Raw genomic sequence first — 264,771 nt, forward strand, 5'->3', positions numbered from 1 at the left:
CCAGGTACCCCTAGACATGTAAACTCTTTGAAGCCTGGGACTGTATCTTAATCACTGTATCCCCAGTGCCTAGCATTGCATGATGAAAGATCATGTACCTAGTAAATGTCAAGGTGGAATTTAAAACGTCAGTTGCCACAGATTCATCCACACTTGTCTCTCATGGGGTTAGCCGACCACCGTAGCACTGTGCTTTGTCAACTTGTAGTTTGCTCTCTCTCTACTCGGCTCCCTCTTGGTGGCTGCATGTGGGTAAAGGCTGAGGATAACACTTTGTGGAAATGATCTATCTAGTCGGCAGTGTAGCTGCACCCTCACCCACACGGCTGTACTTAACGGTACTCCTAGCACGGAGTGCACGTGGTTGAGTCTTTGATATGAAAGTCAGAAAAATATGAAAAGGAAATGGGTTCAGTGACCAATAATATCCCATCTAAGGAGAAGAGGGCGTCCAAGGGGATCGCGAATCTGCAGAACTCTTCTCTTAGAACACTGTCAGCACAGCTCAAAAGCCTTTCCTCACCTCCCAGCCTCTCTTTTGAGACTAGGCCCGGCTGGGTTAGATGGTTTCCTGTAAGCTTTTTAACAACAACGCCATTTGAAGAAAGAGGAAGAGAAAGTAGGAGAAAGGGGCGAGGGGCCAGGGCTGAGGGAGGCTGGCTTCTGTTCAATTCAAGATGGGTCTTTAAATTCAGAGAAGGCAGCGCATCTCCATCTCTTTCGTTTCTGCTTCTGCTGTCCCCTCTGAGTCCGCTGATCTAGCACTGAGACATAGCCCAAGAAGGGGAGAGAGTTTCTCTTCTAAGTGTCTGGAAAAGAAAAACTTTGAGGAAACAGCCAAAAGAGGGAGGGAGAGGAGACTGGATATAGTGTGAGGGAGAGGAGGAGGGAGGCCGAGGCTGCACTCGCCGTAGAATGGGTGGCCGGCGGGCGGGCGCGCCGGCGAGCCGCAGCAACCCGGGCCGAGCCCCTGGCAAACTCACTGGCTCAAACACCGGCGCCCGAGGCAGCCGCGCAGCTGAGCCTCGGGCGCAGCCGGGCCTGGGTGGCGCGAGGCCCGGCCCGGGAGGCCAGCGTCTGTGCCCCGGAGGCGGACCGGGGGCGGGGCAGTCCCCGGGGCAGGGCTCTCCCGCGGGCGGCCCTTTGCCTCCCCGCCTCCGCGAGCCGCCGCAGCAGAGGATGCCCTACGGCGCCGCCCGCCCGGCCCCGGAGAGGCGGCTGAGGAGCCGGCCGCCCATTGGTCGCGGCGGCGCGGCGTCTCCGCCCCCTCCGCGTCCCCGCCCCCCCCTCCGCCGCCGCCGCCGCCACCGCCGCCGCCGCCGCCGCTGCCGCTGCCGCTTCCCGGCTCCGCCTCCTCCCCCTCCGGGAGCCGCCTCCGTCGCCGCCACCGCTGCTGCTGCCGCCGGCCCGGGCCCAGCCAGCGCCCGCCCGCCGGAGTCGAGTCGCAGTCGGAGCCGCTTTCCGCGGCCCCCGCCATGAGCGGAAGCGCCGCCGCCGCGGTCGCCGCCGCCGCCTCAGCAGCTGCGGCCGCCGCGCACTTCCAGCCTCAGTCGTCGTCTCCCAGGCCGGGCGCCGCCGAGCTAGGGCCCCTGCGCCGCCCGCGCCCCCCGCCGCCGCCGCCCCGGCCCGAGCCAGCCGCTGCCGGCCGCCTCAGCCCTCCGGGCCACGGGCCTCTCCGGGCGGGTTCCCAGGGTGGCGGCGCCTGCGGCCGAGCTCCGGGAGCAGGTACGGGGTCCCGGAGCGGGCCGGGCGGGGAGGGGCGTGGGTTGGTTTCGGGGGTGGGGGGCCCAAAGGCGTGTGGTCCAGCCTTCCGGCCCCGCGGAGGGGGTGGAGCGTTGTCTGGGGTCAGCTTTGTCCGGCCCCGGATACCCTGTGAGCTCTGCGTCCCCGCCGCGCCGAGCGGCTCACAAAGCGTTTTCCTACCCGGTGGGTTGCCCCCTCCCCTAGGGTGGGCAGGGCAGGACCTCTCTAGGTCTCCGCTTGGCCGGAGGAGCAAACCAAGGCTTACTGGGGGAAGTGACTTGCCCAAGGTCACGTAGCCGGTGAGAGCCGTAGCCTGGCTGGGACCCAGGGCCACCCTGGGCCGGCGCGGGCCCCGAGTCGGGGGCGGGGGGCTGGAAGGAGGAAGAACTCCTAGCCCCCGGGACCCGAGAGGCATTGATCCGGAGGAGGGGGCTCTAGGCCCTGGTCCTAGGCACGCCCACCCAATGCTTTTTAGGTAGGCTTCGGGGATAAGATCTCTTGCGCGGTGGAGAGAAGGAGCAGGGGCCCCTTTGAAGGCTTGGGGGGTACTCTGGGGAGCCGATTTGGGGACCCTCAGAGGGGAGAGATTCGGATGGGGGGTGTGCCTCCTGGGGGAGGGCTTTCTTGAGTGAATGGGGCAGAGCTTCGGAAACTTCTCATCATGGGGACTGTTTGGTTTCTGCCAGGCCACATTGCCCACCACTGCCCGGACTAAACCAATCCAGCTGAGATTAATAGGGAGGCCTTCCCGCTTTTGTGGAGACATCTATAAGGTGTGTGTTTTCATGAAATGGCCCGAGTTTCGTTCGTGCCCCAAACAGAAGTGCGTATAAGGCCCTAGTAAAAGCATTTCTGCTACAGAAGGCCGAATGAGTCTTTTTCCAGGTGGTCTGGATCTGTCACACATGGAGGACCCCTGGAGAACAGCTATCCGAGGCGTGAAGGGGAAGGAAGCAGGGAGGACTGGGACAAGCCACCCTCCAGCCTGGCATGTTGGGGCCATGTGCTGCAGGGACTCCCATTTTTCTTTGGGGTGGGTGGTTTTTACTGTAGTGGCTATATCTTGGAAAGGGAAGGAGAGGACTTGGAGTTCTAGAAGAGACAGGGAGGGCAATGGAGAGTGTCCTGTGGAGCTCAGAAAGCTGTAGAATGGGGAAAAAGAACAGGGTATTTAGTCATTGTGGGGGAAGGGAGATAAAAGGGTTGCTGAGGGGAGGGGGGGCAGTGTCTAGTCTAGAGAAAACTTGGGATGTTTCAAAGAGGGAGCCAAGGGTTTGAAAGGAGTCTGTTAGAGGTGGATGGTATCTTACAAGGTTGAGTAATAGGTACTGGTCTGCAATCACTTCATTTTCTTCCAGTAAAGACATTTGTAGTACTTTTATATAAATGTTTTGGCTTTTGCACTCCCCACCCGCATTCTGTTTCCTGGTCTAAGGCTGCCGGCCCATAGTATTGTCTTGGAAGTAAGGCTTGACAAAAGAGGGAAGGGGGAGACTAATTAGCAAATGCATTAATTAGGGCCCTTTGTCCGAAATGATTCCTTGTTTAAGTCAGCCGATTTCTTGCTGCCCTCCTGCACTTCGGCTTTCCAGCTGTGGTGGGTGTTTGGGGGATGGGGACGTGCTCTGGAAGAACTGCCCTGATTTAGACAAGATAAATTTTTCTTAAAAAATTGAGGCATATATTTGACAAATATGTATAAAAGCATGAAAATTTACTGGTCAAAGATTTTAATTAGTGAGATGCAAATTGAAACAATAAGGAGGTGCTGTTTCACACCCATCAGAGTGGCAAAAATTAAATGCTGTGGTAATCAAGTGTTAGTGAGGTTGTGGGGAAATCAACTTTTATTTACTGCTAGTGGGAATGTAAATGGATACAACTACCTTGGACAGTAGTGTAGCGATGTCTTGTTGGAGGGCTAACATACCTATTTACCCAAAATGTCTATTTCTGTGTCTAAGAAGTAATACGGTCGTCCAAGAAAATAAGTAAGAAAAAGTATAAGCATGCTCATTGCAGCTCAAATGTCCACCAACAAGGGGAATGCATAAATGGTTAGTCCCACACAATTGAGTCTTACAGCACTGTGAAAAATAAACCACAGCCTCATGCTTTAAAATGAATGAATCTCACAAACATAATATGGGGTGGGGGAACAAGTTACAGATTTCTTACAAAATGTTTGCACTTGTATAAAATCTGAAAACATGCAAAATAATATGGTTTGGGGGCTATGTACCTATGTCGTGAAAGTATAAAAACATGCATGGTAACAACTAACCAAATTCAGAGTAGAAATTATCTCTGGGAAGAAAAGATGAAGAATGGGATTGGACAGGGGTACACCAAGGGCTTTAATTATATCTAATATTCTATTACCAAGAAACCTGAATCAGATAATTGCAAATTAGGATTTGCTTATTTTGGGTGTTGGGTCAGAGATATTCAATATATTATTTTAAATATTTTTCAGATGTTTGAAATATTTCTCACATGCAGAACATTTTCTTATTTATCGAGTGAAGGATTTTTGTCCCATAAAAATGAAACTGCTGCCACAGACTCCAGTCCAGCACAGCCTGTTAGACTTGCAGGCTGGTGATCCTTTTCTCACCCCTTTCTGACCTGCAAAGCCTGGTATTGCGATGGGTGACTTTTATTTTGGAACTGCTGATAGGCATGGAGGATTTCCCAGTGTTTCTAAACTTTCTGGTGGACCTAGGTCAGCAATTTGAGCTTTGTCAAAATATAAGTGCTCCAGGACATTCTAACTTATCTGTTGCAGGGAGGGACCCAGACATCTGATTCTGACAAAGTTCCCCAGTAGATTCTGATGACCACTAAAATTTGAGAACCACTGCCTTAGGCTCCTGACTCTGGGCTGTACTCCATTTTAGCTTTGCCCTAGGCTGCCTTCTCTTGCCTGTCCTGCCTAACTGGGACTAATTTGGACCCATGTGATACTTAGCTCTTTTATAGGGCATAAAAGAGTGATGGGGTTGGAAGCTGTTGAATGTGAAGGCATTCATAATCTGGTCATCTTTTCCTCTTATTTTCATGCAGGTAGCTAAGGGGCCCATTATCCACCAGGGCTATTTATCAGGTTTTACAAACTTTAACCACTTGTGTCGCTCACTATATGGGGTTTTATAGTTAAGATAGGAGCAAAAAACCCCCAAACAAACAAAAAACAAAAACAAAGGGGGGGGGGGGCGTGCACTAACAGAGAAGGAAAACCAGCAGATTTGGAGAAAGGAAATCCCCAATAGTAAATGTATGTGATCCAACCTTTCTCTACAAATGGTAGAGATTCTTTTAGTGCCTTAGCTTATGACATGCATTTGAATTTCAGCTATTTGAACCTATAGTCAAAGATTAGGGTCTTCAGTAACAACTGATTATCACCTCAAGATGGAAGTTTCCTTTCTTCCAAATTTGCTAGTTTTACTTCTCTGCCAGACCCTTTTTGCTCTAGTCCTAATATGTTTAGGAATTAATTTATATTAACAAATATGAGGATTTCTGGTAATGAAATGTGTGAAATGCTTGTTTGTCTTTGGTAAGGTTCTTCTTTCTGGAAACCTACTTTGAAAGGGCAGTGTGTCCCCAGGTTTTGGGGACCCCATATTTTTGCAGGGGTGCTGTGTGAGGTTGTATAGATTGTGCTCAACCCGAAGTCGCCTGTTTTGGGTGACAAGTGGGAGTGCAAATTCATTTGTGCTCCACTTCTCAAAATGAGCAATTCGCGTGGACGTGTGTCCTCTCAGAAGAGGGGGCACCCTTTTCAGATTCTCACCAAGGTGCTTCGTGAAGTAGCTGCCTTGCAGCGTTGTTGGTCTGTGTATAACTGTGGTCCACATCTATAGTTGTGGACCCTGTGAAGAGGCCATGTCAGTTTTGGGCCTTGAGTTCCAAGCGTTTTCCCCACGTGAACTTTTCAAGGGAAGGGACCCGCCCCTGGCTTTTCATCACCATGCTCAGTTGTACCAGTCTTTCAGCTTAAAATTGTAAAAATTTGTTAAGGAGCTAGAGAAATATGCCCCTTTTTGAAAATACCATTATTTATGAAAAGACGGAATGAGAGAAATATTAAAAAGACAACAGCATCTGGTACTTGAAGAAGAGAAAGTAGCTATGCACCCCACCCCATTTGCTCTTGCATTCTTGCAGCGCTCACTTTGAGGGGGAAATACGATGGTATTTTTCTCTTCCTATTCCCCCCTACGCTAGTATTCCTGAATTTCTTCAGACCTGAGGCTTTTTAGCCAATTTTGAAAATATTTACCCATTTGTATTTTCCATTAAGTGGTTGTTTACGCTTCCTGCTGTTTTATTTTTTCTTGGAGAGAGGGGAGGGGGTAGTGCTCAACCAAGGACAAGACTGGACTTCCTACTGCTTTTGCAAATAATGGCAGTGTGTTTTTCAGAACAGTTGTCATGGAAGAGTGCTGTTCTGTGGGCTCAAGGGAGAGGTACATTTGAAGTGGTTTCTCTTGTCTTTATTATTATTTTTAAACATGATTGAGGGTGATGGTTACAGAGTTCCATTGTGCTTTTGCTGCTGTTTTGGAGGAGGTTTTTTTGAAGAAAATATACTTAAAGCTAAAAATGTTTAACAAAAATAGTCTTAGGCTCACACGAGAAAAACAAACAGTTCTCACCTTTAGGCCTTACCCAAAGCAGTTTGAATTTTTTCCAGTTCTGTTTAAATGGATATTGGTACAATTTTAGGGACTGCTTAGAACACTTAACTGGAGTGACGTAGGGCAGGTGGAGGAGGAGAATGATCGGATTATACTGGGGTTTATCAGTAGTTCCTCCAGTCATGATATGGAAAGCTATCACTGTATTGTCTGCTTTTTTGTGTTAAAGTATGTGTAGGAATAAGGGCGAGATTGTGAGTTTTGATATGTATAATAATTTGACCCTGTTGAAAGAAAAAGCAGAGGGAAGAAGTGGTAAGAGGAAGAAATACATGCTTGGAAGACAGTAGCAAGCAATTAAATAGCAGTACATTTCATAGTACTTTTGGGATGTTCCTTGAGTTGAAAGGTACCTGTCTGTATCCGTTCTGCTTCAGCACCTTTGATTTCAGTGTCTGAAGATAGTGCTTACTGATCTTTGGTTGAAATCTGTTTTACCGTCATGGAACTGGAAAGTGAGTAGTTTTGAAGACTAGACTGTGGTAGTAGGGTAGGCTGAAAGTAAAAACAAGTATATCCATTTTGTAACTGCTTTGTAAATAGGAGTTGGGAGTCTCATAATTAACTAAAAGTATTTTTCATTTGGCTTTTAGGCTATCTTATTTAAAAATTGTTTTAATGAATTTGTCTTCCTATCTGTGTCTCAATACATATTTGAGTACCTACTGGGTGTCATACCACTACCAATACTTTGGGGTATAGATAATCTTGGGGTGATAGCCTTCATTGTCAGAGACTTCATTACCCGAGGTACCGAGAACAGCACAAAGGCTGTGGGCTTCAGCTAGTTCTTTCTTTCTTTTGTCACGCTTCCTTCTGCTCCCTGGTCTTCTGGGTTTGGTGGTGATCTGCCCATCTGTCAGGTCAGTCCTGCCCCTCCTCCCCATGTGGGGGGCACAGAGGCTTTACAGAACCATTCGGCCGGGCACCTTCAAGTAAAACCCCTCCAACAATATTGAGCCAGACCCGAGGGCCATCATAGTGGCTCCAGTTCCTCTTCCTTCTCTGTTGCCTGTGTTGACACCAACCACCCACCCTTTGCTGTGGAGCCTGGAAGTCGCCCCCCTCACCCCCAGTCATACAAAGAGGCTTTGTGCTCTGAGGATGTTCTAAAGGCGGGATCACTGTAATTATAATTCCCCAAGCACAACCAAGTAATGGGGGCAGGCAGGGTAAAGATGGTATCCAAGTTCTTGTTGGTAGGGAGAAGTCAGCCGGGATTAAAAATCATCTGGAGTCAGTACCAAAATGGATAATGGAGCGTTGTTGGTAATGCTGATGGGAATGTATTTAAGTGAATGCATTTCAGATTTTTACATTCTAATACTTGCGAGATACTTGAAGCTTTAAAAAGCATAAGACAGCCGGAACTTTTTTTTAGGTCGTTTTTTTTTTTTTAAGTCTAAAATTGTAACTGAAAACTACTTTAGAAGAAGGTATGTAGAAATCCCAGTCTACTTTGCTTTATGTTTCTGTTGCCAGAATGATTGATTGCCCAAGAAAGCCAAATACATAACTTATTACTAGGGGTGCTCCAAATACATAACTTATTACTTTTTTTGCCTGTTTCTAAAAGTAAGCTCTGACTGACATTTTGGGGAAGGTAATTTCCCCCTACCACCATGAGAAAAAAAAAAATCAGTGTGGGGATATGTGCTTAATAAACTTTTATATCAACCATCTATGTCATGTGCTTCCAAGCTGTGTTGGCAATCTTTTAATGAAAACTTTCTTCTTAGTATGTTAACTATTCATATATTACTCTGACTAGTGTGTCAAACAAACTTTTTTGTGTTTTTAAAACGAAGTGCACCAGGGGCGCCTGGGTGGCTCAGTCAGTTGAGTGTCCGACTTTGGCTCAGGTCATGGTCTCACGGTCTGTGAGTTCGAGCCCCGCATCGGGCTCTGTGCTGACAGCTCGGAGCCTGGAGCCTGCTTCAGATTCTGTGTCTCCATCTCGCCGCCCCTCCCCTGCTCATGCTCTGTGTCTGTCTCTCAATAATAAATAAACGTTAAAAAAAAAATTTAAAAAGGCACATGGCTTCTTTAAAACTAAGTGCACCAAACAATTGCAGAGGTCAGTAGACTTTAGGATAGTGGATTCCAGTTGTCCTTTATGCAAGGTGAAGGGAAAAGACCCTTTTTTTGTTAAGCTTAGCACTGACTTCTGTGGTGAGTGAAGCAGTGAGGGTGATCACGTGTACTATATATGGAAACCTTTAGCTACTGTCAGCTGGCCCTTCCTCTAAAAGCATGGCCCCTGACAAAAGTGTGCAATGTGATGATTTGACATATGAATACATTTTGAAATGATAATCACAATCAGGTTTATTAATACATCCATCACCTCACATAGTTATCTGTGTGTGTGAGAGAGAATGTTTCAGATCTATTCTGTTAGCAAATTTCAAGTATACAATACAGTATTATTAACTGTAGTCACCATGATATACATAGATTTTCAGAACTTATCTTAAATTGAAGGCTTGTGCCCTTTGACCAACATCTCCCCATTTTCCCTAATTTCCAGACTCGGGTAACCATATTCTACTCTGTTTCTATGAGTTTGACTTTTTAAATTAAAAACAATTTTATTTATTTATTTATTTATTTATTTATTTATTTATTTATTATTTTAGAGCCCACATGTGAGGTTGTACAGTATTTGTCTTTCTCTGTTTGGCTTGTTTCACTTAACATTATGTCCTCCACATTCATCCATTTGTTGGATGTTGCAAATGGCAGGATTTCCTTCTTTCTAATGGCTGAATAATATTCCATTGTATACATATATACCACATCTTCCTTCATCTAGTCATCAGACACATAGGTCCCTATCTTAGCTGTTTTGAATAATGCTGCAAGGAACATGGGAATGCAGATATCTTGAAGAAATCTACCTTAAATTTATCTTCCTATAAGACTACCGGGTAGTCTGTTACAAAGATATTGCCCATATAATCCTTAGAAAGGACTACCAATTTGACAGCTAAAGGTTATGAGATTTAAAAATACACAAGGCTCCATTTTATCTGCTTTTAATGAGAAGTAAGGTTGCTTCCCCCCACCCCCCACCCCGCCAACCCCGCCAATGTTTTAGGCAAATATATTGCTTAGCAGTGACTTTATTTTAGCTTAATTGTAAACTGTTATTTGTCTACTTCGTGTCATTTATAACATACATTTCCTTTGGAGATTAACCTCTGACTCTTACTTTACTGCTCTCTGGTGGCCACTAAATGATAAAAACATTTATTGAATGCCTACTTTGTACCAGGCACAATGAGGATTTCGGGTAAAATTCAGATATGCAACAGTTCACTGATAGATTCTGACAGTATGGTAGCAGAACAAATGCATTTTTGGGTCTGCAAATTCTTAATAAGAGGGCAGAGAACATCAGAATTTCATTAATAGTGGTGATATATAACCATGAGAATTAATGTTGCTAAAGCACAGACCTAACCAGATAAAAAATTTGAGTGGTTATCTACTAAGTAAAAGAAATATTTTTTCAGGACACCTGGGTGGCTCAGTCGGTTAAGCATCCAACTCTTGATTTTGGCTCATGTCATGATCCCACACAGTTTTTGAGATTGAACCCTACATCAGGCTCTGTGATGATAGTGTGGAGACTACTTGGAATTCTTTCTCTCTCTCTCTCTCTCTCTCTCTCTCTCTCTCTCTCTCGATCAAAATAAATAGACATTAAAAAAAATTTTAGGGGCTCCTGGGTGGCTTAGTCGGTTGAGCGTCCAACTTCGGCTTAGGTCATGATCTCGCAGTTGTGAGTTTGAGCCCCGCGTTGGGCTCTGTGCTGACAGCTCAGAGCCTGGAGTCCGCTTTGGATTCTGTGTCTCCCCCTCTCTCTGCCCCTTCCCCGCTCATGTTCTGTCTCTTTCTGTCTCTCAAAAATGAATAAACGTTAAAAAATAAAAAAAAAAATTATTTTGGTCTGGTATTCAAGACCAGCATAATTAGGTCTTCATTATTTCAATCTCTACTATTCTTCTTCATGAATATTATTCTCCAAGGAAATAGGATACCCTGTTGTCTATATGTCGATCACTTTTTCATCTTTTTTTCTTTGATTTTTTAGCTTTAAGGGCTTTTAGTTTTTCCAAAGCCCACTTTTTAAATGTCTAAATGGTAATTGTCACTTATTGTGTGCAAAGTTCTGTTCCAAGTGCTTTACGTGGATTAATTCATTTAATTTGCACTATAGACCTCTAAGGTTGATGCTATTATTATCCTTAATGTGCAGATGAAGAAACTGGAACAGAGAGAGGTTAAATAACTTGCTAGAGAGGATGCAGCTATTAAGAGTGTTATCTGGGATATGAACTGAAGCTGTCTAGTTCCAGAGTCTATATTTTTAGCCATCATGCTTTACTACATCTCTCTCTTTCTCTCTCTCTCTCTCTCTCTCTTTTTTCTAGCAGACTTAGGAGTTAGTTTTGGTAACAAAAGGTTGAATGTAAGCAAAGGTGATCACTGCTTTAGCCACTGAAAGGAATTTGCAGTCTTTAGTTTTACCTTTGCTCCTGAGAAATCTCTTTTCTTAAAACTCTGAATTACTGCATTAAGATTATTTAATTGATTTTTAAAAGTCATTCATTACTTTTTTACATAAAGAGTAGGAGTACCTGCACTGGGGTGGGTGGATTTACATTAGAACAGGCATATTTAAATTACTTCTTAGAAAATCTCTCATATTCTGTAATCCTGAACACTAGGGTCTTAACTGAGGGCTTGTTTGGGCACTTACGCAGATAAAAAAATTTATCGGAAAAATTTGACCCTACTCAGAGGAACTTCTGAATTTCATCTTTTTTGTGGATATGGGTACCCTTCCCCCAAATATCATCCATCCAAGAATGGATGTTAGACTTCATTTTAGCCTTTTCTTTTTGGCCTACTTAATTTCCATAATAAATTGGTTTGTCACAAGCTAAAGCATAAACATATCTCTTAATCCAGTAGCATAGAATATGAACATTTCAGGTGTTAGTTGGAGAGCCTGGTGTGGGGTTGATGCTGTCTGAGACAGTGGATTATTTGAGGAAAATAATATAGCATTGTGGTTACCAAGTGAGCTACTTCAAAAGTGCTAAGTTGGAATCTGAGATTGAGTAAATTTTCTCATAAACAGTTATGGATGGTGTTTCTAATATTTCATCTATATTGTAGGCTTAATAGGCATTGGTGAGCCATCCTTTTAGAAAATGTGCTGTGAGAAAATGAGATTCTAAGGTCAAAACCAGGTACAGTACTTACAGACTTTTGGAACGTGGCCTGTTTTTGAGTGGAGCACTGCCAACAATCTTTTTCTCCTACTTTGCTTATGGATACCTAGAAAGGAAAAATGAATTGTTTGCTTTTCAGCTTCCTAAGTGATATGGAATTAGTTCATCGGAGGAAGATGTTCTTTCTGTTCAGCCAGGGCAAAGACTGATTAATTCAGATAATTGAGGCATTTCCACCTATTTGCTTTTTGGAGTTTAAGAATCTTACCTTCAGAACAACTCTAGAGTTATGTTTGGGGGCTCTAATGGAAATCATTGTTGACTGCCTTTGCTGTATGTCAAGAATGAGTCATGAACTCTTGTGATCTAATTATCCAATGTTTCTATTTAAAAATTCTACATATATTGTTGAAAACAAATTATTACTATTCTATGATATTTTTGAACTTTGAATAAAAGCTACCATTGTGTGCTAAAAAAAACAAAAAACAAAACCAAAAAACCAACAAAGGCAACAAGTAAAAGATCTGCCTTCTTAAAATGAATTTGTGTGCAACTCATGACGTTATTAAATTGGATGTTAAGGTCAAAACAAGAGTCAGAATTTGATTCTAGAATGTTTAGATAATACTGTATATACTTTGAGTCTAATTTTTGGTAGAACAAAATCTTCAAAAAAAAAATGAACTCTGTCTCAATTGACGTAAGTGATTTTAATTTAACATAAATAGTTGGAAATAGTAGAAATATAGTTTTGCCATAGCAAAATCTTTCTTTAGAACATTGGAGATGTACATGTTTCCTTTTGAAGTATAGTTGTTTGATAGAATATTATTTATTTTTCCTGGTGCTGTGTAATTAAAACTGCCTAAATTTATTTTAAGGTTTGATTCAAACTTTGTTTCTGTGGAAGAAAAATTACCAAATTGCAAAGGGGCTTTAGAAATACTGATTCCAAGATTGCTTTTAAGAAGGAAGAGGCAAAAAAAAAAAAGGGAGAGGCAAGTCAAATTGGGTATGAGCTCCACAGAATTGTCTGTGCTACTTCCTGGGTCAGAAAAGCTTAAAAAGGGGGGCTGTGTTGTAGGAGGGCGGGGCATTAACCTGGTAGGAACTAGAAGTGAAACTGGAAGTGCCTTTTTTAAAAAAGAAAAAAAAAAAAAGCAGATTGTTGTATTACTGAGTCAGGCTGGATTGAGCAGTGAGTGTTTCTCAAGCACAAATGTGTATGTAGTGCCCTCGCAGATTTCCTGATTAAGTCAACATGTTTGCAGTTGACTCAGGACTGACCTTAGACCCAATGGCGGAAGATGAGAGAAGGGCCAAAGGAGAGGCCGAGGCAGGGGTCTTAGGGTGCAGTTTTTGAAAGAAAATTTCTGAGCCTTTGAGAGACAGCAGGAAGTTAAAGGTGGAATTCTGGGAACATATCCACCCCCTCCTCTCCAGCCCAAGCTGTCTGGAGGTGGAGCCTGAGCCGTGGCAGTGGAGGATAAGTAGACTAATGGATGTTGGTAAAGGTATCCTTGTTAGAACAGAAAAGGTATATCACTGTGGTTTGTCTTAAAATGATAGATTCTCATTACAATCTTAGCCATACAAAGGTTAGCAAGTCTTACATAATTTTATTTTGCCTAGGGTTAAAAGTGAAATTCACTTATTTTAAAAGAAAAATGAGAATTTAGGATATAACATTGACACTTAAAAGAGCATTAAATTCCCAGTGTGGTTAGATGGTAGTTATATGCTATCTGTCATGCATAAAAGATGACAGTGCTAACATGCTCTGCCTAACTAGGGCATGCAGTGCTAATGTTTTTCCCACAGGAGTGATAGGTTCAAATTCAGAGATTAAAAACCTGTGCTCTTTCTGCTGGTCTCCCTTCTTCGATCCCCAGAAACCATTCACAGATGCTCTGTGTGTGGATGGGTGTGAGTAATATGGATGAGGATTGGGTTTATGGCTCTGAGGTAGGCCAACACCTCTCGCACTTTATTTATGCATCACCTGGGAATCTTATGAAAATGAAGATTTCTAGCAAGGTTACTGATGATAGTGAAGTGGTTCGAGTAGCCAAGGAGTGGAGTAGTGGCTCTCAAACTGTATAATAGTCATCTGCAGGGCTGGTTAAAAGGAAGAGTACTAGGTGACACCACCTTCCAAGCTTTTGAATCACTTTACCAGGGGGTAGGGCCTAATATTTTGCACACACACACAAAATTTCTAGGTGATGGTATTGTGGGGTGTGTGTGTGTGTGTGTGTGTGTGTGTGTATTTTGAGATCCACTGAGGTAGAATATAAATACTATAGAGGAGAATCAAACCATCTGTCTTGGCTTCTTGAGCATTATTTTGTAACTGAAAATGGTGAAGAAAAGGTTGCTGAAAGTCATAATTAATACTGTTCATGGTTAAATAGGTGATGGGAATTAAGGAGTGCACTTGTGATGACCACCAGGTGTTCTATGGAAGTGTTGAATCATTGTATTGTACACCTGAAACTAATATTATGCTGCAAGTTAACTGGAATCTAAATGAAAACTTAAAAAAATTACTGTTTAGGTTAGGCAAATAACACCTCATTAAACAATTCTGTGTGTTTTATTGTATGGTGAGTATATGTCTGTGTCTAGAAAACATCAACAACAGACTCACACCATACTGGTGGTAATAAAGATTATTCTTTCTGGAGAAGGATCCAGGATTATGGAGGGTGGGATTTTAGCTTTCTTTTGTAAGGTTTTAATGTTTACTGAAGAGATTGTACTTCTATTTATGTAATTAATGTTATAAAAAGGCATACGAGGGGCGCCTGGGTGGCGCAGTCGGTTAAGCGTCCGACTTCAGCCAGGTCACGATCTCGCGGTCCGTGAGTTCGAGCCCCGCGTCAGGCTCTGGGCTGATGGCTCGGAGCCTGGAGCCTGTTTCCGATTCTGTGTCTCCCTCTCTCTCTGCCCCTCCCCCGTTCATGCTCTGTCTCTCTCTGTCCCAAAAATAAATAAAAAACGTTGAAAAAAAAAAAAAAAAAAAAAAAAAAGGCATATGAAAACTGGGCTACATTGCCTCCCGTTTACTTCTCTAGATCTGTCCTCCACCCTGTTCCACCTGGCTCTCTGCCCTAAGGAAAGAGCTCCCAGATCATCTGGCTTCTTACTGTAACGGTTTAGCCTTAAGAAATTGAAGGGAAGGAGGATGAAGTCAGAATATTTATTCTCCTCTCACGGTAGCCTGCATTTTATTACCTGGGTTCTGGGAAACTCTGTCTCTTGTCTTTTTTGGGGACCAGAGCAATAATTGTTCAGTTATTGCTAGTTCTGGTTCCTGTTCTATCCCCTGTGATTTCTGTAGGCCTCAACTAATTTAGTAATTATTCCTTTTACAGATAGACCCCTTTCAGATTATTCTGAGTTTGTCATCCCTTTACTGTTGGGACCCTGACTGATGGACCCTCTAGTCCTGTTTTTCTCTCTACTATAATCCCATCTCAGAGGTAGTGACAGTACTATTTTGGTATGTGTAACTTCCAGACATTTCTATACATAACATGGCCCTAAAATAAATGTACATATTTAACACAAAAGGAATCCTATTGTACTTCCAATTGTATAAGTTTTTCTTACATCATACTACATTGTGACCATTTTTTTACATCAGTATAATCTACCTCTTTTTAAAAAATTTTATAAGCTTATTTATTTTGAGAGAGGAGCACATGTGTGGGGAGGGGCAGAGAGAGAGAGAGAGAGAGAATCCCAAGCAGGCTCTGCATGGCCAGTGTGGAGCCCAATGGGGGGCTTGAACTCATGAACCCATGAGACCACGACCCACGCTGAGATCAAGAGTCAGACGCCCAACCAACTGAGCTACCCAGGCACCCCAAATCTGCCTCATTCTTAATAGCTACAGCTAAATATACTATTCCATTGTATTTGATATGGACATACCACAACTTAACCAGTTCCTTATATATTTAACATGATAATTTTGTAAAAAAAATTTTAATGTTTTTATTTATTTTTGAGAGAGAGAGAGAGAGAGAGAGAGACCGAGCATGAACGGGGGAAGGGCAGAGAGAGAGGGAGACATAGAATCCCAATAGGCTCCAGGCTCCAAGCTGACAGCACAAAGCCAGACGCGAGGCTTGAACTCCTAAACCATGAGATCATGACCTGAACTGAAGTTGGGTGCTCAACCTAGTGAGCCACCCAAAGCTCCTCCAATTTAACATGATAATTTTAATCATATACTGAATTTTCATTAATAATTAGATCTGTTTCTGCATTCTGTTCTATTGTTCTGTCTCTATTCTGGCACCAATATTACACATTTTGCTTATTGTAGTTTTATACAGATAAATTCTTGGCAGGGCAAATCCTGATAGTTATTTTTATTTTGGAGAAGACTTTGGGCTTTCATCATGTACTTTTTTCCCTTCCAGATATATCTTTTAAAAGTATTTGTTAGGATTCCTACAATAGTCATTGATACATTGATTGGGAAAGGCATTAGTGAAGTTTTATAGTTTAATTCACATTTGTCAATGTATTTTACACAGTAGGGCATTTTCATCATGCTTTTTGAGTTTTGCTGATGTTAGGAAAAGCTGTGGATTTTTGTATATTTATTTAAAAACCTGCCTATTTCTGGGGCACCTGGGTGGCTCAGTTGGTTAAGTGTACAGCTTCAGCTCAGGTCATGATCTCATGGTTCATGAGTTCGAGCCCTGCATCTGGCTCTGCACTGACAGCTCAGAGCCAGATTCTGTGTCTCCCTTTCTCTCTCTGCCCCTCCCCTGCTCATGTTCTCTCTCTCTCAAAAATAAGCAAACATTAAAAAAAATTTTTTTAAACCTGCCTATTTCCCGAGGTTTTTTAGTTATTTTAATAGTTTTTTCATAGATTTTTCTTGGATATTCCAGTTGGATGACTTTACTGATAAATATTGCTAATTTAGACTCCTTTTCAGTATTCCCCCCCTTTATTCTTATTTTATTGGCTAGACTATAACATCCAGAAAAATGTCATATATGTGACTTAATGAGGCTGCCTCAGGTATGCTTCACTATTCATTGTGGAGCTGACTGTGGGACTGAAACCTGACAAGTTAAAGGAGTATTTTTATTTGTTAAGTGTTTTTTTTTCTCAGAAAGGATAAATTTGTCAGATGCTGTTCAACTCAGTTATCTACCCTTGGAGATTGTTTCTTTCAACCTGTGCTGAGTTAATCAATTTTCAGTATGGAATTATTACTAAATTTCTGGAACAAATCTCATAGTACTAGATTGATTTGTTAGTATTTAGGATTTTGGTATATATGCACAAGGGGAATGGCGTGTAATTTTCCTTCCTTGTGCCATTCTTGACATGAAGATTTTGATAGTATGGCAAAATAGTGTTTGGGTTGAAAGAGCAGTAATCGTTTCTATTTTGTCTTTTAGTTTATTCCATTCAGTTTTCTTATTTTTTGTGTGTTGGGAGTGAGGTGGGGGGGCAAGTAGTCAATTTTGGTAAGTTAGATATTATTTTTAGAAAATTAAATTCCTTTTCCAGCTTTAAAAAAAATACGAGTGAGTTCATATATGTTCTCTTACCTTTCAAAATTTCCTCTGTATGGGGCACCTGTGTGGCTTAGTCAGTTGAGTGTCCAACTTCGGCTCAATGGCTGGTGAGTTCCAGCCCCGCATGGAGCTTGCTGCTGTCAGTGCAGAGCCTGCTTTGGATCTTCTGTCCCCCTCTCTGTCTTTGCCCCTTCCCCACTTGCACTCTCTCTCGCAAAAATAAATAAATCTTAAAATAAAATTTCCTCTGTAAATATGATTTTATCAGCTTTCTTAATCTTAATTTGTATTTTGTTCTTTTTGATTAGATTAAAATCTGTCCCTGCCTATTTATCCATCTGTAAAATAGGTATAATGAAAATGAGCTAATGTATGTATCTTACTACATAGTAAGCAATCAAATGATGGTCGCTACTAAAAGAAATGATTGCCTTTTATTATTTTTGTACTTTTATTGTTTCTGTATTTTTGTATTCTGATTCAGGAATTTCGGTTCTCATCTTTATTAAAATCTTTCTGTATGCCTTACAAGTTTTTAAAAAATTTATACATTTAGGGGGCGCCTGGGTGGCTCAGTCGGTTAAGTGGCCAACTTCGGCTCAGGTCATGATCTCGCGGTCTGTGGGTTCAAGCCCCGCGTCAGGCTCTGTGCTGACAGCTCAGAGCCTGGAGCCTGTTTCAGATTCTGTGTCTCCCTCTTTCTCTGACCCTCCCCTGTTCATGCTCTCTCTCTCTCTGTCTCAAAAATAAATAAATGTTTAAAAAAAAAAAAAGAAAAAAAATTTATACATTTATTGTCTTCTGATTACAAAAATGCACATGGCAAAAAATTCAAACATTATAGAAATAGGTATCAGAGAAAATAAGTCTCTTCAAATTCTTGAGAGATCAAGGTTGGTGTCTATATACATATGTGTTTTTGTTTATATTATACACTTACATGTAAGTGTATCTGTATAAAGTTATAAAAAATGGGACCATACATACTGTTTTGCAACTTGCTTTTTCCTACTTTATATCTTGGATCTCTTTCCAAGTTAGAATTTATAGATCTGGTTTTTGTTTAAAAAAAATTTTTTTTTTTAACTTTTTTTAATTTTTGAGACAGAGAGAGAGAGAGCATGAACAGGGGAGGGTCAGAGGAAGAGGGAGACACAGAATCTGAAACAGGCTCCAGGCCCTGAGCTGTCAGCACAGAGCCTGAGCGGGGCTCGAACCTACGGACCATGAGATCATGACCTGAGCCGAAGTCAGACGCCTGACCAACTGAGCCACCCAGGCGCCCCTGGTTTTTGTTTTTTAAAACCTTTATTTGACAGGGATGCCTGCGCAGCTCAGTCAGTTAGGTGTCTGATTTGATCAGCTCAGGTCATGATCTCACAGTTCCTGGAATCGAGCCCCATGTTGGGCTCTGTGCTGACAGCTCAGAGCCCGAAGCCTGCTTCAGATTCTGTGTCTCCCTCTCTCTCTGCCCCTCTACTGTGTGTTTGCTCACGCTATTTCAAAATAAATAACTAAAAAAATAAAAAATAAGTAAAACCTTTATTTGACGAACAATATAGGTCTGGCAACATTGACATCTTCTGAGTTTGCACCTCAGTGAATCCTCACAGTGTGAACACACTTGTGACCAATAGTCAGGTCAAGAAGTAAAATATGACAAGTACTCCAGAAGCTTCCCTGTTTGTTCCCTATCTTGTTATTTTTTAAGATTTAACAGCTTCATTAAGATATAACTCACATGGGGCGCCTGGGTGGCGCAGTCGGTTAAGCGTCCGACTTCAGCCAGGTCACGATCTCGCGGTCCGTGAGTTCGAGCCCCGCGTCAGGCTCTGGGCCGATGGCTCGGAGCCTGGAGCCTGTTTCCGATTCTGTGTCTCCCTCTCTCTCTGCCCCTCCCCCGTTCATGCTCTGTCTCTCTCTGTCCCAAAAAAATAAATAAAAAACGTTGAAAAAAAAAAAAATTAAAAGATATAACTCACATATCATACAATTTGCCCATATGAAGTGTAAAATTCATTGCATTTGGTATTTTGGTATATTCACAATTGTGCAACCATTACCACTATCTAATTCTAGAATCTTTTCATCACCCCAGAAAGAAACCCTGTACCCATTGGCAGTCACTCTCCATTTCTTCCTATCTCATTGGTAGGCAACAACTGAACTATTTTCTATCTCTATAGATTTTTTCCATACTAGACCTTTTATATCAGTGGAATCATGCATTGTATGGTCTTTTATGACCGGCTTCTTTCTCTTATCATAATGTTTTCAGGTTCATCCATATTGTAACATATGTCAGCATTTCATTCCTTTTAATGGCCAAATAATCGTTGTATGGATATACTATGTTTTATTTATCCATTCCTCAATCAATGGACATTTGGGTTGAACCACTTTTGAACTATTATGAATAAAGCTGCTATGAGCATTTGTGTGCTAGATTTTGTGTGGACATAATATTTACGTTTCTCTTAGATTCATGGGCACATCCCTAAGAGTGGAAATCCTGGGTTTTTAAAGGTTTTAAAATTTTCCCTAATTGTCAGAGGCAAAGCTAAATAGTATCATTTGTGTCTTTATAACTTTTATTTATTCTTTAAAGGTTATTTTGAGAGAGAGGGAGAGAGAGTAGCAGGGGATGGGCAGAGAGAGGAGAGAGACAATCCCAAGCAGGCTTTGCGCTGTCAGCACAGAGCCTGAGCTCACAATCGTGAGACCATGACCTGAGCCGAAGTCAAGAGTCAGAAGCTTAACCCACTGGGCTACCCAGGAGCCCCTGTGTCTTTATAATTTCAAGCATTTCAGTACATTTGTGCTTCTCAACTCGGCTTTTTTTTTTTTTTTTGTAGATATAATCTGGCATTTATGTTATTTTTATATATTACATATTTTCTTTTGAGAATGATTTTTTAAAATGTTTTCATGCAATTATATAGTGAGATTTACAACAGTTATTTAGATTTATCTGTATTTTAAGTTGTTTGCTGTTGCCTTCCATTCTTAGCTATGCAGTAAATGTAAATCTGTTCATTTGTTGGGCGAGGACTACAGTTTCCAGGATCCATGCTTACACACTCTTTATTTATTTATTTATTTATTTATTTATTTATTTATTTATTTATTTAAGAGTGTGTACAAGTGGGGGCTAGAAGAAAAGGGGGAGAGAGAGAATCCTAAGCAACCTTCACACTTTGTGGAATCCAACATGGGGCTCGATCCCATGACCCTGGGATCATGGCCTGAGCTGAAATAAGAGTGCAACACTCAACCGACTGAGCCACCCAGACGCCCCCCTCCCCGCCCCCAGCCATACTTTTTATAGTACGCGAGTAGATCTGTGTGGACATTTCAAAGGTATGATTAAGGTTTGATTTTCATTGACCTAATCCAGAGCTTTGTTTGCTCTCAACTCATCAGGAGTTTCAAGGTCATATTTTTCAGTTAGTTACCCTTCCAGGAAGAACCGCCTGAGGTTGGGAGTTTGTAGGAGAAATGATGTAGTCTTTCTTGGTGATCAGAGAGGGGAATAAGGAAACTAGATGGACAGACTGGAGTGCATAGTTCTATTATTTGGAAGAATCACCTAATCCTGGAGCATTGTGCCTACTGCCTTTTTCAAATCTAATGTGTACATATCTTCATATTTGTGTGATTTATCAGTACCACTGGTTTTCCTATGAGCCTTTGCGCTATTACAGATAATTTTTGTAGTGTCTTTGCTTTACCCAAAAGGTAAACAGGTCATATTGAAATCTGAATGAAAATACTTTTTTTTCTTGTTACATTTGTTTATTTTTGAAGGAGAGAGAGAAAGACAGAGCATAAGCAAGGGAGGGACAGAGAGAGAGGGAGATACAGAATCTGAAGCAGGCTCCAGGCTCTGAGCTGTCAGCACAGAGCCCGATGCGAGGCTTTAACCCACGAACCATGAGATCATGACCTGAGCCGAAGTCAGACACTTAACCAACTGAGCAATCCACGTGCCCCTGAATGGAAATATTTCTTAAGGAGTCTGTAGGAGATGAACCACAGTGTGATATTAATATGAATTTTCCAAGGCCTAGGGGCTAGTATTCAATTGCATGGGCCCAGAAACTGGGCTTTTCCTGCATGTCTACAGGTGATCAGGCTCACACTGTGTATATAACAGAAGACTTTTATCCAGGGCGTCTGGGTAGCCCAGTTGGTTGAGCGTCTGACTTCGGCTTGGATCATGATCTCACGGTTTGTGGGTTCGAGCCCCACATTGGGCTCTGTGCTGACAGTGCAGAGCCTGTTTGGGATTCTTTGTCTGCACCTCTCCCACTCACACTCTCAAAATAAATAAAAAAAATTTTTTATCCAAACTGAAAATACCAGTTTATTTATAATGTGAAATGATCTTTCAAATGATTTAAATTCAACAACTAAATATGTGTCTACTTTGTACTAGGCCTACTCACTGTGTATGCAGTAGTGAAGAAAAACAGGTAAAACCTCTGCTCTTATGAAAATTATATTCAGATGATGTGAGACAGACCATAACTAATAAATACATAATATGTTGTAAAGATGGTGAGTGCTAAGAAGATAAATAGAGTAGGGTAAAGAAAGATGAGCAAATTGTGAAAGAGAGGGTATTATTTAAATTCGTTGGCCAAAGTAGACCTCTGTGGTATGGTGATCCTTGAGCTGAGACCCAAAGGAAGTGAGAAGTCAAACAATGCCAGTGCAAAAGCCCTGAAGCAGAAGTGTGCTTACTGTCTTCAAGGAGCAGGAGGGAATTCTGAGTGGCTAGACTGGAGGAGCAGAGTGGCAGGAAGTAGGGTGGTAACCTCCTAGACCATTAAAAAGACTTTCTGACTTTTGTTCTGAGATGAGATTACTGAGCAGGGAAGTGATGTTAGGACATGACTTCCCTTTTAGCACCATCACTCTGGCTGCAGTGCTTAAGGATGGGCTCTGGGGAAGGGGAGGGGTTGGAGTTGGAAAAGCCATTAGGAGGCAGTTTTGGTAGAACAGGAGATGAAGTGATTTACCAGCTTCTTGGTTGTGGCCAGGAAGTGTGGGCTAAGTCAGAAACAGGCTGCCTGGTGTACAGTCCGTCACCTGTCAGTCCTTGTCAACTTGATCCTTTCTTCTTCTTTCTGAAATTGACTGCCCTTGCCAAGATCATCGATGATGATGAGTTACAAACCAATGGACACTCAGGCCACATCTCACTCGTACATCTTCCTGGAATCCATAGAAGTCACTCTTTCTTGAATCCCTGTGTCTTGGCTTCTGTAAGCTCACAGTGCTAATTTCGTCTCACATGTGTGTGTACTTTTTTTGTTAGTTCCCTCCCCCCAGTCACTACAGGCTTGAGTTGTTCACAGCTTGGCCTTGTACCCTTGTTTTTTTCCTCTGTTCTCTTTCTTGATAGTTTGTTCCCAAGGATTTAAATATCATTTATATGCTGAGAATTCCCAAATTTACATTTTATAGGGAGCTCATATTTTACCTGTCAAAAACTAAAATTATTACCCAGCCCAAACTGGGGGACCTGCCTTTCCACCTTCGAGGGATTTTTTTCCCATCAATCATGGTACCATCATTTGCTTAAACTGGGAACCAAGGAGTGATTTTTGGCATTTTTGTTTTTCCTGTCATGCCCCTTTACCCCATCCTTCACCAAGTCCTTTTCAGCTTCTCTCCAAAATGTATCTTGTATCCTTTCATTTCTTTCCATTGAAACCATCTTGTCTCTCCCTTGGAACTGTCGCTTACAGAGTTTTAGTTGGTCTTCACGCTTCTCTGGCTTCCCTCCCATTTTCTCTGTGCGGCAATCGGAGAGTTTTTGTTTTTCTTTTTTTAATTTTTTTTCAACGTTTATTTATTTTTGAGAGACCGAGCGTGAGCGGGGGAGGGGCAGAGAGAGGGAGGCACAGAATCTGAAGCCAGCTCCAGGCACCGAGCTGTGGGACTCGCAAACCACAATATTACGACCTGAGTCAAAGTTGGATGCTTAACCAACTGAGCCACCCAGGTGCCCTGCTTTTATTTTTTTTTTTAATTTTTATTATTTTTTTAAGTTTTATTTATGTAAGTAAGCTCTACACCCAATGTGGGGCTCAAACTCACAACCCCCAGATCGAGAGTCACATGAGTCACATGCTCCTCCGACTGAGCTGGCCAGGCGCCCCCAGAGAGTTTTTAAAACAAGGGGTCATGTAGCTACTTAAAATCATTCATTGGCTTGCTGCTGCACTTGAACTTACCCAATATTTCCTTAGCTCTCAGCTTTCCTGTGAGGTTTTTCTTGACTACCCTGTCTGAAAGGAGGTTCTGACCCTCTGCTCTCTCATTGGACCCTGTTTTTTTTCCCCCCTTTGAAGCACTTGACACAGTCTATAATTACTCATTAATGGAGTTACATATGTGGCCCAGACACTTCTCCCTCTAGGTCTGGCAAAGATAGATGAATTGTACTTTAGCAGAAGAGTTTGGTCTTAATTGTAACTGATACCAAAGAAAGTGAATTCAGAAGAGGCTGCAAATAATTTTTTACTTTGTCTTGGGTCAATTCCCAGAAGCCCATTCTCGTTTGATGTTCCTTCTTCTTTGCTTTTCTTTACCCCTTCCCTTTCTATTCTCATAACCTTCCTTTTGCCCAAGTCAGGGAAGGTCTTTGACAGCTTGTGTTGAAGCCTGAGGTGACTTGTTCATGGCTGTATCCAGTAAGGTGGTTTGGGGTCTCATGTTCTTCACACCCGAACATTTATACGACAGACCAGACCTCTCTTATGTGGCCATCTCTCCTAATCAACTTTGATATGTCAACCTAATGTACCTCCTGTTGACCAGGAGTTTGGCATTGGGAAAAATAGAGGGAATGAAGGGAACTGGGGTTCCTTTGTCCTGCTTGCTCCCACTTTATATTGTCTTCCCTACTAGACTGCCACTGGCATGAGGAGACAAATCTGTCTCTGATGTTCACTATCACGATGTACTCAGTGTTTATATGGTGCTTGGCACTTAGTGGCTGCTCTGTACACATCCACAGAATGGAAGTGGAACAAAAGCAGGGAGCTCATCTTGTGAGAATTTCATCTAAGTGACAGGAGGGGAGAGTTGAAAAATCTCTTCCTCTCAGCAGTTGATGCCTCTAGGATCCAGAATATTTGTGTGTTCCCTCCTGCTCCCCTCAACTGTCTCTCCTCTGGGTAGAGCTAGACATGACCAGAGTTTGGTTTCAGAACCTGTTTTTTTGGTTGCTGTTTGCCACCTTCAGGGGGCCCTTTGTTTCTCTGTATGTGTAGGTGTCACTGATTTAAGTTGGTTGCTTCTCCTAGTCCATGAAGTGTTCGTGGGCCTAGTAAAGGCTCATTTCCTACTACTGTGTTTTGATTTGCTTCACTTTCCTAATCAACCCTGTTCTTGGGGGGTTGGGCAGTTGTAGTTTTTTTTGTTGTTGTTGTCACTTATACTAGAGAAGTAAACCATCAGTTTTGCAAACTGAGAATCTCTTTTTATAATACTCTCCACTACCTTCTTTGCTAGACAGCCATATGGAGTTCTGAAGAAGGTGTGTGGAGAATTAACTCTTTGTGCTTATATGAAACAATTATGCTGGAAGAATTGGAATTTCTAGTATAGTTATTGATCATTACTGTTTTTAGTCCTTAACATTGCCTTCTAGGCAGTTGCTCATCATCGTAAGGAACCACAAGAAAAAAGTTTTAAAATTACATTTGTGGTCTCTAATTGGAAGCACTTATTTTGGCCCTGAGTAAAGTTTTCAGATATTAAGAGATACGGTTTTGGTGAAAGGACTTAAGTTTTTTTCCTTTCCTTTTATTTTATCTTTAACATTTTTATTTATATTTGAGAGACAGGTAGAGCACGAGCGGGGGAGGGGCAGAGAGAGGGAGACAGAATCTGAATCAGGCTCCAGGCTCTGAGCTATCAGCACAGAGCCCGGTGCAAAAACCCCAAGTTTTTGCCTTTTAAGTTAAAAACAATTTTTTTAATCTTTTTTTGCATGGAGTTAAAATATTTCCCCCTAAAATGTTAGGTAGCAATAGCCTAAAAATACGTAGGTATAAAACAGCATTTGTGCGGATGTTACCAAGTACTATGTAGAGTCTTGTGTTCAAAGACTTCCTGACTAATCCTTCCTTCATTTTCTTTTGGAAGAACACTGCAATCAGGTAAAACTCATTCTTAGCTTTGTATGTGGTAGTAAAAGATAAATATGAAGATAAATTTTTTAAAACCACAAACCTCTGAAGTGAACAATTAATAGTATTTAGTGGTGGTGGGAAGAAAGAAAAATTTCTGTGTAAGCAGCATACAGTATTTAGAGTTAATATTTTATGTGGTCTGTATGTGATGGAGTGGAGTATGAAGTAAGTTCTGTCTCTCTCTCCTGCATCCAGGGTGTCAAATTTAAACGAATTCTTGGGGCTCCTGGGTGGCTCAGTTAAACGTCCAACTTTAGCTCAGGTCATGAGCTCACGGCTCATGAGTTCGAGCCCCATGTGGGGCTGTGTGCTGATAGCTCATAACCTGGAGCCTGTGACTCCCTCTCTCTCTGCCCCTCCCCGACTTGCGTTCTGTGTCTCTCTCAAAAATAAACAAACATTTAAAAAAAAAAAAAATGAATTCTTCAGTCTTAGAAAACACTAGGGGGATTTGTAGTCAAAGGTTATAAAACCATGATAATGGATTTATTCTCAAAATATCAAATACTCAACAAAATGAGGGCAGTATTCCATTTCTGATTTTGACAGAGATGTTTTCTTTTTGGACAAATAAAAGGAGTTAATACTTTAACATAGACTAAGAGTAATTTCATGGCTACCAGACAGAATGGCTAGTATCAAAAAGACAAGAAGAAGGGGCTCCTGGGTGGGGTGGCACAGTCAGTTAAGCATCTGACTTGGCTCAGGTCATGATCTCATGGTTCATGGGTTCGAGCCCTGTGTTGGGCTCTGTGCCGGCAGCTCAGAGCATGGAGCCTGCATTGGATTCTGTGTCTCCCTCTCTCTCTGCCCCACCCTTGCTCACACTCTGTCTCTCTCAAGAATCAGTAAACGTTAAAAAAAAAAAAAAGACAAGAAATAACAAGCGTTGGTAAGAATGTGGGGTAAGGGAACCCACATGCACTGTTGGAAGGAATGTAAATTGATGCATACTGAAGACAGTACAAAGGTTCCTCCAAAAATTAAAAATAGAATTACCATGTGGTCCTCTAATTCCACTATTGGGTATTACCCAAAGAATAGGAAAATACTAATTTGAAAGATATATGCACCCTTAATGTTTATTGCAGCATTATTTACAATAGCCAAGATGTGGAAGGAACCCAAATGTCCATCCATAGCTGAATGGATTAAGAAGAGGTGGTAAATACACAATGGAATATACTCAGCTGTGGAAAAAAAAAATCTTGCCATTGTGACAACATGGAAAGACCTAGGGGCTATTATGCTAAGTGAAATAAGCTAGACAGAGGAAGACAGATACCATATGATTTCACTTACATGTGGAATCTAAAAACCAAAGCAGCACCTCCTCCCCCTCCCCTTTTTAAACATTTATTTATTTTTGAGAGAGACAGAGACAGTACAAGCTGGAGAGGAACAGAGAGGGGGAGACACAGAATCTGAAGCAGGCTCCAGGCTCAGAGCTGTCAGCACAGAGCCGGAGGCAGGGCTTGAACTCACAAACTGTGAGATCATAACCTGAGCCGAAGTTGGACGTTTAACCGACTGAGCCACCCAGGCGCCCCTAAACAGACTCTTAAATATGGAGAACAAACTAAATTGGTGGTTGCTAGAGGGGAGGGTTGTGGGGGGATGAGCAGAATAGGTGAAGGAGGTTAAGAGGTACAAACCTCCGGTTACAAAATAAGTAAGTTGAAAAGTAGAGCATAGGGAATATAGTCAATAATACTGTGATGAAGTTGTATGGTGACAGATGGTAACCGTACTTACTGTGGTGAGTGTTAACTAATGTACAGAATTGTCAAATCACTATACTGTACACCTGAAACTAAACATTGTATGTCAACTATACTTCCAATAATAATTTTAAGAAAGTCCCCCAAACTTAAAAAAGTTATTTTCAGGGAGGGTTAGATCATGTATGCTAGAAGGCCCTTTACCTAAGGGACTCCCCTCTCACATCTCACATTTTCACCCCTTCCCCTATCTTTTCATTGTGTGGCCATGGAAGGTGATCTTACTTTCTTATATAATAACTTTTTTTTTTTTTTTAAGAGAGAGAGCGAGCGCGCGCATGAGCATGGGAGAGGGGCAGAAGGAGAGAGACAGAGAATCCCAGCAGGCTCCATGTTCAGTGTGGAGTCTAACGTGGGACTCGATCCTGCAACCCTGGGACCATGACCTGAGACGAAGTCAAGGGTCAGGCATTCAACTGACTAAACCACCCAGGCGCCCCTCTTTTTTTTTTTAAAGACTTTATTTTTGAGTAATCTCTACACCTAACATGGGGCTCAAATCTACAGCCCTGAGATCAAGAGTCACATGCTGCACCGACTGAGCCAGCCAGGAGCCCCTAATGTCTTTTGAGGCTCTGTGGCTAAGAGACCAAATGTGGTAATATGCCACCTGGAAGATCTAGTGGACTTACTATATATGCTAGACTCGTCTTCTAGTCTTGCCACCAGGAAGTTACCTCCTGGTCTCTCAGGAGTTACCACTATATTGAGTTTCTGCATTCCAGAAAGGTTGGTACCTATGAAGAGAGCAGACCTGTGTGTGACCTTTGGTGTTGAGCAGTCTGCAGCCAGCAGAGAGCTGTCTTGCCTCCACAGCCTGAAGACTTTGTTTTACTGAAAGCAGTGATTCTGAACGGATAAAGCTATAGATCTTCTCTCCTAACACATGCATGTGTGCACATCTATGAAGAATTTTATGTACAGTTTTAGGGAATTCATGAACCTCCTTAACTCCACTGATAACTTTTTAAGGCCCCATGGACTCCATTTTTTTTTTTTTTTTAACTTTTTTAATGTTTATTTTTTGTTGAGAGAGAAAGATAGAATGTGGATGGAGGAGGGGCGAGAGAGAAGGAGACACAGAATCTGAAGCAGGCTCCCGACTCCGAGCTGTCAGCACAGAGCTGGATGCAGGGCTCGAACCCACAAACTGCGAGATCATGACTTGAGTTGAAATCGGTCGCTGAACCACCCCGACTGAGCCACCCTGGTGCCCCTTGTGGACTCCATTTTTTTTTTTTTTTTTCAACATTTTTTATTTATTTTTGGGACAGAGAGAGACAGAGCATGAACGGGGGAGGGGCAGAGAGAGAGGGAGACACAGAATCGGAAACAGGCTCCAGGCTCTGAGCCATCAGCCCAGAGCCTGACGCGGGGCTCGAACTCATGGACCGCGAGATCGTGACCTGGCTGAAGTCGGACGCTTAACCGACTGCGCCACCCAGGCGCCCCATGTGGACTCCATTTTGAGAATCCGTGCCTTGGGGGAGCCTGGCTGGCTCAGTTAGAAGAGCATGTGTCTCTTGATCTTGGGGGTCATGAGTTTGAGCCCCATGTCGGGTGTAGTGATTACGTAAAAAATTAAAAATTAGGAACAAAAAAACTAATATATAATTGATACTTCTATTAGACATAACATTTATTCAGATTTAAAATGATACCTGAAGAGGGGCCTGTGGGTAGCTCAGTCGGCTAAGCATCTGACTCTTGATTTTGGCTCAGGTCATGATCTCACAGTTCATGAGATTGAGCCCCCGTCGGATTCTCTCTCCTCTCTCTCTGCCCTCCCTCCCCCCACCTCCTGTGCGCATGCTTGCTCCCTCTTTCTCTCTCTCTCTCTCAAAATCAATAAACATTAAAAATGGGGCGCCTGGGTGGCTCAGTCGGTTAAGCGTCTGACTTTGGCTCAGGTCATGATCTCACGGTCTGTGAGTTCGAGCCCCGTGTCGGGCTCTGTGCTGACAGCTCGGAGCCTGGAGCCTGCTTCCGATTCTGTGTCTCCCTCTCTCTCTGCCCCTCCCCTGTTCATGCTCTGTCTCTCTCTGTCTCAAAAATAAATAAACATTAAAAAAAATTAAAAAAAAAATAAACATTAAAAATACCTGATAAATACAGTATTTTGCAATATTGATCTATGAAGTTGAGGTATATTTTGTTTTCTAGGTTTTTAAAATGTATGAAATCTGTGTATTTGTAATAATCGTAGGCACACAGTATTTGTTATAGAAATATGGTTTTGATAGAATATTTGTTATAGAAAATCACACACATACACATGTTCAGAGATTAGTACAATCAACCCCTGTGTACCTTTCAGACAGGTTCAACAGTTACTGGATTATGACAATTTCCCCTATGTCTGTCTATCTTGAATTATTTTGAAACAAGTTCCAATCTTGGGCAGCCATTACAGTCTCTAGCCACCTGATGGCAGTATACCATAATTTGAAAATAAGTCTTTGGGGACTATAATTCTAAAGCGTAAAGGACAGGGGATGGGGAGTTAGTGGTTTATGGTTACAAGGTTTCTGTTGGGGTAACGAAAAAGTTTTGGAAAAAGATTAGTGGCTATGGTTGCACAACATTGTGAATATAATTAATGCCATCGAATTACACACTTAAAAATGGTTAGGATGGTAAGTTTTATGTTGCATATTGTGTCACAGTAAAAAAAAAAAAAAGGCGGGGGGACAACTTCATGACAGTATTTGATAGCACGAGGAGATTTAGTAGTTTGGTTCTTGTGAAAAGAACTAATACATTTTTATTTTACTGTTGCCTTTTTGAGGAGAAAGACCTAGACCAGCCTTTAAATCAGTGAGCTTCCAAAATTACTTTGGGCAGCAAAACCGTGATAAATAAAACATTAATTGGAGCTCCTCAGATAGAGGTCTGGAAAGCTTCCATCTAGTTGAGCAACCCTCCTACTCCCACATTGTAGGGCCCCTAAGTGTTTTAAACCATGGGAGATCCCTGAGCAGTTCCTCATAAACCAAAAAGCCAGTATTCATCAGAGTTATGAGTATTTGTAGAGGAGACCTAGGTATCAGTGGGTGTTCTAACTGGTTTATTGTTAGGTCTGTTTCAACCTGAGAAACAGGTTGAGCTTTTTTTGTAGGGGGGAAATGTAGGTACTTCCGGAGAACATTGTAAATTGTAAGAAAGCATGCTTAGTGTTCTAGATGTTCTGAGTTTCAGAGTTGGAAGTGGTCTTGCATTATTTAGTTCATCCTGTTCTTTTTAAAGATGTGAAAACTGAGTTTGAGAGAGACTGGCTTGAACAATGCTGCACAGCTAGTCAGCAGTAGGGCTTTGTGTTGTACCACCACTACTTTATAGCAAAAGTATATCAGAAAGAAAATAGCTCTCTTCATATGTCTGAAGATAGGACTAGTATACATTTCGATTTTTCCCTTTTCTCATGTTCTTTTTCCTGATAATTGTGAGGTTCAGTTATCAAAAACAACCTATGGTAACCAGGAAATTAAGTCAACTAGAATATGCAGTTCTTCTGGGAAGTCTGCTTAGGAAGGTTTTGCTATATTTGATCATTTCAGTTTGCATTTGTACTTGCATAATACTTTGATATAGTTTATCACAATGAACACAAGTCTAGTAGCTGCAGGGAGATGGTTTGGGGTAGTAGATCACTGGCCACAACACTAAGACCTTCTGCCCTGTTCTGTCATTAATTTTTTGTAAGCCTGGGGCAAGTCACTTCCCCTCAGACGGTGTTAGTTTTATCCTTAGTGTAAACTGGTAGAGGTAGATTTGATGAGCTTTAAAGGCTCTTTCCAGCCATTCAGAGCTGTTGAGCTGTATGTAGGTTTCAGTATTGCAGTGAAGAATCATCCTCTTCCATGCTTTTAGTTAGAATTCACAGGGTATTTGGTTGCCCATGACAGTAGTTATGCACATAAGTGAAAACAAACCCAATTGCAGAGTTCATGAGTGAATTTTTATTTAGATCTCTTAATGCAGTTAATAAATTTTTGGAGTGTTGAAATCTCAAGCTTCCTCTGGGCCTGGTCCGGAGGTCATTGGGTTTGAAAAGAAAATAGAAAGCAAATGATAGTTGGCAAGACCATTTATTTCCTTTTTGTGTTTACGTTTCTGTTACTTATTCAATAGTTATTTTGAATACTAAGTATGCTAAGAGGGCTCAAGAATTCAGAGTGTTGAAAACTTGTGTTTTCTTTGTTTCTTTCGGGACTTATTCCTCTCCTTGGTTATCTATATTATCTATCTTTAGCAGCATCACATTACCAAATGCCTACCCATCTAGAGCTCGAGGTAGGTAGCTATTTACTGCTAATTTGAATCCTTTAGAGATAGCAGAATTTTAGTTAGAAATGGGTCTCCTGAATTCATAAAGAGTATCACGTCTTTCCGTTCAGAAGTATTTATTTAATACCTACTATGTGCCCAGCGATATGCTGGGCTCACTATATCAAAACATGTAACGTATGGCTTCTGCTGTCAAGCAGCTCATGTCTAGAAGGAGAAGCAAAGCATTGTGATGTTTTGTGATGTGTTATGTAAAGGTCTGTGGCAGCACAGAGGAGTTTGTAAATCATGCTATTCAGTCACAATGATGAGACTCTGGAGTCAGAATTTCTAGCCACCCTCAATCACAGGAGCTTAACCTATATAACTTGACGTGTATTTAAACTTAGTGAGCAGGTTTTAGATTATGTTTTTATTTTAATACAAGGAAAAATAGTTGCTTTCACACCATTTCCTTATTCTAAAAATTTTCTTAAGAAACATGGGGGAGAAAAAAACATTTCATGTAAACTTATACTGAGTTCATATTGTCATCAGTTCTTAGAGATTGTCAGGAAAGTCCTCACTGTGTATATGAGCTCTGTGTATTAACTCCTTGCCCTCAAACTCTAAGAACAGAAAATTACCTTCCATGTGGTTAAAAATCAATGTAACATTGCCAGGGTCTGTACTTGAAGGGCCAGAAGTCCAGCCTGGAGGCTTTTAACATAGTTAGGACTTTGGCAGGGCTAACTCACAAAGAAACCCCCTAACATGAGGAGAAGGTCCAGTTGTGCATGTGGACCTCACAGAGCAGTATGAGAGTTTTTAGCACATCACAGAGCTCGGTAGGATTTTCTGTGCAAGAGCCAAAACTTTGGCGGAAGGGGCAGAAGGAAGAGGAGGACTAGATTAGAGCAGAGTGAGTGTGGGAGAACCAGACAATTCAATTCCTAAATATTGCAGTAAGTAGGACTGGCTCTCATGTTCCATCTCAGGGTGAAGTGTTCAAGCCTGGATGAGAGTTGAAAGGGAGAAGAATTTCAATACATCTTTTCCTGGGCTGTCATTTCAGGTGACATGTTGAAGCTGTGAGTTGCTTTTGTAAAGGAAAGTATTCACTGCTGGTGTTTTGCTGTTTTGTGACACTCTTTGAGATCAGCTGACACTCTGAAGTACTAAATTGAAAACCTGGATTAAGGAGTTGTAGCCTGGCTTTCAGAGAGACATGTGCCTCCTTGCTTAAGGAGAATCTTTCACTAGCTGGTTCCCTCCCTCACCCTCCCCAGATCTTCCTGGTTTATGGTTTGGCTCTCTTGTCTTAGCACGGGCTGTCTGCTTACACTGCGTCTTATACCAACTCCTTATTCTCAAGCATCTTTGTACAGTGTTGTAGGTTCCATTGCGTAGATATATATGGCAACTGGTTATCCAATCTCAAGTTGTGTATAAAGTCTGACAAAGGAAAAGAATGGAGCAAATGATAATTGAGTCTATTTAATTATGCAGTCAACAAATAACCATTATTTTTTTATTAAAAAATTTTTTTTAATGTTTATTTATTTTCGAGAGAGAGACAGTGTGAGTGGGTAAGGGGCAGAAAGAGGGAGACACAGAATCCAAAGCAGGATCCAGGCTCTGAGCTGTCAGCATAGAGCCTGATCTGGGGCTCAAACTCACAAACCGTGAGATCATGACCTGAGCCGAAGTCAGATGCTTAACCGACTGAGCCACCCAGGTGCCCCAACAAATAACCATTATTAAAAAGGAAAAAAAATTACATGAAATCATATTCTCTCAAAATTTGGGACACATGGCCATGCAATCTACTTCCTGTGTTTATTTTTCTGTTTCCCTGACCATGTTCAGTTTCTCTCCATGTTCAGATTTTCTCAGAAAGCATTTCATGATTAACTTCATTCCACCTGGATTTTTTTCTGTTCTTTACTTCTAATACTTGATGTTTCTTATTGATAAGTTGTCTTTAAGTGTTCCTAAATCCCATTATTTGTGTATACTCTGCCTGTTATTCTAGGGTGGAAGCATCATGTCATATTGTGCTTGATCTCCCATGGTAACAGAAAGAGTGAGGTGGTCCACTCTTGTGGATGCTGAACCCTAGTGTTCACTGTGGGGCACTGTGTGCCCTGGGTCAGGTAGTGTAGCCTAGGAGATTTGAGCCTTTATGGGCTATGCAGAATTTGTTGGGGGTGAAGGTGGGGTGGGGATAATGGATTAACGAAAGTGTATCATAAATGATTTCCAGAGATGGCTTTAAAGAGGAAGGAGAATGGCTCTTAAAGCTGTAGTATGAAATTACGCTAAATTTTCACATTAATAAAAGAGTACCAACAGCATTTTGGGTGAGAGTATTTCTTTATTCTAATTTTATTCTTTAATTTATTTTTCTTCTGAAGAGCTAACCTGTGGTTGTAGTATTTGTAAAGCCAGGGTCTGTTTGATTTTAACCAGGGATATATAGATAATTTTGATAGTTTAGCAAGATTTTCTGGACTGTAGGCCCCTTGAGTTCTCAAAAATGACAGTTAACTAAAGTATTTTGCTACAAAGTAGCTGCCTGCTTACTGTCCCTTTAGGCCTTTTATTCCATCAGTGGATTTCTAGTGAATCAGATTCTTTGGACACTTTTCAGTCTTGATTTCTAGTTGAACTTCCTGTTTATCACTGTTCTTGAAATCCTTCTCCATTGGCTGCAGTGAACTGTTCTGCACTGAGCATTCGCTGTCCCTTTTTAGTATTCCTTTTCAGGTGCTTTGGTTGCTTTGCTGTTTTCATGTATCAAATCAGCAATGGCACATTGGCAATCTGTGTGTCAGATCTGGTTTGTGGACATGTTTTATTTGATCCTCAAAGTGCTTTGAAAATTTGTATAGTAGTTGCCATTAATATATTGTTCAAAATCTGAATGTATGGCTTTTTTGAGAGGGAAAGGAGCTGGCTGCACTGGGTGGCCGTTTCCCTGTGGCAGTGATCTTCAGAGCTGCTAGTCTGGGGGAGGTGCATCCTCGCTCTGGTTGACTTGGCGCTACCCAGAACACTTCACTCATTTATTAATCACCTATTTGAGTTTGCAACCTTTGTCTTCCCTGTTATATTCACCAGGTTCTTACCTGGGGTCTCTTTTTTTCTCTCCACATGCTCTCCCTGAGTGCCTCTGCCCCCATCAGTCACAAAAACCAGATGGATGAGTCTGTTTGCCATCTTAAGTCATTTTTTTTTTTCAGTTCAGTGGTTATCTCGCCTTTAATGTTTGAATTCATTTCTTCTTTGCATTTTAATTCTTTTTGTTGCTTTCTGGTCTATAAGGTTTGAGAGTTTGAAATAATTTTCCAGGAATGTATGTTAATTAAGACTTTTTATCTGCTTCTAGTGACTCCTAATTTTCATTTGAGTCTTCTGTGCCCCACCGAGTGTTGTATTGTGCATATAAAAAATACAAAGATTGAATTGCTTTGTGTTTATTTTTTTATGTAAATATATGGCGGCAGTTTCCTCACTCTTGAATCTTTCACGCTTTCGCTTTAACACCTTTATGTAGAAACCTGTCTTTGATGTTTATACCCGACTGCCTTTTATATCCATAGCCTCTTTGTTTGTGTTCATCTACTAAAACTTGGCACAGACATTTCTGGCATCCTGCTCATCTCAGTTCATGAGAGATTTGATCATCTGGTTCATAGTGTTTCTGTCCTCACTTACCACTCAGTCTTACCACCGCTATACCTGTGGACAGTCCATTTAACGTGCCACCCTCTAGGAGTTTAAAATCTACTTGGAGATAACAAACAACAGTAAAAACAGTTAAAGACTTAAAAAAATAACATTTTAAGGCATCTATAGAGGAAGTGCCATACATAGGCCTATGTTTGATAAATTCTTAATCACATTATACAAGCAATTATTTAAAGTGTGGGACCCTTGGACCTTCTTTTAGCCTAGATTCATGTTTCTGTGTGGAGGCAACATTACTTCGTGTAATTTCCTTGGCTTCTCTTTGTCCCAGGGGAGGAGTGACTGATCTTAGGAGAATTTGGGTAAGGAATTAGCTAGGCCTAGCTCTCAGTCCCTTTCCTCTTTCCCTTACCTGAGGAGGCAGCCACCTATAGCCTGTTTTCTAGAAATAGGCTCTAAGCTGCATGTTTTCTTTAGAAACAGACCTCTGTGTGTGGAAACCTGTGGTTTTCCAACTGTGACTGTGATTGGGTGAATGAAATGGCTCATTTCTGGGGTGCAGTTTTAGGAAGGACACTGTTGCTATGCCTTTAAGTTACATTTAAAAAATGTGGGCTGGGGGCACCTGGGTGACACAGTCGGTTGAGCATCTGACTTCCACTTAGGTCATGATCTCGTGGTTCGTGGGTTCGAGCCCCACATCGGGCTCTGTGCTGACAGCTCAGAGCCTGGAGCCTGCTCTAGATTCGGTGTCTCCCTCTCTCTCTGCCCCTCCCCTCTGCTCATGCTCTGTCTCTCTCTCTCAAAAGTAAACATAATTTTTTTTTAAATATGGGCTAATCTATAACAAAGCCAACAGTTTCATCTTCATCCATTTGCCTTTTTAATTTTATTTCTCAATTATTCCAAAAGTGGGTAGAAGGGATTTTCATTTAATGATCCCCTAAACTCCAGTAGTAATATTGCTAAAATGTTCATAAGGGAGATGATCTTTTCTAGTTTTTTTGAGGTTTGAGTTTTTGACTTGAGAAAATGCAGGCAGATAAAGGTGAGTCTTGTCTTTTCTTTCTTTCTCTCTCTTTTCTTTCTTTCTTTCTTTCTTTCTTTCTTTCTTTCTTTCTTTCTTTCTTTCTTTCTTTCTTATTTACATCCAAGGTATAGTGCAATAATGATTTCAAGAGTAGATTCCAGTGATTCATCCCCTGTGTATAACACCCAGTGCTCATTCCAACAAGTGTCTTCCTTAATGCCCCTTACCCATTTAGCCCACCCTCTGACCCACAGCCCCTCCAGTAACCCTCAGTTTGTTTTTTGTATATAAAAGTCTCTTATGCTTTGTCCCACTCCCTGTTTTTATATTATTTTTGTTTCTCTTATGTTCATCTGTTTTGTATCTTAAGTTCCTCATATGAGTGAAGTCATATGATATTTGTTTTTCTCTAATTTTGCTTAGCATAATATCCTCTAGTTCCATCCATGTAGTTGTAAATGGCAAGATTTCATTTTTTTTTGATTGCCAAGTAATACTCCATTGTATATATATGCCACATATTTTTTATTCATTCATCCATCGATGGACATTTGGACTCTTTTCATACCTTGTTGTTAACGCTGCTATAAACATTGGGGTGCATGTGCCCCCTTGAAACAGCTCACCTGTATCCCTTGGATATATACCTAGTAGTGCAATTGCTGGGTTGTAGGGTAGTTCTATTTTTAATTTTTTGAGGAGCCTCCATACTGTTTTCCAGAGTGGCTGCACCAGCTTGCATTCCCACTAACAATGCAAAAGAGATCCTCTTTCTCCGCATCCTTGCCAACATCTGTTGTTGCCTGAGTTGTTAATGTTAGCCATTCTGACAGCTGTGAGGTGGTATCTCATGGTGGTTTTGATTTGTATTTCCCTGATGATGAGTGATGTTGAACATTTTTTCATGTGTCTATTAGCCATCAGAATGTCTTCAAAGGTGAGTTCTAAGAAATAGAAGTTGATAGCTGGCTTGAGCAAAGCCTTTGGTATGATGTTGGTAGTGGTGAGACTGGGAAGATTGGCCAGAGCAATTGTATAGAACTTTGAATGCCTGATTGACAAATTTGGCTTTTTTAATCTTTTTTTTTTTTTAACGTTTATTCATTTTTGATAGAGAGAAACAGAACATGAGCGGGGAATGGGCAGAGAGAGCGAGACACAGAATCTGAAGCAGGCTCCAGGCTCTGAGCTGTCAGTACAGAGCCCAATGCAGGGCTCGAACTCACGAACTGCGAGATCATGACCTGATCTGAAGTTGGACGCTCAACCGACTGAGCCACCCAGGCACCCCTGGCTTTTTTTTTTTTTTTTTTAACGTTTTATTTATTTTTGAGACAGAGAGAGACAGAGCATGAACGGGGGAGGGGCAGAGAGAGAGGGAGACACAGAATGGGAAGCAGGCTCCAGGCTCTGAGCCATCAGCCCAGAGCCCGACGCGGGGCTTGAACTCACGGACCGCGAGATCGTGACCTGAGCTGAAGTTGGCCACTTAACCGACTGAGCCACCCAGGCGCCCCACCCCTGGCTTTTTTTAATCTTAAAAGTAGCAGAAAACAAATTGACATCTCCTGTGTAGGGAAATGATAAGGCTAAAGGAATGTATTAAAAAGGAGTTTTATGAATTGAGTTTTAATATAATATGTAAAAGAGTATGTTCTCATTACTATCTAAGAACAGGCTACTACCGGTAACAGCTAATAGGCTACAATCTAATGTTCTCTGTAAATCAGTTTGGAAATACAAATGATTTGATATACTAGGAAATGATTTTTCTTAAAAGTGGTCATTCCTTAAGTAGCTGTGATTTTTTTTTTTTTTTTTAATAGAAGGCTGCTTTGCAGGCTAATTTAGATGGACTTGAAGTCATCCTTGAGCATTAATTTCCCAGAGCAAGCCTTTCTGAAGGAGGTGTACAAGTTTTTTATTGAAGAATGTGTTTATGAATGTATGTTAGACTTTTGTGCTGTCTGGTAAAATAAAATAAGAGAAGCAGCTTTGGAATCCATCCTTGTGATGTAATTCAATATTAAGAAAGATTTGGCAGAGCAATTTAGTAACTCTGAACAGGTAAAAAGCCTGAAAAATGAAATTATATAAATTATATCTTTGCTTATCAGCTGACATTCATGGAGAGATTGGCTGTGTTACAGGCAGATGTCCCAACAGGTGCCCCCCAGCATGGGCAAAGACCATTTTGTAACATCAGCACTCCAGTATAGCATAGAGAAGACTGATTTTTTTCCATTTAGTTTTTCCTTTTTCATCATTTCTTCTACCATCTTTGTCTCTGTCCATACCAACATGCCATTCCCTGACCCCCTAGTTACCATCATGGTTAAAGGAGCCACATCCAGCTTTGCCTTGATATGTTAGATTGGCTGGCAGGTGGAACCCAAAATAAGTCAGCTTGTGGGATTTACAACTGTCAGACCGTGAGCTACTTCAGGAAAAATAAAGTTGTAGATAAAAAAGATTGAATCAGCGCCCGAGGTTATATAAGTGCTTGTATGAGTAATTGTCACTTTAATTACACAAATAATACTTTTTTCTCTTTGTTATTAGTTTTTAATTGTACAAGTAGTGCTTGTAATTGTAGAGGATGCAAACAATAAAAAATATATAACGTACCCCCAGTCCCATTATCCTTTTGTATATATTTTCACATAAACTACACCTTATTATATTTATTTATTGGTCTGCAGCTTGCTTTTTTTCACTTAATAGATCTTGGTGGCCTTTCCATGTTAGTAACTTTTAGGAGAGCTGTATATTAAGTAGATCATAGGAAGAAATAATAATAATTTATTTAACCACTTTCCTATGGATGGATACTGATAAGATTTTCCTAGTTATAGACTGTGCCAGACAAGTTTTGGAAGTCTGGAGGAAGGGGTTCGGTGCTGTTAACTTTTTCTATTGATCTGTTATAAGCATAGCCACTTATTAACCCTTTTTGTGCCGGGGCGCCTTACTAAGTTCTTTATATATATCGTATAAACTTTGCATCAGCCTGTGTCATAGATGTTACATGCTTTTCCAGGTGAGGAAAAAAATCAAAGTTCACTTGCTCAAAGTCTCACAGCTTAAGAATGGCAGAACAAGGATTAAAATCCAAGCTGGTCTCACTACAAAATCTTGTTTCTTTTTCACTTCTCATTTTTAGATCTAAATATGTTATTAGCAAGTACAATGGGTTTTTTTGGCAGTGATGTTAGAATTGGCTTGAATATAATTTTAATGTTTTATGTATAAAAATTGGCTTCTGTGTATTTGTAGTTCTGTAGACAACCTCCCCCCCCCCGCCCCCGCCCCTGTTGGTCTTCATGCATAGTTCTCTCTGCACACAGATGTGAACTGGGAAGTGGCCTCAGTGGCTCATTTTACCTCCTGTTTCTTCTAGTTTTTGTTGCAGAATCTAACAGTAGTTCTTTGCTTTTAATGTCTGTGTTGTGAAATTTAACCTGCGTGTTGCTTTGCCCTCTCCCAGGCCAATGGCCCTCTAAGGTAGTGAGAGCAGGAGAGAGGGCATCTCTGCCCAAGCAAAGGAAGATGCCAGTCCTCTTACCTAGCAGGCTAGGTTTGAGGGAGGTTTTTGTTTTCTTCCAGTGAGGAATGGCCTTGACACTTCCCCCATCCCGTACCTCTTTGGTTTTTGTGGAAGTAATTGTTTTGGAGAATGAGTGAGCTTTCCAACCTTTAGGACTTTTGCTCAGCTCCGTGAAAGCTCTACTCTGGACTGAAGCTCTTCCTGTTTGTGTGTATTGGAGTGAGGGATGGAGGGAGGAATCTGGAACACTTTGTTTTAGAGTAGTGAATTCTGACTATTTGAGAATCCTGGACTACTGTGAGGATCTGTTAAAAACCACTCACCTGGATTGTTTTTGTATTTACAGTCTGAAGTAAACCATCTTGACAAGGTATTTTAGGGTTCTCTGATGATAATTTAGGACGTGTTTCCCTTCTGAGATTGAAAGCTGCCTGAAGATGGAGCCAGGTTTCTGCTGCCTTTTTCCTTCCAGTGCCAAATTCAGGCTATCAACGAGTAGCATTGATTGGCTTATCACTCATCAGATGATGAGTGAACACCGTTTTTTAGAGTGCTGCCCTTAGAATGCTGTGAGCTCGGTGAAAAGGATTAGTTCCCCAGATGGGGGATAAACATTTCACAACCCAAGGGTGTGTGGATAATGTTAAAGATACCAGTAACAGTATAACTGGCTAGGCTTGGGGAGATTTTCCTGTGTGTTGGTTTTATTTACTGGGATTTATATTTGGACTCACTTGCATCACCACAGATAACCAAGAGTTGATATAAGAAGATATTTTAATTGCAAGATTTGTTGAAGGAAAAAAGCATATAGTGTACATGTGACTCAACTGATGATGAGTGAGAAGTAGCATCTTTGATAGTTAAGATTGACACATGAATTCTCTCACTATACCTGCCCTGCTCTGCTCAAATGCCAGGAGAGGGAATGCAGGGCTGGCTGCCTGCCACTGTAGCCTGTGTGACCTTGTCAAGTGGTCACTGGTATCCTATTTATTTCCTCGGTGTTTATCTGCATAGGGGCAGCAAAGAGGGACCTTTTGCTTCTCTGCTGGCAGAAAACTGCTTTTTCTCAGAACCAGCAAGTCCGGATACACACTTCATAGATTAATGGCTCAGGTTGCCATGGCAAGGCTAGAAGATGGATGATTATCCATTTTGTATTATTTATTTTTATTTTCCTTTTTTAAAAAATTGACATCAAAATTAGCATGTAGTGCAACAATGATTTCAGGAGTAATTTCCTTAAGTCCCTTACCCATTTAGCCCATCCCACCTCCCACGGCCCCTCCAGCAACCTTCTCTTTGTTCTCTGTATTTAAGAGTCTCTTATGTTTTGTCTCTCTCCCTGTTTTTATATTATTTTTGCTAGCCTTCCCTTATGTTCATCTGTTTTGTATCTTAAATTCCTCATATGAGTGAAGTCATATGATATTTGTCTTTCTCTGACTAATTTCACTTAGCATAATACCCTCTAGTTCTATCCATGTAGTTGCAAATGGCAAGATTTCGTTCTTTTTGATTGCCGAGTAATAAATCATTGTGTGTGTACACACACACACACACACACACACACACACACACACCACATCTTTATCCATTCATCTGTTGATAGACATTTGGGCTCTTTCCATACTTTGGCTATTGTTGACAGTGCTGCTATAAACATTGGGGTGCGTGTGCCCCTTTGAAACTGCTCACCTGTATCCCTTGGATATATAGCTCATAGTATAATTGCTGGGTTGTAGGGTATTTCTATTTTTAATTTTTTTATTTTTTTTTTTTAAATTTTTTTTTTCAACGTTTTTTATTTATTTTTGGGACAGAGAGAGACAGAGCATGAACGGGGGAGGGGCAGAGAGAGAGGGAGACACAGAATCGGAAACAGGCTCCAGGCTCCGAGCCATCAGCCCAGAGCCCGACGCGGGGCTCGAACTCACGGACCACGAGATCGTGACCTGGCTGAAGTCGGACGCTTAACCGACTGCGCCACCCAGGCGCCCCTCTATTTTTAATTTTTTGAGGAACCTCCATACTGTTTTCCAGAGTGGCTGCCCAAGTTTGCATTCCCACTAACAGTGCAAAAGAGATCCTCTTTCTCCACATCCTTACCAACATCCGTTGTTGCCTGAGTTGTTAATGTTAGCCATTTTGACAGGTGTGAGGTGGTATCTCATTGTGGTTTTGATTTATACTTCCCTGATGATGAGTAATGTTGAGGATTTTTCATGTGTCAGTTGGCCATCTGGATGTCTTCTTTGGAGAGTGTTTATTCATGCCTTTTGCCCATTTCTTCACTGGATTATTCATTTTTTTGGGTGTTGAGTTTGATAAGTTCTTTATAGATTTTGGATACTAACCCTTTATCTGATATGTCACTTGGCAAATATCTTCTCCCATTCCGACAGTTGCCTTTTAGTTTTGCTGATTGTTTCCTTCGCTGTGCAGAAGCTTTTTATCTTGATGAAGTCCCAATAGTTCATTTTTGCTTTTGTTTTCCCTGCCTCCGGAGACATGTTGAATAAGAAGTTGCTGTGGCCAAGGTCAAAGAGGTTTTTGCCTGCTTTCTCCTCTAGGATTTTGATAGTTTCCTGTCTTATGTTTAAGTCTTTCATCTATTTTGAGTTTATTTTTGTGTATGGTGTAAGAAAGTGGTCCAGGTTCATTTTTATGCATGTCACTGTCTAGTTTTTCCAGCACCATTTGTTGAAGAAACAGTCTTTATTCCATTGGATATTCTTTCCTGCTTTGTCAAAGATTAGTTGGTCATATGTTTGTGGGTCCGTTTCTGGGTTCTCTTGATTCTGGGTTCCACTGATTTGAGTGAGTGTTTTTGTGCCAGTACCATAGTGTCTTGATGATTACAGCTTTGTAATACAGCTTGAAGATTGGGATTGTGGTGACTCCAGCTTCAGTTTTCTTTTTCAAGATTGCTTTGGCTATTTGGGGTCTTTTCTGGTTCCATACAAATTTTAGGATTGTTTGTTCTAGCTCTGTGAAGAATGCTGGTGTTATTTTCCTAGGTATGGCTTATTTTCCTATTTCTTATGTTCCTATTCTTCAATTAAAAATTTTTTTTAAGTTTGTTTATTTTTGAAGAGACAGATACAGTGTGAGTGGGGGAGGGGCAGAGAGCAAGAGAGAGAGAGAGAGAGAGAGAGAGAGAATGACAGCATGAATCCCAAGCAGGCTCCCCACTGCCAGTACAGAGCCCATTGTGCGGCTCGAATCCATGAAGCCGTAAGATCTTGAGCTGAGTCTAAATCAAGAGTCGAATGCTGAATCAACTGAACCACCCAGGTGCCCCTGTGTGCCTGTTCTTTAATGCTAATCTTATTATGACTGTTTCCTGCTGTTGATTATGCTTCTATAAGTTAAAATATTTCCCGCATATAATAGAAGTAAAAAATGGATGTAAATGAATCTAATATGATAATTTAGAATATGCTATATGTCTGTCATTGCTATTTTCTTCAATGTATATTAAGACAGAGGGAGAGGGTGTGCGCGCATGCACATGAGGGGGTGTGGGGGGGAAGAAGCAGAGAGAGAGGGAGAGAATCCCAAGCAGGCTTCATACTGCCATCACAGAGCCTGACTCGGAGGCTTGATCTTCTGATCATGAGATCACTCACTACCTGAGCTGAAATCAGGAGTCAGATGCTTAATCAACTGAGCCACCCAGATACCCCATCATTACCATTGTAGTAATAGGGGACATCTTTCAGAAAAGGAACTGAGTGGGATCTAAATTCCAAACTGAATTTAGGTCTCTTTTCATTTGGATTATCAGTTAATATCAACCTTCCCATTGAGGTGATTTGGCTTCCCCAGGTACTTTATGATGCCCTTTTTTTAAAAAATTTTTTTTATTTTTTTAATGTTTTTATTTATTTTTGAGACAGAGAGAGACAGAGCGTGAGTGGGGGAGGGGCAGAGAGAGAGGGAGACGCAGAATCTAAAGCAGGCTCCAGGCTTTGAGCTGTCGGCACAGAGCCCCATGTGGGACTCAAAACTCACGAACTGCTAGATCATGACCTGAGCTGAAGTCGGATGCCTAACCTGCTGAGCTACCCAGGCGCCCCTAAAATAAACATTTAAATGAATTGTTTTGCCATTTTGAAACTGGTGACGTTGGTATTTAGGAAATAAAAACCTACAAGTTTTGGTAAATAAGAAAACACAGAATTGCAAAGCACTAGATTATATTTGCTATTTATTAAACCACTCAAGAAGGCCACAGCATCAACAGTGGTCTCTGAACATTTAAGAATCAGAACTGAACATTAACTATTGCTTATTTTTCAAATTCAGTTTCTCCCTCTAAATGATGGTCTGTTACCCGAATAGCAACTATGTAGATTTCACAGAATAATATAAATTATTAGCGTAATTTCATTCCACCTACTTTCTACTTTGGTTTTGGAAGGTAAATAATCCTTAGGTACAAGTCATGTCTCTGAAAAATTATGACTGTGGTGTTTGCCTCACATTTTCAACTTGCTAACCTCAAGTGTATTTAAGAATCTGCTTTATTTTAGGGGTGCCTGGGTGGCTCAGTCGATTAACAGCCTGACTTTTGGTTTTTGGCTCAGGTCATAATCTCACGGTTTGTGCACTGGCAGTGTGGAGCCTGCTTGGGATTCTCTGTCTCTCCCTGCCCCTCCCTCCCTCACTGTGTCTCTCTCTCTCAAAAAATAAATAAACTTAAAAAAAAAAAAAAATCTTCATTTTACAACCAGTGTAATTTAGAGTAGGGCTGATCTCTTCTCTAAAATTTATTTATTTATTTATTTATTTATTTATTTATTTATAGTTTATTTATTAATTTAGAGAAAGAGTGTGAGCAGGGAAGGGGCAGAGAGAGGGAGAGAAGAGAGAGAACCCCAAGCAGGTTCTGAACTGTCAGCCCAAAGCCCAATGTGGGGATTGATCTCACGAACTGAGAGATCATGACGTGAGCCAAAATCAGGAGTTGGATGGTTAACTGACTGAGCACCCAGGTGCCCCTAAAATTTATTCTTTAGAACAGGCACTGTGTTCACATGGGTCAAAAATTCAAAAAACAGAGAAAAGCATACAGTGAATAGACTTTCTTTGACACCTGTTTTCCAACCTCCTAGTTCTTCCTAGACTTAGAGACAGTTGGTGTCATCACTTTCTATACATCTGTACTGCCCCATCTTTTTTACACAGCAGTGGCCTACTATGATGTTCCGCACATTTTTTTCTCTTTAACAGTATATAGTGGAGCTCATTCTTTATCAGTACATAAAGAACTTTCTCCCTTCGCTTCCTTACAGTTTTAGAGTGTTCCTTTATTAATGGGCATTTAGATTTTTAAAATCTTGGCTTTTACTATTTCTACTGACCAAATACTTACTGAGCACCTGCTGTGTGCTTGGCACTCTTCTTTGCACTCAGGATGGCAATGTAAAAAGGGATTTACATTTACATTCCCTCATTTACATGAGGGAATTTCCTGCCCCCATGTAGCCAGTTCTAATCTTGGGAGACATGTAATAAACTATGACGCATAATTTGTATATATATATATATCAATTTGCCTGAGTGTCAGTATATTTGTAAAATGAACTCTTGGAATATCTGGTTTAAAGGATATGTGTTTTGGGGTGCCTGGGTGGTTCAGTCAGTTAAACATCCGATTTCAGCTGAGGTCATGATCTCACTAGTCATGGGTTTGAGCCCCGCGTCAGGCTCTGTGCTGACAACTCAGAGCCTGGAGCCTGCTTCAGATTCTGTGTCGCCTGCTCTCTCTGCACCTCCGTAGCTCGCACTCGGTCTCTCTCTCTCAAAAATAAATAAACATTAAAAAAAATAATAAAGCATACATGCTTTTTCCATTGGAGGTAGTTAACTGCCAAATTGCTCTTTTTAGAAGATGTACTGGTTTACATCTGTCCTACAAGCAGTGTTTGAATGCCTGTTTTTTCATGTCTTTTCCAGCACAGTGTGTTATCAAACTTTTTGATCTTTATCAATCTGATGAGTAAGAAAGATGTGTCAGTACAATGCTCATTTGCATGTTTCTTTTGAGAAAAGCTTACTATTTGTATATTCTCATTTTTAGAGGTTCTTTGTAAGTTCCTGCTCTTTATGCCTTATTTACTGTTCTTTATAAGTTACTGCATACTTTATTTATGACCCTGGAAAAGTGGGGAGTTTTTCTCATCAAGCCCTTTCATATTGTTGAATATAATGTTATATGTGAATATGAACGTTGTGCCTGTGCTAAAAATCATAGCAGTAATTTAACTTTTCATTTAGGAAAGGTGTTAGAGGGTTAAAGGTTTCGACTTTAGGCTGAAGATTTGAATTTATAAGAACTGAAGTATAAAAGAAGTATGTTATGTTACTATATTTGCCCATCATAAATAGTAGTTAGGTGATCATCCATGCTCAGCATATGCGTACGTGGCATTTTCTACTCAGTGTCTGAAATACGATTTGTTGAAGTTCACCTTTATCCCTGGTAAAATGGAAGGTAATGAATAGATAAGAAAGTCAAGAGTTGGATTAATTAATTCATTAATTAATTTTAATATTTTTATTTTTTACTTTTAAGTATTCTCTACACCCAATGTGAGACTCAAACTTGCAACCCCAAGGTCAAGAGTAGCATGTTCCTGGGGCGCCTGGGTGGCGCAGTCGGTTAAGTGTCCGACTTCAGCCAGGTCACGGTCTCGCGGTCCGTGAGTTCGAGCCCCGCGTCAGGCTCTGGGCTGATGGCTCGGAGCCTGGAGCCTGTTTCCGATTCTGTGTCTCCCTCTCTCTCTGCCCCTCCCCCGTTCATGCTCTGTCTCTCTCTGTCCCAAAAATAAATTAAAAAAAAAAAAAAAAAAGAGTAGCATGTTCCACCAACTGAGCCAGCCAGGCTCCCCAATACTTGGATTAATCTAAAGCTCAGTGAGAATGCCTAGAAACACCAGTGAGATTACTTATTTTATAGTGTGAGAAATGGATTGCATTCAGGCCATATTTTTGTTCGGATTCACAATTTCTGCATTCTCTCTATGTCCCCTTACAAAGAATAAAGAGATGCTCTGGAAATTGAATTTTACTCCCTCCTATCTAAAGTCCTCATATTTCCATTTAAATAAAGAAAAGTAAAAAGTGGAGCCATTCCCTTTACCACTTACCCTCTTGTTAAAACTTAAGAAAACTGATCAAATCAGTCTCCTTCTCTTTGCTCCTGCCACAGTCCCCAACACTATTGCCTTGTTTTTATTTTCTTCTGTCTCCTCTTCCTTTGTCTCCTTTCTTAACTACTATTCCTCACCGCTTCCTATACATTTCACTATTCAAAACCTTTTACCTCTCGGCTATTTGCTTTTCTCTGGCTACAACTTCTCAAGAGATCTTACCCCTTTCTGAAATTTCACCAGTCATTTTGATATAGATACAAAATGTTCTATAATTCTGTTGGAGGACTGGATGAGAGGGGAAGTAGAATAGGAGGGATGGAAGCATTTAATCTTCTAATAATTGCATGGCAGAAATCTGATAAATTCATAAAATTGATAGCTAGGAAATAGTCATAAACATTATTTAGAAAAGTTGAGATCAGTGCTAGTGGAAATGCCTAGAAGATTTGAGGATGCTTGCCTCTGGGAAGGAATGATGGGAACTAGAGTAATGGAGTTCTTTTTTCATCATAAACCATTTCATTCTGTTTTACTTTTTAAACTTATGTCTATGTGTTATCATTACATTCTGGTATTTCACAGAGTTATTGACTGAGAAATGCATCTTCATAGAATAGGTTAAAATATAAGATAAATGAAAGGGCAAAGATTTTGTCTTATTTATTTTCATGTCCCTGGTGCCTGGGATAGACCTGACACATAATGGGGGTTTGATAAATATTAAGTGAATGCAGCCATTGCACTGATGAAATTTCTGGAGTAGGAATGAGATTAGAACCTTCAGGATAGAAGGCAAGTACTCTCTACTGAGCTGTAAGTGCCAAAGAGCAAGGAGCTTGCTTGCTTTTTGCATTGTCTTGCACACAGGTGTCTGGTACAGCGTGGGTACTTAGAAATGCTCAGGGCTCTCTTTAGAATGGACCATTCAAGCATTACAGCCCTAAGTATAAGAAGAAAGTGTACTCCCCCTAACTGTGTCTTGTAGGTCCTATTCAGTTGTAGTATACTCCTTGCATCCCAAGGTTGATTCCTTTTTGTTAGGTATAAAATCAGAGTTCCTCAACTGCACAAAGTCTTTATGTATTCAGTAAAACTTTTTAGTAGGGCCTGCTGTGAACAAGACTGGCATTAGGCTCTACAGAGGTAATAAAGATGAATAAGGGTAAATCTCCAATTCCACGGAAAATGTAGTCCAGCAGGGGAGATTGAATTTATCTGTATTTAACTGTTATATACAAGACATGTTATGAGGTGTAAGCAGCTTGTGTGGGAGAAAGGAGGAAGACGTAATTAAATCTCACTGAGGCTGGGAGGGTAGAGGAACTGATGGAAGTATAGACCAGAGAAGAGAGAGGAAAGCTTTTTTTGCCTTTTTTTCCCCCCCTCCTCCTTTTTTCTCCCCTTTTCTTTTTCATTCTTGTAGTTCCTTTCAGCTTTCCTTTGTCTCTGCGTTTATTTAGTGGCTGTCATGAGCTAGAAAATGTACTTCATGCTAGAATATGAAAAGATAAGCTTATGGTCTGGTTGGAGAGACAGACATGTAACCAAAAAATTACAGTATGATGAGTGTGATGAGAGTTCTAGAAAAAAGTTAAGGAGTTAGGCAGTGTCTCACAGGCAAATCAGCAGTCTTGTTTGAACAGAAGTGTTAATTATAATACCATTTATTGAATTGCTATGTGCCAGGCACTGTGCTGTGAGCATTTTCATACATTTAATCTTAGTAATAACCCTCAGAAGAGCACATGGGTAACTCACTCGGTTAAGCATCTGACTTTGGCTCAGGTCATGATCTCACGGTTGGTGATTTTGAGCCCTGCTCTGGGCTCCACACTCTCTCTCCTTCTCTCTCTGCCCTTTGCTCACTTGCGTGAGCGCTCCCTCTCCCCCCCCCCCCCCCAGCAAATAAATAAATAAATAAATAAATAAATAAATAAATAAATAAAAAATAACCCTCAGAACAACTCTGAAGTAGATGTAAGTAGACATTATTATTCCCATTTTATAGAGGAGAAAAGACGTATGATTTGTTCAATGACTTGCTTAAGATGACATATTCAGTAAATGACTGAACTGTATCTAGGTCTGGCTTCAAGGTTCATTCTACTCCGAAAACAACCAGAGGAATCCTTATATACTGCTGGTAGAATTGTAAAGTGATCTGGCCACTTTGGAATACACTTTGGCAGTTCCTTAATACGTTCAATAGACGTACCATCTGATCCAGCAGTTCTATTCCAGAGAAATGAAAAACAAGCATCCACACAAAAACTTACCATGAATGTCTTAATAGCATTATTCCTAAAATTACTGAAGTGGAAACAACTCATATGTCCATCAGTTGATAAATGGATAAACTAAATGTGGTTATCCATACACAGGAATATTATTTAGTCATAAAGAATGAATGGATGCATTCTATAACATGGATGAACCTTGCAAACATTGTGCTAGGTGAAAGTCAGTTACTAAGATCACGTATTTTTATGATTCCATTTATAAGAAATGTCCAGACTGGACATATACAGGAATTAGATGAGTGGTTGTCAGGTGTGTGTAGAAGGGGAAAATGAGCTAATGGTCTTGGGTTGCTTTTTAGAGTGAGAAAATTGTTCTAAAATTGATTGTGATAATAGTTGCACAGCTTTGTAAATATACTAAAAATATTAATTTTATACTTTAAATGGATGAATTCTATGGCATATGAATTGTATCTCCATAAAGTTGTTTAAAACAACCCAAGATTGAAATTTACTTTTCTGCTGTACTTAGCTAGAAGCAGCAATAAGATCTTAATTGTCACAGTAAATAGGCAGCTGATCCTCACAGAGTAAGATTTTCCCTTGCACATTATTTACCTAACATCAATAATGTCTTAAAGTATATTATCTGATAGAGCCAGTAGTCTGGCTTATAAACCTTAAGATTTCTAAAAACAGTGTAGTCTGTTTTATTGTTAAGTTCATTTGGAGAAAGCGTAGAACATTGAGAATTGATGAATAAAGTTGGGTTTAACCAGTTGGATAATACTTCAATCTTTGGAGCAGAAATATAGACCTTGTTTGTTGGTTGTTAAGACTCTGAACCCTCTAGGTGCGTTTCTCTGCAACCGCGCCATAGACCCTGGTATCCTGGTAGCAGTTGTGAAGGCTATTGCAAGTGATGTGATTAAAACCCAGAGAGATCATATTCTAGAATTTACCAGCCTCTCGGCCAAGTATTGGATACGGCTCAGTATGTTTTCGTGTCCTGCTATAAAATCAGACACTTAAAAAAAAAAAAATCCTGTTAGAGTGAAAAGGAAAAGAGCCCTGAAAGAACAGTAAATGGGAGCAGAACCAAAAAATTAGACTTAAGTGCTGAATGTCTCTTTCAGACAGTAATTGTAGTGACAGTTATATAAGAAGTACAAGCAGGAGGGGTGCCTGGCTGGCTCAGTCAGCAGAGCATGCAAGTCTTGATCTTGAGCTCGTGAGTTTGAGTTCCACGTTGGTGTAGAGATTACTATAAATAGATAAGTGAGTAAATAAATAAATAAAACTTAAAACAGTACAAGCAGGATTCTTGGGACTGGGTTTTAATTTTTTTTTTTTTCAACGTTTTTTATTTATTTTTGGGACAGAGAGACAGAGCATGAACGGGGGAGGGGCAGAGAGAGAGGGAGACACAGAATCGGAAACAGGCTCCAGGCTCCGAGCCATCAGCCCAGAGCCTAACGCGGGGCTCGAACTCACGGACCGCGAGATTGTGACCTGGCTGAAGTCGGACGCTTAACCGACTGCGCCACCCAGGCGCCCCGGGACTGGGTTTTTTTAAAAGTCTACCTGTTGCATTTAGTGTAGAATGGACAAAAATGTAACTGTATAGTTTCCTTTTTTTTATTTTGTTTTTAATGTTTATTGAGAGAGACAGCATGAGCAGGGCAGGAGCAGAGAGAGAGGGAGACACAGAATCTGAAGCAGGCTCCAGGCTCTGAGCTGTCAGCACAGAGCCCGACACGGGCCTCGAGCCCATGAATCGCAAGATCACGACCTGAGCCAAAGTCTGATGCTTAACCTGACTGAGCCACCCAGGCACCCCTAGTTTCTTTTTTTATTTTGCTGATTGAGATCAGATGCTTTTTAGCATCTATTTCAATTCCTTGAATTGCGGTGGCTGGTAGGCTAATTAAGTTTTCAGAAGACTGATTTGGAAGGGTTGTTCATGCCTTTAGAAAACAGGACTAGATTTCAGAACAATCCATTAAATACATGTAGAATATCTACTATGTGCAGGGTCCTATTCCAGCGTCCTAAAGGATCTAAAAGCCATGTAAGACCGCTTAGAGGTTGGTCTCGACTGCTTTCTCCAAGGTACATTTCTCAGAAGCCGTTATAGATTTGGATTGGAACTTTATAACAGAAGGAATGGAGTCAAAGTATTTGTCCCTACACTTAAGCTAACAGCTGTATCTTAGCAGAGCAGGCCATCTTAACAGCTGTCACCAAGATCATTCTCTGGACAGGGTCTCAGGAGAAAGAAGAAAATGGATAGTTCCTTTCAAGAATGCTGTTCATGGTCATGAGGGTGCTATTGGAGTCCTCTGTTTATGTCTCTTGAGGCTGTTGTCCCATCTGGTCCAATATTCCTAGGGATACTGGGAGCCAGCCTTGGAGCTAGGCCCTTTTTTTTTTCATAAGAATCATGGAAAATCAAAATATAGATGAGCAAAAATAAGAAAAATATTTCCTCCCATCACTCAGGGATTACCATTGTTAGTATCATAATATATTATTCTGAATTTTTATTATGCATATCTGTGTACATGTATATGTAACCAGCATGAAATCGTGCTATTTGTATTCTTTAAAAAAATTTTTTTCATATTTTTCTTTACCCTGCTTTTTAATTTTAATTTAATTTTATTATTTTTTTTGAAGTAGGCTCCATGCCCAACATGGGGTTTGAACTCACAACCCTGAGATCAAGAGTCATGTGCTCAGCTGACTGAGCCACCCAGGCACACCAATACCCTGCTTTTTAAGTTATTTCGTTTTGGTAAATTTTCATCTCATCTAATTTTACAATATTCACATTTCTCCAGTTCTTTCCCAAATATTTTTTTCATCTGGTTTATTGAAACTTGTATACAACCTGGCATGCATATCTGGTTATTTTCCTTAAGCCTTTAAAATTTTTTTAAATTATTTTTTTAATTAAAAAAAATTTTTTTAGGGGCACCTGAGTGGCTGAGTCAGTTAAGCCTCCGACTCTTGGTTTCAACTCAAGTCACAATCTCACAATTCGTGAGTTTGAGTTCCACATTGGGCTCTGTGCTGACAGTGCGGAGCCTGCTTGGGATTCTCTCTCTTTCCCTCTCTCTCTGCCCCTCCCCTGCTTGTGCTGTCTCTCTCAAAATAAATAAACTTAAACACTTTTTTTTTTTAAATTAAGTAGGCGCTATGCCCAACACGGGGCTTGAACTCACCACCCCAAGATCAAGAGTCTCCTGCTCTACTGACTGAGCCAGCCAGGCACCCCCAGGTCTTTTTTTTAATCTAGCATAGTTCCTATCTTAAAATTTTCTTTTTAAAATAGTAATAACACTGACTTAATAAAAACCTGAGCCATCTGTTCTGCAGAACGACTTTGGGTAAGCTGATTGCTTTTTTGCGATGTCATTTGTTCATCTGTCTTCTGTATTTCCTGTAAGCTGGAAATCATATTCAGTAGTGTGGTGGATGTAAGGGAAGTATTTTTTTGCTCAAATGCCAAACAGACATCATGTCTGAATCTCATATTGTATCACCTCAGAATTTATTATCTGGTTGGCCACTGGATTAAGATGATAGGAGTTGATCTCCTTACTGTGTAGTTCTCTCTGCAACTAACCGTAACCTGTGTAGTGTTACTTGGGCACTTATAAATTTCCATCCGCTTTTCACCTAATGATTTTAACCTAATTGATGATCCTTGCCTGAATCAACAGTTTTGTGGGGTTTCAAAACAATGTTTCCTAATTCTGAAAAAATAGCTTCAACATGTATTAGCTGGCATTCTTCTGTAATATAGAACTCGATAGAACTAAGGCTGTTTGATTACTCTAGAAGGTAGGGTAAATGCATGTTTTTTTGGTTTTAATTACCAGTTTTTGAAGTAAGCTGTTTTAATAGACACTTCCGGAAGTGATAAGAGAAGTCTTTTCTCCCTTTTTTTGAGTACTATTAGAGACTCACAGGTTTTCATTGATGTGAATGTGTTTTGGCCAGCTATAGTCTTTTTTTGTTGTTCTGAATGCTCAAATTGGTAAAATTTTGGCCAGTATTTGCTGCTGCTTTTTGTCTCCTAGAATAGGTCACAGAAAGCATGTGGTGCTTATGTGGATGCTATTGCTCTTCCCGTTTTCCAGTTTTGTCATTCAAATCTTCATTTTTATTTTATTTATTTTTTGGTTCCATTTTGAAAGTGTATTTTACTTATTTATTAAAAGAGAAATATCTTGGGGCACCTGGATGGTTCAGTCAGTTAAGTGTCCGACTCTTGATTTTGGCTCAGGTTGTGATCTAAGGATTGGTGAGATTGAGCCCCATGGCAGGCTCTGCACTGTGAGCATGGAGCCTGCTTGAGAGTCTTTTCTTTCTCCCTCTCCCTCTGCCCCTCTCCTGCTTGTACACATGCACACTTCTCTCTCAAAATAATTAAGTAAACATAAAAAAAAATATTTTTATTTTAAACTATTAGGGTTTGACCACAGGTCAGTTCCTTGTTGTTAAATGAATACATTAGTAAATTCAGGAGTGTAGTTTTTTTTTAATTTTTTTTTTTTTGCATTTATTTATTTTTTTTTTTTTTTTTTTTTTTTTTTTTTTTTTTTTTTTTAAATTTTTTTTCAACGTTTTTTATTTATTTTTGGGACAGAGAGAGACAGAGCATGAACGGGGGAGGGGCAGAGAGAGAGGGAGACACAGAATCAGAAACAGGCTCCAGGCTCCGAGCCATCAGCCCAGAGCCTGACGCGGGGCTCGAACTCACGGACCGCGAGATCGTGACCTGGCTGAAGTCGGACGCTTAACCGACTGCGCCACCCAGGCGCCCCATGCATTTATTTATTTTTGAGAGACACAGAGAGACAGAGTGTGAGCAGGGGAGGGGCAGAGAGAGAGGGAGACACAGAATCTGAAGCAGGCTCCAGGCTCTGAGCTGTCAGCACAGAGCCCGATGTGGGTCTCGAACCCACAAACTGTGAGATCATGACCTGAGCCAAAGTCGGATGCTTAACCGACTGAGCCACTCAGGCACCCCAAGAGTGTAGTTTTAAAAAATACTCCTTTCAACCTAAAGTGCTAGATCTGGAAAATACTTTTGAATAAAAATCTAAACAGGTACACATTTTACTAATATTTTTATTGAAGTGTAGTTGACATACAATGTTAAGTTAGGTTCAGGCGTGCAACATAGTGATTCAAGAAGTCTGTGAGCTATGCTGTGCTCATAAGTCGAGCTACCATCTGGTACCATACAATGCTATTGCAATACTACCCACTACATTCTTCGTGCTCTATCTTTCATCCCTGTGACATCAAAATCTTCATTTTAAAACCCTCAAATCTTTGTTTCTGAGGTGATAGGCAAATAGCTATTGAGTCCAGGAGGTGCTTAAGAGGGGCCCACTTCATATTCTAGATTAAATAATGCAACCCCCTGTCTCAGATGTGCACAATGAAGAATAATCCTCACAACGCTCAGAATGCCATGTTTTTATCACACACCGTCAAGAGTTAACCACCTTTAAAAGATATGTGCACACTTTACCCAGGTCTTTAGTTTGGTATTGTGGTTTAATGCCTCTTGTTTTTTTATACCCAGATTTCAAGGAATATACATATGTCTCAACAATGTTTTTCTGCAGATGTTTATATAAGAAGATTGTATGTTTGTATTTTATAAACACAGTACTTTTATTTTTTCAAAGCAATGTGCAGAAGAGTCTCAGTTACATTCCAACTATCCTTGTTAGAACATGTCATTTGGAAAATCATCCTGCGTGTCAACAGGGGAATATGAGTTCTGAATGGGCCTGGGACTAAGAGGCATACATAGAACAGTGTTCTGTTTTAAGTATATCACATACTAGCATGACAATTTGCTATGTGTATTTACTGTGTTTTAATTTCCTTTTAGGAAAGGAGAAGTGGCAGGAGATAAGATCAGAAAGGTCTAGGATAGCCAGGTCATGTGAAAGACCTTGTAGACTAAGGTGTAAGGACTTTGGATTTTATTATGAGTGAGAGAAGGAACCTATGTTTTCAGAGGAGGAGTGACGTGATCTGTCTGAATGATTTAAAGGGTCCTCCATGCTACAATATGGAAAATAGACTAGGGGGGAAGATAAGGAAAGTTCACAGGGAAAGAGTAGAACTAAGGAGATGGGTTAAGAAGCTACTGCATTAGTCCAGGCTTTGACATGGGTAGCGGCAATGGAGAACATATGAAGTCATTGTATTTCAGGCATATTTTGAAAGTAGAACCAACAGGATTTGCTAATTGATCAAATGTGGGATGTGAGTGAAAGAGAGGAGTTGAGGATGATGCCAAGGGTTTTGGCCGGTGGTGGTGAACAGCTGGTGAATAGTTTTGTCATTTACTGAAACTGGAAGAGGGGTGGTTTTGGAGGGGAAGATCACGAGCTCGGTTTTGGGTACGTAATGTGTGAGATGCTAGTTGGACATCTAAGTGATACCGAGTAGGTAGCAGTATATAGAAATGTGAATTTTCTTGTGGTGGGAGGTGAGGACGTCAGGGTTTGGAGATACCGATTTTGGAGTTATCAGCCATGGGACTAGTCAGGATCACTAAAGGAGTAAATATAGACAGAAAAGAGAAGTCGGAGGATTGATCTTTGGAACATTTCAGCCTTTAGAAATTGGGGAGATGAAGAGACTCTACCAAATGGGACTGAGAAGTTGCAGTCAGTAATGTGGGAAGTTTCCCTGAGGCCAAGTGAAGAAAAGGGTTTCAAGAAGGAGAGTGGCATCAAGTGGGTCAGATGCTGCAAATAGATCACGAAAGATGATGACGCAGAATTGACGGTTGGATTTTGCAGCGTAGTGGTCTCTGGGAACATGGCAAATAGTGTCTCTGCTTTACATCACCACCTTGCTCCTGTTGACTAGAATCCTAGCTGATACTCTTGGCAGTTGCTCTGAAACTTCACTTCCCACCACTGTTTGACCCTTGGCCTCTTTACCTCCCTTAGTTCTAAACTTTGGGCTCCACACTCTCACTTTAATCCTCATTTCTGTTCTCTTTCCTCAGTTTTGCACATTTTTCTCAGTTTTCCCAGGATGATGCAGGTCTCTTCCCTTACAAGGCTTCTGATGTGATTTGTTCCTCCGGGCCCAGCATCCTTTGCTAGCTAATGTAGGATTTGTAACCATTTTTGGTGTGTCTCCTGGATTCTTGGTAATCAGGTGAAGTTCAGTAGGCCTCTTTCCAGGAGAACATTTTTAATTGCATAAAGTAAAATACATGAGGTTACAAAGGAAATCAATTAGACTGGGATGTAGTTATAAAAAGAGTAAAAACTAATTTGTAATAGAAATACATTTACATCTTATAAATGCATTAAATAATATATTTTAGCAATGTGCCTAATAGCTATCATAAATTCAAACTAGTGATAAGTGTAAATGACATTTCAGTATACCTGTAACAACTATTGTATGAAAATATTTATGGTTTTTAATAGTGACAGTGTCACATGCTGTCCATACTAATGTCGTTTGTTGCTATATTCACAAGAGAATGAATTTTTACATTTTATTTTCAAGTTAATGATACTAAAGATAAAATTTTGTTTCCATGGAAGTCTTGGGTCCCAAGTTAAGAACGCCAAGTGAGAAGTGTAATGCTGGTGTGAGCAAACCATGGAATGGGCCACCAGGTGGGAGGACCAGCCTTGTCTGCATGGAAGCATACTGTCACTTTGGCCCCCTGGCCCCTTCTCTGCCTGTGAGTGCCAGGGCATGCTCTTTCTTACTTATTTTAATTTTTTTTAATGTTTATTTATTTTTAAGAGAGAGAGAGACAGAGGGCAAGTAGGGGAGGTGCAGAGAGAGAGTAAAGAGACCCAGAATCTGAAGCAGGCTCAGCCCTGAGTTGTCAGCACAGAGCCCCATGTAGGGCTCTAACCATGAGCTGAGATCATGACCTGAGCTGAAGGCAGACCCTTAACCAAGGGAGCCACCCAGGCGCCCCCAGGGCACGTTGAGCAGGAATGATAACTTCATAAAATGTATTTGAAGAAAGAACACTCATGGTGAACACCATCTAATGTGCATTTATTTAGCTTGTTCTCTACTAGATTCTTTCACATTTCAAAAATTGGCCCTCTTGTTTCTAATGTTGCTGCTGTGTACTTCTTTTCTGATTAGCTTATCCAAAGCTACCTTAAGACATGTATTTTATTCTTCAGGATTCAGCTTTAGTCTGTCAACATCCTTTGTCTTATGGGACAGGGATAGAGAGGGAAGCTGGTGGTTTTGTGTATTCTTTCACCTCTAGGGTGCTTCTGCAATTGTTTTCTGTCCAAAGGCCCTTCCCTTAATGGCAAAAGAGTGAGCTCTGATACTCAGGGCAAAAGGTCACAGAGAAACCCAGCCCATTTTAACATTGGGTTGTATGTTTTCTTACTGTTGAGTTTTGAGTTCTTAGAATATTTTTGGATACCAGTCCTTTATCAGATACGCGTTTTGCAAATATTTTCAGCCGTTTGTGGCTTTGGTTTTTTATTCTCAAAATGTCTTTCACAGAGCAGAAATTTTTAATTTAAAAGAAGTCTATCTTAGCAAATTTTTCTTTCACGGATTAAGCTTTTGGTGTTGTATCTAAAAACTCATTGTCAAACCCAAGGTCTCTTAGATTTTCTCCTTTGTTATCTTTTGTAAGTTTTGTAGTTTTATGTTTTACATTTAGGTCCATGATCCATTTTGAGTAATTTTTGTGAAAAGGTGTAAAGTCAGTGTCTAGGTGGTTTTTGTTTTTTGTTTTTTGTTTCTGTTTTATTTGTGGATGTCTGTTCATTTGTGGGACTTTTCTTTTGTTTCTTTGTTTTTAAAGTGTTTCATTTTGAGAGAGCTGTCGAGAGAGTGGGAGGAGGGGCAGAGAGAGAGAGAGAGAGAGAAGGAGAGAAAGAATCCCCTGCAGGCTCTGCACTCATAGTGCAGATGGGGGGCTTGAACTCATGAACCATGAGATCATGACCTGAGCCAGTCAAGTGTTGGACGCTTAACTGACTGAGCTACCCAGACGCCCCTGTTCATTTGTTTTTAATACTTTCTTTCAGAAGAGATTTTTAAGTTGCTAAATAATGTATCTCAGTCTTTATCTCTCCAGCTTTCATGGAGTCCCAAGTTTTTGGTGATGGTCCCAAGTGGTGGTCTCTCCCACAGTCATTAAATGATATGATGTGAACTGTTTCCAGCACAATTGCATCTTTCTTAAACTGTGTTCAATAGAAACACAGATGACATGATATGTTAAAATTTTTTTAATGTTTATTTTTGAGAGAGAGACAGAGAGAGAGGATGAGTGGGGGAGGGGCAGAGAGAGAGGGGGACACAGAATCCAAAGCAGGCTCCAGGCTCTGAGCTGTCAGCACAGAGCCTGACGCAGGCTCGAACTCATGAACCATGAGCATGAACCATGAGATCATGACCTGAGCTGAAGTCAACGTTTAACCAACTGGCCACCCAGGTGCCCCTGACATAATATGTTAAATACAAGGGTTTTGTGGAAGAGTAAAATAATGTCTGTCTTGGTACCTCTTTGAAAGTATCTAATGTATACTTATAACTGTCAATTCTTAGGGTTTTCTTTCACTAGTCTAACTTTAATATTACATGGTTATATTTAATATTACTAGGTTAATAGTGGCTGGAAGTATAATTTTACTAACTCCTCTTTAAAACACATCTACCATATTTTTGACACAATAGCTGATGTCATGATTTAATTTGTCATTCTACTTTCTCAGGAGATTTTAATATTTGGGACATTATTGTATAATTCTTTCTTCCAAATCATGGATTTGGAATATGTTAAATGATGTTAACTGATAATAATACCAGAGGGCACGTTGTGGTTTATATTACTCTATCCATAAGTGTACTTTTTGGCAACTGTGTCTCTCCCCCGCATCCTCCCCCAAATTATCATCCAGTGTCAAAAACTTGTTAAGTATATTCATAAGTGTATTTCTGAAAAATAGATATAATATCAAATGCTTTTCAGCATCTTTTGATGTGATCAAACTTTTATTTTTTAATTTTTAATATTTATATATATTTTTAATTTTTTAAGTTTTATTTATTTATTTTGAGAGAGAGAGAGCGAGAGAGAGAGAGAGAGAGAGAGAGAGAGACAGCTGAGTGGGGGAGGGGTAGAGAGCAAGGGAGAGAGAGAATCCCAAGCAGGCTCTGCACTGTCAGCACAGAGCCCAACACAGGGCTCGAACCCACGAAACCATGAGATCATGACCTGAGCTGAAACTGAGAGTCAGATACTTACCAGCTGAGCCACCTAGGCACCCCATATTTTATTTATCTTTTAAAGTAAGCTCTATGCCCAACGTGAGGCTCAAACTCATGAACCTGAGATCAAGAGTTGCATGCTTTACCAATTTGGTCAGCCAGGCATCTCAGAGCAAACTTTTTGACATTGTTTCTTGACAAATTTTATCTTAATACTTTCTTGATAAATTTTCTTTTTTTTGAATTCATGTAAGGAATCAGGCTTCTCTTAGGTAAACATGAGTAGATTATGATGACATATTATATTACATGTGTTGTCACTGTACTATACATACTGTGTATGCTGCAGTTTTATTTAGTGTTTTTAGTCCTGTGTTTGAGTGAGATTAATTTGTTTTTTTAAAGTTTATTTATTTTGAGAGACAGAGATAGTGCACATGAATATGTGAGAGCACCAGTGGGGGAGAGGCGGAGAGAGAATACCCCCGCCCCCAGCCCCCATGCTCAGTGCTGTGAGGGTGGAGCCCGCTTGGGTTCATTAACTGAAACATGAGATCATGATCTGGGCCAAAGTCAAGAGTCAGGCACTTAACTACTTGAGCCACCCAGGCACCCTTCTGGTAAGTTTTTTTTATTCTTTGTAGTTTTTAAAAAATTTTCTCTGCTATTGCCAATGTAATTATTTTTTCTTTCTTTTCTTTCTTTCTTTCTTTCTTTCTTTCTTTCTTTCTTTCTTTCTTTCTTTCTTTCTTTCCTTCCTTCCTTCCTTCCTTCCTTCCTTCCTTCCTTCCTTCCAAGTATAATTGACATACAGTGTTAGTTTCAGATGTACAGTATATTTCAACAATTCTATACATTTCTCAGTGCTCATCACAGTAAGTGTACTCTTAGTCCCCTTTATGTGTTTCACCCCCACCCACCTCCCCTCTGGCAACCACCTGTTCTCTGTATTTAGGACTCTAGGGTTTTTGTTGGTCTCTTTTTCTTTTTTTTTTAATTTTTTTTTTTTTTTCAACGTTTTTTATTTATTTTTGGGACAGAGAGACACAGAGCATGAACGGGGGAGGGGCAGAGAGAGAGGGAGACACAGAATTGGAAACAGGCTCCAGGCTCCTAGCTGTCAGCACAGAGCCCGACGCGGGGCTCGAACTCACAGAGGCAAGATCGTGACCTGGCCGAAGTCGGCCGCCCAACCGACTGCGCCACCCAGGCGCCCCTGGTCTCTTTTTCATTGTTTTGTTTTGTTTCTTAAATTCTACACGAGTGAAATCATATGGTATTTGTCTCTGACTGATTTCACATCGCATTATATGCTCAAGGCTCATCCGTGTCATTGCAAAATGGCAAAATTGCATTCTTTTTTATGGCTCAGGAATATTTGAACACACACACACCCCACATCTTTATCCATTTGTCTGTTGATAGACACTTGGGTTTCTGCCATATCTTAGCTACTATAAATAACACTGCAATAAACATAGGGGTACATATATGTTTTTGAATTAGTGTTTTCTCTGGGTAAATACCCATTAGTGGAATTACTAGGTCATATGGTAATTCTATTTTTAGTTTTTTTGAGAAGCCCCCACACTCTCTTCTACAGTGGCTGCACCAATTTGCATTCCTACCAGCAGTGCGTGAGGGTTCCTTTTTTTCCCACATCCTCACCAACACTTGTTATTTCTTGAGTTTTTTCTCTTAGCCATTCTGACAGTATTTTCTCTTTATCAATGCATAAGAGTAACATAGGATAAAAATCTACCTTTAAACAAGTCTAAAAGACTTATTTCAATATGTATGAAATTAAAAAGTTTAATATTAAGAAAATGTGTCAAAGTAGGCAGCATTCTTTCTCAGTTGCATGTGGAATAATTGGACATCTGAATTGATGGTGTGGTGAATTTTACAAAATACAATGTAATGTCTGCAGTGGTGGCAGATGTCTTAGGTTCAACTAAGCATTTATGTATTCAGAATGATAAAAAGACCATAGGTCTCACTTGGCAACACTTTATTCAGAAGGATATAGGATGATAACTATAACTTGTCTATAAGATAGTGGGAGTCCTGGGGCACCTGACTGGCTCAATTGGTAGAGCATGTGACTCTTAATCGTGAGTTCAAACCCCACATTGGGTGTAGAGATTACTTAAAATCTTAGGGGCGCCTGTTAGCTCAGTCGATTGAGCGTCTGACTTCAGCTAAGGTCATGATCTTGTGGGGATTGAGCCCCTCATCGGGCTCTGTGCTGACAGCTCAGAACCTGGAGCCTGCTTCGGATTCTATGTCTTCCTCTCTCTGCCCCTCCCCACTCGCGCTGTCTGTGTCTCTCTCAAAAATAAATAAACATTAAAAAAAATAATAAAATCTTTGAAAAAAAAAGATAATGGGAGTCCTTGTGGAAGTTCATGTAACACTTCATACTTTCCAAAGTGTTCTTTTCACAACTCAGGTTCAGAGATGATAACCACTTTGGGTGCCACAGAGAAATCCATAGGCATAGTTTAAAGGATCCTCTGCAAGGGACATGCCTAATTACGTGTCACTAGACTCAGAGAAGCTCAAAAACATGGCTTGCTACTGAGTGTTCGTTGTACTTCTAGATGCAGATGCAATTTACTAGTTTGGCAACTTTATATCATAAGCAGTGTTGCCAAGCGACATACAGGTAGCATGTTGTTTTAATCAGTTTAAGAGGGATTAACCCAAGGTCAAATTCTCATACATAAGAAGAAGGGGTTTTGCTCATCTTTGGTAGGCAGTCATGCCTGCTGACTTTTTGTTTATGCCTTTTGTTTTAGCTATCTTTCAGAAAGTTTCTCTTATCCCAAGATTATTTTTTAAGTCTACATTTCCTTTAAAACTGATTTCATTGTTTTTACATTTATATAGATCTTTGAGCCACCATTTTCTGTATGGTGTGATGTAGGAACCAAACTTTTTCAAATGGCTCATCAGTTGTTGAATGATTTATTGAATAATCATTTGTTTTCCTATTGGTTAAAAATGTCACTATTATAGAGCAGTCATTAGGAGATAGTTCTTCAAATTAACAAAGAGGTGTAGTAAAAAAGTATACTTTCAAAGTAACAACTGATTTATAATCTTATATGATTGTGTATTCAACATTAAAAAAATAAATATAAATGCTTTAATTTTGTAAATTTTAAACTTAAAATTTTAACATTTAAAATTTTTATTTTAAAAATAAAAATAAGTGTTTAAAAAAATTTTTTTTTTTAACGTTTATTTATTTTTGAGACAGAGAGAGACAGAGCATGAATGGGGGAGGGTCAGAGAGAGAGGGAGACACAGAATCTGAAACAGGCTCCAGGCTCTGAGCCATCAGCACAGAGCCTGACGCGGGGCTCGAACTCACAGACCGCGAGATCATGACCTGAGCCGGAGTCGGACGCTTAACCGACTGAGCCACCCAGGCGCCCCAAGTGTTTTTTATTTTGAGAGAAAGAGAGCGTGCATGAGTGCGCTCACACACAAAGTGGGGGGAGGCACAGAGAGATTGGGAGAGAGAGAATCCCAAGCAGGCTCTGCACTGCTAGCACAGAACTCAACTCAAGAGCTCAATCCCACAAACCATGAGATCACGACCCGAGCCAAAACCAAGAGTTAGATGCTCAGCCACCTGAGCCACCCAGTTGCCCCTTAAACATTTTTTAAGATTTTATTTTTTTAAAGTTTATTTATTGCGAGAGAGGGGCATGTGCAAATGGGGCAGGGCAGAAAGAGGAGAGAGAGAATCCCAAGCAGGCTTGCACTGTCAGCACAGAGCCTGATGCAGGGCTCAAACTCATGAACCATGAGATCATGACCTGAGTTGAAATCAAGAGACAGATGCTTAACCAACTGAGTCACCCAGGTGCCCCTTAGGTTTTATTAAGTAATCTCTACACCCAGCTTGAGGCTCAAATTCACAATCCTGAAATCAAGAGTTGGATGCTTAACTGACTGAGCCAACCAGGTGCCCCTAAACATTTTATTTTTAAGTAATCTCTCTATACCCAACATGGAGCTCAAACCTACAGCCCCAAGATCAAGAGTTGCGTGCTCCACCAGCTGAGTGCCAGCCAGGTGCCCCATAATTGTGTATTAGATGGTATTGTCTATATGCTAAGAGTTTATAGCGTCAGCTTTTTTCTCAAAGGAAGTATATATAGTCTGAAGAGGGTATGTCTATATTTTTAAATAGGTTTGCCTTATTGAAGGCTGTTGTGCTTACTTGGGTGGCCATGCTTTGAAAGCTAACTGCTCAGTATAGTAGAAAGTGGTGAATAAGGGGTTTGAACAAGATTCTAGTTTCAGATACACCACTTCACTGACTGCTACTTTGTGCAAGACAGCCTCTCTGTGTTTTGTTTAAGCTGCATGAATAATACAATCTCTATCCTGCCTACTTCTGAGTATTGTTTAGGATTAGATGGGATGATAGAAAAGCACTTTTAATTGGAAAAACAGCTTAAATGTAAGGACTTACTGCATCTTAACTTTTCCTCCCTTTCTCTTGTAGGTAGTGTTGGTGCTTCTTTTCAGTGCCAGTCCATCCATCACGACCACATTTGTCATGATGACAGTGACAAGGTGAGGTCTGTGTTGATGTCTATCATGGTGAAAATGCATGCTGCCCTTATATTGTTGGATTTACTTGCATAACTGTGGACATGGGGCCAGGAGGGTGTGCCTGGGGAGGCACGATTTTGAGATACAGAAGGCCTTGCTGCTGTATGTGTCAGATTATTAGACCACTCCAGAACACTTGAGGATAATTTTCAGGAAGTGGGCTGGTCTCTTAATAAAACCTCCATTTTTTTTTTTTTTTTTTTTTAAATGCTCATCCTTGTCCCTGTCACTTTGCTTCCTCGTTTCTTGCACAGACTGGGTGGATTATCTTAATATATGAACAGGTGCTCCCAAAGCTGCTAATTGTCTCAGCAATTTGTGTCTGTTTCTAGTTTGAATTATCTTAGCCACTTTGATTTGTTTTTTTTTTTTTTAGTTGATTGTGTTGCATTACCATTTCTTCTCGTACTTACTTTTTTTTTTTTTTTTTCTGTTTCCAAAGCCCAATCAAAATGTTGAGGATTAAGAATGGAACCTGTCTGATTCATGCAAAAGAAACCTGCTTAGGGCCTGAGGGTTTTTTTGTTTGTTTCATTTTTTGTTTGGTTTTTAAATCAGGTCCAAACTGTTGGCGGTTTTGTTTCATTTTGATGTTTTGCTTCTTCTCTCAAGCAGCCTGGTCTTGGGGACTTTCCAGTACTCATCAGCACAGTTGATGGCCCAGCCCTTGCAAGTAGATACTAATGTGGGCTTGGTGCTTGGAACATCTGGCTGCTGATGTTGGATGGACTTAAATTTAGTCTTTTCCATCATCAGTTTCCAGTGGCTTCCCTCCCATTTCCTGTGTCTTACATGGAGCAATGTATCACTCCCTTGGTAGTTTTCCCAGGCAAACCAATCCAAGTGATCCTTTTCTCTGCTGTTTTAATCAAGATCCTCCTCCCTCATCCTGTTGGAGCTAGATCAAGAAGTTTGGTTGGTCATTGGGATTTTCCAAATGGTTTTCTTTGTTCTGTGTGTTGATCTCCCTGTCTTTGTGAGCTTTGCCGAGACAGATTTCAGCCTGTTTACAGAGAGAGTGGTATGCTTTTAGCATTCCAGAGTCTCTTTTATTATTATAGTAATCCAGAGGCATGGATTTAACTTCTAACTTTTTAATAGCAAGCCACTGAAAGATACTGCTAGACTATATACAGTTAGCTCTGTAAAATTCAGTATACCAGAGATTTTAGAAATGAGCATTTGGGAAAAAAAAAAAAGTGATGATAGAGGGAAAGGCAGAATCACTTTAGGCCAGTAATATTGCTTACAACTGTGCTTTGTAATTGTGAAGATGTTTTGGGGTTAAGTTTTTCTTCCCTCTGCTAAGTATAATATGCTTTTCTCCATTTGTTCATTCGTAGTGGTGATGCCAAACTGTGCTCTGTTCTGTCTCCAGATAGAGTCTGGAGATGAGATTTCTCTCTACCTCCACAAAATGCTTGCCATCTACTTGGAAATATTTTTGCTCCTAATTTCTGCATCTTTCTATGACCGATTTTGTGCTTTTAGGAGATGGCACTTTTTTCTTAAAATACACGGGGAGAAGGGAAGAGAACTTTAAGGGATTTTGTCATTTGACCAACAGATCAAAGAATTGTGAGAAACTGCTCTCCCCTTTGTCCTGCCTGCTGTGTGTTGTATACTTATGATCGTTTCCCAGAGGGAAATGGAGAGAATGGATTAGAGCCTCTTGACTGTGTATTTATAATTTATTCAATTGATTCAGTCAGATTTATTGACTGGCAGCTATGTGTCTAGGCACTTACGAAATATATCAGGATACAAAACAAAGATTGCTGTTTTTTCATGAGTGTACAGTCTTGCTGGGGGGAGGCAGCCAATAAAAATAAACACCATACATAAATAATACGTTACAATAAGTGCAGTGAATTAAAGAAAATGTAGAGCAGAATAAGTGGGATGAGAACCACCAAGAGTTGGATAGTAGTTTTGAATAGGATCATCAGGCATTATTCTAGGGAGGAAGGCTGTGGATAGCATGTCCAAAAATTAAGATCTTTATGTTTGCAACAGCTTCTGACTTCTTTAACAAATGGATATTGGTTTTGTAAAAGCAGAAACAAATTGAGCCTGCTACCTGACACATAGCACATAGCAAGCACTTGGATGTGTTTGCATACACATACATACTCACACAAGTACACAACACTCAAAGTATTCCCTCACTTTGAGAATTGAAGGGATTATAGGACTCAGATAATTCAACTCTCTTTTTATTTTTTTTTTCACATTTATTTATTTTTAAGAGAGACAGAGTGTGAGCAGGGGAGGGGCAGAGAGAGGAGGAGACACAGAATCCGAAGTAGGCTCTAGGCTCTGAGCAAGCTGTCAGCACAGAGCCCGACACGGGGCTCGAACCCACGAACCATGAGATCATGACCTGAGCCGAAGTCGGACGCTCAACAGACTGAGCCACCCAGGCACCCCTCCAACCCTCTTTTTAAAATAAACTTGGAAGGGGTGCCTTGGCTCAGGTCATGATCTCATGGTTCGTGGGTTCCAGCCCTGTGTCGGGCTCTGTGCTGACAGCTCGGAGCCTGGAGCCTGCTTCGGATTCTGTGTCTCCTCTCTCTGCTCCTCCCCTGCTCATGCTCTGTCTCTGTCTCTCTCTCTCTCTCTCAAAAATAGACATTTGAAAAAAAAAACAAAACACCAAACTTGGAAGCTGTGACCCCACTGGGAGAAATGACTTGTTCAGGAGTCACCCTACAGTGCTGGAGCTAGACCAGATCTTCTGTCCCTTATACAAGTCATGCAAAATAATTGCTTAGCTATTCTGATTGTGAAAACATTGTCCCAACACATGTTGATGCCTCGCTTATTGTCCTCACTTAACTTTCAGGCATGGTCCATTTCTCAGATTTGGGAACAAAACATGATTTTTCTTAAAAGTTGCCTCAATTTTAACTCATCTGTATGTGACTGGGGATGGAACCAGGGGGTGAGATGAATTAATTTGTAGCCTCAATGGTACACTTTCCTAGAGTGGCCTGGAACAGTTCCCAGAATGCTGGTCACTTGAGAGAAGGAAATGGGAGAATTCTTTCTAAACTGGCATGTATGTGAATGGCTACTCAGGGCAGAAGTCTTTTCTGGACAAAACTTCCATTTGTCACAGAAGAAGGTACCAATCTGGTTTGTGTAATGCCATGCAGACCACTACTTTCAGGGAAGGTAGGAAATGTGTGACTGTTTTTTCTTTCAGGACTGTATACTTTATTGTAACCTTGATATTTTAATTTTTTTAGGCTTTTAAAAAATTACACTTTGATTCTAAAAAGATATGTAGCACTAATTTTAACCCTTCTACCCAGAAGTAATAATTGGAATTTAGTATTAACAAGATTAACTAGTTATATTTGTATAATTGCAAATAGTGGTTATTAGTATATCCAGAGTTGTACGACTATCTCCGCCATCTAATTTTGGAAAATCTTCACATTCCTCACTGAAAAACCCACAACCATTAGCAGTCACTCTTCATTATCCCTTGCCCCAGCTCCTGACAATCACTAATCATTGTCTGTATGGATTTGTCTGTTCTGTACATTTTGTATAGACAGAATCATAGAATATGTGGCTTTTGTGTGTGGCTTCTCTCACTTAGCATGATTATCTCAAGGTTTGTCTATTTTGAAGCATGAATTCCGTTCCTTTTTATGGGTGAATAATATTCCATGGTGTGCATCTAATGCTTTTTGTTTACCCATTCACCAGTTGATGGGTATGTTTCCATATTTTGGTTATTATGAATAACACTGCTAGGAACATTTTTATGTAAGTATGTTTTTGTTTAGTTGGTCACATGATATATTTTTAACATTTTGAGAAATTACTAAACTGTTTTGCAAAGTGGCTGCACCATTTTACATTCTAGCAAATGCATGAGGGACCCAGTTTCTTCACATCCATATGTTTACGTCCCACACTTCGGTCGTCTTTTAAATTATAGCAGCTGTAGTGGGACATCTCAGTTGTTTTAATTTGCATTTCTCCCATACTTCCTAAGTATGCTGAGCATTTTTTTTATATGCTTATAAGCCATTCCTAAATCTTCTATGGTCTGTTAAAAAAAAGTCAGTTAAAACTCTTAAATATGGAGAACAAACAGAGGGTTACTGGAGGGATTGTGGGAGGGGGTATGGGCTAAATGGGTAAGGGGTATTAAGGAATCTACTCTTGAAATCATGGTTGCACTATATGCTAACGAATTTGGATGTAAATTTAAAAAAATAAAATTAAAAAAAAAAGTCAGTTAAATATCCCTTTAATTGTTCTGGCTCCCATGCTTTAAAAAAAAAAATCAAATCTCAGGCTCCTGGGTGGCTCATTCGGTTAAGCAATGAACTCTTTTTTTTTTTTTTTTTTTTTTAATTTTAAAAAAATGTTTATTTTTGAGAGAGAGCATGAGCAGAGGAGGGCAGAGAGAGAGGTAGACACAGAATCCGAAGCAGCTCCAGGCTCTGAGCTGTCAGCACAGAGCCCAGTTTGGGGCTCGAACTCATGGCCCATGAGATCATGACCTGAACCAAAGCTGGATGCTTAACCGACTGAGCCACCCAGGCACCCCAAACATCTGACTCTTGATTTATGCTCAGGTCATGATCTCATGGTTCATGAGACTGAGTCCTGCGTTGGGCTCTGTGCAGACAGTGTGGAGCCTGCTTGGGATTTTCTTCCCCTCTCTCTCTGCCCTCACCTACCTATCTATCTCTCTCTCTCTCTCTCTCTCTCAAAAAAAAAAAAATCTCACCATGCACCCAGTTACATAGTTACATGTGCTCATTATGGAAAATTGGGGAAGTACACAGCAACAGACTGTCATAAAAAAAAACTCCATCACTTTGCATTATCTGCATGGTTAAAATAAAACTAAATTGCTCTGGTTATCTATGGCTGTGTATGTAATTAATTACCCTAAAATTCATTTGGTGCAGAGCACTTGTATCTTTCTTGGTTCTGAGGTTTCCTGTGTTCAGCTAGGTGGTTCTTGCTTGGGAGTTTTCTCATGCAGTTATAGTCAAATGGTGGCTGAGGCTGGAGTCATCTTGAAGTCCTCACTCACATGTCTAATGGTTAATCCTGGTTATCAGCTGCGACTTCAACTGAGCCCCTTGGCTTGAGTGCCTAAAATGTAGTGTGGGTTTCCTCATAGCATTGTACCTTGATTTCCCCCCCAAGAGGGGAAGATGCGTATGGCCTTTTATGACCTAACTTTAGAAGTCACAAAGCATCACTTCCCAGCATAGTCACGGGCCTGCCCAAATTCAAGAGGAGGGAGCCTCAATCTCACCACTAGGGAGTAATGTCAACGTAAGAAGAAGAGAATGAAGGATGGGAGAACTTACTATGTATGGTCATCTTTTCTGCACTGTATATACATGAAACATCAGTTAAAATGGCTGCATAATGTTCTACCATAAGGATACATGGTAATTTATTTAATCTGTCTTTAATTTTGGAGCCTTAGGTCATTTTTAAAAACTATTATGCATTTATTCATACAGCAAATATTTATTAAGTGCCTACTATGTCCCAGGCACTGTTGAGTCACCAGTGTAGAGTGGTGAAAAGGCTACCAAGGAAGGTCCTTGTTCTTCTGGTGCTTATTTTTTGTGAAAGGGGCAGAAAATTAACTGTACATGTAAACCAACAAATAATCAGATGCTCATAAGCACTCTACAAGTAATTGGGCAGTTGGCTACTCTAGATTAGGTGGTACGGAAGGCCTTTAAGATGGTGACGCTTAAGCTAAGATCTGAATGAGAGGAAGGAATAAATTGTGAAAATCTGGGCCATGAGGAGAACATCATAGGGAGAGGGAAGGGTTAGTGCAAAGGCCCTGAGGCTAGAAAGATCATACAAATAGAAGAAAGACTGATGTGTACAAGCCAGGTGGATGAGGATAGAAGTGGTAAGAGATGAGGTTGAAGGGGTAGGCACAGGGCAGATCGTGAACTTGGTAATAAGCCAGGGAAAGTTTAGATTTCATTCTTTCTGTTGTGGGAAGACTTTGCAAGGTTTTATGGAAAGGAATGCTATGATCTGGTTTATATTTTTAAACATCTCTTTTGCTGCTGTGATGAAATATTTTTCTAACTGTGGTAAAATACACCTAGGCATATAATTTACCTTCTTAATCATTACAAATATATATTTTTTAACATTTGAGAGAGAGGGAGAGAGAACACAAGCAGGAGAGGGGCAAAGAGAGAGGAAGACACAGAATTGGAAGCAGGCTCCAGGCTTTGAGCTGTCAGCAGAGAGCCCGATGTGGGGCTCGAATTCACATGCCTTTGAGCTGTGAGATCATGACCTGAGCCAAAGTCAGCCGCCTAGCTGGCTGAGCCACCCAGGTGCCCCCTTCTTAATCATTTTTAAGTGTACAGTACGGTAGTGTTGAGTGTGAATATACTTTTTACATTATTGTACAACCAATCTCCAGGGCTCTTTTATCTTGCAAAACTGTATCCATTAAACAGTAACTCCTCATCTCTCCCCAGAGCCCCTGGCAGCTTCCATTCTACTTTCTGTCTCTATGATTGAGTGTTCTATGTACCTCATATAAATGGAATCATAATATATTTGTCTTTTTGTGCCTGGCTTATTTCACTTAATATAACATTGTTAAGGTATGTTCATGTTGTAGCATAAATGTTGGAATTTCCATTTTTTTAAAGGCTGAATAACATTCTGTTGTATGTATATATAACACATTTTGTCTTTTCATTCATCCATGGATGGGACACTTGGGTTGTTTCCACGTTTTGGCTATTGTGAATAATGCTGTTAGGAACATGGGTGTACAAATATCTCTTAGCGACTCTGCTTTCGGTTCTTTTGGGTATACACCCAGAAGTGAAATTGCCGGATCTTTTATACTTTTAGAGTTTTGAGGAACTGCTATACTGTTTTCCAAAGTGGCTGCACCATTTTACACTCCAAATCCTTGCCAACTCTTGTTATTTTCTGTTATTGTTCTTAATGGTAGCCATCCTGTTGCATATGAGGTAGTATCTCATTGTGGTTTTGATTTTCATTGCCCTACTCATTAGTGATGTTGAACATCTTTTCATGTGCTTGTTGGTCATTTGTTTATCTACTTTGGAGAAATGTCTATTCAAGACCTTTGCCCATTTTTTAAAAAATTTTTTTTAACGTTTATTTATTTTTGAGACAGAGAGAGACAGAGCATGAACAGGGGAGGGTCAGAGAGAGAGGGAGACACAGAATCTGAAACAGGCTCCAGGCTCTGAGCTGTCAGCACAGAGCCTGACGCGGGGCTTGAACTCACAAACCATGGGATCATGACCTGAGCTGAAGTCGGAAGCTTACCCAACTGAGCCACCCAGGGGCCCCACCTTTGCCCATTTTTTAATCAGGTTTGGTTTTTGTTTGGTTGTAGGAGTTCTTTATGTAGTGTCAGTATTAACCCCTTATCAGACAGATGATTTGCAAATATTTTATCCCATTCTGGAGGCTGCCTTTTTACTCTGTTGGTTGTGTCCTTTGCACAGAAATTCTTACTTTGAAGGAATTCCAATTAATATTTCTCTCATCTGCCTTTTGGTGTCATATCCAAGAAATTGCTGCAATCCAATCTCATGAAGGTTTTCCCCTGTGTTTTTTCCTAAAATTTCTATAGTTTTAGTTCTTAAGTTCAGATCTTTGACTCATTTGAGTTAATTTTTGTATATAGGGTAAGGTAAGGGTCTCTCTTCATTGTTTTGTATATGGATATCGAGTTCCCAGCACTGTTGTTGAAGAGTGTTCTTTTCCCATTGAATTGTCTTGGAACTCTTTGACCCTTTTGGGGTCACTTGAACCATATATGTAAGGGTTTATTCTTGGGCTCTCTATCCTGTTCAGTTGGTCTATGTATCTGTCCTTATACCAGTACTACAGTGTTTTGATTATTGTAGCTGTGTAATAAGTTTTGAATGATGTATTTCTTTTTTTAGATTAAAAAAAAAAATTTTTTTTTAACGTTTATTTATTTTTGAGACAGAGAGAGACAGAGCATTAACGGGAGGGGCAGAGAGAGAGGGAGACACAGAATCCGAAACCGGCTCCAGGCTCTGAGCTGTCAGCCCAGAGCCCGAGGCGGGGCTCGAACTCACGGACCGTGAGATCATGACCTGAGCCGAAGTCGGATGCTTAACCGACCAAGCCACCCAGGTGCCTCCAAATGATGTATTTCTTTAGCATAGATTATTAGAATAGAATTGAATCAAAGGATATGAACTTTTTTCAGCCTTTGTCTCTTTTTGTATATTTTTTGCACATTCATATGCATCAGTTTATGCTTCCGTATGAGAATGCCTGTCTCACTTCCTTTTCACATTGAATAGCATTCATAATACCAGTTACTTTCTGAATGATTGATGAGAAATGGTTTCTAATTGTTTCAATGAATATTTCTGTGATTACTACCAAGGTTGTATAGATTTCATATGTTCATTTGTTACTTAGTCACTGCTTTTTTAAGATTTGTCTTTTGCATTATTTTCTCTTTTGGGATATTCCCCTTTTCCCGTCCCTTTGCATAGGAACATTAATCATCTGTTATACTTGAAAAAAGTTTCCCAGCTTTTAATTTTTTAGAAAATTGTTTTTAATGTTTAAAGAGAATGTGGGGGAGGGCCAGAGAGAGAGAATTTCAAGCAGGCTCCACAATGTCAGTGCAGAGCCCCATGTGAGGCTCAAACTCACAAACCGTGAGATCATGACCTGAGCCGAAATCAAGAGTCGGATGCTTAACCAACAGTGCCACCCAGCCCCCCCCCCCCAACCCCCCCCCCCAGCTTTTAATTTTTAATGAATTTTTTGCCATTCAGAAATTTAAAATTATTTTGGGAGCAAATCTGTCAGTGTAGTCCTTTCTGAAATGTGTTTCATTGCTCTTATTTTTAGGAAATCTGTTTCCATTCAGATAGTTCCCTACATTTTCTTTCTCAGCTCAGGGCTTGATCTCAGAGTTGTGAGTTCGGCTCTGTGCTGGACGTGAAGCCTACTTGGAAAAAAACCACATTGTAATGATAGATATTTTGAGATTATTGTTTTGTGGCATTCTGTTTTGTTTTGTTTTTTAATTTATTTTGGGGAGGGCAGAGATGTAGAGGGAGAGAGAGAATCTTAATGCAGGCTTTGATCCCATGACCCTGGGATCATGACTTGAACCAAAATCAAGAGTCAGAGGCTTAACCAACTGAACCACCAAGGTGCCCTGTTATGTGGCATTCTTGTTTTGGCCTTTGGAAGGTCATTGCCCTCTAAATTTAATTTGTTTTTATTTATAAGACACTTTTGTAACAGTAACACGTAAGGAGAGAGGAGATCAATAAATTTACTGTGGGAGCTTAAATTTGATACTTGTATAGAGTTGTCCTGCCTTAAAGGTTTTTATTTAAGGTGATCATGTCTGTTTTGTGTGAATCTGGTCAGGTTACACACTTTTTTATTTAAAGTTTGGGAAAGGCCTGTTGAATGTGATTTGGGCAGGAGGGTGCAGGGTTTGTAGCAAAGTGCCATCTATCACAACATCTGTGCAAAACCACCCAGGTTAGTCAGTGTCTAAAATGCATATCATCAGTGGAAGTGACCACGAGGACATTGGCATTTTCAGTGAGCTGGCCACATCTCCTGAATGCGGGGTGTTAGAAGTCTATAGCCATGGGCATGATCCAGAGCAGGGTATCAACTATGCAGTCACATGAGACCCACCAGGAATTCCCTACAGGAAATTCTGTTTTCCATCAAATATGGTGGAAATTACAAGATATTCCTGTGTTCTGATCTGTGTAGAAAACATTCTCATGTTTCTTGCATCTCAATCATTCTCATGTCCCTTTTCAGCAACTACTTTTTCATTGTCTTCCTCAAAGTGAAGGAGCTAGTTGTCTGTGCTTTTCTGTTTCTTAACAAGTGCTTATACTATAATTCGTTTATTTTCTTGAAGCACTTATATAAGTGTAGCCCATGCTCACTGGCTTTTTGGGTCATATTTTATGTTAGTGTCTAATTTTTTTTTTATGTTTACTTTTGAGAGAGAGAGAGAGAGAGAGAGACAGACAGCATGAGTGGGGGAGGGGCAGAGAGAGAGGGAGACACAGAATCTGAAGCAGGCTCCAGGCTCTGAGCTGTCAGCACAGAACCCGACACAGGGCTCAAGCCCATAAACTATGAGATCATGACCTGAGCCAAAGTCGGACGTCTAACAAATTGAGCCACCCAGGCTCCCTTAAGGAGATATTTTCAAATGCAGCCCAAACTATATATATGTATGAGAGAATTCATTTTATCTTTATAACATCAAAACAATGAAAAAAACCTAAGTGTAGTACTTAATGTTACAAATAAGAGATGGTTCATCCCTGGGGTGCCTGGGTGGCTCAGTCAGTTAAGTGTCCAACTCTTGATTGTGGCTCATGTCATGATCTCACCATTAGTGAGTTCAGTTCCGAGTCAGGATCCACACTGACAGCACAGAGTCTGCTTGGGATCCTCTTTCTCCCTCTTTCTCTGCCCCTGCCCTGCTTGTGCTTATTCCCCCTCTCCCTACCTCCCCCTCTCTTTCTCTCAAACTTTAAAAAAGAGGAAAAAAAAGAAGAGATGGTTTATCCTTAACAGTAAAATTAACAGGCTTTGTTGAACAACCTAGATCTGTATGTGGTTAACTCTTTTCATTGCCTGTCCAATGGATATTTTAAAAGTATTGTATTGGCGTATGATTTGCCCTGAGATTGAGCCACTGGAGTGGTTTAGAATGAGAGTCATAGCAATTAGAATTGCTCCCAAGATGCTCCCTGTTTACCAGATCAGAATGAGCAAGGTACCTTTAAGATCTCTGCTTCAAAGGGTGTGCGTTAAGGCACGTCATGCCTCAGAGTCCGCTCTTTCTCATTTGTCCTGCTCCAGAGATTAAATATGCCATGATGTGCAGTGTGTGCTTTATTTGCACCCTTGCCTCTCCATTTCTGATTTGATGTGGGTCTCTATTTTTTCCACTTTCTGACTAGCTTGGGTTTCTTTATTCAACCCACTCGGGTTTCTTTATTCAACCATCTTGAACTCCTTTCTGGCTGATGGCCTTTCACCTGGTTCTGCTTTAGCACTTCTCATCTTCACTGCCTTAAGAACTGTCATGGTTTAGTCCCTGGCATCTCACACCTGTACCGTGGGAAGAGCAGTCTGCCTACTCTTCCATCCTAAAGCTGGCTACATTATGGGAGGCTTTCAGTAGAATTGGGTTTGGGTGTGCATTTGCTGCCCCTTTCTGGTCTTTAGCAACTATAGCTGGCAGCTGCTGATAAATAACCTTTCCACTCTGATAGGTGGTAACACTTGTGGGTGAAAATGCTTATTCTGATGTTTTGCATTAGATCACATCTTGTCATGGTTATAGATAATGTATAGCCTGAATAGTGCTAGGCCAATACACCTTTCCACTACGTAGCTTCATCTTATTAGGTCCTTTCAGCTGGTTTTGGTGGAGGGAGGGAAACGTTTAGGGAGGAGGGTGAGCAGAGCTAACTTGAGGAAAGTTTGAAATTCTTTTTGGTCTCCTTGTTCTTCTTTTATTATCCATTCTGCTTTTTGTGTCTCATTTCTTCTTGGGAATTTGCCTATTGAGAAACACACTGGAATTACCACTGCTATGAAATATCACATATCATTAATTTGGAACCTACTGAGTGCTTGCCATATGCTAGAACCCTTGCCAGAGTCAGTGAGACTTAGTCCTTGGCTTCAAGGAGTTCTCTGTCGAATGCCCAGAAGACTCAAGTGAATACATATTTGCATAGCCAAATGATTAATGCTATGTTAGAGCACAGAATAGAGGCCACTAATTCAGCAGTAGTGGTTGGGATTGGGGTGAGGTTACAATCAGGAGACTTGGCAGTGGATGTGATGACAGCACAACCCTATTCCTGACAGTGTTAACAGTGGGAAACTGCCTCTTCATTATAAAGGTCATGGACTCCCAACAGGAAGGCCATTCTCTACCCAACACCTTCTTTGGCACGTCCCAAAAGTGTATACCATTTTTTTTCCCTCTGATGTTTTTTCTTTACGTGAGTGGTTCTTCAGCATCTGGACAAGTGATTTTTATTTTTTTATTTTATTTTTTTTTTCAACGTTTTTTATTTATTTTTTTTGGGACAGAGAGAGACAGAGCATGAACGGGGGAGGGTCAGAGAGAGAGGGAGACACAGAATCGGAAACAGGCTCCAGGCTCCAAGCCATCAGCCCGGAGCCTGACGCGGGGCTCGAACTCACGGACCGCGAGATCGTGACCTGGCTGAAGTCGGACGCTTAACCGACTGCGCCACCCAGGCGCTCCGGACAAGTGATTTTTAATCTGCAGCTCTTGAATCATGCGTTTGAACACCTTAAAATAAGAGATGCCTCTCCTTTTTTGTGTGTTCTTTACTAGCCAACATTCTCCAAATATGGACATCAGTGACAACAAACAAAAGAGAAATGGGACCTGCTCTTGAGGAGTTTACAGTTTCATGGGGGAAAGAGACATTTAGTAAATACTGGAAGGTATTGTGAAAAAAGTGTCAAAGAAAGACCATAGCCTCAGAGTCAGCTCTCCTATAAAGGTCCTTCAGATAATCATCTTGTTTAGATAAGTCTGTGATGTCTTAGAAATGCAAAATTTAGAACCAAATGAAATTTTATATTTACTGTTTGGCAGACTGTTTGTCACTTTTGTATAATTTATTTATGGTTATTGTTTATGCTGTGTGCTAGAAAGTGTATTTTCAGCAGTAGAACCCTTCATATTCACAAGATTAGAAGTTAGTTTTCTAGAAGCAGTTTGTGAGTTTCAGTATGAGATCTTCCTTACATGTATCCTAAGATTATATTGTTCCTCCTTTGTAAAAAGTAAGGAAAAGGGAGCCTGGTTGACTTGGTTGGTTAAGTGTCGGACGACTCTTGATTTCAGTTCAGGCCATGATCTCAACAGGTTGTGAGATCGAGCCTAGAGTAGGGCTCTGCGCTAACAGCACAGAGACTGCTTGGGATTCTCTCTGTCTCTTTCTCTTTCTCTCCCTCTCTCCCTCTCTCCCTCTCTCCCTCTCTCCCTCTCTCCCTCTCCCCCTCTCCCTCTCTCCCTCTCTCCCTCCCTCCCTCCCTCTGCCTCTCTGTGTCTCTCTCTCTCAAAATTAATAAACTTAAAAAAAAAAAATAAGGAAAAGACAGGCACCTGGCTGGCTCAGTTGGTGGAGCATGTGACTCTTGATCTCAGGGTTGTGAGTTTGAGCCCCACGTTGGGTGTAGAGATTACTTAATAAAATCTTTATTGAAAATTTTTTTTTAATGTTTATTTTTGAGAGAGAGAGCACAAGCAGGGAAGCGGGGGAGAGAGAGAGAGAGAGAGAGAGAGAGAGAAGGAGGGAGAGGGAGAGGGAGGAAGAGAGAGGGAGAGAGACACATAATCCGAAACAGGCTCCAGGCTCTGAGCTGACAGCACAGAGCCCGACTCAGGGCTTGAAATCAGGATCAACGAGATCATGACCTGAGCCGAAGTTGAACGTCCAACCGACTGAGGCATCCAGGTGCCCCCAAAATAAAATCTTTAAAAAAATAATAAGGGAAAGACTGCAACTCTGACAAGAAATTTAATTCCAAGTTCAGTTGGCTAACCAGCAAATTCTACCAATTAAAGAATTAATCTGTAACCTCAGTCTTACAGAAACTACAGAGTAGAGAAAGAGAAAACATTCCCCGATTCATTTCTTTTTTTTAAAAAATGTTTTTATTTAATTGAGAGAGAGAGCGTGTGCATGCAGGGGAAGGGCAGAGAGAGAGAGAGAGAGAGAGAGAGAGAGAGAGAGAGAGGGAGAGAATCTCAAGCAGGCTCCACTGCTGCTAGCAGAGTCTGACCCAGGGCTCAGTCCTGTGAACCGTGAGATCATGGCCTGAGCAGAGACCCAGAGTTGGGCGCTTAACTGACTGAGTCATCCAAGCATCCCATCCCCAATTAATTTCTATCTTCTCTTATCTTATCTTATCTTATCTTATCTTATCTTATCTTATCTTATCTTATCAAGAGAGAACAAGCAGGAGAGAGAGACAGAGGATCTGAAATAGGCTCTGTGCTGACAGCAGAGAGCCTAGTGTGGGGCTTGAAGTCATAAACCAGGAGATTGTGACCTGAGCAAAAGTCAGACACTTAACCAGCTGAGCCACCCTGGTGCCCCCCCGCTCCCCCCCCCCCATTAATTTCTAAGGCTAGCATAATCTTTGTAAAAAAACTTGATGAGGACATTATAAAAATGGAAAATAACAGCTAATTTCATTTAAGAGCACAGATGTTGGGGCACCTGGGGGCTTAGTCTGTTAAGCATCTGACTCTTGATTTTGGCTCAGTTCATGATCTCACCGTCATGGGATCAAGCTCTACATGGATCGAGGAGCCTGCTCAGGATTCTCCCTCTGCCCCTCCCCTGCTTGCGTGCTCTCTCTCTCTCTCTCAAAAATAAATAAACATTTAAAAAAATTTTAAAAACATTTCTCTCCTCCTGTCTCCCTCAGAACAAAACAAAACAAAACATAGATGTAAAAATCCTAATCAACATGTTAGCAAAACAAATCCAACAATATATAATAAGGGTAATAAATAAGACAGGATTTTATTAGGAATGCAAAATTGGTTTAATATCCAAAACCAGTCAGTGTCAGGGCACCTGGGTGGCTCACTAGGTTAAGTGCCTGACTCTAGACTTTGACTCAGGTCATGATCTCGAGGTTCATGAGTTTGAGCCCTGGACTCTCCATACTGGCAGTGTGGAGCCTCTTGGGATTCTCTCTCTCTGTCTCTGTTTCTCTGCCCTCCTCAGCTCACTCTCTCTCTCTCTCAAAATAAATAAACTTCAAAAAATGTATCTTTACAACAACAACAACAACAACAAAACAAATCCAGTGAATATAGTTCATATATTTAAAAAAAAAATTTTTTTTAACGTTTATTTTTGAGAGAGAGAGACTGTGAGCGGAGGAGGGGCAGAGAGAAAGGGAAACACAGAATCTAAAGCAGGCTCCAGGCTCTGAGCGGTCAGCACAGAGCCCGATGTGGGGCTCCATCGCACTAATCATGAGATCATGTCCTGAGCTGAAGTCGGACACTTAACCGGCTGAGCCACCCAAGTGCCCCGATGTAATTCACATATTAACAGAAAAATTATATGATTACCTCATGCAGGAAATTTTGATAAAATTAAACATCCCTTTATAATAAACTTTTAACAATTTAGAAATAAAAGAGAACTCTTTTAATTGCTATAGGGATCTGCAAAAACCTACTGCAAACATCATACTTAGTGGTGAAATGTTGGAAGTTTTCTAGTTTGGGAATTAGATAAAAATGCCTATTCTCATTGTTTCTATTTAGCACTGTACTAGAGGTCCTAGCCAGTGCAGTAAGACAAGACAAAAGGAAAAATGTATTTGAAAAAAAGAAATTAAATGGTCATTATTTTCTGCCAACAGGATTATATATATAGAAAATTCAAAAAGATTATGCTAAACTATTAGAATTAATTATATGTAATTATATATTATAGCTATATAATTATATAATATACATGTATATAATTATATCATATTTTTAGAATTAGTAATTATATACAAAACCTGGAATAAATCAAAGAACAAAAATATGTAAGACTTGTACAGAAAATATAAAGCATTATTGAAAATATTTTATTATTTTATTATTTTAAAAAAATGTTTATTTTTGAGAGACAGAGCACGAGCAGGGGAGGGACAGAGAGAGAGGGAGCCACAGAATTAGAAGCAGGATCCAGGTTCTGAGCCGTCAGCACAGAGCCCTACCTAGGGCTTGAACCCATGAATCGTGAGATCATGACCTGAGCTGAAGTCAGACGCTTAACTGACTGAGCCTCGGTATAGTTTTATTTTAAAAGTGAGGGGACTTAAATTACTTGAGTACTTCAGGAAGAAGTTTTTAGCAGTCATTCAGTTTTTTCCTATGTTGTAAAAATTGATTTTAAAGAGCAATTTTGGGAGTCAGAAGTCTCAAAAAGCTCTTGCTGCAATCAATTACTTTGTCTACAAGTGCTGTGCTATCCCTAGCCACATGTGGCTATTTAAACTGATTCTGATAGATTCATTAGATACACTAGCCTCATTTTGAGTGCTCAGTAGCCACATGTGGCCTTCTTTTGGATGGTGCAGATATTGGCCATATCTATCACAGAAAGTTGTATTGGACACCCTTCCAAGAAGGCTTTGTACCTTTTTGAACAGACACCAAATAAAATTTTAGGAAGACTGGGGTTGAGCAATTGCTCTCTTACAATTTACCACCTGCCACATTAGTAGGTCAAAAGTGGCCCAGTTTAAAGCCTATCCCACTGATTGGGTGTTTATTAGAAAGATACTAGATTTTCTGGTGAAGAAAACTAGAGAAAAAGTTACAGTACAAATATCAAACTATCCAACCTTGACTTGTGGGATTACTGTTTACATCTGGGCAGACTTCTTGGGTTAAGTCCTAGGGGCCCAGGTAGCTAAGATCATAACCATGAGAAGATTTCTTGTGGAGTTTGCCTCACAAAGGATTGGCTGAGGTCCAGGGGGATTCACAGGAGCTTTAAAGGGTGGAAACCCTGGAGGACTGTAATTGATTTTTGCTGCTGGAATTTAGCACTTGAGGAATCTGGCTTTTAAGATTAGAGAGTTCTCAAATGGTAATTTCCCTTCCGTTTCCCATTTTTTTTCTTTTTTTCCTCCTATCATCACGGAGCCAATATCCAAGTATACAAGAAAAGTGGTTTCAAGAGGGTCTGGATTATGTAAGGAAGCTTGTGCAGCTGAGGTTCTGCTGGAAGATCTGTAATGCTAGATGAGTCTACAGCAGTAGACTGGGAATTGTGAGTGACTCACAAGTTAGGAACAGATTGCATTGGATGCATCTAAAGGTGTGGATGGGATTTATGACTCTTGTTATGAAATGAAGAAAAAAATAAAAAAAAAAACTTTACAGTTTGGATGTAATCATTTCCAAACTGCCTGCTTTGGAAGACTGACAGTGTTGGGGAGGAAGAGTCAGCTAGGTAACAGGACTACATAATGGGGGTATGGGGCTGCGGGAGGGGATGTGTTTATTGGAGCCTGTTATATCCTTCTAGCTTCTCTTTGTCCAGGAATTGTAAAAGCTTGTGATTTATTGCTGGAACTTTAATTCAGAGTTGCTAAGCACTTGCTGTTGTATTTCAGGCTGTAGGTTTGGACCATGGGGTTACAGAACCAGTGCTCAGTCAGACATGGGAGATAAATGTACACAAATAATTACCATATAGTGTTAATCATAGGTAGAAATTCAGAGGATCCTGGAACATCAGTTTAGTCTGATTCCTTAATTTTCTGCTAGAGGCAGCTGAGGCCCGGAGCAGGAAGGAGACTGGTGGAGGGTAACTCTAGAAGAACTAGAACCTGAGTTTTGTTTTTTGGGGTTTTTTTTTTTTGTTTTTTTTGTTTTTTTTTTTACTGATTGGACTACCCTAAAATGTGATCACCATCCTTGAAGGCATCATCTAATTCCTATCTGCTTAAAGACCACTTCTTGCATGATGTCCCCTTGACAGCCCTCCTCGCCTCCAATACTACTTGACTGTCCTTTTCTTGAATTTATTGTGCTTTTATGGAATATATTTCTTCCCTTTTAGATCCTGAAGGTGATCAGGACAAGCACCATGTCGGCTGTGGTCTTTGTACCTCTTCATTTCCCATCCTTAGCAGCGTCTGAATAACTGTCAGGTTTAAAGTTTCCAACCTGCTTGCTTCTTTGTGAGATACCTTGGTCTAATCACCTCCTTTTGCATCAATAAAAATTCTACTTCTCGGGTCACATGAATACATATTTCGAATTGAGTGAGGTCAGTTACTGTTTGCTCAGTTCTGGAGGAGGGAGGAGGCAGGGACCAGCAGCCATACTGTAGAGTGAGAAGATGTGTACGTTTTGAGAGACAGGGCCGACCCCAGGGTCGCGTTCGGTAGCTTGGGCCTTGCTGAGCGCGCGGCTAGAGATGCGGGCTGGGCCGGGCTGCGCAGGGACGCCGTGCGACGGGCTCTGTTGCCGGAACTAGTCCCAGTCGCGCGCCCGGACGCGCGCAGTGCCGCCCCGCCCCCTCCCCCGCGGGGTGGAAACAAAGGGGGCTCGGCGCGCGGAGTCGAGCCTTGGGGGAAAGGGGCGGAGCGTCTGGCGGTTTCGCGCTTTGGGCTCGCTAGGTTCGTTCCTGTAAGGGGACTGGGTGGAGAGGAGGGCGGCGACCCAAACCAGAGAAGTGGGAGTGCCGCGTGCTCGCGCATCCTGCGGCCTGGCGGTGAGGGGCGTCGCCTGCGCGCGCAGCGGAGGGTAGTGCGCCGGCGCGCGGCACGCCGTGTTCGTGAGCACCGAGGTGGGGTGCGGCGGGCGGGACGGTGTCGCGGCCCCGGCAATTAGGGCCGGGGGGCCGGGAAGATGGAGCCCCCGAGGCGTTAGCCGACTCTGTCAGCTCCGAGCGTGCAGCTGCTTTCTGGCGCGGCCCGTGTGATGGTGCCGGGAGGAAGGAAGCGCCGTGACAGCGCCTCGGTCGGATCCCGGGTTCCGGGGGTGAGGAGGCCCGGGGACGGCGGAGCTGGCGAGCTGGCCGCTGGCTGGGCGAGCGGTCACAATAGGAGGCGGCGGCCCAGCGCGGAGCCGCGGGAGCAGCCCCGCAGGGCGGAGCTTCCCCTCGCAGGTACTGGCCGCCCGGCCGTTGGTTCCCGCGTGAGGGCGGGCCGGGCCCGAGCCGTAGGCCGTAGGGAGCCTGCGGGGCCGTTCCCGGCAACCAGGAGGAGGTGTGGTTGCCCGGTGCTTGGCGGGCGCGGCCGGGCGGCCCGGCGCTCTTTGTTCCCGTGGCGGCGGCGAGGAGGTGTGGGTGCAGCCAACGGGAACGCCGGCCCGCCGCCGCCTGGCAGATGGCCTCGCTCCCCCCCGTTTTGCCGAGGCGCAGGTGAAATGATGTCACCCAGCAGAACGCGGAACCCGTTCGGAAGGGTCCTTTCGCGTCCTTCTGCCGCTGCGGGTTTCTGGACAGGCTGCGTTTTGTTCTCAGGGGATGGAAGTTCTTTCAGGGCTGAAGAATGAGAGAGGGTGGTTTTGAACCAGGAATTTCCCAAATTATCGAGGGCCAAAGAAAATAAAGTTTTTGTTTGCGTTGTGTAGGACTTGTAAAAGACACAGCTTTTTCTTTGTGCCACAAAAGTTGGGTATGCTAATTCTTCCGCCATAAATAGAAATGAACACTTCAACGTGTATCATTGCTGGCATCATATGAATTGCCTTCTCTTACGTGGCACACTTTGAAAATTTAAGTGTATGCAACTCAAACACAATTGGTTTGTTACTTTAAAATTGCAAGCCTTTTGGGATCTTGTTTGGCCTTGATTACAGGTACTATTGTTAATATTTCAATTCCTTTAAATAGGAAGCAGCCCTGGTAACTGGGCTCCAATTAAAAAACAATCCATTCTCCGTTTTTGTATAATCAAAACTTAATAAAAATCTAAGGACAGTTGGGATGAAAGTAAAATTGTCTTCGGAAAACACTGCCCATACGAATAGATGGGATTTATATAGAAGTAACAATACAGACCAAATTTTGTATATATATTATTTTTTATAAATATATAAAAATGTATATAGTATATAAATATATATAAATGTAAATAAATATATTTGTATATAATTTATATATTGGGACATACTTGCAGTCGGAATATGAAATTACTAACTGGATTTTTAAATGAGCATTGTATCTCTTCACACACTCTTCTTTCTCCAGTTCTTGCTAGTTTGTAAACTTACTGGCATAATATGTTTCACTTTTTGAAAGCATACTAAACCTTAAATCATTTCATTACATGAGTTCAGTTTTAAGCTGATTTCTTTAATTTTTCTGTAAGACTTATCTCTAAGAGATTTGGTAGACTTTAGAGGCTATAGTTAAAAAAATTTCGCCACAAACTGGCCATGTGGGCCCCAGGGCCTCATCTGTAAAATATGAAAGTTGGATTTAAACGTTGGCTATGGTCCCTCCACCTCTGATATCTTCTGTGATTCTAGAAGGTAATTTCTGTTTCTGTACTTGTCGAGGTTTATATACTCATTCTGTTTTTATCGCTGAACTGAAGGTTGCAAATATTAATCTGAGTAAATGTTCAGAATTTACTAGAGCGACCTGACTTTTGAGGAAGGTGGATATAAGATGGCATATAATTAGACATAACTGAATCTGTTAGCATCATAATGTGGAGTGTAGGTCTATTGTCTCTCTGCCAACAGCTTTGGATGAACCTTTTAGTTACATTACCAGACTATTTGTGCTCATTTTTACTTTATTTCAAGGTTGTGGTGGGAAGTATGGGTGAGAAATCCTCAAAAATCTCAAATGATTGGTCTGTATGGAAAGTTCATTGGTCAAGATTATCTTTGTCTTCTACTTCCAGTCTGTTACATCTATTTCTCTGTTTGTGCTGTCCCAGTCCCAGCTTTGTTTAGCCACCTTCAGTTTGTAATTCGCTGTGCTGGTTTGTGGGTAGTGTCAGGGTCTACTAAATAGTTTTGGTTATTTTCCTTTTAACTACATATATCAGACCTGTGTTTTCACTTCTGTTTTACTTTGGTTAACTCATAGCTTGTTTTATTTTTCTCTGGAGGGAGCATAAAGATTGTAAACACATTTGAATGTAGTTTTGGTCTACTTCATTCAGCAAATGTTAAATTCAAGTGACTACCTTGTCTGGAGGAGATCAAGCAAATGCTTCAACTCTGTATAGTAAATTAACAAGTGAGAATTTGAGCAAAAAGAGGAAGAGGGGCCATCTACACAGTCTCGTTTTTCCTCACATTCTGTATCTTTTCATGTTCCTTTTTTAAGGATGTCAGCACCTTCTCACTCTATGTTAGAGGGGCCCTATTTAGTTCCTCTTGAATTGCCCCTCACTAGACTGAGTCTTGGAGGGCAAGAATAATTTTTCCCCATGTATTCACAGCATGTAGCACATAGTAGGCCTGCTATAAATATTTGAATTAATTATGAATTTTATTTAAGAATTACAGTGATCCTATACACACTTTTTTTCAAATAGTTATGTATTTACATACATAAACTTTTTGTATTGATTTGGACTGGTCATGGTCTGGATACTTTCCAAATCTATGTAATTCTTAGAAATCTTGAAGAGGCACTTTAGAACAGTGCTCTAAGAGGTTACCAGCCTAAATAAAATTATTTTAGATGTACTTCCTTGCTGGGAGAATAATCCTTGGGCAGGCAAATCTGGATGTGGAAGGAAAAGAAAATAACTTTTTTTTAAAAGTTTATTTATTTATTTAGAGAGAGCACACACTCACGTGAGTGGGGAAGGGGAGAAAGAGAGGGAGAGAATATCCCAAGCAGGTTCTGCACTGTCATCACAGAGCCTGATACAGGGCTCGAACTCACAAACTGTGAGATCATGACCTGATAATCTAGACCAAGAGTCAGATGCTTAACCGACTGAGACACCAGACACCCCAGAAAAGAACTTTTATTTAAAATAATATGTAGCTCAAAAAAAAAAAAAAATGTAACTCTTATTTTCCCTAACCTTTATGAACGCCTTCTCAAAAGATGTAATGGTTAGAGACCTCCTTAGTTACATGTACATCCACCCTCTTCCGAGTAACTTATGGGACTGTGGGGGTAGGGAAAGAATGGTGGAGCCTTTCAGCTATTTTCAGTAACCCTGGTTCTGTTGTGCTCCCAGAAAGACATGAACCCAGTTTGTTGTTTGCCTTAACTCAAGAATAAAAATAATAGTTTTAAAAAATGATTGCCCCAGGGGTGCCTGGGTGCCTCAGTCAGTTAAGCATCCAACTCCGTTTCAGCTGAGGTCATGATCTCATGAGAATGTGAGAACAAGCCCAGCATGTCTCTGCATTGACACACAGTGTGGAGCCTGCTTGGGATTTTTTCTCTCCCTCTCTCTCTGCCGCTCCCCTGCTCGCTCCCCTGCTCCTGCCCTTGCTCGCTCGCTTGCTCTCCCCCCAACCCCATAAACAAACATTAAAAAAAAAAAGAGAGATTGCTTCAGTGCTAAATAGCAGTGATCTTTCCCTCAGTAGGTAGTAGCAGTCCTTGAATGGTCTAAAGTCTGTGTAATAGACCAGCAAGCATATAGACCATTATTTTATTTAGCAAATACTTATTTGTTAAACATTTAGGTTACTTCTAGTTCCCTTTTAAATTGTTGCTGTACTGTGATGAACATGTGTATGCATGTGGTTTTTCCCATATTTTGGGGTATTCCCATATTTTAGATTATAACCTGGGAATTTATCAGATGAAAGATTACTGATTCAGACTGTTCAAATAGTTGATAAAATCTACCTGATTACTTTCCAGGATATTAACATTTGCCATCATGGCAGCTGTGAGAATATGTGGATTCTTAGATAACTTGGATTTGACTTTTTCATTTTTAAGGTATCCAGTCTTGGACTTAGAGGAAGGAGTAAAAGACTTGGTGGGGTCAACATTAAGCACTTGACTTTTTATTGTTTGTTTTGGTTTTTTTCTTCTTCTTCTATTAGGCTGTGATTTGAGTCCTTTTGACCAGGTGGTATGCTGTTAGTAACAATGAACAGTTTTTTTTTGTTTTGTTTTGTTTTGTTTCTGGAGAGTAATGTAGCTGTTTTGGAGAAGACTATTTGGGCCTTTGAGCAATTTATTTTGAAGAAAGTAGATTATTTTAATGCTGGCCTAGAAGTCCTGTACCTGAATATCCTCTACCACACCTTTATAAGAAAAATGTAAATGAATGAAGAAGGAAGCTGTCATCAGAGGTGATTTTGGAGGAAGCAAGTTATGGGACAATATCTGGACCTAAGTCCTATGTTATTTTTAGCATCATAACTGATAACAATTACACCGTTCTAGACAGATGTTAAATTGTGGGTTATATTATCCCACAGGGAAAGGCCACATTAAACAAGATGGCCTATGGGGCGCCTGGGTGGCACAGTCGGTTAAGCGTCCGACTTCAGCCAGGTCACGATCTCGCGGTCCGTGAGTTCGAGCCCCGCGTCAGGCTCCGGGCTGATGGCTCGGAGCCTGGAGCCTGTTTCCGATTCTGTGTCTCCCTCTCTCTCTGACCCTCCCCCGTTCATGCTCTGTCTCTCTCTGTCTCAAAAAAAATAAATTAAAAAAAAAGAAAACAAGATGGCCTAAAATAGTGTTGTATTAGTGCTTAAAAGGTTAAACTGTTTTCTGTGACTTTTCTGAAACAGGTGCTTTCTTAGTTTGCTGGGTAAATTAGTTATATAGTTACATGTAAACAAACATTAAAGATGAGAAGTATAGGGAGTTGCAGATTAATCAGGTCTCAGGGATGTTTTCTTGGCAGGACTTTTTAAACATAGGTTGCATCCTGAGAGAAGATTGAGTTACTGTATCCTTGTAATGTTCAACAGTTGCCAGACTAGAGAAAAACAGAATTGTATCTGCTTCCAGATACAGTACACCGTAAGTAATTTTGAATGAGGAAGGTATAGGGAAGTAGTGGAAGGTTACGTCAGAAACAATCTACAAGGAAACATTTACTTTTTGAATACTTAAAATAACTTTAAATAGACTTTATGAAATAGTTTTTTACTAATTAGATTATAAAGAAGATGTTACTTTTAAAATCCTTAAATTACAAGGTGTTTTAGTGGATTGAGCATGAACTTTAGAGCCAGATAGACTTAGCTTCAAATTATGGCTCTGCGGCTTTAAGCAAGTCGGTTAACCCTAACTTGCAGTGTGTAAAGATCAGAGAGCCCCAGTTCAGTTCCTAGCATGAAGTTAGCTATTACCAGATTGAAGTTTTAAAAACTGCTATATTGCTTAGATTAAAAAAAAATGTCGTAATTTGTATCTTTCATCAAATTAATACAGCTAAAATTCTGGAGAAGAAACTTTCTTCAGGTATACAACACTTTCGATTTGACACATATATGTCATGTTAGTTTTCTATTGTATGTAACAAATTACCTCACATTTAGTAGTTTAAAACACAAATCTATTATCTCATGGTGTACATGGGTCAGGAATCATGGGTTAGCTGCAGGGCCCTCTGTTCAGAGTCTTACTTGGCTGGTGCCATGATGTCATCAGAGGTTTGATATCCTCTCCGAAGCTCAGTGGCTGTTGGTTCAGTACGGCTCTTGTAATTGTAGGACTGAAGTCCCCCCATTTTCTTGTTAGCAGTCAACTGGTGAACGATTCAGCTCCTAGAGGGTGCCCTCCTGTCTGCCACATTGCCCTCTTCATATGCCTTCTGGCAACATAGCAGTTGTCTGCAGGTTTGGAGGAGAATCTCTTTTGAAGAGTTCTTCTTTTAAGAGCTTTCTCTAACTCCGGCCTGCCTTGATTAATTTAAAATCAACTGACTTGGGATCTTAATTCACTTGAAAATCCCTTCACTTCTGTGAAGGGGTTCATATCATTAGGTTATATAATTTAACCTAACCATGGAAATGAAATCCACACTATTTACAGTCCTGCCTACACACCATGGAGTAATGGATTGTACAGGAGATGTGTACCAGAGGTGGGAATCTTGGAGGCCTTCCTTCTTAAGAATTCTGCCTCACGTGGACATACAAAATAATTGTGTGTGATTTTATCTTATCCGATGGGTGCACCTGGTTTCATGCCCATCTTATTTGGTCCTGGATCTATATAAACTACAGCATTTGAATATACCTTTTCTCCATTATATTGTTTGTTCTCCCTCTTTATAGGCATGGAGCTTCTGACCAAAGGAAATTGTCATAGGTAGAAGAGGAATATGCTTGAAAATTATTTACTTATGAATACAAGGGTCAGGGTTGGCCAGTTTCTTGTTTGGTTGGTTGGTTGGTTTTATACTTGTATAGGACTGAAATCTTAAGTTTTCAAAGAAACAGAGAATTAAGGAGAGGAAACCTGACCCTCTGATTTCTGTTGACCAAGCTAGCTACTTGTACTAGCAGTCTATAAGAGTGCTACTCATGCAGACTGCTTTAGGGATGACAGTTGAAGGCAAGTGAGCTTATTAAAACACTCTTCAAAGGTACCTTGCAAACTATAAGCTTAAGAAGATTGCAAAAAGAATATGAAACTTAAAGGAACAGACTGTTTTGAGAAGAGAATGGCTTTAAAGTGGTGAAATCCTTAGATTGAGGAGTCAGGAATGTGAAATACACTTCTTTCTATGAAATCTTTTATATGTCTTCAGATAAACTCAAGGCTCCTACCTCTATTCTAATTTTTGCCCGTATTGCATTTAATACATTATCCTATAGTTGGCTGCTTTGCATCCTTTTTTTTTTTTTTAACTGCAGTAAGCTCCTTGAGGGTGGGATCCATGTTTTATCTTCTTTCCTAACAACTCTTGACTTGGGGAGGCAGTCATAAATATTCCTTGATTCAGCACTTCATACCTCATCGTAGTGGTAAAGAGTATTGGCACATTCATGTTTGTGGTGCGGAGACAAGTTTTAGCTCATGTCAAAACATTTTAGTAGTAGCAGTAGCAGTAGCAGTAGCAGTAGCAGTAGCGGTAGCAGTAGCGAATTGTAAAGTTAGTGCCTTCAAGTGATACACTTTTACTCCTAGGAAGGTGTTTGGAAGCACTTTTAGTCTTACGAACAGGCCTGGTTATCTGTTTACCAGGCTCATAGCAAACCAGAACAAAAAATGGGCTAAGGAAGGTTATTATAGAAGTATTATTAATATAATTAGCATGCTACTTCATGCTCTGTCTCTGCTTTCCTCTCTGGTTACTTCTGTACTGGCTAGCATACTGAACATTCTGCGTTTTCTTGACAACACTGCTGTCTTTTGCCAGTTACCTCTCCGTAGCACCCAGTGCCTAGCAGTATCATAGAAAGATGATACTCTGTATATTGTACGGTGATTTGCTTTTGTTTCTTTTTCATAGCATATACTTTTTGGAGGTAGGAAACCATGTGTATCTTCTTGGTTTAGTGCCTGTCACAGAATAGACATTTATATGTAAGGGAAGAATGAGGCAGTGAAACTGAAAACCAGACACGTGGTCTGAAGCACATGGTCTTCTTCAATGTAGGGATAAGCACATTCACAAACCTTAACTTCCAAAGGTGGTTCACTCCACAGCACAGTGGAACAAGTGATGCTCATGATGTCCATGGTTAAAAATGCTGCAGATTTGAGCATATTTACATATGATGAAGGGAATTAACCTACAATCAAGCCAAGCATTTAAAACATGCAGTCATTTGCTTTGGGTCTTGTGATCATATCCTTTATTCTTAGGAAGGTTGCTAGGTTTGTGTTGAATAGAGCTGAGGTGTCTGCAGACTCTTCTTTTGTATACCTATGGTCACTATAGAAGTTTTGCTGCAAGTGTCCTGAAATCTCTCGTCTTCTTTGCATGATCATATAGGAGGTTAATTAAAAAATAGAATGAAAAAATATTAGTCTTAGTCCAGATGGACACTAATCTTTCTATACTTAAGATACATGATTTTATGTCAGGTTTTCTTAACATGAAGTCTTATCTGTCCTTTAGGGTTTTAGAATCAATACCAAGAGAAAAGCTATTAATAGGTGTTATATGGGAAACACAGGAAAGGTTTTGCATTTTTGAACAGTGCTGTTTTGCCTTTTAAAAAAGTTTTTTTAAGAGAGATCCATTGCCAGAGGCAACCTTTGCCATCCTTATATTTGTTTTGATGTTTAAGATTAATTTTTAATTTCTTTCCAATCTCTGCTAACACAAATATTTAGAAAACCCAGACTGTCCTTCATAGACATGATTCTCCACATTGGTGCGGCTAGCCATGAACTATCCTTTTCTTCTCCCTCTTTTTCCCAGATATCTCCCGGGGCCAATTCAGCACCTCTACCTGGCCATCCTAACAAGGTGATTTGTGAAAGGGTGAAACTTCAGAGCCTGTTCCCTCTCCTCCCAAGTGATCAGAATACTACCGTTCAAGAGGATGCTCACTTCAAAGCTTTCTTCCAGGTTCTTATATATTTACCCTTTCCCTACATAGGGCTGAAAGTCACCGATACATTTTAGGTTGTTTTTAGGAAGGCTTGAAACAAAATTCTCAATATCTTCTTCTTATTTTCTATTGTATGTGGGAATAAGTATTCTTCTTAGAGGCCTTCTTCAATATAACTTAGCCAGCTTTTCTGAAGAATGTTTGTCTTCTCTTGAGCTGCTGTTTATTGTTTGACCACTTAATATTCTTTTTTTTTTTTTTAATCTTTTGGTATCAATCACTTGTGCTAATAGGCCACATTCTATAGGAAAATAGAAGATATTACAGATATGTGAAATTGTGTAGGAATGGAAAAATGGAAGCATGCAAGATATTTTTTAAAGTCATTACTACTTATTTGTTTATTGCCTAGAGTTTGATAGTGATGTAAATTTCAGAAAGAAAACATGTTTCCGTACCTTCTATCACTTTTGAACCTGTGGATAAAATATGATTAAAAATTTTCGTTATATGTAAAATGAAAATAAATTAAGGCAAGGAATATCATTAGTTTATTGACAAGATTGCTAGGATGTGCTCAAATAAATTACTGGCTACTAAATTTCCAATCCATTACTGCTAGAGAAGCATGTTTTATAATGGAAGTCAGTATTTTTATTACCAAATGGAAACTAGTTGTAGAATTGCTTCTGCGTTTTAGGGTTGTGGGCCAAGGTATGTATTTGTATATGTGTATATAAATCTGAGGTAGTGAGAATCGCTAATCAAAACTTGGATTTTGGATAGAGCCATTTTTCTGTTTGTGTGGAAGTGGTAGGTTGGAGCTTAGGACTAGTTCTGAAAGAGAAATGCTTGTGTGATACATTAAATTGAAGATATGAAATTTCTGAGAATAGCTTTGTAGGTGATCCAGGGCTCTGCAATCTGATATTCCTTGGAATTTGTGCCAGGTTCTCTGCTTTGCATGTATTGTCTCCTTTGTTTTTAATCCTCCTAACAACACACCAGTCGTGGATGATTTTCTAGATGAAGAAATAGGCTCAGAAAAACTCTGAGATGCCCTGTTACATAGCTAGTTATTGGCAGAGCAGAGACTTAAATTCACCTTTTGCTATTTCTTGTCTCTACTACAACAATACCACCTGTAGAAATCAACAAGTATTTCTGTAAACACAACACAGTATGTTAAGAGACATAGCTATCTGTATTGAATTAAATGGCATATTGAATACTGTTCTTGATACAGTTGGTCTGCAGTAGCTTGATATTTAGTAGCAAACCAGTATAGCTAAGGAAGAAATTGACTTAGTACCTTCCCTACTGCCACCACTAAACAATTATATGACACTTAATTTGTTTTCTAGACTTCTTTGTGTCTCTAGGCATTAAGTTAGTATTAACTTTAAACTCAAGGAGTTGCTGGCAAATGGAGTAAATTTAAACACGTTTTAAAAATGAAACAAAAAAGAGCCAGTTCCATTTGAGTGTTGCAGAAAGGTGAAAGATATTATTGTTAAATTTTTATTTATATCTCTAAACTTAAATCTTTTTTCTAACTTTAAAACAAGGCCCTCAGTATACTTGGCTCCCAGGGAACTCTGCCCACTTTTTGGCCTACCATTGTTCTGCATGAAGCAAAGTAAATCCTTCTCATATCCCCTTTGAGATACTGTCAGAGACCTTCAACTAATTCTGATAATAAAATTGGGTGTGATTTCTTGTTCCAGTTTTGCTTTTCTCAACCCTAGAATATTTAGTTTCCATGTGAAAAGGAGAAATCTCCCCATTTCTTATTCTCAGAGTTATTCTTTTAATGTGTTATGTTTTCTTGGCTTTCCCCCAAGTTCCTTCCCTCCTAGCTTTTTTACTTTTCCTTCCCTTTGGAACACTCCATTTTAAACAGACTCACCTACCTCTTACATTTTTTTCTTAAAGTATCCTTATCTTAGCTGAAACTAGTCTCTTTTTGGAGGACATCATTTTCCCTGCAGCCTTGTGTAGGAGTAAAAAAGAACTGTTGATTTTTCCTACTCCATACATGGGGATTGAGTATGTATCTAGTAAGTGGGATGGTCATAGAGGACATAGAAGTGTTTGATATTCCCCTGGGTCTTTGTTTCCAACCACCAGTTGTCTTTTAAGAAACATCTCATCCTGTTTTGGGCTATATTTGTTTTTCATCTCCACTCTTTAGCAGTTTTGTCACTGTCCTTGTTTATTAAAAACTTTTGTGTTTTGCTCCTTTTTTACTTGCTTGTTTTAGTCAAAATCTTTCAAATTTTGCATGCTCTTTTAATTTTTAAAATTATGAAATAATTCATATATGAAAGTTACAATGTATAAAGCAGACACATGTATAGTTAAAAAAAAAAACCCACCATGCATCTTAAGAAGTCAGCCATTCCCTATACTTTCGAGGTCTTCATATGACCTTCCATCTATCTACCTGCTGTCTGATACTTGTGCCTTGGGTAAAACTCTTGAGTTTTGTGTTTAGTATCCCTTTGCTTCTCTGTGTGGTTTCATCACATGCAGTATCCTTTAAACAGTATCACTACACTGTTTATTTTCTGAACTTAATATAAATGTTATCATACTTTGTATTTTGTCATTTTGAGATTCATCCATAATGATGCTTGTAGCCATGTATGTAGTTGATTCATTTTTCTTTTAGTGTTTCATTTATATGAATATGCTGTAGTTTATTCCCTCTCTTTTTGATCGACATTTCCAGTAGTTTACAGTTTTTTACTGTTATCACAAGCAGTAGTGTTGCCATGAATATTCTTGTATCCCTTTCCCAGTGTATATTGAGCTGATATTTTAATTTCTGTGAAAATGATGGCTTTGTATATTTGTCAGTCTGAGTTTTCTTACAGAAGAAACATACATGTGTGGGCATATTTGCATCTCTATAAAAATTTGTCTATATTTAACATTAGAATCAAAGGTACTCCCTATAGTTTTAGAAATTTAAAATTAAGGTATAATTAACATACAGTAAAATTCACCCTTTTGGTGTACAAGTCTGTGACTTTGGATGAATACATACAGATGTGGAACCACCATCTCAAACAAGACAATAGAACACTTTCATCTCCCCCAAAACTCCCTCTTGTCTCTCTCAGCCCCTTACAGTTTTAAAATTAAGTTTCTTGGGGCGCCTGGGTGGCGCAGTCGGTTAAGCGTCCGACTTCAGCCAGGTCACGATCTCGCGGTCCGTGAGTTCGAGCCCCGCGTCGGGCTCTGGGCCGATGGCTCAGAGCCTGGAGCCTGCTTCCGATTCTGTGTCTCCCTCTCTCTCTGCCCCTCCCCCGTTCATGCTCTGTCTCTCTCTGTCCCAAAAATAAATAAAAAAACGTTGAAAAAAAATTTTTAAAAAAAAATAAAATAAAATTAAGTTTCTGTGCCATCAATCAATCCATTGATTGTGATTGTAGATAGCGTGCTTTCATAAAACAGATGCATTGTAGGGAACTTAGATTTCATGTCTAGCACACCCCTTGGTTTCAAGGGTGTATGCATGTATCCTAATGATAGCTGTCTGATACTTTATTTTGTAAATTTACAAAAGTGAATTAGGTGATTGAAATTTTCATGATTGATACACAGAGAAATAGACTAGGTTTCTGAAAGAGAAGACTAATTATTGTAAAAAAAAAAAATCTCTTCTCCAACAAATTTATAGACAGTAAAAATTCCAGCCAAAATATTAGAATTTTAATGATTTTAGAAACCTTATAGAGTTATTCTAAATTCATAAGAAAGATTTTCAAAGAAAAGACAGAGGGAAAAAACCTTTTTTGAAAATTGTTGTAAGGGGCAATATGCCATAATAGATGCTAAATCCTATTACAAAGAAATAACTCCATGTCACTGAGCTCCTTGTTGTTAAACACAGTGGATGTTTTTCAGTCCCCATCTTGCTTGACCTTTTAGTTGAATCCTTGCTCCATTTCACTGAGCCTTCTATCACCACACTCCATCCACTGTCTCATGAACTACTCAGCATGAAATATTTTTTAGAGTTCAATATTGGACCTTCTTTTCACTGTATAAGTTGTTTGGGGAAATTTTGTCCATGTCTGTACCTTCATTAACCTACCATCTATCTGTATACCAAAAACTCCTTAAATTTCTAGTCTCTGGACTTGAGCTGTCTGCAGAACAGCTCTACCTGGTTATCTCAGAGGGATCCCTTGATTTCAAATTGTTCTTATTATCTTCTCTGTTTTCATTGGTTTCATACTTATGCTTCAGATTTTTTATTTTAACCATTGATTTGTGTTTACAGCTTAAAATTATTACAGTCAGATTCATGATACATAAAATCGAGTGCTTTGGTGGAACTAACATTTGAAAACAAATTACACCATCAAGGTAATGTTTTTGTGAACCAATGAATGATGTTTTGTGTGATTAAACATTAAGAAAAAAATAGAACATAAAGTCATCAATATATTCTTAAAAAATTAGCCATTCAGGCCTCCCTAAACCCAGGAAGCCACTCCTGGACTAGCAGTTATGGCCAGTGGTAGTAACATCATTTTCACACAATATTGAATTCTACTCATTATGATAGGACTGCAATGCTATATGACTAGAATCCCTTTCTAAGCACTCACTGCACATATTTCATGAAAATACACTAACTTGAACAATATCAAAAAGCAAAAGTTCTGATTTTTTTTTTTTTTTTTTTTTGATGTATGCTTTTGAAAATACAGTATTCAAAGCCTCTTTCCCCTCTGTAGCTACAAATAAGATAACATCCCAGGAAGATGTACTGGTAGTGTGGTTATGAGTTTAGATTTTATTCTGAAATATTTTGAGCTGAGGAATAGCAGAGCTATACATTGAAGTCCAATGTGAATTATGTGAAACAGGACTATACATTGCGTAGTTCAAGGGCAGTGTAATCATTCAGTTGTCTTTGGTTCATCTTGACTAATAGAAACACATTAATCTGGATGTAGTTTAAACAAAGACTTCAGATTGTAGAAAATTAAATGAGAATATTTAGAGATCTTTTCTTAAGCCATATTGTGTGATTCAAATATGAATTGTTAATTTCCTGCTTTTCCTTGCTTATATCCTTCCTTTGCAAAAACAAAACAAGAGTCTTGTCTTGATGGTTATTCTTTATTACCAAATTGCTTTATATGGAGTGTTTTAGTTTAAGTACTTCCACATCTATTAAAATGAATGGAATTCAGGGGTGCCTGGGTGGCTCAGTCGGGTTAAGCATCTGACTTCGGCTCAGGTCATGATCTCACAGCTTGTGAGTTTGAGCCCCTGCATCGGGCTTTGTGGTGACAGCTCAGAGCCTGGAGCCTGCTTGGGATTCTGTGTCTCCTTCTCTCTCTGTCCCTCCCCTACTCACATGCTCTCTCTCTCTCAAAAATAAATAAACATTAAAAAAAAAAAAAGGTAAAATGAATGGAATTCAGTGTTTACTCTGTCTGGGCCATTTAAATTTAGCGTTTATTTCTTAATTGTGAAATGAGAAATTTTATCTTTTGCCAAAGATAGTTAAGGCAAGTAGAGAAAGTCTGGGAGTTTAAAAAGAGAATTAGGGATTCTTTTCTTTCTTTTTTTTTTTTTTAAGTTTATTTTTGCAAGAGAGGGAGGGGCAGAGAGCAGAGACAGAGAACCCCAAGCAGGCTCCATGAACTCCCAATCCATGAGGTTATGACCTGAGCCGAAATCAAGAGTTGGACACTTAACCAATTGAGCCACCCAGGCATTTCTGAAATGGGGACTCTAAGTCATGCTGTGCTTATTTGTAAGAGATGAAGAATAGTCTTGAATGATAAGTGGAGGGAAAGGACCAAATTATTGTGTAATTTTACCCCCACCTATCTGGCCCCTCCCAGTTGCCACCTTGCTACTTTGAGAAGGAGGTCCATGAGGCTCACTACTGGTAGCTGAAGTCAGAAGCCATTTCAGTTTCCAGTTTTTATCTACAACTTGGAATCTGTTTCCACTTTGGGAAAAGTTGGTCTCCACAGGATCTCGCTTTATCTCCAAGACTTGTTGATTGAGATGTATAAATTTAATTTTATTAGATAACATTTCTTTTTACATAATTATATATAAATATATAAGATATATAAGAATATGTATTTTATATATGTATATATATACATGCATATGTGTTGCATGTGTGTACATATTTCTTTTACCATAACATTTTTATTTTAATGACTTTAGACTTGCTTTTGGAATCGTGCAATGCATTTTTATGTCTCCAGGGTTGTTTTCACTTCTAATGATGATATTTTGGTTATAAAGATGATTTGGTGTTGGGACACCTGGGTGGCTCAGTCTGTTAAGCATCCTACTTCAGCTCAACTTATGATCTCGTGGTTCATGATTTTGAGCCCCACGTTGGGCTCTGTGTTGACAGCTCTGAGCCTGGAGCCTGCTTCAGATTCCCTCTCTCTCTTCCCTTCCCCCACTTGTGTTCCGTTTCTTTCTCTCTGTCAAAAATAAATACTTAGAAAAATTTTAAGGTGATTTGGTATTAATAGTGGTGTAATTCATTTTATCAGATGTTTAATACCAAGTATAAAAGCTAGCAAGCTAGATTTCTTTTGTTGTTCTTCCTTTCTTCCCTCTCTTGCCTCCCTTGATCCCTAAATCTGCACCAGTATTCTGTACCAAAACGGACAGTACTTGTGCCTCATTTGAATCAATTTCTGAAACTTTCTAAAGTCAGCCCACTGGCACAGAGTCAACAAGGAAAAAAGGGAAATTCTTCCACTGAAAATTGAAAAAGTAAATTTCTCTTTTATGGCGAGTCTATCCTTCGGGACTTTTGCTAAGAGAGTCCCTTAACTTGTTTTGGTAGTTCTCAAAGTGTAGTCCCACACCAGCAGTAGCAACCATCACCCAAGATTGTGTTACGAATGAAGATTCTTGGGCCCTGATCCAAAATTTCTTTTTTTTTTTTAATTTTTTTTTTTCAACGTTTTTTATTTATTTTTGGGACAGAGAGAGACAGAGCATGAACGGGGGAGGGGCAGAGAGAGAGGGAGACACAGAATCGGAAACAGGCTCCAGGCTCCGAGCCATCAGCCCAGAGCCTGACGCGGGGCTCGAACTCACGGACCGCGAGATCGTGACCTGGCTGAAGTCGGACGCTTAACCGACTGCGCCACCCAGGCGCCCCCAAAATTTCTTAATCAGAGACTGAAGAGCAGGCCGAACAATCTGGTGTTGCTGACACTTGCAGAAGTAGAAGAACCACTGTCCAAGGTCAGGGGAGTATTCCTCCAGATTCTGCTGTGCATTCACCTCTGCCAAGAGAATTTGTAGCAGCATAATTCTGGACCAGTTTCTATATTAATTTCTAAGCTTAGAGGCTCATAGGCAACCTCTGTGGGTAATAAAAAAAAATTGAACCCTAAACTTGGTGTTGAGGAGCTAACCTGTGGTTTGAATTCTCAGGGGATAAATCTCTTCTTCAATTTCCAGTCCAGTCCAGAGTAGATCTGTTTTCTTATTGATTCTCCATGCCAGTGGGCTTTTTCTAGTCTCCCCCCCCACCCCCCGCTCTTTTTTAAATGTTTATTTATTTTTGAGAGAAAGAGAGCATGAGCGAAGGAAGGGCAGAGAGAAAGGGAGACACACAGTCTGAAGCTCGCTCCAGGCTCCAAGCTGTCAGCACCGAGCCCGACATGGGGCTTGAACCCACAAACCATGAGATCATGACCTGAGCCGAAGTCAGACTCAAAACCGACTGAGCCACCCAGGCGCCCCACTAGTCTTCCCTTTTATTGCAAGTATAGTACTTGGGAAACTTTGGCTCTTTGCAGGGTTCAGTGAGTGATAAGGCCATAGCTTCTGTGTCCCACCCCAAGATAAACCAAATCTGGTTTTTGGTTTCCCCCTTTGTTTCTGGTCCTTGGTAGTTTCCCTTTTTTTCTGAGTTCATTGTTACATTTAAAAACTATTTTTGTTGGGACACCTGGGTGGCTCAGTCTGGTTAAGCATCTGACTCTTGATTTTGCTCCAGTCATGATCTCACGGTTCAGTTCATGGGTTCGAGCCTTGTGTCTGGGTCTGTGCTGACAGCATGGACCTGCTTGGGATTCTCTCTCCCTCTCTCTCTCTCTCTCTCTCTCTCTCTCTCTCTGCTACCCCTCCCCGCTTTCACATTTGCTCTCTCTCGATCTCTCAATCTCTCTCAATATAAATAAACTTAAAAAATATTTTTGTTGTATTTAAGCCATTATTTCTAGATGTTTCTATTAGGATTTTTACATTTAGTCCATGCTTTTGTCAAAACAAGTCTTTATACTTAATTTACCAAAGTTTACAGTACTTACATATTTTTTTCTGTAACTACAATGGTGATCTTTCACGCCTTGTCTAGGTTGATTATAAAATTGAAAACCAGTGAACAGTCTCCATAGTGTTAGGAGTATCTGTCTATTACAGTCATTTCAGGACTAAGTAGCATGTTGGCCCATGGAGGAGAAGATACAATCTTCTACCTGTTCTACTCCAGGGATGCTTTAGGTGACAAAATGATAGTGGATTTGTTTTCATCTTTGTTTTTTCTAGACTCTGGTTACCTTTCAGAAAAAAAAATTTTAACGTTTATTTTTCATTTTTGAGAGACAGAGCATGGGCAGGGGAGGGGGCAGAGAGAGAGGGAGACACAGTATCCCCAGCAGACTCCAGGCTCTGAGCTGTCAGCACAGAGTCCCATGCGGGGCTCAAACCCAGGAGCCGTGAGATCATGACTTTAGCCGAAGTCCAGTGCTTAACCAATTGAGCCACCCAGGCACCCCTGGTTACCTTTTATACTTCCTATGACAGAATAACCATGTGCTTAAGTTTTGTAAGAACTTCCAAGTTCTCAGTCGTACTGTTTTTGAACTCATATTATTTAGAGTATATTTCTTGGAGTCCTCTAGCTTGTTCTAATTGGAATAGTTACTTTTCAGTCCTGAGATGTCTTTTCATTGCACTTCTGAGTTACTATTACTGTTCATTGGATCCTCTGTGTGTGTCTGTGACCACAAATAAAAGACAGCACACACATGTATGCACACATAAAATCAATCAAGTAAAATTTTTTGAGAGATGTGTGAGAAGCAGCTTTGAACCTTTATATATCTGGCAAGTCTTTCCTTTTGCCTTCACAGTAGATTAGTAGTTAGGTTGGAGTATAAAATTCTAGGTTCAATATTTTCCCTCAGCATTTTTAGCATCTTTTGTTTTCTGAGGGAATGCTAATCTAATTCTTGTTTCTTTGTAGGTTATTCCTACTTCCCTTTTCTGGAAACTGAGGATATTTTTGGAGTTCCTTAGAGTACTAAAATTGATGAGGAATGTGATGAAACCATGTTGTATATATGTAGTAAACTAACTTCTTAATACTTCTCTGTCTTTAAATATCCATTTTGGTTTTCTATTACTTTGAGTAAAATAGGAAGAGTTATTACCGTAGTACTAATGAATAGCTCACTTCTCTCCACCTCCTATTCTTTGTCTCCTCTTTTTCACTAATGTGAATCTATCACAGCACACAGAAGAGATAGGGAACTTTCCCAGTCACCTTGTCTCTTAAAAACAATGCATTTGCAGTTTGTTTTTGTGGGTTTGTACCATTCCCCTCCATTTTGGGCAGTGACTTTTTAGAATTCAAAGTCCCTATCATAGCTTGCATTAAGCTTCGCGGTATAAGATACATATATGAAAACTGAAGATCGTGATTGGTTACTAGCGTTTGGTAGTTTAAAAAAATAAAGTCAAATTTGGTTGACCAACCGGAGATCACTTATTTCTAGTGCTTCTGTGTAGTTAATGTATGACTTTGCCAGGTATTGATCATTCTGCTTTGTTTTAATCAAAATATCTACATTTCATTGGTATTTTTGAAGTTTTAGGGTTATCAGAACATAACTGATTTTCTTCTTAAAATCAAAAGGTAAAAACAAACATACTTTTAATAGCAAGCACCATTAAATCTAGGGAGAAAATAAGGTGTTTCTTTATGGTTCTGAAAACTATTTACTATTTTAATTATAATGATAAATTTGAATTATCCTTTTTAAAGTTTATTTATTTTGAGAGAGAGAAAGAGAGAGAATCTGCACACGAGCCAGAGAAGGGCAGAGAGAGAATTCCAAGCAGGCTTCGCACTGTCAGCACAGAGCCTGATGCAGGGCTCAATCTCACAGTGAAATCATGACCTGAGACGAAATCAAGAGTCAGATGCTTAACCGACTGAGCCACCCAGGCATCCTGAATTATAATATTTTTAAATATAGAAAGACAGTGACATCGTTTTTGGAACACCTCTGCCTAATAATGTGGAATGATCAAAAGTAACCATTTAGGAATTTGCTTTATTTTTATCAGTTTAGATTTAAAGAGATAAACAAGAATTAACTAATGTTGTAGTGTTGTAGCCCCATATACTCTTTTGCTAATCCGATTTTTTTTGTGCTGGCAGCAGGCACCAATTATTTTGCACCCAGAAGTGCTCTAATGACCAAGTAATTAGAACTTGAAGGAGTAGATTTGAGATAAGAGAGGTTCTCTTAGAAAATAGATAGACATTGGTTAGCCAGACATTGGTTAACTTGAAATTTTGATAGTTTCTGTGAGACTGGATGGGAAAATTCTATGGAGAATCCTAGAGAGTTACTAATTCAACTAAGAGATCCATACCAATTTTATAGCTAGTGATGCTGTGATCCTTGAAAACTCAATGTGTAACAGGTACAGGTTTTGAATTATTCACCACTCCCACGATTTACCTGAAACTCTGTGTCTTCCTCAAAATGCTGTAATGTTCTCGTTAAGAACTAATGATCTAGATCAGTTGACTCTTTATCTGTTTCATAAAAATGTTATTTTATTCCTTTAACCCTTATTAAAGAAAATGTAATGACCTTAAATAGTGGGAATAAAGAAGCAGAAGGGTGTTATTTAGAATCAAGTCAAGGGCCTACTAAAATTATTCCCCCTCCTCAGCTGATCTCACAGATGAGAATTGATCTCTAAAAATGTAACTTAACTGATGGGGGAACATAGTGGAATTGGTTTGGGATTTTAAATAAATGGTCAAGTTCCATACAATTGTTTATTACCTTATTGTTCATCTTAAATGTCCATGAGTTTTATGATGACTTTTAAGAAACAGATTTTACTTTCCATTTGATACTTACTGTGTATCTCCCTTCCCCTATTCAGCCTCTTTTTTCTTTAAAGATATTTAATTTGGGTTGACAGCATATTTTTCCCCTCCTTTACTCTTTAAGGTAAATATGTTTAAACGCCTGTGCATATATAGTAATGCAAAATCCTTAAAAGGTCTCATTAAGTTGATTGATTTTGTTGCATTGGCAGAGTGAAGATAGTCCGAGTCCCAAGAGACAGCGCCTCTCTCATTCAGTCTTTGATTATACATCAGCATCACCAGCTCCCTCACCACCAATGCGACCATGGGAGATGACATCAAATAGGCAGCCCCCTTCAGTTCGATCAAGCCAACATCACTTCTCAGGGGAACGATGCAACACACCTGCACGCAACAGAAGAAGGTTAGTTGATTACAATGTATTTCTTAAATTCTTTTCCATTGATAGATTTGTTCTGTTTTTTTTTTTATGTCAAAAAGCATTTTTTCTATAGGCATTTTATAAACATTCATACACATTCACATGAAGAACGTGACATTATTTATAGACTTCCACACAAGATCATGAGAGTTCATTTAGCTTATGGTTGACAGGTGAAGAAATTCAAAGAGGCTAAAGTGATTTACCTAAAATCAATCCATGGCATCATATATGCATTCAGCTACTTTATGGTTTAAGGTGTTTTGTAGGCTAGCCTACAATCCTGATTACAGAAAAATGAATTTTATAGCTCACAACTGTAAAGAAATACAGAAATCCTAGAAATGAGATACTCTTTTTTAGTCCATTCCTATTTCTTGTGTATCCTTAAGGCAATTGGGAACTTAATTAGGTTTCTTATAAAACCGTGCAGCCTCTAGTACAAAAGAGTGACTGAAGTTTACTTCAGTGCTCAGTCCTCTCTCTCATGGGACTTGGCCCCTGTCTTTCTTTCCTGGGGGAATGTATTTCTTCTGAGCTTCTTCCTCTTTAGTTGTGGCCTGAGTACATACATTTCTTATTCAGGGAAATCGTGAATCCTTGGAGTGAGTCAGCTGTTTGCATGTCCAGTATGTTGGTAATCTAAGAAATATTGAAGGTCTGGAGTTAGGAAGGTGTTATGGACTGAATGTGTCTTCTCAAAATTCATAGTTGAAGCCCTAATTCCCCAGTGTGGCTGTATTTGGAGATGGGGTCTCTAAGGAAGTAACTAAGGTTGAATGAAGTCATAAGGGTGGGGCCCCCAATCCAGTAGGATTGGTGCCCTTTTAAGAAGAGACACCAGAAAGCTCCCTCGGTCTGGCATGTAAGGACAGTGAAAAAGGTGGTCATCCTGCAAACCAGGAAGAGAGCTCTCACCAGAAACCAGCCATGCTGACATCTTGATCTTGGACTTTCAGTCTCCAGAACAATGAGAAAATTAATTTTTGTTGTTTAAGCCACCTAGTCTGTGGTATTTTGTTATGGCAGCCCTAGGAAACTAATAATGAAGGATCTTAAAACCACCATTCTTTGTTCTAAATGAGAGAAAATAAACCTGTTTCTGAGTTATGTTCTGTTGAGACCCTAAGACTTTTACATTACTTGGTGCGTTTTTACCCAATTTTATGGGAATGTTTAAAATAATGTATGTCAACCAGGTAAAATATTTTATAGCTGTTAAATACAATAGCTGAGACAATATGGTTGTTTGTTTCAGGGTTACAACCTGAGCATCTACTGTAATCTTTCCTATTGTTTTATGGTGAAATGTGTCATGCTTTCAAAAGAACCTGTAAAACAAGCATACACTTAAAAGGGTAACACACAAGTGTACCAACACCCAGGTTAAAATAAAACATTGTTACTACTTCACAAGACCCTGTTCATTCTTCCTAAAGGATAAACCCTGTCCTGTGATTTGACGACATTCCTTTGTTAATACTTTCTAATACTTGAATGTATTCTAAAATGATGTAATTTTAGTTTTTGCTAATTTTACTTTCATTTACATGTATTCGTTTTTTACTTTGTTTCCTAAGCATTCTATTTTTAATGTGGGTAGCAGTAGTTCTCCATTATATTGATATGCCATTATTTATGTTTCTATCTACTACTGAGTAATGGTGATGCTCAGTTTCTTACTATTATAAAGAGTGTTATTAGGAACCTTTCATGTACACATTTCCTCGTGTACATGTGGAAACATGTCAATAGTGTATAAGCCTAGGACTAAAGGCTCTGGGCCAGCAAGGGAATGTCAGAAGTGTCTGTTCCAGATGGTAGTGGTAACTAGCTGTGGGTTCTAAAATTGAAGAGAAGCTTTGTGCTCTAAGGTCATGGAAACACAAAGGGGAAGGATAGGGAGCACTTAACCTGGAAAACTTAACTATGGGCTTATCCTGCCCAGCAGTCTGTTAGGATTCCTTACTCCATTCTCCCTTTGATATTTTATTGTAGGCTAGCTAATACACTTAGTTGCCAGATATCCTCCCAGAAGCAGGCCGTGCAAGTAGATGTAATATCCAACAACAGTCTAACGTAATTTCAGATACAAAATGAAAGGAGGACGCTAAACTCAATAAAACAAAGAACTTGAAGAAACCGTTAATAGAACAGACAGAATTTTTGAGTAAGTGTAACATGAGAGAGATGCAAGAAGATACTATATCCATAAAAATCAACTAGAAACCTTACTTGGTAGAATTTAGAATTAGTAAATATGTAGAAAAGGTGTCCTAGTTTCTGGAAGATCAAGTGGAGAAATTTTCCCAGATATAGTGTAAAAGGCAAAATGAAGTGTGGATAAAAAAAAGTTTAAATATAGAGACCGAGCCATCAGTTCTAAGTATGTCTAATAATATTTTCAGATGGAGACAATTGAAGGGACCTCTTAAAAAAAATTTTTTTTAAGTTTATTTATTTATTTTAAGAGAGAGTGTGAGCAGGGAAGGGGCAGAGAGAGAATCCCCAGTGCAGAGGCTCAATCCCATGACCACGAGATCATGACCTGAGCTGAAACCAAGAGTCAGGATGCTTAACCAACTGAATCACCCCGGCGCTCCTCATGTGGGAACCTTTTTATTCTATTTTATTCTTTTTTTTTTTTTTTTAATTTTTAAATTTTATTTAAATCTAAGTTAGTTAACATATAGTGTAATAATGATTTCAGGAGTAGAATTTAGTGATAAATTGCTTCTGTAATAAACCCAGTGCTCATCCCAACAAGTGCCCTCCTTAATACCCATCACTCATTTAACCCATCCACCCACCCCCCTCCAGCAACCCTCAGTTCTTTGTATTTAAGAGTCTCTTGTGGTTTCCCCTATGTTTGGAACCTTTCTAAAGAAATAATGCAAAATCATTTCCCAGAATGTAAGAAAGACTGAGTTTTGAACAGGATTTGAACTTTCAGAACATACACAAAGGACAAATAAAAAATTGACAAATATTCCAAGACAGAAACTTTTTTAAGTTCTGCTAGCTGCCTTATCATCTAAGTGTAAAGCCAAAACATAAAAACATTTCAAATATTCAAAGACAAAATTGACCAGCAAGAAATCCTCCTTGAAAGAATTATTAAAAATTATACTCAGGAAGCAGAAGAATAAATGCAAGAACTATGATTTAAGACCATTGGTTGGCAAAGGAAACAATGACATGCTTTTAAGTCTGAATAAGGTCTGTTTAAAAAAGAGAAAGAAGGTGGCTCAGTAGGTTAAGCGTTCAACTCTTGGTTTCAGGTCAGGTCACGATCTCACAGTTGGTGAGTTCAAGCCCCGCATTGGGCTTCATGCTGATCCTGGGATCCTCTCCTTCTTTCTCTGCCCCTCCCCTGCTAGTGTGCATGGTCTGTGTCTCTCTCTCTCTCTCAAAATAAATGAACTTCAAAAAGACTAAAAAAGAGAAAGAGGGGTGCCTGGGCATATCAGTCAGCTAAGCATCTGACTCTTGATTTTGGCTCAGGTCATGATCTCCCTGTTTATGAGATTGAGCCATGTGTTGGGCTCTGCACTGACAGCATGGAGCCTGCTTGGGGCTCTCTCTCCCTCTCACTCTGCCCTTCTCCCTCCTGCTTGCACACGTGCTCTCTCTCTCTCTCTCTCTTTTAAATAAGTAAACATTTTAAAAAATACAAAAGAAATATGGAAAAGATCTGCACATGAGATGGGGACAGAGAGAGAAGAGTGTATTAAGGGTAATTACTAGGAGAATAGAAATACAAAATGTATAGCTTCTACACATTGAAACAGATAGTATATCTAGAAAACTCCATCTAACAAAAGGCAGGTAAAGAGGAGGGAACAGCTTTGGGCTATTTACAGTTGATACACCTAAAATAAAATGACAATACGATAAAGTCAGCTGAAAGAAATATTTGTCCATATTTTATCATTTCTTATTTCTAGATTTTCCAGCTCTGCTTCCTAAATACTCTGTCACAAAGACATACCTACCATTTAACGAGGGGCCATATAGTGAAGATATAGAGACATACATGTCAGCATGAGGACTTGGATCTTAATTTGTGTTTAGTGTGAATGCTGTTGAAATTATTTTTGAGTAGAGAAGTGAGAACAAGTGGCAACAACAGAATAGAACAATAATAAAAGGGGACCTTAAAGTTTGTGTATAGGTTGAATAGATTTTCAGGAGATGAATGATCTGAGCACATAGATTCTATTTTGATTTTAAGGTACATATTTTTTCCCATGTTAACATCTAGTAAGGACTTAGAATTGATGGTATATCATAGTTTAATTAGCAACTTTTCCTCTTTTTAGTGATACATAAAACAGTCCTTTATTTTACTTTTTGAAGATTTTCTTTTTAAGTAATCTCTACACCCAGTGTGGGACTCAAACTCACAACCCCAAGATCAAGAGTTCCTCACGTTCCACCAACTGAGCCAACCAGGCGCCTCATAATACAGTCCTTTAAAATATCTGTACAGATACAAAAGATATGTGCATACACATGAGTTAGTATATGTAGATACATTTTCTTGTTTTGTTCTTTTAGGGAGGCTAAAAATAGTGATTCATGTGTAGGAGTAAGCACACCTCTCTTCTGAATACCATTCTGCAATTAAAAGAACCAAGGCTCTTTGGAGAACTGGTTAATTCCAGAACTGGTGTAGGGAAAATACAGGATGAGGGAGCATGTATTATGGTGCCAGATATTAAGGAAGTACTCCAAAGGATAGAGATGTAGTGAAAGGACACAGGAACTAAACAAAGTGCACAGAGTTGAAATAACTTGAACAACAAAAACAGTAGTGTGGATTATAACCCAAACAATAAAATATCTGTGAGTTCATACTGATTATAAATAACTGAATAAACAAAAGTGGGAGAGAAGTGACAGTTCTTCCTTACAGAATTGCAATCAATACATGTAGAAGAAATGAGGGGAATAGGAAATCAACATTAGAATAGCGCAATAATGATAGCTGAATATCCATTCATGCATGCTAAAATTATTGGCAAAACTTTCAGCAGAAGCAGAATGTTTGCATGTTCTCAAAGTAACTCACCCCCAAGTATTTGGTAATTACAAAAGGAAGAATGGTGGTTTTGTAGTAGAGGGTTTTGGCAGACACAAGTTTAGCCAAATGGTCAGTGATCCATGCATATGTCCCAGTGATGCATATCGATGTCATGTGCCCCTAGATATGGTGCACTGAAATGGGCAGAACATCTCTGTGGTATCCTTTCCAGTAATATGTAACATCAGATATATCGTGAGAAAACTCAGACAAACCCAGGTTGAGAGACATTCTGCAGAGTAAATGTCTTCAGAGAAGTATCAAGGTCATGAAAGATAAGGAAAGACAGGAACTGTCACATTGAAGAAGATTAAGGAGCTATGACAACTATCTGCAATAATGAGATCTTGTATTGGATTCTCAACAGTGGGGATATTGGTGGAAAAATTGGTGAAATCTGAAATGCGCTCTGTTGTTTAACAGTACAGTACCAAGGTTTATTTCTTAATTTTAATAATTTCTCTGTGCTTATGGAAGATACTAGCATGAAGGAAAGCTAGGTGGTGAAGGGTATGCAAAAAAAAACTATGCTAAAATTATCTCAGAACATTTAAAAAGTGAGTTCTAGGGCGGATGGCATCTTAAATTCAATGATATATAATATGTAGATTTTGAAGTAAATATATGTAGACTTTGCAAAAAGAGACATACTAAAAATAAAGATAGAGGAAGCAGTTAATGGAACAAGAACCTGGGGAGTGGTATCAAGAGTACTATTGAAGAGTTAATGTCGCCAAAGAGTGTCCTTGTTCTCTTTAAGATTGGGCAGTTGGGGGTGAGAAGATGCAGATTTAGAAGTACAGAGGTGACCTGATAATCCGTGAAGATTGCTGAGGTGGCTGTGTGCAGCTAGGTCTGGAAGGGGGCTGTTTGGCCTCTTTTGCCCAATGTAGAGTACATTTTAATGAGGCTGCTTTTTTGAATTGCATTGGTGCTGAGCCATTATAAAAAGCAGTGGAGATAAATTGTAGAATTGTAGAGAAGTAGAAAATGGAAGTCTGCTCACAGTAACAACTTGATAAAATTTGTGTTTCACTTTCTTGATTCCTTTTTTTTTAAATTGAAGTAAAGTTGACACACAGTGTTTCAGGTATATAACACAGTGATTTGACAAGTCTATATGTTACGCTTTGCTCATCACAAGTGTACCTATCCTACCATCTGTCACCATACAACACTATTACAATACCATTGACTATATTCCCTATGCTGTACTTTTCATCTCCATGACTTGTTCATTCCATAACTAGAAATCTCTACCTCTCACTCGCCGTTTACTCATTTTGCTCCCCCTACCCCACTCCCCTCTGGCAACTACCAGTTTGAGGAACTATGTCTTTCTGTATATCTTAGCCAGATAGACAAACATGAAGTGCCCATTAAGCACATGTGGAATACTGACTGGCAAGATACATGAAAATTAAAATTTATTATATGTTTATAAGATAAAGGGAGCAAAATAGTGGGTCAAAACTGTAAAATTGCTGATATTGAACTACTTTTGCCTATACAAAGGGCAGTTTCATACAGTTAAAACAAAAGACTCATTAGTGGGCTATTGATTTCTAAGTACATGCAGAGCTGAATACCAGTTTTGTTACTTTTTTAAAAACATACATTCTGTTTAAATGTATACGTTTTTAGAGCTGATGAGGAACCATAGCAATTATTTAGTTGCTCAGGCTTTTGCCCTAGCATAAACGACTGATGGATTGCGAGGAGAGACAATACAGAATCCTCATGGATTGATTACAACAGTGAATATTATAATGACTTTTTTGACATTTGCTATATTACAGTCCTCCTGTCAGGCGCCAGAGAGGAAGAAGGGATCGTCTGTCTCGACATAATTCCATTAGTCAAGATGAAAACTATCACCATCTCCCTTATGCACAGCAGCAAGCAATAGAGGAACCTCGAGCCTTCCACCCTCCGAATGTATCTCCCCGTCTGTTACACCCTGCTGCTCATCCACCCCAGCAAAATGCAGTAATGGTTGACATACATGATCAGGTATAGTAACAGAATGTCCAGGAAATACAGATGCTAAAAGTTGGTGGCAGTTTATTTGAGGTTGGTTTTTGTTGTACATTTGTTTTAATTTTACCTGAAAGGAAACGATCTTCCCTAAATTGAAGCTGTTTTAGATTCATTGATTCATTCTTAAGGATTGAAATTTAAATTCTACATAGCTGAAAAGAAAGTTGAACTTTAAAAAATGAGCAAGGTTATGAAAGCTCAGAATGGCTTCATGTAATAGTTGGTTTGAAATGACTGATGACAGGATTAATAGGAGATAGCAGACAGCTGGTGGTTTGAATACATATGCCTATTTTCCTCTCCCTTCCAGTTTCTTCTGGAATAATTCAGTAGGAGAGACAGTTGGATGCATCTTGGCTTATAGGTTTACATGGGTCTCCAAAGAGATGACAGGTAGAAGGCTTCATTTCCTTTTGTTCCTGCCAGGAACTGAGGGACTAATTGAGAAGAGGGCTTGCCAGTCTTCAGAGCCTGCGAGTAAAGATCAGAATTGTTTATATTTCTGTGGAGTTTCTGAAGTCAAAAAAACACAAATCTAGATGTATTCTAATAAAGTTGCTGAATTTTCAGGATGAGGAAAAAATCAAGTTTATAGACAGGAGAAATTAACAAAGGAAAGAGACTCAGATTAGCATCCCTTTTTTTCATCTACACTAGAGTGTGGAAACAATGAAAAAATTGAAAGAAAATATGATCTCCCAGGCACCATCTTCTATCAGACTTGTTCTTCCCTTGTGTTAATGAAACAATTCAAAAAATTTATCATGCAATAAGAAGTTCTAAAAAGAAAACATTTTCTAGACCACATTCTTTGTGGTCATAATCTGATACAACTATAAATTATAAGTTTGAAAATTGATTTAAAAAATGACACTGAAATATTTGAGGCAGATTATAATTAAGGAAAATTAAAGGAAAAATCCTATCAAAGTCATATGCCTAGAACTGTTTTCTGAGAAAATTTTATAAACCTTTGTTATTTGCTTTAAAAATTGAAAATAAATGAACTAATTGCTTGAGTAATTAGGGGGGGAAAATAGAGTAAACCAAAAAGAATTGAGAAGAATAAATTACTAGGAAATACAATTAAAATTAATAATATGGAAATCTGTTTTGAAGCAGCACAAAGGAAACCCAGTCCTGGTGCTTTGAAAAATTGATAAGAATGGCAAGCACCTTGTGAGCTTGGGTAAGGAGAAAAGAACAAATACATAAATAAGAGTAGGAATGATAAAAAGGTCTATATCCATACACATAGGAAACAAAGAATTTTCTTCAACTGTAAAATAAAAACAACTATTTTATAAGGGATGTTGGAATAATTGAATTATTTTGATCACTTAAACTAGTACCAGTGATAAGTACTCCGGTATTAGCTTAATTAACTTTGTTGTTAGCTATTATAATGAAAGTCTATATATAACTCTGGGGCAACAGAAAATGTGAAGTTCCAAAGTTGAACCAACAATAATAGAAAATTTTGAATTACCACATAAGTGTGAAAGCTACTTAAAGATTTACCATTGAAGAAGTAGTGACCAGATGGCTTCACAGATGATTTTTCTAATCTTTAAGGAACACTCATGTAATAATACACAAATGATTCTAGGCTTTTCTTAAGACCAGTTTTCTGATTACTTTATGAAACCCACATCATTTTAATATCAAGAGTAAATAAAGATAATAAAGTAAATAAAAATAATAAAAATAAAATGGGGATTGCTATCTTTAGTTTCTGTAGAAACTATCCCCAAAGAACGGTAGAAGAAAACTCTCAAATACACAGATTTTTAAAAAAAATTTTTTAATGTTTATTTAATTTTGAGAAAGAGAACGCTAGCAGAGGAGGGGCAGAGACAGAGGGAGACACAGAATTCAAAGCAGGCCCTGAGCTGTTAGCACAGAGCTGGATGCGGGGCTCAAACTCACGAACCGCGAGATCATGACCTGAGCTGAGGTCAGATGCTCAACCGACTGAGCCACCCAGGCACCCCCACAGAAAGATTTTCTAAGTAGATGTTTAGAAATACAATCTAGCAATGTATCAAAAAGAATAACCTATGAATAAACAAGGTTTATTCCAAATAAGAGGATAGCTTAATATGAAAATATTCATATTACATCAACAAATAATAGGAGAAAATGATAGTGATTTTATCAGAAGATGTTGAAAAGTCAGTTAAAATTTAGTAAAGACTCTAATAAGATAGGACAAGAAGGAAATTACTTAAATATAATAAATAAAATTATCCTAATTTTATCCTAATTGGCCAGCAATGAATCAGTAACTAGCAGTGTTTGTTCTGTCCATTTTTATTTAATATTAGTTCTACCAAATGTAATAAGATAATGTAGTAATGGATGTAAAGCAGTGAAAGAAATAATTGTATTTTTCTCCTCGTTGTGTAATTGTAGAAGAAAACACAAATACTAATTTGAAAGGATTTGATACATTGCTCAAATACAGATTATATGTACAGAAATCAGTAACTCTATGTCCATCAGTTGAATAGATAAAATATGGCATATCCATACAATGAAATATTCACTTAAATGTGTAGTGAAGTACTAATTCATGCTACACCATGGATTAACCTTGAAAACATGCTAAGTAAACCAGTCACAAAGGGCCACAATTTCATGAAATGTCTAGAATAGGTAAGTCCATAGAAATAGATGAATTCTGTTCCCAGTATTATTATGGAAGCTAAACCAGGACAGAAGGCAAGAAAAAGAGTGTAAGAATAAGAACAAATAACACCATCACTATCTGCAGGTGGAATGATGATAATGCATAGAAAAATTGCAGAGCATCTTAGATGAACATTAGAATTAAGAATTGAACAGATTGATAGGTTACAAAAACAGCTGTCAACAATCAGTTGTGTTTTTCTATACCAGAATCAAACATAATAAAAACTTGTAAAAAGATATTTTTATGCTAAACAACCCAGATTGTTTCAAGAGATAAGCTGTGGTGCTGAAGGTGAGGAAGGGTGATGCAAGTGGCAGTTACAAACTTAGAGGTCTTCTAATTAACTGCAATATGTAAACCATTTTTGGATTCTGATCCAAAAAAAGAAAAATGCGTTTAAAATTTTTGATATTGATGACACAATTGGAATTTTGAACTAGAATACTTTATTTTTAAGGGATATACCTTATTGTCCTAAGGGATGTTAATAATGCTATTGTGATTGTGTCTTCCAGGAATACGTACTAAAATATTTATTAAATGATGGATTCTTGGGATTTGCTTCAACAAAATACAGGAAAGGGAGAAGTTGATGGAAGTTGATGGGTTAATGGTTTTGGAGGCTAAGTGTTACATATAGGGGTTCATTACACTACTTTTGAGCATGTTTGAAATTCTCCATAATATTCAAATAAAAAAGTTTCACTGAAAAGTCAAAATAGTATGCAGGAAGTTATGCAACAATCTTAGCAAAAGATGTTTAAGATTTCTATGTAGAAGATTATAAAACTTTGTTGGGGCAGTTTAAAGAACACTTATCTAAATACTGAAGGTTTGGCTTGAAAGATCCAATTTTGTAAAAACTGCTTGTTGTCAAAACTGACATGGAATAAATAAAAATAATGTAATGTCCAATAAATGTCCAGTAAGTTTTTGGTGTACCTTGGGCAGCTGATTCTGTAATTTCTATGGCATTTTATAAAGGACCTGGAATTACCTAGAGTGGGGAAAAGCAAACTACTGCTGGCTGTTTTTGTAGAGTTTTATTGAAATACAACTATGCTTGTTTATCATCTATGGCTGTTTTGTGCAGAGATTAAGATGCCCACAATCCTAAAATATTCACTTTCTGGCTCTTTCTGAAATAGTTGGCCTACTGACACTCTGGTCTAGTGATTCTCAAAGTATGTCCTAGATAATCTGGTGGGCAGAACATCACCTACACGTTTGTTAGAAATGCAGATTTTCAGACTACTTTAGACGGTGTGATTCAGAAACTCTTGGTGTGGACCCAGCAACCTGTTTTAGGTGATTCTAATGCCAGAACACTAAATAGGCTAATGAAGTAGAACATAAAGCCCAGAAATAAACCCACACATTTGTGAATACTTGAATGATAAATGACTTCAATAAATGAGTTGGAAGAAGACAGAATTTTTAATAAATGATCCTGGGACAATTGGGTATCCAAATGAAAATATGAAACTGGATCCTTTATCACCTGCCATTCACAAAAGCAGTTCTGGGTAGATAAAGATATAAATGTTAATGGCAAAACTATAAGCTTTTGAGAAAGTAATGTAGCAATAGCTTCATGATCTTAAAGTAGGGAAGGCTTTCTTAAGACATAGGAAGAGTACTAATCATACATAGAACTGTTGATATATGGTCAGAAATAAACTTAAACATTTATTTGTCACAGGTGCTAAAGGAATTCAGGGAAGGAAAGGGAGGTCGGTCTTAGTAATGGTGTGGTAACAACTGGGTACAGTGCAGATCAATTTGAACCTTGACTCCTACTTAGTATCATACACAAAAATAAAGTTGGGTTCTAGATCTAAATGTGAAAGGTAAAAAATTAAGTAGTTAAAGGAGATTGCCTTCATAAGGTAGGCAAAGATTTCCTAAACAGGATATATAAATAGCCACTTAATAAAACCCCAACATGGTATATTTCATTAAAATAAAAAATTACTGCGTATCCAAAGATAGTATTTAAAAAGTGAAAAAGCAAGTCACTGCTTGGAAGAAAGTATTTGCAGTATTTTCATGGAAAAGGCTATGAACCAGAACATAAAAAGAGATTCAGTAAACATTTCCATGAAAATCAGACATGAATGCCTTTGAACATCATCTTTGACGGTTCTTTATCACTAAAGCAAAAAGACAAGTAAATAATTAGGTTGAATCTTTGATTGAACAGGTAGAATTGTATACATAGGAAAGTGATTTTTTAAATTCTGGAATTAAGTTGGATCAGATTATTAGTTTCAAAATACATAAAAATCTAACTTTTCTCATAGTGCTAACCAATTTATATGGAAATAGAAAAAAACCATTGACAATATAATTAAAACCTATAAACTTTAAAGGAGCTTTGAGGAATAAATTTTGTAAGAGTAATACATCTTTATGAAGGAAAGTAATTTCTTGAAGGACAGTACTATAGTATTGAATATGTGGCATAATATTCCAATGAAAAGCCTTAAAATAAAATTATGTGTCCTTTATAAAATAACATAACCTTTAACACAGATTAATAGAAATTACATAAGAATAAATGTGTGAAAATGGCCAATAAAAAAAGTATGGTAATAAGAATTTGTCTTCCTAGGTACTAACTTTTCTAGTAAGATACTATAACAGAAGCAGCACAAATTTGGCACAAAATATAAGTGGGAAGTTACTGAATGGAAAAAGATGGTATTTCCCTTTATAGAGAAAAAGGACATCTTAATAAATGAAACAAGTATTTCAAGAAAAAATTAGCGCTTACCTCACACTATAAACAAAAACCGGTTTTAGTTGGAGTATAAATTAAATGTAAAAAATAAAGTTATCAGAAAATTTAGGAACTTATATGTATAACCTCATCAATAAAGGGAACTACAAAAGCTACACTTTGTGTCCAAGAAATATAAATTCATGGAAGATACACTTTAACCATTAAAAGGTTTATCAAAAGATAAAACATATGCTGGGAAAACAGTTTTATTAGACATGACAAGCAGTAGTTGTGTCTCTAAAAACAAACTATAAATGAATGTGACAGAAAACCTAATAGACAATGGGCAGCAAGTAAAGGATACAGTTTACAGAGCAAGTGCTGTTTTTGTTTTTTCATTCTTCAGGTAGGTAAGAACACTTGCAATGAAAGTACATCTACTTTGAGTGGAGGTGCTGGGAAATGGGCCCTATATAGACTGTTAGGACTGTGGCTTACTCAGCCTTTTGCAAAAAATTTAAAATTCACCCTTTACCCAGTAATCCCTCCAAAATAAATGAAACTACTAGTATGTAGGGATATGTTCAGTGATATTTTTTTTTACAATTGTGTTTGTGTTGGCGAAAGAGTGAAAACAACTTGAATATCCCATTAGTATATTAATGATAGGACTGTATTGAGTGAGTGTACTTGAAATATCTGGCTAGTATCAAAAACAATGAATTGACTTTAACTCCCTTGAAGAGATCTCTACAATACTAAATGAAAAAAGTAAGTTGCAGAGCAATATCTCATTTTTGTTAAGGAAAAGAAAATAAACATGACATCGATTTGTGGATAATCGTGTATATATATATTTGTGTGCTTATGGAGCTTCAGGTAGGATAGGAATACGACTGGCCAAGAGAGAAGGAAATTATTTAACTTCTTTTATACTACTTTACATTGTTTTACTAGTTGGGTTTACATAAAAAATTTTTTTCGTATTGGATGTGGCTAGATATTAGAAGGTAGGAGCTTTCATGTTTCAAGTTTCCTCTAGAAAAGTTTATTCTGTAAAGGAGGCAAGAAGACTTAATACAGCAAGTCATTATTTTCTTGGACTTTTCAAGTCTTTTTGAGGGTAGAGTTGAATCCCAGTTCTCTGGTTTTCATATACTATTCTTGAAACAGCTTTCCTATATAATGACAAAGAATATTCTGGTTGAAGCTGTTGGAGAAGTATATTGTGGAAATCTATGTAACTGAGAAGGGAATCAATAAAGGCCCAGATTTAAATTTTTAGTAGTTGATGTTTTACCCAAATAGCTGAAGTTCTAAGGTTCTGTTTTTCTTTCCTGATAGCTCCATCAGGGCACTGTCCCTGTTTCTTACACGGTAACAACAGTGGCACCGCATGGGATTCCACTCTGCACAGGCCAGCACATCCCTGCTTGCAGTACCCAACAGGTCCCAGGATGCTCTGTGGTTTTCAGTGGACAGCACCTCCCTGTCTGTAGTGTGCCTCCTCCGGTAAGTCCGCAGCCCCTCTTTAGAATGGCTAAGTGTGTCGTGTAAGCAAACAGAATTGAAGAGACTGCCTTTTGTAAAAAGCTTTTCACTTCCAAGTAAAGGGCAATTTTATTGCAACAGAAGTCTCAAAGTATACTTATAATAACAGTTTAATAAAATTAGCTTTAAAACTTGATGTATTTTTACATTAACTAAATTTATACATATTTGAATATCCTGAAGATCAAAGCATGGTCCCTCATATATCAACATTGTTTATAATTAAACCTTGATAAAGGTTGAGTTGAGGGTACTAACATAGGATATTGAACTAGTTAATTATAAAGTCTCACAGGCTTTACTGATCAACAGTAATAGTCTCAGCACTTACGGGATTCTAACAGGCACTTCGAGTGCTTGGTGTTACTTATTTAACACTAGAGGAAGCCCGCTGTAGTAAAAATGGTATCCCCATTTTCTAGGTGATGAAATTGAAAAATGTCCCAGAGACAATTAGTATGAGAGAACAGGGATTCACACCCACTTGTTTCTGCCTTTTAAGCTTATGTTTTATCCTTTATTCTACCAACCTCCAGTCCAACCTCCTTATTTCACTGTAATCCAGAGGATTTAAATGACTGTCTAAGGTCTTCAAAGGAAAGCACTTTGCTGAATCTAAATATAATCCTAATATCCTTATTTCAATTTGAGATTAAAAGGAACACATAAACACCAACACTAGTTTAACTTATTTATCCCAAGCTAGGTTTGGTTTCTCAGTAATAGATTATGGAGTCACTGTACTAAATTAGCAGACTAAAATTATGAGAGACATAACATAAAGCACTTAACTGTGAATCGGGCTCTTAATAAATATAAAAATTCTAGAAATAAAAACATTTCTCTAAGATTGTAAAGGAGAACTTCTTGGAAAGGAAAGCAGTAATACCTGCTACTTCTTCAGTCAAGTAGAGAGGGCTTCCTCTTCTGTGCAACACTTTTCACCCCATTTCATAGGACATTAGGTGTTTTGACTAATTTGTGAGAACTGTATAAAATACAGAATTAAGTACTAATTACCAGTATTTTACTAACAGATGAAAAAATACACTTGTTTCATTGTTAATATAGGTTACTAAAACATTTTGGTATTTTGAGGGGGGTATGGCAATGATATTTCAATCTCAATGTATAGACTTTTAAAAAATTTTTACCACTGGTTATACATTCTGATACTTTTTAACAACAAATAACACTATCTTTTACAGATGCTTCAAGCATGTTCAGTTCAGCACTTACCAGTACCATATGCTGCGTTCCCACCCCTTATTTCTAGTGACCCATTTCTTTTACATCCTCCTCACCTTTCTCCCCATCATCCGCCTCATTTGCCGCCACCGGGCCAGTTTGTCCCTTTCCAGACACAGCAATCACGATCGGTAGGTATCTGCTCTTGTGTCTTTAATTTTCACAGAATGTGTAGAGACCCTAAGAGGCAGATTAATTTAGTAGATGTAATTTGTTACCATTTAAAAACTATAATTTAGATTCTTAAAAGAATCAGGGAATTCACAGACCTACAAAAAAATAACAAGCATATTTACCTACAATTAACTTGCTTTCTTAAATTTTCCTAGTTGTTTTTTTTTTTTTTTTTTTTCTTAAATGGTGGGGCTTGAATTCACCCTGAGATCAAGACCTGAGCTGAGTCAGACGCTTAACTGACTGAGCCATCTAGGAGCCCTTCTAGTTCTTTTATATGTGTTTTGTATAATTTAAATTTCTTCTCTCATATCGGCAGTCCTGCAGGAAGTAGTAAATCTGAAGAAAAATTCAGTTCTGTTTTTTCCTTTTACGTATTTCTGAAATAGAAAGTGAAAATATAAAATTGTTTATACTTGCCACAATAATTTTATTCATTTAGGCAAGTAAAGTAACTTTCTGACCCTCAATCTTTTTTTTTCTTAAGTCCTGTTTTTCTGTATTCTGATGAAAAGAAGATGAGATCGTCTGTTAACGTAATTCTGTCTTGGGACTGGAATATAGCTAAGAGGCATATTTTGGAGGGTAGGGGGTTGGAGGAGGGATAAGCACTGTAGAAGAGGAAGGGAGGGCACAGGAAGAAGGTCCAGATATCTTTTGGACTGGCCAAATTGAGCATCTGAACCATCAGGCATGGGTAAAGATTTCAGCCCTGTGAAAGGAACTTGACAGTGTATTCTACAGAACCTAACCATCCTTTACCAAGGATTTATGCACCATGCTGGGTCTCAGGTAGAGGTGAACTTAATGGCTGCTCTCCTGAAAACTGTAGAAGCCAATTTTGACAGAAGTTTGGCTAATCCAAAAAGTTAGAACTACTTCTACAAGAAAAGCTTTTATTAGAATCAGGGCAGGATTGATGCCAAGATGTTTCTTAGTTTCCATTACCTGGGAATTCAAGGTTAAAACAAAATTTAGCCATCACTTATTCCTGGGTTTGGAATCCTTTAAAAGGTCCGGTCACATAATCAATTCAGAACTTAGGTTGTGTTATCACAGTGTCAGCCGTTGTAATTTCTCTCAACCATGCATAAGCTCCCACATTAAAGTGTAACCACTTATGTTTGAATAATGTATTGATACTGCCTAACTGCAAGGGGAAGTCAGAGTAACATTTAAGCATAAATGTTCATAGCAGCATTATTCCTAATAGCCAAAAAGTGGAAAGAGTTCAAATGTCTCATCAGCTGATGCAGTGGATTATTTTTTTTTAACTATAAACAGGAATGAAGTACTGTTGTACTAAGTACAAGATGGATGAGCCTTGAAAACATTATGCTAAGTGACAGAAGCCAGATACAAAGGACACACATGATTTCACACATGTGAAATGTCCAGAACAGGCAAACTTTGGAAACAGAAGGTAGATAGGCAGTTGTCCAGGGCTTGGGGAGGACTGGAGAAATTGGGTAGTGGACTGCTTGATGGGCACAGGTCGGGGGTGGAGGGATGAAAATGCTATGGAATTAGGTAGTGGTGATGGTTACACAACTCTTGTGCATCTACCAAAATCTATTGAATTGTACTCCTTAGAGGGTCATTTCTATAGTATGTGAATTATACCTTAGTAAAGCTACTGTCAAGAAAAAAACATGCTCTGTGCTTTGATTTTGTACATTGTCTCAGTGTTCATAATACACTTTTGAAGTAGGCTATGAACATGTCAGTTCTGTAGATAATAAATAATGAGGTTCATGTTACATTATTTATATAAAAGTTACATGGCTGTTTAGTGACAACAACAAGGATCTGTCTGACGTATTAGAAATACAGCATCATGCCCGCTGAATTTTATTCCTTTTAGCCCTGGTTTTGCTTTATAAATATATACCCTGTGTGGGACGCCTGGGTGGCTCAGTCAATTGAGCAGCTGACTCTTGATTTCAGCTCAGGTCATTATCTCACAGTTGGTGAGATCAAGCCCCGTGTTGGGCTCTGTGCTGACAGCGTGGAGCCTGCTTGGGATTCTGTCCCTCCCTCCCCCACTCATGTGTGCATGCTCTTTCTCTCTCTCTCAAACTTTAAAAATAGATAAATATATACTATGCTCAATTTCATCTCTTAAAGATTAAGTGCCTGAAAATTTTGTGAGTAGGTAAGTGTATATGACTAAAAAGTAATTTTAACTTTCATATGATTGACTTACCCTTTTTGTCTCTTTTTAAAGAGAAGTTTCAGATAATAAAAGAACTATATGGGGGAGCCTGACTGGCTCAGTTGCTAGAGCACTTGACTCTTAATCTCAGGGTCATGAGTTCAAGCCCCACGTTGAGCGTGGAGCCTACTTCAAAAAAAAAAAGATAGCTTTGTTTGTTTGTTTGTTTGTTTGTTTTTAATTTTTTTTTAATGTTTATTTATTTCTGAGACAGAGGGAGACAGAGGATGAGTGGGGAGGGGCACAGAGAGAGGGGGACACAGAATCCGAAGCAGGCTCCAGGCTCCGAGCTGTCAGCACAGAGCCCGACACAGGGCTCGAACTCACAGACCGTGAGGTCATGACCTGAGCCGAAGTCGGACGCTCAACCAACTGAGCCACCCAGGCGCCCCAAAGAAAGATATCTTTGAATGGATAGTGGAAATGTTTAATGACGTGTTTCAGAAAGTGTCTTATTGAAATCCAATTAAAGACAGGAAGATACTACAGTCTGTTCACATGTATGAATTTAGATTGATATAAACATGAAGAAATAAATGGCCTTAAAAGTGTTTTGTGGGAAGTTAATTTTTATTATTATAAAACACTCTCTAAACACTAGGTATCTAATATACTGGAAGTATGTTAATATATTAGTTTGCGTTTTTCCTCCCTCAGCCTCTGCAAAGGATAGAAAATGAAGTGGAACTCTTAGGAGAACATCTCCCAGTAGGAGGTTTTACTTACCCTCCATCGGCCCATCCCCCAACATTACCTCCATCAGCTCCCTTGCAGTTCCTAACCCATGATCCTTTGCATCAGGAGGTGTCCTTTGGAGTAGTAAGTTTTCATTCATTGTTATTAATTTATTACTTGCTTGGATAACTTACGCCTAACTTTTATGTTTTAAACTACTTGTGTCTGTGTTAACATTTAAGACATAGGAAATGTGACTTAAAGAACTTTGTAGATATTTTGGTTTCTTTGGGTTTTGTTTTTTTTTAACTTTGTCGGTTTTTTAAGAAGAGAGACTGTTTGACAGATTAAATAGTTGCAAAGGTGGAATGATCTTAAATTGTTTTAACATTTTCCCCTTACAGCCTTATCCTCCGTTTATGCCTCGGAGGCTCACAGGACGTAGTAGATATCGATCCCAGCAGCCAATACCACCTCCCCCTTATCATCCCAGCTTACTACCATATGTGTTGTAAGTTCTGTTTTTCTCATTTTAATGAATTCTGAATTTTTACACCCTTGAGAGTTTATTTTATGAAATGAATATCTTCTCTGTGGTTTATAATTTAGGCTGTGTTAGATATTAGGTTTTTTTTTTTTTTTTAACGTTTATTCATGTTTTTAGAGATAGAGACAGAGCATGAGCAGGGGAGGGGCAGAGAGAGAGGGAGACACAGAATCTGAAGCAGGCTCCAGGATCTAAGCTGTCAGCGCAGAGCCTGACATGGGGCTCGAACTCATGAACTGCGAGATCATGACCTGAGCTGAACTCGGACGCTTAACCAACTGAGCCACCCAGGCACCCCCAGATATTAGTTTTTATTTAACGTTGAGTGGTTGGGGTGGGGGACCATTTAAAGGTGAACTAAAGAGAAGAGCCAAGGACAAGGGAGAAGTGGGAGAGGAAGAAATTTGTGAGCCAGAAAATAGGTTTAACAAATCAAAAGGTAGAAAAATTGACAGTTTTTGCCTCTTACGCAGCTGTCATCCTTGTCACCTTTGATTATCCAGCTTTCAATGCTGCTGCTTTTCTCAAGGGAAGAGAGAAAAGTTATCTGTGCCTTAGAAATATTGTTAGGATTACATTTGTAACATACACCCGTGGGTTAAACGTGATAGCTCTTTTTTCCTCTCTCATGGAATGAAGTTCAGAAGTAGGCAATTCAGGGATTGTTTGTTACCCCATAACTGAGGAATGGTTCTACCATCTTCAAAATTTTATGGCTTTCTCTATGTGATTAAAGATGGTTCCTCAAGTTCTAGCCATTACATCTATACTCCAGCTAGTAAAAATGAAAATGGATCTCTCTGCCCACCTGTCAAGGCTACTTCCTAGAAGTTGCATGTCTTGTACTCCTGCCTACATCCCATTGGCTAGAATTTAGTCTTGTGCCTATAATTAATTTCTAAGAAGAGTAGGAAATGTTTTGTACAGAGGGCCATGTGCCAATGTCACACTATTTTGATAATTATAGCTTTATTATAAGTCTTAAAATCAGACAGTATCAGAACTTGGTTCTTAAAATGATTTAAAGTCTTGAATGATCCATATAAAGTTTAAAATCAGCTAGGTTTCTACTAAAGCATAGCTTGCTGGGATTTTGGTGTAGGGACTGCATGAAATCTGTAAATCAGTTTTGGAAGAGAATTGACATCTTCTAGTCCACTCAACAGTATATTTCTTTATTTGTTCATTTAAAAAAAAATTTTCCCAGCAGTGTTTTTAGTTTTTAATTGTATAGGTCTTGTACATGTTTTATTAAACTAATCCCTAATATTTCATATTTTTTTATGCTATTCTGAATGCTATTTTTAAAATGTCAGTTTTTGTTTATTGCTGGCAAAGTCCATTTCGTTAAAATTGCCACTGAGTAACACTGACCATTCTTTATCCTTGTAGCATTAGCCTTATTCTTCCCACCTGTTCATTGAAGTGATGTACCAGTGTATCAATGCTAGTTTTGATTATTTCACTGCAGATCAATGCTTCCAGTGCCACCTGCAGTGGGCCCAACTTTCAGCTTTGAATTGGATGTGGAAGATGGAGAAGTAGAAAATTATGAGGTTAGTAGGTGAACTGTGAGTTTGTTTGCATAGTATTATACACAAAAGAAGTATTTTTTACTCATTCACTCATTCATCTAATTAAACATGTATTAGATAAATCGTACATTTCACAATACAAATATATCAAAAAGTGGTTAGCATCCTTAAGGATATTTCTACATGTACCACACAGCTGTGATAATGAGATAGACTTTGGTCCTGTATTAGAATTATATATAATTCCTTTGAGAGAATGTACATGAGAAAGCAGTGAATTATGATTGGATATTCTGAAAAGATTTTGTGGAAGCACAGTTGTTTAACCTGGCTCCTGAAGGATGGGAAGGCTGCTTTATGCGTGAGATTGAGGTAGGAAAGTGCTGGATATTCTTGAGGAACAACATTGGTGACTAAAGTGAATATTGCGGGAGGAAGGTGCCTCCCAGGTGCCTCATATTATTGGAGGTTAGGAAGAGGAGGTGCAGTTTAGGGGTTGGAAGGCAGCTTTGTATTGTTGAATGTGAGCGACAGTGTCACTTTGTTTTGATACTGCTAGTTCTCTTTCTCACTCCATCCTCACTCAGTCTCTATTTGGACACTGTGAATAGAAGCTAGAGACAGGGAAGAGACACATACATACACACACATACACAATCTTAAAACACCTTTAGTTTGTTTTTTTTTTTGGTTTTTGTTTTGTTTTTAACACATGTGAAAGAGATCAGGCCAGATGGTATAATATTCTGTAGTTTTCAAAATGGTATTGTGTCATTTTCTTTCTATATATATAGTCACACTGCCCTGACCTTTGGATTTCATTTCCATTTAATTTTTTTAGTATTTTATTTACTTTTGAGAGAGAGAGGGAGGGAGTAGGGGGTATAGAGAATCCCAAGCAGGCTCCACGTTGACAGCAGAGAGCCTGATGCAGGGGTCAAACCCAGGAACTGTGGGATCATGACCTGAGCCAAAGTCAGATGCTTAATTGACTGAGCCACCCAGGTACCCCTCCATTTCCAGATTTCTAGAGAGAGAAAGGGGCTGTAAAGATTTTCTGGTTTTGTTTCTACACTGATGACTTTAGTTTTCTGCAAAGGAGTTAGTTGTCCTTTAGGCATTCTGTACTAAAAGGAAGTCATAAGTCATGTCGCCAAAAAAGACAGCTCTTGATTAAATGATCATGTACCCATTAATGAAAAAAACCGTGATATACTATCCCAGTGTAAGAAAAATATTTTTATTTGGCATTACCTTTCTAAACTATATTTTAGGTTAAATATGTTTGATCTTCTGCAGTCATACTTTAATCCAGTCAAGAATTTTTTGCTTTTCTTGTTTTGACCTAAAATCCAGTTTAGAAAGGTATTCCAGTGCCAAATAAAAAAATACTTTTGCATTCTTGCCTAAGTGCCTTTATTCCCTTTGTCCTTCGGCCTAAGAACTTTCCTCCTCCTCCACATTTAAAACTTAGCCATCTTTTAAGACCCAGCTAAAAATACTATGTCTATGAAAGGCATTTCTAGTCCATTTCCAGATCCAAATGAGTTTCTTCCTCCTTTTTGTTCTTAAAGTTCTTACGAAACCATGCGTACTGGGGCGCCTGGGTGGCTCAGTCAGTTAAGTGTCCAACTTCAGCTCAGTTCATGAACTCACGGTTCAAGAGTTTGAGTCCCGCCTTGGGCTCTGCACTGACAGTGTGGAACCTCCTCGGGATTCTCCCTCTCTGCCCTTCCCCCACTTATGTGTACATGCTCTCCCTCTCTCCTTTCCTCCCTCCCTTTGTCTCTCCCTGTCCGTCCCCCTCTCTCCTAAAAAAGTAAGTAAACCTAAAAAAAAAAAAGAAAGCCATGCAGACTTGTCATGTTCTGCCTTCAGGTGTCTTGCTTGCTAGATCATATAAATTCATTGAAGACTTGATTATCATAGCCTCCACCCAGTAAGGGCTTAATGATCATACTTTATTGAATATAGTTGTCTTAAGTTGTTTTCATTGACCCAAGTGTCCTGTAGTATAAAACAGTTAATACCAGCTATATTCTAAATTTTATGTGCTAATTGTAATCAGCATCAATTAAATTTAACAATTTGCTATCTAACATTTTAAAAGGACTTAGGGGCATGCATGGTGAAGGAGGAGCAATTTATTTAGATGACCCAATTCTCCAAATAAAGCTGTATCGAAAACAGCATTGTGGCTTCAAATATCACAGCATTAATTATTGAGATTTTGGGAAGTTGATTCTATTCCTCTCATTGTCCATCATCATTTCATTGTTATACATTCTCTGTGTATACCCTGTGGTAGCCTAAAAAAGAGGGGAAAGCAGCATATGAAAGACTGGAAAATTGTAGAATAAAGCAAAATGAGTAATTAGAACCAATGAAAACTGGGAGAAAGGAGGTACTGTTGTAAAATCAGTAAGTGTAATAGCAGCCATATATTGAAACATAACAACTGTCTTAAAATCCATGAGTTCTTAGTGATGACTTCAAAAAATAAAAGAAAAAAACTCATTGGCCTACCCTTTTCTATTTAAATTATGCTACTGAGTACAGTTTCATATGGGGCAGTTGCTCAATATTAGTAATATTTCATCTAATAAATTAAGAAAATGATAGAATATTACCATTTTGCCATCTTTAATGGATTAATGGTCCTAGGCATGATGAGCCTAATGGGAATAGTTGAAGCCACCAATTTATAGGAAGTACAGGGGACAGGAAAACACAAATCTTGGGTAGGTAGGTTCAGTCAGCAAAAATCAGACTGTGAATTTGTACAAGCTGTTGACCCGGTTTGTTCAACAGAACAAACAGTATCTAAAAAAAGATACTAGAGACCTGTCAAACAGTGGTAAGGTATGGATTGATTTGGATCCTGATTTGAACAACTATTTTTAAAAGTGTTTTCGGAAATAATTGAAACAATCAGAGATGCTTAACATTTAAGGAATTGTTAATTTTTTAGGTGTGATGTTACTGTGATTATATTCTTTTAAAACTTCTTTTACTTTTGAAAATGGTGAGTCTCAACTTGAGGACAGTTTTACTCCACCCTGGCCCCGAGGGTATTTAGCAACATATGGAGACAGTATTGGTGTGCTGTTACTAGCATCCAGCAGCTGGGGGCTGGGGGCTGCTACTAAATATCCCACAATACACAAGGACAGCCTCCCCCCCCCCCCCCCCAATGAAATTTTGTCCAGCTCAAAATGTCAGAAGGGCTGAAGTTGACAGACTGTTTTAAAGATATACACAGAACTATTTTATCAATGAAATACAATATTTTACTTTTGTTTCAAAATAATCTGGGATTTAGGAGTGGACAGTACTAGGTGAAATTAGCCATGAATTGTTGAGTCAGGGTAATTGGCATGTGGAAGTTCATTATGCTGTTTTCTACTAGTGTATGTATTAAAAATTTTCCATATTAATGATAGGGTTGCGGTTTTTTGTTTGTTGTAGGGGTTTTCGATTATTGAAATAGAAAATTTAGAGATTAAAATTTTTACTCCTTTTGCCCCCTTTCTAGGCCCTCTTAAACCTGGCAGAGCGACTGGGAGAGGCTAAGCCTCGAGGACTGACTAAAGCAGATATCGAACAGCTTCCTTCTTATCGGTTCAATCCTAATAACCACCAGTCAGAGCAGACTTTGTAAGTACATTTTGCCGACATCACTCTATGTGAAATTTCCTTTTTTACCCTTATAAAATAAAAACTTGAAAGTCAAAGATAACTTGATAAATAGTCTCTATTGCATACCCTAGGCCTGTTCCGTATGGTAGCCACTAGTCATGTGTGGCTGTTTAAAATTTTAAAGTTAAGTTTATTGCATTAGCTAGTGATACTGTGTTGGAAGATGTTCAACATTTCTGTCTCAGAAAGTTTTGTTGGACAGTGCTGTTCTGTATTTTGAGGTTGCCTAGAAATTGTTTTTGATTATTTTATTATTAAAAAAATTTTTTTTAATGTTTATTTTTTTTCTTGAGAGAGAGAGTGCAAACAGGGGATGGGCAGAGAGAGAGGAAGATGCACAGAATCCAAAGCAGGCTCCAGGCTCTGAGCTGTCAGCACAAAGCCCGATGTGGGGCTTGAACTCATGAACCCCGAGATCATGACCTGAGCCAAAGTCGGATGCTTAACCAACTGAGCCACCAGGCACTCCACTTTTATTTTTGAGACAGAGAGAGAGAGAGTGGGGGAGGGAGAGAGAGGAGGAGACACAGAATCTGAGCTGTCAGCACAGAGCCTGACGTGGGGCTCAAACCCACAAATTATGAGATCACGACCTGAGCTGAAGTCAGACGCTTAACCAACTGAGCCACACAGGCACCCCTAGAATAGTTTATGTAAGATTGAAGAGTCTCATACATGTAAAGATTGAGGTTTTTACCTAAACACTCTGCTTATTATAGTATCTTTAATAACAACTTTATGGAGATATAATTCACATTTAAAGTGTACAGTTTGGGAGTGCCTGGGTAGCTCAGTCAGTTAAGCGCCCAACTCTTCATTTCAGCTTGGGTCATGATCTCACGGTTCATGGGTTCGAGTCTTGCATTGGACTCCGTGCTAACATCGCGGAGCTTGCTTAGGATTCCCTCTCTACCCTTCCCCTGCTCGCTCTCTTATCCCTCTCTCAAAATAAGTAAACATTAAAAATATTTGTTTAATTAAATAAAATAAACTTTAAAAATAAAATTTTCGTGATGATCTCTCAGAGCAAAGCACTCTCACTAAATGTCTTAAGGTTATGATTATTTCAGGGTATTGATAGATTACTTTGTCTTAAAATTTAAATGACATTTTGAAAAGTGAGATGGTAAATGGTGTTGTAGGCTTCAGTAGTCATAACAAAATAGGAAACCACTTGGTTTTATGGTTAAATGATCTTTTTGCTTTTTTTAGGTGTGTAGTATGCATGTGTGATTTTGAGTCAAGGCAGCTACTTAGAGTTTTACCCTGTAACCACGAGTTCCATGCCAAGTGTGTCGACAAATGGCTTAAGGTAAAGTGATGGTATCTGTGAAGAGAGTAACATTGAATTCTTTTTTACTGACTGTAGTTTTAAATCCATTGCTTGTGGAGGGTGGGTAAGGGGACAAAATTTTCAATGATTTCTGTGAATGAAGAGAAAACATCAGTAAAAATTAACTACAGTCATTAATGTGGGAGTGATTGTGCAAAACTTGAAAATGAGTTATCTGTCCTTGGTCATCAGTGTTTCCTTTCTCATGGTGTGTGGGGACAAGGCCTGAACTTGACGGGCCATTTTTCTCTTAAGAGTTTACAGGTGGACCTCACTGGAGCTCCTTTGTCAGAGATTTACTTGGGAAATAAACCTCTAGTGCTTCTTATTTAATTCTGATCATTTTTTCTTTTGTAGATCTGAAAAACCCAAAGGACACAAGTTCTATATTTTATAATAGTAGAATGAAAATATGATGCAGTAAAATAATTTAAAGATGATCAACTGTTTTTTTGTTTGTTTTGGTTTTGGTTTGGTTTTTTTTTGAGCATTCTGATTAGGAGATAATACCACTGGGTTAGAGAAGTTTACAGTTTGGTGAGGAAGACAGAGAAGTTAAAATAGAATCAGTCTTTTCTCTGTGAGCACAGATTAAGGGTGCCCAGTTTAGCCCAAACCGAACCCTGAAAGCAAAGGGTCTTAACTTTTCAGAAGAAGAAAGTATTTTATGTACTCACAACCCTGTCATGTGGGAACAGAGACTGACCCAAAAATGACAGATTCCGTATGGCTGATAGCGAGAGTGGCAAGAGAAGAGCCGTTCAAAGCTATGGCCAGTGAGTGACCGGCTTATGAGTGTGAGGGAGTGTGGACTTGATCCCAGAAACAGTGTGGAAGGCTGTGCTTGAGATTGTGTTTTAGAAAGACAACTGGCCACTGTTCGGGGACCAGAAAGGGAGAGATCTTTCTGAGAAATGGGGAGATGGAATAATGGGTCCTGGGCTAGCCAGAGAACAAGTTCTGGCAATTGGATGAAAAGAGGAGGACTGATTCGAGAACTGTCAAAATGTAGAAATGGGAATATTTGATGAATGATGGATGTGGAATGTAGAGCAGGTAATGCTTAGGTTTCTGGCTTTGGCAACTCGAAAAATGGTGGTGCCATTTGTTGAGATGGAGTTTTAAGCTAGTTATTAAATCTGAACTGGTGATAGGTAGTCTTGTCGGTGTGATAAAACAGACCTATTAGGAAAATCCTCAGCTACTAAGTCTGAGTTGATGGTGTATTTTTTTTTTAAGATAGATTAAATGATTACTTTGTACCTTTTTAAAGGAATAAAGAATGTAAAAACTATATGGGAGGTAAAAATAGTTTATTGCTTTTGACGTATTTCATTGTGTGACTCACAATTCGGACAAGTTTTTTTCTCTTTTATGTTTTAGGCAAATCGTACTTGCCCAATTTGCCGAGCTGATGCTTCAGAAGTGCATCGGGATTCAGAATGACCAACCTAAGAGCACAAGTTTAGTTTGGGTGTTCCTCATCACATGTATATACGGACTATCCATTGAACTTAATCTGTGTGGCTTCCAGCCCTCCCTTTACCAAAAGGGTCAATGGACCTTTCTTTGCACTGTGTGACTTAATCAACTATAAAAGCTTACAATTAGTCTTCACAATTATGGGATTGTTATACTAACCGTGTGATTGGAACTCCAAAGACTTTTTCTTTAGCTTAATTTTGTGTGTGCACTAACATTCCCTGGTTTTTGTGTGATCATTCCGAGTGTTGCTGCAAGATTACAGTGGACGTGATCTTTTAGCATGTGCTTTTATAAAAAGTGGTAGCTCCAGATGATATAGCAATCTACCTTATATAGAGCCTTCAGAAACTGTGAGTGGAAATGAATGCAGCGTGTGACTGTTGGTGATAAATGTATCTGTGTGAGAGAGAGAGTGTGCGCAACTACTTGTGTGAGGGCATGGTCGCTAACGTGTGTCTGAGATCCTATCTACCAGCATGTACCAAGAATGTGTGTGTAGTTTTAATTATGCTGCAATGTATAATCTGGTGTGTTATTTAAACAGCACTAGTACTGTACACTGGTTTTTTCCCTTGTGTTTGCTGTTGCACACTGATTGCTAAGGGTGCATCAATGATAAGCATTGAATACTCCATCCCCTTCCCTCCCAGTGAATGGAATGAGAAAAGCCTTCTTCCTTTGCTTCAGGCAGCTGTCACCTTCTCTTCGTCGGTGGTCCCGAGTGGGTCACTTAAGAAAAAAAGTGTAACAGATTCTCACTCCATGAACCTGATTTTTTGATTCTGTTGTGGGAAAAAATTTTGTACTCTCCAACTTGCTGTTTCCAAAAAGAAGGTGCAATATCATACATCATCAGTTAGCAATATTAGCATTTCAATCAGTGATTTGAATGTTGATGGTTTGTTTTTTTCCTTTACATTTCCAGTAAGCTTCTTACAGGAAGCACCTGTGATTTTTTTTTTTTAATGTTTAGATTTGTAGTCTATTCTGAAGATATTTGAGTAATATATTTCTAAGAATACCGCTCGTCCCACGAAGTCTCACCTCCTTTACTTCCACCAGAACAAAATTTGTTAACTAATTCAGCTTGACTTCTGATATGTTCTTTGTTAAGCTCTCATAGGCAACTAAAATATTTTAAGAAAACTCTATTTCTGTTCGTATTGATTCACCTGCCAACCTCCAATTCTGAAAGTTGTCTAGTAGTGCTTCTCCTGGAAACCCTCATTTCCAGGATGGGTCAAGTGCTGTGACAGCTTGAATTCTTAGACCTGATGTGCTTTGATGTTTTATTGCTTTTTAAAATTTTTTTTTGTTTGAGAAAAATTTAATATAACAGGTCCAGAATACTTGCAGTATAAATGAAGATTTGATTTTTGTATAAAAAATAATGCTGTAAAACAGGAATTGACCTTCATTTAGTCAATCTGAAATACATAGCTGTGTGGGTTTTGTTTTGTTTTGTTTTTTTTTTTATAGGTTCATTGAGCATCATTTAGATTGTTTAAAGTCATTTTTCCAGCAATGTTTCGATTCCTCTCCTTCTGTTGTATTCAGCATTGTCTGCCTCTTCCTGCAGTTGGTGTCATTGCTTTGTTCGCAATAGCACAAGCTGCATAATCCCAGTCAGGACTGTGAGGACTCTCCGCCAGCCTCACTCAGCTCTCAGCTGGCTCTGTGTCAGTTTTCTCCTCAGACAGTGTTAACGACTTGTTACTGCCATGCTACTTGCCTTCCCTTGAAGTCTCCATAGACTTATCCCAGCTTAGAGTTCAGTAAAGTCAATTCACACAGAAGCACAATTTTGCCCTTTTCCAGACACTGTTGCCTCTATCTAGTCATACAAATAGGATTTTGCACACTTTGTTTGCCCCTGTATTTGTCAGTGCATCAGAAATACATCTCAACAGTAGTAAAGTGCACGTTACTTTTAACTCATTGGGACGTTCCCCACCTATTCCTGATGAATAAAAAGTGTGTTAAAGACCAAAATTATTGGCATAATAATCAGCTACATTACAAATCACGTATAGTTTAATCTTTTTTTTAATTAAAAAATCATGTTGAAAATGGCAAAAGCCCATCTTATACATAGACTCTTTTATATAGCCGCAAAAAATTTATATCTGTACAGATCTAACATAACACTACTACACTCAGTATTCATTTTATTGAAGCATGCAAGTAAAGCACTTTTTCTAATTTATATAGATACCTAATTAACAAGGCACATTGTACTAATGACTAGGAAAAGTAGCCTTTTCTCCCTTCCCTCTGACGATGAATTCTTGTCATACAATCCTTTGTCCAGCAAATTTTTGAGAGGCATTTGGCAACTTAGGAGGCAGCAGGGTCTATTTTGGTAAAATCCTGGATTGTCGCACTCTTGTGACTGATCTCTCTTTGGGAATGTCTTTCTGTGCATGGGGCCCTTAGAGATGTGTACAGACTTGCTTATTAGGTGGGTAGTGCGGATTAGGAGCATATGTGCATGTGCTCTGAACCAGCTCACGCCAGCCACGGTGAGCACCTGTGTGGCGACCAGAAGAGAAGGAACAGTTGATTCATGCCCAGCTGTTGCCACCTTGAGCGATGCGCCAGGTAGCAGGCAGATGTTGGTTTGTTGCCTTCTTCCTCTTTTCTCCTAAAACGATATTGGCTTTACCATCTTAACTCTGCTGTGGGGTTTCGTTTTGTTTTGCATGAATAATCATCTTGAAATTTTTTTTAACTCTCTCCCCCCCGCCCCCACCCGCCCCAAAAGAACAAAACAAAACAAGTCAAGGCCTCCAGGTATCAAGATCTCATTAGGATTTTCTGTCCTGAATTTTTTTTTTTTTTTGAGCAAAATCTGGAAAATGTGAACACATATTTAGATTTTATACACTCTCTGAAACGTGATTTATTAAGATTCTTAAATTTGGGCCTCTTACAGTATTTTGAATGAGATCTACCAACTCACTTAAAGAGAATATTTTTCACAGATATCTTTAGGCCTTCATTAGAAAGCTATTTTCCCCCCTGTTGGTACATTTGGTTACCTCATTTTGCTGTTTGTTTCAGATTATGAAAGCTTACAGGGGTGTTTTTTGGAATCATTTGCTGAGTCATTTCCTGAAATCATATTCCATTGTATCAGTTAACATAGTTTTAAATGTACGTATTATAAATATCTGTAACCAAATCATTTGAAGGCTTGATAAATTTTTAACAAAGTTTGTACATTTTTTATGAAAGTTACTAGTAATGCTTTACTAAGTAGTGCAATGAATTTTTATTTTTAATCCCTGTGCCCAATTTTGGAGTTGAGAGGGTTGTTGGTAATAAATGTATGATGTACACTTAAAACATTTTTTTGTGGTTCATGTTTGTGTTGTGGAAAGGGTAGGGTTGTGTGTGCCTGGAGGAAGGGTGGTAGCAGGATTCCAGCAGGAAGATAGAGCTGCTGAGCTACTAGCAGCCAGATCTCATTTTTAGACTATAATTCAGATTTTGTTTCTGCATTTGTGTAGACGTCTTAGAAACTCAAAAACAACTAGCATTACAACACGTAGAACATAATTCTATCTTCTAAAAAGCCAAGAAGATAGCTGAACGTAGCCACACATGTGGCCTAAACTCACCGAACAGTAGGGCTACATAAGTAGGTAACTAGATTTCTTTCTTTATATGTTGACCATAAGATGCAGGAAAGAAGATTACAGTAGGTAACCAGGCAAAGTTGTCCACATTAGCTACAGCTTACATCCAACTTCTTGTCAGCATAATAGGGAAAGAGGAGCCTCTTTCATTTTCCGTACATGTTTGTGTAATTCCTTTCCTTTCACTAAAAAGGAAGAAAATAAGAGTAATCTACTTCCGTGTACATGCTGACTGTGTTACTTGAGAAGGAAAGTAGACACAAGATACAAAAAATTGAGGCGAAATAATCCCACTTCCTTCCATTCCCTCTTTCAGGAAGCATTCGTTCTTTGGCTTAATTAAGGAAGGATGATGCCCTCTGCCCGCTCCAGTAGTTAACTGGTAGAGGCATTCAGTAAAGTGACCAAGTCCTGATTGTTTCTCTCTTGTATCCAGCATATTTGAAAGAATGTTTGTGTTGGACTTTGAATGCCTCAAGAAACCCAAAGCTGGTGCTGTCTTACGGCAGAGGCATTTTCTACTCAGTAAATACCGGTGCGCTCTCTTGTGACTCCTTACCTGCAGTGAAGGCAGGAAAGCCCATGCAGCTATTTGAGCCTTTGTAATGTGGAGAGTCCAAATTGAGATGTGCTGTAAATTTATACACTGGATTTCAAAGACTTGGTGTGAGAAAACATAAAATGTCTCATTAATTTTTATACAAATCTGAAGGCCTTATAAGCATAGGTCCTGTGGGAGCATTTAAAAGCCAGCTCTCTTTTCCTCTGCCATGGTGATGGCAGCTCTGAGTTCTGAGTCACTACATGGGAAAGAGCTCTCCTAGAAGAAGCCTCGGGACTCAGCAGATTTTCTGTGAGCAATAGAGGCCCTTAAACAAGGTGTGAAATGTGGACTCGTATCAGGACTTCATCTTTGCCGATTTATTTCCCCCTTTTACAAATCTTTTACATCTTAAATTCTTAACTATGCTTTGACACTACTAAACCACTATTAAACTGGTGTTTAAATGTGTCAGTTAAACATCACTGGATACAATTACTTCTTAACAAATCATAAGACCTGATTTGTACCAAAGGAAAAAATTCTTGTGAGAGTCTGGTCAGATCACTGCAAGTGTTTGGGGTCTCTTGGATATTTCACATTACTGAACTCTATGTAGACTGCTGTCCAATACAGATGTAATGAGCCATATGTAATTAAAGGTTTTTTAGTGGCCGCATTAAAAAGTCAAAGGAAACGGTTGAAATATTTTTAATATATTCTGCCTAACCTACCCCAAATATCTCAGCATGTGATTAGTATAAAGATTAATGAGACATTTTACGTTTTCTCATACCAAGTCTTTGAAATCCAGTGTATAAATTTACAGTACATCTCAATTTGGACTCTCCACATTTCAAATGCTCAGATAGTTATCTGTGGATGGTAGCCATTATGTTAGGATCTAGATAGCTGGCCTCCATAACCTTCAAGAGCAAAGTTTTTCTTGTCAATACATTCCCTCATCAGACGTTTGCTTAGCCCTTTCAGGATTCACAGCATCTTGAAAGATTATTTGCCAGTCAGAGTTGGGCAGTCTGAAGGATTGGGAGCAGGAAACTTCCAACCCACCCTGAGATGATGGGGTAGATTCCTATCGCGGTTGCCCCATAGTGCATATGCTCTTAACCTCTTTCATGTGGCTCTCTCTACCTCCCAAGATGGCAAGCAGGAAATGCAGGAATAAGAAAGAAAAATAAACCAATGACAGCCGGGGATACTGAATGTCACCTTACGGTCTGAAGTCTGAAAATGTGCTGTAGAGTCAGTATGAATGTTTTCCTACTATAGAGGAAGTGAATGGAAGTGAATTGTTCGGTAAAAAGGAACCCATGTTCCCTTCAAGCCTCTGATTCTTGGTCTACACATGGAAGCAGTACAGTGGCTGGCTAATAAGACCTACAGCTAATACCCAATATCTGCCAGAACCCATCACCATGTACGGTAAACTTATTCAGAAGCTGCTTTCGTAGCCTCCCTTTCAAGTGTCAGTTAGAATCCCTTCCCCACAGACCCTCCGTAAACTTAAGAGATTTGCAATGTGGTAGCCTCTTTCTTCCCATTACCGCAACCCTTTCATGTTTGTATTATCCAACCTTATTGGTAGTTAATACTTCTAATAAAGAAGGGTTCTATAAATGTGGTAAGATAACGCTTCTGACAGTGTAAACTTTATCCTAGTAAAGATAGGCACTTCTGTTGACGGTGCAAGTATATGATATCCATGTGTTCTAGTTGGTTCTTTTCCTCCCCTTCTGCTTTTGGACATGTTAATACTGGACTTAAGCTAAGTCAGAGGAAAATGACCTTGACCCTTGTACCAAAATAAGGCCAGCCTTCTAAAGAAAAAATTTAAACTATTTGGTGATTCAGGCTCAGACTGCCCTGGTTTTGATACCAGTATGAAGGAAAATAGATGCATTTATTCTAATTCCAGAATTTCTAAAAGAAGGTTGGACCATTCCTGTAATCCAGACTGCTAGACTTTAGTCGGGGAAACAAGTCAGGAAGAAAAAGTGATGGGGCTCCTTCTGGCTCAGCTGGTAGAGCATGTGACTCTTGATCTCAGGGTCATGAGTTGAAGCCCACGTTGGGTGTAGAGCTTTCTTTAAAAACAACAAAAACAATGGAAAAAGTGAGTTCAAAGTCAATTTCTTTTCCTTACAAAATGAGAGATTCATCTTTCCTAAAGTGTGTTCACAGCCCCAAGGATGTGCTGTAAAGCTTCAATAGAGTACCAGTTTATGCCAGGCAGTGTCAGAATTGGGAGTTCATGTATTTAAAGTTTTTTTTTTTTTTTAATGTTTGTTCATTTTTCAGAGACAGTGTGAGCGGGAGAGGAGCAGAGAGAGAGGGAGACACAGAATCCAAAGCAGGCTTCAGGCTCTAAGCTGTTAGCACAGAGCTTGATGCAGGGCTCGAACTCACAGACCATGAGATTTATGACCTGAGCCAAAGTGGGACGCTTAACCGACTGAGCCATCCAGTTACCCCAGGAGTTTTCAGGTATTTAGGGTTAGTTTCCTAGGACTACCGAAACAAATTACCACAAATTTGGTGGCTTAAAACAAATTCTCCCACCATTATGGAGGCCGGAAGTCTAAAGTCAGGGTGTTGGCAAGGTTGGTTTTCTCTGGACGCTGTGAGGGGCGATCTGTGTCTCTGTGGAGTTGTTTGGCCTGTAGATACATAGCTCCACAATCTCTGTCTCTGCACGTGAGTCTTCACATTTCCTCCCTTGTGTCTGTCTCTCTGTGTTCTCAACTGAATGGAAGGCTCTATGCCTCCACTTGGTCAGCTGTATGGGTACCTTAAGAAAAGCCAGATTTGTCTCATCTCAGGAAATTATTTGAATCTGCTCCAACAAATGAACTCAGAACTCCAGAATTGATTATCGAACATGGCCAAAATAATTTCGACCTGGAAAATGTCAAAGGCAAACTATTCCTTAACCTTCAACACTCAAAGATAAACCACAGTGGCTGTCACAAATTGATTCAGAGTAGTGCGGCTTCCTAGTATATCCATGAAAATGTGTAAACTATGAAAGTTAACTATAAATATATCGTCAGGTAAGGGAGCAATTAGCACTGTCTTTTAAAGGGGAATGTTTACACTTTGACCGTGATGGTTTCTCTGCTGAATCAAAATCTGATGAATCATGAAAACATGGTAAGTGAAAGAAGTCAGACAAAAGGCCACATATTGTGTGATTCACTTATGTGAAATGTCAAAGGCAAATCTGTAGCAATAGATTATTTGTTGACCAGGGCTGAGGGGATGAAAGGGTCGGGGGTGACAGCTAAGGAGGCGTGGGGTTTCTTTTTGGAGTAATGAAAATATTCTGAAATTGTGATGGATGCGCAATTGTGGGAATATATTGAAACAAATGCATGCACCAAAGTGCATGTATGAGAATATTCATAGCAAACTATAATAGCCTCAAACTGGCAACAACCCAGATTTTTATCAATTATTGAAATGACAAACTGTGGTTGAGCTTTACAGTGGTATTGTTATATAGCAAAAACAATGAACTACAACTACACAGAGCAACGCGGATGGATCTTGTCAAATACACTGAATAAGACACAAAAGGATACATACTGATTATTCCAGTCATATCATACTCCAATTATAGTACGTTCAAAAACAAGCAAAATGGATCTATGCTATGAAAAATTACACGAGTGGTCATCCTTGGCCCTAGAGGTTGTAGTGCATAAATAAAGGAGCCGAGGGCATAAGCAGGGGTCCATCCAGGCTGTCTGTAATTTTGTTTGTTGATCTGTGTGCTTGATTACCCAAGTGCTTCAGTTTGAGAAATTTGCTGTGCTTTATGATTTGTTTAATTCTCTGTATATATAATTTTGTAAACTTTATTTAAAAAAAAAAAAAGGGTAGGTCCCCCTCTGTGACCCATTTAGTAGAAGCACAGCTATACAAAACACATGGGCAAGTGAGTTTTAACCAATTTAAAGGAGCCCTACTAGCTACATCGATATCCCTCCCCAATGTTGCATGTTGCATCCCACAAAACCTAAATAAGCTAAAACCTAAATCAGTCACCCCCACCCCATGTGTAAGAGCAGGAATAATGTTTTGAGAGGATTGCCTTCTTGCTAATAAAAGATAAGTTTTTATGCATGACATCCACACCAGGGGGCACTGTTGTACACAACCAAGTTCCAAATAAAAGCCTTTAAAATACAGGTCAGGATCGATGTGGTTATAAACATCCAAAATGTACCTTAATGTTGCTTTCACCTAGAAAGCATACATGGAAAATCTTTTCTCAGAATAGTACAGGATCACAAGAACTCAGACTCATTCCTTTCTGAGTAACACTGTTCCATATGAAGTGGGGTTTCTCACAGTGTAAATTTTTTTTTTAAGTTTTTTTTTAATGTTTATTTTTGAGAGAGAGAAAGACGGCAGGGGAAGTGCAAAGACAAGGAGACACAGAATCCTAAGCAGGCTCCAGGCTCTGAGCTGTCAGCACAGAGCCCGATGCGGGGCTTGAACTCACGGATGGCGAGATCATGACCTGAGCCGAAGTCAGAGGCTTAACTGACTGAGACACCCAGGTGCCCCTAAATGTTTTTTTTAACGTTCAGTCTACCACTGGTTGGTTGGTTGGTTTGGGCTGTATTCTAAAATGTTTAAAATCAGGCTCCCTTTATATTGATCCAGATCAATTCATAGGTATGAACTCCACTCCCATACTCCTTCCACATGCACACAGGTGAGACAGAGGCTACTGTATCTGCTAAGACCAGTCCCAAGTTTACCAGCAGCTTCTTAAATGTCAAGTCCAGTGAACACTGTCCAGTCTTAGTCTTGCTGGACTTCTCTCTGGTGTATGACACCGCTCATTTCTTAGAGCTGTGTGCCTTTGGCTTTTGTGATGCTCTTCCCACTCCGACCTTCTTACTTCCCTTGGTATCTCTCCTCTCCCGGCTCTCTTAGTTTCTTTTCTTTGGCCCACCCCTTTCCTTTCCAGGCTCCCTAGGATGGTCTTCACCCTCTGGTTTCCCTACTCTGCACACTCTCCCTGCACACATTCCTCCTGTTGATTCAGCGGTTGTCTCTCGGTTCTCGTGACTCACAGATTCACATCTCTTATCCCAGCTTCTCCCCCGCAGAGCTTCTGCCTGTGTTCCAGCTTCCTGCTGACCTCCCCTCCCTAATATCCCTCAGGCACTCAAACTCAGTGCCTCCAAATATAAACTCATCACATTTCCCCCCCAGGCTTGTTTCTCCTTCTGTGTTCTCTGTTTCCATTGCTGGCCCCACCAACCACCCAAACACCCCAGCCAGAACCGAGAAGTCATTTTAACTCACTCATCTCCCATCTCCCCCAAATTTAATCAGTTGTTCCTTTGTCTCCCCTTCCTCCTCCCCCGTCTCCCCTGGTTCAGTTTCCGTCATCTGCCTTCTCAAGATCTTGCTTCCAGCTTTGCGTCCCTCCCACCCACCCTCTTATTCAAACCTCTCCACAGCTTCCAGTGTGAGCCATTCAAAATGCAAATCGGATTTCCTTCACCACCCACCTCCCCCACGAAGTCCCAAACCCTCAAATGGCTCTCCATTGCCTGCAGAACTAAGTCCAGTCTTACTCTCCAACAAAAGCCCTCCTAAGCTGGCTCCTAATCATGGTTCCAGTCTCAACGCTCAAGACGCCTCCTCTCCTCCACTCTCTTCTCTCCTGACTCAATGCAGGCATCACCTCTTACAGGAAACCTTTCCTGATCCCTGTGCGCTGGGTTAGACACTCCACTCCTCCTCCTGAACAACCCGATGTGTCACACTCGTTCTTGTGGGTTCCCCACTGGCCTCTGAGCATCTAGACCCTGTTCTGATGCCTGTCTTTACCTTTAGGGCCTGGCACAGAGTCTGGCACTGGGTAGTGGTTCAAGAAAGGTTTCTTGAGAGGAGGAATGGAGAACGACTCCTCAGCTTGAATGGTTAGGCGGCTGGAGGGAACAATCGCCCAAGGAATGAATCTTGCAGCAGGAGCAGGTTTTGACAAAAATGAGGACAGGAGAGGAGAGTGTGTGTAAAAGATGAGGACCTGGCCTTTAGACACCCTCTGAGGTGAACACACAGGGGCGGATGGATACCCAGTACCCAGGTCTGGAGCACCAGAGAGAAGCTCCGGCCACTGAGTGTTAGAAACATTCAATCGTGTCAGCTAAGAAAAGGCGGACTTCAGGAGGCCTCATCAGGAAGTCTCCTCAGGGCTGGCTGCAGAGCCAACTGCACCTTCTCCCAGATCTGGGCCAGGTTCCACGTGGCTCTGGATGGTAGAAAATAAACACGCTCTTTTGCTGACACGTGCCAGAGAGAGGCTGCCATGACTGTACCAGTTGCGGTACAGTGAACTGCCCTTCCTGGATTTGGGTAATGAATGACTTCAGGTCACCATTATCCCAGGCAGGGCGAGAGCCACACCCCACACGCCCAATACAGGTGGAGACCGCAATCAGGAGGAAGACCTGGCCTGTGCGCGGAACCCAAATGCCATCGGCTCCTTGCCTACCCAGGGTCCAGCGTTTGTCTAGAAAGGGCCTTGCTTGTGCCCACCCCGGGCTGGCTTTCATGACTCTTCTAGGAATCCACCGCCCACACCCAACCTGGAGCCAAAGTCCACGCTGGAGGGAATGCCCCAGAATCGCATTGCACAGCGATGTGGCGGGAAACTCAGGTTCCAAGCAACCATTTCAATGAGGGTTCTCAATCCACTCTGAATTGCACGATAAACTGCTGTAGGGGTTTGGACAACAGGCCTGCGGAGAAAATGAAGTCGGCAACCGGCAGAAGTAGGCTCAAAACTCGTTTCGCAGCAACTCACCTGCTGCTGTAAGCCCCTGACTGAGCACACAGAGGTTTGCTACCTGTTGCTGGTCCACAAAGAAAATACCGCTCCTGGGTTATGCACTCCACTCATCATGACCTTAGCTAGGGGGGCAGAGGAGCAGCCATTTTGTATAATGTCATTTATCCCCTGTGCCCATGCGTGTGCCACCTCCAGGATTTAGGAATTGAAGGAGAAAGAAGAGGATGGTGACATGAGTGGCATAGATGTCCCTGGCACAATGTGGAAGGGGGGATCCTCAAGGGTGTGGATGCTGGGAGGCCAGGATCACTGGGGGCTGTCTTGGAGGCTGGCTACCAGAGCGGTGCATGGAAAGATGCCCCTGGCTGCAGAGGAGGATGGCTGTGCATCTCCTGGAGGTCTGGCACCAAAGTCCTAAACAGCTCACTGCAAAGGAGAAATGTTCTTGACATCTCCTGACTTATCTCTCTTGTATTAAGTACTGAATCATTATGTTACATCCCTTTTTCGCCAGAACTTTGAAATGAATGTGACGCTGTTGTGGCCCCATGGCATACATTGGGTGTGTCCAGTGGTAAGCTTCTCCCAACTTGAGAAGCAGGGCAGGGGGTTAGATGGTGTGGGGAGGCCAAAATGACAAATGTTTATAAGAATCAGCAGCTAATGGGGCGCCTGGGTGGCTCAGTCGGTTAAGCGGCCGACTTTGGCTCAGGTCACGATCTCACGGTTTGTGAGTTCGAGCCCCATGTCGGGCTCTGTGCTGACAGCTCGGAGCCTGGAGCCTGCTTCGGATTCTGTGTCTCCCCCTCCCCTGCCCATGCTGCATCTCTATCTCTCAAAAATAAATAAATAGGGCGCCTGGGTGGCGCAGTCGGTTAAGCGGCCGACTTCAGCCAGGTCACGATCTCGCGTCTGTGAGTTCGAGCCCCGCGTCGGGCTCTGTGCTGACAGCTCGGAGCCTGGAGCCTGTTTCCAATTCTGTGTCTCCCTCTCTCTCTGCCCCTCCCCCGTTCATGCTCTGTGTCTCTCTGTCCCAAAAATAAATAAAAAACATTGAAAAAAAATTAAAAAAAATAATAATAAATAAATAAATAAATGTTAAAGAAAGAAAGAAAGAAAAGAAAGAAAGCAAGCAAGCATCAGCAGCTAATTTAAAAACCTGCCTGAGGTAGCTTGTCAGCACACACACAAAACAACCCAATGTCCATCATGAAATAAATAAACGATGGCATCTGTGACTGGATATTAAGGCGGGATTCTTTGTGTCTATGTTTCAGCTGAGACCCCAAAGGCCAAGACTACATACACAATGGATGCTTAGTTCCCCTACATCCCAAGGGAAGGACTGCACCACATATGTGGATCATGCTAAGACATCATGAAACACTCTTTGCTGGCATCAGTGCTCACTCCCAGCCAGCCTGTGGAGTGCCAAGGCCTCCCCTCCCCTCTCCATCACCCAGTGGGGAGGAGAGATGCTTTCCCCTCCCCTGAAGCTGTGCCCCTGGACGTCGGGGGACAGAAGGGATGACATCTGATGCCTACCGGAGAAGTGGGGAGGCAGAGGGTACGGGAGACTGAACAGGGCTGCACTGGCAACAGTGACTTCTCACTGGCCAGGGCTGGATAGCAGGTGTTGGGGTAGCAAGCTACCTGCACTTGAGTATCTAGAAGGATCAGAACCAGAATATTAACCGTGACTGTCTGCAGAGGGGAGTGGAATTCAGGGTTGAAAGGAGTGGAAGGGAAGGAAGGCTCTGATGTTTTAATCCAAACACTTTTACACTGCTCAAATAAAATGTGCTTGTATGCTACAAGGACCAAAAAAAAAAAAAAAAAAAAGAGAGAGAGAGAGAAAAGAAAAGGAAGATAAAGGAATAAAAAAGTGCGTACAATAAATACAAGACAGTAAATTGTTTCTCCTGGGAGGCAGTTCTGGGAAAACACTTGCAGCGATTTTAGATTTTCATTGTGTTTGAAATTTTTACAATGAACACGTTTTATTCTTAGAAACATATCCAAAGACAGAACTTAATAAATGAGTGAGTAAGTGAATGCATGCATGCATGCATGCATGAATGAATGGAATAAAAGCCACCACACTGGCCAGTTGCATCCCTTTTCTCTTCATTTCAACACACAACTCAGACCAGCTGGGTGGGGCTGCCGCTCCCCTGTCGTGGAGGCTGTTGGCACCTGTAGAATGTTCTCTCCTTTTCTCGGACTGCCCACACCCAGGGTGGGGGAGTCCAGCCAGGACTGCGGGTGGGTTTGTGTTTAAGAGCAGCAGTGGTTAACTTTCTGATATGGGGAAACCGAGGCCCACTGGGAAAAGGAAGTCAAGCAGGAGGTTAGAGAGAGGCAGGGCCAGGGCTGGGACCCAGCTGTCCTAGTAGCTAGTATCATGTTCTTTCCATGAGTGGTGTTTGTGTGGGTGGTGGTGAGCATGGCGACTTTTTTCCTCCTTTGCCCTCTCCCAACCAGCAGCGCAACAACTCACCTATTTGCTCTTTGGCAAGTAAATGAGATTGGCTAGGTTTTTTGTTTGTCGTTGGTTTTTGATCTGTACAGCACTGGATTCCTAGGAAAAACAGCACGCTTTGCTTACCGTGCCCCTGCAGAAAGCTCGGCATTGCCGGATAAGAAACCTGGAGGCTCTGCGGTGACCGCAATTACCTTCCCACACTCCCACCTCTCCTTACCTACACCTTAGCTGGGGCTAACCAGGGACATATTTCCGGGCAGTCACTCTAATAACCCTCCACAGCCTAGAGCTTTGCTATCCCCAGAGGCTGCTGCTTAAGCCACCCATACCAGTTCCCACAGAGCCTTTCTCCTCCCTGGTCAGAACCCCTTCCTGTTGGCTCCTGGCCATGCCCCTCCATCCCTGGGGACTGACTTGGAGAAATGGGCTGTCCCCAGAGTTAATGTGTCCTTGACGCATGGCCAGACTCTAAAATAGCCTCCTTAATGAAACAGAGAAATTAAGTTCAAGTGGGTGTTTAGCACTGAACTTTGGCTCGTACACTCAGTGACCAAATGGCAGCAGAGTCACCAAACAAAAGACCATAAAGTCCATCTTGACCTTCTTGAGGCAAGAGGTTTGGAGTCTGAGAGTTCTTCAATAGGCAGAGCAGCTGGCCGGCAGGTGTTAGGAGCCAGCTGGGAGTTTTAAGCAGACAGTTGCCGAGTCTGTAAGGAGCCAGCTGATGCCGCAGAGTGAGAGACGCTTAAGGGGCCAGGGGCCCCAAGCCTCTGCTGATTTCCACTCTAACTGAGGTGCTTAGACTCCGTCGTGGTGTTGGGGGATGGCGGTGGGGAATGTCAGCCGTGACTTTCCTTTCCTTCATGTCTCCGGGGGCCTCCGCCCATTTTCTCCCACGTCTCCATCCTGTTCTCTGTTGGCCCTTGATCAACTTTCCAGGGCATGAGCAACAAAGAGCTTTGTGTCTTCTGAAAAGGATGTTGAAACGGAACTAAACACTTCTGTATTTCCAGAACCTCCCCTTTGCTGGCTGCTGTTCTGAGTTCTTAACCTTTCTGTGTGCCATGAGCTCACGCCTTTGGCAGGCTGGCGAACTCTGGACTGCTTTTCAGAATGCTGTTTCTTAGAATTAATTAATTAATTTTAATTTTAGAGAGAGCATGTAAGTGGGGGAGAGGGGATGAGCCAATCTCATTTACTTGCCGAAGAGCAAATAGGTGAGTTGTTGCGCTGCTGGTTGGGAGAGGGCAAAGGAGGAAAAAAGTCGCCATGCTCACCACCACCCACACAAACACCACTCTTTCCCCCTCTTTCCCCCTCTCTCAAAGAGAGAGAGAGAGAGAGAGAGAGAGAGGACCATAAGCAGGATCCATGATCAAATGATCAACATGGAGGCCAATGCAGGGCTCAATCTCACAACCATGAGATTGTGACCTGAACCAAAATCAAGAGTCGGAGGCTCAACTGACTGAGCCACCCAGGTGCCCCTCAGAATGCTGTTTCTAGCTAAAATAACTGTGAAGGGAACTGACCATATTGAAATATAGTTACCAAAATATAAACAAACTTGTGATGTGGAAAATAAATGTTACTTTATTAACGCATTGAAGGACAAAATCTAGGGGCGCCTGGGTGGCTCAGTAGGTTAAGCGTCTGGCTCTTGATCTTGGCTCAGGTCACGATCTCATGCTTCATGAGATCCAGCCTCATGTCAGGCTTGATGCTGACAGTGCAGAGCCTGCTTGGGATTCTCTCTCTGCCCCTCCCCTGCTCGTGTGTGCTCTTCCTCTCTCTCTCAAAATAAATAAATAAACTTAAAAAAAAAGGACAAGATCTAGCAGTAGGTCTAATAACGATTATGCTTTTGAAGAAGTGATGAATGGGGGCACATGAGTGGCTCAGTTGGTTGGGCGTCCGACTTTGGCTCAGGTCATGATCTAATGGTTCAGGCCCCACATTGGGCTGTATGCTGACAGCCTGGGGCCTGCTTCAGATTCTGTGTCTCCCTCTCTGCCCCTTCCCCACTTGCACTCTCTCTCTCTCTCTCTCTCTTTCTTGCTCTCTCTCAAAAATAAGTAAGCATTAAAAAAAATTGAAGAGGTAATGAATGTAAGTGATATTTCAAGGTCTCTGCAGCAATCATGTGATAGTGAAAACATACGTAAGCCTAGCTGGGGCAAATGCCATGGTTTGTTGGCTACATTCTTAACTGAAGGCAAGTCTAAATTGTAGTTAGAGGTTAGTGAAAATCAGAGTGTAATTGCTTCCTTACTGATTGTACAGATGCTCTCAGTTCTATCTGTGGACATCTGGGAGCCCCCAAGTCAAGGCTTCTGCCTGTAACAGGCTCTTTGGTAGTGCTGGCCGGGGTCTTGCAGCCAGGCTCCCACCTTTATTCTCACCCTGTCCTTAGCCCCCCATCCCCTTCAGCCTCTCCTCAGCACTCTTTCCTCAGGGCTAGGAGTTAACATTTTCAGATTTAGATCCATTCGGCAAGGGGCAGGCGTTGTATCCCCCAGTGAACCAGCTGGTAGGCAGGTAATGTCAGCCTCAAAATCCAGGTCTGCCAGTGCTCAAAATAATGTTTTTTCCCACTAGGTCTGTGGCTTTCCCAGTCATCCATGAGTGTTGCCCCCAGAAAAGCAATGACTGTCTCTGCTTCCCTTTAGCTCTGCAATGGTTCCCATAAATAAAGGGCAGCCAGTCAGACCTGCAATAAGAGAACTTTCAAATGCTCCCATGCACCGTGGGGCAGGAGAGCACTCATCTGGTTTTGCCTGCCTGTTCTTCAAGGGCTCCGGCCTGTGCACCCCAACATGATGGTGTTTCAAAATGTTGTTTGGTAAATGGTGCGCCTGGGTGGCTCAGTCGGTTAAGCGTCCGACTTCAGCTCAGGTCATGATCCTGCAGTTTGTGGACTCAAGCCCTGTGTCGGGTTCTGTGCTGACAGCTCAGAGCCTGGAGCCTGCTTCAGATTCGTGTCTCCCTCTCTCTCTCTGCCTCTCCCCTGCTCACGCTCTGTCTCTGTCTGTCTCTTTCTCTCTCAAAAATAAACATTAAAAAAAATGTGTTTTTTTAATGTTTTTGTTTTATTTTTGGGACAGAGAGAGACAGAGCATGAACGGGGGAGGGACAGAGAGAGAGGGAGACACAGAATCGGAAGCAGGCTCCAGGCTCTGAGCCATCAGCCCAGAGCCCGACGCGGGGCTCGAACTCACGGACCACGAGATCGTGACCTGAGCTGAAGTCGGACGCTTAACCGACTGAGCCACCCAGGCGCCCCCCAAAAAATGTTTTAATGTTGTTTGGTAAAGATCTCCCTTTATAGTCTCTATTAAAACTGGGGAAAAGGATCCAACCCCAAACCTCTCCCTGCCAAAGCCAGATACTTGTTTGTGTTTACTGCCTCTGTGTCCTACAGACGTGAATCAGAAAGCCTCTTTGACTGGACACAGGGGAAATGAAGGTCACACTACCCCCTGCACACATTGCTCTGAGGCTGAACAAAGGTTTGCCCACAAAAGGCAAGTGTCTGCTTCTACTTTCTTTGCAAAGGATTTAAAGAGCTGTCTACTAGTCAGACCTCTTTTTGAATGGCTCATCTGTCCCCCCCAACTCATACTCTGTCCCCTGCTTCCATTCCCTTGATGGAATCAAGACAGCCTTGCATATTTCATCCATTCATTTATTCACCCATTCACTAGTCATCACTTGATGAATATACAGATAGGTGTCTGAAGCCAGTCTCACCAAGCTCATGATCATTGGATTAAATTCCCTCTTAAAATGGATATAACACCGTGTTCTTACGTTGCTTTTTATTTTTTCTAGAAACACGTTCAAAAAGAGGATACTGGTATCCGAAAGCAATTTGTACATAAGCCTATGGATTATGGCTGGTTGTTAGAAATACAGAAGAGACAGAGCTTTAGTTCTGACCTGAAGGCCTAAAGGATGGACATCTGTCCTCCCTCCCCTGATAGCCAGAACCCTCTGGATGGCCATAGGGACGGTCCTAACCTATCTTCTCAGCACCATCCTGCGTAAACCCTTGGCTCTAGGAGCTCTGGTCAGGCTTAGATGCTTCCACAAAGCATCTCCCTGTCCCTGCTTTGGCCCTGAGACCCTCTGCCCTCCCTTCAGGCCCCGTGGGTACCACACGTCCTCTGCGAGGGGCCTTTCCTGTTCTCATGAAGTGAATGCCTCTCCTCCAAACGGACACGCTGCTGTCTGTGCTTCTTACCTGATGCTGGCCACGTGAGTTCTAGGACCTCGCGTGCATGTCATGTTTCTGTGTTACGATCGGCCGTGTGGCACCTTCCCCTCCAAGTTCTCGAGATGCTGCTTCAACGTGTTCCTTACATCTGAACCTTTTTGTCAGTTACCTCCAGCCCTTGTCACTTCATCCTGAATATAACCTTTTATTTAGCGTCAGGTGCCTACTCGAGGCCACGCCCTGTTCTTTTTTTCAGTTTTATTGAGGTGACAAATAAAATCGTAAGATATTTAAATGTACGTGATGAGTTGATATATTCACATTGTGAAAGGAGTCCCACCATCGAGTTAATTAACACACACATTATTACCTCACATTTACCTGTCTTCTCTTTTTCTTTCCCTTCCTCCCTCCCTCCCTCCTTTCCTTTTTTCCTTCATTTCTTTCTTGTGAGAACATTTAAGTTCTACTCTCACAAAGGGCAGAAGTCTGCTTCTGCTTTCTTCACAACTGATTTAATGTGGGGTCTGTCCTTTGGGTGGCAGCTGCGAAAGTTGGGGCCCTTGATGTGTGGACGAGCTCCTTCTAGGAAGATAACAGTGACTGGGGGTTACTGTTGGAACAGGCTGGAGGGAGAAGGCAGGAGGATTTGAAGGACAGCAGCCAGTCCCTAGCTTAGAAGCCAGGCCCTCAGACAGCATCTTGAGTAATGTCTGCAACCAAACCTCTGTCAGGGAGGGGCGTCTGGGTGGCTCAGTCCGTTAAGTGTCCGACTTCTGCTCAGGTCATGATCTCGTGGTTCGTGAGTTCGAGCCCCGCGTCGGGTTCTGTGCCGACAGCTTGGAGCCTGGAGCCTGCTTCGGATTCTGTGTCTCCCTCTCTCTCTGCCCCTCCCCCACTCATGCTCTGTCTCTCCCTCTCTCTGAAAAATAAATAAATGACATTTTAAAAAATTAAAAAAAACAACAACCCACCTTTGTCAGGGAAAGACAGGGCACTCTGGCCTTCTCTCCCTGTGCCGAGCCCTGGGGAGATAGCAGCAGTGCTGAGCACCCATTGATAACTGTTTCTTTGTTAGCTACAGTCCAGTGAGTCTTTTAAAGGCCAGTTTTTCACGTGGGAGTCTTTTGTTGTTTGTTTGTTTGTTTGTTTTTACATCCAAGTTAGCATCTAGTGCAATAATGATTTCAGGAGTAGAATCCAGTGATTCATGCCGTATGTATAACACCCAGTGCTCATCCCAACAAGTGTCTTCCTCAGTGCCCCTTACCCATTTAGCCCATTCCCCCCACCCACAATCCTTCCAACAACCCTCAGTTTGTTCTCTGTGTTTAAGAGTCTCTTTTGTTTTGTCCCTCTCCCTGTTTTTATATTATTTTTGCTTCCCTTCCCGTATGTTCATCTGTTTTGCATCTTAAATTCCACATGAGTAAAGTCATATGATATTTTTCTCTGACTAATTTTGCTTAGCATAATACCCTCTAGTTCCATCCATGTTGTTGAAAATGGCAAGATTTCATTCATTTAAAAAAATATATTTATTTTTGAGAGACAGAGACAGAACATGAGCAGGGGAGGGGCAGAGAGAGGGAGACACAGAATCCGAAACAGGCTCCAGGCTCTGAGCTGTTGGCGCAGAGCCCGATGCAGGGCTCGAACTCACGAACCACGAGATCATGACCTGAGCTGAAGTTGGACACTTAACTGACTGAGCCACCCAGGCGCCCCTAGATTTCATTCTTTTTGATTGCTGAGTAATACTCCATTGTGTGTGTGTGTGTGTGTGTGTGTGTGTTTATTTTCTCTGAGTGAGAGATAGAGAGTGGGGGGAGGGGCAGAGAGAGAGGGAGAGAGAGAATCTCAAGCAGGCTCCACACTGTCAGCATAGAACCTGCCAAGGGGCTCAATCTCATGCTTCAGGAGATTATGATATGAGCCGAAATCAAGAGTTGACACTGGGCCAAATGAGCCACCCAGGTGCCCCTATTCTAACACTCTCTATCTCTTCAACCAATATTTATTTAACATCTAATTAAACGCCTGTTTAAACACCTAACTTAAGACCCATTAAATATATATTTAACATCTAATATTGGGTGGTGGTAGAGGGGAATAAGTTTCAGCTATCAAAGAAGTACAACTTAATTGAAGACACAAGAAGTAACAATTTCTAAAACTGTAGACAAGTTAAATATGATACAAGATAGTACATGATAGTTCCAAGGTGATACATGATGAATTGTTTGCCAAACCACACAGTTTTGCAAAATTCAGGATGTATTGATTCTCTCTGGCTTGGCTTGAGGGCTTGCAAGGGCAAAGTAGGAGCGTGGCATGGGAAGCCTGTTGGGGCAGCAAGTGGATGGAGGTCTTAAAGAATGGAGCTGCACATACAGCTAACCCCTGGGCTACCAGCTGGAGGAACAAAATGGTGGGTTTTGGAACTGGCTGTCCAGGCACACTGTCTCTAATCCCCATCATGCCCCAGAGAGAGCAGGATTCCTGTCGTCAGTGACTGGGAATAAGGAGCTGGATATGGCAAGGGCCTGCCTATCTCGGTCTAGGCTGTTCTCAGCTGACTTTGGGGTCCCACAGTTCAGAGTGAGAAAATGGCAAAGACTCCCTCCCAGGCCACATCCTAAATTAGGTGTAGGTTTTGTTAGGAAAAACTGTCCAAGATGGAAATAGGCAAAAGTGATTACATACTAGGTTTCCTTTCATTAGAATGCTTAGGGGCGCCTGGGTGGCTCAGTGGGTTGAGTGTCCGACTTCCACTCAGGTCATGATCTCCCAGTTTGTGGGTTCAAGCTCCATGTCGGGCTCTGTGCTGACAGCTCAGACCCTGGAGTCCACTTTGGAATCTGCGTCTCCTTCTCTTTCTGCCCCTCCCATGCTCATGCTCTATCTCTCTCTCTCTCTCAAAAAATAAATAAACATTAAAAAAAATTTTTTTAAAGAATGCTTATCACCACCTCTTGGAATCTCTGTCATTTTCTTTTTTTTTTTAATTTTTTTTAAAGGGTTATTTATTTTTGAGAGAGAGAGACAGAGCATGGGCCGGGGAGGGGCAGAGAGAGGGAGATGCAGAATCCAAAGCAGGCTCCAGGCTGTCAGCACCGGGGCTGATGCGGGGCTCGAACTCATGAACTGGGAGATCATGACCTGAACTGAAACTGGACGCTTAACCATGTGAGCCACCCAGGCACCCCAGAATCTCTGTCATTTTCTGTTTCTATACATTTGTGCAGCTTGACTGATTTCTTGTTGGTTGAGCTATTTTCCAACTCTGTAGGAATTGAAGCAAACCTGTGAAAAATGGCTCAGTCAGTTTAGTGTCTGACTCTTGATTTTACCTTAGGTCATGATCCCAGGGTTGGGATCAAGTCCCAAGTTGGGCCCTAAGCTGAGCACTGAGCATGGTGCCTGCTTAGGATTCTCTCTCTCTCTCTCTCTCTCTCTCTGCCCCTCTCCCCCACTCCATTACTCTCTGTCTCTCTCTTTCTTAAAAACAAAACAAAAAAACCCACAAAAAAAACAACCTAAAAAAACAAAACAAAACAAAACCCAAATTGTTAGTAATGCAAGTAGTTCTTATCCATAGCAATACAAATGAATGTTGTCTGGTAAAGATACAAGCGATTTGTTCTCTGCAGAAAAGATAATCCCAAACATGACATTCTATTGCACTAGGATATTAATTAGTTTTGCATGTATTAGCAAAACCATTTTATCTTTCCTCATTGCCTCTCTGTTCCTCACATTCTCCTTGGAAACAGTCTTAACATCTTGCTGGTACCCTTATGAACTGATGGGTTTGATTAAAATCTTTGACCCCTGTTCATGTTATATTTGCCCGGGAGTCAGATTTTTACATTTTTGAAAACATCATACTTGAACACTGTTAATTCCTGCAGGTTAATCAGAAGAAAAGATCTGCCACAATTTCCATTAATGAACCAGAAGTAGTTTCCAGAAATTCTAACTGTGGAGCTTATTGGCAACACTTTGAGAATTCTAAGCAGAGTTTTAAACAGATGCTTTATGAGCAATTAGAAAAGAAGGGGAAAAAACATTTACTGTGTATATTGCCAATTGCCTCGCTAGGTGATTTACATATATTATCTCACTTAATCCCCAGCAAATCTCTGAAAGAGGTATTATTGTCCTAATTTTGCAGGTGAATGAGCAGGAAATATTTGAGTAAGTATGGTAACACCCATCTGCAGATCATGTTACGTAAGTGGAAAATTACAGTAATGGTTCATGAACCCCAGTGGTTAAAAGGGAACACCATAGGGACGCCTGGGTGGCTCCATCGGTTAAGCATTCAACTCTTGATTTTGGCTCAAGTCATGATCTCACAGTTCGTGGGTTTGAGCCCTCTGTTGGGCTCTAGATGGACAGTGTAGAGCCTGCTTGGGATTCTCTCTCTCTCCCTCTCTCTGCCCCTGCTCTTTCTCTCTCAAAAATAAACTTTTTAAAAAAAGGGTATACTGTAAATAAGGGTGCAAATGCAATAAATATGTGAGTGAGCGGATAACCAGCAAGATTAAAGTCATGAATGAGTAAAACCGGTGCCAGTGCTCAGCTCTTAGTGACACGGTAGAGATATTTACACATCCTGTTTCTTTACACCTCAGTTAACAACGGATCTTCCCACATATCCACCTTCTGCTGTCTGCTTCCCCTTCTGAGCAGGAAAGAGCGAATTTAGGGTCTACTTCAGTGCCTGCCTTCGAATACCAAGGGACGTGTGCTCCTCTGCCAGAAGACATCTCCCCCCCACAAGAAGCTGAAGGAAATGGAGTCGCCCCTTAGAAACAGGAAGGGTGGACCCCTCTGTGATATTATCTGTGATATTAATCTCATTACAAGACTTACTGCAAAATGGCATAATGCTAACATTGAAAAGCTAGGCAGTTACATTTTTCTCTTTTCCAGCCTCTGTATTTCATTAAAAAAAAAAAGTTTATTAAGAAGGAAAAACATCTGGCGGGAAAAGGTTTAAATTATTCATTTCGATTCTGGCCCACCCTCTAACAGCAGAGAGATGAGGGGGCCGAGGGAAGGCGGGGATGACGCCTGGTGTTCTCAACACCGCTGGGGCCCCTGTTCTACCCCTGCTGCTCCCAGGCCATGGACTCTTCCTGTCCGTGTCCGACCTCCCTGGTCCATAGTCCTCTCTGTCTTACACGTGATAGATGCCTCTTCCTCTGGGACACCATCTCTTGGAAAACGCAGGCCAGCGCCGGGAGATCCCACACTTATGAGATCTGCTGGCGGAGGCCGTGAGCGTCTGTGGGTCTCATGCCTCCCCTGGCTCCGCTCTCCTGGCTTCAGTTCTCACCCAGCCCCGCCCTCTGAATCTTCTGCTCCTCCTCTCTGTATCTGTGTCTTTTATTTTATACTCTCATCAATATATGCCCCATCCAACACACACACACACACACACACACACACACTGGCCCAGACCAGTGTGTTACAGGTGCTGCAACTTCACAACAAACACCTGTTGATAATAAATTAGAGCCTGGGGGGTGGGTTCCTGCCTAGTTTTGCCTGAAGCCGACCCGTCCGCTCTGGCTCTGGGAACCACTACTGTAATGGGGTGGACGGGGTGGCCCGCCTGCTTCTTCTTTTTTTTTTTTTTTTTAATTTTTTTTTAATGTTTATTTTATTTTTGACAGAGAGAGACAGAGTATGAGCAGGGGAGGGGCAGAGAGAGAGGGAGACACAGAATCTGAAGCAGGCTCCAGGCTCCGAGCTGTCAGCACAGAGCCTGACACGGGGCTCGAACTCACGGACCGCGAGATCATGACCTGAGCCGAAGTCGGACACTCAATGGACTGAGGCACCCAGGCGCCCCAACCCTCTCATTACACTCTGGCAGCTCTGCCCAAGTCATTGGGAGGACCTGGGGCTCACATTCCAGCAACACGTGAGTACAGCTCTAGGAAAACACCTGTCACCCCTCCCCAGGACACCTGTTTCCCCGCTGGCAGAGAAGCCGCTGATGTTTTTGAAAGAGGTTTCTGCCACCGTCTGATAAAAAGGAGTGCGTGTAAGGGCCTCCAGGTCTCAGCAGAGAGCACTAGGTGGGCTACGGGGTGCTGAAGGAGCCTGGAATAGCAGCAGGGGAGGGGGCTGCCCACGGGCTGTCACAGGAACACTCCTCAGGCCTTTGTTTTCCTGACCTTACCTGAGTCTCGGTCACTCTGACATGGTCACGGTGCCTCAGGGGCTTTTCCTTCTCCCTAAGTCCCACCCACAAGTCTTTACGGTAAACGGTCTTACTTCACTCTCACCTGACCCCCGGGTCTCCCTCCTGACAGTGAGTCTATCCTGACCGGCTCAGACTGACACCCATGTGGAACCAGAGGCCCCTGTCTACACAGTGCCCCAGGCAGCTGACTAGTTTGCTTCCTGTCAACAGAAAGCAAGGCGGCTGGTCTGCTATATCTCATTCGTTACGAATCTTCTTGTTCTTCTGAACCACCTGACTCCCCGTGGATCATGCTTCCTTTCTGAAACCCCGGGTTTTTCCTAATGACCTTCTCAGAGGCCTTGTCACGTGGCTTTCAACATTTCTATTTTTAGTTCTGGGCTCTGAGGGGGCATGAGAATGGAACATGAGAGAGAAAATGTCTCATGAAGGCTGAAGGTACACTGTGTGGAAGGGCAGCTCGGCCAGAGCTGCTCTGAGGGAGTTGATGAGTGCAGGGAGACAGGGAAAGAGACCAGAAAACAGCCCCCTGGCTGCCCTCATCCGGGGTGGGGTGGGGAGGGTGGGGGGCAGAAGATGAGTCAGGAAAAGCCTTGAAAAGGAGCCACACAAGGCCCCCCCGGTGCCACAGCCGAAGGAGGGTCAATGCGCCATCACGGGCTGCCGAGGTGGACAAGGGTGCTGACTTTTCAGATGGCGGTTTCAGGAGAGCGGTGGGGCCTGAAGGCAGACTGGACAAGTTAAGGAAGAGTGGATGGCTGGCGAGTGGAAACCCTAAGTGTAACCTGTTCTCACAATATTATGTCACGAGAGGAAGGAAGGAGATGCCCCTCCCCCATGCAAAGTGGCTACAGTATCGAGAACTGGTTTGGGTTGATTGTGTTTGTTTTTGTCCTAGAGAGACACGTTGGTACACAGACAGGAAGGCCTGTCAGGAGAGGAGGGGACTGAAAAGGCAAAAGACGAGGGGGATGATTGAGCAAGCCCCAGTCCCAGTGAAGGAGGAGCCTTGGAAAATCAGACTGAGGTGAGAGTCTGTTGTGTTGAAGCAGCACCCACATCTGACAGTCAGACAAACCCGGGTGGAGCTCTTGGCCTAGCATAAAGCTGGCATCTCCCAAACCACCCCCATATCCGAACCTTGGCATCTCAGCGCATGGACCTGGAGCCCCAAGCAATGTTTTAAGAAGGATGTAGGACCCTGAGGAAAAGATAAGAGGGTAAGTGTGGCTTGCTTACCCAGTCGCCGTGGCCCTGAGCCAATTTACTCTGCAACGGCCCCGAAAGAGGAACTGAAGGCAGAGAGAGAGAGAGGAACACACACACCCAGAAGATGGCCAAACCCACACAGCAGGCTTGAGTCGATTGTCCTTACCTATAAGGAAGACTTAGATGAGAAAGTAAGAACAAGATGCTCAGGCCTTCAAATAGACCTTCCAGCCCCCAGCCCTTTCGACTTCCCTCCGTTCCACTGCATCGCGGCAGTGGAAGGGCAAAAGAAAGCCTCCCGGAAGCGCCTGGCTGGCTCTGTCAGTAGAGCGTGCAACTCTTGATCTCAGGGTTGTGAGTTGGAGCCCCACATGGGATGTCGTGATTCCTTTAAAAAATAATAATAATAAATGAACTTGAATGCAAGAAAGCCTCCCACCCAAGGCCTGGGGTCGAGTGCACTCTGTCTGGGCTTCTTGGTAAACACATAACAGACCCTCCTAACCAGTGTGGCAAGTCATGGATCTTAGTCCCAGGAACAAGGGGGGTCTGGGGCCGACTGCCTCAGCATGGGTGCTTGAGAGCCTAGATTTGTGCCAGGCTGTTCTAACTCTACTATCTGCTAAATGAATGGCTACATGTATTCATTATCATTTGTATTGGAAAAAAAAATCTATTAACTGGCATGGTAATCCTATGGAAAGCATAAAAGTCACTCCGTATCTTTTAAAGATCTGTGCGTTGGAAAAATATATAATTAGTCAGTTAAACCCATGATGTCACAAATATTATTCGCTAGTACAAGGTTAAGTAAAGAAAAAAAAAAGAGTTGATTTAAAGTTGATTTCAGGAAAAATAAAAGTAAAACAATATTACAAGCAGATAGGGCAGTCATCAGACTGAGACACACGGTCTCTCCCATTGCCCTCCGCCCACGAGCGCCTGTGTCCCATTCTGCCCGGGCCTGGGGAGAGGAAGGAGCTCACTGAGTGACACTCAGTGTCACTGAGTGTCAGGTGCTGGGTGTGCATTTTGCATAGAGGTCCCCTTCGACCTGGCAACAGTCTTCTGAATATTCTCCCTTCGGAAGTATCATCAACCTTAGAAAAGCCCAAGAGCAAGCAACTACAAATGGCAGAGGCAGAATTCAACCACAGCTCTGGCTGACTCCTCCGCCTGGCTCCTTTTACTCTCTGCCAGGCACGGAGAAGAGGGTGAGTCAGTGTTTAGAAAACATTCAGCTTAGGGGAGGAAGAATGAGGGAGTTTCCTTGGGAGGTTCTCTGTCTCCACGAAGTCGTTGGTGAGGCCACTGTGGGGGATGTGATAAGAAATCATGCTGACTGAAACTTTCATCTTTAAATTTTTTTTTTAACGTTTTTATTTATTTTTGAGACAGAGCGAGACAGAGCATGAACAGGGGAGGGTCAGAGAGAGGGAGACACAGAATCTGAAACAGGCTCCAGGCTCCGAGCTGTCAGCACAGAGCCCGACGCGGGGCTCGAACTCACGGACCGCGAGATCGTGACCTGAGCCGAAGTCGGCCGCTTAACCAACTGAGCCACCCAGGCGCCCCTGAAACTTTCATCTTGATATGATAGAAAATTAAAAGAAATACAAGCACTGGGAAAGGAAAGCCTTCAGTAGGTTTGCAACCACCCATGGCTCCTCATGCTGGGAACTACTTAGGGATTTACCTGTGGCAAGATACTTTTACACTCATCCCCATATTTGAAGGGCCTCAAAGTTTCACAGTCCCCCCTTCACAGGGATCTCTAGCTCCTTACTGCTTACAGTGCGGTCCGTTGGACCAGTATTAGGGTCGTCAACCAACTTGGTTGGCTTGGGGCTGAGGGACAAGGGGACAAGGACATTTCAGCGCTAAAACTGGGATAGTCCTGGGACACATTGGTCACCCTGACCAGTAGCACCCGGAAGCTTGTTAGAAATGGGGAATCCTGGGCCTCATTCCACATCTACTGAATCAGAATCTGCTCTTGAGCAAAATCACGTGCCTATTCGGGTCTGAGAAGCAGTGTCACAGAAGGGATATTGGTATAGTAGATCTAGTGGTAGTCCCCTGGATTAGTCAGGGTTCTCCAGAGAAACAGAGCTGATACACAATATACGGATAGATACATATCTAAAGACGTTTATTTTCATGAATTGGATCACATGATCGTGGAGGCTTGGCAAGTCCAAAACCTCCCCAATGGGAGGGGCTGAGAGGCTGGAGACTCAGTAAAGAGTTGTTGTTTGAGTCCAAAGGCAGTTAGGCTGGAGGCCCAGGAAGAGCCAATATTGTAGATGAAGTCTAAAGGCCATCTGCTGGCAGAATTCCCTCCTGCTTGGTGGAAGTCAGCCTTTTGTTCCATTCAGACCTTCAACTGATCGGATGAGCCCACCCACATCGTGGAAGACAGTCTGCTTTACTCAAAGTCCACTGATTTAAATGTAAATCTCATGCAAAAACACCCTCACAGAAATATCCAGAATAATTTTTGGCCACATATCTGGGCACCATGGCCCAGCCAGGCTGACACATGAAATTAACCATCACACCCCCTCAAAAGATATGTCCACGTCAAACCCTGGGAACCAGTGAGTAAGTGTTACCTTACTGATAAAAAAGAACCTTTGCAGGTGTAATTATGTATCTTGGGATGAGAACATCCTGGGTCCTCCGACATAAACCCTGAATCCAATGACAAGCATCCTTACGAAAGACGGAAGAAGAAAAGGTCATGTGAAGATGCACAAGAGGTGAGCGTGACGTGGCCACAGCCAAAGAAACCAAGGCACATCTACAGCCCCCAGAAGCTGGAAGAGGCAAAGGAATCTCCCCTCGAATCTCCGGAGGGGGCGTGGCCCTGCCGGCACCTCCATTTTGGACTCCTGACCTCCAGAACCGTGAGGGAATACTTGTCGTCGTTTTAAGCCCCCAGTTTGTGGTAACTTGTTGGCTGCCATAGGAAACGAATGCCACCGGGAAATAGCCAGAGGCTCCCTCTCACCCACCTCTCTGCTGTGGTCCATCACCTGCACACTTGCCCACCTGTGAGAAAAGGCTGGAAGCAGTCCTTCCCTCCTACTCCCGGCTTCTGCTACTTGGGTGGTTTGAGTCCAGGCCCCCATCCCACGTCAGGACCCTTCGCCTCTAGTGCCCTCGAACCTCCTGCCCACCCAGCCCTGCAAGCCTGCCCGCCTCAGGCCTCACAGACTGCCCGTCTCCTGGGACATAGTGCGGATGGTGTCTTTCAGGCTCTCTGCTCGGCCTTGGGCCCCCACGCTGTCGCCGTCTCAAGTCAGCAAGCGTGTGTTGTGTGTCTGCTCCTGATGCCCCCAGAAGTCCTACCCTCCATAGGTTTACTGTCAGCTCAGTCATTTCCCACCCTGTCACCTCTCCGGAAACGCTGTCACCGTCTCAAGTCAGCAAGCGTGTGTTGTGTGTCTGCTCCTGATGCCCCCAGAAGTCCTACCCTCCATAGGTTTACTGTCAGCTCAGTCATTTCCCACCCTGTCACCTCTCCGGAAACGCGGCCCGCGGCCACCAAGGCCCAGGAATCCGCTAGGTGCCTGCTCCTCGGTCTCCATGGGTAAGAGCACACCCACACCCCCGTGTGGGGCAGCGGGACCGATGGAACTGTAGAGCCTCTTTGGAATGTGCACTTCACCTGTTGGCCTTTGCTGGGGAAGAAGCCAGGTACCAAACGAAAGTAAGCTGACTTCGACCCATGGAGTCAGAGATTGTTCTTTCATGAAAACCTCAGACCCGATGCTCAGGCATGTTTGTATAAGAAAAGATAGGGAACAATGAGGGTATGTTTTCCAAACTAGAATAGTTAAAATTTACATAACCGTTACCACAGCCGCTGGAAAAATGTAAGGGCAGGCCTCATTTCAAATCCTGCATCATGAAAAAACTTCACACTGTAAAATCCACTCACTTCAATAATCAAGATATTTCATCAGTAGAGATTTGTATTTTTTTTTTATCAATTTATTATACTCTTTGAGGATGGGAGAGCATACTCTCTCCACATCTGATTTTCTTTAAAAAAAAATTCTCTTTCATATCTTTGAGGTAGTTGTTGTCACTTTAAATAATCCAAAATGTGTTTAATTACTTAAAAATTTTTGTTTAATGTTTTATTTATTTTTGAGAGACAAAGAGACAGAGCGTGAGCAGGGGAGGGGCAGAGAGAGAAGGAGACACAGAATCCGAAGCAGGCTCCAGGCTCTGAGCTGTCAGCACAGAGCCGGCTGCAGGGCTCAAACCAGGAACCGTGAGATCATGACCTGAGCTGAAGTTGGACGCTCAACCGATTGAGCCACCCAGGCACCCCATGTTTATTTACTTTTGATCAATCAAATAATCTACTCTAGACATAAAATCATGAAGATTAAGACTGAACTGACCTTCAGCACCAAAGAGACCATTCTTGTCTTTCTCAGCATTTTTTTTTTTTTTTTTAGCACTCTTACCCCCATTTATATCAGAAATCATGGGGGTAATTATAGCAGAAATTATCTCACTTTCATTGAACTCACTATTTACCTATTTGCTGAGTGTCTACTATGTGCCTGGCATTATACAAGATTTTGGAAGCACAAAGATGAAGAAAACGGCTGTGGCCAACCCTAATGGAGTTTACAGTCTACCGGAAGTGCCATAGCATACCCCGAGTGGTGGTTCTCAAAGTATGGTCTGGGGACCCTGGGGAAGGGAGAGGGGCCCTGAGACACTTGCCAGGGCTGTGTGTGAAGCCCAAACTATACCCCTATATTCACAATAATGTAGCCTGTTCTCATTACTTGCAGTAGTCATGTTCTATGAGGTGGCTGTGGATACTGAATCAGTGAATACTATTGCTCCCAAGGGAAATGTAAGGTTATGTTCCTGCACATCTCTGGTCACAACGTTTTTGTCAATGGATCAATAGAAAACCTTGTTTTATGTGTGTTTATGTTTAAAGGCACCTTAACATGAGGGGATGGGAGGCTTGTGGGCCATCTCTCCCCTCCCCAACTTCTCTGGGAGGATATCTTGACATGATTTCTTTTTTTTTTTTTAAGCTTTATTTATTTATTTTGAGAGAGACAGAGACAGCGTGAGTGGAGGAGGGGCAGAGAGAGAGAGAGAGGGAGAGAGAGGATCCCAAGCAGTTTCCACACTGCCAGCACAGAGCCCGACACCGGGCTCAAGCCCACGATACTCTGAGATCATGACCTGAGCCGAAACCGAGAGTGGGACACTTAACCGACTGAGCCACTCAGGCACCCCTGGTGACATGATTTCTTAAGACCTTCTAGGTTCTGATGCAGTGAGGGGCCTTCTGCCTCAGTCCCCTCAAAATAGACCTTCAGAGCATTAAACTGCTCAGCTGCAGCCCAGAATGGGGTCTTCAAAAGCGGGTGTCCTACCTCTCTGCAGAAGCAGCCAGCTGGCTTCTGTATTGTCCTTTCTGGTGTGTGGGATGAAGACCAGGGGAGCTGGCCCCCCAAAAGTGGCTTGTTGTATCTTTACCCAGTCGGGCTCATCCTCAGCCTTGTGTGTATTTGATAATCAGAGAGACCAAAGGGCAGATGTAGGAGAGTTACTCTGTTCACAGCTGAGCCATCTGACTCGCAGACCCCAGCCTGCAAGCCAGCGACGAGAACATTCTTTCAGTTTTAGCCCTCACGGCTGAGCCTTCGTGACAGAGACTGGAAAAGGAGGGAAGGGAGAGGAGGACTTTTTTTCCCCGAGAGGTTTTAGGTAAGTGAAGAGGAACAGACTGGATGTGAGGAAATAGTTGGGAATGAAGTGTGGAGATTTAACGGAAGAGTGTTGCTGGGGGTTTTGTATACCCTTAGTCATTTTTGGCAAATGTAAGAAAAAAAAAATTGAGTTATTTAAAAATCCTCTTTGGTGGCCCAGCTGGTTTCTCTGATTGCAACACTGCTTTTAAATTCAAACCATGGCTTGCTTCATAATCTGTCAATATATAATGGTTAACTAGGAATTTCTGTGCCTGGGTGGGGGGAGACTCATGAGGCATGACACCCTTGAATGTCCCGACAAAATGGCAGAAGACAATTCTATTATTTTCTATATAAGTACAAATTCCTTAAGCTTTCTACATGTGGTGAAAACAGAGTGGGCGTAATACTTCAGCAGAATTTCCCAGTGGGAATGGTCCTGCCTTTTGGGACAGGAAAATTTCTTGTTGGGCAAGAGAGTTTCTGGCATTGACAAAATGCCAGTTCTCACCCAGTGAAAACCAAAAGCACCCACTCCCCCTTGTGACAGTGGAAAATAACACCCCTCCTCCACACACATTGTTTTAAGTTTATTTATTTATTTTGAGAGAGACAGAGAGAGGGAGAGAGTGTGTGCAAGCATGCACAGCGGAGGGGCAGAGACAGGGAGAGAGAGAATCCCAAACAGGCTCCACACGGTCAGCGTGGAGCCCGACACGAGCCTCAATCCCATGAACCGTAAGATCATGACCTGAGCCCAAACCAAGAGTCAGATGCTTAACTGAATGAGCCACCCAGGCCCTCCCCGCTCCATTTAAAAAATATACCCCCTTGGGGATGGAACTGCATCCCTTGAGAACGACCGTGAGTCAAGAGTAGATGAGAAAGATGAGAACTTCAGGCACTGGGTTAGATGCTAGGAGCGCAGTGAGAACAAGACAGACATGGCCTCTTTTATCAAAGAGCTTGAGAAATTTCATCAAAGAAATCTTTGATGAATTCTTTGATGAATTTCTGAGAAATTCAGCTCCAGCCTTCTTCTGCCTAACTGTGCCATATCATTTATTTCACTCCTGTAGCCTCCCCATGTTGACGGGGCAGGGGAGAAGGGGGCCCATCTTATGAGGTATTCTTAGAGACCAAATGTTTGTGTCTCCCCCAAAACTCATATGTTGAAACCGCACCCCCCCAAACGTGATGGTAGGAGATGGGACCTTCGGGAGGTAGTTCGGATTAGATGAGATCGTGAGGGTGGGGCCCTCAGGGATTAGAAGAATTAGGACAGTGCTGGCTTTCACCAGAACGTAGCTATGTTGGTACCCTGAGCTCAGACTTTCAGTCCCAGAATTGTGAGAAGTACATTTCTCTTGTTTATAAACCAGTAAATTATTTAACTATAGACTAAAACTTCTTCCTGTAATTAACTATACAGTGAAGATAAAAATTTAAACTCCCGCAAAACATTTTATGTTGAGTAATTATGCTATTATAGGTCATTCATTCATTCATTCATCCATCCAAGCATTCTACAAATATTTATTGAGTACTTACTGTACTTCAGGCACTGGGTTCGGTGCTAGGAGCACAGTGAGAACAAGACAGACATGGCCTCTTTTCATCAAAGAGCTTTCAGTATACAGGGACAGAAAAAACTTAAAAATTAATTAAACCAATAAAAATCCCAGTTGGGTTTCTCATGAAACTTCACAAGTTGATCCTAAAATTTATATGGAAAAGCAAAAAAGAGAGGAAAAAGAATAGTCGAGTGTATCATAATACTAAAATAATTAAATAGTAGACTATATATCTGAATTTTATAAATCTATAATAGGTTTAAGTGAAGACTGGAAATCCTATTTGAATTGTGCTTTTTTGAATGTTACATTGCTTTGGAAATAAAATGTGATTTCGTGACTACAATAGTTATTGACATATGTATACATGACTATCAAGTGTATAGAATATAGTTTAGATTTCTTTTTTACATACATGGGATCATACTATTCATATAGTTTTGATGTTCCTTTTTCTTTTCTTTCCTTATCTTTTCTTTCCTTTTCTTTTCAAGTAGGCTGCATGCCCTGTATAAAGCCTAATTTGGGGCTTGAACTCATGCCCCTGAGATAAAGACCTGAGCTGAGATCGAAAGTCTAATGCTTATCCGACTGAGCTACCCAGGCATCCCTGATACTCCTTTTTCATTTAACAGTGTGTCCTAGAAGTGTTCCACGTGTGTTCCTTTTTTTTTTTTCAGATTAATTAATTTATTTTTTAATTTACATCCAAGTTAGCATGTAGTGCAACAATGATTTCAGGAGTAGATTCCCTAATGCCCCTTACCCATTTAGTCCATCCCCCCTCCCACACCCCTCCAGTAACCCTCTGTTTGTTCTCCATATTTAAGAGTCTCTTATGTTTTGTTCCCCTCTCTGTTTTTATATTATTTTTGCTTCCCTTCCCTTATGTTCATCTGTTTTGTCTCTTAAAGTCCTCATATGAGTGAAGTCATATGATATTTGTCTTTCTCTGACTGACTAATTTCGTTTAGCATGATACCCTCTAGTTCCATCCACGTAGTCGCAAACGGCAAAATTTCATTCTTTTTGATTGCTGAGTAATACTCTATTGTATATGTATACCACATCTTCTTTATCCATTCATCCATCGATGGACATTTGGGCTCTTTCCATACTTTGGCTATTGTTGATAGCGCTGCTATAAACATGGGGGTGCATGTATCCCTTCGAAATAGCACACCTGTATCCCTTGGATAAATACCTAGTAGTGCAACTGTTGGGTCGTAGGGAAGTTCTATTTTTAATTTTTTGAGGAACCTCCATATTGTTTTCCAGAGTGGCTGCATTCCCATCAGCAGCGCAAAAGAGCTCCTCTTTCTCCTCACCCTCGCCAACATCTATTGTTGCCTGAGTTGTTAATGTTAGCCATTCTGACTGGTGTGAGGTGGTATCTCATTGTGGTTTTGATTTGTATTTCCCTGATGATGAGTGATGTTGAGCATTTTTTCATGTGTTGGTTGGCCATCTGGATGTCTTCTTTGGAGAAGTGTCTATTCATGTCTTTGCCCATTTCTTCACTGGATTATTCATTTTTTAAAAATGTTTATTTATTTTTGAGACAGAGAGAGACAGAGCATGAACGGGGGAGGGTCAGAGAGAGAGGGAGACACAGAGGCAGAAGCAGGATCCAGGCTCTGAGCCGTCAGCACAGAGCCCGATGCAGGGCTCGAACTCACGGACTGCGAGATCATGACCTGAGCCGAAGTTGGACATTCAACCGACTGAGCCACCCAGGCGCCCCTGGATTATTCATTTTTTGGGTGTTGAGTTTGATAAGTTCTTTATAGATTTTGGATACTAACCCTTTATCTGATATGTCATTTGATAATATCTTCTCCCATTCTGTCAGTTGCCTTTTAGTTTTGCTGATTGTTTCCTTCACTGTGCAGACATACGTGTTCCTTTTAACAATTACATGGTATTTTGTAGTATGGATATTCTACATTTATTTACCTAGTCTCTTATTAGAGCTATTTAGGGTATCTCCAGTTTATTTAAAAGGTACAATGATCATGATTGTACAAGTATCTTTGTATGCATTTGCAGGTACATAGGTGTAATAGATGAGTAGAAGTGGCAGTGATTAATCAAATAGTATATATATATTAAAATTAAAAATACCGCTAGATGATGAGGTGCTTAGGTAGCTCAGCTGGCTAATTGATGGACTTTTGGTTTCAGCTCAGGTCAAGATCTCATGGTTGGTGAGTTCGATCCCCTCGTCGTGCTCCGCGATGACAGCAAGGAGCCTGCTCGGAATTCTTTCTCTCCTCTCTCTGCCCCTCCCCTGCTCAAGCATGCACGCATGCTCTCTCTCTCTCTCTCTCTCTCAAAATAAATAAATGAACTTTAAAAAAAACGGATAGATATTGCCAAATTGTTCCCCAGGAAGGATGCAACCATTTATACTCTTAGCAGAGAATGAAAGTTCTTGTTCTGCCAACATCATTGCCATCATTATATATTATCGAATCATTTTATTTCATTTTATTTTTTATTTTAGAGAGAGCACACGAGTAGAGAAGAGGGGCAGAAGGAGAGAGAAAGAATCTTATGCAGGCTCCATGCTCAGCCCAGAGCCTGATGGGGTGCTCAATCCCAAGCCCTTGGAACCATGACTTGACCTGATATCAAGAGTTGAATGATCCACTAACTAAGCCACGTAGGTGTCCCCAAATCAATTTAGCTTTGGAAGATTTGATAGGCAAAAGATAATTACTCTGTCTTTTTTTTCATTTATGTTTCCCTGAGAACTAGTGAGGTTGAAGATCTTTTCAAATATTTACTTGAGTATTTGTGGGTTTTGTTAGTTTTTTTTTTAAGTTTTTTCAATTATTTTTATTCTTTTAATTTTATTTCGGAGAGAGAGAGAGTACAAGCACGGGAGAGGGACAGAGGGAGAGAGAAGGAATCTTAAGTAGGGTCAACATGAAGCCTGACTTGGGGTTGGATCCCATGACCCTGGGATCACAACCTCAGACAAAATCAAGAGTTGGAAGCTTAACCGACTAAACCACTTAGGTACCCCATCAAATATTTACTGGAATATTTGTGTTTCTTCTTCTAAGAATTATCTGTGTTTCTACTCTTTTTTGTCTATTAGCCTTATTTTTAATCCTGTATTTATAGAAATTCTATATATTACAGTTAAGCATTGTCTATGGTATATGTTGCAGATGTGTTTTCTAGTCATTTACTATGAAGAGTTTTGAATTTCTATTTAATAAAATCTGTTTTTGCTTATGAATACTGATTCTTTTTCATCCCATGGTTACAAAGATACTGCCCTGTGTTTTCTTTTAGTGCTTCCATAATGTAGGTCTTGAATCAGTCTGGATTTATTTCTGAGTATGGTATGGGGTAGGAATTCACTTCATTTTTTGTTCTTGTGGCTCTTTTATTGTGCCAGTACTATTTCTTTCTTTCTTTTTTTAATGTTTATTTTTGAGAGAGACAGACAGTGTGAGCAGGGGAGGGGCAGAGAGAGAGGAAGATGCACAGAATCCGAAGCAGGCTCCAGGCTCTGAGCTGTCAGCACAAAGCCTGATGTGGGGCTCGAATTCATGAACCCCGAGATCATGACCTGAGCCAAAGTTGGATGATTAACCAACTGAGCCACCCAGGTGCTCCTCTTTCTGAATACTCTTTCATTTTCCCACTATTTAGAAATTCTGCCTTTACCATATGCTAAAATCCCATGAGCACACAGATAAATTTTTGGACTCTATCCTCTTTCATTAATTTATTAGACAAATAAATTCCCACTCCAGTACTGCATTGTTATAATTACTGTAGTTTTATAGATTGTTTTCATATCTATAAGTTCTTCACCTCATTTTTTTCTGCAAACTTTTTTTCATTATTTTTGTTGGCTGCACCGGATTGCATTCCCACCAACAGTGCACAAGGGTTCGTTTATCTCCACATCCTCGCCAACACTCGCTATTTCTTGTGTTTTTGATTTTAGCCATTCTGACAGATGTGAGATATTGGATTGTGGTTTTGACTTGCATTTCCCTGATGATGAGTGATGTTGAGCATCTTTTCATGTGTCTATTGGCCATCTGTATGTCTTTGGAAAAATGTCTACTGTTAGTGTCTCCTGCCCATTTTTAATTGGATTATTTGGATTTTTTTTTTTTTGGTGCTGTGTAAGTTCTTTCTATTTTTTGAATATTAACCCCTTATTGGATATAGCATTTGTAAACATTTTCTCCCATTCAGTAGGTTGCCTTTTTGTTTTATTGATAGTTTCCTTCACTGCACAAAAGCTTTCTACTTTGGTGTAGTCCCAACAGTTTAATTTTGCTTTTGTTTCCCTTGCCAAAGGAGACATATCTAGAAAAATGTTTCTATTGCCAATGTCGAAGAGATTACTCCCTATGTTTTCTTCTAGAAATTTTATGGTTTCAAGTTTCATATTTAGGCCCTTAATCCATTTTGAGTTTATTTTTGTGTGTGGTATAAGAAAGTGGTAGTTTCATTCTTTTGCTTGTAGCTGTCCAGTTTTCTAGCACTATTTGTTGAAGGACTACCTTTTCCCCATTGTTTATTCTTGCCTCCTTTGTCATAGATTAATTGACCATATAATCACGGGTTTATTTCTGGACTCTCTATTCTGTTCCATTGATTTATGTGTCTATTTTTCTGCCAATACATACTGTTGTGCTTACTACAGCTTTGTAGTGTATCTTGAAATCTGGGGTTGTGTTGCTTAGTTCTGTTCTTTTACATGATTGCTTTAGCTATTTGGGGTCTTTTGTGGTTCCATACAAATTTTAAGATTATTTGTTCTAGTTTTGTGAACAGTGGGTATTTTGATAGGCATTGCATTAAACGTGTAGATTGCCTCGGATAATATCGACATTGCAACAATATTTGTTCTTCCAACTCGTGAGCATGGAAGGTCTTTCCATTTCTTTGCATTGTCTTGCATTTCTTTCATCAGTGTTACTATAGTTTTCAGAGTATAGGTCTTTCACCTCTTTTGTTAAGTTTATTCCTAGATATTTTTATTGTTTTTGGTTCAATTGTAAATGGGACTGTTTTCTTAATTTCACTTTCTGCTGCTTCATCATTAGTGTGTAGGAATGCGACACATTTCTTTTTTTTTTAATTTTTAAAAAATGTTTTTTATTTTTGAGAGAGAGAGAGTGGGGGGGGGAGGGGCAGAAAAAGAGGGAGACACAGAATCTGACTGAGGCAGGCTCCAGGCTCTGAGCTGTCAGCACATAGCCCGACACGGGGCTCAAACTCACGACCCGTGAGATCGTGACCTGAGCCGAAGTCTGACGCTCAACCTACTGAGCCACCCAGGCACCCCGAATGCAACACATTTCTTACGGTGATTTTGTATCCTGCAACTTCACTGAATTCATTTACCAGTTCTAGTGGTTTTTGGTGGCATCTTCAGGATTTTCCATATATGGTATCATGTCATCTGCAAATAGTGAGAGCTTTACTTCTTCCTCACCAATTTGGATGCCTTTTATTTCTTTTTGTTGTCTGATTACTCTGACTAGGATTTTCAGTACTATGCTGAATAAAAGTGGTAAGAGTGGATATCCTTGTCTTGTTCCTGATCTTAGGGGGAAAGTTCTCTTGTTACCCACTGAGAATGATGTTAGCTGTGGGTCTTTCATATATGGCCTTTATTATGTTGAGCTATGTTCTCTCTAATCCTACTTTGTTGTGAGTTTTTCTTATGGTAGATATTGTACTTTGTCAAAGGCTTTTTCTGCATCTACTGAAATGGTTATATGGTTTTTATTCTTCCTCTTGTTAATGTGGTGTATCACATTGGTTGATTTGTGAATATTGAACCAGCCTTGCATCCTGGGAATAAATCCCACTCGATCATGGTGAATGATTTTTTTAATGTATCATTGGATTCAGTTTGCTAATATTTTGATGAGGACTTTTGCATCTGTGTTCATCTATAGTTTTCTTTTTTTGTAGCGTCTTCATCTGGTTTTGCTATTAAGGTAATGCCAGCCTTGTAGAATGAATTTGGGACCTTTCCTTTCTCTCTATCTTTTGGAATCGTTTGGGAAGAAAAGGTATTAACTCTTCTTTAAATGTTTGGTAGAATTCATGTCTGAAGCCATCTGGTCATGGACTTTAGTCTGTTGATAGTTTTTTGATTACTAATTCTATTTCATTGCTAATTGATCTGTTTGAATTTTTGGTGTCTTCCTGATTCAGTTTTGGGAGGTTATATGTTTCTAGGGATTTCTTTTTTTTTTTTTTTTTTTCCAACGTTTTTAATTTATTTTTGGGACAGAGAGAGACACAGCATGAACGGGGGAGGGCAGAGAGAGAGGGAGACACAGAATCGGAAACAGGCTCCAGGCTCCGAGCCATCAGCCCAGAGCCTGACGCGGGGCTCGAACTCACGGACCGCGAGATCGTGACCTGGCTGAAGTCGGACGCTTAACCGACTGCGCCACCCAGGCGCCCCTGTTTCTAGGGATTTCTGCATTTCTTCTAGATTTTCCAATTTGTTGGTGTATAATTTTTCGTAATAGTCTCTCTAAAAAAGTTTTTTTTTTTAATAGTCTCTTATAATCTTTTGTAGTTCTGTGGTATTGGTTGTTATTTCTTCTCTTTCATTTCTGATCTTATTTGTTTGATTGGGAGTCTTTAAACCAATTTCTTTAAAAAAATTTTTTTTTTTTACATTTATTTAATTTTGAGAGACAGAGAGAGACAGAACACAAGTGGGGGAGGGGCAGAGAGAGAAGGAGACGCAGAATCCGAAGCAGGCTCCAGGCTCCGAGCTGACAGCACTGAGCCCAATGCGGGGCTCGAACTCACAAACTGTGGGATCATGACCTGAGCCGAAGTCGGAGGCTTAACCGACTGAGCCACCCAGGCGCCCTAAAACCAATTTCATTTTTGATTTGTGCTAGCTTGCGCTGGTTCAGTAAATGTGCTAGCCTATGCTAGTGTATATGCTTCCCACTGTTCATTGTTTTTTAAAAAAATTTTTTTAAATGTTTATTTTTAAAATTTTTTAAATGTTTATTATCTTTGGGAGAGAGACAGAGACAGAGACAGAGAGCAAGCAGGGGAGGGCCAGAGAGAGAGGAAGACAGAATTGGAAGCAGGCTCCAGGCTCTGTGCTGATGGCAGGGCTCGAACTCACAGAGTGCGAGATCATGACCTGAGCTGAAATCAGCCGCTTAACCGACTGAACCAACTAAAAATAAATGCTTATTTATTTTTGAGAGAGACAGAGTATGAGCAGGAGAAGGACAGAGAGAGAGGAAGACACAGAGTCTGAAGCAGGCTCCAGGCTCTGAGTTGTCAGCACAGAGTCTGACACGAGGCTCAAACTCACAAACCATGAGATCATGGCCTGAGCTGAAGTTGGAAGCCCAATTGGCTGAGCCACCCCGGCACCCCTGTTCATTGGTTTTAAAAACAGCGATATAAAGTATTCCAAAGTAGAATGTAAAGTTGTGTAGTAGATAAGGCTAGGCTGGTGATGTGTTCAAATGAACACACACCAATGAAATGGAAATAAGCAGATGATCAGCCTATACACTTTGCCGCCAATCTGGCTGCAAGGGTCCCTGAGCACCAAAAGTGCAAGGTACATCCTTGATAAAATGTTGCAATAATTTTCTATTCTAACTAGCTTAAATAAAATGTAACAGTACTGATTTTTCCTTCAACCTCATGAAACTAAGGATTCTAAATCTGTTGAGGTCTGTGACTATTAAAAACCTTGAAACCCTCCTTGAATTTTAGTTTAATGTTTCAGTTAAATTTTTAAATTATTTTAGTTTTAGGGGCGCCTGGGTGGCGCAGTCGGTTAAGCGTCCGACTTCAGCCAGGTCACGATCTCGCGGTCCGTGAGTTCGAGCCCCGCGTCAGGCTCTGGGCTGATGGCTCGGAGCCTGGAGCCTGTTTCCGATTCTGTGTCTCCCTCTCTCTCTGCCCCTCCCCCGTTCATGCTCTGTCTCTCTCTGTCCCAAAAATAAATAAAAAACGTTGAAAAAAAAAATTAAAAAAAAAATTAATTATTTTAGTTTTAATTTAACTTTAGTTTAAGTTCTTTGCTTTATTCCTTTGCTCAAGAAGTACATCAGTTGGGATTCTGATAGATTTTTGTTTCTACCTTCAATAAACTCAGAAAAAAATACTTTTTCTAGTGGAACCTAGAATCAAATGGTAGAAACAGAGAAGTAACAGACACTGACTGTTCTCATACTTTCAAGCTACTGTCCAGGAATACAGGAAGAATTTAGAATCTTTTTTTTTTTTTTTTTTGGTCTTCCTTTTCAGAGAGGCGGGGCTCAAGATTTAGTCTGTAGTTCAGATGCCTATTAATGACTGTTCTGTGGCAGCTAAGCCAAGAGAACAAACAGCTGCCCTGTTCATTAATTTGAACAACACCAGGTCCAGAGCTTGTGCTACAAAGCTTTTTGCTCCGGGATGGAAATCAATGTGTATCCTCACTGGAAGTTATGTTTTCAAGGACCTCATGTAAGTAATTTGGCAATTCGATAGAGCTTCATCATGAAAATTGCAGTCAGAAAAAATGAGGACATTACAAGGAAGAAGAGGAAAGCTTTGGTTTTAAGTCTGTCCCAGCCATCTTTTTTTTTTTTTTTTTTTTTCTAATGTCTTCTTTTTACTGCTAACTCAGGTTAGTCATTCTGTGGTTCCTATTTATTTCTCAGTTACTGTGCTGAAAACCCCCGTCTCCTTAGCATTTCTAAACTGAGCTGAAAATGAACTCTTTCCCTCAGATTCCTAATGTCTTCATCAGATAAAGTGGGTTTGCTTTTACTTTATGAAACTCTGCTTCATAAATGCAGTTTATTTCCCAAAGTGTGATGTTTGTTGCAACTATTTTTACTTTCTCCTTTGTTTTTGGTACATGATGCATAGAGGGGCCCAGCTGATACTCCTTTCTCCCCCAGTTATTTAACTTTTGACGAACCACATGGGGGAGAAGAGTGTGTTTACTCTGAGTTAATTAGTATCCAATGATAATGGAAATTACCATGTTTATCAAAATATATCTATGTCATATACTGTAGTATATTATAATGTAACTTATTTAACTTCAATTTTTTATTGAGGTGTATGGAAATCCAGATGTTTTAGGAATTATCATCACATTTCAATTTGGTGATTAAACAACAACAACAACAACAACAACAAAATATATATATATATATATATATATTAGTTTGTTTTTAAGATCACATAGGGGCACCTGGATGATTGAGTCTGTAAAGCATGCGATTCTTGGTCTCAGGGCTGGGAATTCAAGCTCTACATTGGGTATAGAGATTACTTAAAAGAATAAAATATTTAAAAAAATAAAGATCATCTACAGTTAAGGAATGGTTTATGAGCAGTTTTCAATCAAATAACATCATTCTTGCAATTATTGTCAACACAGTCGACTTCCAGCTATGTATCATTAATGCCTAATATCAATTTGCCTTCCTCACTGAGAATTTATTATCTTTATTTTTTTGTAGCAGTTGCACTTATGTTTAGGCTCAAGGTCAGATTTTCTGAGTTCTGAGTTGGAACTTCTTAGGTTTTTTTTTTTTTTTTCCCTGTCATGTCTTCAATGAAATCTAAGAAATGGTTGTCTTTAGTTACAAAGGTAATGGTTGTTCTGACTCCCATTTTTCATGGAACTGATTTTTTTTTTTTTTGATGTGCCTTGAAATTACCATTTCACCCATCTGCCTAATGTCTGGTGGTTCTACAACCACATCAACTCTGAAATACTTTATGTAGTTTCTAAGCTCCCTTTCAAGATACTCTTCCCCTTAATACTACACCCATATTTTCCAGTATTCCTCAACAAAACTTTTCTCCTGTCACGCTAGTCTCCTTTACATATTATTGTCCCCCCCTTATTATGTTCAACCACACCATGCTCTCTTTTCAAAAGATGCCCATCTAAAATGTAAAATTAATAGGATTTCATGACAGAGTGAATTTGAGAGCTAATGGGGCAGGAGTCAAAGATGCCTCCCAGTTACTGGGTGGAGGATGATACCCTTCACGGAGAATTAGAGTAGAGAAAGCCCAAGTTTATGGGGGAGAAGAGACTTTCTTTTGGGCAAGTGGATTTGAAGTGCCGGTGGAACACAGCCAAACGCAGATGTCCTGAAAGGAGTTGGTTATTTGGGTTTGGACTGAGAAGACCGGGCTGGAGGTTCACATTTAGCAAAAACTTAAAATGCTAGTTTGTGAGGCCATGTAGGTGGATGAGGTCACCTTAGGTGTATAGGGAAGTGAGATGAATGTAAGCTAAGAAGGGAATTCCATAGGGCTTTGGGGGTTAGCGGTTTGAGGAAGGATAGCAGCCAGAGAGGTTGCGGGTGGGCAGGAAATCAGGTGTCATGGAAGCCTGGGAAGCACAAAGTTGGAAGAATGAGGCAGTGACCACAAGTGTAAAGAAGGGGTTAAGAGAAGGGCCGCCGAAGGGCAGAAAAGACTAAGGGCCCGGGCAATCGGAAAAAATGAGTGGGGAAAGAGGGAACTGGCCAGGAAAACACCACTGAATGTTTGACATAGCACACAACACACTGAAGTCTCTGGGTCTCCACAGAGTTTTATACCTTGATAATGTCAAAGAGTCTAATCCTCTAGGACTTAGAAAACTGTTATATGTAGAATATTAGAAAAAGCGTGCTGAACCGGCCAGGAGTAAAAGTATAACAAACTGGGCTGGGCATCAGGGGCATTAAAAACGTCTGGCGAAACAGGTAGAACAAGAAATGTAGTTGGGTGCCTTGGGCTAAGAGTGTGCCGGCTGGTGTATTTCAAAATAGATTTGAATTTTAGGGGCGCCTGGGTGGCGCAGTCGGTTAAGCGTCCGACTTCAGCCAGGTCACGATCTCGCGGTCCGTGAGTTTGAGCCCCGCGTCAGGCTCTGGGCTGATGGCTCGGAGCCTGGAGCCTGTTTCCGATTCTGTGTCTCCCTCTCTCTCTGCCCCTCCCCCGTTCGTGCTCTGTCTCTCTCTGTCCCAAAAATAAATAAAAAACGTTGAAAAAAAATTAAAAAAAAAAAAAGATTTGAATTTTGTTGGATGAATTATGCGTATCACAATAGGTATCTCTGACCCATATCATTCTCCAGGTCCCCAATCAAAGGAAAATGCCCTTTAGGCACTGTAAATCCAACATATCCAAATCAGAGATCCTATCTCATCACCGCCTCCAGCCCATCCCGGAACCTGTTCCTTCTCTGTTTCAGACGGCTCTGCTGGCCACCCAGCTGCTTGAAATAGAAACCTCAGTCATTCTCTTACATCATCAGGCCTCCCATCTCATCTCTGCCATCAAGTTCGGTCCGTGCTTTCTCCACATTCTTTTGATTCCATCCTCTTAATTCCCACACCACCACCTTAATTCGGGTCCTGAAATAGGATTCCTGACTGGTCCGCCTTCTTCTAGTCCTTCCCCCTCTTCCTGACCCATCTTCCACAATTGTAATTAAGCAAATCTGTTCACATCACTCCCCTGATTTACAAAACCTGCCCGTTCTAGCGAGGAGAAAGAAAGGCTGACCTTCTCAGCAAGACATCCTACAAGGCCCTCGCTGACCTGGCTTTACCCCATATCTTAGCTGCATCTCGTTGCTTTCTGCCTCCACATCCAGCGTATAACACCATTAAGTTTCCCCTGCTCTTCAACTCACCATGCTTTTTTACACTGAATCCCCTGTAAAGTCCGAGCATCGGTGCTGTACTAGTAAGATCATAAGCTTGGGTGCTGGAGGAGGGGAGATGGGGAAGTTGAATCCAAGTGACATGGACTAGCCATAGAGAAAGGAACAGGGATGGCAACGACTTTTTTTTTTTTTTTAAGATTTTATTTCTTTCAAGTAATCTTTACACCCAACATAGGACTCAAACTTACAACTCTGAGATCAAGAGTCACATGCTGTACCGACTGAGCCAGCCAGCTGACTGGCAATGACTCTTTGATAAGAGATAGGATCCCCCCATTTCACTCAATGCTTATTAGATTGTATTTCTTTTTTAAAATGTTTATTTCTTTATTTTGTGAGAGGGAGAGTGCGTGTATGGGTGCACCCACGAGTGGAGGAGGGGCAGAGAGAGAGGGAGAGAGAATCCCAAGAAGGTTTCATGTCATCACCGCACAGCCTGATGACTGTGAGATCATGACCTGAGCCTAAATCAAGAGTTGGACACCTAACTGACTGAGCCACCCAGGCGCCCCAGATTGTATTTCTTTTAAAAGTTTTTTTTTTTTTTTTAACGTTTATGTATTTTTGAGAGAGAGAGAAAAATAGCGCAAGGTGGGGAGGGGCAGAGAGAGGGAGACTCAGAATCTGAAGCAGGGTCCAGGCTCCGAGCTATAAGCACAGAGCCCGATGCGGGGCTTGAACTCACGAACCATGAGATCATGACCTGAGCTGAAGTCGGAAGCTCACCCAGGCACCCCCCAGATTGCATTTCTTACATAAGTCATGGTTCAAGGAACTATCAGGGAGACAAACATACCCAACAGAACAAACTTCAAGGAATTTCTGATCTGATGAGAAAAATAGGACATAGAGAGTAACTAAAGTGACCGATTTTCTTAGGTTCCTTATAAAAGATCAGATCCATTATTTTACAGTCATAAATATACACATTCAAAGATACCAGGTAATTAAGTGTGAAATGAGTAATCAAGACAAATGCTACAGGCATTTAGAAGAAGAAGAGATTATTTTGGGATAGGGTGTTCCGATTAGGTTTTATTTATTTATTTTATTTATTTTTTTTAAATTTGTTTTTTTTTTTAAGTTTATTTATTTTTGACAGAGACAGAGTGTGAGCATGAGCAGGGGAGGGGCAGAGAGAGAGGGAGACACAGAATCCGAAACAGGCTCCAGGCTCCAAGCTGTCAGCACAGAGCCCGACGCGGGGCTTGAACTCACGAACTGCGAGATCACGACCTGGGCCGAAGTCAGATGCCTAACCAACTGAGCCACCCAGGTGCCCCGCGATTAGGTTTTAAAACAGAGATAGGACCTGAAGCATGAGTAGGCATGTAAGTAGCAGGAGGGATGATGGCCTTCTCATTGTGGGCAATGACACAAAGTGAGGCAGAGAAGGATCTGTTCAGGACAAAAGGATTTGGGTAGGACAAAATGTGGGTGACAGGAAGAGGTCAGGGTGTGATTCTGGGGGACCTTCAAAGCCAAAGTTGATGTCCTAGGCATACCTTGCCTAGCAGGGAATGGGGAGCCACTGAAGTTTTTCTTAAGCAAAGAAATGACTTCATGAAAGCAGTCCTTTAAGGGGGGATTGACCAGGCAGCAATGTGCAGGACAGATTACAAAAGCAAGGGAACACAGGCTGGGTGAGCAGGTAGAGGCACAGTAATTTAGGTCTAAGATGCCATGTTTTCCTAATTCCAAGACACTATTGACATAACAGTTTGTAATAAAAATAATTCTACATGAAATGCACACATTGATTATAAGATAAATCTTGATTTTAGGTATGAAACATCATAAAGATGTAGGCAATTTGGAATTAAGGAAATAAGGGCACCTAGGTGGCTCAGTCAGTTAAGCATCAGACTCTTAATTTCTGCTCAGGTCGTGATCTCACAGATCATGGGATCGGGCCCCATGTTGGGCTCTGTGCTGGGCGTGAAGCCTGCTTGGGATTCTCTCTTTCCCTCTCTCTCTTGGCCCTTCCCCTGCTCTCTCTCTCTCAAAAAAGAAAAAAGAATTAAGGAAATAACAGGATGAACTAAGATAGTGATAGTAGGAATAGGAAGGAAAGAGTAGCTGCAAAAAAAAAAGGGGGGTGCCTGGGTGTCTCAGTTGGTTAAGCATCTGACTCTTGATCTTGGTTCAGGTCATGATCTCACAGTTCGTAAGATTGAGCCCCATGTGGGCTCTACGCAGACAGCATGGAACCTGTTTGAGATTCTCTCTCTCTCTCTCTCTCTCTCTCTTCCTCTGCCTTTCCCCCCACCCTGCACACACAAACACCCATGCTTGCTGTCTCTCTCTCTCTCTCTCTCTCTCAAGATAAATAAATAAACTTTAAAAAACAAATCCAAAACCATTTTGAAGAAGTTGAGACACTGGATGTTAAAAGTCAGAGAGAAGATTACAATGACACTGTGCTTTTGAGTCTGAATGCAAGTGGCAAGTTGGTACCATTAAAAGACATGGGGAAGTCAAGAGGAAAAATAATGAACCAAATTTTATATATTGAGTTTGAGGTGAGGAAATATCTAGCAGGCAATTGGGACGTGGGCCTAGACCTAGGAAGAAAGGTCAGGCTAGAGTGTGCATCCACAGAATTATCTACACAGAAGTCAAAATGGAAGACTTGAAAGTGAATAAAACTGAAGGATGGAGTATGTAGAGGACAGGGGGCAGAGGTGTAACCCTTAGGAAATACCCACATTTGGAGACAGGAAGCAGGGCAGGGAAGAAACACGGAATGATATGAAAGGTTGGATTGGATTCCTTCCAGGATAGGGGCATGAAAGTCATGAGAAGGGAAAGGTTGAGGCTTTATGTTCATGCTTAGGATTTATAGACGTTAATGATGTGTACTTGGATGTGTCTCAAGCATTCACACAAGTATGAAGAAGCCCACTTCAGTCCAACGGAATGTCCATGTGGGACCCACCTTCATCCTTAGCTGTAGGCTCACTACCAGGTGGGGGCTATTCCTCAGCTCCAGGGGGTTTGGACCAGTATCTTGGCTGGTTCCTCAGCCTATGCTGAGAAATCATGAAGTTTCCCCAAAGGCTTGTTGCTGGTATTGAGTGCTGTTGATTTTAGCCAGCTCCTTTTAGGTGCAAAAGAATATCCTTCTCTCAGAACTCTTTAATAAGCAGGTATTTTAGAACATAATTTTGTTGACCTAACTTTTTATAACAGAGCCAAAGTTAAAGACAAACTAGTTTTTAACACTTTTCCAGTTCTTCTGGAATAGCTGTGCAAATTAAACTTTGTGAACTCCGATTGGTCAGGGATGGCTGAGCTGTCGCTGGCTTACCACATTCCCTGAGCAGACAAATAAGAAAATTATTTGCTGGTTTGAAATATGATACTTTCATAGCTCATAAAGAAAGATACATTTAGGGCACCTGAGTGGCTCAGTCAGTTGAGCATCCGACTTTGGCTCAGGTCATGATCTCACAGTTTGTGAGTTTGAGCCCCAAACCAGGCTCTCTGCTATCAGCGCAGAACCCCGCTTCGCATCCTCTATCCCCTCTCTCTCTGCCCCTCCCTTCCTCGTGCACTCTGTCTCTACTCTCCCTCTCTCAAAAATAAGTATTAAAAAAAATAAAGATAGACTTAAAGATCCCCAAAAAGGGCAACAGTTCACAAAAGCAAACACATGGTCATTGCATTTATTTGTACTTTTCTTCTATAATTGGGAAAACTGGCCCAGGAATGGCTCACAACCACAGGTGCTCTAAAAAGCTGATTGGCTGACATAATACACTGATTAGCCATTGGGGATATGAATAGTGATTAAATGGTCCTGAAATATGAATTTCAAAAGGCCTCTCTTCTTGTTATGAATACCTTCATCAGTACCTTTGTAAGCATATCTTTCCAGCTCATGCTCTTGCAAACCTGAAGTTGGCATACAGTTTAGGACGTTACTGAATTATTTTCAGTCAATGTAACCTTAATCCTTATGTGCTTTTCCTAAAGGGAAAAGAATTGTTTTTCCCCCTATGTAGTGTAGCCTCATCAGAGCAGTAAGAGAAATCCTCTCTGTTCTGTGAAGGTGCCTATATGACTTGGTTAGGCTATAAACAATCTTACGCAGTGATATCTGGTTTGTCAGATGTGTTTTATCTTTTTTATATCCTCAAGAGATTCTGGCAATTAAAAGTGTTGTGCCTGAGATACAGAGTAGGGTGAGGGGAACAGTTAACGAAAGGATATTTATTAAAGGGGAAATACCCAGTGTAATACGGTGATTAGTTGCTCATTTTTTTCCATGTCTTGATTTCTTCATGACACTGGCTAAGGGCAGGAATGGCAAGTACGTGGCACCGTCCCTGCCTTCCTCCCATCCTACCCCAAAACAGCATAACAGATACCAGAAGACTCTTTTCCATTGAACACAGTCTTTCCCATTTTCCACGCAGTTTTCTCAGCAGCCACTACCAAATGGTCAGAGTTGGGAATTGAAATGATGGGGTTGGGGATTCTTCCCGGTTTATGTTTTTGACGTGAGTATCTTCTGATTGCAAGGAAACAGGGCACCTTAAGAAAAAGAGGATTTATTTTAAGGACACACATGGATTGAAGTCGTTCAGGATCCAAGGCAAGTCAGGGACTGGATTCTCTCCCTATGGCCCACCTGTCCTACCTTTTATAACATATCTGCTGTGACTATGATTTGTGCCTCATTTCCCAATCCACTACCAACTGGCCAATCCTCCCAGTATTCCACAGTCTAAATGCTTCCAAGAGCTAGTATAGCATGCTTAATCAGTACCCTAGTGTCTATTAGTAAGCATAGCCTTGGTGCTAGGTCTTTTCATAGGCCATGGACAGGCAATCCTTGGGTACACAGCCCATAGACACTGGCAGTGTTTTATTCCTTTATTTTAGTGGAGTTATCCAGGTATACTCACTTTATGAAAATTCAGAATTCAACACATACTTATTTATTATGTGCAAGTTTCCTTGTTATATTTCAATAACAAGTTGATTTTTTTTTTAAAAAAGGGCCAAACCAATCTCATTTTCTTTTTTGAAGGCTTTATAAAACTTGAATGGCAGAAGACTGTCATAGACATTGTATATCTTGATTTTAAAGGAGATATCTTTAAAAGTCTCTTAAGGGGCGCCTGGGTGGCGCAGTCGGTTAAGCGTCTGACTTCAGCCAGGTCACGATCTCGCGGTCCGTGAGTTCGAGCCCCGCGTCAGGCTCTGGGCTGATGGCTCGGAGCCTGGAGCCTGTTTCCGATTCTGTGTCTCCCTCTCTCTCTGCCCCTCCCCCGTTCATGCTCTGTCTCTCTCTGTCCCAAAAATAAAAAATAAAAAATAAAAAAAAAATAAAAAAAAAAAAAAAGTCTCTTAAGACATTTATGTATGCAATTCAGAGAGATGTGGCTGGATAATATAAGAGTTATGTGAATTCTTTTTTTTTAAGTTTATTTATTTAAGAGAGAGAGAGAAAGGGAGAACATGGGAGGGGCAGAGAGAGAGGGACTGATAGAGAATACCAAGCAGGTTCCACACTGTCAGCGCAGAGCCCTATGCAGGGCTCAAACTCACGAACCGTGATATCATGACCTGAACTGAAATCAAGAGTCAGATGCTTCACTGACTGAGCCACCCAGGCACCCCAAGAGTTATGTAATTCTTAACTAGCAGAACAGCATACCCAAAGATTGATGAGCAAGTTCAACCTGGAGATAGGTTTCTATCATAAGAAGGACTGTGTTTAATATAAAGAGAAAATATAGGGTAGTGGCTAAACATGTGGGATCAAGGCCTGGGTTCTTCTGTATAACAACTGTGTGACCATAGGCAACTTTCCCTTTTGTGGTTTCCCCCTATCTATAAAATGGGGGCGATGAAATCTACATTTTTGTTGTTAGGAGTACTGAGGGAATGTAAATAAAGTCTTTAGAATAGTAGAGTACTAATACATGGGCAGAATTTATAGAGAAGCAGAGTACTTTTTTAATTAAACCACCAAATAAAAGAGGAAAATAAGTCCCTATTAGAAGAAATGTTCCCAAAGTCAGATGAACGTCTGTTGGGGATGATTTAGAGAGGTCTCCTCCTTCAGTGAAAAGGGTGAGTTAGATAATCTTTTAATATTAAGGATACTCGTGGTGCCTGGGTGGCTCAGTTGGTTAAACATCTCTGACTCTTGACTTGGGCTTGGGTCATGATCCCAGGGTTGTGGGATCCAGCCCCACTATCAGGATCCATGCTGGGTGTGGAGCCTGCTTAAGATTCTCTCCCTCCCTCTCTCTCTCTCTTTCTCTCTCCCTCCCTCTGTCCCTACCCTGCTTGAGGTCACTCACTCTCTTTATCTCAAAGGAAAAAAGATTTAGGATTCTCTGATAACCTAATTATGCCATAAATGCTTAAAGTTATTCTGTTTATGGAGTAATCTATAGAAAAATATGATTTTATTATATTATAAAGCCATAAAAGTGCTTTTTTATAGCTTGTAGAGCCCTCAGATTAAAGCCAAAGGAAGCCAAACCAAGCATACAGACTGTAATGACTTGGGAAGATTTTTGATATGTTAATTCACTCTGTTAAATAGCAAAGTAACAGAGATCCAGAATTATAATATTACCTATAGAAATGTGATCTCAAAAAGCCAGAGGGAAATGCTCCTACAGCTCCTTGTTACAACTACATCTTAAGAGAATATAGGGGAAAATTCTAAAAAGAGGGCCATTTCATTCATTTCATTTTCATTTCAAGGTGAAATGATTCATGAACACAGAACTACTAGACTGTATATGGAAATATACAGTTCTCAATATTGGTCAAACAAACATAAAATCTACAAGTGGCTTAATAAGGCACAAATTCTCAAAATTGTATTATCTTTACAAAATGTATTTATATTTCTAGTTACATTTTTTCCTAGCTATCATCTTTTTTTTAATGTTTATTTATTTTTGAGACACACACACACACACACACACACACACACACACACAGATTTCGAGTAGGGTAGGGGCAGAGAGAGAGAGAGACACAGACTCTGAAGCAGGCTCCAGGCTCTCGGCTGTAAGTGCAGAGCCTGAGGTGGGGCTTGAACTCATGAACCACGAGATCGTGACCTGAGCCGAAGTTGGACACTTAACCAACTGAGCCACCCAGGTGCCCCTGCATTAAGTATTTAAAAAAAAACATTGTACTTGGGGGTACCTCGTAGCTCAGTCAGTTAAGCATTGACTCTTGATTTCAGCTCAGGTCAAGATCTCACAGTTTGTGCATTCAAGCCCCGCATGGGGCTCTGTGCTGACAGTGCGGAGCCTGCTTGGAATTCTCTGCCTCCTTCTCTCTCTGCCTCTCTCTCTCTCTCTCTCTCTCTCTCAAAATAAATAAACATTTAAAAATTATATTGTATTTATACATAGAAAAAAGTGCAGATATCTTAAGTGTACAGTTTGAGTTCTAATAAACTAAACACACCCATGTAATAAGCACCCAGATTTTTAAAAACTGAACATTTACATTGTTTTTTAAAAATAATTTTTTGTAACTTTCAAAAGAAAAAAATTAGTGTTCTTTTCTGGATATTTGCTGCTATGGCGTGTAACTTCATTTATTTATTTTTAAATGTTTTATTTTTAAGGAATCTTTACACCCAACATGGGGTGAACTCACAAACCCGAGATCAAGAGTCACATGCTCCACTAGCTGAGCCAGCCAGGTGCCCCTGGCATGTAACTTTAAAAGCAATATGCCCATCTTGAACATCTCCTGGGAGTTTCTTTTTTTTTTTTTTTTTAATTTTTTTTTCAACGTTTTTTATTTATTTTTGGGACAGAGAGAGACAGAGCATGAACGGGGGAGGGGCAGAGAGAGAGGGAGACACAGAATCGGAAACAGGCTCCAGGCTCCGAGCCATCAGCCCAGAGCCCGACGCGGGGCTCGAACTCACAGACCGCGAGATCGTGACCTGGCCGAAGTCGGACGCTCAACCGACTGCGCCACCCAGGCGCCCCTCCTGGGAGTTTCAATAGCACTTGTGGTAGGCAACATAGTAGTTTCCCAAAGACAGCCATGATCATCTAGCCATGATCCCTAGAATTTGTGAATGTTTCCTAATACAGCAAAAGAGATTTTGCAGATGTGATTAAGGATTTGGAGATGGGAAGATTATCCTGGACTATTTAAGTGGGCACAAGACTCTTTTTAAGTGAAAGAGGAGGAGAATCCAAGGAGATGTGACAAGGAAAGCAGAGGTCAGAGGGCCACAAATCAAGGAATTCAGCCTGTAGAAGCTGGAAAGGGCCAGGAAACGTTGTTACTTGCTCCCTAGGGAAGGTAGACCCACTGAAAGTTTTTGTTTTTTCCTAATTATTTTATTTTATTTTATTAAAAAAAATTTTTTTTTCAACATTTTTTATTTATTTCTGGGACAGAGAGAGACAGAGCATGAACGGGGGAGGGGCAGAGAGAGAGGGAGACACAGAATGGGAAACAGGCTCCAGGCTCCGAGCCATCAGCCCAGAGCCTGACGCGGGGCTCGAACTCACGGACCGCGAGATCGTGACCTGGCTGAAGTCGGACGCTTAACCGACTGCGCCACCCAGGCGCCCTAATTATTTTATTTTTGAGAGAGACAGAGACAGCATGAGCTGGGGGCTAGAGTGGGGGCGCAGACACACAGAGAGAAAATCCCAAGCAGGTTCTGTGCCGTCAGCACAGAGCCTGATGTGGGGCTCAAACTCACAAAACTATGAGATCATGACCTGAGCCAAAACCAAGAGTCAGCTGCTTAACTGACTGAGCCACCAGGTACCCCCCACTGATACCTTTAAAAAAAATTGACATATATATTATACTTTATATATATATTACATTAGTTTCAAGGGTACACCATAAACATTTGGTATATGTATATACTGTGAAGTGATCACCACAATGTCTAGCTAACATCCATCCCCAAACATAGTTATAATTTTTTTCCTATGATGATACCAACATTGCTACTCTGATTTTAGCTGGGTGAAACCCATTTCAGACTCCTAACTTCCAGAACTGTCAAGATAATATATTTGTTTTTAGTCATTAAGTTTGATGTGATTTGTTATAGCAGCAATAGGAAACTAAGACACCCTCTGGTGAATCCGTGTCCAGAATCATGTATCTTACTGCTCACTTAGTAGCTTCATCTGGCTACTTCATAGGCATCTCAAACATATACCAAATTAAAGCTTCCCTTTTAACTCCCCAAACCTGGTTCCTGCCTCAGCTTTTCTCTCATCTTGGTAAATGGCACCCATCAACCAATTACTAATGCCAGATACCTGGAAGTCACCCTTGTTTCTTTTCCTTCCTTTTCTGTCATTCCCTCATAGCCAATCCCGAATTTTCAGTTCTACTTCCAAACTCAACCTCATAGCCATCCGCTTCGGTTGAGTTTCACTGCCACCATTATTATTATTATTATTATTATTATTTTTTACAATTAATTGTATTCTCTTTAATATGAAATATGTACATATATTGCAAAATACAAAAGATATTATAAATAGGTATTCACTGGAAAAGTCCATCCCCTTGCAGCCTGTCGGTGTTACCAGTTTTTTACGCATCCTTTCAGTAATTTTTTTTTACACTGCCACTATTCTTTAAATGCTAATCCAGGGGCGCCTGGGTGGCGCAGTCGGTTAAGCGTCCGACTTCAGCCAGGTCACGATCTCGCGGTCCGTGAGTTCGAGCCCCGCGTCAGGCTCTGGGCTGACGGCTCGGAGCCTGGAGCCTGTTCCCGATTCTGTGTCTCCCTCTCTCTCTGCCCCTCCCCCGTTCATGCTCTGTCTCTCTCTGTCCCAAAAATAAATTAAAAACGTTGAAAAAAAAAATTAAAAAAAAAATGCTAATCCATTCTCCACATAGTAGCCCAAGTGCTATTTTAAAAAGAAATCTGATGGCACTTCCTTACACAAATCCCCTTAAGATCTCTCCTTTTGTGTCTGATATGACCTTCCAGTAGCTCCAAGCTAGTTGCAGGGTAACTGATAGTACATTGAGTACTCTGCAAATTAGAGCTTCATTATTAATGTTTATTTATTTTTGAGAGAAAGAGAGAGAGAGCGAGAGCGCGCGAGAGCACAAGCAGGGGAGGGGCAGACAGAGAGGGAGACATAGAATCCAAAGCAAGCTCCAGGCTCTGAGCTGTCAGCACAGAGCCCCAATGTGGGGCCGTATCTCCCAAACTGTCACATCATGACCTGAGCTGAAATTGGACGCTTAACCAACTGAGCCACCCAGGCACCCCTAGAACTTCATCATGAATTGAAATACACGATGTGCAAAAGTTTGATCGGATTTGAAAAACATTTTTAAGTGTTTATTTATATTTGAAGAGACAGTGAATGAGCAGGGGAGGGGCAGAGAAAGATTGAGACAGAATCTGAAGCAGGCTCCAGGCTCTAAGCTGTCAGCACAGAGCCCTAGCTGGGGCTTGAGCTCAGGAGCTGTGAAATCATGACCTGAGGTCCAACACTTAGCGAGCTGAGCCACTCAGGTGCCCCTGAAATTTGCTTTATAGCAACAACTCTGGATGGGTTGTTAGATTATTTAAATAGTTTTACCTGTGGTAAATTACTTAACGATTGTAAAAAAATGTTTTACTGTTTTGTAACACCAACTCATTCAACGCTTGTCACTGGTGCCTTAGCAATTTGAAAAGATCACTAAAAAGTCTTTATTAGGAGCTGTGGGAGCCTTTTCCCTGACACCTTTTCTGCTGCTGCCAAGTTCCCCGCCGGACGTCCCTGGGGCAGGGCTGGTGGGAAGTTTCCTAAAGAGGAGGCCTAGGCTGAGCGTCTTATAAGGATCAGCCGGTGTGTGGCTTGTTTGGATCATCATCAACCCTCCATCAGAGCCTTCTAGGAGACACGGTCCTGGAGCGACAAGGGTTTAACTCAAGAGATGGCTCTGCGGCTGACCAGCTGCACGGCAGAATTGTTTTGGTGATAGCCTATAAAATGCCGGAGGGAATACAAGGCCTAATTCCCCCTGGGTGCAAGGCCAAAACCACTACCCTGGGTGAGGACCCGGGCTCCCGAGCGTGCGTGGCGGCACAAGAGAAGGCGTCGGGGCGGGAACAGAGCGAGACCAGCAAGACCCCGACCGCCACGACAACGGAAGGCACTCCGCGCCCCCTCACCGGCCCCCTCCAAAGACAGTTTGGCCAGGGGGTGGGGCACGGGCGGGCGCAGCCAATCACAGGGTCGCTCTCAGGTTACGTAAGGGCGCGTTCGCCGATTCGGCGCTCGGGGTGGGCGTGCAGGGGCGTGCGTGGCTGGGATCTAGACCCGAGTCGTCCGCGCGCTCGGCCGACGTGAGGAAGGCGCGGGGGCGGTCTTGGGCCGGCCCGCTTGCTGGTGCTGCGTTCGGCTCTGCCCGCGAGGCGGGGCGGCGGCGGCGTGCGAGGGAGCAGCGCGCCAGCGTGTGGTGAGAGCCCCGCGTCGGCCGGGACTCGGGAGACGGGCCGGGGAGAGCATCCTTCGGACCCCCACGGCCTCTTCCTCCCGCCCCCGCCTCGTGGCCCCCGCAGTCCGGCGGCCGCCCGTTACCTCTCCGCGTCCCCAGGCCCGCACAGACCCCGGCCTCGCCCGGTCTTCGCAGGCCTACGTGCCAGGGCCCCTCCGTATTCCTGTTACGGGCTCCGTCTTGTGGCCCGCGGAACAGACCGCTTCATTGCGGGCCCCGGGCGGGTAGCCGGAGGCCTGGCGTGATTCCATCCCCCGGGCAGCGCTGCCCTGTAAGGAAAGGGGCTGTCCTGGGAGATAGTGAGGGTTCTGTTACGGGGGTGTGCAAAAGAGGGTGGAGAGCTCCCTGACAGACAAGTTGCCCTGGGGTGTAAAGGGTTGGATTAAAAGATGATTTTGAAGGTCTGCCCCCAACCCTGCCATTCTCAGTCTGGGCTTCCTTAGTAGTTTGACGCGCGTTTATTTTCCTCTCCAATCTTGAGCACACCTGTAAAATTGTTAGAGCACGAACAAGTATTCTGGGCTCCTCGGAAAGAGAGGAGTGCCGTGTAGCAGTCTAGATAATTGGCTAACCCAGCTAGAGAAGCTCTGGAAGAGGCCAAACCAAACTACAGCTCGGGAATAGGCTTCAGAAATTTCAGGCCGCTTTTACATAGCTCCTTCCGTCTTAATTGTAAGTCGCATCCCCGCTGCACCGAGGGAAGAGTGGTATGTCACGTTCTCTTAATTGCTATGGAGCCTGGCAAGACCTGCCACGAAGAAGGCCCGTGGATGTTAAGGAACAGACACTAGGCAAACACTGGATGTGTAATATCCTGCGTGCTGGGTCTGATTTTTAGTTCTGGCAACAAACTGTACTTTGGGGCAGGTAAATTATTTTGTCTGTACCTCGGTGTCCCCGTCTGTAAAATGGGATTGGTGAGAGGGCTCTCAGGATGAGATGGTTAATGTAAAGCTCTAAATATAGTTAGTGCTTAGCACCTCAGAAGTACTTAGCAGATGCTTACTGTTACTGTTTCCTCTGCTCAGTGACTACTTGAGCCAAGTGCTGGTGAGTCTTTTTCCAACATTTCAGTTGAGAGGTCCAGAGGAATATTTTTCTGGGAAGTGTTGATCATGTTGATCACCTTTTGTTAGTATGTAAAATGGTCACTCTTGAAAGAATGCAGGAAGTGGGCTTTAAGAATTGGGTTTCTCAGAGACTGCCAGTGAATTCGAGATGAAAGCATACTTCTCTGGAATTTAGCTATATTTTAGTTACAATTCTGGAATTAATAGGTGAAATGGGTGTAAATATCCAGCCCCTCCTGACTTTCTGAGCTTTAGGCTTGAGGAAAATGTGGACAACATAACTACTTCACAGTGTCTATTTAAAAGATTCTTAAAAAAAAAAAAAAGATTTCTTGTTTTGATAGTGACAATTTCAAGTATGCTGAAAAGGACAGAAGACAATATGACACCCTCTACCAGTCACCAAGATTTAACACATATTAACATGTTACCGTGTTTGTTTCACATCTCTGCCTATGGTATGATTTAAAAAAATAAATGTTACCTAAGCCTTTTCAGCCCCATTTTTCTTTCCCTTCTCTCCCTCTCCAGAGATAGTAACTACTTTCCTGAGTTGGTGTGTAACTTTACTGTAGAGAAATAAACAACATATGATGTTTTACACATTTAAACGGTACATTATACATTAAGACATTTACAAAAAAATGGTACCTTATTGTATCTAAGATTTTAGAATTTGTTCTTTTCCTCTAATGTTCTGTTGCTGAGATTCATAAGTGTGGACAAATATAGACATAGTCCATTCTTTTTAATTGCTGTCTGGCATTCCAGAGTGTAAAGAAATGAGTTTTATCTTGTTTCCTTTACATTGCACTTTATGCAACTTAAATCATGCTGGTATAGTTTAAGTCCATTTTGCCACATTTACTCATTCTATACTGGTTACGGGGACTCTGGTCACAGTTCTCAGTATAAAAATGTATCTTTGGGTATGACCTCTTATGCAGAATAAATGATAATGTATACTGGGCTGAAAAAAAATGTATTTTGTTTCTGGTGCTCCTATTTGGGAAAGTGAACTAGTTAAGATCTATTATGTGGCCTGGTGTCAGGTATTAGATTTAAGTTTCTAAAAATCAGAGACTAGGTCTTTCTCAGCTCTGTCTGCCTCAGCTCTCTTCATAGTTCTCTGCACATAAATGTTTGTGACATTGATTATTTTTACTTTTGGGGTTCTCATACCCTTCATATATTTGAAGAGTTGATGGTGCAATTTTCAAAACTTTGCACCTTTAGGTTTAATATTTCCAGTGCCTTTTAAGTTTTCCAATTTCCCCATTCAATTCAGAAACAAAATTAAAAGCATTTTATTTTTTTAAATTAAAAAAAAAAAGTTTTTATTTATTTTTGAGACAGAGAGAAACAGAGCATGAGCAGGGGAGGGGCAGAGAGAGAGAGGGAGACTAATCTGAAACAGGCTCCAGGCTCTGAGCTGTCAGCACAGAGCCTGATATGGGGCTCAAACTCACGGACCGTGAGATCATGACCTGAGCTGAAGTCGGATGCTCAACCGACTGAGCCACCCAGATGCCCCCAAATTAAAAGCATTTTAAAAAGCAAGGTATGAATATCAGTTTGTAGAATGTTACCAGTTGCATAATATGTGCTGTATGTATTTGTAAGCAAATACATCTGTATTTATATATGCATATAGTTTACTTATAGAAGTATAGATAAGAATATAGTAACTCATAGCATCCAGTGAGAAGAACTACATGGCTGGGGAACACAGATGAGAAGAATTTTTGCTATGTAGCCTCTTGTGATTTCTCAGTTTTAAACCATGCAAATGTATTACCTAATCAAAAAATAAGTTAAAATTATATATATACATATATATGTATATATATATAAAACTTCTCCCATTAAGCCATTTTACCATATTTTTAAGATTTAACTTCCTTTCCTTAAAGCTTTGGCCTTAATAACATTTTTGCCTTTTTCATTGTTGGTTTATTTAGCTAGCTTACTCTCAGTTTTGTTAGAATAACCTTTGACTTGGTAAATACTAAGTATTTTAGTATTGCAAGATAGAGTTTACTGTTCTTCTAAAATGAAAACAAATTAACCAACCATGAAAGATTTGCTTTGCCTCACCCAGCAAGTTGAATATCACCAACAAGTTATTCAACTCAAATTTTTTTTTTTTTTCAAAGTTTTTTTATTCATTTTTGGGACAGAGAGAGACAGAGCATGAACGGGGGAGGGGCAGAGAGAGAGAGGGAGACACAGAATCGGAAACAGGCTCCAGGCTCCGAGCCATCAGCCCAGAGCCTGACGCGGGGCTCGAACTCACGGACCGCGAGATCGTGACCTGGCTGAAGTCGGACGCTTAACCGACTGCGCCACCCAGGCGCCCCAATTCAACTCAAATTTAATCATCAGTGAAAGAGGGATAATGCACAAGAACATTTAAAATAACCATTTTTGGAAAAATATTTTTGCCTTTAACGATATTGGTAGTGCTTAGAGCTTATGAATACAACTGTCTTGACAGATGCTTATTTCATTATTTTGTAAATGATTTCTGTTGGGTGCCATTAGCTTTTACCAGAGATTGTGAAGTTCAGAATGGGCCTAATGATGGGGCAGTTCGTGTGCTCACAGAAGTTCTAGCCCAATACAGAGGTGAGATGGCCACTGATGAGATTTCCAGCGGGTTTTAGAGTATCCTGGTCTAAAAGGCAGCTCCCCTTTTACTGGCGTCTTTACTCAAGCTTCTCTGTATTACTGATTGCAAGTTCTTTTTTTTTTTTTTTTTAATTTTTTTTTTTCAACGTTTTTTATTTATTTTTGGGACAGAGAGAGACAAAGCATGAACGGGGCAGGGGCAGAGAGAGAGGGAGACACAGAATTGGAAACAGGCTCCAGGCTCCGAGCCATCAGCCCAGAGCCTGACGCGGGGCTCGAACTCACGGACCGCGAGATCGTGACCTGGCTGAAGTCGGACGCTTAACCGACTGCGCCACCCAGGCGCCCCATTGATTGCAAGTTCTAAGTATTGACACACTTCCTGAAGCAAAAGCATTGCATCCATGAGGTGGAATTTTACATTGATATAGAGAAGTTTAAAATGCTCCATAAAACATCTCTTATCCCTTGCCACCAATTTTTACTTTTGAATGAAAGGTGTAGATGGCAGGAGGGCAGAGGAGTTGAACAAAAGTATATATGTGTATGGTAAGGCCATACTGCTCAGAGGAAGATAGCAACTCAAAGGGGTGAGGTGGAGAGGGACCAAAGTTTATGTCAGGGTTTTCAGTAAGAGGCAACCCTGAGACTGGGTTTTGAAGAATGGGGAGGAGGCCAGGCAAGGCGAAAAGGAAGTTTTAGGTAGAGGTACTTCTATCTAGAAAGGCACAGAGATTTGAAGACTCACTGGTTGAACCGCAGGCACTTTGGTATGGCTTTGGCACCGAGTACAGGTAATTGTAGGTCGAGGAGAAGTGGTTGGAAAGATGGGCTAGGCCCAGGTCAGCAATTCGTACTTCATCCATAGGTTATGTATTCTGTCGATCATGGTAATCAGATTTACAAACTTCGGACCGATCACTCTGAAAGCCTGTGCGAGGCAGGCAAAGACTGGCAACAGGCAAATTCCTGTGGCAGCTCTTAACAGTAGTTCAAACCTAAAATGAGAGGTTGGGCTAGGAGATGTCCTGGTGGGGAGGAAGAGGAGGAGCTAGATTTGAAAGCTGTTTGGGAGGCGGAATTGACAGGGCTTGGGAGGTACAAAGTAAGGAACAGAGAAGACAAGGATGTCAGAGCATTTGGATGAATGGAAGTTCATAACTGACTTACATAACAAGGAAGGAGGAACAGAAATGAGGGGGAAAAAAGTAAGTTTGGGTTGGGCTACTGACTTTAAGGTGTTTGTGTATAAGACGAGATCTCTCGTAGGCATTTGGAGTTGTCCAGTTTGTAGGCACTGGCTGTAGGTGCTAGTGAGGCTTTGAAGGTAAGGGTTTTTATTTTACCGTTCTCTTCCTCAGCACTAATCACAGTGCTTTGTATATAGTGGGTATTTAGTGTGAGGGTGAATAGATCTTATCCCTTATAAAATGTGATCTTGAACCTTGAGTTAATTTCCTCTTTCAAGACCTGTGTTTCCCTTTTTGTAAAAGAGAGAGTTGAACTAGATCAGTTATTCTCAGTCACAGTTTTGTAGTAGACCGGTATGTTGGGATCAGTTGTGAGACATTGAAAGTAGTTTCTAACTAATTAAGAGCTGATGGTTGCTTGCCCTTTAAAGAGGAGTTGATTTATATCACTGTTTCTTAATTGCATTCCAGTGTGTTTTCTTAAGTGACACAGAAAGAGGTGGAATTAGTCAGCTGGAATTTCTTAGCTCTGGGTGTACCAGTGGGTGTGTCACACAGGAGTGGGGGTGGAAAAAAGGTTAAGAAGCACTGTGTTAAATGTTGGTTAAAGGCTTATTAGAACTTCAGAATTCTGTGTTTATATCTAGGACCTATCATTCTGGTTATAAATAATTTGTTTTTGCAACTTTAGGAACTCTATTTTAAGAATCTCTCAAAGCAAAAGAAACAAGTCATGGAGAAGAATGGGAATAACCGAAAGCTTCGGGTTTGTGTTGCGACTTGCAACCGTGCTGATTATTCGAAACTTGCCCCGATCATGTTTGGCATTAAAATGGAACCTGAGTTCTTTGAACTTGATGTGGTGGTACTTGGCTCTCACCTGATAGATGATTATGGGTAAGATGAAAGCATTTTCTTACGATATTCTTAATTGCAACAAGGTGTGCGGAGAGCTTGGCTCTTGGCCTCATGTGGACCTAGCTTCAAATATCAGTTGTGCCATTTAGTTTTTACATGGCTTGGAGAAGTTGCATCTTCAGGTTCCTCAGTTATACAATGGAATGAAAACCTACGTTGCGTGTTACTGTGGAGAACGGAGATTGTGCTGTAAAGCATCCATCACCGTGTTGCTGCTTAATAGGTGCTTGATAACTGAAAGCCATAAATATTTTTATTATTACTTGTTACATTCAGGAGAAATGCTACTTATAAATCTATATTGTGTGACTACAATAATGTAACTACCTGTAATGTATTTTGTGACTTCTAATGGTACTTTGTTAAAACTCATGTATAGATTGACAGCATCCCAAGTAGTAGATATGGAATAAGATTTAAAAAATCTAATTGATCTACAACATAAGGTAGAATGTTACATTACCATTGGTATTTATTTTGGTGATATTAGGTTTATTATTGATCACAGTCTAAATTTGAAAAAATGACAGTTGGGAAATCTTGGAATAGAATGTCTGAACCAGAGATAAACATTCATTGTGTTCTGTGTAATAAAGTGGCATTTAGTGCACTCTTGTGGCATAAAAATATTAATGCAGTTTCCAAAGATATCAATAATACACTATTACATGTGAGAGAACCTTGTGTTAAAGTACAATTGCCTTTTTCAGACTATTCTTTAAAAGCAAGACAACAACAACAGCAAAAGCAAACAAAAACCTGTCTCTAAAAACCAGTCCGCTCTAGGTAAATACATAAATACATAAAGTAGAGAAGAAACTTATGGCTAGCTCAAAAATTCATAGGTTTTAAACATGTCAAATGAATTCTGGCTATCTAAGAAAATCCACTGGGTTTTCGTGTGTACATAGAGCAAAGTAGAAGAGAAATTTTAGCCAGAGCCTGAGATGAAAGTCTAAGTGGTTCTTTTACTTCTGTGAGAAGAATTTGACAGGAAGACTAGTGGAAGAGAGGCTGTGAAGGAACTTGTGCTAGGTTTCTTATCTGCCAGCCACTATAAGGTTAGAAAGGCAGTATTTGTTTGGTGAGACTGATAGATAGGAAACTTGACTGGTACTTAATGGAAATGTTGTATGAAGTACACTGACATAAGTTTCTGGGAGAGGAACTGGATGACTGGGAAACAAAAGTGAGAAGGTAACCTTTTCCCTGTAGAACCTTTTGTATCTTAAATTTTAAACCATTCGAATGTATTATTATATTAAAAGACATTAAAACAACAGAAAAATAAGCTACCTTCTATTTCAACTACCTGGGTACTTTTTTTAAAAACAGCATTTTTAGGGGTGTCTGGGTGGCTCAGTTGGTTAAGTATTTGACTCTTGATTTCGGCTCAGGTCATGATCTCGTGGTTCACGGGTTTGAGCCCTGCATGGGGCTCTTCGCTGACAGCATGGAGCCTGCTTGGGATTCTCTCTCTCTACCTACCCCCTTGCCCCCCCCCCATCTCTCTGCCCCTCTTGCTTGTACCCACGTGTGTGTTCTCTCTCTGTCAAATAAATAAACATTTTTTAAAAACATAGTATTTTTATACTCCTAAGAATTGGGTGAAAAAGAAAATCAAATAAGTAACAACAGACTACTTAGAAATTCATTTGTTCATTCATTTCCTATAAGTTGGTAATAAAATTTTTTTTTAAATTTTAGAGCAGTTTTGGGTCTACAGCAAAATTGAGCAGAGGGTTCTGCCTTCACACATGCATAGCCTTTCTCATTTTCAACATCAGCCCTCCATCCCTAGTGGTACATTTGTTACAGTTGAACTTAAATTGGTACTTCATTATTATCGAAAGTCCGTAGTTTACATTAGGGTTCACCGTGGTGGTTTAAATCCTATATGTTTGGGCAAATGTATAATGACACGTATCTACCATCATAGTATCAGAGTCGTTTCCTTTCACTGCCCTAAAAATCTGTACCATCTCCATAGATTTGCCTTCTCCACAATGTCATAGTTGGAATCATAAAGTACACAGTCATTTCAGATTGGTTTCTTTCACTTAGTAATATGCATTTAAGTCTCCATGTATTTTCATGGTTTGATATTCCTTTCTTTTTAGCACTGAATAATATTCCATTTTCTGGATATACCATAGTTTATTGATTGATTCACCTACTGAAGGGCATCTTAGTTACTTCCAAGTTGAGGCATTTATGAATAAAGCTGCTGTATATATCCGTTTTGCAGATTTTTGTGTGGACATAAGTTTTCAGCTCCTTTGGGAAATACCAAGGAGCATGATTGCTGGATTGTGTGGTAAGAATATGTTTAGTTTTGTAGGAAACTACTGAGCTGTCTTCCAAAGTGGCTGTATCATTTTGTTTTCCCACCATCAGTGGGTGAGTGTACCTGTTGTTCCACTTCCTTGTCAGCATTTGGTGTTGTCAGTGTTCTGATTTTGGCCATTCTAATAGGTTTGTAGCAGTATCTCATTGTTTTAATTTGCATTTCTGTGTTCTATGATGGGGAGCAGCTTTTCATATGCTTATTTGCCAGTTTTGTATCATCTGTGATGAGGTGTCTGTTAAGGTCTTTAGCTCATTTTTAAATCAGGTTGTTTTGGGGCACCAGAGTGGCTCAGTTGGTTGAGCATCCAACTCCTGATTTTGGTTTGGGCCATGATCCCCGGGTCGTGGGATTGAGCCCTGTGTCAGGCTCTGGCTGAGTGTGGAGCCTGCTTAGGATTCTCTCTCTCCCTCTGCCTTTCTCCACTGCTCATGCACACCGTCTCTCAAATTAAAAAAATTAGGTTGTTTTCTCTTACTGCTGAGTTCTTCTTTTTTTAAAAATTTATTAATGTTTATTCATTTTTGAGAGAGAGCGAGCGAGAGAACATGACAGCAAGTGAGGGAGGGGCAGAAAGGGAGACAGAGGATCCGAAGTGGGTTCCAAGCTGACGGCAGAGAGCCTGATGCAAGGCCAAACTCACAAACTGAGATCATGACCTGAGCCAAAGTCAGATGCTTAACCAGCTGAACCACGCAGGCACCCCGTTCTTACTGTTGAGTTCTAAGCCTGTGGACCAAGTAAGTTTTAAGGGAAATTGGAAAATCTTCTGAACTGAATAATATTACAGTATATCAAAATTTGTGGGTATAGATGAAAGAGTGCTTGGAGGAAATTTATAGCTTTAAATACTTAGATAACAAAGGAGAAGTTTCGAGTTAATGGTCTATTTTCACTTTCTTAAATGAGAAAAAGATGAGAAGACACCTAAGTAAGTAGAAGGGAGAAAAGAATGAAGAGTGGAATTCAATGAAACAGAAGTAGGTTAAGCAATAAAAGAATTATATTTAAAAATATTAAGTTGACAAATTCCTAGCAGAGCATAAGAAAAAGAGAACACAGATCTTACCAATTTAAGATGAGAAAGAGGATATCACAACTGATCTTCTAGCCATTAAAAGAATAAAAAAATATTAGGCCAGTAAAGTTGGCAATCAGTGTATATAAAATGGACAAAGTCGGGGCGCCTGGGTGGCTCAGTCGGTTAAGCGTCCGACTTCAGCTCAGGTCACGATCTCACGGTCCGTGAGTTCGAGCCCCGCGTCGGGCTCTGGGCTGATGGCCCGGAGCCTGGAGCCTGCTTCCGATTCTGTGTCTCCCTCTCTCTCTGCCCCTCCCCCGTTCATGCTCTCTCTCTGTCTCAAAAATAAATAAAAACGTTAAAAAAAAAAATTAAAAAAAAAATGGACAAAGTCTTTGAAAAAAAACACTGCTTACCAAACTGACACAGAAGAAATAGAAAAATCACAATAGTCCTGTATCAAAGAAATTGAGTTCATTATTAAACACTTCCTATGAAAATAATTTCCTACAGAGATGGGGTCACTTATGAAATCTATCAAACATTTAAGCAAGAAATAATGCCAGTCTTTTTTTTTTTTTTTTAGTTTTTAATTTTAATTCCAGTATAGTTAACATACAATGTTATATTAGTTTCAGGTATATAATATCATGATTGTGTACATTACCCAGTACTCATCATGATAAGTATACTCTTTAATCACCATCACCTATTTCATGTATTCCTGCCCTCCCACTGCCGTAACCATCAGTTTGTCCTCTACAGTTAAGAGTCTGTTTCTTGGTTTGTCTTTTTCTCTTTTTCCCCCTTTGTTTGGAAATAACACCAAAATTCTTCTATATTAAAAAAATTTTTTTAAGTTTATTTTTCAGAGAGAGAGAGCGAGCATGCACAAGTGAGGGAGGGGGCAGAGAGAGGGAGAAGAATCTTAGGCAGACGATATGCTGTCAGTGCAGAGCCCAATATAGGGTTCAGACTCACAAACCGTGAGATCATGACTTGAGCCAAAATCAAGAGTCAGACACTTAACTGAGTTACCCAGGCGCCCTGGGAATAACACCAATCGTACATAAACTCTTTTAGAAAATAGACGAGAGGGGAACTTTCCCAGATTGTTTTATAAAATCTGCATAATCTTGATAATAAAACCTGACAGAGACATTGTAGGAAAAAAAAATTACACCAGTATCCCTTATGAACATGTATATATATATATATATATATATATATATATATTTTTTTTTTTTTTTTTTTTAAATTTTAGAGAGCATGTGGGTGGGGGTCGGGGAGAGAAAGAGAGAGAAGACCTTAAATGCTCAGCACAGAGCCCAGTGCAGGGCTCGATCCTGTCACCCTGTGATTCATGACCTCAGCCAAAGTCAAGAGTCAGATGCTCAACTGACTGAGCCACCCAGGTGCCCCCATAGACATGAAATTTTTTAACAAGATATTAACAAATCACATTCAGCAATATAAAAAACAGCTAATACATCATAACCAAGTAGGTTTATCTCAGGAAATCAAGACTGATAGAACATTTGAAAATCAGTGTTATTCACATATTAACAGAATAAAGGGGAAATAAATACCAGATCATCTCAAGAGAGGTCAAAAAAGCATTTGACAAAATTAAATCAGTTATGATAAAAGCTCTTAACAGACTTTGAATAGAAGGGAAATTACTCAATCTGGTAAAGACCGTTGTTAGAGACAACATGATGGTTTGTGTAGGAAAATTCCAAGGAATCTGTAAAATGACTATTAGCACATCCACATGATGTAAAATGATGTATGTAAAGAATCTTTCATGATCAGAGAAAATATTGTATGAAATGGATTAAATAGATTATAAAATTGTGTGTGTTCTCCCCATGTTAAGGTATCATGCATAAAATGGCAAGAAAAAAGAAATAAAAATGATTACACTGATATTGCTGAGTGGTAGGTTTAGGGAGGATAATTTTCTATATTTTCCAATTTAAAAATACAGATTTTGAAAAATTATACAGAATTACATTATTATATGTTTATTAAAAACCATATCTTTTTAAATCAGTCATAACAGACAGGAAACTTTGAGGCACTGAGAATTGCTATTGTTACTAAAGCATGAAACAGACATGAAATTACATTTTATAGCCAATTTAATGCTGTAAAACCTACATTTACAGCCCATTCAGAATTATGCTGCACTAATGGTACAGTACAAATTCAGAAGAGAATTTCCATCATTCAGAAATTTATAGTGTAGTGACATGTCAGGGATCCTGATTGCCTATTTTTTAATAAAAAATGAGCTTTTCTTTTATAAGTAACATTTTTTAAAAATTAGGTAGCGTATTGTTTTAAAAAAAAAACTTATAAAAAGAGAAAGAGAAAAGTCAACCACCAAAAACTTTGGTTTCTATTTTAATAAAAAAATTCTCCCCCAATACACTGAGTGCCCAGGTATTGGCCAGGACACTAGTGAGACACTAGTGAGATACTAGTGAGGGTGCTGGATATGTTATATCTTGATCTGGGTAGTAGCTATAGGGGTATTTATGTAAGATAATCAAGGGATCTGTACATTAATGATCTATGCTTTTTAATTTTTGTGTGTAAGTTACACCTCAGTTTGTCTATTTTAACAAGTACATTTTATAAAATATTTCTCCCTTCAGGGCTGCTCTTAGATTGGTTTTTCATATGTTTTTATGGTCCTGTGTTGAAGAACATGCTCTCATATCTTTATTTCTTTCCTGCTTTAGGAACACATATCGCATGATTGAACAAGATGACTTTGACATTAACACCAGGCTACACACGATTGTTAGGGGGGAAGATGAGGCAGCCATGGTGGAGTCAGTAGGCCTGGCCCTAGTGAAGCTACCAGATGTCCTTAATCGTTTGAAGCCTGATATCATGATTGTTCATGGAGACAGATTTGATGCCCTGGCTCTGGCTACTTCTGCTGCCTTGATGAATATCCGAATCCTTCATATTGAAGGGGGAGAAGTCAGTGGGACCATTGACGATTCTATCAGACATGCCATAACAAAACTGGCTCATTATCATGTGTGTTGCACCCGAAGTGCAGAGCAGCACCTGATATCCATGTGTGAGGACCATGATCGCATCCTTCTGGCAGGCTGCCCTTCCTATGACAAACTTCTCTCTGCCAAGAACAAAGACTACATGAGCATCATTCGGATGTGGTTAGGTACGTATCAAACTGTATTCACTCTGATGGTTGTTTTTGTCGGTGTTGGGTATGTTTCAGTTCTTTCAGAAACCGTTGTAGGTAGAATATTCCATTAGAAATCGGAAGGCTAAAGTTTTAGTTCATAGATCTCATCTTATGGCATGACTTCACCTCTCTGAGACTTTTCAAGTTTTTATTTTTACTTATTTTGAGAGAGAGTGCACACCCACGTGTGAGCAGGGAAGGGGCAGAGAGAGAGGGAGAGAGAGAATCCCAAGCAGGCTCCGTTCTGTCAGCACAGAGCCTGATGTGGGGCTCGAACTCATGAACCCTGAGATCATGTTTACACCTTAAAGTAATCTTGAGTTTCATCGATTCATTAATACTGCTGGTAATTTGCTAGAAATGGAGAAGATTTACATTTTTCTAATGCTTTGAAATATTTTGGATTTTATTTAATTAATTTATTTTTATTATTATTTTTTAATGTTTACTTAGAGCAGAAGCAGGGGAGGGGCAGAGAGAGAGGGAGAGAAAAAAATCCCATGCAGGCTCCATGCTGTTAGTGCAGAGCCCAATGTGGGGCTTGATCCCACAGACTGAGATCATGACCTGAACTGAAACTAAGAGTTGGATGCCCAACTGACTGAGCCACTCAGGTGCCCCTACTTATTTACTTTAAAGTTTATTTTGAGAGAGAGAGAGAGTGCAAGAGTGTGCATGTGAGCAGGAGAGGGGCAGAGAGAGGCGGGGAGAGAGAGAATCCCAAGCAAGCTCCATGCTGTCAGTGCAGAGCCTGACTTGGGGCTTGATCTCATGACCTGAGTCGAAATCAAGAGTCAGATGCTTAACCAACTGAGCCACCCAGGTGCCCCTGAACTATTTTGGGTTTTAAAACAATGGGTTCTAGTGACAGCTACTTAAAGTTAGAGGTTTTGTTTATGGTAGCAAGCACCTTTATAAAATTTGCTGGATTCTTGGACTTGGTGCTCTAAATTCTTACTTTTTTATTTTTTTTTATTTTTATTTTTTTGAGAGAGAGTGCACAGGGAGGGGCAGAGAGGGAGAGAGAATCTTAAGGTCCACATCCAGTGCCAAGCCCAACTCGGAACTTGATCTCAGGACTGTGAGATCATGACTTGAGCCAAAATCAAGAGTTGGATGCTTAACCGACTGAGCCACCCAGGCGCTCCAAGTTCTTAGTGTTTGATCCTATGTCCAGATACTCTACCTGGAATGTGACAAACTGTTTTTTCCTTAGAACTTTTGAAAACACAGACTTTGGGGTCTTAACGCTTTAGAATTTGCTTCTTCCTCTTTAAGATTCTTAACTAATGAAGCAACGTGGTTTGATTTTCTTTAAACAGGTGATGATGTAAAATCTAAAGATTACATTGTTGCGCTACAGCACCCTGTGACCACTGACATTAAGCATTCCATAAAAATGTTTGAATTAACATTGGATGCGCTTATCTCATTTAACAAGCGGACCCTAGTTCTGTTTCCAAACATTGATGCAGGTAATTGGAAATGAAATTATGCCACCTCCTTTTCTGATTTTATGTTTCTATTATGTCCCCTTTTGACTGCCCCTCCTATATTATCTTATCATTGAAGGCCACTGTATTCTGAAATGCATTCCGGTTTTTAGGGGGTCACCAATTTTGTAGTAGATTGAAGTTTGTGATGTTTTTGCCAAGTCTGATAGAAACTGGGTAGGAAAGAAAGAAATACTTAAAACAAGTCTTCTCTAATCTCCACTGTAGTTCCAAGTTTAGTCTCTGTCCCCCAGTTTCCACCAATGAGAAAATGCAGTAGCTAAAAGACAAACCTTAGAAAGTGAAAGGGTATCTCTAGGAAAGTAATGATCCGAGTGAGTGCAATAAAATAGCCCTTACTGTTATTTCTTGTTCCCTTATTTATATTAGCTATACCTTAATCTTGAGCACAGGCAGTTTAGATCTGGAGTCCCCAACCAGTTTGTCCTTAAGCCTGACCTGGTTGATCACCTACTGGTGGATGGTACTGTAGCCTTTGGTGCTAGTGAGACCTTAGGCAGGTTAATGGGAATGTGAGCTATAAGTGAGAAATGCAGAGCAGGGCCTGGTGCTACAGAATTTTCAAGTACTGGTTTAGCTGACACCACTCGTTGCTGAGCTTTTAGGCATTTTTTGGTAAAGGAGGCAGGACCCTTCTCTGCAGTACCAAGATGTCAGCATCTTACTCTGAAAGTATCCTTCTTAGTGTCTCTTGAATAATCTTTTCTATTAGGGGAAACAAAGTAGGATGTTAGTTGGAAAAAAGAAGAACTCCCAACCCAGGTTTCATCCAGGTAACATTAGTATTTCAAAAATGTTAATATTGATTCTTCTAACCCTTTAAATTTTCTATAAATATTTGGTAATGTAATTCTATATCTCTGATTCAATATTCATTGTCTGCGATACTCTGTTTATAATATACTTTCCTGATTGTACACACTTTAGAATTAGAGATATTTTTCCCCAGTGAAAATAAAGGGTCCCAGGAATGCCCAAATCATGTCTGCTACATGCCCGTCTCCTCCTCGCAGGGATTTTGACAAAATTAACACAAGGAACTTTAGGGAAGTAAGAATCACGGCATCCATTTATCATCATGAGGCTTAGTGCCCAATTCCCCAATGGAGGAGAATAGAAGTAGTGTCTGTGGTTTAGGCTTAAGGCCAGAGAAAGCCTTCAGTGAGCCTAAATCTGAATCTCAGAATAGTACTACCTTCTGGCATACTAAATACTACAACAATTATAGTTGATGACTGATGTGCTCTGGCAGAACTGGATATAGAGAGAGGTGGCCAGGCCTGCAGTAGGGAGTTAGACCCTGAGTCTGTCACCTACCTTGCCACATAGAGGAAGTTAAAAAGAGAGAAAGCACATGTGTGCCCAACTTCTGTTACGTCAGTGGCTCTGCCCACCGTTAAATATGGTGTGCTAACACAGTTTGGTGCTCATGGTCTTGTCTTAAGTAATAAGATTAGCAACCTTATCTCCCTTGTTAGATGCTGGTTAGGAAAGGGTGAGTAAAGAGGCAAGCAGAGAGGCATTAATTATTGCCTCCCCCTTCATACACCTGTACCATTTAAAATAATCCTGCATTTAATATAAAATACCAGCCACAATATCAGGGTCTACATGCATTTTGTTGGAGTTTAGTCCATGTAATCAGGGATGCTATCCAGTTGAGCAGTTGTTAGGGTAAATATGAGCATAGCTAAGGCAGAGGCTCTCTAATCAGCTTGGTGTGTGGAGCCCGAGACCTTTCAATTTAGGAACTCCCAGCTTAAGAGAGAGAGAGACTGTTGGCCAGTCTTGCTTCTTAGTTGTTGTTTAATGTAAAGGCTTTTATTGGGGGATTAGTAAGAGGTGTTTACTTTGATGAATGCTGTTTAATGTTCCTAGATGAGTTGAAGCAGAGAGCTGACCAGACATTTTAAATATTCATCATTCCTGGAAAGATCAGTAATTAAAATTATTATCTCCCTAATAACCATTGTGCATTTGCATAGAACAATTTCTTTAAGTGGGGCTATACTTGCCAGTGAAAATGGTTTTTTAAATCTCATAAACCATTTAACAGTTGATTTTCATTATCACAGGGAGCAAAGAGATGGTTCGAGTGATGCGGAAGAAGGGCATTGAGCATCATCCCAACTTCCGTGCAGTTAAACACGTCCCATTTGACCAGTTTATACAGCTGGTTGCCCATGCTGGTTGTATGATTGGGAACAGCAGCTGTGGAGTACGAGAGGTTGGAGCTTTTGGAACACCTGTGATTAATCTTGGAACACGTCAGATTGGAAGAGAAACAGGTATTTACCTTTGTCCATGTCTCAGCTATCTAGAGATATATAGGAAAGCAGTGGCTCTGGCAAGCACAGTGTGGTCATTGCCCTGCTGTCTAACCAATCAGATTAGTAACTTGGCCTCCCATGGTAGGCAGTAGCTAGGAGAAGGTGAGAGAAGAGGCATTAAGTATTGGCTCCCCCTCATACATCTGTAACATCTTTAAAATTCTGTATATGAATTATTACAAGGCAGTGCTGGCATATATTTTTATGAATCAGTGAGTGAATGAGGTTAATGACCAGTTGTAGCCTAAAATCTATAAATAGCACAAAGTGATTACCAAATTTTTTTAGGGCTCTACATTTATTTTTATTGTCTTCGTAATATCAGAGCTAAGAGTTTCTTAGCTGATTATGGTCTTTGATGGCTGTGGGTAAGTTAGAATCGTTGAATATATTATAAGTATATGAATGCTAGTCTCATTTTTGGGTACAGTAGAGTACTTTTAGTGAGTAGTTTAGAGCATGAAAACTCTAAGATGCCCCCTTAATAGCTGAAGGATAAAGAAATTTTATTATTAATTTGCTAATTGAGTTAGATCTTGTTTTTAATAGTAGTCCAAATTCTAATACTATACATAGAAATATATTTCTGTAGCTAATGGAAAAATGTATGGACTTTGTGAAAAAAGAACAAGACTAGAATCAAGGAGGTTAGTTTCAGCTCTGCTTTTTCTCTATTCGTAATTGCTACCCTAATTTTCTGTTGTCTTTAGGTCTTCTTTCCCTTAGGTTATTATTATTTGTTTTTAATTTACATCCAAGTTAGCATATAGTGCAACAATGATTTCAGGGGCAGATTCCTTTATGCCCCTTACCCATTTAGCCCATCCCCCCCTCCCACAACCCCTCCAGTAACTCTCTGTTCTCTATATTTAAGAGTCTCTTATATTTTGTCCCTCTCCCTGTTTTTATATTATTTTTGCTTCCCTTGTGTTCATCTGTTCTGTGTCTTAAAGTCCTCATATGGGTCATATGGTATTTGTCTTTCTCCGACTAATTTCGCTTAGCATAATACCTTCTAGTTCTTTCTCTGACTAATTTCGCTTAGCATAATACCTTCTAGTTCCATCCATGTAGTCGCAAATGGCAAGATTTCATTCTTTTTGATTGCTGAGTAATACTCCATTGTGTATATACACCACATCTTCTTTATCCATTCATCCATCGATGGACATTTGGGCTCTTTCCATACTTTGGCTATTGTTGATAGTGCTGCTATAAACGTTGGGGTGCATGTGTCCCCTTGAAACAGCACACCTGTATCCCTTGGATAAATACCTAGTAGTGCAATTGTTGGGTCGTTGGGTATTTCTGTTTTTAATTTTCTGAGGAACCTCCATACTGTTTTCCAGAGTGGCTGCACCAGTTTGCATTCCCACCAGTAGTGCAAAAGAGATCCTCTTTCTCCACATCCTTGCCAGCATCTGTTGTTGCCTGAGTTGTTAATGTTAGCCCTTCTGACAGGTGTGATGAGGTGGTATCTCAGTGTGGCTTTGATTTGTATTTCCCTGATGATGAGTGATGTGGAGCATTTTTTCATGTGTCGGTTGGCCATCTGGTTGTCTTCTGTGGAGAAGTGTCTATTCATGTCTTTTGCCCATTTCTTCACTGGATTATTTGTTTTTTGGGTATTGAGTTTGATATCCCCTTTCGTTCTTAACATATTACCTTGCTCCCCACTTCACAGAGAAAATACAAACCACTGAATGGAAATTCTTTTGACTCCATTCATTAAGAAAATATTTAATAAACACCTAGTATGTGTAGGCACTGGGATTTGTCAGTAAACCAGACTAACAAGGGCTCAGCTCTCGTGGAATTTCATTTTAGTGGGAGGGGAGATAGATGATAGACAAAAAAGAAAAAAAAAAAAAGAAGACTGTCAGAATTTATGTGTGGTGTGCAGGGTGTAACCTGCAGGTGATGTGCCGGGCTACATTAGACTGCATCAGGGAAGGCCTCGTTGAGGAGATGACACTTCAGCTGAGATCTGAGTAACAGTGAATCCTCTGTGTGAGGATCAGAGAGAAGCAGAGGGAACAGCCAGTGAGAAGACCCTAAGACAGGAACAAGCTTGATGTATTTGAGCAGCAAAAGGCCAGTGTAGCAGGAGGGTACTGGGCGGGAGGAAGAGCGATACAAGATGATGTCAGAGAAGGAGGCAGACCTTTGTAAGCCAGGGTAAAAAATCTGGGGTTTTTCCCAAGTATCATGGAAAGCCATTTATGGGAGGATGACACGATGTGACTTGCGTTTTGGAAAAACCACTCTGCTGCTCTATGAGAGTGGAATGTGGTGGGACAGGAGTGGAAGCAGGGAGACTACTTGAGAGGTTATTTCAGTTGATATGAGAGTTGATAGTGGCTTAGAGTACATGATAATAACAGAAAGGGACAAAAGTTAGATTTGGGGATTGTTATAGGACTTGCTGCTGCTTGGATGTGAGCGGTGAAAGGAAGAAACTTGCAGATTTTTGGATTGAGCAGTGGGGGCACTCTTTGCTGATATAGGGGACACCATGGGAGGAACACAATTGGGGGGGGGTGCAATTAAGAGTTTTCTAATAGCTGTGTTAAGTTCGAGATGCCTATTAGACATCAAAGTGGACATGGCAGACAAGCAGCTAGATAGTTCCAGGGAGAGTCAGAGTTGGAGATAGAAGTTTTAGAGTGATTGGCACGTGGATGTTGTTTACTTAGGATATTAGTTCATCTGCTGTAACAGAGAGAACCAAGATAATAGTGCCTAAGTGGGATTTTCTTTGTTTCTCATTGGTATAACTCCATGGTTATCAGAAATTTAGCCTCCATCTGTCTGCTTGAGGGATGCTAATCTTGCTATCAAGTCCACGTTTTAGTCATTGGGAAGGAAGAGGAGGGAAGATGTCCTTCTTTTAAAAGCACAACCTGTAAATTTCAAATATTTCTTCATGTATCCTGTCAGAACATAGTCACAGGGTCACAGCTAGCAGTAGGGGAAGGTGAAGAATATAGTCTTGAGCTGGATTATCAGATGCCTGGCTAAAAATTCTGATGCTAGTACAGACAAAGGATATGGAGATAATGGTGCACCCTGCCAGAGATGTCATTTAAAATGAAGGGATTGGGGCGCCTGAGTGGCTCAGTCGGTTAAGCGGCCGACTTCAGCTCAGGTCATGATCTCGCGGTCCGTGAGGGCTGTGAGTTCGAGCCCTGCGTCGGGCTCTGTGCTCACAGCTGAGAGCCTGGAGCCTGTTTCAGATTCTGTGTCTCCCTCTCTCTGACCCTCCCCTGTTCATGCTCTGTCTCTCTCTGTCTCAAAAATAAATAAATGTTAAAAAAAAATTTTTTTTTTTAATAAAATGAAGGGATTATAGGAGATTAACCAGGGTAACACGTAAATAGGGAAGAGAATGGAATCCACAACCAACTGCCGGAGCTAGTCAGCATTTAGAGTTCTGGTGAGGAGGAGGGGGCCAGTGGGAAGACTGAAAAGGAGTTGCCAGTGAGTCCAGAGGAAACCCAGGAGTGTGATAGCATTAAAGCCCAGAAAAGAAAGTGTTTCCAGGAGATGGTGTTGAACGCTGCTCAGAGTTCAAGGACAATGTGAAAGAAGAATTGAACACTGGATCTGGCATCGGGTCTTTAGTCAAAGGCAGTCTTGTACTTTGTCATTTGTCACCACACTTCTATAAACACATGTCCATCCATCCTTTCCTTCATACCTCTTTACATTGGAAGGGTTGGCATCTCTTTCCTGCCCATTGCTCAGCCTTCTACCCGTGTTCTAGATCCATACCCTTCCTGCCTTCTCAGGGACCTCAGGGGTATCCTTTCTCTACCATGATTCTTTAGCCTCCTCATCATTTAAACATGCCTTTGCCTCTCACGTCTGAAAACCAACCCCTTCCTCAACCCCATGCCTGTTTCCAGCTCTTCTCTTCTTAGCTAGGTCTGTTGAAAAATATGGCCATTTTCACTGTATTTACTCCATTGCACTGGCCAGAAAATATATGGAGAAAAAGTGACTGAACAGCTGACTGGCTGATAGACTAATGGAACGACCTGGCCTGACTGCTGATGAACACCTGGCTGAGTAGGTGGAAAGCAGGGTGGATTGAAAGAAGGGACGCACTGAACGATTAGATGAGGGGTGGGGGGTAAGTGGGTACTAGATTAATGTACATCATTTATTTCAGTAAATCAACAAAAACTTGATTTATTCTTTTTGGGAATAAATGACCCTAGTGTCCTTAAGTATTTGGTACATGGAAATCTTGTTGAAAGTGCTTTAAAGGTATAAAGGAGAAAAGTCGATGTTTCTCTGATAGACTCATTTGAAGTCCTCTGGGTTTCAGGGTTAATAATGAGCACAACACATTGCTAATTTCTTTATTCTTTGGGTATTTCCACTTCCAAATCATTGTAATGTGTCACTGGGTTCATCTAGGGGAGAATGTCCTTCATGTCCGGGATGCTGATACCCAAGACAAAATACTACAGGCACTGCATCTTCAGTTTGGCAAACAGTACCCTTGGTGAGTATATATACCCTTTCTAAAGAAGTGATTTAAAAGGGGGAGCTGTGGGCACTGTTTTTAAGCTGTGATCATTCTTCAGTCATTTTAACAGAGCTTTTGTTATATATCCCTAGGGGTCCCTAGCTGTCAGGGAGACAGGGCTTGGCAATAGAACCCCTATTACTCTACCAGGGGTTCAAATGGAGGATAGCTGTTTTTTATTTGTCTCAGTTAATTAATATAGCACTTCTGCCAGGAAATACTTCCTTAACCTACTTTGACTTTTTATAAATATTAGAAAATAACTGATTTTCTTTAAAAATAGTCTAGTTCAGCATTTTAATTTAGACTGCTCACCTTTCTGTTTCAAATTAATGAGATTTTCCTTTATTTGGATGTTTGAAATGTTTGAATTCTGAAAATAACTTTTTTTTCTTCACGAATGTAAAGGTTTAAAAAGCAATAAATAAATAGATTCATTGTCCCAAATTATGTTATATTCTGAAATTGGCTTAACAAAGGTAATTTGTCTTTGCTGATAGAGACATTTGTTAATGGTATCCCAGTCTGGAATAGTTGTATTTCAACCAACAGTGGAGTTAGACATTCCGTTGATAATATGCTAAAGATATCGGATGTTATTTCAAAATGAAGAAGCACAACTTTATTACCTGAAGTCTTGGTTTCTATTAGTACCGTGTCCTCCATACCATTTCACATGTATGAGAGAAGCATTTAATTTGACTTTTTTGATACTGCAGTTCAAAGATATATGGGGATGGAAATGCTGTTCCAAGGATTTTGAAGTTTCTCAAATCTATTGATCTCCAAGAGCCACTGCAAAAGAAATTCTGCTTTCCTCCTGTGAAGGAGAATATCTCTCAAGATATTGACCATATTCTTGAAACTCTAAGTGCCTTGGCTGTTGATCTCGGTGGGACAAACCTCCGAGTTGCAATAGTCAGCATGAAGGTAAAATAATTCCTAAGTCTTAACTTCATACCTCATATAAATAATTGGTCTTTTCTTTAAAGTATGGTTGGAAGGTAGGACTAGAAACATACATTAGAGTTTATAATCATTTGCCCACAGGATTGACTTTTAGATCCATTACAATGTTTGTCTTGCAATATTTTACAAATTATTGACATTTCAGAGAAATAAAATTCTCCGGGAATCCAAGTTAGTGAGACTTGAATTAACCATGGGAGACACCTTAGGCACCAGAGAGGGCTCTTGCCACCCAGGAGACCTGGAATTCTATATTTGGTAACAGCATGTAGCATGTTGATTACGGTCATTATCCAGAGGAAGACATCGGCAAATGGGGAAGGGAATTGCATCTCCTCTAGAACATGATTTTTAGTTGAGTACAGCATACTTCAGTCCCTTAACCAAAAAATCAGCAGTGTTGACAGAGACTGAGAGAGCATCATAAAAACACTAAATTGTTCATGTTAAAAGATCTCTGATGACTTAAGAATAAACCTACCAGAGGGGCACCTGGGTGGCTCAGTTGGTTGAGCATCTGACTTCGCCTCAGGTCATGATCTGAAGGCTGGTGAATTCTAGCTCTGCGTTGCGTTCTATGCTGCTGACAACTCAGAGCCTGGAGCCTGCTTCAGATTCTGTGTCTCCCTCTCTATCTGTTCCTCCCCTGCTTGTGCTCTGTCTCTCAAAAATGAGTAAAGATTTAAAAAAAAAAAAAAAAGCCTACCAGAGAAGGTTCTGAAATCTTGTGGATATATAAAGTTTTAGGAGTCCATGAAAAATAGTAAGGTCTTAAAAAATAAAGTTGTTGGGGCGCCTGGGTGGCGCAGTCGGTTAAGCGTCTGACTTCAGCCAGGTCACGATCTCGCGGTCCGTGAGTTCGAGCCCCGCGTCGGGCTCTGGGCTGATGGCTCGGAGCCTGGAGCCTGTTTCCGATTCTGTGTCTCCCTCTCTCTGCCCCTCCCCCGTTCATGCTCTGTCTCTCTCTGTCCCAAAAAATAAATAAAAAACGTTTAAAAAAATAAAGTTGTTTAGGGGCGCCTGGGTGGCTCAGTCGGTTGAGCGTCTGACTTCGACTCAGGTCATGATCTCGCGGTCCGTGAGTTCGAGCCCCGCGTCAGGCTCTGTGCTGACCACTCAGAGCCTGGAGCCTGTTTCAGATTCTGTGTCTCCCTCTCTCTCTGACCCTCCCCCGTTCATGCTCTCTCTCTGTCTCAAAAATAAATAAACGTTAAAAAAAAAAAAAGTTGTTTGGATCAAATAGAGCAAAACAAAACCTAATTTTCTCAAAAGAAGCGGTGGTCTCCTTTGTAAAAAATACTCTTTAAAAAGTATTAATAGAATGGGCACCTGGGTGGCTCAGTTGGATAAGTGTCCAACTTCGGCTCAGGTCATGATCTCACATTTGTGAGTTTGAGCCCCCCACTGGGCTGTCTGTGTCAGTGTGGAGCCCACTTCAGATCCTCTGTCCCCCTCTCTCTCTGTCTCTCCCCCGCTTGCATTCACGCATTCTTTTCTCTCTCTGTCTCTCAAAAATAAACATTCAAAAAAATATATATATTTTTTTCAACGTTTTTTTAATTTATTTTTGGGACAGAGAGAGACAGAGCACGAACGGGGGAGGGGCAGAGAGAGAGGGAGACACAGAATTGGAAACAGGCTCCAGGCTCCGAGCCATTAGCCCAGAGCCTGACGCGGGGCTCGAACTCACGGACCGCGAGATCGTGACCTGGCTGAAGTCGGACGCTTAACCAACTGCGCCACCCAGGCGCCCCCTTTTTTTTTTTTTTTTTCCAACGTTTTTTTAATTTATTTTTGGGACAGAGAGAGACAGAGCATGAACGGGGGAGGGGCAGAGAGAGAGTCAAAAAAATATATTAATAGAAGATTTTCTTAACCTGAAGATGATCTATTCTGTATCAGTGGTCAGCACCCTTTGTAGTGGTGAAATTCTAGGGACATCCCTATTAAAATCAAGAAGAAAAGAAATGTTTTCTGCAACATTATTTCACATAATTCTGGGGGAGTCACAAAGGGATAAAGCAAAGAACAAACAGCACAATCTCTCCTTCTCTCCCCCTCCCCTGCTTGTGCTGTCTCTTTCAAGATATATAAATAAAATTTAAAAAGATCAGTAACTTTCTACTTACTGAAATTTTAGGCAGATTTTTGAGTTTTCCTCTTGGTGAGTGTTTGTTAGCCTGACTGTCCATTAGCATTACCTGGAAGCTTAAAAAAAAATACAGATGCCCAGGCTATTTGAATCTCTGCAGGTGGGGTCCAGGGCATCACTATTTGTTCACTATTTGTTGAAGGTTGAGAAACACAACTTTAGGTTTACTTTTTAAAAAAATATTTATTTACTTTTGCACATGTGTGTGCCTAAGTGGAGGAGGGGCAGAGTAAGAGGGAGACAGTGAATCCCAAGCAGGCTCCTCACTGTCAGCGCAGAGTCTGACGATGTGGATCTCAAATCAAGTCAGATGCTTAATCAGCTGAGCCACTCAGGCGCCCCACTTTCGGTGTCCTTTTAATGACAATCATTAGTGATTGCTTTAACCCTTGTAAATGGATAAAATCCATTAATAACAAAAGATTGGGAAAGAGCCTATTCAGAACAACAACCAAAATTGTAAGAATCATCTAAACTAACAACTTACGCAATCTATCTATATGAAGAAAAGTATAAAACTTCAACAAATAATGTAAAGGCTTGAAAAGTGTCCTAGATGGGAATGCTGAGTATTTTTAAAATGTCAGCACTTTTCCAAATTGAATTACAAGTTTAATACAATTCTAGTCAACATTTCAGTGGGATTTTTTTAAAGTTTGGCAACATTATTCTGAAATTTACTCAAAATGATGCACAAGTGAGAAGAGCAAAGAAAAAACTTAAAAACCATAATTGGGAGAGACTCTCCTTGACTGGCTTTAAAACAGATCACAAAGCACAGTAATTTAAACATTTTGGAACCATGCCATTATTGGCTTCACTTATGGGAGGTGATCATCGCTTACCTCCCTAGGATATATATTTAGGTGCCTCAGTTTTTAAGCAAGGAAGTTTTTTCAGCCTGAAAGAGTAAACTACGACCTTTTTGTGAAGATTGTGATTAGCCAGCACTGACTTTATGCGTAAGAGGGGCACCGTGATTTGCTGTGAGCTGTTGCTGCTTCAGTAGCCATGTGCCAGGATCGTTTCTCAGGAAACTACTTGGACATACCCCACGGCCGGCCCACATCAGAGCAGCTCCCTTCCTGAGCAGTCCTCTGAATCTACAGTACTCTCTATCCTATAGTGAAGTCTGATGTATCGTGAAAAAGGTCAGAAGATTCACAGGCTGCTTCTTAGCTTAGATGAATGAGACAGGGCTTGTTTTTTTCTCTTTTAGGGTGAAATTGTCAAGAAGTATACTCAGTTCAATCCTAAAACCTATGAAGAGAGGATTAATTTAATCCTACAGATGTGTGTTGAAGCTGCAGCAGAAGCTGTAAAACTGAACTGCAGAATTTTGGGAGTAGGTGAGATTGTGAATTACATATTCAAGAAATGTTCGTTTTCTTTTTTATATGAAATTTATTGGCAAATTGATTTCCATACAACACTCAGTGCTTATCCCCACAGGTGCCCTCCTCAATGCCCATCGCCCACCCTCCCCTCCCTCCTACCCCCCATCAACCCTGTTTATTCTCAGTTTTTAAGAGTCTCTTACGGTTTGCCTCCTTCCCTCTCTGTAACTTTTTCCCCCCTTCCCCTCCCCCATGGTCTTCTGTTAAGTTTCTCAGGATCCGCATAAGAGTGAAAACATATGGTATCTGTCTTTCTCTGTATGGCTTATTTCACTTAGCATCACACTCTCCAGTTGCATCCACGTTGCTACAAAAGGCCATATTTCATTCTTCCTCATTGCCAAGTAGTATTCCACTATGTATATAAACCACAATTTCTTTATCCATTCATCAGTTGATGGACATTTAGGCTCTTTCCATGATTTGGCTATTGTTGAAAGTGCTGCTATAAACATTGGGGTACACGTGCCCCTATGCATCAGCACTCCTGTATCCCTTGGGTAAATTCCTAGCAGTGCTACTGCTGGGTCATAGGGTAGGTCTATTTTTAATTTTTTGAGGAACCTCCACACTGTTTTCCAGAGCGGCTGCACCAGTTTGCATTCCCACCAACAGTGCAAGAGGGTTCCCATTTCTCCACATCCTCTCCAGCGTCTATAGTCTCCTGATTTGTTAAGAAATGTTCATTTTGACATACAGAGTTTTCCAAGTTCTGATGCATGACTGACCATCAAGTCACTGCTCTGTGTACAGATGGCTCCAGGGCCTATCTGTGGGCCCCAAGCAGACTTCCTAGAACCCCAGTAATTGTCATGCGTACATTGGTGGGGAGCTACAGATTTTGCTCAGAATTGCCTGACATTTCCTTGCAATCTTTGGTAATGCTTGTCTTAGGAGATCTTGGGTGAATTAATTTGTGTTTGAAACCCAGTAAGTTGGCATACTTTCTAAGGTTGCTTATGAGAATTATTTTCCTTATGTGTGTGGTGGAGCTCAGGTATTTCCACGGGTGGCCGGGTAAATCCTCGGGAAGGAATTGTGCTGCATTCAACTAAACTGATTCAAGAATGGAACTCTGTGGACCTCAGGACCCCCCTGTCTGACACTTTGCATCTCCCTGTGTGGGTGGACAATGATGGCAATTGTGCTGCCCTGGCGGAAAGGAAATTTGGCCAAGGAAAGGGCCTGGAAAACTTTGTGACACTTATCACAGGTACAGGTAAGAGGAGTAAGAGGTTGTTTGAGGAGCTAGAATGGGTGTTGGGGCATGCCTTCAGCACCAGCAGGCAGCTTGTGAGTCTGCTTTAGTGTTCACTTTCTGCCTGAGTAGAGCCAGGAGGTGAGCCCCACATGAGAGCTTAGGGCCTTCTCAGTCTTTCCTGGGCATATGCCCTGCCCTGGGCATGTGTGTGGACCTCAGATTGCTAGGAACTTGTCAGAGCTGTTCAAAGCTCTTACTCCCCAAAGCTTCTCATTCCCAGCTTTGCCTCCCAGTCTTCTTGGTTAGTATATTATTTGCCTCATCTGTCAGCTGTCGCCCTAGGCAGCAGAGACGAATAAATATATTTTGCCTTTAAATGTTTTTGACAAAGGCCACCTGAGTGCCTCCCCAGCTCCACGGGAGTTCTGAGGTCAGTGACACAAAGGTGAGCTGAGCTGAGCTCTTCGAGTTGGTCCTCCACTAGCCGCCAAGTAGGTCAGAACAAGCAACCACAGGTTTTCGAGAATGAAGTTGGTCCTGCTTCTTCCAGTACTGCCGTCTCTGTGCAGGATGTGGGCTGGTTCAAGGCCACCAAACTGGGGAGTGGGTGGTGGGACCAGAAAATGCCAGAAGGAGCTCTTAAGAATCAGTTGTTGTTTTTTTTTTTCCTTGAGTAAGCATTCCCTGGTTGTTACAAAACCTGTGGTTAGTTTCCAGAGTTCCAAAAAAAAATTGGTTCTGAGAGTTTTTGCCAGTTTATTCATTGCTTTAGTGGAGGGATGGACTTTTGGAGTCGCCTACTTTGCCATTTTTGCTGATGTCCTACTTTTGGAATGAAAAACAGACTGAGCTAGTAAGTGGTTGAGCCACCATTTTTCCCAGATATATGTAACTTCAAAACTTGTGTGCTCTTAAACTCTGAATTATGCTACCTCCTCTTGAAGCTCAGGCCCTTCTTCTCTTAGTTGCAGATACAGTTTTAGCAAGCTTGGATATCATTTCTTAGTTCAGAGCAGGTAATTTGCAAATTAGAAGGGTGGAGTTGAAGAGTAGGTGCCACAGGAAGTAACTGATGGCAAGAGAGCTCTAAAAATAGTCTTCTCAGGCTTTCCTCCTTAATAACTCCTAAACTTGGTAACAAGAGTCATTGACATTCATAATCATTGAATCATAGATTTTTGGACATGGTGGCATTAAGAGGCAAAATCTTAATATTCTCTGTTTAAGGAAGAAAGTGGTGTGTGAAAGGTGGTGTGCGATACATTTGGGAAAGATGGTCTTATCTTGGGTTTCTCCCACAGCAGAGCCCAAGACGAGGACTTAGGTGTGAGAATTTTATGTTGGAGGTGATCCTGAGAAACAGGAGTAAAGGAGTGAGAAGAGTAGAACAGAGTAGATGGAAAACCGTTATCCAAGTTGCCTTGAGGGCATTGGGGGCTGAAATCTACCAGAACCTCCCAAGAAACCTGTGGAATATCATCCAGAATTGTCCATTGAAATCTGTTGGCTCTTACCTTGCTTGGTTGAGGATGCCCTGTGCTCACGTGGACAGTTAGGCTCTAACGTTAGTGTTGGAGATGGCCTTGGTAAGAACAGGCATTGTGAGCTTGAGGTGGTATACTGTCATCACACGGTGAGTCTGAGCCTGCATGGATCTGTTCCCCACAGCTGTGCTTGAAATCACAGTGAGCCACGTAGGTGCGACACAGAGCATCAGAGGATCTGCTAGATAGATTTTCCTCCAAAATGCTTCCAGGTGAAGTGTTAATAGTAAGTTTCCGCTATTTAGGAAAAGGGGCATCATAAAGAATCTCACATTCCAGAGCTTTGCTAAACACATGAGGCATTGCCATATTTCAGCTTTCTGTTTCAGGGGAAGAGCCACCTCACTGATTATTGTCTCTCACTGTAGGAATTGGCGGGGGTATCATCCATCAGCACGAATTGATCCATGGAAGCTCCTTCTGTGCTGCAGAACTTGGCCACCTTGTTGTGTCTCTGGATGGGCCTGATTGTTCCTGTGGAAGTCATGGGTGTATTGAAGCATATGCCTCTGGAATGGCCTTGCAGAGGGAAGCAAAAAAGCTACATGATGGTTGGTTTCTTTCTCCTGAGGGATTAAATAGCTAAACTGTAGACAAGTATTTCAAAGTACATATTCCAAAAAGAGCTGAACACTGAAGCCAGAACTTCTACCCTTCTCACTTCCTGGAGAAAAGGTGGGGTTCCTCATACTAAAACTCCCAGGTACCCTTAGTCTTGACCCATATTAACACTTTCCTCTCCAATGCTGGGGGTGAACAAGGGTCTTGAGTTCCAGGAGAGCAGGGAGGATTTTTTAAATTTTTGTTTCCTCGGCCTCTAGCACAGGGTGGGTGCTTAATACACATTTTTAAAACTTTCTTTTTTTAATGTTTGTTTATTTTTGGGACAGAAACAGAGTGTGAGCAGGGAAGGGGCAAAGAGAGAGACACAGGATCTGAAGCAGGCTCCAGGGTCTGAGCTTTCAGCACAGAGCCTGATGTGGGGCTCAAACTTGTGAACCGTGAGATCATGACCTGAGCCAAAGTTGGACGTTTGACCGACTGAGCCGCCCAGGTGCCCCCTTAATACACATTAAAAAAAATTTTTTTTAACATGTATTTATTTTTGAGAGAGGCATAGCATGAGCCGGGGTGGTGGGGGGGGGATGGGGAGAGGGAGAGAGAGAAACAGAGACAGAGAGAGATACAGGATCTGAAGAAGGCTCCAGGCTCTGAGCTGTTTGTTAGCACAGAGCCTAGCACGGGGCTCGAACCCACAAACTCCAAGACCATGACCTGAGCCGAAGTCAGGTGCTCAACCAACTGAGCCACCCAGGCACCCCCCATCCCCCAACTTAATACACATTTTAATGAAGAAGTAAATGGATTAACATACTACAGTTGTGAAGTCTGAGAAGTCTATTTGAGTTAAAGCTATTTCTGGACATGTTAATAAAAGGATGGTTTCTAGCCTAAGAAAAAGGAGTCATTTAATATCATTATAATATAGTGTCAAGTGCACTGCGAATGATGGCCAAGGAATGTAGACGTATAGAAGGACACCAGCGTTCTCTCCCTGCCCTCTTCATATGGGGAAGGGAGTGTTAGGGTGCTGCCTGGAGGTTGAGAGAGGGTAAGTAGAATTAGCAGGGCAAGTTGGGATGAGCCAGGGATGCTTCCAAGCCTGGGAAACAGAAACAGTGGTGTGGGTACATAAAGGGCAAGGTAGGGTAGAGTGTAGCAAGAGGGAGGCCAGGACCAGCAGCTAATGAAGCCATTGAGAACTTTTAGGGGAAAAGCATGGTCAGATCTGAATTTTAGACTCTTCACTACACTGTAACTTTCTGTTTTCTATGAGGAAAATAGTAGTTGAATGGAGTGGCTTTATTTTTCAAAATTTTATTTAAATTCTAGTTAACATACAGTATAGTATTGGTTTTAGGAGTAGAATTTAGTGTCTTTTTTCCATTGGATATTCTTTTCTGCTTTGTTGAAGATTAGTTGACCCTATAGTTGTAGGTCCATTTCTGGGTTTTCTATTCTGTTTTCATGCTAGTACCATACTGTCTGGATGACTACAGCTTTGTAATATAGCTTGAAATCCAGAATCGTGATGCCTCCAGTTTTGTTTTTTTCAGGATTGATTTGGCTATTAGGGATGATTCCGTAGAAATTTTAGGATTATTTGGGGCGCCTGGGTGGCGCAGTCGGTTAAGCGTCCGACTTCAGCCAGGTCACGATCTCGCAGTCCGTGAGTTCGAGCCCCGCGTCGGGCTCTGGGCTGATGGCTCGGAGCCTGGAGCCTGTTTCCGATTCTGTGTCTCCCTCCCTCTCTCTCTGCCCCTCCCCCGTTCATGCTCTGTCTCTCTCTGTCCCAAAAATTAAAAAAAAAAAAAAAAGAAATTTTAGGATTATTTGTTCTAGCTCTGTGAAAAATGCTGGTGGTATTTTGATGGAGATTGTGTTAAATGTGTAGATTGCTTTGGGTAATATAGACATTTTAACAATGTTTTTTCTTCCAATCCATGAGCAAGGAATGCTTTTCCATTTCTTTGTGTCCTCTTCAATTTCTTTCATAAGTGTTCTGTAGTTTTCAAGAGTACAGATCTTTTACCTCTTTGGCTAGGTATCTTATGGGTTTTGGTGCAATTGCAAATGGGATAGATTCTTTGATTTCTTTTTCTGCTGCTTCATTTTTGGTGTATAGAAATACAACCAATTTCTGTATGTTGATTTTATATCCTGCAACTTTGTTCAGTTCATGTGTTAGTTCTAGCAATTTTTTGCTGGAGTCTTTTGGGTTTTCTACATAGAGTATCATGTCGTCTGCAGATAGTGAAAGGTAGACTTCTTCCTTGCTGATTTGGATGCGTTTTATTCCTTTTTGTTGTCTGATTGCTGAGGTTAAGACTTCCGGTACTATGTTAAATAGTAATGGTGAGAGTGGACATCCTTATCTTGTTCCTCAAGGAGAAAGGCTCTCAGTTTTTCCCCATTGAGAATGGTTAATTAGCTGTGGGTCTTTCATATGTAGCTTTTATGATGTTGAGGTATGTTCCATCAATGCCTACTTTGTTGAGGGTTTTTATCAAGAGTGAATGCTGTATTTTGTCATCTATTGAGAGGATCATATGGTTCTTATCCTTTCTTTTATCAATGTGGTGTATCACGTTGATTGATTTGCACATATTGAACCAGCTCTGCAGCCCAGAAATAAAAAATCCCATTTGATTGTGGTAAATAATTCTTTTAATGTAGTGTTGGATTCAATTTGCTAGTATCTTGTTGAGAATTTTTGCATCCATGTTCATTAGGGATATTGGCCTGTAATTCTTTTTATTGGGGTCATTGTCTGGTTTTGGAATCAAGGTAATGCTGGCCTTGTAGAATTAGTTTGGAAGTTTTCCTTCCATTTCTGATTTTTGGAATAGTTTGAGAAGAATAGGTATTACTACTTTTTTTTTTTTTTAAGTTTGTTTATTTCTGAGACAACGTGCATGCATAAGCTGGGGAGGAGCAGAGAGAGGGGAAGAGAGAATCCCAATCCATGATGATAGCATGGAGCCTGACAGAGGGCTCAATCCCACAAACTGTGAGATCATGACCTGAGCCAAAATCAAGAGTCAGACGCTTAACCTACTGAACCACCCAGGCACCCTGGTATTAACTCTTCTTTCAAGGTACGGTAGAATTCCCCTGGGAAGCCATCTGGCCCTGGACTTTTGTTTGTTGGGAGTTTTTTGATTACAGTTTCCATTTCTTTGCTAATTATGAGTCTGTTTAAATTTTCTGTTTCTTCCTGTTTCAGTTTTGGTAGTTTGCGTGTTTCTAGGAATTTGTCCATCTTTATGATTGCCTAGTTTGTTGGCATATAATTTTTCATAATATTCTCTTATAATTGTATTTCTGAGGTGTTGGTAGTGATCTCTCCCCTTTCATTTGTGATTTTATTTATTTGGGTCCTTTCTTTTTTCTTTTTGACAAGTCTGGTTAGGAGGTTATCAATTTTATTCTTTCAAAGAACCAGCTCTTAGTTTTGTTGCTCTTTTCTTTTTTGTTGTCATTGTTTGTTTCTATATCATTTATTTCTGCTCTGTCTTTATTATTTACCTTGTTCTGCTGGCTTTAGGCTTTCTTTATTTTCCCATTTCTAGCTCCCTTATGTGTAACGTTAGGTTGTGTATTTGAGACCTTTCTTGATTCTTGAGGTAGGCCTGTATTGCAAGATACTTCCCTCTTAAGACTGCCTTTGCTGCATCTCAAAGGTTTTGGACTGCCGTGTATTCATTTTCATTTGCTTCCATGTACTTTTTTATTTCTTCTTTAATTTCCTCATTAACCCATTCATTCTTTAGTGTGATGTTATTTAACCTCCATGTATTTGTGGTCTTTTCAAATTTTTTCTTGTGGTTGACTTCAAGTTTCATAGCGTTGTGGTCTCAAAATATGCATGGTTGATCTCAGTCTTTTAAGGGCTGATTTGTGACCCAGTATATGATCTATTCTGGAGAATATTCCGTGTGTACTCTAAAAGAATGTGTATTCTGCTTTAGGATCAAATGTTCTGAATATATGTGTTAAGTCCATCTGGTTCAGTGTATCATTCAAAGCCATTGTTTCCTTGTTGATTTTCTGCTTAATCTGTAAATTGGTATAAGTGGGGTGTTAAAACTCCCTACTAGTATTGTATTTCATCAGTGAGTTTCTTTATGTCTGTTAGTAATTGATTTGGGTGTCCCAGGTTGGCATAAATATTTACAATTAGAACTTGATGGGTAGACTCCTTAATTATGATATAATGCCCTTCTTCATTTCTTTTTACGGTCTTTGGTTTAAAATCTAGTTTGTCTGATAAAAGTATGGCTATTCCAGCTTTCTTTTAGTATCCATTATCATGATAGATGGTCTCCATCACCTCACTTTGAATCTGCTGATGTCTTTAGGTCTAAAATGAGTCTCCTATAGACAGGTTATAGATGGATCTTGTTTTTGTTTTTTGTATCCATTCTGATACCCTGTATCTTTTGATTGGAGCATTTAGTCCATTTACAGTCAGGGTGGTTATTGAAAGAAAGATAGGAGTTTACTGCCATTATGTTACCTGTAAAGTTGGTGTTTCTGATGATGTTCTCTGTTCCTTTCCAGTCTTCATTGCTTTTGGTCTTTTTTTTTTTTTCCCCCCAGAGTCCCTCTTAATATTTCTTGAAGGAATGGCTTAGGGTCACAAATTCATTCAGTTTTTGGGGAAACTCTTTATCTCTCCTTCTATTCTGAATGACAGCTTTGATGGATAAGGTATTCTTGGCTACATATTTTTCCCATTCAGCATGTTGAATATATCCTGCTATTCCCTTCTGGCAAGTTTCTCTGGGCAGATTTGCTGCGAACCTGATCTGTCTTCCTTTGTAGGTTAAGGACTTTTTCCCCTTGCTGCTTTCAGGACTCTTTCCTTGTCTGTGTATTTGGTGAATTTGACTATGATATGCCTTGGTGATGACCAGCTTTTGTTGAATGTAATGAGACTTCTCTGTGCTTCTTGGATTTTGATGTCTGCATGCTTCCCCAGATTAGGGAAGTTTTCAGCTATAATTTGCTCACCTAAACATTCTGCTCCTTTCTCTCTCTTCATTTTCTGGGACTCCTATGATAAGAATGTTATTCCGTTTTAATAAGTTGCTGAGTTTCCTAAGTCTACCTTCATGATCCATTATCTTTGCTTCCCTCTTCTTTTCAGCTTCATTATTTTCGATAATTTTAACTTCTGTATCACTGATTCGTTTCTCAGATTCATCCATTCTCACTGTTGTGACATCCATTCAGGTTTGCAGTTTGGTTATAGCATTTTTATTTTTATTTTTTTAAAATTTTTTTTTTCAACATTTTTTATTTATTTTTGGGACAGAGAGAGACAGAGCATGAACGGGGGAGGGGCAGAGAGAGAGGGAGACACAGAATCGGAAACAGGCTCCAGGCTCCGAGCCATCAGCCCAGAGCCTGACGCGGGGCTCGAACTCACGGACCGCGAGATCGTGACCTGGCTGAAGTCGGACGCTTAACCGACTGCGCCACCCAGGCGCCCCTGGTTATAGCATTTTTAATTTCAGCCTGACTGGGTTTTAGCTTTTATCTCTGCAGTAAGGGATTCTCTACAGTCTTCTAAGCATTTGTCAAGCCCAGCTAGAATCCTTATAATTGTTGTTTTAAATTCTAGTTCAGACATATTACTTATATCTGTGTTGATTAATTCTCTGGCTGTCATTTCTTCCTGTTCTTTCTTTTGGGGTGAATTCATCCATCTTGTCATTTTGGAGGGGAAAAAATAATAATAAAATGGAATTTAAAAAATAATAAAGGAAGCTAGATCCTTGATGTATAGCTTTAAGCTTTATAGAAGAAAAAAGATGAAGAAAAGGTAAAAAAAAAAAAATTTTTTTTTAATTAAAAAAAAATAAAATACAATAAAAAATAAAAAATTTGCTTTCTGTATCCCAGGAAAAAAAACAAACACAAAAACAAATATAGAAACGAATTAAAGAAACAAAACCCAAGGGAAGCTAGATCCTGTTTCCCCTAGAGCTGAAGCTTTGCGGCATTCTATGATCTGTAGACCTAGTGCATGGAAGCGGTTTGTGTTGGTCTTCTGGTGGAGGGGCCTACTACTTTGATTCTCAGGCTAACTTGCTCTACCAGAGATGTGCCTGGAGGGTGCAAGGGGGCGGGCTTGGTGTATTGGCTCTGTTCTCCACTTGGTGGCTCCATTCTCTACTTGGTGGTGCTGTTTAGCTCACTGAGGTTGATCAGTGCTGATGGGCTAGGGGTGAAATGGCTTCACCCCACTCTGTAGTCTCCAGAGAGGGAAGTTTGTGCCCCACAGATGTGCAATCAGTCATCCTCCTGTGTCCCCAGATTCTGTCAGCTCCCCACCTTCATTCACCCTGTGTCTGCGCTGTCCACCTGCCATATGGTGCCACCCTCCTGGGTTTTATCTCAGACACAGCTGTGTTTCAAAACCCCACACTTCAGAGACCCCTGCGTCTTGGGACCTGCATTGAATCCTGTGGGACAGCATTTTGCTGCACTGTGGCTGGTGCCAGCTTGTCCTAAGCAACAGTTGCGCGACTGTGCAGCAGCAGTGGCTTAGAGTTTATGGTAAATTGCAACACGCAGCCAGCATCTTTGTTTCTGTACTGGTGAATGGGGCAGCTCAGTGGTACCCACCAGGGCTTTTGCCTGCTTGAGAGGCCATGTCGCCTCTACCAAATGCACTCCAGGGGATCCTCAGACCACACTGCCCGCTCCGGGGCTCTGCCCTGCTTCCTCGAGGGAACTGACCTCCAAAACTTCAGACTCTGCACTCCACCTTCTCCTTTTTCCCCATCATTGGTTTTGGGGAACAGTTTTTTTTGTGTAGTCCCCTGCATGTATTTTCACTCTTTTATTTTTTTTCTTCATTCTTATCTCCCCTCCCCCTGATCAGGGATCCCTCCCCTTCACAGTGTCAGCCATTCTTTTCTTCCAACGACTCAACCTTCCACAGTTCCTACCTTGCATGGGTTGTTTTTTCTGTTCGTAGACATGCAGTTTTGTCTTCTAAGACTTCTGGTCAATTTCTTAGGTGTTCAGAATGATTTGATACTTATCTAGCAGTTTGGGGGAGGAGGCAAGCTTGGAGTCACCTTACTCCTCTGCCATTTTGCCTTAATCCCTCCAAATGGAGTGGCTTTAAATAGTACAATTCTAGAGTGACTTCCTGTTTTCTAGTCGGACAGCTGGGGGTTGAGAATATGAAAGGAGGAGCAGGTTGTGGCAGAAGATGATGGTTGGGTGCTTATGGGACATAGGGTGGAGATGTGTAGGCAGAGCCTGGCTATAGGAGTCTGGTGCTCGGGAGAGAGGACTAGAGGTGGGGATTTGGGAATCATCAGTGCTGAGGTGGCAGTTAAACCTTTGAATTGAATGAGATTGGAGTGAGGCAAGAGTTAGAGGTGGAACCTTGCAAAACAGTGTTTAATGGGCAGAAAGGAAAACCAGGAATGGGTAAAGTCACAGAAGCCAAAAGGGAGAGTGCTTCAGGGAGGGAATAGTTGGGAATGTCAAGTGCTGCTTTTGAGAGAGAAAATCAGAAAAAGGTATTGATTTTGGCCATGAGGACGCTCTTTGAAGCCCTGAAAACTATTTTTCAACCTCATTTTTTACATTCAGCCCCCCTTAGGAGCCTGTTCAGACTTTTCTTAGTCCTCCCCCCCCCCCCATAATACTTTAATACCATATATCTGTTGATCTGTTTGTATTTATGTACTATTTGTATAAGAAGAATAAGCTTATAAACTCCCCCCACCCCCACCCCCAAGAACCAGTTTTGGTCCCCATCAGGGCAAATGCCTGTCTTAGGAAAGAGCACATTCAAATCACAGGAGCAGAAACTTGACTACGCTGAGAGGGAAGAAGTGCTTTGAGGACATGGAAATTGTGAGCACCTGCTAGTGGAAAGCAGACAGTAGGAATGGAAGCAAGGGTTGAGAATGTGGGAGGGAAAGGGCAGTTGAGTCCCTACTATAAAGCTCCTGGCAAGGGGTAGGAGATGAGCTGCAAGGCCTTGACAGAGGGCCCAAGAGAGGGGAAGGATGAGTGAAGGTGTGCAAACACAGCCGTGTTTATAGGTGGGGGCAGAAAAGTGAGGGGACTGCTGCCTGTTGGTGTCCTTTAGCAGAGAGGCCAGCAGGACGGAAATCCTATGGTAGGAGGTGGGGTATAAGGTGTGAGGTGGTGGAAACTGAGAAGAGCCACGGGGGGGGGGGGCGGGGAACGGGAGAGCGCTGGCAGGGGCAGCTGTGAGAAGATCCTTGGATGGGGTCTAGGCGGCAGCCTGCATGGCTGGGATTTTCTCTCATCAGCACACAAGTATGACAGCAGACGAGGCAGATTGACCTGGGTTGATGACGGGCAGGGTGAGGGGCAGAAAAGACCAGGACTATAGATAATAGACATGTTTAGTGAGCATTGACTCTGGCCAGCACTTAACTAAGTACTTGATATCTGTTACCTCATTCAGTTCCTCACATAATCCTGCCAAGGTACATGGTGTTACCCGTTTTATAGAGAAAAGAAGGGTCTGCAGGTGGCGTGACGTGGACAGGGTTGTGCGGCTGGTAGTGGCCGAGCGCCAGCAACTGAGAACCCCTGTCAGCGTCAGTTCTTCAGGCCCTGCCGTGGAACGTGGGGCACTCGCAGTAATGTGACCTGCATCTGGGGTGGATAAAGGAAGGAGATAAATACAGAGGAGTCTGATAATTTGGGGAAAAAAACACGTTAAGGACTCAGTTTCACGTGGAGGTGAGAAGTAAAGAAACTAGAGAGCCGGATAGGAGGCTGTGGTTGGAGTTGAGGATTTTCCAGGTGGGGAAGTTCTGGATGATAGCTAACCAAGACGGCAAGAGGACAGCAGCCTCTGGAAAATGTATGTGGACATTTGTGCGTGATAAAAAGCTTTGCAAATGTGAAAAGAAACCTGCTGCAGGACTGCCACAGCCCAGTGATGACTGCTGCCTCTTGCCTCTTCTCTAACAGAAGACCTGCTCTTGGTGGAAGGGATGTCAGTGCCAAAAGACGAGGCCGTGAGTGCAGTCCATCTCATCCAAGCCGCAAAACTTGGCAACGTGAAGGCCCAGAGCATCTTGAGAACAGGTGAGCATGTGGCTCTGGGCAGCTGTGCCCTAGAGGGCCCCTCAGACCGCCCAGGGCTCCGACACGTACCCAGCCCCCCTCGGGACCAATGCTCTGGAATGTGTGTTCAGGGCCGTTTTTCCCTGCTTTCTGAGAGTGAAAAAAAGGAAATGGCATTCAAGGTATTTGGCAGCATTGCTTTATTAAACAGGTTTTTTGTTTTGTTTTAAAACCATGAATAAACTACTTGTTCATTTTATAGGAGATCTAGAGAAATACAGGAGAGTAGGAAAAAGTATCCCTTTGGGGAGCCTGGGTGGCTCAGTCGGTTGAGCGTCCGACTTCAGCTCAGGTCATGATCTCACTGTTTGTGAGTTCAAGCCCCACGTCCGGCTCTGTGCTGACAGCTCAGAGCCTGGAGCCTGTGTCAGATTCTGTGTCTCCCTCTCTCTGTGCCCCACCCCCACTCTCTCACATGTGCTCTTTCTCTCTCATTCAAAAATAAACATTAAAAAAAATTGAAAAAGTATCCCTTCAAGTTTTACTCTTCAGAGATAGTCAACTATTAGCATTCCCTTCCAGTCTTTTCCAGTTTTTTTTTTTTAAACATAGTTGAGAGCATATGGTGTAGTATTACCATATCTAGCTTTTTTTAAATTTCAAAGCATAACAACATTTTCTCTATTAAGAATAAATCATGAGGGCGCCTGGGTGGCTCAGTTGGTTAAGCATCCGACTCTTGATTTGGCTCAGGTCATGATCTCACAGTTTGTGAGTTTGAGCCTGCATTGGCAGTGAGGAGTCTGCTTTGGATATTCTCTCTCTCTCTCTCTCTCTCTCTCTCTCTCTCTCTCTGCCCCTCCTCCACTCAAGCGTATGCTTCCCCTCTCAAAATCAATAGGAGCAGGTGGCTCAGTCAGTTAAATGGCCAACTTCACCTTAAGTCATGATCTCATGGTTCATGAGTTTGAGCCCCACATCAGGCTCTCTGCTGTCAGCACAAGCCTGCTTTGGATTCTTTGTACCCCTCTCTCTCTGCCTCCCATCTCAAAAATAAACATTAAAAAATAATTAATAAACCTAAAAAAAAGAATAAGTCACAAACAGCTTTAAAAGTACCACTTTCTCTTATGTAGTATGAATGTAGTGAGTATTCTGGGCTGCTGACTCTTTCCACTGTCCTCTGGTGTTTTTGATTTGGCTCTCTCTTTGAGACTTATTTTCATTTTTGTTTTCTTGTAGCTGGAACGGCTTTGGGTCTTGGGGTTGTGAACATCCTCCACACTATAAATCCTTCCCTTGTGATCCTCTCTGGAGTCCTAGCCAGTCACTACATCCACATCGTCAAAGATGTCATCCGCCAGCAAGCCTTGTCCTCGGTTCAGGATGTGGACGTGGTAGTTTCGGATTTGGTGGATCCCGCCCTGCTCGGTGCCGCCAGCATGGTTTTGGACTACACAACTCGCAGGATCTGCTAGGCCTCCCGGGAGGGGACATGGACCAAGACTCAGAACTTCTTCGTGGAATCAGGTTGTCTTTTAGATGAGCGTTTCTTACAAAGCAAATTTGGTATTTAGCAGGTGACTTCAGCAGTTAAGTTTTTGCTTTTAGTCTCCTCTTCCAAAGTCACTTTTCCCAACCCGTTTTGGTAGATGCTGCTCTTTCTGGGGTCATTTTAGCTCAAACCCTGTAAGTACCAGTCACAATTTTCTGTGCCAAAGGAGCTGTGATAGTAGACAAGGAAGCCTTAGGACTCTGCTCACCAGACGTACCACTTAGACCTGCAGGCCTTGCTTGAGATGGGACCTTGATAACTGGAGTTTGGATTATTAATCCTTCCTACTCTGACCTTAAACTCAGATTGCAGAAAGGGATCCAGTCAGGAAACAGAAGGAAATCTCACCGTGAATGGCTAAAGTAAACTTTTTTAAAAACAGCTTTACTGAGATATTTTTAAAAGTGTACAATTTGGTAAGCTTTGACATATGTATATACCTGTGAAACCATCACCACAATCAAGACATTGGACATACCTGTCACCTCCAAATGTCATTTGCTTAAAGATGTTATTTGCTACTACTCTTGGAGAGTCTTGAGCAACTTTAGGGATCTGAATTACAGTGGCTTTAAGTGACCTTGTCCTTATCTTCTTAAGGACAGCTGAGAAGCCACTAGGACTTAACAGCCTCTGAAAGGAGATTAACCATCCCCAAAAGATCTTCGCTATGGACAAACACCTCTCCCTTCAATAACTTTTCATGCTAATGTTGAGTATGACCCTGGAGTATCTCCTAAGGCAGCGTTTGTGGAGCCCGTATCTGTGAATCTGGATTCTGGCGAAATATGATTTTGTGCTTTCATTGGTGTCTAGATACAAAGGCTAGGGTTCTTGCTATCAATTTCAACCTGGAAGAAATACAAATACCCACCATTTATTAAGTGCCTACTGTGTGCCAGGTTCTGAACTAGGTGCTCCATATACGTTATTCTAAATTCTCACAACCTGGGAGGTAGGTGTTTTAATTTCCATTTTATACAACCGCAAATTAAGTCTTGGCGCGTTTAAGTGATGGCACCTAAAGCTGTGTGGCTAGTGACTCTCAGAAACAGGATTTGCTCCCAGGTCCATCTGTGCTTTTCTGCTAAGCCACACAACCCCTCAAATAAAAACCTTGCAGAAGATACCTATATCCTAATTTAGTTCAGACTAACAACAGCTTTAATAAGACTGTCTCATTAGCAGATGACTCAATTTGTCTTTGATGCTGTTCCTCAGTGATAAATTTAATCAAATATTCTTCTCTGCTGTGGACATTTTGCCAATACAGTATTTTGTCTAGTGACAGGTTTTTATGGGTACTTTCAGATGATCTAAGAAAGCATATGCATGTTTTTCAGATTCTTATTTTAGGACAACCAGAAAGTTTCTATTGTTTCAGTGTTAGCATACAAAATAAAGTGTGAAAGAATCAATATTGCATTTGAACTACTTCCTTCCTGGTGGGTTAATGTGAATAGATAGGTTGGCTGATTCCAGGAACTCCACTGGCCCTGAAATAATCTCCAGGTCCTGGTTATTGTTGAAAAATTCCACCGTGATTCCTAGGAAGGAAGCTAGTTCTGCTTGGCGTCAGCGTCTGGGGTGAGGTGGTGTCCTGTGAAGGGACACCAGTTGTTCCTGGGCGACATCTGTAACTGCTCTGGACACCAGACGGTTGCATTGCTACCAGGCTTCATGCCAAATATTTGGAAGGATGGTTCTAAATCTAAAACCAAATCTTAGTTTTTATTGAATTCACAGAAAGGATAATTAATATATTCCAACATAATTATTACTGACAGTTAAATCACATATTAATTTATTTTAGTGTAAATATTTGTATGTTACTGTTCTGAGCCAAATTCTAAAAAAAAAATAAATATATTTCTTTGTGGAAATCCTAACATTTTTGCATTTTGTTTTCTTAATTAACTGTCTAGCTAAAATCCCTTCCCAGAAGAAATTTAGGTTGTTGCACTGCTTACTTTTTGAAGGTCATGTAACTTCTTAAGGCATCTAATACAGATTTCTTAACCAAACAAATAATAAATCTTTGATACTATGGAGTACTGCTATATAATATTTTTATATATTGCAGATGATCACCACAGTAAGTCTAGTTAACAGCCATCACCATACCTACAGAACTTTTTTTTCTTGTAATGAGAACTTTTAAGATCGACTCTTGTAGCAACTTTCAAATATATGGTATTTGAGGTACAGGCGTACCTCATTTTACTGCGCTTCACAGATAATGTGGTTTTTCTTTTTTGTTTTTTTTGTTGTTTTTTGTTTTTGTTTTTTTTGTTTTTTTTGTTTTTTTTTTACAAATTGAAGGTTTGTGGCAACCCTGTGTCACACAAATCTGTTGGCACCATTTTCCCAACAGCATCTGCTCACTTTGTGTCTCTGTTACTAGTTGGTAATGATTGCAGTATTTCAAACTTTTTCATTATTATATTTGTTGTGGTGATCTGTGATGTTACTGTTGTGTTTGGGGGCACCATAAGCTGCACCCATATGAGATGGTGAACTTAAACCAAGAAATATGTGTGTTCTTTTTTTAATTTTTTTTTTTTGTTGTTAATGTTTATTTATTTTTGAGACAGAGAGAGACAGAGCATGAACGGGGGAGGGTCAGAGAGAGGGAGACACAGAATCTGAAACAGGCTCCAGGCTCTGAGCTGTCAGCACAGAGCCCGACGCGGGGCTTGAACTCACGGACCGTGAGATCATGACCTGAGCCGAAGTCTGACGCTTAACCGACTGAGCCACCCAGGTGCCCCGAAATATGTGTGTTCTGACTGCTCCACGGACTCGCCGTTCCTCCATCTGTCTCCCTCCTCACACCTCCCTATTCCCCGAGACACAATATTGAAATTAGGCCAGTTAATAACCCTACAATGCCTTCTGTGTATTCAAACAAAAGGAAACGTTACACATCTCTCACTTTAACTCAAAGGCTAGAAATGAGTGAGAAGGGCAGGCCAAAAGCCGAGACAGGCCGAAGCTATGCTTCTCACGCCAGATAGCCAAGTTGTAAATGCAAAGGAAAAGTTCCTGAAGGAAATGAAAAGTTCACTTGCTACTCCAATGAGCACACATATGATAAGGCGAAACAGCCTTATCATTGGTATGGAGAAAGCTTCAGTGGTCTGGATAGAAGATCAAGCCAGCCACATTTCCTTAAGCCAAAGCCTAATCCACAGCAAGGTCCTAACTCTCTTTAATTCTGTGAAGGCTGAGAGAGGTGAGGAAACTACAGCAGAAAAGTTGGAAGCTAGCAGAGGTTGCTTCATGAGGTTCAAGGAAAGAGGCCATCTCCGTGACATAAAGTTGCAAGGTGAAGCAGCAAGTGCTGATGTAGAGGCTGCAGCAAGTTATCCAGAAGAGCCGGCTGAGATCATTAACGGAGGCGGCTACATGAGACAACAGATTTTCAATGTAGACAAAACAGCCATATATTGGAAGAAGACGTCTTCTAGGACTTTCATAGCTAGAGAGGAGAAGTCAGTTCCTGGCTTCAAACTTCAAACGATAGGTTGACTCTCATTAGGGGCTAAGGCAGCTGGTGACTTTAAGTTGGAACCAGTCAGTGTTCATTCACATACCATTCCAAAAATCCTAGGGCATTTAAGAATTATGCTAAATCTACTCTGTGCTCTGTAAATGGAACAAAGCCTGGATGACGGCACATCTGTTTACAACATGGTTTGCTGAGTATTTTAAGCCCACTGTTGAGGCCTACTGCTCAGAAAAAAAAAAGATTCCTTTCAAAATACCACTGCTCGTTGACAAGGCACCTGGTCACCAAAGAGTTCTGATAGAGAGGTACAATGACATTAATGTTATTTTCAAGCCTGCTAACAAAACATCCACTCTGCAGCCCAGGGGTCGAGAAGTCATTTCAACTTTCAAGTCTTACTGTTTAAGAAATACCTTTCATCAGGCTCTAGTGCCATATATAGTGATTCCTTTGATGGATCTGGGCAAAGTTAATTGAAAATCTTCTGGAAAGGATTCACCACGTCTGATGCCATTAAGAACACTCACGATTTATGGGAAGAGTCAAAATATCAACATTAACAGGAGTTTGGAAGAAGCTGATTTCAACCCTAATGGATGACTTTGAGGGGTTCAAGACTACAGTGGAGGAAGTGAGTGCAGATGTGGTGGAAATAGCAAGGGAACTAGAATTAGAAGTGGAGCCTGAAGATGTGACTGAATTGCTATTACTGTCATGATAAGATTTTAATGGATGAGGAGTTGCTCCTTATGGATGAGCAAAGAAAGTGGTTTCTTGAGATGGAATCTACTCCTGGTGGAGATGCTGTGAAGACTTGAAATGACAGCGAAGGATTTAGAAATTACATAAACTTAGTTGATAAAGCAGTGTGGGGTTTGAGAATTGACTCCAATTTCAAAAGAAGTTCTGTGGGCGAATATCAAATGGCATTTAAATGCTACAGAGAAATTGTGAAAAGAAGAGTCAGTCAATGTGGCAAATTCATCGTCTTATTTTAAGAACTTGCCACAGCCACATCAACCTTCACCCACCACCCTGATCAGTCAGGAGCCACCAACATTGAGGCAGGACCCTCCACCAGGAAAAAGATTACAACTCACTGAAAGCTAAGATGATGGTTAGCATTTTTTAGCAATAAAGCATTTTTTAATTAAGATATGTATGTTTTTAGACATAATGCTGCTGCACGCTTAACAGACTACAGTATTATAATGTAAACATTTATTTGCACTGGGGAACCAGAAGATTCACTTGACTCACTTTATTGCAGTATTCCCTTTATTGCAGTGGTGTGGAATTGAACCTACAATATCTACAAGGTAGGCCTGTATTATTTATTTTATTTATTTTTTATGTTTATTTTTGAGAGAGAGAGAGGAGACAGAGCATTAGTAGGGGAGGGACCGAGAGACAGGGAGACACAGAATCTGAAGCAGGCTCCAGGCTCTGAGATGTCAGCACGGAGCCCAACACAGAGCTCAAACTCACCGCGACATCATGACCTGAGCCGAAGTCAGACACCCAATCGACCGAGCTACCCAGGAGTCCCGGTAGGCCTGTATTATTAACTATAGTTGCCACACTGTGCATTACTTCCCCATGACTCACTTAATAAGTGGAAATTTGTACCTTTTGACTCCCTTCAGCCATTTCACCAACCCCTTCCCCATCCTGCACCTCTGACAACCACCAGTGTGTTACCTGTTCTCTATGAGCATGGTTTTGGAGTTTTTTTTTTTTTTTAAAGATTCTACTTAGAAGTGGAAATTTCATATGGTATTTGTCTTTCTGACTTTGCCCTCAAGGCCTATCCATGTCACAAATGGCAGTATTTCGTTTTTTATGGTTGAATAATGTGTGTGTGTGTGTGTGTGTGTGTGTGTGTGTGTGTACGTGTATGTGTACGTAGATACCAGATTTTCTTTATCCATTTATCCACTGATGTACACTCAGGTTGTTTCCAGATCTTGGCTATTGTAAATAATGCTCTAGTGAAGACAGGGGTGCATTTATCTTTTCAAGTTAGTCTTTTCATTTTCTTTGTTAAAATACCCAGAAGTGCAATTGAACTATACATTGGTTCTATTTTTAAATCTTTGAGGAAACTTCATACCATTTTCCACTGTGGCTGCACCAATTTGCCTCCTACCAACATAGTACAAGGAGTCCCTTTTCTCCACATTCTCCCCAACCGTTTTTTTTTTTTTAATGTTTTTATTTATTTTTAAGACAGAGACAGCATGAGCAGGGGAGGGGCAGAGAGAGAGGGAGACACAGAATCCAAAGTAGGCTCCAGGCTCTGAGCTGTCAGCACAGAGCCTGACGCGGGGCTCGAACTCACGGATTGTGATATCATGACCTGAGCTGAAATCAGATGCTTAACCGACTGAGCCACCCCCCCGGTGCCCCGTCTTTTTGACAATAGCCATTCTCACTGTGGTTTTGATTTTCATTTCCCTGATGATCAGGGATATTGAGCATCGATGCATCTAGCTGTTGGCTATCTGTATGTCTTTGGAAAAATGTCTGTTCAAATCCTTTGCCCATTTTTCAATCGGGTTTGGTTTTTCTGCTGGTGTAGGAATTTTTACATATTTTGGATTGACCCCTTATCAGATATGATTTGCAAATACTTTCTTCCACTCATTAGGTTGCCTTTTCATTTTGTTGGCTTCCTTTGTGCACAAGCTTTTTATTTTAATGTAGTCCCACTTTTCATTTTTGCATTTGGTGTCAGATTCAGAAAATCACCAAGACTGATGTCAAGGAGTTTATTGCCTACTGGTTTCATGTCTTATATTCAACTCTTTAATCCATTTTGAGCTAGCTTTTGTGTATGGTGTAAGATAAGTGACCTAATTTTCCCAACAGCAGTTATGGAATACACTGTCTTTTCTTGATTATATATTCTTGTCTCCTTTGTCGTAAATTAACTGACCATACATTCATTGGTTTATTTCTAGGCTATTCTGTGCCATTAATCTAGGTCTGTATTTATGCCAATACTCGATTACTATAGCTTTGTAATAATATAGTTTGAAATTAAGGAGCATGAGGCCTCCAGCTTTGTTCTTTCTCAAGATTGTGTTGGCTGTTTGGAGTCTTTCGGGGTCCCATACAAATTTTAGGGTTGTTTTTTAAAAATGCCATTGGAATTTTGAGAGATTGCATTGAATCTGTAGGTTGCTTTGGGTAGTGTGAACATTTTAACAACATTTGTCCAATCCCTAAGCATGGAGTATCTTTCCATTTATTTGTCTGCAGTTTCATTTATGTCAGTTTTCAGTGTACAGGTCTTTCATGTTTTTGTTTAAAAATCCCTGGGTATTTTGTTTTTGATGCTGTTTTATAAATGGGATTATTTTAATTTCTCTTTCTGGTAGTTTGTTATTAGTGTACAGAAATGCAAGATTCCTGTGTATTGATTTTGTGTTCTGCAACTTTACTGAATTTATTAGTTCCAACAGTTTTTGGTCTTTGGGGTTTTCGATATGTCATTTTATCTGCAAAAACTGACAATTTGGGTGCCTTTTGCTTGCCTAATTGCTCTGGCTAGGACTTCCAATACTATGTTAACATTTAAAATTTGACATAAAAAGCAAAGTGGTCCAAAGAAAGAAGTTTGAAACTAAATGTTGAACACTCTACTGAGTCCATGGACCAAACTCCCTCCTTTTTATGAAACCCCATGTGGGTGATGCAGGTTATCAGGAACAATTCTAAGTTACTACTGCTTTGTCACAAACCACCCTAAAAACTTAAGAGGTTCAAACAGTAATCATTTCTCTCTCGGATTCTGTGGACTAGGAATTTAGGAAAGGCTCTACTTGGCAGTTCCGACTCCAGGTATCAGATGTATTTGCATTTACAGCGGCTAGAGCTGGGCTAGCGGGAAGTTAGAACACGAGGGACTGGCCAGACGTTTCTCTCTGCTTGTAGTTTCAGGATCTCTCTGTGTGGGCTGGTCTGGGCTTCCTCACAGAATTGGCTTCAGGGTGACTCAAGGACTACCAGCCTGTGTAGCTTTGCGTGTTCCAACAGACCAGCTATAAGCTGTGTTGCCTTTGATCTAGCTTTGGAAGTCACAGAGCAGTCCTTTTGTCGTATCAACCAGTCACCTCTTGATCTGGGGAATGTCAGACTTTATGGATCTTTTACAACCACCACATCTCCCCTCAGGAAGCCCATCTGGTGTGAGAGAGGCAAGACCAGCCTAGATACTGCCACCAGGAGAATACCAAAAGGTAAGCTGCCCCACGTAGAAGGCCATGGGAGCTCACAGAGGGGAGTAAGAGAAGGCATTTTGGAGGCGACCTTTGAGCTGGTTCTTAAGATGGATTTTGACATTTTGAATGGCATTAGCAAGGTCCAGAAGTAATAAATGGTTGAACAGCGAGTGATTGACTGCAATCAAAAGTGGCTGAAGGAGAAGGAGTGAGCAGAGGCCAGAAATGTGAGCCAGATCAAGGAATGGCCAACCTAAGCAGCTTCGAGAGAGGTGGGGACTTGGGCAGAAAAGTAATGAAGGTTCCTCTCCCCTCCAAATACAATTACCATGGGAGAGATGGTGAACTTTCCTTCTTGGCAATATCTACTACCCCTCCTGGGTGGTATTACAGGAGTTTATAGCAGTCTCCAACTTGGAAATAGTATCAGGTAACTATAAGCATGTGTTTCTGATTTGGCTTTATTAGTTGCTTGAACTATCACCTAAAATGTGACAGGCTGAAAGGCATATAACACGTGTTGAAGCCTGAATGGAGTACACAGTCTCTTAGTGCTACCTGTCGTGTAGATCAGTATGGTCCAGAACTTTCTGTGAGGATGGCTGGGATGCTACCTAACCACAGGCAGCCATTAAGCATATGAAATCTAGGGCTGGAAATGTATTTTAATTTAAGCACACGGGCCTAGTGTGTTGGTTAGCCAGGCCTACATGAAGGGTTTGGCAAGTGCAAGAGTGGAGTCCTAGGGCTGGCACAGACCCCAATGTGTGCTGTGGAAATTCAGAGTAACAGGGCTAGCCACAAAGTAATGCCATCCTGATTCAGGTTTACTGGGTCAATCCGATAGAATAATATATACCCCAGAGAGACCCCTGGTGAAAAATACTACCCAAGCCCCTAGAGTAGGGGACAGTGACAGGAGCCGGCTGGGAAAAATATCTGGGTTGGTAAGGGGAATCACAGCTCTCTGGGGAGCAATGGGAGGTTAATTTTCAGCCACGGGACTCCCTTTTTTCAAATAGAAACTTCTACAGCATCCTACTACATACAGATGGCAGTAACTTGGAGCTCTTTCAGTTCAGAGCGGGGGTGGACACTCCGTGGCTGTGCCTCCTCAGTGCTAGAAATGATAAAAGGAAATCCATCATCCTTTCCAATCTTACTCCAACGTGCAGTGTATCTTGAGGTCAATAATGAGACTTCATGGTTATTGTTTCTGAAACAAATTTATTCTCAGAATAATGCACAAAAGTAGAGGTTGAGGCTACCTTTGGGAGGCTTCCTCCCCCTCCTCTCTGAATGCCAGGGAGAACACAGTTGAGGGAAACATGCAATCACAAACAATGATCAACTCTAAAGACAAAAACGTTTGGTCCAAAAGAACTCAACATAATTAATCCAATTACTGTGAACAGCTTCACTGAGTAGGATTAAGATATTGCAGATGTAGTGTTTCCACAGGGTGGCTCTTCAGTGCACCAGGGGGGCCTGCTTGAGGGAGATGAGGACAGAGCGCATGCGGGAGACGTCTTTGGCCTGCTTGCTGGACTTGGGGTTAAAGTCACACAGCCGGGCCACCCGTTCCCACTCAGTGCCTGGGGACGACTCGTCTATGTCGTTTACAAAGGCTTCTTCTGCTGCCCTGGAAGCAACAATGAAATATGTTGGTTTAATGTAGAACCCCTTGTGAGCTACCTGGTGGCTGCCTCTTCATGCCTGACTGAATGGCATCTGCTTTTCCAAAGAGTAACAGCCCCTGCCTGGCTCAGGTCAGATTCAGCAGCAGACATGTGGCCAGTTCTCCCAGGCACAGGGGCCCGGACTGCTGTGTAAAATGTTGGAATACAGGTGTTTGGTGCAGGGCTCACTCTCTCTCTGTCTCTGTTGACACAGAGCATTAAAAAAGCAAGTCCTTGGCCAGCTATGCACTGCCTTCATTAACAGGAGCAAAGCAGCAGGCTGGTCAAGAATGTGAACAGTGGTTTTATGTTGGACTCTACTGAGTTTCAAGTAAATTCAGAGACTTCTAAAAAGCCCACCGGTCATTGCACGATAGCCTCTGGATTTATCCCTAAGACCGGAGAGAAACAGGGCAGATCAAAAGGAATTCAAGACAAAGCTCCCATGCGAGCAGGCACTAGAGACTTAAAGCCATTCTGGAAGGGGGTTTGTTAGGACATTGTCCAGTTCAGCTCAAAGTTGGCCATTTTCCCTCCAGCCGGGTGCCTTGGGCCACTCAGGGCACTCTCTGGAAGGGGTGGGCATCTGATGGCTGAACAGCCAATCAATGTCAGTTGCTTTTTGCTAGGATGCTGCTCCAACGATCTTTCACGTCAAGGTCAGCCCACCCCCCAGTTGGGAACTGGTGGGAGCTACAGCCTGAAAGGACAGCGGAAGGAGGAGGGAAGACACACTATATTCATCTACTCCGACAAGCATCACGGGCAAAGCAAAAGCAATGGAGATGACTGGTCTGTGGGGACGGGGGGGTGGCACTCTCACAGGGATGGCCGTGGCAGACACTGCTGAAGCCCAGAGCCACTACAACACTGCGACTTCATGGCACACACAGTTAGGGGCAGTGAGAAAGGTTTACTTAACTGTTCTAGGCTGTAGCAAGGATGGTTTATGTTTGTGCTTAAAGGTGAAGAGAAGAAAAGAAACAAGGAGAGAAACTTTAGGTCAGATATAGAAAATGAGAATGAGCTCAATGCAGATGGTCAGTAAGCTAGACATGCCCTTGCCACTCTAGCTACACTTGGGAACGTGCAGCTGGCTTTGCTGGGCCACCCTGCTGCCCAGCAAACCCAGACTCGACCTTTTCAGTCTCCATTTCTACTCCAGAGAGAATGTGCAAAAAATCAATCCAACACCACCTGTAAGTCCAGCATTTCACAAATCTCATTGCAAATGCATCTGGGGACCCAGGGAACCCCGCTCTGTATTCTAAAGAGATGAACGTGTAAAGGTCACAGGCCCTAAGAGGCTCTACAGCCATGAGCCTATTGTCCACCCTTCTACCCTCATCTCCCTTATATCAAGCTAGTCCTAATTCTTAAGGAAACAGCAATACGGCTCTGAAAAACAAGAATCCTTAAGTACTTTTCCAGAGAAGATGTAGTTTTCTTTGGAGGAAGAAACCACAGTGGCCCACACCAGACAGCTTTGGCTATCTGGACCTTAAAAAGCTTGGGGCCTCTTTGTGCCACACTAGGGGGACAGGGCATCAGAAGGTGGCCACTAAACAATTTCCAACATATAAAACCATAGAGAAACAATTATAGAGCTCCCCCCGTACCCAATGAGACAATCTCCTCTGGACTCTGCTGCCCCAAGGGAGAAGCAACCAACCCCACATGTCGTTCTATAGAATTAAATGTAGGAAATCCTGCCCCCCTCCCCCCCCCCCCCAAATAGCTCCCAACCACGGAGCTTCCACCTGTTCCAGGTGGGGACACGTCCCGTCCCCACCTAGGGCAGGTAGGTAGCAAGAAGTTAGAGCCCACCCCCGTCCCACAGCCTTCCCAGACAAGGTCACAAATGACCCACATTTTAAAAGGGAATCTGCTTCCTTCTCTCCAAAACCCTGGATGTGCAAAAGGGCTATCGGAGTTAAAGGGAGTCACGATTCTGCAACACAAATCGATGGGTCATACCCCCAACCTTATAACTCTTAGGCAATCCCCAGAGTGCCAATCTGAAATAATTCAGAAAGCAAAGCAACTTGTGACATAACAGGAACATTAACTCTAAACAAAAAGTAGAATCAAAACAAGAAAAGGAATTAGTTTTGCAACATACACATAACCAATCACGTCAGCGAAGGGTTGTTTGTAGAAAGCTTCATCTGCCACCCTAGACAGCAAGAGGTCCAAAAGGCAGGCAAGCAGGCAGGAAAAAAGAGAGAACATTGAGAAGCAGAAACATCTCAAATCCACAGTAGAGGCATGACTGTGCTCCAGGGCGCTGCTCCCAAGGCTCCGTCCTCACCCAGCAAGGCTTCAAGTGCTGGAGACCAGCAGGCAAGGTTCTCCACTGGCCTTCCCCAGGGGCGGGTTCTCCCAAGGGAGCCCTGCCAACTCCTTCCCCACCTTCTCCTGACAACGGCGAGCCTTTCTCAGCACCCGCTTCCAGGTAAGCCCTTTTAGAGACTCCGAATCCATCCGATCCAATCCTCAACCCCAACGACCTAGGAGAACACTAGGACGTGGTCTCACCAACACTTTACAGATCAGGTAACAGGAGGCCTAGAGATGAAGCAACCTGCTCAAGCCCAGGTGGCAGAACTCGGAAGCAGGCCGGCCTGGCTCTCTGCACTGTGCAGTAAGGCTTCTTCCCCGCTGGCGGATGACTGGGAAGCCACCCTGCCTTCCCGTCAGCCTCGGAGTCTCGCTAGGCATGAACGCTGCCAGCTGCCCGACACCAAACACGCTAGGCCCCAAAGCCACTATCCAACTACTGCTTCTGAACCACCCTGGCTGAATGGGATCAGTTTTCAGTATTCTGGGAACAGATGAGGAAAAAGTTGCCGGACACAAGTGGTCTGGCGGAAAGGACTGCAGCCCAGGGTCCTGGCTCTGGCACCGTCTTCCTGTGTGTCCCCGAATAAGCTGGTTCGTCCGCTCAGTCCATGCCAGACGGGACTGCCACCACAAGGTGCAGTCCAGAAACCCCAACTTCACTTCCCCTCTCTCTCACACCAGGAATGGATCAAAGTGGCAGGGCTCCTATGGGACAGAAAGGGAAGGGGGGCACGCTGGGTGGAGGAGTTTACACCCCCACAGACAGGCTGGCTTATTTAGACTTTGTTGCCCCAGGCTGAATCCCTGGGCCCAGCCAGCCCACCCCATCTATTGTGGGTGGGCAGGGAACCTCCCTGCGGAAATCTTACCCTGTCCTTTGCCAGGCTGGTTTTGGGGCACAGGAGCGGAAGGGGCATTTTGAAGGAAAATCATGCCTGTTTATTAACCTAGGGTCACTTATTTATTTAAAGGGAAATTCTAGTAATTTTATTTCAGTTTATTTTTAGACTCACCCACAGCTTGCCTTCTTTCCCATTTTGGTTTATACATGGGGGGTGTTTTGTGGAAATTTGATTGTAACTCTCAGTGAGTCAGCAGGAAAACAGAGTTGTTTGTGGGCAGAATGAGTGGGCGGGAAAGGAAAGGCCAGACAGCTTGTAAGCCCATAATCCTTTTAGTTTACACAAAGGGCTAAACCTAATCAATTTCAGTTTGTGCTTGCTCCTACTGGAAGAAAATAAAGGTTTAGTGACTCCAGGGGAGGCATCACTAAGACAACAAAAGCCTGAATGCCAGGCTTCAGTTCCTTTGCAGTTAGCCCCAAGACTAAAGAGCTTGTTAGTGACAGCAGAGCCCCATCCCGGTCGGGTTAACAGACGAGCAGGACAAATGGAAAATCATCATCTAAGTGGCCTGTTTGTTCTTCGCCCACCAGACAGAAGGGCCTGAACGCAGCAATCCTCATGGAAGCCTGTGGGAAAGGCTGCTTTCCCACAGGGTGCTCAAGAGGTGACCCACATCAATAGCCCCAACGGGGCCTGGGAAAAATGTCCGCCAACTTTTAGAAGTCTTGAAAGAGGGGAAAAGCTAGCACCAGAGACCCCTGTAAAAGGGGAAATGTTTCTGTCAGTTTGGAAGGGAACATGCTCTGCGGCCGGTCTGGAGTACACACCGTCCCGACTGGCTCCCGTGGAGGAGGAATTTGTTCCCACGGGCTGTCACCAATAATTGAGGGCTCTTGTGCAGGGGCATCTGCATCCTGAGTTGGGATAAAAGCAGGGAGATGCAATCTGAGGACTGATACCAGCCTACAGATGCAGTGAAGGCAAGATCTGCTGCCATCTGCCCAGCACCGTGCCTGGGCACCTAGAAGTCAGGAGGCCTGACGATACAAATACAGGCCCTCGCTACCCACCGCATCTCTTCTTTCAAACTACTCTACCTATCTTTGTGTTCCCCCTTAAAAATCCAGCTGCTGCAAAAGTCATCCAGAGAGAAGGGCTTGAAACGAACACTTCATTTTCTCAAAATACTCACTCTTTACCTATGAACAGAGTTCCTTTACATATATAAATGGGACTTAGTCCCACAGGATGCTGTTTAGAGAATCAAACACGGAGGGGGAGTGGTCAACAATGTCACAATCTCGAGGAGGGGGTGTGTGCCATTGGAAGAAGCTCCCCCACGGTGGCTCTAAACGGCTCCCATGCTAGTCCATGAAAACTAACTGGAGTAAAATGTAAAAACCACCCCTTCTATCCTGGAACCCTGGTGACAATGGCTCATGTGCCTCTAGTTTTACACACTCAGAGTCTGCCCTGCGCTTCGTGACCTGGTTTTGAAACAGCTACACATTCTCCATGAGTGGCAAGTTGAAGTCTTTTCCCCTCTCTGGAACTTGGGAAGTTCACCTATGACATCATCCAACCAGACATTGTACGATTCTAAGAAAGGTACCAAAGCCCTAAACCGATGCCTGGAGGGACTAAACCTTAGAGACTGAGCTCCTGAAAACAGGAGTGCTTACTCCAAGGATAACTGATACCGTATACAGACAATCCCTTTCTTTCCAGAAGGGCTACAGTTTAGCAAAACTGGCCTGAAATTTCTGCAATTAGAAGCCTATTCCCACCATAATAATTTTTTAAGTCTGAGAATCTGTATGCCAACTTGTTTACACATCAGGGACCCTGAACAGGGAGGGTCAGCCTGGTTTTACCAAGTACTTCAGGGCAGACGGACTCCTGGGCAACTTGCTAGAATAAATGGGGCCTCACACGGTACTTGCACAAAGAACTCGCTCATCTCCCTTTAGAGATGTGAACTTGTATCTGTGGTAAATCATCTGGAATGAGCACAGAATAAAGCAGCCTGGACCTGTCAGCACTTCAAAATGACCACAAGCTCAGGAGAAGCCCTGGTAGTTAATGCTACCCTGAGCAACTCAATGTGAAGACCAGAGGGCAGTCCCCACCGTATTAGAACTTCACTGGAACCTGAGAAGCATTCCTAGAAAACACCTCCCCACAGGAAGGGGGCCAGGACTAGGCTCCCATTTGGCATTTAAGACGCAGCCAACAGAACCAACTATGGCCAACAAGAGAAAGGTAGCCGAAGCCTACCGCACACAATGGTCCATCTGTTCTGCTGTAGGTGCCCCGCGATGGCACAGGCTGGCTGGCAAAGCGGTCTGCTCCCTCTTTTCTGGCAGATTTCCAGCAAGAAGCTGCCAGAGACCAGAGCACTTAAACCAACTTCTGCCTCTGAGGCAGGAACCTAAGAAGGCGCTTTACCCTGAAAATTACAACTATCCCCAGGCTCAGTCTAGCCTATCTTTCCACTGAGGTAGTGAAGCGACTGTGTGAGAGGTGGGCTCGGGATGCGGCAGGAAGGCGAGCCACTGGCCTACATCAAGGCCAGCAGTGCTGCCTCCACCTCTCTGAGCTACTTCCAAGCAGACTGAGCATGAGACCACAGCTCCTGCTCGGCGGGGAGAGGAGGAGGCGCTTAGTTTCTCCCTCAACTTTAGGGAGTACATCCTGAAGAGCACTTTCAAAAGGTCAATCTTAGGTCAATTTTCTCAGACAGATGTACGCGGAGGATCCTTCGTTCTCAAGTCACCGTGTCAGAACATCCCTGGCTACTGAATTACAAAGCACATTTCCCTGCTAACGGGCCCCTCTGCCTAGCAGCTTTCAGAAAGCAAGGCTGTATTTAGGGGCTGCAACATGACCAAGTCTATAATCCCCAAAGTACTGAGATCCTGGTATATTCATGAACGCAGCCCTTCATTTCAGGGTTACGTTTTTGCATGTGGACTTAATCCATGACGTAACTTTCCCTTTTGCTGCTTCATACCGATACAAGCAACACATATTAACCAAACTCTTAGCTGAAGAGCTAAATCCACTGCAACTGGGATGGCTAAAGGACAGGCTGGATTAAGCTCATAAGACCCGAGAGACCTGCAACCTTTATGTTTCAAGTACTTTTTCCAAAACCTGCAAATACATTTCACACTAAAAGAGGCAGCACGTGAGAACTACACTGGCCACTGGATATGAATTTGATTCCATCCTGGAAAGCAAGCAGTGCTGGCAGCACCGGGGACTGACCTGTTATTTGCTTTTGTTTTCTGTAGCTGCTCGTCCTGCCTCGCATACCACTCTTCTAGCTCCTTTATTGCTTTTTCTTTCCACTCTGCTTCTTGCTTCCGAGAATTGGCATCTTTGAAGGGAAGGAAAAGAAATAAAATGAGGCAAAACACAAATCGAAGTCTGCTCCATAAATTTTTTAGTCTTATGAAAATTGCTGTGTGCTGGCGGGAGACTAGGCAGGAGGGAAGACAAAATTCTGTTTTCCCTGTTTGTGCATCCAGTCTCTGATCTCAGGGATTCTATTCAAGGGGTTTCATATTTTATCTCAATCCACTGACACTAGTGGATTCACTAATTTTGGGATTTCTTTTGGGGGTGGGGTAGGGGAGGAATACTTTCTTTTTTATTTTTTTTTTTTAACGTTTATTTTTGAGACAGAGAGCATGAACGGGGGAGGGTCAGAGAGAGGGAGACACAGAATCTGAAGCAGGCTCCGGGCTCTGAGCTGTCAGCACAGAGCCCGACGTGGGGCTTGAACTCACGGACCGCGAGATCATGACCTGAGCTGAAGTCGGCCACCCAGGTGCCCCAGGAATACTTTCTTAATAGAAAAAAGCCTTTGGGGGCACCAACCAGGGAAAAAACAACTAAGGACCATTCTTTAATAATGCTGTCAATATCAGTTCAGGGTGGACAATTAATATTACATCATCTAACAACATCTTCTCCCAAACTATATTTAACAGCCTAGGTTTGACAACCAATGGTTTTGTAAAACATAAGTTGGCACTCTCTTTTAACTAAAAATGGTAGAAGCACCTCTATGAAGCAGGGAGCTGTTGTTAAAATTACCAGAGGTAGAGAAGATTCAGGAATATAGGCGGTAGAATATAGATGGTAAATGTTGAGGGGGACCACAAAATAGCTACTCCTGCTTGGACTGCAGAGTGAGTCTGTGGCAGAGCTAAGACACAACTAAAGAAACTAATGGAGGACTGCTGGGGGTTGAGGTGGGGTAGGGGATCACTAACAGTTATCCAAAAGGTTCTAGAAATTAGAAGACGCAAACTTAGCAGGTTTGCCATACTGGATTCGCAAACATTTAGTTTCTCAGAACTAAGTATTCACTAAGACATTTAGCTAAAAAGACCAAGTCAGTAGAGAGCGGGAGACAGAAATGCAGGTCACATGCAGTTGACATCTGAAGTTACTCTGAGAGTTCACTTTTAAACATGTTCTTAAGGATACACTCTCTGGCAGGTGTTTTTATTTAAAAAAAAAAATTTTTTTTAAGTTTATCTTTGAGAGAGAAGACAGCAAGTGCACACACACGAGTGGGGGAAGGGGCAAAAAGAGAGAGAGGGGGAGGGGGAGGGGGGGAGGGAGGGAGAGAGGGGGAGGGGGGAGAGGGGGAGAGAATCCCAAGCAGGCTCTGCACCATCAGCAAAGAGCCCAATGTGGGGCTTGAACTCATGAACCGTGATCATGACCTGAGCCGAAGTTGGATGCTTAAGCGACTGAGCCACCCAGGTGCCTGTCGCAGGTGTTTTATAATAGACCCCTCATTGAATCTTTATAACAATCCCAAGAAGGTAAACTCTAGACCCATGCTCAGCACTGAGACAAACTATAGCTCAGAAAGTTTGAGTAACTTTTCCTAAAGGTTAAAGTCAGTGGCAGAGCTAAGATTCAAACCCAGATCTGCCTCTAAAGCTTACACGATCTTACTTCATTAAGCTGCCTCCAAAGGGAAGGATGGGAAGGAAAGCAAGCCTAGAAGAAAAAAAAAAAATCACAAGATGTGACTGGAAGGTGCTCACCAGTGCTCCAGAAAAGAGTCTGGACAGCACAGAGCCAGAGCCCGACCCGTAAGTAGCATCCTTGAGGAGGTTACAAAGCAGCGGTGGTGGCCAGTAACCCCCTGAAGGAAAGAAACTGAGCATTTGGGAGCATTTTTTGGGCCTTTGCAAGCACATTTTATAGTAACAACCTACAGAAAAGGCTGTGTCTGTAAGTACTAGAAATAGCCTACTGGCACCTAGAAACTCTCCAAAAGTTTCAGGTTCTAAAGCAGCTGTTAGCCTGTAGCCTGTTGTGTACGTGAAATGGAGAACGCCACGATGCGACGGGAAATGCTGTGAGCTGGCAGTGCGTGTGGACAAGAAACCAAAGAGTACCAAGGTTAAAATTGAAGGTCACCTTTTCAAGAGTGGTGCAATCACTTCTAAAACATTACTTTTTGACTGCAGAGTATTTGCTTTTGTGTGTAGTCTAATGATGATTTTTTTAAAGTTATTTCTCTAGGGGCGCCTGGGTGGCGCAGTCGGTTAAGCGGCCGACTTCAGCCAGGTCACGATCTCGCGGTCCGTGAGTTCGAGCCCCGCGTCGGGCTCTGTGCTGACAGCTCGGAGCCTGGAGCCTGTTTCGGATTCTGTGTCTCCCTCTCTCTCTGCCCCTCCCCCGTTCATGCTTTGTCTCTCTCTCTGTCCCAAAAATAAACAAAAAAAAAAGTTGAAAAAAAAAAAAAATTTTAATAAAAAAAAAATAAATAAATAAATAAAAAATAAAGTTATTTCTCTGAAAAATTAAATAAAAATTGTGATCTGCAGATTGTAGTCACTGCAGAAAACCACCTCTTTAAATCATCTACTTGCTTTTACAGATTTATGAAGGGACACTAGCAATAACAATTTAGAATTCTGAAATGCTTAGTACAACAGGGCAGAGATCTAAGCTGCAATACAATCTCTGCATCTGGGCAGGAGAAAAGGGAGGGAAGGATGAAGAGTCCCCTTAGAGAGCAGGGCACATGGACGGCTGTCTTCTCTGGCAATCCCTATTACTGCTCACGGAAAGGAAAATTATTTGAGGACACAGCCAACAGCTAAGCTGAAAACGACTGATGTGGATTCTCTATTTTTAGCATCTGTGCTTTCTCACAGTTCTTGCAAGGAAAAAAAAAAACAAAACAAAACTGAAAAAACACCTAAGGTTCACAGACCAATTTAATTCAGTTGCAAAACCACATGTTTGACTTCCTTCATAAAAACATCCTAAGGGGCCACCTGGGTGGCTCAGTCGGTTGAGCATCCGACTTTGGCTCAGGTCACGATCTCACAGTTCTTGGGTTCGAGCCGCACGTCGGGCTTTATGCTGACAGCTTGGGGCCTGGAGCCTACTTCAGATTCTGTGTCTCCCTCTCTCTCTGCTCCTCCCTTGCTCACCCTGTCTCTCTCTCAACAATAAATAAAGATTAAAAAAAAATTTTTTTTTTAAAAAGCATCTTAAGAAAACTACAATTCACTGAACATTCCCAAGGTGCCCAATCTGGTAACTGAAAAAACGTAATTCTTCCAGACACCAAAAGTGTACTCCCTCCATGGAAGACAACTTCACTCAACTTCGGGGAAAGGGAAAAGATAAAGTTGGGTTCTGAAACGTGAAAAACACTAATACCAGCTAAGTCTTGCCTCTCAGCTTACTCAGAAGCAGCAGCCAGGACCAAGGCTGCCGGCACCACGAGGACAATTTTCATCTTATCCAATGCAGGAGCTACTAGCTACACGTGGCTGTTAAAATTTAAAATTCAGTTGCTCAGTCACATGAGTCACATTTCCCGTGCTTAACAGCCACATGTCGCTAGTGGCTACCATTACTGGAGAGCAGAGATAACGTAGTATTTCCATCATCAAAGACATTACTACTGGATAGTGCCATAAAGGTTCAAATAGAAGTGTGTCCTTTGATCTCAAAGTCACATAAATTGGACTGGAGAAATAACAGACTCGGTCCTACTCCCATGTGTCAACTACCCCAACTGAAGAACAGGACTCATGTGTTTACTAATTCAGTGGTTCCCAAGAAAGAATAACGCTGACATTGTGGGCACACAGAAGAACATCGTTATTTCTAGATACGCAATAAAATATTTAGGCATAAAATACGTGATGTATCTGAAAGTGGACTAGAAATGTGTGTGTATAAGACATACACACACACACACGCATTACATTTATATAAAGATAACCCAATATGACAAAATGTTAATTACTGAATCTAGGGGGTACACACAAGTTCATTTTACTCTTCTTTCAACTATTCTGTTTAATGAGTAACATTAACATTTCATTCTTTTTAATGAAAAGTTGAGAAGACTGCCCCATGGCTTTATGTCCACACTGTGCCATACCTCTGCAACTCTCAAGTACAGATACCAAGCCTCCCAATCCTGACCAAAAGCGACACTCCACACACAGATCTTCACCGAAGGTCAGGCCGGCTGGCACTGATCTTGGGCTGGGCCTGCCTGGTGGGATAGTGTTCACTAAATGCCATGTGACTAAGGGACAGATGGGTCTGGACTATGAAACAGGGCAGACTCGAGCTGAATTGTGACTCCACCACTTCTTAGCTAAGTGACTCAAAAACTTATCCTGGGATTCTCCCATTCCTCACCTACCTACAGAGGTAAAAACGTACCTTACAGAGCTATCAGAACAGGAAAACAAAATTGTACATGTTTCCTACAATTTACATTTTCCTCTTAAAGCATTACCTTAAATTCAGCCTTCAAATGATAAATGGACTCTGGAGTCTCTCACATGGACAGGATACCTACAAGTTTATACAACACCCTTATAAATACCACCCCGGACTACCCTTGGGGTTGGTAACACTGATCTTATTCCACAGAGGAAGTAACAGACACTGGAAGGTTTGAGCAACCAAGTGCCCAGAGCTGGTAAGAGTTAAGCCTGGGCCTTGAACCTAGTCTTCTACTCCAAGCTCAGGACTCTTTCCACAGCACTGCTCTGCTCTTCCTGAGAGGATGTACTCAGTGGTGACTCTCCGAGCTGCCCTAATCCTCACACAATGGCCTGTGATCAAGTGACTCCATGCGGGTGGCCTTGGGGCCTTTATTTAGGTTGAGAAAGAGATCTTCCCAAATACGAGACAAGGACATTATGGCTAATTCTAGTTAAAAAGGGTAAGAGTCAAGGTCAACTATCACAAGGAAAACAGACACCCAAAGACATAAAGGGATTCCTTACCAAGGGCTTCCAAGCGTTCCGTTTGCTCTTCTCTCCACTTACGGATACTTTCAGGCTCTGACTGCAAGCGATCCACTTGTGAAATAGCTGCATAACTGTCTGTTGGACCATTACTCTCCTTAACACAAAACACAATTGTGTTCTATCAGTACCAGACGTTCCTTCCTGAAACACACTTCATCCGTGGCAGAACCCCTGGTTATGTACAGCACGGAGGCTGTTGTAAAATGTTAAAGGATTACCTTAAAAGCAACAACACAACCTCACGTGCCAATAGGGAGCTTTCAACATTACTGCACATAATCCTTCCAATCTACAAGGGAGGTAGTTTTTATCCTACCTGTTAATAAATGGGACGTGAGTGGGAGAGAGGAAAATTGGGGAGGCGGGTAATAATGGACTTCCTAGGAAACAGTGTTAACAGTTTTTGTTTCCCCACTCGACACACAACTTCTGTGGAATCTTCAAAGTAACAAAGGTAAATACACAGCCCAGAAAGGCCTAGAACCTAAGGCTTCTAAATGCCATTATACAATGTAGGAAAAAGATTACTTAATGCCACCTAACCAAAATGTGAGAACTCTGGGTAAAAGAGTCCAAAAGAAAACGTGCAGTCCCTACAGTCACACCAAAGAAAAGAATAAAAAGGCAAGCAAATATGAGTCACAAGTGGGGGGGGGGGGGCAGATTCTCTTTTATAGTGGCTAAGGTCTGACAGCTGATACACTGATAAAGACTCAAACAGAATTTAATCTTTAAGAGATTTATCTTTTAGATTTTTCACCTGTTGAACTAGGAAGTAAATTCCAAATTAACCTAACCAGACCATAAAAGATGGAAGGGGAGTTACTTAAAATATTAGTAACTAAAAAACAAACAAACAAAACTTAGTAACACTTTCCATGTGTCAGGCACATAAAAGCTTTATCCCCCAAGCAAAGTTTTTCTTCCCATTTCACAGCTGGAGAACTGAGACACAGAACTGACATGTCCACTTCACAGCTAGTTAGGGACAGAGCCAGAATCTGAACGCTGTCGTGTCTCACTCTAAGGATTAAGCTTTAAACCAGGGATTGGAAACTAGAGTCCGTGCCAGCTGCCTGTTTTTGTAATTACATTTTACTGGAACACAGCCGTGCCCATTCACTTATGTTCTGTCTATGGACGCTTTCACAGCACAGCAAGAGTAGTCTGACAGAGACCTTCGTGACAAAGCCTAAAATGTTTACGACCTGGTACTTAACGAAAAAATTAGTCCATCCTTGGTTTAAACCAATTAGACTAACATCCTTCTTTAACTGGTTGAGGGACGGGCAGAAGAAACCCAGGCATAAGCAAAGCATCATGCTATTCCCCCAAGGCTATAGCGACTACTTCCACTTGGTCCAGGAGGAAACACAGACTCTTGTTGGGTGCTTGGGAGAAGGGAGAAACCTCCACTTGTTCTAGATAAAAGGACATGCACACGTGAAGCCCAATGTGCCCTGTGACCACCATCCGACCACCATGAAAAAAGCTAGAGCACAAAAATGCATGCTTGGCAGCCAGAGTCCGAGAACACTTCAATTACATAAACTACTAAAACTTCTCTGTGTTTAAGGTAATCCAAGTTGGGCTAGCAACTGAAAGCTTAGTGAGGAAGAGGTAAAATAATGGTAGTAACCAAAAATTCCAGCCACCCCCACCCCCAATATCGTCTCAAAAGTTCAAATGCTGGCCCCACCACATACCAGCTTTGTTACTTTTAGACTACTCTCTCTCTGTGCCTCAGTTTATTCATCTGTAAAATGGGAAGGACAATAGTACAGGTTCCCCAGGTTGTTGAGAAAATTAGAGATTAAGTAGAAACACTCGACACAGTACATGGCACATAGTGTTTAGTCACTGCTACCATCACCATCACGAAGGTTCATTTCTGGAGAATAAAACTGGTAACACTAGGGCCAGGTCAGTAACATTTTAGAAGAAGGCTCTATCAACGTCACTTCTCTTCAAATCCTTCCATTCTAGCAGGTAACATACCCAATAGTAATACATCTAGGAAAGTCAAAAGAGTGGAGTCTCTAGATCAGTGAATTCAAATCACAGGAAAGGAAGCCTTGACCACTATCATTCAACATAATCAGAGTACTCTGTACCTGGTAGTATTCGCCATTCATCACTCCATCAACAGCATCTGCAAGACATAAAATTCAGTCTATCAATCAGGGCTGGCCAAACGCTAGGCCAAAGCACTCTAGCATATAATACCATACTATATGCTCCAGGTACTGTAAGTTATACTAACACTATCCCTTGTTAGGCACCAGACAGAACAAATGACTGCCTGTTTGATGAAATCAAGATGTACTTATACACAAATTACTTCACCAAAATGTGGATAAATCTGCACCAAGCCCCTAGTTCAAAACCTTTTGATCTTCTGGCCTAGAAAGAGAACACATGGACGCCTGGCAGAAGAATCTCCGAGAGCAACAGTGTCTATGAAAGTTCTGGAGAAGGCAAAGCAAAAGTGGGCCCTAGAATCATCCAGTCAGCGGTGACATGCAGCTTCATATTCAAACCAAGGTGCTTTCTTGGAGGTAAGAACTCTCCATCCTGTGCCTATAGAGACCCAGGGGTCTACACTTGACTTCTTGCTAATTCCTCCAGACTACCTGGAATTAGCCTGGGCTAGTAAGATTTGGGCATACCAAATTAAATCAGTGTTTTCAAGGACACAAGTTACAAAAAACTCAAAGTATGGTGTACAATCCAGTCTTGCACAATTAATTATTCATGAGCTAAATGAGAAGGTCCATCTGAGAAATGTAAAAAATGCCTTTTCAAGTAAGACCTAGAGACTATCAATCCATATGGTACACAATGGTGGTCCAAGGGTGCCTAGTGGCTCAGTCGGTTAAGCATCAGACTCTTGACCTCAGCTCAGTCAGGTTCGTGAGGTGGAGCCCCGTGTCGGAGTCTGCGCTGACTGCTCTCTGAATAAATAAGCAAGCAAGCAAGGAGACATTAAAAAAATTAAAAGCAAACAAAACAGTGGTCCACAAGCTAACCATATTTAAAACACAAGTAAGTACTAAGTAAGAAAATTTCCCAAAACCGGGATGTCCAGGTTTGGGGATGAAGGCAGGCAGACGGACGATCTGGCAATACTGGGCCTCTATGAAAGGATGGCCTTTACATACAGCGTGCTCTGGTCTATCTGCCGGGATCCCCGTCCCACTTTTTTTTTTAAACTCCATTCTGTATCTCACTAATTCAGTTACCTGATCAGCCTGCATCCTAACCCCTGCCCTGACCCAAAAGCAGTCACTAAGAGGCAATCTACAGACTGAATGCCATTCCCGTGGAGTGGCTGCTCTGCCTTCCTTCAAAAGCCCTGATCCAGGCAACATAAAAATGTAGCTTCCACCTACACATTCTGCACTCTGTAGCTGCTGGCCGACCTACATCTACTACCTACTATGAAGGACTTCTATCATGTATCCAATTTTTTCAAACTACAACGACCATCTTGTTGCCTGGGGCGGGAGACGGAAGATAAGAGATGAACCTAAAAGACACAAGGACCCACACAGTGAAAGAACACCAAGCAAGCAGTTAGTGTGGGCCACCATCAACAAGGCCCTCAGAAGGCACTCTACGGAAACATCAGGGCTTTCCTCGAGGCCTGGGGCAGGATGCTCTCATCCTTCCCTCCAACAGGCAAAGATTTCATTAAACCACTCCTCTGCTCTTGATTCCTAACTAATTAAACCCAACTCGAACTGCCTATTTTCCAAACCAACCCTAACATTTTATCCATTCTTTTGGTTCTCTTGCTTCTCCCAGTTACTCTCCTCTTGGCTTTGAGTATTGAAAACTTTTATAGATTATTTCCCCAGCACATCTCCCTAAGACACTTTTTTTAAAAAAAGGAAAAGAGAGAAAGAAGAAAGAAATATGTAATTTCAACGCTCAGCCCATCGGCTTCTACCCTTTAGCACACACATGGCAACTGCTTTCAGTGAAACCAGACTCCTACAACATATGCTTTCTTGGAATTCATTCATCTATGTCCTTAACTTCTCATTTTTTTTAGTATGAAAGAACCTACTATTGTTTCCAAGGTGCCAGGCACCATGTCCAACATTTTATACACGTTAAGTTTTAATCCTTACAATAAACCTAGATGTATCAGCCCTTCACAAATGACCTGAAAATAGGTGTAGGGTTCCCTGAAAGATAAGGTGTTCTTGAAGGGGCAAATAATTAATGACAGTATTTTCTCTCTTGATTTTTTAAGATATGTAAGAAAAAATAATAAATGCATGTTTTATGAGATAATCAGCTTTTCAAAAGTGGTGCAATACCTCAGCAGGCCAGGAAGTCGGAGGAAAGATCATCTGATACACGAATACAAACAGCCAGGATCTAAGCATTTACCTACCTTCATGGATTTTGATCTATGTTTCAACGGCTGGTTATGGTTCTTGCTTATTTCAACATAGTTCTCATATTTTTTAATAAAGCTTGATTTTTTTCCCCTGTTTTCTTTTAGAGGGAGTGTGCAAGTGGGGGAGAGGGGCGGGGGAGGAGAGAAAGAGAGAGAGAAATATCTTTATTTTTTTTTCTTAACGTTTATTCATTTTTGAGAGACAGAGAGAGAGCATGAGCAGGGAAGGGGCTGAGAGAGGGAGACACAGAATCCGAAGCAGGCTCCAAGCTATCAGCACACAGAGCCCGACGCGGGGCTCAAACTCACAGACTGTGAGATCATGACCTGAGCCAAAGTCAGACACTCAACCGACTGAGCCACCCAGGCGCCCCGAGAATATCTTAAGTAGGCCTCACACTCAGCACAGAGACTGACACAGGACTTGATCCCATGACTCTTTGAGATCATGACCTGAGCCTAAATCAAGAGTCAGAAGCTCAAGCCTGCTTAAGATTCTCTCTCAAAATAAATAAATAAACTTAAATATATATATATATATAAATAATTGCTGGTCATATATATATATATATATATATATATATAAAATTGCTGGTCATATATATATATATATATATAAAATTGCTGGTCATATATATATATATATAAAATTGCTGGTCATATATATATATATATATATATATATATATATATATAAAATTGCTGGTCACAGGATGTATTTTATTTTTTTAATGTTTGAGAATGAAAGAGACAACATGAGTGGGGGAGGGGCAGAGTGAGAATCCCAAGCAGGCTCCACACTGTCAGTGCAGAGCCTGATGTGGGGCTTGAACTCACAAAACTGTGAGATCATGACCTGAGCCGAGATAGTCAGATGCTCAATGGACTAAGCCACCCAGGTGCCCCAGGATATACATTTTAACTAAACATTGACCACCTGACCCCTTTTAGTCTATTTCTATTACTACCATCAGCACGACTGCCCCATTTCTCAAGACTTTTTTTTTTTTCTTTTAATGTTTGAGAGAGCACTAGCACAAGCAGGCTGGTGGGCAAGTAAGCACAAGTGGGGGAGGTGGGGAGAGGGAGAGAGAGAGAGGGGGGAGGGGGGAGAGGGGGGAGGGGGGAGAGAGAGGGGGGAGGGGGGAGAGAGGGGGGAGGGGGGGGAGGGGGGGGAAGGGGAGGGGGGAGAGAGGGTGGGGAAGGGGAGGGGGGAGAGGGGTGAGGGAGAGAGGGGGAGAGGGGTGAGGGAGAGAGGGGGAGAGGGGGAGTGGGGGAGAGGGAGGGAGACAGAGGGGGGGAGAGAGGGGGAGAGGGGCGGGGGGGGGGGGGGAGAGAGGGAGAGGGAGAGGGAGGGAGAGAGAGAGAGAGAATATGAATATCCCAAGCAAACTCTGTGCTAAGTGCAGAGCCCTTCATCTCACAATTGTTGAGATCATGACCTGAGCCAAAAATCAAGAGTCAGATAGATGCTTAACCTACTGAGCAACCAGGTGCCCCCATTTCTCAGACTCTTAATGACACTAAAGACTGAGTTTTGGGTTTTTAAATTTTGGCTAATTTGATAGCAGGGAAAAAACTTAAGGTGGCTTTGTTGTGTCAATCTTATTTCTTGTGAGGCAGTCATGTATCTGACGCTTGATTTTCTTCCTTACTGAATTGTGAGAATTTTGCCCATTTTTGTATCTTCTGATCTCTAAATATTCGCTTTGTATTATTTGTCCTCTTATTACAAATATTTTTCCCATTGTCATTTTGTATGATTTATAATATTTAACAACTAAAGCTACTTAACTTGTATGCGGACACTATCAATTTTTCCTTTAGGATTTCTATATCTGCTTTTATGCTGAAGGACTTTTATACTGAGATAGTCACTTTTCTTCTGATACTAAAATAACAAAAATGCCTCTCTTTAATCCACCTGGAATTTAGTTTTTGTAAGACAGGAAGAGTGAGATGATCTTGACTCCTAGAGCTTATAATAGCTAGTATGGTCAGGCCTAAGCCTAAATTCTGGTTAATTTATTACATTTAACACACCAACTGTCCTTAATATATTCCAACCCAGGGCCATTCCCAACAGGAAGAGACTTTGATCGCTACTCCATATACAAAACTAGGAGCAACTGTCATCCCATACCTCCTCCTAAGTCACATGCTGCCTGTCCTTTAGGTCTGAAGTCTCATTCAAAACCCACTGGCAAGTGATCTGAGCTCTTGTTAGTTACTGTACAGACATTCAGCTGGCCCAAGTCCAAGAATTTCCTATTGCTACAAAAACATGCATAGAGGACATTTAGGGCCTTGATTTATTAGGGTAACTAAGCTAAGTAACCTGATGCTCCAGAAGGAAACTTCCTAGGGCATCTCAGGAACTCCAGAGAGAAACAAAGGCCAGAATTAGTTTCCAGAGAAGGAAGATACTTTGTCCCAAACCCACTTCGACTCCCACATTCCCCATCCACTGGGGGTCAGGCACACATCGGTTTGAATTCCAGTGGAGACATGTATTAGCTTGCTACCTTAGGAAAACTGCTCAGCTTCCCCGATGATCAGCTCTTACCTGTAATAGGAAGCCACTACTTAGCCTGTGCTTACTGCATGGATGTGAAATCACAAAGAAGCTGGCATACATTAAGTAGGCAGTACTACTAATTATCATGCATGAGACTTCCCTGAATTCTCTCCTCCACTGCTACCAAGAAAATAACTCTCCTCCTCCAGAAAACTTTAATTCATGTGCCTCCCTCCCTCCTTCTCCAAGGATAGACTTGTCAGAAACAACAAATATTGCCTCACTGCCATAATCTCTCAGTAGCTCCTTATCCGCGGTCTCCCCTCCCTCCTTAGCCGTCACGATCGAGGCTTTTCCACAGGTCTAGACTTATGCTGCCACTTTCCTGACTACTTGCTCTTCAGTATGCGAGCCACTTCACTCAGCTGGTCACCCCCACCCACCCCTCGAAACTAACCTCTCTTCTCCAGACCTCCTAACAACCGAGGGAGTCATCCAAGGCTCAGGCCCTCCGGTTTTTGCCTGTTCCCATCCTTCATGGGAGTTTCCCCCAAGGCTGGGGAAAGTTTAAGTATGTTCCTCTTTCCTGAATCTGTTAGAGCATCCTGCCCATATATTTCTGTACGGTAACACATCCGATACAGGGCTTCCTCCTAAAATCTGTTTCCTCAGCACACCCCAAGGCCCATAAGCCTCGTAATGCCTCTCTCTCCCCGCTACTCCCAAGGAATAAGAGTACAGCCAGGTAACTGTGGTATTACTACCAAGTAATACCAAGTACAGTGTGTTAACACTTTACAGGTACTAATGTAATCCTATCAACTCTGTAGATCTGTACAAGGCAGCGGTGGTTACAGAAGCTGCCTGAAACCACAAAGTTAAACTCGGGCTCAAGCAGTCTAGGACAGCACAGAATCTTAACCACTAGAGTGCCTCTTTGAAAGGAAAGAAAGCAGAGCCCAACTAGTTCTCTAATCCCCAAAGGAAGTTGCTGACCACTACACTATTACCGATCTCAACTGCACTGTCAGGGGACTGGCTTCAAGTCCATGAACGCTTAGGTCACTAACAAAATCCTTCCTAGAAACTAAGTCAGCAACCATCCCTTCCTTCCCTTTGCTAAAAGCTTAATGCACAGGGCACCTATCCCCTCCCTTTTACCTCTCCAAACTGCCCATCACCAACATTTGTCTTTCTATGCAGGACTCTCAGACCTAATATTTTTGTTCATTCCTTTGAGTATCTATTACGTGCTAGACACCCTGCTAGGCATTGGGGACACAACCATGAGCAAGAGTAACACTGTCCTTGAATCAGGACAGTTTTCTTTTTTTTTTTTTTTTTTTTTTTAAATTTTTTTTTTTCAACGTTTTTTATTTATTTTTGGGACAGAGAGAGACAGAGCATGAACGGGGGAGGGGCAGAGAGAGAGGGAGACACAGAATCGGAAACAGGCTCCAGGCTCCGAGCCATCAGCCCAGAGCCTGACGCGGGGCTCGAACTCACGGACCGCGAGATCGTGACCTGGCTGAAGTCGGACGCTTAACCGACTGCGCCACCCAGGCGCCCCAGGACAGTTTTCTAACTATGGGTCCTGATTCTCTGAACTCTGTCCTACCCAAGGCAGGCACAACTGCCTACTTCTGTACCTTTCAGAAATGACCATCTCTTATCCCACGAAACCCCTGCTGACACAACTGCAACACAACATGGTACAAAGGGCAGGGGGACTTGGGGCACAGAAATAAACTTGCCCTTTTTTCCTAAGCAAGTCATTGCTCTGTAGGACTCAAGTTTTCTTTTATTAAATGAGGGAAGTAAACTAAGGATCTAAAAAGTAAATTTATGATTCTCCGGCAAATGTTAACACCACCCAACCACAAAAACCTATTCACTTAAGGCCAACTTCATCTCCTGCCACAGCCCAGTTCACAGTTCAGTCCCACCTGCTTGCCGTAATTTGCATTTTCAAGTGTATCATATATTCTCATGTAAGTTTTTATTGGGGGACTGATTTGCTTAGGAGGTACCATGGTGCAGCATAAAAACTCAAGAGTCTGTAAACAAGCAGTCTCCCCACTCCTACTCACAAAGATGGTTCCGCTTGGCTGGCACAGTAATTTGAGAGTTCTGAGTCCGAATCCTTCCGTGAAGAGCACAACTACAGTGCAACAAAATCTCGGTCTCCAATACTCCTTAGCGTCTCATTCCCAGCAGGTTTCTCTCATTTATGTTATCTGCCTGGCCCTTTAAGGCTGTAGTACAAGCACTCCTATCTGCCCTACTGTGCCCTATTCTCCTTTAATTCTTTTTTTTTTTTTTTTTAAGTAAATGAAAACCCAGGTCTTACTTCTTCCAGCTAATTTCCTACTTCCCCATATGACTAGAAAGGTCTCTTCCACTCATCTCTTCCTTCCACCATAATTCCAAACATCACCCACAGCTAAGACATTCAAAGGTCGGGCTGGCATCCTAAGGCTCGTTTTTTGGTTTTGTTTTTGCCAGACTCCTGCTGGGAAAAGGCCACGCAGTATTCTCTCTTCACCTTTTGGAAGGCTAGTCCAGGCTAATCTTAAATTCTGCTTAGGCAACACTGCTTACCAAAGCTGTTCCTAGAGGAAGTAGAGCTCCAGAAATCCTGGCTGTAATCCGTCCAATAAATGGTAAAACTCTTATCCTTCTTTGGCTGGAGTTTCTTCCTCCAGGGCTAGGCCACCTTCCTCGAGTTCCCTACTCACGCCTCCTTTCGTCCCCATAATCCAACTCTACACCCCTGAAGTCCTTAAATACTGAACTGTATTGCCACCTCTGTTGGTGTATATCCCCAAAACGACAGCACTATGCTCATTTTTTCTGCCTTCCTTTCCCAGTAACTGGTTCTGTGCTGGGTTCAGACTTGCCTTTAAGTCTAGCCAAACTGCGCCAATGCGGCTATGTTTCAGAGGCCAGGCTCAAAGCAAAGCAAGTGCTCAATGAAAAGTTCCTGAGCTGAACCGGCTTCTTCAGGCTCGTCAGCCTGACAAGTACTCTATTTTCTTTGCTTTCTCGCTCTATCCCGTCCAGGAGCACTTAAACACACTCCTACGACAGAGTAGGCTCACCGAACCTAGGTTTCCGCAATGACTGGGCCAGGGTCTCGTTTCCTCCTTGCACTCTTCCTTACCCTCCTCCCCGTTCAGCAAAAAAAACAAGTTACACAGAGCCCTTAGACCCACCCTGGGCCAAGTTTCTACACAAGTCCTCCCGCCCCAAACGCGCCCGCACTCTCACCCGGACCCCCCGGCGGCTCGCCGTGCGGCTGGGGCCCGGGGGCACCGCCGTCCAGGATGGCGAAGGCCTCGTCGTTCTCGATGCCCGCAATCTCGCTCTCCTGCTGCGCCAAGAAGGCCGCGGCCGGGTCTTCTTCGCCGGCACCGGCCACCCCGTTCCCCAGCGCGGGGCCGCCCGGGGCGCCGGCGGGGGCGCCGAACGGATCTAGTTCAGCCATGGCGGGCAGTTCAACGGCACGGACACCAACGTTGAAAGACAAGCCAACCGCCCCACCGACACCGCGCCCCGCAGCGGCAGCTGTGGCGGCGACCGCGATCCGACGACAAGCGGGAGGGAGAAGGCGGAAGCGGAAACCCTGCCCCTATATCCGGTTGGTCTAGGCGGTGTTGGGGTGGGAGCCGAAGGGATAACAACCAATCAGAGGACAGAAATAGTTCAAGAACCACCCAATCAGCAGGAGGAGGGGAGGGCCTCCGAGGAAAACTCGTGACTCGGGCAGCGCGGGCTGTGAGGGTAGTGAGCCCAGTCAGGCCTGAGGAAGGCGGAAGTGGCTTGACTTGAAGCAGCCTTACCCACCTGGCCTTTGGGGCTGCTCTGACCCTGGACTACCATCTCGGAGGGACTCTAGTGCTGAAGGCGGAGGTGAGGTGAAGTGAGGGCGACAACGATCGGTGGATTACGGAAGAGACAAGCTACTTACGCTTTCTGAACCCAGGTTTCCTCGTTTGGAAAATGGGATCGAGAATCTGGCACTGCCTCTCTCCCAGGCTCCTTGGGAAGACTGAATCCTTTCAGAGCTGTTTACTTGCTTTATTAAAAATTTTGTATTTGTTCATTCATTCACCCAGCCTGGATTATTTTCACCTGTGGAGAAGCCTGACTGAAACGTAATTCATTCAGGGCCGCCTGGCTGGCTCAGTCCGTGGAGCATGTGACTCTTGGTCTCAGGGTGGTGAGTTCGAGCCCCACCGTGGGTGTAGAGATTACTTAAATAAATAAACTTAATTCATTCCGATTTTTCTACCCCACAGTATTTTTATAAAAAGGCGAAGATATCTCCTTTTATAAAGCCTTTTTGCAGCAAGTATGTCTTACCAGGGCTACACATACATTTCTAGAACTGAAAAACTCCTTAGGGATCACCTAGGAATTTCATAGGGAAACAGGCCCCTGTGTGGGAAGGGATTAATCACCCAGGGAGTGCTCAAGAGGAAACCCAGGTCTTATGGGCACCTCAGAATTGGTACAACCTCTTGTATGTACATACCTCTGTCAGCGAAGGACAGCAGTTTTCTTTAAAATTCCTTCAGTGTAGGGTCGCCTGGGTGGCTCAGTCAGCTAAGCGTGCGACCTCAGCCCTGGTCTTGATCTCCCCGTTTGTGAGCTCGAGCCCCAAGTCGGGCTCTGTGCAGACAGCTCGGAGCCTGGAGGCTGCCTCGGATTCTGTCTCCCTCTCTCTCTGTCCCTCCCCTGCTCACGCTCTGTCTCTCAATAATAAATAAACGTTAAAAAAAATTTTTTTTTAAATTCTTTTAGTATTTAACATCAGGGGATTTTGTCTACACCATAAAAATGATAATGGGTGATTACATTTAACCCCCCACCATCCCCCCCCCAAAAAAAAGAAAAAAGCAAAACCCAACCAACCAGAGGTCAAAAATGTCTCCTGAGATGGTCAGCAAAGGACAGGAAAGTGGTTTCTTGAAAACTATATGTATCTTTAATGACATGGGGTGCCCGGTGGCTCAGTTGGTTGAGCGTCCGACTTTGGCTCAGGTCATGATCTCACAGTTCTTAAGTTCAAGCCCCGCATCCGGCTCTGTGCTGACAGCTCAGAGCCTGGAGCCTGCTTTGGATTCTGTGTCTCCCTCTCCCTCTGCCACCCCCCCCCCCCCGCCCCACTTGTGCTCTGTCATTCTTTCTCTCAAAAATAAATAAACATTAAAAAAAATTTTTTAATGACAAAAGGAGGTAATTATTTGCTTAAAGCATGTATTTTTAACGTTATTTTTAGTAGGAAATGTAAGCAAGTTTTGAAGAAAAGCATTTAAGAAACTTAAAATCTTAGGCCTGCAATTCATTCAGTTTTCTCCTCCCTCTTTTTGTTTAATGCTCATCCCTAGCATAAACTATCAACAACATAAGGAGTTTCACATTCGTCTTTTCCTTGAAACCATCTCTGCTGCCCCTGGGTGGAGGATAATGGGAAAGGATAGCCATGAGGGGGGCCAAGGAAGACAACTGTTGGATGCTCACAACAGTAGTAGCTGAGGGAGACAGCCTTCACTCTTGAAAGTAGATGGATAGGGCTGAAGACAAGTGTATTAGAGTCAAATCAGGGAGGGCTTGAGTGCCCAGGTGAGGATTATTCCTGAATTGCAGGGGCTGAGAGGAGACTTTGAAGGACTTTAAGCAGGCAACAACTTAGAACCCTGTTCTGAAATCTGGCATCTCAGGCAATATAAACATAGAGGGTTCTGAGAGCAGAGAGGACAGTTAGGAAAGGTGCTGCACTGAACCTACAGTGGTTCAGGAGGGAGACGAGGGGGACCGAGGATGATATTCCAGGGAACTGAGCAGCGGGCTCTGATGGAAGAAAAATAATGGAGGTAATGTACACATAACTTGGTAACTGATCACATTTAGGAGGCAGGGAGGAGATCCACAGACAATATTTATAGCTTAGAAAACCATGAACAGAAATAGCCACGACAGGAAAAGCCAGCTGAGTGCCATGAGGCAGGAGATGAGACAAATGAAGAGTTCAGTGTGGATTCTTACTGAGCACAGGGCACCTGTAATGTATTCAGGAGGCATTCAACAGGATATTGGAAATCAGTCTAACATTCAGGAGAGGAGGCTTTAATTCTAGCAATGGTGGGCAGAGTTGCTTAGGGCCAACTCTTCTGCTGAGAATAACCAGAAAAACTGGGGAAGCAGTTTTTTCAAAATCTCTCTGAAGGCATCAGAGGACTGACTGTCAAAGCAGTGAGGAGTTGCGGACCCAAGTCCTAGGAGAAGGGGGTAAGCCAAGAAAAGTGAGTCTAACATTTGGAGCCACTTTTCCTCTCAAGGAGATTGTTAGTTCTAAAAGCAGAAGCTGAGAAGCCAAGTAGAGCTCTCAGTAAACAAGGCTGGGAGGAGAAAATAGTTGAGGGCTTACCAAAAAGGAAGAACCCTGAAAACTGTACCAGGTTTTTATGTGGGGTCCAGGAGGGCTATGACTGTACAGTAGGAATCAAGGTGAAGCTCTTCTAAAGCCCAGCTTTGAATCTTACAAATCCTTGACTGGGCTTTCTAGTGCCTTTAGCCTAGAGCTGCCTGCCAAAAGCAAAAGTAAATTCTAATAGAAAAACATTCATCCAAAAATAGCTAAGCATGAAAAGACAAACATGCTCAGAGACGTTTTCAGAGACAGACCTAGAATAGAAATCCCAGAGGATTCAGATAATGGAGTTATCAGACCTACGTTTTAAAATAGTGATGATTAAGGACTTAGGGGAATTAAAATAAAATAGAGAATTTCAGCAGTTTAAACATTTGAGAACCAAAATTTATAGTATCTGTTATTAACAAGTCAATGGATAAATTTAATAATGGATTAGACATGACTGAAAAGAGAATTAGTGAGCCAGAAGATAGAGCAGAAAAGTATCCAGGCTGAAATAGAGTCAAAAGGATGAAGAACACAGAAAAGAACATAAAAAACATATGGGATATGAGGAGTAGGTTTTATAGACATAATTGTAGCTAGAAGGAGAGGAGAGAGATTGGAGCAGTGTTAGAAGATAAAATGGCTGAGAATTTCCCAAACTCAAATTTCCCAAATCAAGCTACAGTTTCAAGAAGCACCACGAACTCCAAGCATGTCCAAAAAAAACAAAACAAAACAAAACAAAACCTCCCTTAAACAATTAAAAAAAATAAATCTACAGGCCTTGGGGTGCCTAGATGGCTCAGTTGGTTAAGTGACCAACTTGACTTCTGCTCAGGTTGTGATCTCATGGTTCGTGAAATGGAGCCCCGGGTCAGGTGCCATGCTGAATGTGGATGCTTGGGATTCTCTCACCCTCTCTCTCTGCCTCTTCCCTGCTCATGCTCTCTCTCTCTCTCTCTCTCTCAAAATAAACAATAAAAATCTACAGGCCTCTTGTGCATTTTTAAATTGACATCTAAATTTTTTCATAATTAGTGGCAAGGATGTAATTTCTAATACAAATATTGATCCTTTCCAACGAAATTGTTGTATTGCTCTTTTAAATGTATCCAGTGGTATCTATCATGATTTGATGCTACCATCCATTAAAAAAATACATCGCAAAACTTTTCATTAACACTAAGAAATTTCAGATTCTTACTTTTGCTCCCTGAACACATTCCAACACTCGCCCCTAAATTCTACCCCGTTAGAATGTTTTTGTGCTTGAAAGACTTATCGATCAATTTATCATACTTCTTTGTAACAAAAATATGTAATACAAATATAATTGACTATTTTTAATGTTTATTTTTGAGAGAGAGGGCACGTACGAGGGAGCAAGTGTGGGAGGGGCAGAGAGAGAGGGAGAGAGAATCCCAAGCAGGCTCTGGGCTATTAGCATGGAGCCTGATGCAGGACTCTATCTGGCAAACTACGAGATCATGACCTGGGCCAAAATCAAGAGCCAGATGCTTAACTGACTGGGCCACCCAGGCGCCCCTATAACTGACTTTTAAAAAATATCCTGTAACCATAAGTCTCTGTGAAAATTTTGTTTTGGATTGACATAATTAGTAGTATACATTCAATCAAAGCAGCAAAATATACCAGAAAATGTCATAATTATTAAATATAAAAAGTGAAATTTTATTAGAAATTCCTGTCTTAAAGAGCTAGATGGGCTTGTATATTTATTGCTTATTAATAAATTATCTTAAAACTTAGCACCTTTCGGTAACAAACATTTATTATTTCACAGTTTCTGAGGGTCAGAAATCTGAGAGGGCTTAACTGGGTGGTCCTGACTCCAGATCCCATGAGGTAGCAATCTATCGGCAGTGGCTACAGTCATTCAAATCTTGATGGGGACAAGTTAACCACTTCCAAAGTCACTTACAAGGCTATTGGTAGGAGGCTTCAGTTCCTTGCCATATGGGCCTCCTCAAAATATTACGACACAGAAGCTGGCATTCTCCAGAGTGAATAATCCAAGAAAGAATGACCGAGACCGAGGCATGGTATCTTTTTACAACTTTACTGAGATACAATTCACATCCCGTGCAAGTCTCCCATGTGAAGTGTACAATTCAATGGCATTTAGCATATTCACAGAGTTGTGCGTCCATCACCACTGTCAATTTTAAAACATTTTCATTACTCCCAAAGAAATTTTACACTCCATCCTCTCAAATTCCCTAGCTCTAGGCAACCAATTTTCTACTTTCTGTCTCTATAGGTTTGCCTGTTATGGACATTTCATGAAACTGGAATTATGCAATGTATGGTTCTTTGTGACTAGCTTCTTTCACTTCACATAATAGTTACAATGGTCATCATGCTATGGTATATATCAGTACTTTGTTTCTTTTTATGGTTGAATAATATTTCACTGTATGGATATATCTCATTTATCCATTTATCAGCTGATTTGGGTTGTTTCCACTTTTTGACTATTATGTATGAACATTCATGTACAAGTTTTTCTGTGCATACGTGTTTTCATTTTCCTTAAGTATATATACCTAAAAGTGAAATTACTATTTATACCCAGTACATACATTACTGGTCATGTGGTAACTCCATGTTTAATCATTTGAAAATTGCCATACTGTTCTTCAAAGTGGTTACACCATTTTACATTCTCAGTAACATCATATGAGAGTTCCATTTTCTTCACAGAGTCATCAATACTTATTTTTTTTATTATTACAGTGATCCTAGTGGATATGAAGTAACATCTCATGTTTTTTTTGTTTATTTATGTTTAATTTTTTTTTTTACTGTTTATTTATTTTTGAGAGACAGATCATGAGCAGGGGAAGGGCAGAGAGAGAGGGAGACACAGAATCGGAAGCAGGCTCCAGGCTCCAAGCTGTCAGCACAGAGCCTGACACAGGGCTGAAACCCAGGAACCATGAGATCATGACCTGAGCCAAAGTCAGATGCTTAACCAACTGAGCCACCCAGGTGCCCCTATTTATTTATTTTGAGAGAGAGAGAGAGAGCGAGAGAGCGAGAGAGCGAGAGAGAGAGAGAGAGAGAGCGCAATTGTGAATGCAGTAGGGACGGAGAGAGAATTCCAAGCAGGCTCCATGCTGTCAGCTTGGAGCCCAACATGTGGCTCATGAGCATGTGTGCAAGCAAGTAAGGGAGGAGCTGAGAGGGAGAGAGAATCCCAAGCAGGCCCCATGCTCAAACCCAGGATCATGACTCAAGCCGAAACCAAGAGTTAGACACCCAACCCACCAAGCCACCCACACACCCCGAGGCACAATAGGTTTTAAATTTGATGGTGGTTATTTGTGTTTTTGGAGTAATATCTAAGAAACCATTGCCTATCCAAAGTTGTAAAGACACCTATGTGAGAATGGTACTTTTTTAAAATTCAAAATCTGAAATAGGGGGCGCCTGGGTGGCTCAGTCGGTTAAGCGGCCGACTTCAGCTCAGGTCATGATCTCGCGGTCTGTGGGTTCGAGCCCCGCGTCGGGCTCTGTGCTGACCGCTCAGAGCCTGGAGCCTGTTTCGGATTCTGTGTCTCCCTCTCTCTCTGCCCCTCCCCCATTCATGCTCTGTCTCTCTCTGTCTCAAAAATAAATAAACGTTAAAAAAAATTAAAAAAAAAGAATAACCTAAAGTTAAAAAAAAAAAAATCTGAAATAAAAATGGAGTCATTAAAAATTTAAACACATTATAAACATCAAAAGAGGATATACAAACAACTGTATGTTAATAACACTGAAAAAGTAAATGAAAAATTCCTAGAAAATATAACTTGAAAATAACACAAGGAGAAATAGAATTGGATATTCCTATAACTAGTAAAAACAATAAATCAGAAAGCTTCCCACAAATTCCATTTGCTTTCATTAGTGAAATTTCTTGTCTTCGTAGATTCTCCCAGAGAATTTTAAAAAGGAGGATATACTCCAACTCATTTTATGGTAAGCATAATCTTGATACAAAACCCAGTAGAGAAAGGAAAATTACAGGCAGAGTCATTCATGAATATAGTTGTGAAAACCATGAGTGGGAGTCAGATGGAGTAAGCACATTCCTCCTGTCTCTCCCACTGAATGCCGCTGTAAAACCTAGCCAGAATGCATGGAGCAGAAGCTATTTGAGGACTCTGAAAAGTAAATAGTGGCAGACAAGTTGGGGAAGAAGACCAAAATATGAAGTACTGAACTGGCAATGAATTCACCATTTTTTATCCTCTGGTTCTCCTGCCACTTGGTCTCAGACACGGATGCAGTTATGAAAGCACATGGCAGGCAGAGTAAGCTAAGCAAAGCTCTAGCTTCCTGGTGGAGAACCAAAAAGAAGAACCCCAGGGACCTGAATAGTACAGGGGAGATCATAGAGAAGGAGCACCTTGGAGAAGTGGCCCTATTAAATTGCTCACAAACTCCTGGGCTCAGCCCTGACCTGTACTTAGGTCTGGTCTTTTTTTTTTTTTTTTTTTAATTAAAAAAAAATTTTTTTTAACATTTATTTATTTTTGAGACAGAGAGAGACAGAGCATGAACAGGGGAGGGGCAGAGAGAGAGGGAGACACAGGATCTGAAACAGGCTCCAGGCTCTGAGCTGTCAGCACAGAGCCCGACGCGGGGCTCAAACTCACGGACCGTGAGATCATGACCTGAACCGAAGTCGGCTGCTTAACCGACTGAGCCACCCAGGTGCCCCAGGTCTGGTCTTAATCAGCATGTAAGACTTTGAGAACTGCACTTTCCACCATCCAAGTCCCAGACTGTCCACTGGGTAGCACACACGTGGACTAGATCTGAACACCATTGCAAAGTGTGAAAATTAAAATGAAATTCTAACCACAGTCCACAAGACTGGTTTGGAACTTACAGCCTGAATCTAATTAGGTCAATTGCATACTAATAAAAAATAACATTCTTCATATGATTTAAACAAGAGCCAGAGTCTCCTAGCTTAACACTCAAAATGTTTAAGATACATTCTTAAACTTGGCAGATGAATAATTACTTGGCATACGAGTAACTAAGGAAAATCTCAACTCACAAATAAAGACAGTCAACATGTGTCAATATTAAAATTACTTAGATATTGGACTCACGTGACAAAGACTTTAAAGCAACCATTATAAAAATGCCCTAACAATTGTAAACATCCTTGGAACAAAGGGAAAACTTGGAAGATTCAGTAAGGAAATAGAAAATATAGTGAATAACAAAATGGAAATGCTAGAACTGGAAAATAAGAAAGCCCAGAAGTTAAAAACTCACTGGATGTACCCCAAAGCAGTATGGAGATGACAAAGGGAAGAGTCTGTGAACATAAAGATGAGTAAACATTAGTCTAAACAATAGTGAGGGGGAAAAAAACCTGAAAAGATCCCAGGGAACCTGTGGAACAATAAAAAAAAAAAAAAAAAAAAAAAAAAAGTCCAGCATTTGTTCCATTAGACTTCCAGAAATAGAGAAAGAGTGCAGAGCTGGAAAAATGTTTGAAGTAATAACAGCTGAAAACCTCCCAAATTTGGCAAAAGACATAAATCTACATATTCAAAAGGTTCTGTGAACTCCAAGCAAGATAAAGCCAAAGAATTTTATACCCATACACATCATAGTAAAACTGCCGAAAACTAAAGAAAATAAATCTTCCATGTGGTCAGACAAAAATAATACATTCTGGTAGAGAAGCAATGATTTGAATGAATGCTGAATTCTCATCAGAAACCATGAAGGCAAGAAGGGGGTGGCACAATATTTTTAAGGTGTTGAAAAAGGGAACTATCAAGCCAGAATTTTCT

The 264,771-nt window shown here is 41.3% G+C and overlaps 3 protein-coding genes and 1 long non-coding RNA gene across 20 annotated transcripts; 3 read left to right on the plus strand and 1 right to left on the minus strand.

Moving 5' to 3' along the window:
• The first annotated feature begins 1,292 nt into the window (after window positions 1–1,292).
• RNF38 (ring finger protein 38) lies at window positions 1,293–133,088 on the plus strand. 4 transcript variants are annotated; one of them, XM_058694906.1, is made up of 13 exons: window positions 1,293–1,725; window positions 63,978–64,048; window positions 91,016–91,165; window positions 102,519–102,712; window positions 109,616–109,829; window positions 116,621–116,788; window positions 118,036–118,206; window positions 121,101–121,283; window positions 121,544–121,650; window positions 123,158–123,242; window positions 126,757–126,878; window positions 128,133–128,232; window positions 129,637–133,088. In XM_058694906.1, exons 1-13 carry the CDS (start codon window positions 1,476–1,478, stop codon window positions 129,697–129,699), a joined length of 1,878 nt encoding a protein of 625 aa, XP_058550889.1. In that variant the 5' UTR covers window positions 1,293–1,475; the 3' UTR covers window positions 129,700–133,088. The 4 variants fall into 4 exon arrangements, with proteins under 4 accessions (XP_058550889.1, XP_058550887.1, XP_058550886.1 ...); XM_058694903.1 differs by having other exon boundaries at window positions 1,445–1,725; window positions 121,122–121,283; XM_058694904.1 differs by lacking the exon at window positions 91,016–91,165 and having other exon boundaries at window positions 1,426–1,725.
• A 20,146-nt stretch (window positions 133,089–153,234) lies between these two features.
• On the plus strand, window positions 153,235–226,079 carry GNE (glucosamine (UDP-N-acetyl)-2-epimerase/N-acetylmannosamine kinase). 11 transcript variants are annotated; one of them, XM_058694909.1, is made up of 13 exons: window positions 153,239–153,397; window positions 154,581–154,902; window positions 190,995–191,200; window positions 197,340–197,791; window positions 199,141–199,293; window positions 201,408–201,620; window positions 206,088–206,175; window positions 206,919–207,129; window positions 210,540–210,669; window positions 211,715–211,936; window positions 213,831–214,013; window positions 223,009–223,125; window positions 224,347–226,079. In XM_058694909.1, exons 3-13 carry the CDS (start codon window positions 191,037–191,039, stop codon window positions 224,580–224,582), a joined length of 2,169 nt encoding a protein of 722 aa, XP_058550892.1. In that variant the 5' UTR covers window positions 153,239–153,397; window positions 154,581–154,902; window positions 190,995–191,036; the 3' UTR covers window positions 224,583–226,079. The 11 variants fall into 11 exon arrangements, with proteins under 11 accessions (XP_058550896.1, XP_058550892.1, XP_058550900.1 ...); XM_058694913.1 differs by lacking the exon at window positions 190,995–191,200 and having other exon boundaries at window positions 153,235–153,397; XM_058694918.1 differs by lacking the exons at window positions 153,239–153,397; window positions 154,581–154,902 and adding an exon at window positions 185,234–185,373.
• Window positions 226,080–232,422: 6,343 nt separating this feature from the next.
• Window positions 232,423–240,688, plus strand: LOC131491686 (uncharacterized). The gene is made up of 2 exons (XR_009251602.1): window positions 232,423–232,826; window positions 234,705–240,688. It is a non-coding gene; the product is annotated as an uncharacterized LOC131491686 (long non-coding RNA).
• CLTA (clathrin light chain A) lies at window positions 233,604–256,140 on the minus strand. Of its 4 annotated transcripts, XM_058694919.1 has the most exons (7): window positions 255,790–256,140; window positions 247,705–247,742; window positions 245,567–245,684; window positions 240,534–240,645; window positions 236,198–236,251; window positions 234,998–235,033; window positions 233,604–234,038 (listed from the first exon to the last, which is right to left on the minus strand). In XM_058694919.1, the coding sequence occupies exons 1-7, from the start codon at window positions 256,004–256,006 to the stop codon at window positions 233,867–233,869; spliced, it is 747 nt and encodes a 248-aa protein (XP_058550902.1). In that variant the 5' UTR covers window positions 256,007–256,140; the 3' UTR covers window positions 233,604–233,866. The 4 variants fall into 4 exon arrangements, with proteins under 4 accessions (XP_058550902.1, XP_058550904.1, XP_058550903.1 ...); XM_058694921.1 differs by lacking the exon at window positions 236,198–236,251 and having other exon boundaries at window positions 255,790–256,139; XM_058694920.1 differs by lacking the exon at window positions 234,998–235,033 and having other exon boundaries at window positions 255,790–256,139.
• Between the last annotated feature and the right edge of the window lie 8,631 nt (window positions 256,141–264,771).

The sequence above is a fragment of the Neofelis nebulosa genome, chromosome 12, assembly GCF_028018385.1.
Source record: "Neofelis nebulosa isolate mNeoNeb1 chromosome 12, mNeoNeb1.pri, whole genome shotgun sequence".
Classification (NCBI taxonomy): Eukaryota; Metazoa; Chordata; class Mammalia; order Carnivora; family Felidae; genus Neofelis; species Neofelis nebulosa.

Excerpts from the sequence above, each read along its gene's own strand:
- RNF38 (XM_058694906.1), top strand. The coding sequence starts at position 1,476 with ATGAGCGGAAGCGCCGCCGCCGCGGTCGCCGCCGCCGCCTCAGCAGCT. Across the intron at positions 91,166-102,518 it reads ACTTCAAAGCTTTCTTCCAG|AGTGAAGATAGTCCGAGTCC; the intron begins GTTCTTATATAT and ends TTGCATTGGCAG. Across the intron at positions 121,284-121,543 it reads AGGAGGTGTCCTTTGGAGTA|CCTTATCCTCCGTTTATGCC; the intron begins GTAAGTTTTCAT and ends TTCCCCTTACAG.
- GNE (XM_058694908.1), top strand. Across the intron at positions 201,621-206,087 it reads TCAGATTGGAAGAGAAACAG|GGGAGAATGTCCTTCATGTC; the intron begins GTATTTACCTTT and ends GGGTTCATCTAG. Across the intron at positions 211,937-213,830 it reads GACACTTATCACAGGTACAG|GAATTGGCGGGGGTATCATC; the intron begins GTAAGAGGAGTA and ends CTCTCACTGTAG.
- CLTA (XM_058694919.1), bottom strand. The coding sequence starts at position 256,006 with ATGGCTGAACTAGATCCGTTCGGCGCCCCCGCCGGCGCCCCGGGCGGC. Across the intron at positions 245,685-247,704 it reads TGAATGGCGAATACTACCAG|GAGAGTAATGGTCCAACAGA; the intron begins GTACAGAGTACT and ends TTTTGTGTTAAG. Across the intron at positions 236,252-240,533 it reads AAAACAAAAGCAAATAACAG|GGTGGCAGATGAAGCTTTCT; the intron begins GTCAGTCCCCGG and ends CTTGCTGTCTAG.